The 288,358-nt window shown below is 41.2% G+C and overlaps 12 protein-coding genes across 15 annotated transcripts in view; 6 read left to right on the top strand and 6 right to left on the bottom strand.

Annotated features, from left to right (window-relative positions):
• Positions 1-1,098: 1,098 nt before the first annotated feature.
• poc5 (POC5 centriolar protein homolog (Chlamydomonas)) lies at positions 1,099-13,013 on the bottom strand. Its single transcript, XM_018736653.2, has 13 exons — positions 12,935-13,013; positions 12,393-12,476; positions 11,149-11,296; positions 10,108-10,215; positions 9,033-9,220; positions 8,387-8,563; positions 8,095-8,199; positions 7,403-7,582; positions 6,316-6,478; positions 4,630-4,754; positions 4,367-4,489; positions 4,001-4,183; positions 1,099-1,494 (listed from the first exon to the last, which is right to left on the bottom strand). Exons 2-13 carry the CDS (start codon positions 12,474-12,476, stop codon positions 1,354-1,356), a joined length of 1,725 nt encoding a protein of 574 aa, XP_018592169.1. The 5' UTR covers positions 12,935-13,013; the 3' UTR covers positions 1,099-1,353.
• Positions 13,014-42,699: 29,686 nt separating this feature from the next.
• LOC108925029 (synaptic vesicle glycoprotein 2C-like) lies at positions 42,700-93,751 on the top strand. Its single transcript, XM_018736732.2, has 13 exons — positions 42,700-42,972; positions 51,377-52,069; positions 65,211-65,391; positions 69,589-69,740; positions 79,795-79,928; positions 80,784-80,873; positions 83,452-83,562; positions 84,224-84,312; positions 87,926-88,090; positions 91,234-91,367; positions 92,834-93,037; positions 93,268-93,427; positions 93,568-93,751. Exons 2-13 carry the CDS (start codon positions 51,487-51,489, stop codon positions 93,749-93,751), a joined length of 2,187 nt encoding a protein of 728 aa, XP_018592248.2. The 5' UTR covers positions 42,700-42,972; positions 51,377-51,486.
• A 10,673-nt stretch (positions 93,752-104,424) lies between these two features.
• On the bottom strand, positions 104,425-107,486 carry f2rl2 (coagulation factor II (thrombin) receptor-like 2). The gene is made up of 2 exons (XM_018736712.2): positions 107,206-107,486; positions 104,425-106,871 (listed from the first exon to the last, which is right to left on the bottom strand). The coding sequence occupies exons 1-2, from the start codon at positions 107,270-107,272 to the stop codon at positions 105,844-105,846; spliced, it is 1,095 nt and encodes a 364-aa protein (XP_018592228.1). The 5' UTR covers positions 107,273-107,486; the 3' UTR covers positions 104,425-105,843.
• Positions 107,487-118,508: 11,022 nt separating this feature from the next.
• Positions 118,509-124,149, top strand: LOC108925021 (proteinase-activated receptor 1-like). The gene is made up of 2 exons (XM_018736720.2): positions 118,509-118,780; positions 122,674-124,149. Exons 1-2 carry the CDS (start codon positions 118,720-118,722, stop codon positions 123,798-123,800), a joined length of 1,188 nt encoding a protein of 395 aa, XP_018592236.2. The 5' UTR covers positions 118,509-118,719; the 3' UTR covers positions 123,801-124,149.
• Positions 124,150-127,342: 3,193 nt separating this feature from the next.
• LOC108925089 (proteinase-activated receptor 2-like) lies at positions 127,343-130,990 on the top strand. The gene is made up of 2 exons (XM_018736831.2): positions 127,343-127,476; positions 128,975-130,990. The coding sequence occupies exons 1-2, from the start codon at positions 127,389-127,391 to the stop codon at positions 130,042-130,044; spliced, it is 1,158 nt and encodes a 385-aa protein (XP_018592347.1). The 5' UTR covers positions 127,343-127,388; the 3' UTR covers positions 130,045-130,990.
• A 943-nt stretch (positions 130,991-131,933) lies between these two features.
• LOC108925090 (cholesterol 25-hydroxylase-like protein 2) lies at positions 131,934-135,118 on the bottom strand. The gene is made up of 2 exons (XM_029253115.1): positions 133,036-135,118; positions 131,934-132,559 (listed from the first exon to the last, which is right to left on the bottom strand). The coding sequence occupies exon 1, from the start codon at positions 135,072-135,074 to the stop codon at positions 134,196-134,198; it is 879 nt and encodes a 292-aa protein (XP_029108948.1). The 5' UTR covers positions 135,075-135,118; the 3' UTR covers positions 131,934-132,559; positions 133,036-134,195.
• Positions 135,119-141,263: 6,145 nt separating this feature from the next.
• On the bottom strand, positions 141,264-142,236 carry LOC108925091 (cholesterol 25-hydroxylase-like protein 2). Its single transcript, XM_018736836.1, has one exon. It carries the CDS (start codon positions 142,136-142,138, stop codon positions 141,269-141,271), a length of 870 nt encoding a protein of 289 aa, XP_018592352.1. The 5' UTR covers positions 142,139-142,236; the 3' UTR covers positions 141,264-141,268.
• A 6,134-nt stretch (positions 142,237-148,370) lies between these two features.
• Positions 148,371-155,693, top strand: s100z (S100 calcium binding protein Z). The gene is made up of 4 exons (XM_018736685.1): positions 148,371-148,447; positions 148,761-148,930; positions 151,281-151,430; positions 155,463-155,693. Exons 2-4 carry the CDS (start codon positions 148,790-148,792, stop codon positions 155,691-155,693), a joined length of 522 nt encoding a protein of 173 aa, XP_018592201.1. The 5' UTR covers positions 148,371-148,447; positions 148,761-148,789.
• A 16,995-nt stretch (positions 155,694-172,688) lies between these two features.
• crhbp (corticotropin releasing hormone binding protein) lies at positions 172,689-177,813 on the bottom strand. Its single transcript, XM_029253039.1, has 7 exons — positions 177,674-177,813; positions 177,320-177,413; positions 176,357-176,514; positions 175,806-176,016; positions 174,807-174,955; positions 173,986-174,103; positions 172,689-173,342 (listed from the first exon to the last, which is right to left on the bottom strand). The coding sequence occupies exons 1-7, from the start codon at positions 177,746-177,748 to the stop codon at positions 173,188-173,190; spliced, it is 960 nt and encodes a 319-aa protein (XP_029108872.1). The 5' UTR covers positions 177,749-177,813; the 3' UTR covers positions 172,689-173,187.
• Positions 177,814-199,599: 21,786 nt separating this feature from the next.
• Positions 199,600-213,433, top strand: aggf1 (angiogenic factor with G patch and FHA domains 1). Of its 2 annotated transcripts, none has more exons than XM_018736619.1 (16): positions 199,600-199,664; positions 199,755-199,817; positions 200,453-200,657; positions 201,000-201,102; positions 201,430-201,614; positions 201,717-201,848; positions 203,119-203,298; positions 204,588-204,657; positions 207,421-207,532; positions 208,808-208,859; positions 209,039-209,140; positions 209,330-209,495; positions 209,671-209,750; positions 211,517-211,644; positions 212,455-212,554; positions 212,790-213,433. In XM_018736619.1, the coding sequence occupies exons 3-16, from the start codon at positions 200,475-200,477 to the stop codon at positions 212,997-212,999; spliced, it is 1,803 nt and encodes a 600-aa protein (XP_018592135.1). In that variant the 5' UTR covers positions 199,600-199,664; positions 199,755-199,817; positions 200,453-200,474; the 3' UTR covers positions 213,000-213,433. The 2 variants fall into 2 exon arrangements, with proteins under 2 accessions (XP_018592135.1, XP_018592134.1); XM_018736618.1 differs by lacking the exon at positions 204,588-204,657 and adding an exon at positions 206,615-206,912.
• A 4,090-nt stretch (positions 213,434-217,523) lies between these two features.
• On the top strand, positions 217,524-274,813 carry pde8b (phosphodiesterase 8B). The gene is made up of 22 exons (XM_029253215.1): positions 217,524-218,156; positions 240,341-240,397; positions 248,017-248,207; positions 250,883-250,942; positions 251,551-251,608; positions 252,841-252,929; positions 253,295-253,373; positions 253,656-253,796; positions 254,114-254,202; positions 254,457-254,511; positions 260,585-260,630; positions 260,846-260,923; positions 262,495-262,571; positions 263,295-263,459; positions 263,865-263,910; positions 264,302-264,431; positions 265,442-265,640; positions 266,726-266,943; positions 267,706-267,844; positions 268,227-268,394; positions 269,622-269,751; positions 272,562-274,813. The coding sequence occupies exons 1-22, from the start codon at positions 217,848-217,850 to the stop codon at positions 272,669-272,671; spliced, it is 2,634 nt and encodes an 877-aa protein (XP_029109048.1). The 5' UTR covers positions 217,524-217,847; the 3' UTR covers positions 272,672-274,813.
• A 2,327-nt stretch (positions 274,814-277,140) lies between these two features.
• The window catches only part of wdr41 (WD repeat domain 41), a 28,573-nt gene continuing 17,355 nt past the window's right edge, over positions 277,141-288,358 (bottom strand). For all 3 annotated transcript variants that reach the window (XM_018736631.2, XM_018736630.2, XM_018736633.2), the window contains 11 exons: positions 287,970-288,018; positions 286,351-286,476; positions 285,656-285,718; positions 283,829-283,940; positions 283,560-283,622; positions 283,363-283,470; positions 282,906-283,090; positions 282,704-282,825; positions 281,346-281,431; positions 279,940-280,073; positions 277,141-279,110 (listed from right to left, as the gene is read on the bottom strand). In XM_018736631.2, the coding sequence (XP_018592147.1) occupies positions 278,970-279,110; positions 279,940-280,073; positions 281,346-281,431; positions 282,704-282,825; positions 282,906-283,090; positions 283,363-283,470; positions 283,560-283,622; positions 283,829-283,940; positions 285,656-285,718; positions 286,351-286,476; positions 287,970-288,018 (1,189 nt within the window). In that variant the 3' untranslated portion in view covers positions 277,141-278,969. The remainder of the gene's footprint in view (positions 279,111-279,939; positions 280,074-281,345; positions 281,432-282,703; positions 282,826-282,905; positions 283,091-283,362; positions 283,471-283,559; positions 283,623-283,828; positions 283,941-285,655; positions 285,719-286,350; positions 286,477-287,969; positions 288,019-288,358) is intronic.

Below are 288,358 nucleotides of genomic sequence, written 5' to 3' on the forward strand. Positions count from 1 at the left end.
GCAGCAGACTGGCGTCCTGTCCGGGGTGTGTCCCCTCCTCCTCCAGCCCTGCGCCCTGTGTTGCCGGGTTAGGCTCCGGTTTGCCGCGACCCCCCTTGGGACAAGCAGTTTCGGAGAGTGTGTGAACGTATGCTTTTTAAACTGCTCTGCTGCCAGCAGTGTCCAAAGCCAAAAACCTGCTACCACATAAACTTTCTGGTACATGGTACATTGATACAATGGTATACAAACATTAATAAAACATACTAGTAAATATAGATTTGAGTGTGCCACCCTTATTGCTATGCTATATAAATGTGCTAATGACTATAGGAACTTAAATGTAATGTATCTAACGCTGCAAGTCACCTTGAATTCAACTTTCAGCTCAGTACCAGTTTATCAGAGTATGTCACCTTGGAGAAAAGGGTCCGCAAATGAATAAATGTAAATGTCTTCAACTACTCAGCTGCCAAACCTTCAGTCCCCAAAAATACAAAGAAATGCCTCATTTACTTGAAGCAGTGGTATTAAATGAAACCCCTCAAAGTCAAATTCTCATAACTTGAATTGGTGTGTACTGGAAGATGACTGTGGTATAATAACGTTAATCATAGTATGTAAGATTCTATGTAACATACTACATATGACAAACCTTCTCCTTCATCCAGGAACAATAATGCAAAATAATGGAGGTTTGTCCTGTACTCAATATTTAATCTGCATTGCTTCAGATATTTTTGATTCTTAGTTCAGTGTTTTTGTATCTCAGTGCCAAAGTTCTCTTTACCAGGAAAAAATAAATTGTAAAATTAGTATCTTTCATGCTGTAAGACAATGCTGGTACATTGTTACAGCTGTGTTGAAATGATTATATAGTGTCTGAACTGGCCCACTTTCAGAAAAAATCTTGTAAAATAGATGGAGACATGAATTTGTAGGAAAGTCAACTGTGCAACACTAAAGACTGAACAATATGGTTTTAAAAAAAACTTCAATAAAATTTATTTAAAATGTTTTAAAAATGAAATCTTTGGATACATTATGTTTTATACAAGAAATAAGAAAATGGACCCTGAGTTCACAATCTGAGAACCTGATATAAATTGTTGGTTTAAAAAAAAAAAAAAAAAAAAAAAAAAAAAATGCGCGCGCGCACACACACACACACAAGCAGTCTAAATTACAATAGTATTTTTCAACTATTACAAACGTAAATATTCAAAGTACTAGAGATACCAAAAAACACATCCTTCATACTGGACAGTTTATGGATGCTGATGATCTTTCATCTTGCCATCTTGTGCGCAGAAAAGGAGGAACACATTTCTTGGCTGGGTAAAAATGGAGTGCACACTGATTTTTGTAGCAGGGTCACTCAACCAGCTTGATGGAGTGTATCTGGGAAGACATGATGGTCTTGGTGTTCTGAGAGGAGCTACGGATACTGGAGGGATCTGCAGGGGGCTGTGATGACCGGGGAAATTTTGCTGCCAATGCCTGGCTCACAGTGAGCTAATGCAAAAAAAGTCAAGGGAGGGGGGAGCGAAACAAAATCAGTTTATTAATGACACACACACACACACACACACACACACACACACACACACACACACACACATTGCTGAAATGAAATGTGTTGTGTCAATTAAAAACTCATCCCTCACATTATGGGGTGCCACACAATGACAAACCACTACAATGGCTTGTGACAATTTATACCCCTTTTTTCCATACAATGGGCTTATAATTCAGTAAAACTATATTTTGTCCATTACACGATTATTGTTTCTAGACTTGTCCTTGACAAGGTTGCAAAACACAGTTCAACCACAAAAGCATGTGTACAACCCTGCATAAGTGATGACCAATCCCAACTCCTGTTATCAGTCACAGAAGTCTTTCAACACAACAACAAAATAAACATGGAATAAACAAAGATGGAGTTATTTAGGAAAAATGCAGAAGAGATGCATTAATTCTATACAGAAACTTAAGCATACTAAGCAAAAGGCAACATGGGAGAACACCTGACCACCATGAGTAAGTCTCAACCAAATAGTACCATTTATTAACATATATCTAGAACCACAACTGAAACAAGGAACCTATTATTATTCATTAAATTTAGGAGATGCTTCAAGGAAACTTGCTGTGTTAAGCTACTTACAACAATTTACCCTTATTATTAGATAGCAAGGTAACTTTCACTGGAAAAACTCAGTAAATGCCTTTTTTCCAAACCTGAGTCCTTATAGAAAGAAACTACACAAGGTAATTAAGTTACTTAAACCATTATGACAAGGCAGTTTTTTTTTTTTTTCCCCCCCCTCCAGGAAGCAAGACTAAGGAGAGAACCAAATTACATGTGAAACTTGTGTTTTTATTCATGGTATTTACAGAAACAGCAACTGGGGAAGGATAACGGTGAGATGCTTGACATGAAGAAGGTCTAAGAGGTGGATTCTCTCTGGCAGGGACTTGCTCTCTCTTGTGCACCCTCCTACTGTCAGGCAGGGGTGTGCCTTACCGGGGTGGCACGGGGTGGCACCCTCCCGCCCCAAAATACAATTGCCCCCCTCCGGTGTCTCCCAAACACCACTGGGCTGCAGTACTGCCAGTCTAACAATGCTCAACACCATCAGATCAGAGCGTTGTCAGTCACCGCTTGATTTGCAATTCGAAATCACACTTTTCAAATAAGAGGAGAGACACGAGTTGACCACAGACCATGTCCCTGTTCATGGTATAAACACAGTCAGTTATATATTTTGAAATATGTAGACTTGGGTGTTGTTCTCTGCTGCAATAATATGCATAGGTGAACTCCAGATAACAGTAGTGAATGATGTAGCCTACCGATGGTGGAAGGCTACTGAAGCCGCGATTGCCCTTGTAAAGATGACCCTTGTGGGTATAAGGGCTTGAAAAGCTCCCAAGAGTCCCATTACGATATTACATAGCCAGTTAGTTAGCTTAGGTAACGTAACTTCGGCAGACTTCACGTGCCCCACTTGTACCACTCCATTTAAAAAAAAATCCTGGGATCGCCCGTGGCTAGGGAAGGTTCAAATAAAGGCTAAAGAACTTTGTTACTACAACAATGCACTTGCAGCCACAATCATATCTTTACCCTAGTGTGTACTGCTTTCATAAGATGAATACCCAGGGTGGCATGGTGGCACAGCGAGTAGCGCTGCTGTCTCACAGTGCCTGGGTGGTGTGAGAGAACGTGGGTTCGATCCCGCTCAGTCTGTGTGGAGTTTGCATGTTCTCCCTGTGTGGGTTTCCTCTGGGTGCTCTGGTTTCCTCCCACAGTCCAAAGACATGCTGTTCAGGTTCCCCTATAGTGTGAGTGAGTGTCACAGAGTGAGTGTGTTTCACTGATGCATGAGTGACCCCTTGTAAGTAGTGTATCTAGTAGTGTAGTCACCTTGGTGAATGAGGTGTGGGCTAGTAACACTACATAGTATCTGTTGTAAGTCACTTTGGACAAAAAGTATCTGCTAAGTGAATAAATGTATCCTTACACTAGCATAAATAAAACCATTTTGTGACCAAATGAAGACCATCTAGTGTCAGAAATTCGCTAGTAATACTATATGGCGCCTTTAATAGCACAGTGTCCATGACAGGGAATGTTTGTGGAAACTTTACGCCACAAAAAGGTTTGAGCTAAAGTATACTGTGTACCTGGTGTCACACCCTATGCTTGTAGGGAAGACTCTGGACCACTGTGACCCTGCAAGGGACAAGTGGGTATTTATAACGAAGGAAGGAATCGCATGAAAAGAAAAAGGGGAAAAAAAAAGTGAAAGGATAGATAGACAGACAGATAGATGGATAGAGAGCAAGAGAGTTCCCAATTGTTTCTCAGGGAAAAAAAACAATGTTAATTTGACCTCTTCACAATGGCAAATTGATGGTGATTTCATGGAATGCATTAAATCTGTTACGAGAGGGATGACTTCATTCTGTTCCATGTATGCAAAATAGATGTACAATCATGACAGTTACCTACCTTTGTAACAGGATGGTGACGCTCCACAATCACTGAGCTCATGGGTGGAACCACACTCATTACCTGGAGGTTCCCACCAGACACACGACCTGTCTTGGCCCCAAGGTCTGAACGCCCAGTTATTCGAGCTGTAATGGTCTTCATGGCTTTCTGCTGGCCAGACGTTACAACACGTGCACTAGGCTAAAGAAGGGAAACTATGTTCAGGGGAAGAAGGGGGGGGGGGGGGAACGACGACACACAACACAATCGCTCTCTTATGTATAAAATTAAGAAGTTAAATAATTCAACACTATATAATAAGAAAAAAATACATTAAGTACAATGCCTATGATTCCAGGAGCACAAGCAATGACGTTATATTACCAATGTGTGAGTTGTTGCAGAGGCGCCTGGTGGAAGTGTGGTATTGATTGTAGTGGTGGAGGGGAAGCCCTCTGTTACTCTAGTGAGACCAGCACCGGCACTAGGCTGAGGGGTCACCTGCGACTACACAGACACAGGAGTGTAATTCACGTTTATAATCCAACAGCAAATGCACGTAATAAGAATAAAGGACAAAAGTGAACCCTTGTAGAAGGCCCACTTGTACAGGCCTGGTGTACAGATGGTGATCGTAGACCACTCACCAAGTCACTGTGGGTGGGGGGTGAGTCGCTCTGAAAGTGGACTGGGCTAAAACCGGAGGTGGTGGGCTGTGGCTGGAAGCGGACAGAGGTGCTGCAACCGGACTCGTCACGAGGCGGTGCGAAATCTGTAGCAGAGGCAGTAGTGAGGAGTCTCAACAAAAACACATATCAAGTGAATAAGAACACATCCACTCATGACAGGAAATGACAAATAGTCACGTTTACTCTGTAAGATACAGAAATTCACATCTAATCTAAACTTTTAGAACAGCTCATTTTTACATCCTGAAAGTACTGTATGTGATCTATGGATGAGCGACCCATTGTAAGTAGTGTATCTAGCAGTGTAAGTCACCTTGGTGACTAAGGTGTGTGGGCTGGTAACACTACATAGAGTTCACTGGAGGTCGCTTTGGAGAAAAGTTTCTGCTAAATAAACGTAAACGTGGTGTGCCTCAGCAAATTAAAAAGCAAGTAGCATAATAAGTCCAAATAGCAGAAAATTATGTATATGAAATTGACAGTACAAGGTCTGGAACATGAACCTGAGACATCTTAAGTATGCTGGGAGGACTAAAAGTATACAAGGGAGAAAACATCTACCAATATAAAAGACATTTTCACACACAATGTCATCCCCTCTTTCTGTCCAACCCCATTTAACAAATGGAGTGGAACAACACATCATTGCTGCATGGAATGATATTCCGTTGTCTGCCATACAAGAGCACCTCAACCTTCTGGTGGGGGGATTGGGGGTGGACAAAAATCACCTATGCAGTCTGCATTCCTGTCCACCTCCCCAGCTGATTTGTCATTACCTACACAGTGAGGAGGCACCCGATGGGCATCCCAGGGAGATTTGTGATCCACAAGAGTCTCTTCCATTGCCATGCTGGGAAATTGTGACAACACTATTCTCTGCATGTTCAACCAAACAACCACCCCCTGTGGCACTGGACCTCAGATTGGCCTCTTCTGCTGAGGAATAATAATCTGCTACACCATAAACACCTGCTTACTGGGTATAGCTTTCAGTAACTTGCTATCAGAAAGTTGTTGCTGTGCTTTTCACTTCTAGAAAGGGCTGGGAGGTTGAGAAACATAAAAAAATCTCCACCTAGTACCACAGAATAAAGGAAATTGATTGGTTGTTAGTTTATATTTAACAGTTCTTCAAAGTTAACTGGTCAGATGGACACTGGAGTAAGTGATGGCTGTTTCCTGGCTCAGACTTTTTTCGGCTGTTCCCAGGCTAAGTGACGTCTATGTCAGTAATCTGGACAGATAAAGTGAGTAATTGACTTGCTCCTTGTCTTTCACAGAAACATCCAGGGCATTTAAGTAGCACGGCTAAATCTCCTGAGCTGGGGAAGAGGGTATAGAGACAGGGACATGTCAAAATAAACTCACTACCTTATTCCAATAAAACACCATTAGGTGATCACCAAGAATTGAGCAGAGTAAAGAACATTCACACCTGCACTGATAATTTAGGAGCAGTGCATAGTTGATCATCATATCTGAAAGTATTAAAAAAAAAAAAATATATATATATATATATATATATATATATATATATATATATCACACTTGTGTGGCTGTCTTTTTACAGCATAAATGACTAACTGCCGAATCCATAGAAGCACATTTGCCGTGAGAGGCGGTGAAGCAGTTGGTACTGACCTTGCTCCATCCTGGATTCTCCCACATGGAACATGTTCATGGCTTCCATGTTGAGTGCGCACACGCCACGCATGAATGCCTTCTTCATGGACTCCTCGAAGCGCTCCCTCTCTGTGTGCAGTCGCTGGATCTCCGCTCTGGCCTTATCCAAGGCCTCTACATGCTGGGAAGACAGCCAAAATGTGTAGCTGGCAAACAACCAGACAAAAGCAAGACAGACAGTCACTCCCCAGATGTTCATCACCCCAGCAATACCCTGGGGGGTAATGTATGCAGTTTCTATATTTATTCATTGAGCAGACACTTTTCTCCAAAGTGACATATTTCAGAGAACAATACAACAGAAATTACATTACATTCAGCTGACTTTTTTTTTTCCAAGGCAACTTACAGTGTTAAGTTACTTCCAATTATTTACCCATTTAAACAGCTGGGTAATTTTACTGGCACAATTTAAGGTAAGTACCATGCTTGGTACTACAGTTGGAGGTGAGGTTTGAACCTGCAGCCTCTGGATCCCAAGGCAACAGCTCTAACCACCATGCTACCAGCTGCACTTAAATGAACTCTTAGCACTTCTTGCACAAGAAAAAATTAATTTTGAAATTAAATTTATCATTTCAACTGTTATTTATAACTGCAGAACAACACTAATTTTTGGCTCCCTGATTTACTACTTCACCCACCCATTTCTAGTTGAATAAATATTAAGTAATTAACATTGGAGTAGGGAAAACATTTTCAAAGAATATGGCCAGGAGGATCAAAACCTGGTAAATAAATAATGAATAGGAGCTTTAAGACTTCATGAGGAAAGGGGGGGGGAGAACACAAGTGTGTGTGTGTTACACTGCTATATTCCTCTGATTCTCTGCCTGCCTAGCATTCTGCAGTCATAGAAACTCACAAACATCCTCTCACAATTCAGCCAGAGTGCAAATGTTTCCCCACTGGCTTGTGTGGAAAACATTAATATGCACCAAGCACAAAAAAAGTGGTACAAAGTTTTTTTTTTTTTTTAAATCTCTTTCTTATTTTAACATTTAAATACTGTGTGCTTTCTATGTGCCTGTGTCATCCTGCTCACCTGGGCAATTTTGGCTTCATAGTCTGCAGAGAGCTGCACGCAGACTTCCTCGGCCCGTGCACGGCAAGCCCGCTCTACCCTCTCGCGCCACTTGGTCTCAATGATTGAGTGCCAAGCCCGCCATGCCTTTCGTTTCAGATACAGCCGATAATGCTGCTCTGCTATCCTGGACCCGTGTGCCTACCAAAGTGAGAAAACAGGACAGACCATCAACAGGGCATCGGAACACCACGTTCAAATATGAGTGTTAATAACGGTAAGAGTGAACATAAAACTATCAAATATATTATTGAGAAAAAAAACATTTTGCAAGTACAAAGAGAAATAAGACTGCAAAGTAAGTCTAATGAGCATTTAATATGCACATATATACTTAGATACCATAAGTCGTGTTCAAGACTGTAGCATGCATTTGCATAAACCATAATGTTGTTAGATTACTGTCATTAGGGTTTAATGGAGTAATGCAGAAAAGACAGGATGACAAATTCCTTTTAGATAGCACTTCCTTGACAGACCCTCACCATTTTTAAGCATATACATTCTTAAGACCACATATACTCAATATTGAAAGCAAACAAGCATACAAAAGGGTGCTTTAAAAGAAGTGTAGGAGGAGACTGAAAGAGCCATAGAGCAGTGGGATCGTTCTGATCGACTCTCCGAATGCAGATGGGATTTAAACCCCCTACCTCCTCTTTGACCTCAAGGTGTTGCATTCTCCACTGGGTGAATGTCCTCATCAGCTCAAGCCTCTCTCTTTGTCTCTCTATAACATGGGTCAGGTTACTGATCACCTAAGGGAGGTCATAAAACACCTCAGTTCTCACCAGTTTCAGTCCCTCTCCATCTCACCCACAAACCCAAGCTTGTTCCCTCACTCACTCATACACAGGCAAACACTGTGTGCGACTGTCCACTCCACGTCATCAAATTGGGTTTTCTTACTGAAATGTTGAAATCGCATTGTGTGGCTGGCGATACCTCATCCTTCCTCTGGTTGGAAGTCTCATAGGTGTTCAACAGCTCCTTCAGGCCATCCATCTGGGCAGCAAGGGCTGCTGTGTGGGCGGCGTGTTGCTGACGCTCTTTTTTCATCTCCTGTCGGTGCTGTTCAGTGAAACTCAGCTTCCACTTCCTGAGCTCTGTCATCACATTTACCTGAAGGAGAATCCGTTGCGAATGTTGTTTCTGTCCCCTCTGGCATTTTGGCTCTCACACCCTATGCTCATGCAGCTTATACAATTCATTTATTCATGATTTGGATACATAGTAAGTAGCAAAACTTAAGGAAGTCAGTCTTTTGGATGCAATATTTATTTCAGGAGCACATAACTATGGTCACTGAGACTTACAATCCTGCATGTTTAAGTTAATGTCTAACCTAGACCTCAAATACCATCTGAAAAATAACGTGATGACTGAGGATGGGAGTGGTGCACCCCTGAAATACTGACATTAATTCTATTTCAGCTGAAAGCAAAACACCCACAGTGAATTTCCTTAATCGCTAAAAAATAGCAGCTTCAACAAAGGAGAGATTACGGGATCAGTGTTTGTTCCCACATCACACGTTTGTTGCTGAACAGCTTAAGTTTGTGAACGTGTCCTTAAAAAGGCAGTCACTTGCCTTCAGGTTGTTGCTCCAGGTGTCGAGTATGTTCTCCATCCGGCTCATTTTCTCTTCAGATACAAACATATTGGTGACCGCGATTACTGGGGAGTCAGGTCTGCTGTGCCTGAAGCTCTCCTGTGCAGTGCAACCTCCCTCGGGCTCAATTACAAACTCGGCGGAGTTCCTGAGGAGCGCCTGCTCAACTGCAACCGCACATCAACAAAACACATGCTTGCAGTCGCTTGAGGATGCACATTTACTATCAAACGCAAAAATACAACATGAACACCTTTAAGTTACAAATAACATTGTCTGGCATTACTGACATACTTCAACAGACTGAAGGCAAAAAAGAAAAAACGAATTCTAAATTCTTTCTATATTTCAACTAATAAACCTGCTAACAGGCAACTGTAATTCAAAAAATATCACCAATGTATTTATTAAAAAACATACTAATAAATAAAATGTATAAAACATTACTGCAGATACTTTTCGGCTTACCCTCATACTCAGAAAGGAGGCCTTGACTAGAGGTCCTGGTGGCCTGCAATTTCTCCATTCTAACCAAGCACTTAAGTGCCTGATTGGTTCAATTAAAGAAATAATTTGTTCAATTTAGCCCTCTCCCTTAATACTGAGGCAGTCAGCTGTTTAAAGAAAATTTAGACTGATCACATTTCCGAAGACTACATACTCATACTAATTTCAGCAATGCAACCCTCAAGTTTGTTTGTAAGGGTCATTAAGCAATGATATTTTTCCCACACCCAAACACCATGCCTTGTCATCAGTACAACCTTGAACAGCACAAAAAAGTATGCATAAGTGTATTCCAGCATAATTCATCATTTAAAAAGGTTGCATGCTTGCACATTTTGGTCTCAGAGGGACAAGAAATATATATATCACTCCTGTCCTCAACCATATTTGAAATACGGGGAAAAAAGGCTTTCAAAAACATCACGACTCAGCAAACAACCTGTCAAATACACATTTTACCCTTCTACAAAATAAGAAGAAAAAAAAAAAAAAAAAAAAAAACCTTTCTGGAACAGCACCCAGCACATGGAGTACGTCCTGAAGTTACCTTCAGTCCTTCCTGAGTGTTCCCCAGGGCCGGTCTCAAGCGGCGTGGCTCTCGCTGACGTCAGCTCGCTGCCAGAAAGCCTGCGGTGTTCCTGTTCAGGCACTGACCCTGGGATGCAGAGAGAGAGAGCAGTCTGGGAACATTTAAGAGACAGAATGGCCGTCTCATCTCCAAATGGCTTTAGTTATGCATCGGGGATGAAATTACAAAGTTTAAAAAAAAATAATAATAAATAAAAACCACCCTCAAGGTCAAAAACCCATATTGGCCAGGTTCCAGCAGATCGTTACCAATCAGTTATAAATCACAGAGTCTTCTGCAAAGAACTTCTCAAGCTAATTGTGCTTAGAAGCTGCCCTGTATCTGCACCAGCAGGTCACGTAAAATCGATCTTGGAACAAGGAAAGAGAAGAAAAAGGCTGTGACATTTGCCTGAAGGAATATTCACTATACTAGACCAAAACAAAAAACTAAAACCACTGTCCACTATTGCAAATTAGATCAGACAAGCCAAGACCCTTCTTACTGAGCTGCCTTAATAGTGCGTACATGGAAAAAAGAAAAAATTAAATGACAACTGGGAATTCGCTGACGAGTATGTAGGTTTTAAAACAGTGCTATGAGGAAAAAAAACAACCATTTAACTCACTGCTTGAACTGTCATGTATATTATTTTAATGGTGCACTTGTCCAGGTAAATTGAATGGCTCATTAGAGAAGAAAAAAAATTGTCTGACTTCTGTGAAGATGGAAAATGAACCGTTCCAAACTCTCCAAAAGGTCATGCAGGAAAGATAAAAAGCAGTGCTTCGGAATTAGTTCTAAATCTTTAATTACATCATTAAATGTATTCTACCTCTACAGGATATCTCACACCAGCAGCACAAAAACTTCCAGATCATAATGAAAACTGACACAAATGACAAAGTAAGGTATATGAGGGCACCTTGTTGTTTATGTAATACAGCCATGGAGGGAAAATTTCTCAAAGTCATTTTCTTCAATGCTTTCAGAGTACGTCCCGTGAGGATGGTAGCTTACCTGCAGAGTCCTGCGGGCCACCATTGCTTGTTAACACTGAAAGACGAGCACTGGCTGACAGCTCCAGCGTGGGGTGTGGCTGTTGCGAAGCATGGCCATTGAATTTGGGGGTTACCACAGCATATCGGAGCAGCTCTTCATACTCATTCTGTCAAGCCATTACAAGGGATAGAAGAGAGGCATCCGAATGTAAACAGTGAACAAAAATCAAAGTTAAAGCTTCCTAGAGAAAAGTTTGTAGGCTACATTGAATTTTTGTTTAATTACTCAAGAATAATAATAGGAAAAATACTTTCAGGATGTTGTAGATTTTAAAGAATACAGCATTAACTTGTTTCAACAGATTTTCCAATAGAGGAAACCGAGTAAGAGCATCTAATTTTAACATATTTTTCTTAAATAAAATAAAAAGACAGAATATTTGCTGCATTTCAGCTGCAAGCACGGCCCACCAATCCATCTGTTTTTTTTAAACTTTTTTTCCAGTTTAGGGTTGTGGGGGTCCTAAGCCGATCTGAAAACACAGTGCAGTAGACAGGATACACCCTGGACAGGATGTAAGCCTACCAGAAGGCCATCGCACACACTTTTGCACTCACAAATTCAGCGAGACCAATTCACACGAAACACACGTCTTTCAGATTATGGAAAGAAAACGCAAAGCTGTAGGAGGAAACGCAAGCACCCTGTGGCAACACACGGTGCATTTTTGTATTATCTGTGCACCTTGTCGCGAGTCCTTGTTCTGCGTGTTTCAGTAGCGTATAAGTCTCTGTATCGGCTGCTGCGTGCAACTGAATTGCTCCCCGGGAATCAAAGTATTACCTATGTATCTATGGTAACTTCTTAATTTCAGTGAATCAAGTCAGTTGTCTACATTTATTCATTTAGCTGATGCTTGTACACAAAGCAACTTACCATGCTGGGTAAGTAAATTGTAGGTAATCTATTTATACAGCTGGGTAATTTTACTGGTGCATTTTAGGGGTAAGTATCGAGGATACTACAGCTGAAGGTGGGATTTGAACCTGTGACCTTGGGGTGTAAAGGTAAAATAAAAAGCTTTTTTACAATAATAGCAAAATTTATGAAGCTTTTCACACTTTCCACCGCTATATAAGGGTCTGTTGTGTCTGCAGAGCCTCAACTGGACTATACCCAGTTATTACATGAAATGGTAACATCTCTGAGAAGGCAGGCATTCATGATTCAGCACATTGATTTACTATAGTAAATGAAAGGACCTGTAATTCAGAGGACATCGAACTGCAGCGATCAGAGTCCTTCTGCAGGGCTGGACCACTGGCCTCGTCTTCATCTGTAGACATCTGGGTGGACAGTGTCAAACACACCTTAAAACACTTACTACTTCATCTTTGAGAGCTAACTGTTCCCCACTTCATCATATTTATGGATACATGCTCTTCAAGTGATGATCTTCATCTGAGGAGAGTGAACCTCACCTCCAAGCAAGAGCTAAGTATTAAGCGCTCCCTTCCACTTCCAACAACCAGGCTTACTAATAAATTATTACCAATAATAACTACTATCATAACATGAGATGAGTGATATTATTTTCAATTAAAATAGTTAAATTCCCAACTAGCTTCCCCCGTCAGTAGTATGGATGCTCATGGCTAGCCTAGCAGCTAGGCCAGAAATTTAGCTGAGTGAGTTGCTCAGCGGCTGTTAGCACAGCTATTAGAAGCTTTTAAAGAGAAACAAATTCTTAAAGAAATCTTTTTGCACTACATTAAAACAAATATTCATCTGAGGCCGATGGTACCTCTTATTTCCAGCCCACTCGTTAATCACCGCTTCAGCGAAAGGAACTTTCTGTTGTCCTGACAGTTTCAAACCGACAGACGCGTCATCCACTCGATGAAACGCGATTGGATAAAATAATCTGCGACGTCTGCTATTGGTCAGCCGCTGAAATGTACCACGGAGTCTGCCTCGGTAAGCGGAAATCGGAATTAGCGGTTGTGTCACGAACCTTGTTTCCACGGCAACTTGTTTGGGTGAAGCGACGCCATGTTTGTTATCTCTATACCGTGAGCTCTGAACTCCGCGGTGTCCATAGCTGGGTGGGACTTGGCTCATTCAAACTGCAGTGTTGCTGAAGTAAAAGAAATAACCTCCAATCCAACATTCTTTAAAAAAAAAAAAATCATCAGAATACTGCAAAATACGACACGGCGGGGAAACGTAATTTCAACGTTTTACGCGGTCATTTGTTTTTTTGTTGTTTACAAGATAAAAAGATTTTGTTGCCTTCTCCTCGGTGTTCACCACCTCCAGCTACCAGCGATGCACTTCTGTATTTTAGTAGTTTGCTTTTGATACTTTCTCAGTGCTACACTTTATGATCAAATAATATTAACTGACTCTCAGTAAGTAATTTCTGTTTTGTTTGCCAAAGGCGTTACCTTATTATAAATTAATTTTAAAATGTTAGTATAATTGAAAATCTGTAACATTTGATTTGTAACATGACACGCCAGTGTGTAAATAAACATTTGCATCTCATACTACTAGTTAACAAAACTAAGGCTAAGCTACTAATGATTGACTATAAATACTATAAGTAACTAACTACTGCAGTACTGTAATCATAAAGAGCTAAGGGCTGATACGGATATTCAACATCTGTAACATCTTGTCACATGGACTTATATGAATGTACCGCAAAGTTCGAAATATTGAATTAGTTCCATTAAATTCAACTTGTTTTTGCAGAGTGCTCTTCTCAGCAGAGCACTGAACAATAGATTAAGGAGAGCACTTGTGTCCTGCTTTAAAATGTGCACTAAGATGCTGGTATCTGCTTATTTACTGTGTTTATTAAAGAGGTTTGCATTGCTGAATATCAGTACACAAAGACTGAAAAGCTCAGTTTAAGTTATGACTATTACAATATAAGACAATTTTTTTTTCCTTCAGTGTATCATACTTCAGAATTTTAAGGTATTTCCTATGCTTTCTTAGTACTTTTAAGCAATACAGTTTATTTCCACAGATTCAGTTATTTGTAAATTTAGTAAACAGTAGGCAAGTTCAAAGGCCTCAGATTTGCGTCACTGATGCCATGACATATCCTGAACTTTGTACAGTGTCGTTTAAAATTACTGTAACTTTAAGGTTTCACCGACAATTTAGTGCAGGGAAAAAACCATATTTCTTTGATCTTCGTACGCTACATTATGCTATAACCAACTTGCTTTCCCAGTAATACTACTTATGCAGAGGTGCTGCTGACTCATAAATTATTGGCAATGGTAAATAGAATGGTGTTATGACATGTGACTAGTTTTCCAGTTGTTTTACAGATTTCTTGAGGCACCCTTAAGACTGAGTTAAGTGCAATCAGACTCCTTCAGTGTTTTGGGACATTTGAAAAAAACACCACCAAAGACAAAATTCTACCAACATAGAGAAAGCTATTGATAGCATAAGTCTAGTGCCTGTAGATTGTTGCTTTTCAGATGACAGCTTTACCAGACATCTAAGACACAGAGAAGAATGAAAAAACAGTTACAGTACTTACATAGGTTACATAAGTTAACTCAAAGTGTTAGAGAGGAAGGGTGTTATCCAGCACTGGTGACAAACATTAAGCTCATGCTTCATTATTAAATTGTATTGTAGGAGCCATAACATGTTCTTGGTTTTTGTTACTTCATTTAGCCGATGCTTTTCGCCAAAGCGACTTCCAGTGAACTCTATGTAGTGTTATCAGCCAACACCTTATTCACACAAGGTAACTTACACTAGTATATACACTACTTACAATGGGTCACTCATCCATACATCAGTGAAACACACTCTGTCTGTCACTCACACACTAGGTGACTTAGAATCACCAATCCACCAGAACAGCATGTCTTTGGACTGTGGGAGGAAACCCCGCAGACACAGGGAGACCATGTAAACTCCACACAGACTGAGCCAACATCCTCCTGCACCACCCAGGTGCTGTGAGACAGCAATGCAACTTGCTGTTTGTGAGGACTGCTATACATGACCTAATTTGCTATGTATAATTTGAACAGTGGGCAGAAAGTTACTTCAGGGTCGAACCCCTCCGTTCTGGGGGATTTCTCTTAAAATTGTGAAAATGGCATTATAGTAAAATCAGACTTTGATCAAAATAGTCAAACAATATGATAACTGACATATAACTAATTTGCAGTGCTTCTAAAATGATCATTTAGACAGCTGAAGTTTTTAAGCATTAAAAAGTCTGTATTTTTGATGGTTCGAGAGTAACATGAAGAAGTTCTGATTCTGATGTCTTGAATAATATGGACTTCATAAAGATATTATTTTTTCCAATTGTGTGAGAAACAACATTCTCAGAAAAATAACTTTTTTTAATTTCTGTAAAGCAGGCACACTCAGTTATTTAGTTTCTGGAAAATTTATTTAGCTGAAAAAACTCACATTAATTTGCACTTAGTACATTTTACTCATATAACAGCGACTTTTCTCCAAAGCAGCATACAGTGTTCACTATGTAGTATTTAGGTGGCATTTTTTGTATGATTGCTAACAATGCTAGAGATACTACACCAAACTTTCTCAAATAATTCACCTCGTCATACCAGAGAAATGTAACACACATTACCGGCAATGTAGAATCATTGTTTTATGACTGTGGGAGAAAACTGGTAAACCCAGTGGAAACCTGCATGAAATTGGGCAGAATATGCAAACTCCATCCAGACTGAGTAAGGAACTCATGGTAATTCGCATCAACTAGATGCTGTAAGACAGCAGTGCCATCCTCTGTGCCACAGAATACATTAAAACACTCTTGTTATCCACCTGCTGTGTGGAATTTTAGTGCAATCTGGTATATGACACATTCTATGAATTTTGCCAGCAATGCAAGTGAGTAATGCTGTTCACTAATTATACTGAACAATTTATTTGGTAGCCACATGATTAGTTTTGAGAAACTTCTACGCTTTTAAGCTTTTTACTTGAATTGTTCACTTGAAATACATGTCTCGACTGTGGAAGGGAACCAGAGCAACCAGAGGAAAGCCGGACAAGTAGAGGAAGGATATATAAATAGTATATAAAGTTTATATACTGTTAGGATTGATGAGGACTAAATGAGGGTTAGTGGTGTCCTGCTATGTAAAAATCAATCAGTTAAAATACACTTTCCCCCACGTTGTTGTATTTTATATTTAATCCATATTTAAGAAACTGCATGAACCTACAAATTGATGTTACTTTATTGGATCATTGTCCTTTGAGGCAGATGTACCAAAATGAGAGAGGAACTGAGGGTTTCAGTTGGTTTTACAGTGACGTTTTAACAATATACTACATTGTCAGCAATCATGGAGGACTGCCGGTGATGCGACTTATATATTCAGCAAATGTTCACAAGAGTGAAAACGCAGAGAAAATAAAATGAACAGGAAACACGGACCTCAGCACATGATAGTGTAACACGGAGCGTGTGAGGGTGACGTCGGCACTCAGGGCAGCTCCGCAGTGCGGGATGTTCCGGTCCTTGGAACTGTCCAGAAGCTCTACACCTGAAATAGAATCTCGCATTAACCAGGGGGATAAAATGGCTCAAGGGAGGCAGCACCAGGGAGTTAGATGTGAGCAGTGCACTAGGACACACTGTGTTTCTGCCACGTCTAGCAGGTCACGGACACACCTGCATCCCCTGCAGTGCCCAACTGCACAGCGAGAGTGGGGACACAGGCAGTGAGGGGGACGGCAGCCTTTCCCTCTAGTGACCCTCGTCCGGAGGTAGACCGGAGAGTTGTTGAACCCACTGCTCTGTGATCCTTCCTTTTTACCCACATCTCTTGAATTTGTGAGCTGACGAGAGAGAGGTTGCCCTCACTACAGAAATTACCAGGGGATTTGGAAACTATGTTTTTTTGTTCTGCTTGAACCTGCTTTGACAGAGGTCCTTAATCTTTTCTAGGCCATAGACCAATTTATGAATATGATGAAAGCTAAGATACACTCTCGTTAAAATCCCTATAATTAAATTCTAACAAAATATTGCAGTCTCTTGATTGAAATCAACTGAAAATTGATCAGATTCACACAGATTTATGTCATGGATAGAAATGTAATATTTTTTATTTTAATTTTATTTCCAGATTTTTTAGCTAGTGTGACTTTCAAAGTAAACCTCTCCTTCATGGACCCTCTTGATCCATAGAAATACGTCATCTTAAAAACAAAACAGGATCCACACATGTGTAAACTGGAAAATAATGACCTTTTGACAGAACTATGATATGTAATGGAAGAGTAATGTAAGGAAACTATGTGCACTGTTCAGCAGTGGTAGCGCTGTGTGGCAAAATGTCACAGTTAGCAGGCATTAGTGGTATGTTTCCGCATTTTTAGTGCATTTGTTATGGCATGATTTAATGTTCCCAGTGAAGAAAACTTGATTAATCTCTTGAAATTGTATACTGTCTAGAAAGACAATTAATTTAAAAAAAATTTTCATAGGTGAACAGAAGTGATACTTTTCAGATTTAAAGGTAGCCCTGATTAATTTAAGTGGAAGTTTTCATTAACATTTAAGGGAAAAAATTCTGCCTCATTCCAGCAAAGTATCAATAATGAAATTAAACAATAATGGTCATACTTTGGAGTCCCATTTTTTCTATTAGGGGAAGATGGCATACCACTAAGTTGCTATCAAGAGATAAATTATGACTCAGAAATCCATGAAGCCCCAGCTGAGTAAATGGCCAGCTACAAAAATGGTATGATAATCAAATTTTTCTTTTATGCTCAGTGCTGTCAGGAATGCAGCATCACTGCCTGGTATTCCTGCGGTCGATCAGACATGTATTATTTTCAGTTTAGACTTTTCTGAGAGTTGAATCCAACTGTGAGCATGGTTTCCTGTAACACTTCATTGAGGATGTACAGTAATTCTGTGTGGTAAAGATGAAACACACAGTAAACCATACTGTAATATATAAAAATTAAGATCAAATAAAAAAGCACATTTATCATACAAAAAATGAAATGTGCAACGTGAAACTGTCATTTATTAATTTAAAATATTTAGCCCTCTGACTAATGAGATGAACATTAGGTCTTGTGGTACAAACTGAAGGCTTGCATTTGTGTAATTAAAAGCTAAGAAAAAAGAATAAATGGGCATTGGTGCAAATGCATGGTGTCTCAGGCAACAGTGAAGAGGTGTTGAGAAATATTTTTGTCTAAATGGTACCAACAGGTCGATTTTCCATTACGTTCTACAGATGAATCTGGCAGTATCTAGCAATGTCCTGTTATCAATCATCACTTGAACGATAAATAACTAAGGCATGTTAAGACAAGGAAACCATACTGAGGACTGATAAATAATAAATACTGCTTACACACAAAATACAATAATAAGTACAATACAATAATACAAGAATTTGTTCTTCTTTCTCTTTCACTAATAAAAACTGGAAATTTGAAGAGGAAGACTTCCCAATATACTAAAAAATTGCATTAGATCTCATTGACTTTTTGAAGCAGACAGCGGAAGCATATTTGTTGAAACAAGTTTAAGGCTGCTCATTTGGCTGGACTACAATTTCACGCTAATCTCTAAAACGACGATGATGTCAGAATAGGGTTTCTTCTTCAGCTTGAGACATTTGAGAACATGTTTAGGTCTTTCTGGCACCCAGACAGATAAAGTCATTGAACCACATTAATGTATTGCAAGACACATCGGACGCATTCAGGAATAAAGAAAGAAACGCATAACTATTACATTAATAAGTTGTACAAAGTGTACCTTCAGTGGGAGTAACACCATGTGAAACACTTTTAAAGTAGTACATTAGCTCCCTTGCAAATGACAATTGATCATTCTTTTCAAGCAAAAATACTGATTCAACAACAAATACAAAAACATATTTAATTTTTCATGAATATTAACTAGCAATAACATTCACAAGCAATAATTGTTCAAACGCTGAAAAGCATACCCCATTATTAACTGAACAGAACTCAGGCATGCTTCTTCCTTGTCACAAAATAAATTGTTCCGTAATATTAAATCACGGGTAGTAATTATTTAAAAGTAAAGTTCCACTGTAGTGGAGCTGAATGTTGAGAGACTGGCAAAATTTTGCAACCATAGACTTAAAGATAATGTCCCAGTCTCATTTTTGACAGTTAACTAGTTATTTGCAACATATAACTAATTATGCATTTCATCAACAAGCTGAAATTACCTGACAAATATGCCCTGGAGAACAGACATCTGCCGTCATAATGATGTAGGTTTACTGAAAACAAATCAAACAATGTGTTTCCTGTGCTTAAAGTACCATTTTTGAAATTTTTGCCAAAACCCCCTGACTTTACCTGAAAAAACTTGCACTTAAAATACCCAACGTTAAAAAAAAAAATAGTGAATGTTGCTTGATATTCCAACAGGCTCTAGTAAACCTTACAGAAAAGAATTAATAATTGTATTTACAAATGATAGGGGCTCATATGAAATGAGGCAGCAGGTAACATAGTCGGTACAGATATTGCCTTCCAGACTGAAGGCTGCCAGGCTGCAACCCCTTCCTGCTGTAGTCCTCATGAGCAAACTCATTACCCTGAAACAGTACACTAAGACCACACTGCTGTATAAATTGATAAATCATTGTAAAGTTGAAAATCCAACAAGGCTTCTAGGGCATAAAGGTTAATGGACTGGACAACACAATTTTTTTATTTTATTTATAACCCTCCTTCAGCCTTGCGCCCTGTGTCTCCGGAATAGGCTCCAGTTCACCACGACCCTGCTCAGGACAAGCAGTTATTTAATTTGGTTGGTTGGTTGGTTGGTATTGTCCAGTGTAGTCCCTGCTGTAGTTGTATACTGTGAGTGACCACATGCACTGCATATTCATTACGTACATCAAAATTATTCTTTCATGGGCTACACACTGATGTATTATAAAATTATAAATCTATAGTCTGTTAATATAAGTATCAGTTTACGCATAAGCTGTAATACCCCGGACCTGTTAACAAAACACAGAAGATCAAAAGCCAGAAACTGCAATTGCAATTTATTACTTTACATGCCCATGACACTCTTTAGCTTGCTTATAAAAATGACTCAACACAATCCAAAACACTTTTTCTAGTTTCAGAGAAGGAACAGAAACCTTCTTACCCCTAAGCATATTTCCACTAAGTAGTAATGCTGTGAGTAATTCTGTGAAAAGAAAAGCACTGTGGCATAATCATTCATTCAGCATGGTACCTGGGTCTCACATAATGCTGCCGGTCTCCCAGACTGAACAATAAAAGCCTATGAGAGCTGTGCCTAAAGGCTAATTTATGCTTCAGTAGGACAGGGTCATGCAACAAAAATGATGCAATCCAGTACTTCTGGAGGGTCACCGACAATGTCATGCACCTTCTAAATTTCTGTAAGGCCGCAGACACCATCCAATGGGTCTTGTAGCTGTGACTGGCTGGCTGAAACAAAGACATTACCATCTTTTATACACAGTGTAAATATTCAAGCTGAGCCTGGTATTTGAGTGCATATAGATGATGCACATTGTTAAATCATAAAGAGCAAAAGGCCATGCAATACATCAGCTTGTAGATTATACTTATTGAGACTTTATATGACTTTTTATGACTAAAGAATAAATGAATGGGGGTGCGGTGGTGCAACAGGTTTGGCCCGGGCCTGCTCTCTGGTGGGTCTGGGGTTCAAGTCCTGCTTGGGGTGCTCTGCAATGGACTGGTATCCCCTTTGGGGTGTGTCCCCTCCCCCTCCAGTCTTGCACCCTGTGCTGCTGGGTTAGACTCTGGTTTGCCATGGCCCTGCTTGGGACAAGTGGTTTCAGACAGTGTGTGTGTGTGTGTGTGTGTGTGTGTGTGAATAACTGAGCCTTAAGAAAGCCATAGTCTGTACCTTTGGTGACAATAGATTATGATAGGTGGCAAAAATAAATAAAAAGGTATCCACCCTCAAGCATACCACAAGTCACACAAAAAATGTGTCACCTTTCAGCTATCTGGATGGTTTTTCCTAGGAAGGTTCAAACTTCTGTATGGCACCAGAAGCCAAAAACAGCAGTGATTTGAGCATTAATCAGCCATTAGCTATAGCTGTGGTTTTCACCCTGATGGACTAAAATTTAAAAAAAAAAAATGTATTAAATTAAAAATTAAAATTAAAAAAGAGGTGTTCATTTTAAAATACTGGCATTAAAATTCTTTGGAAGTCAGACTTGCTCTTTAAAGGATCATTTAGCAATTATTGTGAAAAACTGCATGAAAATGTGAGATTTTTTGCCATACTCCAATCCTCCAACAGTTACACATGTGTTTATCATCTATTAACATAATTTTCAATAACCATTGTGAGCAACATTGTACATAATTAGGCATAATTGCTCTTCTTTATTTTCACAATTTCAGAAAATTATATGGTAGAAAATTTCAGCAAATTATATGGTTTAAAAGCACTTTTATCAAACCATCACCCCATTTCTCAGATGGTGCTATTGCATTTATAGTTGTTTATTTATAGCTATTTTGCAGTAGGAAATTTCTAGTATGTGCTTTGGGTGGAAAATGCATACTCTAAACTCATACTTGTCCTCATGCAAATCTTCATCATCAAGGTGGTATCTATCTATCTATCTATCTATCTATCTATCTATCTATCTATCTATCATAGTTGAAATAATTGTGAAAATCACTCATGTGATGATGTAGAGACAGGACACATACACAGTCTGAAGCTGCTTGTCCTGAGCAGGGTCACGGTGAGCCGGAGCCTAACCCTAACACAGGGCGCAAGGCTGGAGGGGGAGGGACACACCCAGGACAGGATGCCAGTCCAACACAAGGCACCCCAAGCAGGACTTGAACCCCAGACCCACCAGAGAGCAGGACCCAGCCAAGCCCGCTGCACCACCACACCCCCCTTGAGACAGGACAGTCTATTGTAATTGCCTTTTGGCATTTTGGCATAATAGTTTGTTAACTGGCATTTTATTATTCACACCTTTCATAATTTTATGGTTGATGTCTCAGAGCTAAAAAAGAACATTCACTGTGCAATTAAACTGAGCACAAATAAAACCACCTTAGGGCATTTAAAGAATGATTTTCTTGCTTGTGGGGGTTATTAGAAAAGAAATAAGACATAACATCTGTTACATGAAGTTTAGCATAAGGGCTATAATTTAAAATAACAGTGAGTCATTTGTATTGTTGTTTTTCCTATTTACTCTACAAACCAGTTGAAAATTTAAATATACCTATGCCTCGTAAGCAATACTTGTATGGAAGTAAATAAACACACACGGGGGAACCAGAGCCTACCCGGCAACACAGGGCGTAAGGCCAGAGGGGGAGTGGACATACCCAGGACAGGATGCCAGTCTGCCGCCAGGCACCCCAAGCGGGACTCGAACCCCAGACCCACCAGAGAGCAGGACCCGGTCCAACCCACTGCACCACCACGTCCCCTGCAGTAAATAAACAAACAATGTGAAAGTAAAGTGTAAGCGTCCTACAATTGCTGCATAAGAACTCTGAAGACATGGCTGATTTCCAGCCGAAATTTCTTACCCAAATATCTAGTGGGAAAAATTTGTTTCAAGCAAGTGTACTCACATTTTTGACTGTTCATGTACATCTAGTGTTGTGACAAGATTGAATTCTGGCTACAGACTACAAGACATTGTAAATCAATTGCCCTTTATAAATAAGACCCAAAACCCTTACTTGAAATATGGGTTCTACTGAAGTTCCATGTTTTCAGGGCTTTGCTAGCTATCACATCCTTCAAGTTGTTGTCAATCAACACACACATAAATTATTATTTCGTGCCCAGTTTCCTTCTTTGAAAAAATACACTATGGTGTATATTTGTTGCAAATCCTCTGTGAATTTATACATGCTTTCTGTTTCCCTTTGTAATATAAAAAGCAACGGGAGTAGGGTGATGATGTTTTAAAGAAAAAAGTCACCGGGACTCCCACAGAGAGGTGTGAGTTTGATAAAATGTTCAGCACAGTTTACTCCTAAGTCACCCACTCCAGGGTATCATTATAGTTCCCTTTGCGACTATGACTCATAGCCATGTTGTGGAGGAGTTGACAGTGACGAGGAAAGGGAGGCATAAGTCAGCAAATTAAAAAGCAGCGTGACTCCCCACAGTGCTAATGATCTCACGACTCACTGTTTTTTAGCTTCCTAAGATGCCTGACTCAACTCTGCCTTTTCAGCAGAAATTCCATGCTTGATGGCTTCAGTCTGATGAGAATGGAGATACAACACACTGTGCCGCGTTATAATGAGTATAAGCCTTAAGCCTTATTGACTTGGTGTGGAACATATTGGGATTCCACTTTAGTTGTGCAGCAAAATCAGTCTTTCCCAACTTTGTGATTTTTTTTCCTCATAGAGATAGCATTTGAGAAGTTTTCCATTAGATTGTGGCTATTTTCTGAATGGGAAGTGCTGTGAGTATTCAGTATATAAATGCCTATTTAATTTAATATTGAACTTATTCTTTACACACACATTTTCAGAACCGCTTGTCCCATATCTTTATTTGTACTTTATATTTTTAAATAACATGTACAGTTAGTATGCATTTCGCAAACACTTTTATATAAAAGATATCCAATTGAAGGTGAACAAAAATTCATTCCACAGAGGACTTACGTACACATTATTAATGCACAATTTGATATCAACATTTTCCAAGCACATATATTCATGTATCTACCTACAGTAATGACATACAAATAGAAAAAATATACAGTATAATATAATACCTATATACAGTATATCAATGAAAGTAATGGATGAAGGACTTAGATGATTTCAGAAGCTTTGGATAAAAATAGGTCTAAAACGTAAGTTATAAGACCCTTCATGATTGCCTCTAAGGATTCAGTCACTCTGAGGGATAGAGAGAGCTTGTTCCCCAATACTGGGGGCCAAAACCATGAACTGGTGGGTTTATGATTGTGGACAATTTTTTAGCAGGACCACTAAGTGGGCAGAGGTGGAAGAGTTTGGCATTTTTTCTGGGGTATAGACTAATAGATTTCAGCAGATATCAGGATAATAAGCCTTGAGCTGTCTTGTAGGCTATTACCAGAATCTTGAATGTGATGTGAACAGCCACAGGAGACCAGTGGAGATAGACAAGGAGTGGAGATACATGGGAATGCTTTTGCAAATTGTACACATCCTATAACAGCTAAAGATATTTGATGAAAGGCAGCCGGGGAGGGGGGGGGTGCAGGACTGGACAGGGTGATGTGCTGAAGTGATCCAAGCCATAGCCTGGGTAGATGGGGATGTGAAGCATTGGTGGATTCTAAAAATGTTGGAAAAGGATGTGTCTGGAAGATCAGGTGAGTCAGTTGTTATTCACACTCTTTGAACTGACTGGGTGGATGAGATAAGCAAGTTGTCCAGTGAGATAGATGCTCTTGACAGGTGGAAGAACCAGCAGGGAGTTAGAGGATTTTAAGCCTGAGGAGGCTGAAATGTAGGGGGTAATCAGGTGGAGATTTCGGAGACATGCTGCAATTCATGAGGATGTGCTACAATCAGTATGTCCTAAGGCTGACTGCCACGTGATTTTGCTGTACTACATACACTAATAGCTTCCCACTAAGGCAGTACCATACAATGGCAAGTCTTACAACTTACTGATTGTATTGTGCACCTCTTTTGGTAGGAAGAAAACATAAGCAAAGCTGTGTGTTATCTGCATAGCAGTTAAGATGTTTTAACTTGTGGCTTTATCCTGCCACAGTAAGATGCCTACTCTTTCAATGATAGTCCATTGGTATCAAGGTCACATGGTGGCACAGTGGTAAAAGCTGATGCCTCACAGCTCTTGAACTGCCAGGTGGGCATGGAATTTCAGTCTAGCTTGGGTGTGTGGAGTCTGCAAGTTTCTCCCCATCTTTGCAGCCTGCAGGTATGTACAGGAGAAGGCACTGAAAAACCACTTGTGGAAACCATAACGCACGATTATTCAAAACTGGGAAACTTTAAATTAAACTTTATTTGCTGTATTTAAGCAGTCTCATGAACTGCCTTTAGTTTAACTGCCTTTAGAATTATTTGTCATTCCTTGATATTATTTAATTGACTTGAGGAATACCAGGAAGGCTGGCAGGCAGCAATACCACACAGCCAAGATGCACAACTAACTGATTTACAGTAACGTCTCTCTGCTTAAGGCTTTTGGGACATCTTGCAATGTACTAAAACATGCTCTTGATCTCTGCTGGACTATGCTACTGTGCCTGGTAAGAAAGTGGGAAAAGTAAGTAAAAATGGTAAGGAAAGTAAAGTTTTCTCAGTGGAATCCATAGTTTCTTCCATAACTACTTATATTGTAAGGACTGAATGATGTTCACAATATCACACTCTGACCGCTCAGACAGTGCTGTATTTAACACTCTATTTTTAAGTAAAAATCTGAAATCGTGGTCAAATTAAACTGTAGCTTATGGTATGTATGACAGATCTGTCCACTACCCTACTTGCTTATATTATCTATATGTGTGTTTTTGCAACACCCAGAAGCCAAGCAGCTGCACCTGATGGTAATCAAGGCCAGGGATAAAGGCAGTGCCATCCTGACACAAGGTTGCGGAATCTTGCAATGCCCTGGCTTGCGAATTCAGTGTTTCATCCCTTGCACCCTGTTCCTTGTTCTTTTGTTTACCTTGCTTTCCCTTGTTCTGAGTACTGTCTTGCCCTCTAAACGACCAATATGACGGCTCCCCTGAGAAGTGCCGGGGATTTTTCCTCCAGTGCGAGCTAGTGTTTGCAAGTCAGCCACACGCCTATCAGACAAACGTTAGCCATATCACGTACCTGATTTCTTTGCTGATTGGACCTGCATTGGATTGGGCAACAGACATTTAGTACAAACACGATTCCACCAAATATGAACACTTCTGGAAACAATTTCAGGCAGTGTTTGACCACTCCTCTCAGCTCATGCTGCCAGCGACTGACTGATGATGATCCGGCAGGGCAGTCGGACCGTGGTGGTGTATTCCTTGGAAGTCAGGACTCTGGAGGGAACTAAGCAGCTGGAACCAAGCTGCCTTCCTGGCCTCATTCAGGCGCAGTCTACACCCGCGTATACAAGCTGAAATCGCCTACCGTGGGGAAGACTGGACATTCATTGAAACGGCCGTGACCATCGACACCCTCGCGCGGGACCAAGGACTACGCCCTCGGTTGCCCCTCATGGATCCCTCTGTGGCACTGGACGCCTCGGAAGCCATGCAACTGTCTAAGGGCACCTGGCCCCAGAGGAGAGACAGTGTCAAATCTAGGGCTGCTTGTGCCTCTACTACAGAGGGTCCCGGCACTTCAGAGCCAAATGCCCTGCCAGGCAATCTACCAGGAACCCCTGCCAGAGATCAGAGGTGAGTGTCCCATGTCGCTCAGATTCCCAGTTGATAGTGTCAATAGAGGTGTGCTGGGAACCGCCCTGGTACAGGCATAGGCGTTAATAGACTCCGGGGCCACCAGCTGCTTCATGGATGCAGGCTTTGCTCAATGGCAGGGCATCCCAATGTGACCATGCGATGTCACCCTATGAATTAGTGCCCTGAACGGACAACCGTTGTGCACTAGGGTGGTGGAACAACAGACCGAGGCATTACGCATGCATCTGGGGGCTTGTCATTCAGAGGATCTCTCATTTTTTCTAATTCGGTCCCCCCAATACCCTTTTGATACTGTGGTTCTCCTGGCTAGTGAAACACGATCCGGTTTTTCCATGGAGTACTAGTGAGCTAGTGGCGTGGGGACCACAATGCACCAACACATGCCTAGCCCTGCCATGCCGAGCCACCTCAATGGAGACCCCTGATACCGCTGTATTGGTAGCTATCTCGACTGAGTATCAGGACATTGCCAAGGTTTTAGCAAAAGCAAAGTCGCAATGCTTCCCCCACACCGACCTTGGACTGTGCGATTGATCTGTTGCCGGGCGCCACTCCTCCTTGGGGTAGAATTTACCCCGTCACTTCCTGAACAAAAGGCTTTGCAGGAGTACGTGTCCGAGGCTTTGGCCTCTGGGATCATTCAGCCCTCCATGTCACCGGCATCAGCGGGGTTCTTCTTCATAGAGAAAAAAGACGGTGGGTTGCGCCCCTGCATTGACTACTGTGGTCTAAATGCTATCACTGTGAAGTATGCGCATCTCCTGCCACTCATTACTGCAGCGCTAGAACAGGTCTACGGATCTTGGGGTGTTCACAAAGCTTGACCTGCACAGTGCATATAACCTGATCCGAATCTGGGAAGGGGATGAGTGGAAGACGGCTTTTATCACCTCCCTCAGCCATTACGAGTATACCATTATGCCGTTCGGTCTGTGCAACGCACCGTCAGTGTTCCAGGCATTCGTCAACCGTGTGCTGGGGGACCTAGTCCACCACGGAGTCTTGGTTTACCTTGACGACATCCTTATCTACTTACACACCATGACCCAGGACGTGCGGCTTGTGCGCCAGGTACTGCAGAGGCTGCCAGAGCACTGTCTTTACGTCAAGGGGGAGAAATGCCTATTCCATCAGCATCAAGTGGTCTCTCTGGGGTTCATCCTGACAGCTGATAGAGTGGCTATGGACCTGAAAAAGGTCCAAACAGTGCTGGACTGGCCCCGTCCCACGTCTGTTAAGGCTTTGCAGCGTTTCTTGGGGTTTGCAAATTTTTATCACAGGTTAATATGGGGGTTCAGCTTGGTAGCCACCCCACTGACAGCCCTACTGAGGGGAAAGGGAGTATGGACCTGGACAGAGGACGCACGGCGAGCGTTCCAGACTCTCAAAGACAAGTTTACAACGGCCTCGATCCTAAAACATCTGAATCCCTCGTTCCCATTCAGGGCGGAAGTAGATGCCTCTGAGGTTGGAGTCAGAGCATTTCTTTCTCAACGGCAGGATTCCCCACCAAACCTGCACCTGTGTGCCTACTTTTCCTGCAAGTTAACACAGGCCGAGCACAATTATGACACTGGGAACTGAGAATTGTTAGCCGTAAAGCTAGCCCTTGAGGAGTGGAGGCATTAGCTTGAAGGCACCGCGCATCTGTACCTCTTTCTCACAGACCATCGGAACCTCGAATACCTGCAACAGGCTCAGTGCCTGAACCTGCGCCAGGCCCACTGGGAGCTATTGTTTACTCTGTTTAACGTCACGTGTCTTACAGGTCAGGAACAAAGAACATAAAGGCCGATGCCTTGTCCCGCATGTATGATAAAGACCTGGGCCCGAGGGTGCCCAAACCAATCATACCTGAGTGGTTGGTGGTGGCCTCGATCTGGTGGCAGAACAGGACCCCGGGTCACCTGACAAACCCGCAGATAAGAAATACATTCCTGTGGATCTCTGACCTTCTCTTTTGCAGTGAGCACATGATTCACCAGCAGTGGAACACCCAGGCTACCGACGGACCCTCTCCCTCATCCACAGACGGTATTGGTGGCCCTTTACCCGGGAGGACGTCCAGGAATATGTCGAGGCCTGTGAAATGTGCGCACAACCCCGGTCGTCGACCCAGAAATCAGCAGGCCTGCTGGAACCCCTGCCGATCCCAGCACGGCCCTGGTCCCATATCTTGATTGACTTCGTGGTAGACCTCCCCGTGTCGCAAGGTAGTACCGTGATCTTAACTATCCTTGATCGATTCTTGAAGGCCTGTCACTTGGTGCCATTGCCACAATTCTCATCCGTCCTAGAAACAGCTGAAGCCCTGTTTCATAATGTCTTTCGCCTCCCGGAGGACATCGTATCAGACAGAGGGCCACAGTTCATGTCCCGGTTATGGAAGGTGTTCTGACAAACTAGGTGTATCCATAAGCGTGACATTGGGGTACCACCTGCAGGCAAATAGGCAGGTGGAAAGATTACACCAGGACCTGGGCAGGGTTTTGCGCAGCTACTGCGGCCAGAAATGGCACCAATAGGCCAGGTTTCTTCCCTGGGCCAAACATTCTCACAATTTGCTACGTCATACCTCCACGAGTCTCACTCAGTTTCAGTGTGTTTTAGGTTACCAACCTCCCCTGTTCCCTTGGCACCCCGAACACACCGATGTTCCCGCTGTCAGTGCCTGGTACCAAACAAGCAAGGACACGTGGTAGGCAGTGACAACCCATCTACAACAAAGTGTCTACCGGTACAAGGACTCGGGGCCCCCACCGCTGGTGCAGGTGGACAGGGCCCCGATGTATTCTGTTTGGGAGCTTCTCGACTCCCGTTGCTGTCATGGCTGCATGCAGTACCTGGTGGACTTGGAGGGGTATGGCCCGGAGGAACGTTGTTGGGTTCCTGCATCGGACATCCTCGACCTGTCCCTGATCTCCGCGTTCTACAAGGACCATCTGGACCGCACTGGTCCCCGGCCCAGGGTGCGTCTGTGCCAGCCCTGTCACACCCATAAGCCAAGCAGCTGTACCTGACGATAATCAAGGCCAGGGATAAAGGCAGTGCCATCCTGGCACAAGGTTGTGGAATCTTGCAACACCCTGGCTTGCAAATTCAGCGTTTCATCCATTGCACCCTGTTCCTCGTTTTTGTGTTTACCTGGCTTTCGACCTCTGCTTGTTTTCCCTTGTTCTGAGTATTGTCTTACCCTCTAAACGATGTTTGCACCTCGATTGACTGATACCTGTCCCTGGCCACCAATTTTGTCTGCCTCTGTGTGTTTGATTAGATCCAGGATGACCTCACCCGTACTTGGGTTCGAACTGCCTACCTCCTGCCTCCCGTCCCTGACAGTGATAGTTTTAATGTATATATGTATATGCAATATACAGTATACTATATTATATATATTGAAGTTGATGCTCTTCTTTAAACTCGACTTATCATCTGAAACCACTTATCCCATATGGGGTTGCAGGGAGCCGGAGCCTAACCCGGCAACACAGGGCAAAAGGCCGGAGAGGGAGGGGACACACCCAGGACTGGACGCCAGTCTGTCGCAAGGCACCCCAAGTGGGACCCAGACCCACCAGAGAGCAGGACCAGGTCCAACCCACTGTGCCACCACGCCCCCTCTTTTCTTAAAACTAAAAAATTGTATTTTTTGTTGAGTGGACCCTTTAATACAGATAGTATTATAATTGTCAACACCATACTGAAACAATTTCTGTATATTATGCTGTGCACTTTGTAGACTCATGGATTGTATATTGTCTTTCAGACATCAATGGGCATGGTAACTGTAGTAAAAAGCTTTTTACAATTAAAAAATAAATAGATGATGGGAATCCTTAGGGTGCAGAAAGTAAATCTACATCACAAAATGTAGTTGATTTACAGTGTATCACATACACCAAATCATGCCTACGGGAAAACATTAATTAAAAAAAAACAACCATTCTCAAAATGATTAAATTAAAACAGATACAGTGCTACAATATTTATGGCTGATAGTAGTTTAAACTTCCGAAAACCAAAAATCACCCTTTCTTAGTAATAGTGCTTAGTAAATAGCAGCAGCACAAACCCTGTATGACATTCTGGATTTTTACTACTAAGCTGCAGAGTGTTTTCCAGAAGACAGGTAGTAAATTACTTCACCATAAGAGGCTTTATGTGACAAAATGTCTTCAATCTCTGTTACTGCCTCGGCCTTCTTACATTCAAAGCTCGCTCTTTAAAATTCAGTAGATGAAAGTAGAAAAAATATTCACACATTGCTGCAAACCTCCTCTGTCTTCCCGTCCATTTTCATTAGGGAAGCTTCTGTCTTACAAAGTCAGTGAGGGACACAGCTCTCATTCCTGGGTCTATTAAGCCTAAAGTAGCGGGGCTTCATTAAATTCAGACAAGATCCCATAAATTACAATATGTGATTCATTGGGCTTGATAATGACTAGCAGTGTTATACAAAGAATACTTCTAAGAGAAAGCAACACTATTTGCTACTCTAGCTTTTTTGATGATCAGTATATCAGAACATATTTACTCTTTTAGTGTTATCAGACAGATATTCCTTAACCCAAGACTATGTAATCTTCTTGCAAGAGATATTTATATCACGAGCATTTAATGTGAGAACAGTATTCACAGTGTCTTCTTTGTTTGTATCAATTTTTCTTGCAGTATGCCTCTGTTAAAGCGCTCTGTGTCACTGCGTGAGAAGAGTGCTCTATAAAAAATAAAAATAATAATAATAATATTCAGCACAAAGAAAAAGACAAAGTCTGCTAAGCTCTTGTGACATCAAATAAAGTTAAATTCAATTTAATTCAATTTGTCATCTACTCTGAGTTTTCTGAGTTTTATGCACCTACTAGTGCGACAAACTTCGGTGTATATAGTGGAAAAAAACAAAGTTTACTTAAGAATCACAAGTCTGCAACTACGTCTCTCTTTCTCTTAATGTAATGCACAAATTGTATTTCTCTGAGATGTGCACTGCTTTGGACAAAAGCGTCTGCTAAATTAATAAATGTAAATGTATCTTCGTAGAGCACTCTTCTCACACAGTGACACAGAGAGCTTGAACAAAGGCATCAGGCAAAGAAACTAAAACAACAAAGAAGACAGTTGACTATAGACTGGCATAATACATTATTAATGCATTTATCAAACTTATAAGTAAGCCTACCGGCCATGGAGGAAAGGAACAAAACCTCTCAGCTGAAAGGTAAGGGAGAAAACCCTCTGGGGGCCCAAGTGCCAGTGGCTTCCTACCCCTCCTGGGCATTCTAGATTAAACAAGACTTCTAAGTCAATTTACAGGTAACAATGGCATTGTTGCTGTGTGGTAGATTGATTTCCTAGTTCACCAAGGTACATCTCCTCCATCATGGCAGTTGGTCATCATCTTCAGTCGGCAAGGGGAGCTTCTGTAACAGCAGACCTCAAGTCTTACTGTACGGAAACAATGCTCAACAAAAACAAATTGTAAGTAACTTATAACTTAAAGAAATTAGACAGTTTAATACATTTTAATAGAGAAGTGGGAAAAACAGAAACACAGCCAAGTGAAATTACAGTTTAATGATATGCACAAGTGAACATGTAAGTCTTCAGTTTGGACGTGAAGACAGAAACAGACAGGGCATTTCTGAAAGTCACTGGTAGACTATTCCACAGTTTAGATGCTCTATAACGAAAGGTATGACCTTCTACTGAGGTCTTATTGATCACAGGTACTTTAAGGTAACTCGCATCCAATGAACAAAGATATCGCCTTAAAATGTAAGAATCAGTAATCTTTCAAAGGTAAGCTGGAGCAATGCAATCTACTGCCTTATAGGTCAGAAGCAGGATTTTAAAATCACCTCTAAGTGTAACTGGGAGCCAATGCAACGATTTAAGTTCTGGTGTTATATGATCATTCTTCCTAGTTCTAGTGACAATTCTCACAGCAACATTTTGTACCAACTGTAGCCTGGATACAGTGTGGTATGGACAAAAACCCTTAAATATACAGAGCAAAATAACACAGAAAATAATAAGGAATGATAAATTTGACAACTTGTAGGTGCTTTTTAAATTTGAGGCATCCTGACTGTGCCATTTTGTGGTTACCTTAGTTACTGATGATGCTATGTGCTTTAAGAAATAGGTCTCTAGGTGTATTACGTCCCAAATGGATCTACTGCTTAGACTTGAGTATAAGTTATCAGTGTCCTGTACTAAACCAATAAGAAGAGGTATGGAGCTGGTCAATGATTAAAAATGCTTTAACGTATAGATGGTTTCCCCATCACCAATGACATAATTGCTAGTTCTCTGCAAATAAAGAATTCAACAACATGCTGAAAAAGACATCTTGGTTTTCTCTATAATGTTTGCAAAATATTGTAATCAAAAACAGTTTGGAAAGGTATAAACGGTAACATACCTGAATATACCAAGAAATTGTGTATCTTTATAGCATAGCATACCAATGATGGTACACATTAAGGGCTGTTTTGGCCATAATGTAAAGTAATAAAGACAAGTACTTTGACAGCCATTTTGATCATCATCTTGAGGAAGTATGAGGAGAGATCCCTTTCGACAACCACTTGCCATGTTGAAGATGGATAATAAGAAAATGTGATTACAGAGGAAAGCAAATGATGAATTATTCATCTGGGTAGGCAGTGATGGGGCAAGGCAGTTCCTGGGGCCCAGTGAGTATCTTACCCAGCTGGATGGAAAAAAAAAACGTCAGTTATCTATTCCTACGTCTGCCCAGCAGAAAAAAAGCAATTAACATCAATGTCAGAATCCATCTATTATCATCCGGACTAATATAGGATGACAAATTACAGAACGCACTGCAAAACAGGCAGTCCACCCCCACAGCCTATGCCTCTGTCCCTCACTGATGACTGTAAACAGGGTACCTCCAGCTTCTCATACACAGATTCAGGAAATGTCAACGCCCATTCTTGGTATCTTAGCAACACTGAACTGCACAAATTCCCCACATGCTCTCACAAATGTTCCGCCTGGTCCACTAAATGCTCTCACTGTTAACTTGTTACTTTCTGTCTATCATTCTGCATGTCCGTTTTGCATGGTTTTGCTTAATCCAGGCATCAGAAAGGTCCATCTTTTGGCTCTGGTTAATATTGTGATTAATATTCTGATTTCAAAAGGGCCTTTTGACTGTTTTCTTTTCATTTAAAGGATTTTAAAATGTAGAGAAATGCAGCTGCTCATTTTATATTTAGACACTGAGGATTACTGCAAACAGAAAAAAATTAGACAACATGACTGTACCTTTAAATAACCGACATGACTTTTGTGAAGCCAGTGAAAAACATACTGGAAATAAACATGGTCTTTATACAGTAAGCTCTCTATTCATGAGACATGTCAAATATGTCTTTGTGGTGATCATCAGAGCAGGAAGCATGGGTGTTGCACTTTCGAGGAGCAAAGGATCACGTTTCGGTCTGGCGCACTTGTCCTTTGCTTGGCTTTTGTTAAATCTATTGTATCTTCAGAAAGACTTCCTACATATATCTGAGCTGTCCTTAAATCATGAGTAGGCGTTGGGAACGACATCTACAATTTCTACTTGAAAAATTACTGTAATCTTCTTTCTGTCCAACAAAGACAAAGGGTTAATTGGTGACTCTCGGTATAATGATCACAAGAATCCTGTCTTGCAGAAACTAAGATTGTAAGCAATAAAGCCTAGTTCACTTAGGGTATATAACACTATCAGTCCTACCCCACATATATAAACAATATAGCATAAACCTGTAAAGAATTCTGTTTAGTACTGGATTATTATGATTTGTATAGTATTGCATTTATAAGTGATAAAATTTGTTTTTCTTTTTTCCTGACATAACTTCCCCCAAAATGACTGTAATATTATAATCCCACATCAAATAACGACATGAATGAATGCTAAAGGCTAGTATAAGCCGAGGGCGTCCAAAGATTGACTTGTTTGAAAATATGTCTTTTGGGCATTGGAGGAAAGGACACACACATACACACACACACATTTTCTGAACCGCTTGTCCCATACAGGGTCGCGGGGAACCGGAGCCTACCCGGCAACTTAAGGCGTAAGGCCAAAGGGGGAGGGGACACACCCAGGATGGGACGCCAGTCCGTCGCAAGGCACCCCGAGCGGAACTTGAACCCCAGACCCATCAGAGAGTAGGACCCGGTCCAACCCACTGCGCCACCGGGCCCCTATGAGGAAAGGACACATTGGCAAAAATGCTATATGCTGCTGTTCCGTCCGTGGGGTAATTTATGAAATTCAAATTCTGCAAAATGCAAGTACAGGTTGAACAAAAGTGCAGAGCAGACACATTTGCTAAAACAGCCCCACACACTACACAGCCTGTGGCTAAAGGAGTGACTGTGGTGATGTGGTGATGTTGTGTTTCAGTGGAACTCAGTGAGGTAATCCTAATCTAATTGACATACAGTAGTTTTGTGGCTGATGTGTCTGTCACTAAGCATGAAAATAGCAAATTTCGCGAATAAATACAAGTCTCTTCCCTGTTCTCAATAACTGTAAATAAAACAATATTCTGATATTTGAATGAAAAAGTTAAATGTTTTGACTTTATATCTGTAACCTGGTAGGCTGAAATTTTAGAGGACAATTTTAAACAACACATGTTTATGTGCATCTCAGTACCGAAACATTTAAGACTGTATATGGATAGCTCAAGGTGAAGAAATGTGCTGCAAAAATTCCCAGAACACAGTAGCATCTGAACTGTATTTGTACTGATGCAGTCTTGTTGACCTCTTAAAGATTAAAAAAATGACTTGAATCTACAGGCTTCCTGCACTGCTCTGCCACCGGCTCACTTCAGAAAAGTAATGAATGCCAGGAACTTTTTCAAATGCAATCTTGTCTATGTTTTCGGCTTCTAGGAAGTGGTCATTATTGTGAATCAGTGCGTTCTCACTCTCTGGTAATTAGAGTACAGCTTCTTGATTCTATATTCTATTCATGCATCCCCCATCACCATATTACAGCATGTTTTTGGAACAAACAGCGGGTCATATGCTGAGTTCATTAAGTTGTAACTGAGATTCAGTAATTCATTATACAGCAGTCTTAGTGTGATGCCTTACTAAAATAACTTACTAGTAAGTATTGTTTCCATTTACAGAAGTCTTACAAATTCAAGATCTTATATTTAGTCTATTATATATTCTGGAAAAATAGTTAATGTTAACTTTTGCTGACAGATTGCTATATATGTAAGAAAAAATTTAGTAACTGCATATTTCATGAAAACTTACAGTAATATTTGTTTTTAGAATCCTGCAACTAGTCAGTTCTAAATAAAATTTGCATGTTTTCGGTCAAATTTAATCGGTAAATAAATTACATTAGACAGAGGCCTGTTTGCAAACATTGCTACATGGGCAATCCATGCACATTTTAGTTGACCTTTCCAACTGTCCGTGGATTGAAATATGGTCAATCTGAAGGACATTAGTCTGTAGGAATCCAGCTGAGTGGGTTTCCTTTATTGGCTTAAGGCTCGGTCTTCATTAGAAAAAAAATGAAATGTTTTGGGTAAGGGGGGAGCAGTGGTGCAGTGGGTTGGACCGGGTCCTGCACTCCAGGGGGTCTGGGGTTTGAGTCCCGCTTGGGCTGCCTTGCGACGGACTGGCGTCCCATCCTAGGTGTGTCCTCTCTCCCTCTGGCCTTACGCCCTGTGTTGCCGGGTAGGCTCCGGTTCCCCGCAACCCCGTATGGGACAAGCGGTTGTGTGTGTGTGTGTGTGTGTGTGTGTGTGTTGGGTAAAAGCCTGCAGTGCCTCTGAATGCCACAAATTTATATCTTAAATTATGCAATAATTACAGCCTTCCTTCAGACATGAAATGTCACAATTTGATTTTCTGTGTCTCTATATTTGATTGGCACTGTATTTTACAGTGAATTTGAATGAAGTGAAAATGTAAGACAACTGACTCAAAGAATCTTGTTTCCAAATTGAATGATTTCAAACAAATGCAGAAAGTATATAATTATATAATTTGTATTTACTTAATATGTTTGGCAATTTCCTCCTCTTACTGATGTTGTGGCAGTAATAGATTTAAGATGGGACATGTTGGATCAACACGTTATGTATTTGGAAAGAATTTGTTAAATACAGTCAAGTGGCATGAGTTGAAAATAGTACCGAGTAGATCATGTAATATTTTAATCAATAGGTTTAGTAGAACAGAGTCCATAATGAACGTTCATCTGAGAGCAACACTATTTATTCACCAAGATGTACTGAAGAGGAAACGTCAAGATGTCAAGAGGCTCGGCTAAGTGAATGTGATTTGAATGTCTGCCTGAGAGTACTTGAAGCACAAACATCAAGAAATTGTACTGACATTTATTGACAGTGGTTAAGAGTATTATTTGAACTTGGTCAATAGAATTTAGTTTTAATGCCACTTTTGCTTGAAATGTTTAAAATTTTGTAGAATCCTGGGTGGTTTAGATTGTATCTTGTTTTACATTCCTTAACCAGCATGGGCTCACTGAAATTTCTGTTGTTATACATTAAGATAAGTGCATCTTTGCTCTCCAGTGTTTTTAAAGGGATTTCTAAATGTGCCTCTGCTGCGTGCAATGAAAAGATGGTGGAAAGGTTAGACCTGGAGGGGAACTTACCCAGTGCACCACCAAATCTAAGGATAAAGTGATGTGCCTTTTTGAGTTGGTAAAGGGTTCTATGCAAAATAGGTTTTATTGTACATCTCAGGACAAAAAAAAAAAATTAAATACACAGGTAGTATGCAATTGAAGTATTTAGAAAATAACAAACTGCTCACTATACAGCATGGAAGTGCAAATGAGTCAAGTCCTCATCGTAATGACTTCTTGTATGGTTCTCTAGGTAAGGTAAAGAACGGAGGTGGTTTACCAGTGCTGTCTTCCATGCTGGACAATAGGATGCAACATGCGGAGAACATGCAAACTCCACACATCCTGAGGTGGTTTCATATGCACTGAGCAGTTCAGGAGCTGTGACGCACCAGCTTTACCTTCTGTTCCCCCGAAGTGTACTCTGAACATATGGCTAAATACTGTTCTGTATGTGAATGCGTAACAGTGTGTTTACACACTGTTAGCTGCCAACTTGGATTGGTATGTCACATATTACTTGTGTATATTTTTTGAATTTCAGATAAAATTAATAATTTTACATAGCTCTTATTTTAAAGGTGTTACAGATATTCTATAAAATAAAGTGAATATTATATTATTATTAACTAATTCATTTCAACTGGTGGTTATGCACAGTTATGTGCTTCAAGTAAATATGCCACTATAAAAAGAATTCATGACTCGATTCGGTTATGAAAAGGATTAAATAAAGAAAATTCTTAAAATAATAAGTAATTCGTTATTCAGAATGATTTAATATTTAACATCCAAGTCTGATGAAAAATTGATACAATATTCAGGAAGTGCCAATTAACATCATTAAGCTTTGAGAACAACTCAAAAAAAGCGCATGTCACCCAACCCGTCAGAGCACGTAAGTATTTCTGCTCGGAAGTTTTGGTGAAGAGAAGCTGAAAGAAAATGAATCCATATCAGCCACAGGAGCTTACATTTATTTATTTAGCTGATGCTTTTCTCCAAAAGAACTTACAATGTTACTGTAACTACACTTATTTACCCATAAACACTGCTGGGTGATTTTACTGGAGAAATTTAGGATAACTACCTTGCTGAAGGGTACTACAGCCAGAGGTGAGATTTGAACCTATAGTCTTTGAGTCTAGCAGCAGCAGCTCTATCTACTACAATACCAGCTGTCAGTTGTTTGGTATGAATAGGTCATATGAATCGCATCACACTTCTGAAACTATTGTTTGTTAAAACTTTATGAATATATAGCAATGTTATCGAACTGAAAAAGTTTAAGATTTTTTTCAAACAACTGAACTTACTGTTTCTGGATGCATTCTGAACACACGAAAGATATGATTAAGATTATCGCTGAAACAGATACTCAGTACTCCATATTCTCTGCAGTTGCTTTATACTAGTGTTTGTTGATCTGAAACTTATAGTTTCTTTTTAAGGAACTGAAAATCTGTTCCAGACATTTCCAGGATACATCAATGAATATGTACATTTATAATATGTTGTTCGCTTTTAGGCCAGAATTTGAATCTCAAACTCACATGAAACATTCTGGAGAACAGGCTGGCACTTTGGCATTTTCTCAGAAATCCCTGATAAAACTAACATTCTTCATAGACCAAAAACATCAGCTTGAAAGGTCATGGAAAAAAGTGATCTGACTGGAAATGTAAGCTTATTTGGATAAAACATTCTATGTGAACTGATTTTAACATACGGATTTCACAAAAATAGAATTTGTAGTTTAAGTCTAAAAAGCAAGAAAAGCTTGGTATAATTAGCCACTTCTCTGTTCAGCCTGGAACAGTGCATAATTTTGCATTTGCTTAGAATACACCCTCTTCCAGAAAACCATTGAACTATTTTGTTGATACACCAGAAATGTAATCAATAAAAACAAATGACTCTGTGGCTCCGAGGCTGTCTTTTGTATTGGCCATCTCCAGGGTAAGCTTAACCATTGTGACAGTGGCAGAACAACAGCAGAACAACGGCCCCTACGCTCTTGTTTTCTCAATCAAAAGGGCCACAGCTGTGTGTATTGAAATACTTATTTTGAATGGTGCCCACCACAATATCAAATTAAATGCATGGTTTCTAGCCTCCTGTCAGTTGAAAAGAAACTGGATATTTGGGCAGCCTTTAGGCATGGAATATCTATAACTCATATATAATATATATGTTTACTATATATATCACTATATATATAGTTTTTTTTTCCTCAACAAATCAAGCTCTAATTGTCATTTGTAATGGTTTACGGTTACAGTTTCAGACATCAATGAGCTTTCAATCTTCTGGCAAGGAAAGTGGCATCTGTAATTGTCTGAAAGAATGCCTGAGAGCAAAATCACAACATTTTCACACTGAAGCCAGTTCTTGTGGTGTATTGGTGTTACTTGTTAGAAACTATAATTTACAACTGCCAAGCTGGTCTTTTTGCATAGTAGAAAAAAGCATGGTTGAGGAAACACCCACACATCTCTTACGCTTGTATTCTGAGAGATGTAATTAACCTTGCTGTAACCTCCCATCTTCTCTGTAGGTACCAATTGTCTCACTACTTAACACTGTGTGACCATCCTTCAAAAGCTTTCTGTATACATTGTCTGTTAGGTCTTTTTATTCACTATGGCAAGCGTCACAGGTTATAGATGACATGTTAGACAATGTTAACAAACGATCATGTTTATTTGTGCAATAAATTTAATTTCCTCCTCACTGTGACATAATATGTGAAATAGTTCACAGCTCACACTTGACAATTGCTAAGGAAGTAAATATTGCATTTAATATAGTGAGAATAAGAGGAACAATGAAAATGTACTGAAACTAGGATTAATACATTTCAAGTTTTAATATCTATGTCTTAAATAGTGTTGTATATGAATGGTTTTTCAAACATTTCAATGGACAAAAAAACAAAGACAAAGACAAAAAAGTCAACACATAATTGGAACAAAAAACAAAATGGTACCTGGAAGACAACCTGTAACTAATGAAAAAGAAAAAAATAAATTCTACTTCCTACCGCTGCCTTTCCCGCCAGACAAAATGTATTTCACAATAATATCATTTAACACAATCCACTTGTATTCACGGAAGTACTTTGACAATTACAATCAGTTTTCTGCTTTACAGTTGTTTAATAAAATGTGAACTGACAAAGAAAGAGTTGATACATTTTAAAATACAGTGTATAAATTTCCTTAAAAAATGTAATGTAAATGTGCAATAATATGTGCAAAGACTTCATGGTATAAAAGAATTATTATAGGGTGATGGTTCCAAAGTATACTCACTTCAGTTTACACTATGCTATTGCTAAATAAAAAAAGCATTGCAATGGAGATAGGTAAAGCTATTGCCGTAATACCAAACAATCTGAATATTGCACTGTACTGATTCCTTTAACACTATGAGTGATGTGTGAAGTCATGTGGTGGAAGTCTCAAACCCAGCCTTGCTGAAGCATGAGGGAACATCTATTCAGGCTGTGCACTATAATGGATGTGTAGAGCGAAACCCCCAAGGCCTTGTGAGGCTGGAAGTCAATGCAGAAGATACTTAAGTTCTCTGACTCCAGTGTCTGATGTCCAAAATGTTTACCAATCCACAGTTCATTAAGTTTGCCACTGCAAGTAATCATGGGCCTCCAAAAAAAAAAATAAAAAAAAAAAATCTATACCACAAGATTGTTCTGGTTTCAGTTGTGTTGGTTTTATACAGCATGTGTGCTGTCATCAAAGAAAACTGATTAACTAAACATCACTATTTTAAATCTGGCACTATTTTAGTATTTCCTAGGAAAGTGTGTAAAATACTTCTGATCCTTTTTCTCCTGGCCAGTGTTGACTGTGGTGCTAGGTTTTTTTGGATGATGAAGTGGCCTCCACATTCAGACCAGTGCCTCAATGCAAACACACACAGCCCTGGAAAGCTCTGGGTAACATCAGAGCTGGATCATTATCACAGGAGATGATCTAATTGGTGAAGAGGTGGGGGTTAATTAAATCAGACTCCGAATGTAATGAACTATAAGCCATTGAAATGCAAGTCTGGGAATAGCAGATGCCCAGTTTTGACATAAAAAGCTGCAGAGCTCGTATTATTTTAATAACAGAGCAATTAGTTGTTCTCGCCCCGCAAGAGGGTGTGCATGTCGCCATTTTAATGCTCGAATGAAACAGCTGCTGTTTATTGTAATTGCACATTTTTCTGTGCACTTCCCAGTTTTTAAAAAGGGAACTTCAGCACTTCCTTCCTGCCATCTTCACATTTCGGGGCCATTTCCGACTGGGCAAATCATTCATTGGAATCTATAATGACTCCCACCCACCCAAGCCTAATGGAATGGCTTTTTCGGGGGGGGGGTGTCATCAGCTTCTCCCAGAAACCTTCAGGGAGCCATTGGAGTCCTAAAAAAGCTCAACCACAGCATCTGCCTTGGCAGTGCAAAGCAATGCTGCGAACGATGAGATCACAGGAGATCCCTGGATGCCTCTCATAGCATGAAATCCCCAGTTACACGTCACTGCATGTGTCAGCACCACGGCCAGCGCCAGCCGAAGGAAACCCTTCCACCAAGCCCCTTCTAAAGTGAAAACCGGGGACTCTGCACACACGACCTGGCAGCTTAACCTGTTCAAATGATTTCAGTGAATTTTTTTCAATCATCTGTTGATTATATATATATATGCAGTTTTTGTATCGTTTGAGATATTTAAGCGAGGCTGCATATAACTCCACGGAGTGTATATTGGGCGATGTTACGAACATATTATTATCCCTCCATACCCTCAGCGGTTCTTAGACACAAGTTTTACTTGATGGTGCTTCACTGCAGCCCATGCTATGCTATGCTCATGTTGTCGGCGATAGCTGCACTTAATTAAAAAAAAAAAAGAAATTTAAACTATCGTTACCGCTCCACCTTTATTCTTTTCATTAGTTTTAACTGCACTGAGATCCTTGCGTCCGTCTTTGACGCTCGCGTCTTCAGGGCTGAGGCGCGCGTGCCTTGCCGCCTCAAGTAGTGAGTGCCGCGTGGGACCGCTCGAGCGCGTCGGAAGTACGGCAGGTTGTGCGCGAGCCGGGAGTCACGATGCAGTCTTTTTTTTTTTTTTTCATTTTAAATATTCTTTCTTTGTTTATTTTTAACAGACAACCACTTCTCGCACTCACTCACCACACAGCACGTATTTGCTTTATTTTTACCCCCACAAACACTCGACGGTCAATACCTCACGTCGCGAGATGGTTCCATTAGGCGGGATTGCCCACTTCACTCCGCGGGGCACAGGTACTGACTTGCCCGCCGCCCGCCCCCAGGCCCCGTGCTCGTGATTCCACCCCACCCTCCACTCCCCGCCCTCCCCCAGCGCGCTCTTTCTCCCCAAGTACTGCAGAGGCACAGCTGCAACGCAAAAGAAGGAGATTAAAAAAAGAAAGCGAGACAGGAAAAAAAAAAGAAAAGGAAAGCCGAGGGGCAGCTCCACTGGCTCCTTCCCTTTCTTTCCCCCACCGCGCGGTTGCACGCGCGCACACACACACACACACACACACACACACACACACACACTCGCACACACGCCGCACAGAAGCAGACGAGCAGCGGGCTCTGCGCTATGGCCGCTCACCGCTCTCCGCTGCCGACAGCCCGTCCTCTGCCTGTGTGACCGGGTGAGTGGATTCCTGTCTCGGCTTAAACTCTGAGTGTGATGGAGTACACTCCCAGTCTGAATTAATATACACACACACACACACACACGTGTATTATACATTGTATATGTACAGTATTATACGTAGACGTTTCTTAGAGAGACACCACTCCGTCCTACCAACGGGTTGGACAACGTTGAATATATAGATTTAACTATTCTTTCAAAAACTCTTATAGTTATGTGCATTATGTCACCGATTCTGTCAGAGAAGCGCGAGGCAGCCCGCTTTTTTTTTTTTTTTTTTTCAACTATGAGTTTTTCTTTGTTTTTATTTGCCGCAAAGAGCCGCAATCGAGAGAAATTCAGTAGTTTGAAGTGAAGCGCAACTTTTCTGTTATTTTAAAGTCCATGTGCTCTTGGATGTGACAGTTGAAGGTCCGGCGACTCTTTAACACAGTTCTAGAGCAGTGGCAGCAGTCTGGCGCGAAACGCAATAAAGTGTAAATCGGGGGACAGCTGATTCATTCATTGTTTGTAAGAACTTCAGTTTGTGCGTCGTCCTGTACAATCAATAGCAGTTCCAGTGGGCGTGTTTTCGTGTTTTACACATCCAACACTGCAACATTGTATTGAATTCATCCTATGTCTTTGTTATTTAGTGGTTTCTCGGGCTGAGGGATGTTTTTGCTTGAAATCAAGGCGAAAAAAAGTTTCTTTCAACACCGAGGCGGGAGGGCGGTGCGATGCTGATGCGGGACTGGAGGGATACAGCAGGTTGCTGGAGCGGAACCTACTCGAAGCACCTTCCCTCTTGTATGACCGGGATCAGTTAAAGAGAGGGGTCGAGTCCTCGGGAGTTCGCTGAGTGTGTGCCTGTGTGTGTGTCTCTGTGTGTGTGAGAGACAGAGGAGCTGGATGGATGCTGTGTGTGTTCTGAGTCATCGGCCGATTGCAGCTCCAGAATGGGAGGGGGGTCGATTCCCGAGTTCGATAACCAGGGGCTCCAGAAAACCTTATTATAAAGGAGGCAGCACACACACCCATCTCTGTTCCGTGATCGATGCTGCTCTTCTCTTGGATCTCCTACGACATCATGTCAGTGCGGGTGGATTGTATCGAAGGCTTTTCAGTAAATTCACGGTCCGTGAAAACGAAAAGCAGCTGTTGTGGAGAATTGCTGTCTACCTTCACTGTGCAACGGTCTGGGTGGCAGTAAAGGTAACTAACCATGATCTTAGAAACATGACGGGAATTGATGATGATCTTAGAAACATAATGTCACTTACCACGATCTTAGAAATATGAGCAGCTCATCATGTTCTTAGAAACATGAGGGTCGCTTGCCATGATTTTAGAAGCATGATAGTAATCAACCATGATCTTACAAACATAAGTTTAACTTACCATGAGCTTAATATGAGAAGCTTATCATAGTCTCAGAAACACAAGGGGACCTTAGCATGGTCTTAGGAATATTAGAGTATACAGACATTCAATAAGGGAGCTGACTGATTTACCTCAATTTAATTATGCTGGTTATCGAATCTCCTAATGCATGAGCATTGCATCAAAGCAATAGCGCATCTTGTTCTCATCTTAATAAAATATGTGTTTCGGTCATGAAGAAAACCAACGGATAACCTATAATGCATAGCAAATTTATTTAATTTATTACTGATTTCAATAGGGGGTGCGGTGGCGCAGTGGGTTGGACCGCAGTCCTGCTCTCCGGTGGGTCTGGGGTTCAAGTCCCGCTTGGGGTGCCTTGCGGCGGACTGGCGTCCCATCCTGGGTGTGTCCCGTCCTGGGTGTGTCCCCTCCCCCTCCGGCCTTACGCCCTGTGTTACCGGGTAGGCTCCGGTTCCCCGTGACCCCGTAAGGGACAAGCGGTTCTGAAAATGTGTGTGTGTGTGTGTGTGTGTGTGTGTACTGATTTCACTGAACTTTTCATTTTTCATTCTCATCTTTCATACATAATCATATTTTTCTTAAAAGTCCTTACGTGCTCATTTAAAATGCTCATTTTACTTTAAGAACTACAGAAACTGATGGAAATTTGGCTGGATTCTGCCAATAATGACTGCAATGCTGAGACAAATTTTTGTGTTTGTAAAGAAATAGCACTTCCTACAACAAGACTACAACAAATCTTATATATAATTTCAACACAGTCAGGTCACATAATTTGTTTTGGTTTAACAGCCACACTGTATTTATTTAACACAACATGGAAAGAACAAAATATACCTCTGATGATCTCGGAGAAGTAACTGTTGCTACTCATCAGTCCAGGAAGGGCTAAAGAACCTTTTCCAGACAATATGGAGTCAATCATTCCACAGCCGAAAAGATCATTTACAAATGGAGCATCTCGAAGATAGTTGCCAGTTTACCTTGGGGTGGACACCTCACAAATTCACCCCAAGATCAGATTGTGTGAAGCTCAAAAATTGCAAAGAACTGAAATGCTACAGGGGTGCGGTGGCGCAGTGGGTTGGACCGCAGTCCTGCTCTCCGGTGGGTCTGGGGTTTGAGTCCCGCTTGGGGTGCCTTGCGACGGACTGGCGTCCCGTCCTGGGTGTGTCCCTTCCCCCTCCGGCCTTACGCCCTGTGTTACCGGATGGGCTCCGTGACCCCGTGTGGGACAAGCGGTTCTGAAAATGTGTGTGTGTGTGTGTGTGAAATGCTACATCTTCTGTCAACACTTTAAATGTTTCTTTGAAATCTTTTCCATTAGGAAAAGACTGAGCATGCAATGGTCTACAAGACTTCTGCTACGCTGTTCTGTTGACAAACGAGACCAGACTGAAATCAATAATGCACAATGCCATGTTTTGGAGAAAACCAAATACTTGATATCATCACAAGTTCCTAATACCAGCCATCAAGGGTGGTGGTATAAGCATGATGATTTGGGTATTTTTACAGCTACAGGATGTGAGATAACCATGAATTCATCTATATACCAGTATATACACACACACACACACACACACACACACACACACACACACACACACACACACACACACACACACACACACACACACACACTGGCTGAAGCTGCTTATCCCAAGAGGGATCGTGGCACACCGGAGCCTAACCCAGCAACACAAGGCGTAAGGCTGGAGGAGGAGGGAACACACCCAGGATGGAACGCCAGTCCGTCACAAGGCACCCCAAGCAGGACTCGAACCGGAGACCTGCTAGAGAGTGGGACCCAGCCACCCCACCCCCCTGATGTACCAGTGTATTGTAATAAAAAATGTGAGAAAATCTTCATGACGTAACGCTTGGATTAAAGTGATTCTGAGCACAACAGTAAGTCTACAACCGAACAGCTATCAAAGAAGATCATCAGGGTTTTGGAAATTCCAAGTCAAAGTCTAGACTTCAGACTCATTCGAGATGAGATGGGACCTTAAGAGGGCTGTGCATGACCAGTTTCCCCCAAACATCACTGAACTGAAGCAGTATTGGAAGGAGTAAAAGGCAAATGCAATACAATACAATGTAAGAGAGATATATTCATAAAAAAAAAATTATTCTTTAAAGTTGTTGCTGTTAAAAGCAGTTCAGTAAGCTGTTGAGTCATGGAGTGATGATTTGTACACATGGCTTTTTGCATGTTGACTTATTTTTAGTTGAGAAAATAATGACATTTTCTCATTTTCCCAATTACTCTTTTCTCAATTTCTAAACAGAATAAATCAGACAAAATAAAATCGGCTATGTGTCATACCAGTTTGATTTTTAAGTATACACATTGTGGGCCGTATCAAAACAGACATGTGAGTCATACCTCCAAATTTTTTTCCATGTTAGAAAAACATGGGTAACATCATTGTGATGAGTCAGCTGAAGTATTTTTTTTTTTTTATGAAATATATTTGCAATTATTTTTAGCCTAGTAAAATATAAAATGCAAGGACGAGCAGTAGAAAACTTGTTGCTGTGTAGGTCATTGTGGCATGCAAGAATGTGGCCACGCCCACCTCAGGGATCGACCTTAACTATTGATGAGGGGTAGGTGCGATGATACTATTTAAATTGACTGTCAGACTACTGGAGGTTCTGCAATGTGAAACTCAGAACTGGTGTTCGATGCAAAAGCTGCTGCCAATTGTTCTGGCTTTATGTTTTTATGTGTTCGCTCTGTATTTTTTAAATAAATCCCCATTTGGCTCCCTGTGCCTAAATAACTGGAGTTTCAGTGCCCTTTTAGGACATAGAAAGATTTCATAATAAACACTGGCAGCATGATAAGCTAAAAAGTAGTCAATTCTTAACACACACTTAATTAAATAACTGTAACTTCATGTTTGTGTTTTGGGTTGAATGATCAATAAAATAAAAAAGAAAATAAAGTTCAAAATTGAAGAGTTCACAGTAAATTCTGAGAGAAATTGGAAAAAAATAAAAAAGTGATAAATGAGGCAACAATGAATGTTATTTGGTTTGATACATCGTGCATAAATATAGATATGTAGTATATAAAGTTCATTGTGTATATGTTCAGATGAAATCTGTGGTCAGGGGATGTCAGGGTTACTGCTGGCTGACGTGTGCTGTTTTGACAGGGTTGGGGAAGCCTGGGTCACAGTGTCAAAGCATCAAGTCACCACAACATCACACCAGTTTTAGGAGGCACAGGGAGCATAGGGGGCAACTCTGACAGTAAAAGGTTTGCAGCAATCCAGCAGTCGTCCTACATTTACTACTGAGAAGTCTTCAGAAATTGTATAAACACAGTTACAATTCCGTGATATTGGCTTATTAAGTAAACATAGCTATATTAGTGAATGCTGGAAAAATGAAGGGTTACACTGAAAGGGGCCAATGTGCAATTATGGTGGATATTTACTCTGTGGAATTGCAGGGGCATTTATGTAAACTACCGGGTGAGAGATTGCCGAATATAAGGGTACATTTTAGGGTGAGTTATAAGAATTCAGTTTTACAAGGTGTTTCACTTAATACTCCTACCTCGACCTACAAGGTATTTTTTTTGCATATGTGATGAGTTTGGATGGCCACATTCACATGTACGTTTATTGATATAGTACTTACTTTTCTTCAAAAGTGACATACAATGGTTATTACTAGTATTAATCTAACACCTTCATAAGGTAGGGGGAGAATATGTGTTCGCTTTAAAGTCATTGGAGTGTCCTTTAGGGTTATAAAGTAAGCATGCATGGATAACAGATGAATTTTGGTAACTAAGAACATTTGATTTCAAATTTGATAACATTTGGTAATAAGGATTTTCTTAGAAAACAAACAATAAGAATATAAGATATTTTCCACAGATTATACTTGAAAAGAGGAAAAAAATCTTTTAATGGAAATTTTTATGTACTATTGCCAGTACTGTGTCATGTTTATAGATAGAAACACTCACATTAGTGCATCAAGCATATAATTTAAAACATTTAGTTTATTTAAAGAATATTCCTTCATTCAAAAGGAGCAACAATGAGATTTTTTATTGTAGACACTGTTAAAGGTGTGCCAATAATAAAATGACAGATTATGGATAATGTTTCAGGCATAATTATTACAGTTACATAATACCTTAAAGAATATGCATAAGAGTACAGCTTTTAAGGTGTGACACTTCTTCCAATTTATTGAAGGTTTCTCTGTATTCAGTGTGCTCTGCTTTTCAATGTGTTTTGCTGTATTCCTTGTATTATATAGATATATATGTATGTATAGTAGATATATATCAGAGTATATGTATATATACATATATAATACACAGAATACAGAAAAACACATTGAAAAGCAGAGCACACTGAATACAGAGAAACCTTTAAGTATCAGAGAAGCATCATCATGTATGTATGTATATATATTATATATGTACATACATACATGATGATGCTTCTCTCATACTTGTCACATCTTAGAAAATAAAGATGTAAACTTATTTAACTGTGATATATTGTACAGTAGAATGTAAATTATGAAATGTGGATTATCACAGTTAAGACTCATTTTGATAGCGGTGGGGTTGAGAGTTCTGAAAGTCTAGTGAGACAAAAGAAAAAATCCAGTGCTATGATAATGATATCAAATATTATTTATTATAAGTATTATTTAAAATATAAATTAGTATTTATTTAGTAAGTACACAAATAAGCAGATCAACCATTTTTGAAACTTTTGAGTTTATGCACACTTGGGACCAACCATTGTCGTGATTTAAGTACAGAAGTGTAATCTTTGGAACAACACTCAACTTTATCCAACCACCATGCAATTGTCTGAAGAGGAGAAAAAACATTGTGCATTCAATTACTCTTGTAATCTGTGTGTGCAATACTCTGTAACAGAATGTGCAGTGTACATTAATCTAGTAATTAAGATTTGATTATGAGACAGAATGTGGGGCAGCAGTTGATCCAGATCAAATGTGACACCAGTAACCCTCACCACCCAATTCACCTTGATTGAATGTCTTTGTATCTTGTCACATAGGGTGGTAAAAATCTCCAGATTATTTGTGCACTGGATGATTTTTTTTTTCTGAGCCAGACTCAGTCATAGGTGTCAGCACCAACACTAGCTGTGACACAAAATTCTGAGTTCTGAATATCACACACACATTTTCTGAACCGCTCGTCTCATACGGGGTCGCAGGGAACCGGAGGCTACCCGGCAACACAGGGCGTAAGGCCGGAGGGGACACACCCAGGACGGGACGCCAGACCGTCGCAAGGCACCCCAAGTGGGACTCGAACCCCAGACCCACCAGAGAGCAGGACTCGGTCCAACCTGCTGCGCCATCGCGCCCCCTTCTGAATATCATTTGTGAAAAATTCCAATTTGAGAAACTGAGAAATTAAAAAAATTTAATTTCAGTAATTCAAGCTTAGATTAGTGTTTTGTGGCTGAAATATTGTACTTGCTCCATCAGTAGTTAATTAGCTGTGTTAGTCTATTGGTAGTAATTTGAATTTTGACATGAGGTATATGTCCTTCACTACATTCTTTAATGCATCATTTTAAAAGCATGTGCTAAATGAATAAATGTAAATGTAATAGCTCTTCATGATAACCCTTTGTTTAACACAACCCATCTACCCATCCTCATCCATTTAAAGAAACTGATAGGTGTTTTTGTAGCTGGTGGATAACATATATGATAAATATATAGTTTCACAAATTTAAGAAGGAAGAATCCATAAATACTTGTTTACAAAGAAAAAAATAGCAAAAAAACATTAATAGCCAAATACACTAATTAATAGGGGGGGCGCGGTGGGTTGGACCGGGTCCTGCTCTCTGGTGGGTCTGGGGTTCGAGTCCCGCTTGGGGTGCCTTGCAGCGGACTGGCGTCCTCTCCTTGGTGTGTCCCTTCCCCCTCCGGCCTTACACCCTGAGTTGCCGGGTAGGCTCTGGTTCCCCGCGACCCCGTATGGGACAAGCGGTTCCGAAAATGTGTGTGTGTGTGTGTTTCTAAATATAAAAAGTGACTTAAAAATCTGACTATAGACTTCCATAAAGAGTGAAATTATACCACCAATACTGGAAGCTGCATGAATTTTAAACAGATATACATAAAACATTTAATGCAAATTAATGGTGTGTTTTACTCTACTTATGTTAAAATTTGCCTGCTTGTTTTTCATTTGTAGCTGGCTCTATTTAAAATGGAGCCAAAGATAATTTTTTTACACAATGTACCACTGTACAGAACCCTCACAAGTGCCATTGTAAGCCAGCGCTATGCTTTTGTCCAAAAGATACTCACAAGAATGTCAGGGTTCAGGATGAAACAATACATCAATGGACTAACCATTACAGTACATCACCCCTTTGTCACCCTGAAAAATATTTCCTGAAGAGAAGAACGGCCAACTTTTGTAGCAAAGCTGACCCACATCAGTGAACCAAGAGATCATGAATCACACCACTGTAAAACGACATGTCATGTATATGTTTTCATGGAATACATTGTCCATCCTGTTAGTGATTTTGCTAATTTAGTTTCCTTATGTTTCCAGTATCGGTCATTAGGTAGTGTTCTGCTTTTTAACCCAGAATAAAAATGCACCATAGTTTTAAATTGTTTCCATAACAATATACTCATTTGGAATAATTTTTGTACCACTTTGTTGTGTTAGATTTCTTTGAACATTGCACAGACAATGAAATCAAAAAATAATGTTAAGGATCCAAAAAGAAAAACTGTATCCTTTTGTACTGTAGCCCACACACTTGCTACACAAATACTGTTGACATGGAAATTACAAAGCGAGTGAAAAAACATTTTGTACAAATGCTGCCAAGGAACAGATGGGAGAAATGACACCCGACAAGCTGATAACCCAATTCAAAATGTGAATGAAATGTGAACAAATTAGAGGATCTTACAATTATTTCTTTTTTTATTTTCTCATTCTACCCCACAGTCTGATCTTCCCCCCCGAAAGGTGACAACACATTGTACGTTGAGGCCTCCCCGCAAAGCTTCCAGGATCTCTGTGTAACCCCTGCTTTACCTGACATTTTTAAAGACAACATGGAGGATTCATACCGGGACAGGACTTCACTGGTTAAAGGGGCTAAGGACATTGCAAAGGAAGCCAAGCGACATGCAGTGAAGAAAGTCAACAAGATAGTGGACCGTGCCTCAGATGAATACACACAGCGCTCCTATAGCCGCTTCCAGGATGAGGAGGATGATGATGATTATGCCTATCAACAGGATGGCAGCTACATGGGGGCTGCTAATGATGAGGAGGGCTCCAGTGATGCAACTGAGGGCCATGATGAGGATGATGAGATCTATGAGGGGGAGTACCAGGGCATCCCTGCCGATGGACAGGTGGGGGAGGGCCAAGTTGCGGCAGGCCGACCAGTGTCTGACGCGCTGAAGGATCGGCGGGAGCTGGAGTCAGAGCGAAGGGCGGATGAGGAAGAGCTGGCACAGCAGTACGAGCTCATCATCCAGGAGTGTGGCCACGGGCGCTTCCAGTGGCAGCTCTTCTTCGTGCTGGGATTGGCACTCATGTCAGATGGAGTGGAGGTCTTTGTGGTAGGCTTCGTGCTGCCCAGTGCCGAGACGGACATGTGCATTCCAAACTCAGGAGCTGGCTGGCTGGGTAAGGAGATGACACACAAACTCCTCTTCACTGGTGTAGAAGGAGAAGCACAAAATTGTGTGAATGATATAGGGAGAAACTTATACTTACATTACATTACTTCATTTAGCTGATGCTTTTGTCCAAAGCAACTCACAATTATTTACCCATTTGTACAGCTGGGAAATTGTCACTAGAGTGATTTTAAGGGTAAGTACCTTGCTCAGGTATATCACAGCTGGAGGTGAGACTCAAAATGTGACCTTTTGGTCAAAAGGCAGCAGCTCGAACCACTACACTACCAGCTGCCCCAATGCCCCAGAAGCAATGACAGTCAGCAGAAGACATTTGCATTCCTTGCAAATGAGCCTCCACAATTTGGCCTACGTTAATATCTTTACAATAAATATGAGGGGGGCATGGTGGCATGGCGGCGCAGTGGACTTGACCGGGTCCTGCTCTCTGGTAGGTCTCGGGATCGAGTCCCAATTGGGGTGCCTTGTGATGGACTGACATCTCGCCCTGGGTTATGTCCCCTCCCACTCCAGACTTGAACCCTGTGTTGCCGGGTTAGGCTCCGGCCCGCCGCGACCCCCGCTTGGGACAAGCGGCTTCAGCAAATGTCTGTGAATAAAAATGTATTAAGTACATTGATGCCAAAAGTCAAAGTATTAGTTATAGCAAAATCTACAAATACAATTGTTTTGACTGTGGAAGAAATTCAAATTTTCGACAAAAAAAACAAGTTTGGATTATGTATATCTCATATTCAGAATTTTCATTTGTTTAGTTACTGCAGGGTACTTTCTTAAAAACATGACTCAGTTGATCTCATCACTTTTAGTGCTGTTCCATTTTGTCTTTTGTCATGTGATTGAAGAACCATTGCAAATCACAGTGAAGGATTTTGTTCTTTCAACCATTTGTCATGGCTCTTGACAGTGGTTTCTCGTTCTTAAAGCCTTCTTATTTAATTGTTAACGTGTCTTTGCCAGTGACATTTTCCAATGTAATCTCATTTCGTTTGGTGCAGGTCGTGGGTTGTCATGGCACCAGGTATTTAGAAGCAGGAGTAGGAGGCTTTGCTGTGAGTCTCTTTGTGGGGTGTCGTTCCCAGTAACTGTGTGTTTATACATGCACACACGTGTTTGCATTCGAGAGAGATCTTCCAGTTTAGAATGATTCACAATAAAATCTAATCTCTTTTAGCGAGGGAAAACTGGACTTGGACAAAAAAACGTACATCTCGCTTTGTCTGTGACTTGGTAAATCCAGAAAATATAGGCCATAGAGTGGTTTGTTTTCTTTTTCCATTTTGATCACTTCGATCATGTACAGCGGGCCACTTAGAGTATGAATGTCTTAAAATGTGCAGAAAATTCAGGTAATGAATCAAGCAGGTTTTATGAACTGTCGCCATTTGTTTTTCACTACAAACTCAAGAACAAGAGAGAGAAATATTTTATTTACACAAAATATGTAATTTTAACAAAGACACATCAGTTTTCATTTCTTTTTCAGTCTCAGTTGTTTTTTATGCAGGGTTGTAACAATTAAGGACATGGCTCTTAAACCTGAAGGTTGCTTGTTCAACATCAGCCTTCAACCCTAATGCAGCACCACTGGCCCTGAATTTTATTTATTTTTTTATTTAGCAGACACTTTTATCCAAAGTAACATCCAGTGAACTCTATGTAGTGTTATCATCCCACACACCTTATTCACAAAGGCGATTTACACTGCTAGATACACTACTTACAAAGGGTTACTCATCCATACATTCATACTCGGTCACTCACATGCTCTGGGTGAACAGCACATCTTTAGACTGTGGGAAGAAACAAGAGCACCCCGAGGAAACCCACACAGATACAGGGAGAACAGGCAAACTCCACAGAGACTGAGTGGGGATCAAACCCACATCCTCCTGCATCACCCAGGTGCCGTGAGAGAGCAGCGCTACTTGCTGTGCCACCCTGCTGCCCAGCAGTAACGCTCCACTGCTTACATGGGACAACGCTGAAAGTTGCTTTAGATTAAAGCATCGGTTTAGCCACAAATTATGTATATTTTGTTGTGAAGTCAAAAATAAATATACGAAGAGCTGGAAATACGATTCGACTGTAGCTAATTTTGTGATACCAAGAACTAGAGGGCTGAAATAGCAGGCTGCTCTTTTGAGGCTGGAAGAAAGCAGTAATTTTGTGACTGCATTAGGAGCGCTTTTGAAGGTCACCCAACGCAGATAGCAATGAAAAGTATCACTAATTGTATGCTTGTCGATTGGGTTCTCCGCTGGCCAGCTGGCAAACATTGACGGACACCAATGTGCAATCAATGTGCGTTCAATATTTAGGAGTGAAAACAATTATACACATTTTTTTTTTGCACAATTTTGCCACTGCGGTCTCCCATTACGGTGCAGGTGATAGTGTCTCCACTTAACTTTCATTTTTTTCATATGCCATTAAAATCAGGTGTTTGTGTGACTACCTTTCTAAAAGTGTCTTGCTCACGACCCCTTTACAATATACTAAATAGCTGCAATAACTGATACAGATCTTTTGCTATACAAAGAGTTCTGTCAGATTTTATTTGTCTCGTGAACCAAAGAAGCATCTGGTTTTCAGCCTCATAAGGACTGCTGTGGTCATCCTTCACAACAAAGAGCTAATTCAGCTTGAAACTCACTCCACCATCTGCTACTCTGCCCCTTGCTGAGTGAGGGGGTGATACTCAGAAGTGATCAGCAAGGTACCCCCCCCGCTCTCTCCTTTGCTGCTCCAGCGAAATCCCAGAGGTTTGCCTTCCTCTAGCTCCTTTTCACCATCCCACTTATCCTTGGAAACCCTCAGCCTTTGTCTGCGAAACAGGCTTTCAGGTCCTGGTGAACACAACATCCAAATACAAATATAACTGCGTCCCTTTTGCAATGCCTGCTGTTTGGACACAGATTAAGGATGCGCCACATGTAGCAGTTTATTGCACTTCACGTGCAAAGGACTGCACACCTGTGAAGCTGCTTGACTCGTAGCTGTGAGAAAACGGGTACTCGCTGTTATTCCACACTTTGTTTATTAAAACTGATCACTGCACAGTTAAATGTGAACTGCTTTCTTAAATGATATTGGCACTGCAAAATTGCCTTGAGCTAGTGTTTTATCCTCAGTATTTCAATTTAATATTTTTTTTTTTTCCGGGGGAGGCGGGGAGGCGCAGCAAGTTCAGCCGGTCCCTGCTGCATGACAGGTCTGGGGCTCGAGCCCTGCTTGGAGTGTCTAGTGACAGAATAGCATCCCGTCCTGGGTGTGTCCCCTGCGCCCTGTGCTGCCGGGTCTTGCTTGCCATAACCCCCCTCAGGACAAGCAGTTGCTGACGATGGATGGATTCTTTTTCTGTTCTTTAGCATTTCCAGGGGTGTGGTGGTGCAGGGGATTTGGCCGAGGCCTGCTCGGCGGTGGGTCTGGGGTTCGAGTCCTGCAGAGGGTACCTTGTAGCGGATTGGTGTCCCATCCAGGGTGTGTCCCTTCCCCTTCCACCCCTGCGCGCTGTGTTGCCAGCCTAGGCTCCGGTTTGTCGCAACCCTACTCAGGATAAGCAGTTGTAGACTGTATGTGTTTCTAGAATTTCTTTATCTTGTTTCAATTTTTTTGGGATTTGTAAGTTAGATCTTTCACTATCAATAAGTATGTGCTAAGGTACCCAGATGTTTCTGCAGCATATGGACAACTGCTTTGAATTTCAACAGATGATCTGTTCCCCATATTCTAGTCTTGCTGTCATCAGTGAACCCATTTCCACCCGGCATTGTACTCTTGTTGTAGATGATCTCATACCTGAGGCAGTTACACACACACGGTCTGAACTGCTTGTCCCATACAGGGTCACGGAGCTGAAGCCTAACCCAGTAACACAGGGCATAAGGCCAGAGGCAAGGGGACACACCCAGGATGGGACGCCAGTCTGTCGCAAGGCACCCCAAGCAGGACTTGAACCCCAGACCCACCAGAGAGCAGGACCCAGTCCAACCCACCGTGCCACTGCACCCTCCCGAGGCAGTTAGCCATGGCTAAATCACAGTAAAAGGAAGAGTGTTACAAAGATTATAACTTGATCATAACACCAAACATTACAAGAGAACAATAATGGTATCTATTAATGCTTTTGACTGTAACCATCATTATGGCAAATTTAAATCGAAAAGAACTTTTTATTTTTAACACCTGTTAGTCTATAAGTAAGGTTTTCGGAATATTGTATTTAGGGCATCAGTTAGTCAGAACCAGAGGACATACTATGTATATTTTCTCTACAAACCCACCTTAAAAACCAGAGGCAGTGTTCTGCTGAGATGGTGATTGTGATGAAGTATATTTTTGCATAAGGACTGCTGAAGCCAGCAAAGCCTGACATAACATTTAACAAATTCAATTACATGGCTGGTCCATTTAAGTCTCAAAGAAAGGGAATACAGAATTTTGCAGCATAGAAATTGCTCCCCTCTGTGTTACCAGGCGACACAGGATTTTATATCAGGTGAAGGTTTAGTGAACGAAACAGTGCTGGCGTACGATTGATACAGACCCCCACTTTTCTACCCAGAAAGCACATCAAAGCATGAAATCAGAAAAAAAACTCCATGTTGTCAGCTGAGTTCACCCACTGGTCTCTGAGGACCTTTTCACAGACTCTGACAGCTCACATCCACAAATCTTCTCATTCCTCCAGGTCTCTCCCACTATTTCCACCTCTTCCCTGCCACTCTCCTTACCCCAGTTCTCCCCCACTCTGTTTTCCCTTCCTCTCTGCCACTCGTTCCTCTTCATCTTCATGTTTGTCTTCCCCGACGTATCTTTATTGGACGTAGATGTATTTGCTTTTCTAGGTAATGGTGCATTTAATCATGCAGGCAAACTGCTACACAATTCAGATTTAGTTTTTTTTATGGATGTCCATTTATTACTTTGTCTGCTTTCCCAGCAGCTTTAATATATTGCTGACTGACCACAGGAATACTTCTTAAAAGTACATGTTTCCATGGGGCATTGAGAATTCAAGTTCTTTAAAACACAGAAAGTTTCTGTAGCGTAGTGTAGGGCCTGCAAGGTGTATTGATGTATTTCAGCGCTGTGTTGAATTTGACTGCTCTGCTTTGTATACAGGGGTGTGGGGGTGTGGTGGCACAGCAGGCTTGCCCGGGTCCTGCTCTCTGATGGGTCTGAGGTTCAAGTCTTACTTGACATGACTTGCGGCCAGCTGGCAGCCTGTCCTGGGTGCGCCCCTTCCAGCCTTGTGCCCTGTGTTTCCGGGTTAGGCTCCGGTTTGCTGTGATCCTGCTCGGGACCAGCAGTTTCAGACTGTGCGCGTGTGTGCGCCTTGTATATTAGTTGCTTAGATTCAGGGCTAAGAGTTGCCATTAAGCCTGCAGCAGGTGGTAAAAATCATTATAGTTTACAGACAAACTGTGATTATTCTCCTGACTGTATGGCCTGATTTCACCTCTCAGTCATCTCCAGCTGACTGCCCTCTCCATGAAATGAAGAACCAGTCTTGTAAGTCTTTGTTTAGGATCTTCTTTTTCAAATTACATCACGAACGCTTTTGTCTTTTTCAGAGCCTTACAGGGTCAATCACATATCAGACTTCAGCTTTTGGTGGAGTATTAGTTAGTGCCATTGTTTGAACCTTCAGTGTTTGGTTTAGTAGCTTTGAGATTGGTACGTACCCTGCATTGGTACAGTATGAATACAGGGCTGTGTAGGTAACTAATTTAGTGTACAAATCTACCATTTTTTAGATGCCTTTGAGAAATAATAATTTCTCAGGTCCTGTAATCCAGGTGTTTTAGTCCCTTATAAATCCTTTAATATGCTGTACAATTTTTATTTCACCATTTCTACTTGGCTAATGTTACTGGGTTCTTACATACCCTTATAAAGAATCTTACTGTTTGGATTTTATAGTCTTTGATGAGGTATTTAGTTTGCTCAGGTCTTGGGAAGGGTTCCTGTTCAACAAGAGCCTTATGAGGTGTTAGAGATGTGAATACCTGCCCCTGATATTCAGGCTCTCTCCTCAGAGCCAGACCTTGAGAGTTGTACCAATGAACGTCATTGATCTGTCCTGCTGCTCCCATTGAGAAGAACAATGAGGTTCTTTGCTACCCACTCCCATAGCTCTGGCACTGGTTTAGTGTAGATGATGACAGTTTGCGTGTCCTTCTTCCTAAATATTTAGAAACACAGCTCCCGCATATGATCCAGTTCCGATCAGTGGCCGTTTTTTGACCTCTGGCATTGTGTTGTAGATATGTTTGTTGGCAAACACGTTTGAAGAGTTTACACAGACCCACGTATACAGAGGACATCTATACTCAAGTGTAGACAGCAATACAGATGGCTGATTTAATATTTTCATTAAGATAAACACTTTTCCTCTGCTATTCAGTTCACATGTGAAATATTTTTATTACTTTGTTAAAAAAAGCAACAAAGCACATTGTTTTTTCTTTTATTATTTAATCAAGACTGGACACCCACTGGTGTAACTCAGCACAGCACACCAAGGGAATATTGTTGGGACTCCGTAGGGAGGCATTCACAGAGACCAATCAAGAAAACGGACTTCCTGCTGATGAACAACCCATCTGCTGTGTTGGGCCATCACACTGCACAGCAATCAGACTCCATAAACTCCCCACTGGGCCTGCCAGCACCCCCACCACCACTGTTGCCATTGGTTGTTACCCTGTTGCCCTCTTCCAAGAAGATGGTCTAGGGCCATTATTTCACGCTCAGTTCTAAGCGATTTCTGATGTCCTTTGACCTTTGACTTCAAGCCCACTTGTTCTCATTGCTCCTGGTAATTGCCAAACTGACTTTTCCACCCATTGGGAGTCTATTTTTCAGAGGAGATTTTAACTTCCCTGGATTTTTGTGTCTTATTTACTAATGTATTACATTCTCTATCATTATATACAACAGAAGGAGTGCTTCAGTCACCTTTTTTTCCCCAAAAAATTAAACATACTATTATTTTGATAGATGGACATTATGTTTTTCAAAGCCTTTTTTGTTATTTGTGATGATTTTTTGACAGCACACTTGTTACAGCTTTCAATTTTTAAAATTCGTACCAGTGGATGAATAGCTAGTGACATATGGTTATTGGATGCAGGGAACACTTCAGAGAATGATAACTCTAAAGTGCCATTTTGTGTGATAAATTTAGCAGGTGTACAAATGACAACACATGAGCTGATTATTAGCTGAGAAATTAAAGCATCATTATAACAGCCATCCTAGTAGGGTGTAGGTTGCCATCCTTGTAGGGTGAAACTGCATACTTTTCATTTATATCGGATATAAACCTGTTTATAATATGATTATATGTGGAATTGAAATTAATTTTAAACCCATTGATTAATTTATAAGACTGAAAAACATGCCCAGTGTGAGTTTGTACCACTCTCTAGTACTCTGAGTAAACATGGAGAACATGTCACCATTGATTCTGAGTGAACCTTACAATCGCCCAGTAACAGCCATGGTTTATGAGCTGGAGCAGTGCACTGGCAGCTGGTTTAGACAATGGATGGCATTACTGAAGCCTGAGGTCCTTTAATTAAATATCTGTTTCCAAGGACAGGTCTACCTACCCAGCCCCAACATGCTTGCACTCTCCTTCATAGCCTGTAGTGGGTGAATTTACTCTGAATCTGCTTTCACCTGTTTCAGAATGTACTTTGTTCTCTGCATACATCTTCGTTCTGAACGCATTTACATGGTATTAAAGCACAAGGTTTCATGGATTGCATGAACCTTATTCTGAGCAATACACATTTTTGGTGGGTAACACTCTTTGAGCTGATCTGATAGTTTAAAGAGACTGGTTGCAAATAAGAGGAAAGATAGGTAGGTAGCCCAGGAAGGTTAGACTGGTTACTAAGCACGTGCGGGACTGAGTCATTTATTTGGAAACATTGCAGCATCACACAAGATTATTATAGAACACTGCATCTTCTGTGAGGCCAACTGAACAACTCTCTCCATCTCCACATCTAAACCACTCAGCCTTTTTATAACCCCTAAAGTAAAAAAATCTAATTAATGAATTGATATATTACACTATTAATTATGTAATTAAAAAATGTGGTGTTTGTTGCAACCTTTTTCTTCTTTTTCCTATTTTTGACAGTTAAAGTTGTGGGTGTGACAAATTACGCAATTTGCTTTATCATTTCAGCTCCTTGCCCCTCCTTTGGAGTTGGTGAATTGCTGTGTTATAAGGAAAAAAAACAGAAGATGGCAGGACATTATGACATTTTAAGACCGTACCAATGGCCTTTATTCAGCAATAAAGAAATTTTGACGGAAAGTAGGACTATACCTGAGTACATCTGCTCAATGCTTTCTTCCTGTTAATTACAGCCTCCTTTCCTTCTGGACAACCCAACATTCATCTCAGTAATGCTAATAAATTTAATGATCCTAGCAGTAATGAACAGCTTCACAAATGTGTCTGATAAAACAAACCAATAATAACAGTTTCTTAGCTATGCAAGAATTCCTGCATAATATCAGCGTTTGGCAAAGATAGATTTGAGTCGTGTCATAAGTTGAGTTAAAATGAAACCATCTGTCTGTCTGTATTTCGGCATTAAAGCGCTATACTGATCAGGAGTCTTGCTGCAGTAGCTGGGATAAGCTTTCTCAAGTTCAACCTCTTGTAGCTCTGATACAACCTGCACGAATGAAGGAAACTCTCTTGAGACTCTCTCTCAATAACTGATAATCCAAAATACCAGTACCATGCAAAGTGAGTGAACTATTTAATTACTGACTGTAATGCTCCAGTAACTTTGTAAAATTCCAAGTAATAGATACACCTGTCGTAGCAAAAACAGTTGAAAAGTAGTTTTCTATCTTCCCCAGTCATCTCTTTGCATATGAACCTTAACAGCATGCTGTGTGTAGGTTGTGTTCAATGTTAAGCAAGCTGCCCCCTTCCACAGTTCCTTGTTTTAAGGCCCAGAAGAGTGTTTTTACATTGTTTAATTTTCTCTTTGATAGTCTTGTGAGCTACTGCTGAGTTCTAGAGTTTAACACCCTGTCTGATCTCAGAATTTACTAATTTCTTCTCTAGAGTGTTAGGAAGAGAAAATGGGTGTCATCTGTGCAAAATAAAATTATTCAAGTATGTTGTGCTTTATAACTATGCATAGGTCAAAGAGGATAAATGAGTTCAGGGTTGTTAGCTACTCAAATGTGCTTCCGTTGGTGTGGATGTGTTAGAACAGCTCAGTACAAGAGGTCCCAGGAAACGTTTTGCAGAACTAAGAGCTTGAGAAAGCTTAAACTCTCAGAAACAGGATGACCCAACACTTTGTTAAGTTGCCTGTTGCACATTATACAAAGGTGCAGTGGAGAAAAGGATTTTTTTTAACTTTCCCTTCCCTCTTGCTGTGACATATTAAAGAAAGGCTGAATAGTGATTGTCATGTGACCGGTTGATTTTTAAGTTTGAATTTTCTTCTAGAGCATGAAATGACAAAATACTTTATTGGTGTCATGTGGAACCGAGGGAACCGGGACGGCTGGACCCAAATGCGGAGTCGTTCATCTGGATTCAGGGGATCAGGGAAGTTCTTGGTGTCTGGGACAGGCGAATGGTCAGTCGATCGGCGGTCGGAGTCAGAGTGGTGATCCATGGGCGAGGTCAGGAGACAAAGCGAAGAGTCGGTCGATCGGCAGTTGACGTTGAAACGAAGATCTGTGGAAGTGGTCGGGAAACAAAGCGAAGGGAGGAAAACCAGAGGACGAGAACTGAGAACAAGGGATGCGTGTGAACCGGACGTCACGAAGGAGGGCAGTTGTCTCTAACGAGATTCCGCAAAGGTATGGGCGCTGATGAGGAGGGTCTTTTAAAGGGTGAGCAGTTAGTCAGGAACTGGAGTCAGGTGCTGTCAATTGAGTTGTGGGCGTGAGCGTGACAATTGGGGTTTTTTCTGTTGCTTTGTTGTTGATTTTAGAACAGGTGTTTACCTCTGTGCCAGGTTGAATAAGGGGAGTTGAATCATATATGTGTTTCACTTCTGCAAGAATTTGAACAGGATGTCAGTCCATTGCTGGACAATCACAAACATTCATTCACTCACACACTCATTATGGGCAATTTAGAGTCACCAGTTTAAGTGAAACATGTATTTAATATGTGGGAGAAAATTGGGGCAGTGGGTGTGGTGGCGCAGCAGGTTTGGCTTGTACCCGCTTCTCCGAGTCTGAGGTTCGAGTCCTGCTTGGGGTGCCTTGCGACAGACTGGCGTCCCGTCCTGGGTGTGTCCCCTCCCTCTTCAGCCTTGCGCCCTGTGTTTCCGGGTTAGGCCCTGGTTTGCTGCAACACCACTTGGGACAAGCGGTTTCAACCAGTGTGTGTGTGTGTGTGAGACTACTGAACCACTAGTAGAAAACCCACACAAACTGGAGAGAACATGCAAATGCCTACAAGACTTAGATTTAAGCTCATGTAAGAATCAACAGCCCAGGTGGCACTACCCACTGTGCCACAATGGTAAAGAATGTTAGCTCAGGTCAGAAGCAGGTAATGGTATTTCAAAGAAAGCAATTCCAAATATGAGAAGAGAATGTGAGAACAGAAAATTGAACTTGATAATTAATATTTTTACAATACAACTAAAAGACACATGGTCACTTTGCCCACACTTTGAAACCACCCATTTTAAACTACGTAATAGTGCAGTCCAATACTGTAAGTGAGCAGGGGGAGCTTTAACATTAATTTGGTAAGTGCAGCTTGCTTGACCGCAGTCTCCTCCTGCAGGGGCAACTGCACGCCGCAGTGTGTTTCGATTCCCGTAGCTGTCAGGAGTAATGAATTACAGGCCCGGCCAGGAGCTGCCTCATCACATCTGTACTCCCCGATAAGGAAACAAACTTTTAGATATCTATCCAATCGGGACGGAGGACCAAAAGAGGCACCGTTCCGGATCTGAAGGGAGGTAGTGTGCTTAACCAGGCCATTTCCCTTCTTCCAGAGCATTAGCATTTTTATTAGTGTACCATGATTTAAATAAGCAGGAATTAGAAGCAATAGTTTGGGACCCCTTATATTCATGATGAGTGATATTTATTTTGCATATGGATCAAGGCAAAGTAGGGCTCTCTTTCTCTTGAGAACTCACCCATGCAGAAAAAGCTGAGCTCAGCATGTTGTGATGGCAGCAAGATTGAATTCACTCTCAGCGCAAATAGAATGTCAAAAAACAGTTGCTTGTTGTTTCAGGTCTTTAATAACAGCTCCAGTGAAATACACCAAATGCTTGATGAATAACCTATTTTTCCACATTTTTAATATGTTCGTAACATTACTGAATTGCTTGTTTTTCAAATGTAACATACTTTACACATATTTAGTATCCTTGGTGGATGTGTATGGAGACAAATCATTGAGTGGAAATGAGCACCGGGTGCCGCGGGTAGCTCAAATTAAAGAAACTCGACTGAAAGTGCCGTTCGGACAGTGTGATTTTTAAGGAGTTGTCACATCCGACGGTGACATTGACGCAGACACGAATGTGTGTTGCTGTGCATCCAAATGCGAATGAAAAGAGTGATGTTTTCAAAATCAGAGTGAATATATACATATAGGGGGTGCGGTGGCGCAGTGGGTTGGACCACAGTCCTGCTGTCTGGTGGGTCTGGGGTTCAAGTCCCGCTTCGGGTGCCTTGCGATGGACTGGCGTCCCGTCCTGGGTGTGTCCCCTCCCCCTCTGGCCTTACGCCCTGTGTTACCGGGTAGGCTCCGGTTCCCCGTGACCCCGTATGGGATAAGCGGTTCTGAAAATGTGTGTGTGTGTGTGTGTGTGTGTGTGTGTGTGTGTGTGTGTGTGTGTGTGTGTGTGTGTATACATATATTCGCATCATATACTGTATATGCGCAAAGAAAGAAAGTGCTAAAGTAAGATGAGGAACATGGGGTGAAAAGACACACTGAGTGTCTCATAAAGGAAACTGACTGAATACACAGAAAAAAGTGACTTACACTAGATAGGGACATGGGACTGGGACAAGAGTATGGAAGATGGACTAAGATGGAAGTGGAGCTTCGGACTAGAACACAAACACACTGTAAATAGGCCTTTAGAAGCACGTGAATAAACACGGAATGAGAACCGCTATGAAATCACCAGGGAATACAGTAAAGAGCTCATCAGGATTCTGCTACTAGATGTTTGTCCGTCACTTCTGTTGTGGTGCTGGGGATTTGGTGTTTATTGGGTTCAGGTGTGCTTGATGTGGCTGAGTGGCTCCCTGTATTCACCTTGTCAGGGATGCTGACGGGGTGGGTTGTTCTGGAAAATGTTGGTGAGGTAATTTGGTGAAGTACTGAGTTTTGCGGTGGTTGCTTTTTATTGGTAAATTCTTTTGTTCTTTTACGCCATGAGGCCATTTTGTTTCAGTGAATTTATTTTGACTAAAACTGTGTTTTTGCAATAACTAGTAAACATAAAATACTGAATAAATATGGCCAGACACACCCCTACATACATATTGACTCTGAGATTCTCAGGGTCAAACCAAGGTCATCTGTCATTTCTGTTGAAGAGATGGAGGCTCATTTGTAATTCATCTAGCCTGAGCAAAGGGCAAATATAAAGGCAGAATTATAGGTTGATTATATTCCTATATAAAAACAGTTCAGTGCTCTTTATATGTTCCACTTGAAACTGTGTAAAGCTGTTATAGTGATGATAACGAAATTTTGGCAAGAGCCAATGCTGTGATCTTCTGTTTTCTTGTGAAACTGTTCAGCACAACGAGAAGTTTATGACACTGACAGGAGGGTGTTGTTTGTGGAAATCAAAAGCATGATGTTGTTTCTGACAAAATAATTATGGCATTCCAAAATATGACTATGCAGCCTCCCAACTGTGAAATGGCTCCAGACTCCTTTTGACACTATAAATTTGTATGTTATAATAGAAATTCTGCACAGTTTTCTGGATGAATAAGTGTTCTAATTGGGAGACACTAGATTCTTTCTCACTCACAGGATCTCTTCAGTCCTTAGATTCACCTCTCAGGACTGATACATGCATGCTTCTTTATTCTGCTTTCTCTGTCTTTCTCCTTTGTATCTCTAGGCAGCATAGTGTACCTGGGAATGATGGTGGGGGCCTTCTTCTGGGGTGGGCTGTCGGACAAGGTGGGCCGTCGCCAATCCCTACTCATCTGCATGTCAGTCAACGGTTTCTTCGCCTTCCTGTCCTCCTTCGTTCAGGGCTACAGCGTCTTCTTGCTGTGCCGTATGATCTCTGGGTTTGGGTGAGTGCTCAGGGCTGTTGGTTCTTCTCCTGTTCGCAGCCTCTATCAGAAATTCAACTTTACATGCTGGTGGTACAACCTACCTGCAGTATAGAACATGAGATAAGACTTGTTTTGATGGAAATTTCACAAAAAAACGGTCTCACAACTAAAATGTCATTAAATATGTCAGTATTTATAATATACTGTATGTATAAATTTTTCTAAGTACATATCTTTTGGTGACACTTTATAGTTTTAGTTTTCCAATTTCAGTGTAAAGTTTTTGCTTGTGGATTTAAAGTCAGCTATTTACATTTTAAAGTTGTAATAGCTTGAGAAAGCAATTCAGTGAGTAAAACATTACCTCATATTTATATATTTATCATATAAATATCTATAAACAATTTTGAATGTTACTATATTCATAAAGTATTTTGAAGCATTCTTATGAGCTACTATTCTGAATGTAAAATTATAGTGTAGGTACTTTAACTGTGCCCAGAGAGCCTTGCATATTCAGACTTCTGACTCAAACATCCCATCCAGACGCTTTGCCGCCTTCACACTGACCCTTATGATAGTAGTAAACTCCATTTCCACTGAGATGTGCTCATCAAATGTCATCCTTTTCCAAGTGGAGCCCTCCAAAGAGTTCTAGGGTGCTCCGTTTAACTTGCTAAAGAGATAACCGGCTTTCCAGGCACGCCCCTTTTCTCCTTCTGGACCTGACTTTCCGTCCCTGTCTCTCCCATTAATTTAAGAGTGCAATGTCAAAGAACAGCACAGTGGCTATTTTAGTCATCTGGCATAAGCCCATATCTTAAGTGAAACAGAAAAAAACTGGAAGGAGCTAAGCAAATGTGCGTCACAGCATTTTGTTACTAATTTAATGTGTTTTGCCATCAGTGTGTCCTTGCTCTGGAACATTTATTCCCTGTCTGAACGATGTCTGCTGACTCTCGAACTTCAAATCATGTTCAGAACAGAACCTTTATCAAACTGAAGAAATATGTTCATGTCAAAGATTCATTTTTTTGTTATTACCACAAAATTATAACGTTAGAAAGCTATATTAGTATTCTATATTGTTATAAACCAATGTAATGGCATAATAGTGTACCCCCAATATATCGCTGTTTTTGAATGTTAGCACAGAGGTGATAATAAATAACTAAATAAAAAAATACATACATACATGCATACATTGATAAACATTTTCAATTTCTTTTGATAGGTCACGCTAGCCTTGTATATGATACAACAATGTAATAAGCAGAGAAAATACAGTATAAAGACTAATTCGACTTTAGGTAAGCCATTACTATATGGATTGCATTCAAATGAACAGTAATAGTATTTACTGTTTTCTTTTTGACCGAGAAAACCAAGTACAATATTCAAAATGTTTTTTTAATGCTCTGTCTTCAAAGATTTAATGTATTTTGCCTCATTTTATACTTTTGTAATCAACACCATCTGGAAGCTCACTTGAGCCTGTCAGTATAATTGTTTTCTGGACCATTTGCATAGATTTTCAGACGTGTGCATTCCTCATTTCTCCTTCCTCTCTTCTGTGGAAGCAAGCAATCATTGAGTTCCCTTCACAAACAAACCAAAAGGAAAAATTACTGATTTAAAATTGCTTACTCAAATACCAATTGGAATAAGTGCATAAAAATTTCTCATTGGGATGCCAGACCTCATTGCTAAGTATAAAAAAAGAAACAGTATTGCTTTTTTTGTTGTAATGAGCAAAACAAACTGAAGGCCCACTCTGAAAAGAACACATCTGCACTATAACAACTTCAAAATCTAAATTCAGGTATGGTTTATTTTCAGTGTTTAGTGTAGTGATTCTTAATTGAGCTGTCATAGTAAAACTTTTACGTATACATGTCTTTTGGGTGGTTTTTTGGTCACAGTGCTGGCCACAACCACTTTTTTATTTTATATCTACAAATAGCCCTGTTCACTGTTTTGCAAAAACAGGAAATTAAATGAAAGGTCATTTGAACATCTGAATATAGCAGTACATCATGTAAACAGCAGTTCTTTTTGTATTTATCATGTTTCAGTCTCAGTAACACCTGGATAACTGAAAGAAAGATGGTGATAAGGATAGCTTATTAAATATAGAGACATATGGAATAGTGTCATTGGGTCACAGTTGCAACTGTCATTTGGTGCAAAATTTGTTTATAAACATGTTACTGATCCCCTTGTGTGACCTCCAGCCATATAGTCTTTGAGATATCCATTTTTAAAATGTAATTATGTTTAAAGATGTGAATCTTTTATAAAGCTCTTGCACACTGATGTTGCTTTATGCTGCTGGATAATGAGAAGTGGTGTTGTTGAAGAGAACTCAGATTGAACTTTTGTTATATAAATGCTTATCTTCTACTCTTGTCAATATTATACCTTTCGTTACATGTTGTTCAATTTTTTTAAAATTACTTCAACTAGTTAATTAGTAGGGGGTGCGGTGGCACAGCGGGTTTGGCCTGTGCCTGCTCTCTGGTGGGTCTGGGGTTCAAGTCCTGCTTGGGGTGCCTTGCGACAGACTGGCGTCCTGTCCTGGGTGTGTCCCCTCCCCCTCTGGCCTTATGCCCTGCGTTACTGGGTTAGGCTCTGGCTCCCCGCGACCCCGTATGGGACAAGCGGTTCAGACAATGTATGTGTGTGTGTTTAGTTATCAATAATGATTTACTATTTAGTTTATTCTTTGAGATATTTTGCAGACTGTTTTTGTCATTGTTTTTGCCAGTGTAGGTTCTACGAGTAAAAAGAAGTCAAGGATCTGAAATGTTGTATCTTCTTAACCCTTATTTTTTACAAGAATGCATGAGAGGACATTAACAACCATGCATTTGTAGATTTATTGTATTGAATCTGTTGACAGAACAATGTCAGGGAAAATAAAGTAGATTGTCATTTAGTCAGTAACTTAGCATTTCCACAAATAAAAATACATTTGCAACTTTTTTCCACATGCGTCGTTATTAGCTTTTAAATTGTTTAAGCACCCAGTGGTTTTTGTCATCTTCATGTTACATGCTAGCAGTATAGAAAACAAGGATCTCTCTGGACCATTTAACAAAACCCAATAATTTCTCTTAAGCTTCTGAGTTTCTTCATGCATTTCCAAGAATTTAAGAGAAATATGATTAGTAAGACAGATCTTAAAAGGAAGCACTGTATTACATTGTCTGGAAATATCCCCACTTCAGCTAGTTCCCTTTCTTTTAATGTCAGGTCATTCACTGAGGGCATGTTTGGGAGACTCTAAACACACAGAAATAAGGCTGTGATTTATAAGGGCAGAGGGAACTCCTACACAGTAGCTGGCATGTAAACAGAGGTAAAACAGATAAATGTTCTCAGCACTCCCAAGAAATTTCATGGCAGAGATTAAGTTTAAAGTGTTGAAAATGACAAAATTGCAACAATTGTATTAAAGGTGTGCATTCTATTAGGCTTAATGAAAATCAGGCCAGATGGATATTGAACACATCAGATGAATAAGAACTGACCCCTGATGTAAATCACATGTCACTGATTGCAATTAATTCATTGAATTTTTGTGTTTTTAATTGTATAATATTACAAAGGAATTTTATATTTGTAGTATCTCAGTGTATAGGTTGTTTAACCATTTATTTAGTGTATATTTATGATTATCAGTTTATAGTCTGCCGAAATCTGAGCTGATCTATTCATGTTGTATCATACTGTTATTTAAAAACTTTACAAATCGTTTACTTTTCAAAAATCTTCACTATATTTGGAGTATTACTCTCATAATTTCAAGGAAATACAGGATATTCATCATAATGTTATGCCACAAAATGTTATATTAATATGCATATTAATATGCATATGCATATTAATGTAATATTATGCCACAGAATGTTAAATTCTTGACACTTGTTTCTGATGGAATACAGTGGAGTAGCTTTTAATGTTCCTCCAACCCATGTATCAAAGAATTATTACCAACCAAATTGTTCTGTGGAAGAAAATGTAGCATCACCTAAGCACTTTGCATATTTTTCTAGCAAAAACCCTGTTTAACTCAACTGATGGACATGACGTATCTGTCTCTCATCTGGCTTTATTGTCTGCTTTCACTCAAGGACTTGTGTTTTTGTTAAGGGGGATCTCCACACTGTCTTGGGGAAAGTGACTAAAGATCTTCCTCTCTTCTTCCGACAGGATCGGCGGGGCTGTGCCCATCGTCTTCTCCTTCTTCTCAGAGGTGCTGGCCAGAGAGAAGCGTGGTGAGCACTTGAGCTGGCTGTGCATGTTCTGGATGATCGGGGGCATTTATGCCTCTGCCATGGCCTGGGCCATCATCCCACACTACGGTAGGTATCAGCACCAGAATCTTGTCTTTGCTAACATTGCATTGCCCTGATGTTGTAGCAAAAGGATAATATGTCCATGTGTTGGCTTGGAATTGTCCTGACATGTCTACCTTCTCAGTCCCTGAAGCTGCTATGAAATAATCAGAATTTTGATACAGGTCAGGTTAATGAAAATGCCACTGGCTGGACATATGTGATAAGGAACATGTCATGGTGAAAATATCACTCTTTAAAACTGATGAAAGTGATCACTTGCTGGAGGCAATCAATTGTCTTGATGCTTCTCACAGTGTTCAGGTGACAGGGCACTTACCTAGAATGCCACTGTGCTGACTTCCTTTAAATTGGTCCCGTGGAAGGCATGTGTGAAATTATGCCTTACGGCCAGTGTGCGTGATGATTATGAAATATTCTGTTAATTAATTCAAAATGCATAGTGCTCCGTTATCTAGTGGGTAATTTACTTGATTGATTGTTAAAACATTACATTTTGGGTTGGTTTGGGGAAAAAGGTATTTAAGGATAAACTGCATAATGTTTTCAGTACATCTGGCACAATTCAGATTTAAGTATATCTAAAGGATATATGCAAACATAGGTAATGAACATCTCAATGTATGTGTTCATTTTAAACCAGAAATTTTATATTTCCACATTTTACTGTACCTTATTTCCAAGGCGATCCAGCAGTAGAAAGAAAATACTATTTTTCTCTCTTCCTTTAGATCTTACTACATAAATTTCAGTAATTATAGTTCACATATTATAGTAAGTGTACTGTATATTGTGAAAAAAGTCTGGGCCTTTTTATAAAAAAATGTCATTCACCCTGTGTCAGAGGTGACATAATTTGTGTTTTGCATTTGCACAAAATACCTTTCTGTTGGGGTCCCTGGTCCACAAATTTAGAACTGTTGAAAGAATGATATTTAGCCATTCCTTCTTTAGCCAAGTCAACAGAGGAGGTGACTGTGAGACTCTCAGATATCAGTATATATTTAAAAGTGACGGTAATTCAAATGAGTTAATGGACTTCATCCACATTCATATTTTTCAAACGAAGCATGCTGCCCTTAAAATGGTTACAGACTCCATTGGGTCCGCAGTTTATAAACATAATTGTGACTGGAAGTCTGACTGTAACTTGAATTGTTTGTAAATCTAACTATTACATCACAGTCAATAAAGGCTTAAATGGACAGATGTCTTGAATTATTCATGAGTTAAATTCTGCAGATAACCTCATGTAAAGGTCTAATAAATTAAATTTCCCTCTAACAATATTGAATTAATTAATTTTATTTTCATTAACTGCACATCCAGTGCAGCTTTCAGCGTTCCTGTGTCCATCCTGGAAACATACTGTAGGTTATGAGTCAGAGAACATCGTAGATGTCACCATATCACTTTTATTTTATTAGCTTTGATTAACTTGAAGCAACATTAAAATTTAGTCTACCAATGAACAAAAATAAAAAAACACAGTCTGTACAACCTCCTTTTTGTCTCTTTATACATACAAAGCAGGACCACATTCCTCCTATGCACCAGTTGCCATGGAGGAATGAAAAAGTGGAGTAGAGAAAAGAAAGCAAACTGGACTGAATGGAGGACAGTGTCATAAAATGGAATTAAGGAGTGCTTGACTACATGTCTCTTGTAAGACAGACTCAGCAAAAGTGGCAACAAGGATGGAAGTGATTCACTGCATGAGTGCTTCACTGTACTTCATTATTCGATTTGTTAATTAATCAGGTCTCATCCCTACTCTGTTTAGGTCTGTTTTGCTGTCAACAAATGGTAGTTTGGAGAAGTGCAGGGGCTTTTCACAAATTTTTGAAAATTGGTAAGAGAAGAAAATAGAGATGAAAATACACTGAAAAGTGTTTATCTTTGAAAGTTCATAACTCACCTGTTTGTAACACAAGAATCCAGTGTGTATGACTAAGTGCACATTCTCTGCACCCCAGTAAGAGCGCTATGCTTCTCCACCTCTACCTACTTGGTGATCTCACTCACAGATGGTCACAAACTGAAAGCCTGTATGTTTATGATTTTAGCTCCATTGGGATGGAATGAGCTCCCTCTATCCCTCAGATCTGCTCAGTCCGTTTCAGCATTCCACAAGGGTCTTTAAACCAGTCTTTATCTAACCACTTCTCTCCTGATCTTGTGACAGTTCTATAAATGTGCATCACTCCACCTGTCATGATAACCTTTACATTTTCTACGTGGCTCAGTCTTATAAGGAGTTACTTGTGTAATGTGCACCAACAAAAAAGAACAAATTAACTGGTCTTAAGCAATCATATGTTTGCATTTAATGCATTTTGCCTTTTTTCAGAAATCCATTTTTGATTGTTCTATTTTGAGTTGTACATTGCTTTAGAGAAAAGCATCTGCTAAATGAATACATGTAAATGTGAATGTAAATTTAAGTAAGCGATACATTTCTCTGGACTAGGGCATTGTTTAAAAATTAATTGTAGGAACAAATTAATAGCATGTGTCTGTTAGCATATTAATTAGCTAAGGCTTGCATGTTTGTTACTATATTAACTAATTATGAGGACGGTGTGTGTCATGATTTGTGAAGGCACTCTGTTTTGTATTGTGAGATATCCTTCCCTAGAGTACCTGGAGAACACAGAGAAAAGCAGGTTAAATTATGAATGCAGACTGAGCCAGGGACATTCAAAGGATAAAGACTCCAGGAACAGAATGAGGCAGACAGAGCCCTGTCATTTCTAACCCAAAATACAGGAAAAAAGATGCAGAATAAGACAATCTATGAGCAATGCTATCATAATAGATGTCTAGTATCAATGTATAATTCTTCTATCTCATTAAGGTTTCTTAGTGTTGGATGTTCACAGCGACTTTTTCAGACGGTGACATCTGTGAAGGACACGTTTTAGAGAAAGTTTTTTGCATCATTATGCATCACTCTAAGAACCATTCTGAACCAGAGCATAACTGTATGTGAACGCCACTCATTGCTGCTGAGAAGCTTCCTAGTACCTTCCTACTTTCACTGATGGTGAATGAAAACCACTGCCTGATTTACACCACCTTTCAGTATCAAGGACTTCACAAAGGAAACAGCCATGTTTGCAATTCTTTGAAAAGACAGTTGGTCATCCGCTGGGGCGCTATGCTTCCCAGGCTGCAGGTCAGCTGGCTTTATTACTCAGAGTATCACTGTTTCATCTGAGAACTGCTCTACATTACATTTGTTATACAAAGGGCAGGATAGTGACCTCAGACTTAGCTTACAATGGGTAAATTTTAGCATGTTAACAAAAGCACAACCTTTAGCAGCACTAAAGCCCTCTGCTATTATTGATTTATTCCCATACATTTATTTACTTAGCAGACACTTTTCTCCAAAGCGACTTCCAGTGGATACTATGTAGTGTTATCAGCCCACACACACTGCTCACCAAGGTGATTTACACTGCTAGATACACTACTTACACTGGGTCACTCATCCATACATCAGTGAAACACACACTCTCTCTCTCTCACTCGCTGAGCGAGGATCAAACCCACGTCGTCTTATATCACCCAGGCACTGTGAGGCAACAGCACTACTCACTGTGCCACCATGGCACCATACGAATACAGCAAATTGCCCAAGTAAAGATATGACAAGGAATTCAAAATTGCAATTTTCCAAAAGTCAAAGATTCCTTTTCTGTAGGATGCATAATGTCCTGGAAAGCTTTTAGGTCAGTCAATTTTGATCAATACGATTAATGTTATTTATATATTCCATAACATACAAGAGTTTGATACACCAAAGTATTTGTCTTATTGCATGTACTATGTGAGTCTGGGGTTCTGTACATGTCAGTGCCTTGAGTTTAGTTATTGGGAATTTTAACCGATTGCTCTTAAACTGATGAGTAATCATTGTTTTTCTCTTTGGCACTGCTAGTACACTGACAGTTTTACCTGGGGCTCTCGATAAGATCAACGCAGGCCATGTCACTTTTTCATTTTCTTCATTTTCATCAGAACTCTTTGTGTAGTGCTGGATCTCTTGGGTCCTAGAATTTTTCTGTATACCATCATCTGTTCTGTGACTATTTAGTTTGCATAATTGACCTGGCTAGACTAAATTTTAATTTATTACTGTACACTATATTGTTTTTCATGGTGGTAAACCTTTGGCAATAACCTTGTGTCTTAATGCATAGTCACCCAAGGGCAGAGAAAGGCACAAGCTACTTGGGATACAGCCGTAGTACTAGTGTAGGTTAGCGTCGCCATAGGAACAGTTTGTCTGCTGCATGATATATGGCCCATGCTGCTTATGATCACTAATGGGAGGGAGTCTGCAGGATAAATGGACCTTGACAAGGTTAAAGCTCCGCTTTGTCCACCACACTGCAGCGTTTAGCAAGAACCAGTCATAGAGGAGAATGTAGCACAGTGTGTGTAGCGCCTCGGTATATCGGTACACCTTCATTTGTTATTTCCTACTCACTCAGCAGATGTGCCAGACTGAACTTGTAAATGGTATGTTTGAAGCTGCTATTTTGTGTAAGCAAAGCTCTCTTGAGGAAGCAGGAAATCCAAGTAAATTTTTGTCATTTTGATGACTGGAAGTGCATTGCTTGTATTCAACATTTATATTTCAACTAAAGTGCCGTTAAGACTTTTAAGATATTTTTCTTGCAGATTTTGCCTATGTATAGGAAAGATATACAGACTAATGTCACTACCTAGCATACCTCCAAGCATGCTTATGAGTATCTGGTGAAATATTACAATGCATTCAAATTCTTCCAGGTAAAATGTATTGGTGTGTTCCACAATTTCATGTACTCACACAGCTCTGTAAAGAAAGTTTACACATTTAACTGGATTAGGAAGTGTTGGCATGTTAAGTGTGACCTTACAAGAAATGGTTCTTTACTTTTAGTTTTTAGACCCTCAATAAACCTCCAAAGGGCTGAACGTGGTGGTGTGGTGGGTTCAGCCGGTGCCTGCTGTGTGTCGGGTCTGGGGCTCAATCCCTGCTTGGGGTGCCTTGCAATGGACTGGCGTCCCATCCTGGGTGTGTCCCCTCCCCCTTCGGCCTTGCGCCCTGTGTTGCCGGGTAAGGCTGTGACTCGCCGCGCCCCCGCTCAGGGCATGCGGTTGTTGACAATGGAATAGATAAATCTCCCCACACCACACAGATTTTAAAAGACCTTATACCTACTCACAATGAGGTTAATCAGCTACATTTTTGTGGGCTAAGAAAGCGCTGAACACTATTCATTGTGCGTCTTGTGACTGCCGCTGAGCACTATCATAAATAACTTGGTGCCGGGGGTAGGTCTGCATTATGGAATGTCGAGGAAAGCATTTTATCATTAGTGGCAGCCATTGATTTTACATAAAAGACTGCAGACCTTGACAAAGAGAAGGGCCATCATGCAGCCTACTCGTTTTCTCCCTCCATGTTTAAGGGCTTCGGCCCGTAATTGAGGTCAATTGATTAGTCTTCAGTTTTAACTTTTTTCAGTTAAGAGGCCGTTGCATGAAATTCGTTCTGCTGCGTTTCTTCTTTTCCATCACTGACAAGCAAGGCGATGTGGCACTCTCGTGGAGAGCTTTTCCTCCTCTTTTGCCTGACTTTTGTGAAGTGTGACATCTGGGTACTGTGCAAAGGCCATAGGTTCAATCCTGCTAAAATGCCAACCAAGACCTTGCAAAGGAGCCCACCAGAGGCGCTTAAACCCAGTGGGGCTGCTAATTCAGTCGGCCTCACAAGCTGCTCAATTATATACATAATCCGGGTAATGAGATTTTCAGCTCCTTGCATTCAACGCTGACCTTCAGGGACTATGTTATATTACCCCCGAGAAGGCCATTCCAGCGGGTGCATATCTGCGTGAGTGCCAAACATCTCAGGACTCTTCAGTCGTGGCTTCCCAGCTGCTCTGCACATCTGTCCTTGACAGGAACCCATCCAATTACTCTTTTCCACTCCCACTTCAAATTTTCCTCCTTTGTTGTACTGTCTTAAAGACTGTTTGCGGGGAAACGCCTGTTTATAGTTCTACAGTATGATTAAAATGAAGTCTTGGAGACCCACCTGCCTTTGGCCTTGAATGCGAATGTAGAGTTTGTTCTGAATAATGCCAAATATCTTTGATGGTCTGTGAAAACATTAAAAAGTGAAATCATAGAGTCCCACGCTGGCTAATTCTAAAGGACGCACTGCTTCTGCCGCATGACCTCGTATCATTGCACCAGTTCACGCAGCATAAAATTTGGACAGACTTGACAAATCATTTCTGCAGTGACACGCCTTGCTCTCACTAGCGGTGAATCTGTGAGCAATTTATGCGTTTGACTTACAGTACGTGTTTGGAAGTGTGGCTCCTGTCTAGTTACATGACTCAGTGTGTTCAAAAAACATGTAATGTCTAAATTTCTGCTGCAACATCAGGAAAGAGTGGACCATGAAAGTTGAGTATGGCAACCTCTGGACTAGAATGAAGCTATCGCATGTCCTCTGCATCTGTAGTGTTGAAGGTTTTAGAGTTACCTTTTAATGAGCCATTTATTTTCACCTGAAACACAAGGTGAGGTGACTTAATACCTAAATAATGAATTCAGTCAAGCAGATAATTGCTGAGAGAATAAGAGGCAGGATAATTTGTGGCCAACAGCTACAAACACCTCTTTAAGATACACTCTTTTCATTATTTTCATCGCATTGTTTAGCATTATTTTAGTCATAATCTTGGTCATTATTTTGGTGATGTTCAGAATTTGCAAAAAATGATTTAAGAAAAAACTAATTTGAGAGTTAAACCGGCAGGTAAAACTTTACATTTGGGTGTTAGTAAATGAAAACCTATGTTGGATGCAGGTTGTTTGAAATATTTTTGATGACCTATTCAGTTCTTTGGTTAATTCTCTGGCCGGTACTCTGGCTTGTTCCAGGAACCCATATGCCACTGTGTGCACCATTATCCCTGTGCTGTTTACCCAGAGGAACAATCACACATCATCTGCAGGAAGAACCCTGCAACCAGTGACACCCACTTGAAAGGTGTAAGATAGACAGGCCTCACAGTGGTGCCTAGTGGAACCCAATAAATCTTTGCTTTCAAGATAAGCCCTTAAGCTAATGAGAAGCTGCCAGAATGATATAACCCTGTTGCCCTTTTCCTAAAATGTCATTGCTCTTAGAAGACTTTCATGTTCATGAAATGGTAGAACCATGAGAAGTAAAAAATTTTTAAACATAACTTCATGACTTCAAAAATTTAAATTAACACTAGTCGCTGTAAAGTGTATATATATATATATTATATATACAGAAACCCCTCAACTTACGCAAATAGACCATTCTTCAACCCCTTACATAAGTCAAAAGTTATGTATGTTAGATTCCCCCTCCTACCCTACTGTAAATCATCGTGTGCTCCTTTGTATGTGCAGTGTCCTTCACTATTGTTTTTATAGTCGATATGGCTAAACCTGGTTCCTATGCTATAAACGATAATCTTTCCACCTTTATAATTCCATATTACTTTCAATTTCATCTCCAAATCGATTGTTGTGTGCTTGCGAGACGGTTCTCGTTTTCCTTCAAGTGCACGTTTACCACCAGGCATTGTGAATAATGAAATGGATAAAAAATATGAGCGCTTCACTAAGGAGAGGAGATGCGTTGATGGCTCAAAACACGCTGGAACTGGGAAGATGCAGCTGCCTGCCTTGTCTCGTTGACTTGTGCTTGACGTATTTCAGATGTTTTGCATAAGCGCTACCCGTAAATAATGTGTGTGCCAGGAATTTTTTAACGGAAATCCGAATTTATGTAAGTCAAATTTACGTAAGTACAGTGGTGTCTGTAAATATACTGTGTGTATATATATATAACATAGTATATATACATATACATATATTATATATAAAATATATATGTATACGTATATATATATATATATATAAAATACAAATTACAAATATATTGTATAGTTACGTATATGTATTATACATCGAAATGAAAAAATATAAAAAATATATATTGTATATATGTAAAGCAAAAAAATGTAAGAAAGATGTCTGAAGAATTACACTAGTGAGACATTGTTTCAAATTTATCATACATTCATACACAATTACATTTATTAAATTTTGATATTTTGACTCCATTCATTCCTTTTGTTCCTGTTGTTCATTGCAGTTTTATCCACATTTCTCATTGTTCTGTGCTCCACACTGCACTGCAGACTTTGGCTCTGTGAGTCATACATCTTTACTGCCCAGTGAAGTGAGAAGGTGATACTGAAGGAGAGGAAGGCCCCCAGTAACACACAAAAACACGCACACACTGCAGGAGCCAGCAATCACCTGCCTCAGAGGGTTCCCAGGATGCATTAAGGCATCTGGTGGAGTTCTCCTCGCCTAAGAGCAAGTGTGTATAAGAAGATGGCCTGGGACCAGCCAAGCCTGATGATGAATGTAAAGGGTTGCTTCAATCCAGGGAAACCTAGTACAATTCTGTTCTAAAATGCATTCCAAAAATCAGTAATGTTCCAGCTCTAGAACATCAGCAGTGCACTGTAAGTAAGTTCTTTTCCACATGAATGAATGAAAATGGTGGGACACATGGGGGGCTTATATTTGCAGTCCTTTGGTCTGAACTCTATTAAGCACTTAACACTTGAACAAGAGAAGGTCAGCAATTCGATTGAGCGTTCATTGCTCCCCCTCTAAGAGACAAAGAATTCACCTGAAACAGACAATTTAGACTGTATTTTCCTCTCCTCAGTAATGGCACTCAGGACCCAACTGTGAAATGTGCTGTCTTTGTTGGAAAAGTTGAACATGTATCACAGAGTTGTGGTATGTAGCCCTTGCACCTCAAAGCTCCAAGGTTCAGGATTAGAATCTGGGTTTAGATCTGTCTGTTTGAACATCGCCCTATGTTCCCATGGGTTTTCTCTGGTTCTTTCATTTCTTCCCACGGTCCCAAAACATGTCTCAACTGAAGTGGTGGTTCTGAATGCATTAGTGTCTATGAATAAACTAGTGCCTTGGGCTGTTTGGCGATGCACTGTTGTCCTGTCCATCCAGATAGTACCCTGTCTTGTGCTCTCCGCTTCCTGCGATTGGTTCTGGGTCACCACTGACCTGTACTGTATCAGTTTTTCTTTAAATGGATGGGATGAAATAAGTGATACTTGCATACCTGTGTTTTTTTCTTCTGAAAGTTATTTAAAACACTAACACTTGCTATAGCAATAGAATATTGCTGGTAAAAGGTAAGCAAAATACCCCTCGATTTTTGTGTGTTTGTGCACCTTTAGATGGAGATAATGGGCCACCTACTCACCTACTCATAGAGAACTGTTAAGTACTTTTACTTACCATGTCACCGTTGAGAAACCCATATGAACCACAATTAGTCTTTGCCTGAACAGGATTAATTATGGAGGATTAATTGTGCGCTATTACTGGAGAAGGTTATTGAAGAAAACCATGCCTGTAAGTACTTTGTCTCGGGTGAAGTACAGTGCATAGGAAAACATTAAAACATTTTGCACTTAAAAAATTGTGATCATAATATACATGTGTTTTGAGTAATTCCTAATGAGATTTTTTTTTTTTCTTTTCTCAGAATGTGACTTACTGTTATCCTTTTCTAAGTAAAATGGATCCATCTATTATTTCTGAGAACTGGAGGCAAAAAACAAGGTTCAGTTGCTCGGGAAATTAAAATATTGACAGTTCCAGTGTATTCCGCTGAAATTGTTTTGTTGTGTTTATCCATCTGACAGGATGACTAAGCTGCAATGCTTTTTTTTGTAATGAGGATTTGACAGTTTTCAAAGATCACAACTTGTAAAGAGATGCATGAATGGAAAGTATCTTTTGAAAGTCATATAGGGAGATTTACCTCGTCTATACACATTTTTTAAAATTTGTCTTTTTCAGTAGGTTGGGAAGCAGCTACTCTTGGCTCTTGTCTGAGATGCCTTCATGACCCCAAGGTTGACCTGCAACATGTGCTGTCTGCCGTGCGTTTTATTTGCAGGGTGGAGCTTCAGCATGGGCTCGGCCTACCAGTTCCACAGCTGGAGGGTGTTTGTGGTAGTCTGTGCTCTGCCCTGCGTCTGCGCTGTTGTCTCCCTCACTTTTGTGCCAGAGAGCCCCAGGTTCTTTCTCGAGGTACGGGTGGCCATGCACAGCAGCTCTGCAGACACTACTGCTTTTCTAAAATGTGGGCTTACATAGTATATGCTTATCACAGCTCTTTGCACTAATGTATACTGTATATATAATGTATTATAATATATATATATAAAACCAGTGATGATGTTGTTTCACTGACATTTTTAGCGCAGGTTGTATATTTAATTTTATAGTTTATATGTGTGACTTTACATGCATTACCTAACTTCGCTTTTCAATGGAAATCTTTGGTCACTTTAGATAACGAATTGGTGCAAACTGATAATTAATTGCACCAGTGAAAATGCAGCTATATAAAACAGTCAAATACTGCAAGACGCTCTGGAAGAAAGTGTCAGCTAAGCAACAAATAACAAGCATTAACCAGCAGATACCGCTCTCTTATAGTCTGTCAGTGGTACTCTAAGGGTCTGACAGTTCTCTTGTGCTTAACAAGAACAAAATGTCGCTGACACTCACCGTTTTCTCTAAATGTTTAATTTTCCAATTTAGCAGCTTTTTTTAACAACAGTAATTTGCTTGGTTGAGAGAGAGCAGGAGCACCACCTCGGATGTTCTCGTCCTTGATCAGTTCTTATCGATTTCAAAAATCCTGAAGTAATTCCGAGCTAATGAAACTAACATCTCTGCAAATACTGAAGTAAATAATTCTGAAGCACAGAGAACTATACCATGCAGAGTTGAGTGTGCTCTGCAAGCCTTCTGTGACAGAAAGGAGAACGATGCTGTTCTTTGCGTTCGGACCGTCTCACCATGACGGCGTGACGGCATGAGTGCCTTGGAACCAGCAATTAATCTCATATAAATGAGATGATGAATGTCTCCTATCAGGTGGGGAAGCATGATGAGGCTTGGATGGTCCTCAAACAGATCCACGACACCAACATGCGGGCGCGCGGACAGCCAGAGAAAGTCTTCACCGTGAGTCCTCTCCACATTCCCACCCTTCCAGGATCTAAGCAGCTTATTTTCCTCCGACAGCTTAATGCACTGCATTTTTTAATTAATACCACAAATCATGGAGAAGTTGAACACTTGCAGCTCACTCGCAGTTCCTGAAAAGTATGTATGTGCTTCCCTGCATATTATTGGATGCTAACGAGTGTGTTCTGTAAGATGAGTATGTGGCGTGCCATAAGAGGAGATCAACGCAGCAAAGAGTCTGTTACAACTAGACTGTGTCCATCTCATTTTCATAAATCTGAGCTCCATCAAAAACCTGTTTGTCCAGCTCTGTAGCATAAGGAAGAAACCCCTGCAAAGCATACTGATAATTTCATACTGGGTTATAGCCAACTCTTCTGATTAACTTTCACGTCACAGTTTTTGTATGCGCCTACCTATTTTCTGAAAGCGCTACACTGTAAAAACTTTGGCAAGGATATTTGTTTTGAACATGGGTCTTGTTTGATCCTTGGATACATCTTGTGTATTCTATGATCATCAGAAATTTTAATCATTATGGTCTTTATTATTTGTGTATTTTAGAAAATGTTAATATTTTGCGGGGGGTGCGGTGGTGCAGCGGGTTTGGCCAGATCCTGCTCTCTGGCGGGTCTGAGGTTCGAGTCCCGCCTGGGGTGCCTTGTGGCGGACTGGCGTCCCGCCCTGGGTGTGTCCCCTCCCCCTCCAGCCTTACGCTGTGTGTTACCGGGTTAGGCTCCGGCTCACTGCGACCCCGCTTGGGACAAGCGGTTTCTGTGTGTGTGTGTTATTTAGAAATCATATTTTATTTATTTTAAAACACATGCAGTTAGATGCCAGAATTTTTCAATTAATACTTTCTACTACTTGTCCCATACAGGGTCACGGGGAACTGGAGCCTACCCGGTAACACAGGGTGTAAGGCCAGAGGGGGAGGGGACACACCCAGGACAGGACGCCAGTCCATCGCAAGGCACCCCAAGCAGGACTTGAACCCCAGACCCACTGGAGAGCAGGAGTTCAAGTCCTGCTTGGGGTGCCTTGCGATGGACTGGCGTCCCGTCCTGGGTGTGTCCCCTCCCCCTCTGGACTTACGCCCTGTGTTACCGGGTAGGTTTCTACTACTTTTAATACAGGTGGCTCCCGATTTACAATAGGGTTACATCCCCGAAACCCATTGTCACATACTGAGCTGTGACGGGCATGGTGGTAGCAAAGATTAAGTAAGATACCAGAAGAAATATCACCAATGAAATACTGAATCTTGTTGCTGCTGCCTGTTCACATGCATTTCACTTTGTACTGTTACACTGTTCATTTTGGTCCATTATTTCACATAACATTTTCTGTTTGAACCAGGTTGGGTGCCAGAAAAGGCCTACCGGTAGCCATGTTCGTCATGAACTATTAACATTTCTTTTATCAAAGTATGACAAGTATATGCAGTTGGTTTTTAAAAGTAAACATGTTTATTGCAATTTTCAAAAATCACTTCTGTAATCTTTTTGCTTACCATTCAGCTACTTGGCATTTTGATTGTGCTGGTTAGCCTGTATTGCAAACCAGATGGACTGAACCACTTGGGGTATTTCTAGGTGGGAGTCCTTGGGCAAAACCAACTTGACAGGGGTGTTTTACTGTGTAAAGGGATAAATGCTTTTATATACTGTAAGATAGGATATTTATAATAGACAAATGTTTTGTATGGTTTGTATGATTTTGTATTTATGTTGGGTGTTATTCTTGCGGAATGTGCATTTTGGAATTAGTTGTTGAGGCTGTTATGGTGTAGCCAGAAGGACGGAGTTACTGCTATAAAGCTTCTGTTAGGTTACTAGTTTTTTTTTTTTGGGTTAACTCACTGTTTGTTTTTGTATCTGGCTTAGGTTAAAGTGTTTTATTATTGAAGATCATCTTTTTAAGTAAAGAAAAATAAACATTTTTGGTCCAACCACTTTGGTTCTCCACTGCTACCTCCATCCGTTGTCCATACCCTCACACCCATCATAAGTCAAAAATGCATTGAATACACCTGACATACACCTCAGAATGGGAGATCTGGATCACTGTTGCTGCCCAGCATCACAGGAGAGTATTGCTCCGTGTATCGCTTGCCCGGGAAAAAAATCTAAATTCAAAATTCGAAGTACTGTTTCTACGGAAGGGGGTGCGGTGGCGCAGTGGGTTTGACCGCAGTCCTGCTGTCCGGTGGGTCTGGGGTTTGAGTCCCACTTGGGGTACCTTGCGACGGACTGGCGTCCCGTCCTGGGTGTGTCCCCTCCCCCTCCAGCCTTGCGCCCTGTGTTGCCGGGTAGGCTCCGGTTCCCCGCGACCCCGTATGGGACAAGCGGTTCTGAAAATGTGTGTGTGTGTGTGTGTGTGTTTCTACGGAATGTTTTTCGCCAGCTCACCATTGTAAAGTCCAAGAAATTGTAAGTCGATCCAATGTAAATTGGGGATCACCTGTACTTGGTTTTCTGGTAGGTATTATTGATGAATTCTGTATGAGCCACATGATGGAGGTGGATCAGAAGTTTCAATTTATTTACATACTTTTACATGCTCTCCTTTGCAGGTGAACAGAATAAAGATCCCAAAGCAAATCGATGAGCTTGTGGAGATGCAGTCGGAATCTGCAAACCCAGTGTCAAAGGTCCTATTCAGAATCAAGACTGAGCTTTATGGGGTGAGTCCAACCCAAATCCTGAGCCTTGTGGTGTCCAGTACTCAAATAGAACAAAAATAAACGTGTGACTCCAAGAAAACGATGACATATTTAGGTCTCAATCAACTTCAGAGACTCTGGGATAGAGAAAGTGAAGAGTTTCTTTGTTGTATCACACACAATGTCTACAATCGCTAGTCCCGAGCAGGGTCACAGCGAACCGGAGCCTAATCTGGCAACACAGGGCGTAGGGCACACCCCAGATGGGACACCAGTCCGCCGCAAGACACCCCAAGCAGGGCTTGAATCCCAGACCCACCACAGAGCAGGCCCTGGCCAAACCTGCTGCACCATCGCGCACCCCCTTTGTGGAACCATTTGGGTTTAGTTAGAGGTATTACATGATACATGATTTGCTTCGTTTGGTGGAAAGAAATAAACTGTACTTAAGAATCACATGTCTACATCTATGTCTGTCTTTCTGCTAATGTAATTTGCACATTGTATTTTCTTTGAGATGTACGTTGCTTTGGAGAAAAGTGTCTGCTAAATCAATAAATGTAAATTAAAATGATACACCATTTATTGTTTTCACAATTTGGTAATTCTATGCTGTTTACGGACTGGTCATTCCCATAAATATGGTAAGTATAACAGAGTAATATGTTCTCTCTCTTTGCAGATTTGGTTGACTTTCATGAGATGCTTTAACTACCCAGTTAAGGATAACACAATCAAACTTGCAGCTGTGTGGTTCACACTGTCTTTTGGGTAAGTTAGTCACAGAAAGATGATATTAAGCATATCATTTTCCCCCTGATTCTTATAAAGATGAACTGGTGGATGGGAAACAACCTAATTTTCATAGAAAAAAATTCTCCAAAAATGCACAATCAGAAATTAATTTTTATATTGATTGGGTTTAGTTTGTTAAATTTTGTTAAAATAATTGCTAATGAAAATACAATTCCAATATCTCAGGCGGAGTGGTGCAAATTCTTGAAGAACTGAACAGTTATAAAACAAGTGCTCATGTAACAGAGAAAGTGTATTTTTGTGTTCTGTGTGTGTTTATACGTATATTTAAAGCTCTTTCTATCCCTACAAACAGGAGTGCCCTTAAGCAATGTAAGCAACTCCACTAAGTTGGTATTCAATGGATTTTCAATTTTTCTGTGAAACCATTGTTAGGAAAAAATTGAGCACTTGAAACATACATCACTATATTTCATTTTAAAAAAGGAAAAATTAGTTTTTAATGTGTCCAGCTATGTATGTTATAGCCACAGCGGCAAATGATAGTCTTACGCCCATACAGAAAGACGCCTGAGCTGAGGCTATCCATTGAGGGACTGATAGCCTCTGAGCCCATGGAGGTACAGTATGAGTGTATTGTGATGGAGTGCTTCTCTCCTACCACTGAACAGCTGCAGCCATTTCTTTGAGGACCTCAGCAACTGACTGCAATTTTTTAGGTTTGGCAAGAAGCTCCTGTGATCATGCAGACTAGCAAACTATTGCCATGTCTCCATTCCATTATACAAATTCCATTTACAAATGTCCCACCAATTTGCATTTCATTATTGCCCCATGTAAATCAAGCAAATATGAATTGCCTTTTGCTTTTTAATTTTCATTTTGTTGTAGAATGTACATGTTTGATAAAGAAAATTCAAATGCAAATTGGAATACCGCATTTGAATTTTCTACATGGCTCACACAGTGAGTGCATACAGAAGAAAACAAATAGCAATTATTGTATTTCCTTTTTGGATAGATATTTCATCTGGTTTAAATCCTTAGTTTGTTTCCATAATCGATAACCTCAAAAAATACAAAGCCTGTTTACATTTGGCTAATGCTACAGGTACATTTTTTGCCTTTGTAAGAACCATTTTTAAACAAAGTTCTGAAAAGTCATTTTTTCACATTTTACCTTGGTAATTTCACTGTCTAATTGCTGTAGATGAACAGCAATTTGGCTATGAGTCAAATGCTGCTCTCTGACAGCAAAACTCAGGAATAGGGATCCAGCACCATTTATAAATTATAATACAGGACGACAAATATTCTTGACATGTCATTAGCATGGAGATGTTCGAGAACAATTAGTGCTTATGCATTTGAACAAAAATAGGCATTTGCTCAGTAATATGTTAAAACATTTGAATTATCATTACAATCAGCATTAAAGTGAAAGTAAAATACTATGTAGGAGGAATTTCTAACTATATACAGTTGAACCTGGAGTATAATTTTACTTGCTTGGGAAAACTAGTTTAGTTTTTTACGCACTGCTTTGTGTCTGTAGGGTTTAATTTTTATGTAACTCGACAGCTTGACTTTTTATTTTCCAGAGCCTGGAATGTACAGACATATTCACTCTTAACTATTCTAACAGTTAAGTGCCTTTTGTGCAGGTGTGGAATAATTAAAACATGACACGTCACATAAAATTATTCTTAATTGTTTTGTTTACCCTGCTTTTTTTTTTGGAGGTGTCATGCACTCTTTTTCCATTAATATATGCAGATTTACAGGTGTTTTTCAGTCCTGTTTTTACAAGCTCTTAAAATTGAATGACAACTGCAAGCGTAGCTCACGCACCTTTTCAGTGTTGCAATGAAGGCCAACTGTAGCTTGTGCCAGGGTATCGGAGAGGAGAATACAGCCAATAGTTGAGCCTCATGTGGACGAGTGAGTGAGTGAGTCGGTCAGTCGGTTAGTCACTGAATGACTCACTGACAAACAGAATGACTGACTGAGTCACTGACTCGCTTACTGAGTACATACGGGTGTTGGTTGTCTCTTGTGCCGTAAATTGTTTTTTCACAAAACAGTGACATAAAAAAACATGGAGGAACTTTTTGTGGACAATATTAGATTTTGTCTTTTATGTTCTGTTCTTTGTGGTAGTTACAGTAATAACATGTATAATATAAAATAGTAATAGTGTAGTAATAATATTAGTATAGTAGTAATAGTATTAGTATAGCCATAATAGTATAGTAATACTATATAATATAAAATAATACTCAACATGGATACCTTGGCATCTTAAATACTGTACAGAAGTATGTGGTGATATGAGAACTGATGAACTGTTCTGACTCTTATCCATCTTACAAGTTCTCCTGACATCTGGAGTAATAACTGAAAGAGAAGATGTTTCGTCTGTCCAGTGAAAATCCAAAGCGGTATCAGCCATCAGACATCCTGTTTACTTTGGTTGCTGTAATGTTGCTATGATGAAACCCAACACGATCACATGTTTTGTTATCAATAGGACTTCATCAGAGAGTTTCACTGACGAGGGAAATAACGTCCCTGCTCGCCATTCAATAAGCCTGAAGACTGGCCACTAAATATGTCTGTTTTGATTTGTAACTTTAACTCACAGTACACTTTTTATATTGCCCAACACAAGAAACTTAGTTTTATTAAGATATGAATGAACAAAGACATAGTACAACACTTTCTGCAGGCTCCTAGTAGACTGTCGCCAGTGAATCGTGGCTGAGGTTGCCTGTGAATTCAAGTTCTGATGCACCTGTACAAATTGACAGCTGGTTCATACGAAAGACAATTCAGATGTGTCTGAATGGAAGAGTGAAGCATTTTAGTATTCCTTAGTGTTTTTGCATATCTGAAATATATCCAGCATGTTTTTTTTTTTTGTTCCGCAAATGTTTCTGAATCCAGCAAGTTTGTTGCTCATATACAGCTAATCCTTGAGGCTTGATCACTTTGTGTTAGCCAGTCATGGCACCCAACTGGCTTCTTGTGTTGGCCCTCAGTGCAAACGGGTACATACATACTACACAGCCTCTGATGGATCGCCAAACTCCTCTGTGATACTGCCATGAACATATAAGAATTTTCTTCAGTACTCAACTAATTCTAAGATGCAGCCAAATTTCAAAGAAGAAACAACAAGTGCAGACTCACAATATAGCGAATTTGGAAACTATGTTCAGTACTTTACACATACATACATCTGGTATGTGTGTAAAAATGATATATAAAGTTAAAGAAAAGGAATAAATTTCATACACCATAAGAAAACAAAATCTGTTCTGTGATATGTTTGATGAAACTGAACAAAAATGTTTCATTTGAAAAACACATTTTGACACTTTATCAGACAGTGACATTTAGTCTGGTGGTGTCCCTGAACTTCGCACAGTGCTTTTCTGTTCAGCACCAGTGGGCTTTAGAAATGCATTTAATGCCCCTTTCAAGGGTTAAAAAGCCCATATAAAGTTCCATTCACCCACAGAGATTCTTATCAATGTCTAGGTGGATCACAGCTTTCCGGCAACAGCTCTACTGGTGCTGAAGAGCTCCCCTCCACTTGTTTGCTTTTATACCTCATCTACCACAGGTACTATGGCCTGTCTGTGTGGTTCCCTGACGTCATCAAGCACCTTCAGGCTGATGAGTATGCTTCAAGGGTCAAGATCCACAACAATGAACGCATTGAGGACTTCACCTTCAACTTCACGCTTGAGAACCAGATTCACACTAATGGCGTGTTCATCAATGACAGGTAGGGAGAGTAATGTGTTGCCTTGCTTCTTATCTGTGCTCCACCAGGAAATTAGAAATACTTATCTCTTCTGGGCATCCTTGCTGTTCCCGAACTGGTGTTTCTCTTTTGCAAGGCCAATAGAAAAACATATTAATATCCTGTTTCCTAGTAAACTATCTAACCCTCTGGGAAATAGGTATTTTTACATTTGGGCTTCATAAATGGAACAACATCTTTTTATGAAACAACCAAATATGATATATGCATGTGAGACCAGTTAGACCGGTTATCAGGTACATTAAAACTAAATGTATAAAATATCTATGATATTAGTACCCGGTGAGTTGTTATTGGATTTCTGTGCTAGTCACGGTTTATCCATAACGAACACCATGTTCATGCATAAGGGTGTCCATCAGTGCACTTGGCACCAGGACACCCTAGGTCGGAGGTCGATGATCGACTTTGTAGTCGTTTCTTCTGATCTTCGGCCATATGTCTTGGACACTTGGGTGAAGAGAGGGGCTGAGCTGTCAACTGATCACCACCTGGTGGTGAGTTGTATTCGATGGCGGGGGAAAAAGCTGGACAGACCTGGCAGGCCCAAACGTATAGTGAGGGTCTGTTGGGAACATTTGGCGGAGGCCCCTGTCAGAGAGGTCTTCAACTCCCACCTCCGACAGAGCTTCAACCAGGTCCCGAGGGAGGCGGGGGACATTGAGTCTGAATGGACTATGTTCCACGCCTCCATTGTCGGGGCGGCGGTTCGGAGCTGCGGCCATAAGGTCTCCGGCGCCTGTCGCGGCGGCAATCCCCGAACACGGTGGTGGACACCGGAGATAAGGGATGCCATCAAGCTGAAGAAGGAGTTCTATCGGGCCTGGCTGGCTCATGGGACCCCTGAAGCAGCTGACGGGTACCGACGGGCCAAACGGAACGCGGCTCTGGCAGTTGCCGCGGCAAAAACTCGGGCTTGGGAGGAGTTCGGCGAGGCCATGGAAGAAGACTTTCGGTCGGCCTCAAAGAGATTCTGGCAAACCGTCTGGCGACTCAGAGGGGGGAAGCGGTGTTCCACAAACACTGTTTACAGTGGAAGTGGTGCGTTGCTGACCTCAGCTGAGGATGTCCTCGGGCGGTGGAAGGAGTACTTTGAGGATCTCCTTAATCCCTCCGACGCCTTCCATAGAGGAAGCTGAGGCTGGGGACTTTGAGGGGGACTCGTCCATTACCCTGGCTGAAGTTACTGAGGTAGTCAAAAAACTCCTTGGTGGCAAGGCTCCGGGGGTGGATGAGATCCGCCCCGAGTTTCTCAAGTCTCTGGATGTTGTGGGGCTGTCTTGGCTGACACGCCTCTGCAGCATTGCGTGGAGCTCTGGAACGGTGCCTCTGGACTGGCAGACCGGGGTGGTGGTCCCTCTTTTTAAGAAGGGGGACCGGAGATTGTGTTCCAACTATAGGGGGATCACACTCCTTAGCCTCCCTGGGAAAGTCTATGCCAGGGTACTGGAAAGGAGAATCCGACCGATAGTCGAACCTCGGATTCAGGAGGAGCAATGCGGTTTTCGCCCTGGCCGTGGAACACTGGACCAGCTCTGTACCCTCACTAGGGTGTTGGAGGGTTCGTGGGAGTTTGCCCAACCAGTCCATATGTGTTTTGTGGACCTGGAGAAGGCATTCGACCGTGTCCCTCGTGGCATCCTGTGGGAGGTACTTCGGGATTATGGGGTTCGGGGCTCGCTGCTACAAGCTGTTCGTTCCCTGTATTACCGGAGCAGGAGCTTGGTTCGCATTGCCGGCAGTAAGTCAGACCTGTTCCCGGTGCATGTTGGACTCCGCCAGGGCTGCCCTTTGTCACCGATTCTGTTCATTATCTTCATGGACAGAATTTCTAGGCGCAACCAGGGAACGGAGGGTGTCTGTTTTGGTGGCCGCAGGATCTCGTCTGTGCTTTTTGCAGACGATGTGGTCCTGTTGGCTTCATCAAATCAAGACTTGCAGCATGCACTGGGGAGGTTTGCAGCCAAGTGCGAAGCGGCGGGGATGAGAATCAGCACCTCCAAATCCGAGGCCATGGTTCTCAGTCGGAAAAAGGTGGATTGCCCCCTCCGGGTTAGGGGGGAGCCGCTCCCTCAAGTGGAGGAGTTTAAGTATCTCGGGGTCTTGTTCACGAGTGAGGGAAAAATGGAGCGGCAGGTTGACGGACGGATTGGTGCGGCGTCCGCAGCAATGCGATCATTGCACCGGTCTGTTGTGGTGAAGAGGGAGCTGAGCTGTAAGGCGAAGCTCTCAATTTACCGGTCAATCTACGTTCCTACCCTCACCTATGGTCATGAACTCTGGATCATGACCGAAAGAATGAGATCGCGGATACAAGCGGCAGAAATGAGTTTCCTCCGCAGAGTGGCTGGGCGTACCCTTAGGGATAGGATGAGGAGCTCAGTCACCTGGGAGGAGCTCGGAGTAGAGCTGCTGCTCCTCCGCATCGAGAGGAGCCAGTTGAGGTGGCTCGGGCATCTGTTCCAGATGCCTCCTGGACACCTCCCTGGTGAGGTGTTCCGGGCATGTCCCACTGGGAGGAGGCCTCGGGGCAGACCCAGGACACGTTGGAGAGACTACGTCTCCCGGCTGGCCTGAGAACGCCTTGGGGTTTCCCCAGGGGAACTGGAGGAGGTGTCCGGGGAGAGGGAAGTCTGGAGGACTCTGCTCGGACTGCTGCCCCCGCGACCCGGCCCCAGATAGCGGAGGAAGATGGAAGGATATTAGTCCCCTTAACTGTTCCAACACAATAGCAGATTAGTTTAGTAGCTACAGCTACTAATATATGTAATCCTTTGATAACCCACACACACATCATCAGAAACCGCTTGTCCCATATGAGGTCGCGGGGAGCCGAAGCCTAACCTGGCAACATAGGGCAAGAGGCTGGAGGGGGAGGGGACACACCTAGGACGGGACGCCAGTCCATCACAAGGCATCCCAAGTGGGACTCTAACCCCAGACCCACCGGAGAGCAGGACCTGGTCCAACCCACTGCGCCACTGCACCCCCGCTTTTGATAACCCATAATCTATAATTCTTTGATCACATTTTTTTTTGCTAAAGTCACTCTTTAATTATAAGTACTATATTCGGTCTCTCTATTTTTCCAAACCAAATCTCAGATTCATCAGCATGAAGTTCAAGTCCGTCACCTTCATCGATTCCACTTTCCAGAACTGCTATTTCGATGACGTGACGTCAGTGGGCTCTTTTTTCAGAAACTGCACTTTCATTGAGACTTTTTTTTACAATACAGGTAAGGCAAACTGGGCTCCATTGAAGATATCCTTCCCTCATAGATTTCCTTTCCTTTTCTAGCTAGTTTGGGTACCTTTTATTGTAGTCATTGGGTCCTTTAATAGCCTTCAACGGAGAAGTGCTTTTTTTTTCTTCTACAATAGTAATTTGAATCAGAAATTCTGTTTCCAAACAATGAAAAAAGACACTGGGTGATGTAAAAAGATGTACAGTGCAGTTCTGTGGACAGTATTGTCATAAACTGAATTGAGGCAGAAAATTTAGGGTGAACGTTATGAGAACAGTTTGCTTTTAACTGAAAAAGTGCAAAAAGTTAGTTAAAAAAAAGGTATTGCTGGAAGATCTCTGAAATCACAGTGCAGAATACATACTAAAAAATCTGGAAGATGTCCTTTGTTCCATAAAAAATTCAGTAAATCTTCATAAATTACAGCATGGTTATTCTGAAGCTGTCAATGTATGTGTTGTACCAATTAAGAAATTTAAAATTCATTTCATAAGAAGGTGTGATTTACTACACTACATTTTTACACAACACTGCAGATGGGGTCTTAGTTAATTATAAGAATAATATTTTTTTTCACAGTTACTGAATAAAAGGCAGAAAATCTTTAATTTTAAAATGATGTTTGTTTGTGCCATCAAACTGTAATGAATGCACCGTTTAAGTATTCTCATCATCTGAAGCCAAAAGGCTAAAAGTAGATTCAGTTACGAGAAAGAAAATTCCATGGTATTTTAATGAGTACAGAAAAATACAGAGGAGAAGTGCCAAAGTAAACCCATAGAAATCTCCTCGCCCATCTCCTTGAACTGGTCCTCTCAGTATGTGAGAGAAGGCACTCAGGTCTTTTGGGCTGATTCCCCAAACCTGGAGTATAGCACAGAGGAGCGAAGTGTAGGACTGCAGGTGTGTGTGTGTGTGTGTGTGTGTTGATGGAGGGCCCCTTCTGCCTAAAAATATCTTTAAAAAATCTCAGAAATATACTAAAATGTCTAAAAATACTGGTGTAAAATATCTAAAAATATATATTATATATTAAAAATTATGAGGGGGTGCGGTGGTGCAGTGGGTTGGCCCACGGTCCTGCTTTCCAGTGGGTCTTGGGTTCGAGTCCCACTTGGGGTGCCTTGCGACGGACTGGCGTCCCGTCCTGGGTGTGTCCCCTCCCCCTCCGGCCTTACGCCCTGTGTTACCAGGTAGGCTCCGGTTCCCCGCGACCCCGTATGGGGCAAGCGGTTCTGAAAATGTGTGTGTGTGTGTGTGTGTGTGTGTGTGTGTGTGTGTATTAAAAATTATATGTATTATATACTAAAAAAATCCATACCTAATTAAACATTAGGTACATTCATAAAAACTAAATTCTCACAGCTGACTGAAAACACTGAAAGGGTTTCCCACAGTTACCAAAAAAGATTTTTCAAAATTATGAATATTTTAAACTGTTTTCTTCTTTACAACAGATATTGATGACTCCAAACTGATTGACACAGAACTGATAAATAGCACGTTTCACCACAACAAGACGGGGTGCCAGATGACATTTGATGACGACTACAGCGCCTACTGGGTCTATTTTGTTAATTTCCTGGGGACTTTGGCGGTGCTGCCTGGCAACATAGTGTCTGCCCTACTAATGGATAAAATAGGGCGCTTGACAATGCTGGGTGAGTGGTCTGCCAGTAGGTAGTGGTGCATGGTACCCAGGAAGGTGTTGGGCTATCTTTGGATGTGTAATACAGCAAAGAAAAACACCAGAGTGTACACTGTGAATGCAACAATCGAAATTAAACTCAAAACCAGTTTTGCTTAATATCAAACTTGCTCCATGTTGATTTGGTTCGTAACACTTAATATACATTCGTCGCTCATACTTCAATGCCCTGTTTTTTAACAGGGGGCTCCATGGTCCTATCAGGAATTAGTTGTTTCTTCCTGTGGTTTGGCACCAGCGAGTCCATGATGATAGGTATGCTGTGTCTCTACAACGGTCTGAGTATCTCAGCCTGGAACTCTCTGGATGTAGTTACAGTGGAACTGTACCCTACAGACAGAAGGTAAGATAATCATGATTTTCAGATGATCTGTACTAATAATTTAGCCAGTTATTCTCAAAGGATTCTCGGTTCAAATGTGATCCTTGTAGAACAGTACGGTGAGCTCTATCTAATCCAATCCTTCTCTGTCTTGGTTTCAGAGGGACCGGTTTTGGGTTCTGTAATGCCATGTGTAAGCTGGCAGCAGTGCTGGGCAACATGATATTTGGGTCACTGGTGGGCATCACGAAAGCCATCCCAATCCTGCTGGCCTCCTCTGTCTTGGTGTGTGGGGGGCTGGTGGGATTAAGACTACCAGACACCAGGGCCAACGTGCTCATGTAACCTCACCCCTCACTCCAGGGGTAGGTTGGGGGCAGAAAGGTGCAAAAGGCTTAGACCACAGAGGGTGAAGCTACTTATTTCAATCTGATCAATTTATTTCTTCTGGGTTTGAAAGCCTAGAATTTCTGTTTTCCAGAGTGTGAATAGGACAAAGATGAAGTCACAGCATGTTGTCATGGGAGACATGCTCAAGATGCACTGTTTGGCCTTTCATTAAGTTACCTTGTGAGGAGTGTAACAACAGTAATAACTGATGGTAACAGGCTACACCAGTAGTTGTGACTGATTGTGCTTGTTTTAAAATAGGCTGTTGAGATAAGGATGAAAAAAAATTAAAGCTCAGCAGTGGTTATACTTCACATCGGAGGGACGTATGAGAATTCATTCAGACTAACGAGATTACATCTCTAAGTAAAAATATAAATGATAAGAACATTAATAGAAGTAATTACAAATGATACCTGACCAAAACACTGAGTAGCTCTCCCTTTATAATGACATTATGTTTTTAGTCTTTCATATGTAGTGATCTTTAAATTGGTGATGTCTAAGCCTTTGCACCTATTTCAAGAATGACAAGGCCATAGAAAATAATAAATAGTAATAATTATCAGTGTAGTCAGAGTTGCAGGTAACTACATTTGCAATTGCATTTTTAAAAATGAGTTTACATTTTCTGTTTTTTAACAGTCTTGAGGATAACAAATACATGATCATCGTTATGTAATATCTTTTCTTAAGTGTCCAACATCAGCAGTTTAAGCCCAAGGTGAAGAGTTTTGTTTTACGTTTCTTTTCTAGCTTCTCTGAGTAGGTTCAGATGAATGTCTCATGCCGTTTTTTTGTGACAGTAACTTTTATGCTTTGCTGCTTTTCGCTGCATCCTTGAAAAATTACTGTTGGCCTTTTTTAAATGTTGTGCCTCTCCTTAAGAAGAAAAGATGACTTGTCCACCAAATTCTCATGGAAAAGTATCACACCTTTCTTTGTCTGATGGAGTGCTTTCTTACTTAGTCTTCAGTGGATCTAATCCATATTTCGGTGTGTTGTACAGACAATGCAAGCTGAAATTAAGGAAATATAGGTATGGGTTTTAAGCAACGAAAGCTGCTGAAATTAAGAATAATTTTAGAGATCGAAATACTTTCTGCATTATATTTCTATGTATCAATCAATTTCTTTGGAAAAAAAATATTATTCTGATTCTGATATGAATTAGTGTGGGCAGATTGTTGGACGGTGTAGTTTACTTGCAAGCCATATAGGTATTTGAAATACAGTATTGCAGAGACATCTATCTTTATTTTTATCCCAAATAATTTGTATAAAAGGGAATTGTAATGAGATAATTTCAGGTAACTAATACAAATGCTGTATATAAAATTTAAAAAGGAACAGACATGGCCGACAGTGTGCATTTTATTGTAAAGCTTTCCACACACTTTTCTTGTAAGTGAAAGGAAAATATATATTTTTTCAGCATGACTAACAAATGCCAGAACATACAATCATTTAATGCTGACTGACGAAAATTCCACTGACAAAATCAAAATGGTTTCATAACTGTCCACCACTACTGCGTATGCCGTTACTGTAACACGGTGCAGCACGTTGTGCTGTCTGTACAACATATACAGTGTCTTATTGATGTTTGTGCAATTTTTGCGTGTCTGTAATTTTAACTGTGATTTCTCTCTGCTGTTAGTAAACGTCCATTTGTCCATTTGTTCTTCAGCTTGTCTCTAAAGGCCATATTGCTAAACTTTCAGTAAGGTAAATGTATGTTTCAACATTTATATAATGGGCATTTGAACAATACTGATTTTCAGTGTCTGATTATGATGTGCTTAATGTATTAACCAGGACGAAGAGATGGGCAAAACTTGCAAGCGATGAAAAGCCATTTTAATTAAACAAGACTTAACAGAGTTACTGTAAAATGTCTCCTGCTCTGATCACCTCGGTGCGGTAGGGTCAAAAATGGACATATTGTTTAAAGACAACTGCTGACACATACGTCGTTTGCTTGTAAGGCCTTTGCCTTAACTGAAACGTGGCAGTGTGACCAGCCTCTTGTGATTTTTTAGAGAAAATATGTTGTTTCGTGTGTGTGTGTGTGTGTGTGCGTGCGTGCGTGCGTGTGTGCACGCGTGCATGCGTGTTCTGTCCCACCTAGTTTAAATACTGTGCATATGAATGTCCGATTATTGTAGGCAGTGGGGGCTTTGTTCACGCAGTTTTGATTTACCAGTGATGGCTTGTGGAGCTCAGCAGTTGTCTAGTCAATCTTCACAATTCTCTGTACTGCAGACAAACACAGCAATCCTTTTATTATTGCGTAAGCCAATGTGCATGTATGTGCTCAAATCTTCTACTTGTGTCCACATTTTAGCGTTCATGAGCTCCTCCGAAAGGGGAGCCCAGCAGTGTGATTTTGGAAGATGTGGCTGTACCATTCTTGTGTGTGTCATGTGTGTCCAGTTTCCGTACGTGTATCTCATTTGACTTCATTTTTGCCATTGTGGAAGGGCATGCCTGTTGTGGGAGAACTGTACGTCCAGCATAGTTCTGTATGATATGTGACCGTGCATTTAAAATATTTGCCAAATTCTAGCCTTCATATTATTTGGAAGAGGAAAAAGGTTTAGGTACAATGTAAAACTCATTGTTCTCCATGAGTATTAAATAAAGAGTTATCTATAACGAAAACAGCGTGCTTGGCTTTCAGACTTTTAAATATGTTTGTTGTTTTAAATTCTTTCTTTTTACACCCTAGAATGGGCTGATGTCCTGTCGAGGGTGTACCCTGCCTTGTGCCTCATGTTTCCAGGATAGACTCTGGACCACCATAACCCTGCAATGGACTGACAAAAGTTATGACAAGGAACGAATCACTCAACTAATGAACCAATATTCCTTTTCAGTCTGACATGTCTCAGTGGATGCCCACATAATGTGTAAGAATGTGTAGAAGTGTCTAGAATGTAGCTGCTTCTACTGTCAGAAAAGGAGCTGTTGTTTGAGATTTGAGCGTTAATCTAAATTCATGTTGACGAACTACTCATCCAAACATCAGTCTGCAATAAGCCCACAAAGAACCACCTGCAAGAAGTGCACATGGACACAGAGAGAGCAGAGAAACTGACCCACAGTGTCCATCCAGTATGGGGTTGTGCACTGACAGCCCTGACCGCTTTGCCTACCAGGGCCCAACTTAACCTGGATTGTTTTAGTTTAATATTTATAGGCAGAAGTAGAAAATAATTAACTACGTATATTTCTTTGAATAAAAATGTCTTCCAAGCCATCGCAATACTGTGATCGCTTTGGTTTTGGTTAAATTTTACTGCCATCTTATGGTGATTTATATGAGGCACATGTCATTGTTTTTCCTTCAAGATATTTACCGTACCATCCGATGGTGTGTCTTGGAACCATTTGAGTTTATTAGGAAATTTCCGCACAAAATGTATGAAGAGTATTTAATAATTTTCTGTAGCAAACCATAGTACGTGGAGAGGACAGAAAGGATGGTGCTCATTCTTTGTTTGGATGTAGTGTAAGTAACAAAGTAGAGGGTATCTTCCAGCGTAGCTCATTTCAAGAGAAAACATTTTAACACCATGGAGGTACTCAGCCAGGGTATGGGCCTCACCTGGATTACAGAATGGACAACTGAACTGTAGCCAACTGGCTTTTCTCACCAGTTTTCACATGCAGTTGGTCACATAAGTGTATGAAGACATGAATATTATTCACGGGCTGCTTAAAGTCGCTACATTCACATTGATATGTTTAGCTGATGCTTTTCTCCAAAGAGAACCTTTACCTACAATTATTTACCCATTTATAGAGGTGTAAAATTTTACTGGGCCAATTTAGGGTAAGTACCTTGGTCAAGGGTACTACATCTGGAGATGGAATTCAAACTTATGAGATGTATGTCGCTTTGGAGGAAAATGTCTGCTAAATGAATAAATGTAAATGTATGTAAATGTAACCTGTAACCTTTGGGTCCAAAGGCAGCAGCGCTAACTACCATGCTACTGTATACCCCACACGTCTAGTCAGTCATTGCATTTCCAGAAATACCAGTCTGACATTTTATCCTCATGGTGTTGTATTTAATTGTACAATATAATGTTTTTTTATTGCTGCTATTGATGTGATTAATTCCAGTGTACTTCACAGAGCAGTCAAAGTAGAAATAAAGGAAATCTCTTCAGCTGTGAACGTGATTCCCATACTGTTGAAATGGGCGCCGATGGGACTCAGAGAACACATACGCTCTATTGTTGATTCCCCCCAGGGAATGCAATGTCGCTCTTCTGCCTTGTGCCACTCGGACAATTAGGAGAAAGAGCCAAAGGGAACTGATGACAAGTACCAGCACAGCCAATGGCATGTTTTCATTATTTATCATCTCTGCAATACCACAGTGATTTTGCTCTGGTTCTAGTCTTGCATCGTTCCAATCTAGCATTGTTCCATCCGTACTTCCGAACCAAGGGAAGCAGCATTACTACACGGCAGCGTCCAGATGATGAATTAGTGCCTTCGCTGTGCAGCGTCTGCTGTGTCCCACTTTGTCTGCAATGCATAAAGTACTGCCTCAGTTGTTGCTATGGACAGAGGTCCGGAATCACCCATCGTCCCCTAATCGACTTATTCAGGCCCTTTGGAAATCACTTTCCAACACTCCAACACTTGAGATCTGTAGTTGGGTCAAAGGCTGAAAGTATGTCTTCACTTAGATATAGGCCTTTTTTAGAAGAGCAGACTACTTTCTGTTTAACAGGCCCCAGAAATGAACCCTGAGCAACTCCAGTTCAGCATTTTAACAGTCATTGTTAAATATTTAACTCCACTTTATGATGAGGATGCCAAAGTTTTCAGTGTTATAACTGGCAACCCAAGAATACTGTTGTTACGGCGGTCCTCATTGGTTCAATGGGAAAGACTTCTACCGTGTGATACGTGTCAAGGGTTGCAGATGTTATAATGGCTTTTGCATATTCCCTTTCCACAGTCTGCTGGGCAGCTCAAGCTTAAATGTTGTTACAAAGTAATGGGATTACACTTTCTCCTCACTGTTTAATTTTTTTTTCGCCGATGTTTCAGCCGGACGGTTTCCACCCGCTGAACAGGTGCCACAAAGTTTGAGGATCTTTTTTCACTCCAAACATGTAACGGATTCTAGTAAATTCCACATAATTACACTTCTGTGCAACTGGGTCGGCACTCCTCTGGTGACGGTGGGTCAGCTATTGAACCTCTGACCTCCTAGGCAATCAGTGGTGGCTTCTCTATTTCACAGTGTTTTCTGACATTCACGAAGGTCACTGGTAGTGTAATGGTGATTGTGCGTCTCAGAAATCCTGTGCTCAAGACATAGGCCGTAGCCTTTCATTTGTATAAACGCATTCTTCTGCTTTTCAACAGCTCTGTCACAAATTGTAATTGTACCATTACCACAGTTTTCCAAACTGGCTACGTATAAAAAAACGTTCAATCCTTATCTCTTCTGATTTTTGTTCTGATGATATTGTAAAGGGTGGGGGGGGTGTGGTGACGCAGCAGGTTTGGCTGGGTCCTGCTTTCTGGCAGGTCTGGGGTCCAAGTCCTGCTTGGGGGGCCTTGTGATGGACTGGCATCCTGTCCTGGGTGTGTTCCCTCCCCCTCCGGCCTTGCGCCCTGTGTTGCCGGGTTAGACCTTGGTTTGCTGTAACCCTACTCGGGGCAAGCAACTGTGTGTGAGATGTTCTAAAGGACTGAGCAAAGACTGCCCCCTTCTGAGAACATAACAGCAGTGATTGACAACATACCTGTCATTTACTTTTTTATTTATACTGTAACAACACACGTTACTGGTGTTTCAGCAGGGAACACACACACACACACACACACACACACACACACACACACACACACACACACACACACCATCTGAACCACTTGTCCCATACGGAGTCACAGGGAGCCAGAGCCTAACCCAGGGTGCAAGGCTGGAGGGGGAGGGGACACACCCAGGATGGGACACTAGTCCATCGCAAGGCACCCAAGCAGGACTCAAACCCCAGAACCACTGGAGAGCAGGACAAGGGCCAACCCACTGCGCCACCGCGCCTGCAGGGAACACACTCCTTGTAAACAGTTGCATTATGGGAAAAATGTGAACTGTAAGTGTGCAACCACTAGGGGCACTTCTGGGGGAAATGATGGGGTGACTGTGTTTGTTAGCAGAAGGAAAGGAGAGCATAGGGATAATGAACAGGTTGTGAAGGTTGGCTTGGAGTGCAGCTCCTCGAGAAAAGGGGGTTAGGGGGCTCTTGTAGCCTTATTGTCCTTTGTGCTGGTGTTTTAATAAAACATTTGTTGTGAATGCTGCTTGTGCTTTCTTCTTTGCCCCTGTCCAATCCCACGGTGCTGTAGGCTACAATACATTTAGCGACTATTTAGTTCAAGGGTAACTTACAGCTCAGAGAAAAGAAGTCGGCAAACCCCCAAAAACAGAACTACATTTCACCAACAGCTGGAGAGATACATATGCAGACACATGAGTCTGGAGTAGCTTGAACTGATTGACATTTAATGTTTTACAATGAACTATTAGTTTTTAGCCACAGTTTTCCTGTATAAACTACCAGCGGCTGCATTCTAAACACTTTAGCAACTCAGTTTAAGAGGAAAATCCATGACCTCAAATTCAATTAATGGTGAAGGGGACTGGTGGCATGGAGGGTTTGGCTGGGTCCTACTCCTTGCTCGGTTTGGGGTTCAAGTCCTGCTTGGGGTGCCTTGTGATGGACTGGCGTCCCATCCTGAGTGTGTCGCCTCCAGCTCTGTGCCCTGTATTGCTGGGTTAGACTCCGGTTCACCTCGACCCCCTTTGGGACAATCAGTTTCAGACAGTGTGTGTGGAAGTTGTATAAAAGGTTGTGGAGGAGCACATTCTTCCTTTTTGGGGCTTTATGCAATGTTTCAAAATTCCAATAAAATCATAAGAGTTTTGTAAACTAATCTTAGTCGAAGCTGTGTTTCGCAATATTACAGCAGACTGGCACATCAGTGATGGGAGGTGAAGTAGAGTCAAACGGAAGAGCTGTCAGTACACAACACTTGTAAGCGAGTGAAAGGATACCCCAGTCATTTTCTGAGTACACCATATGAACCACTTGGCCATCAAAGTTAAGCCCGGCAAGTGAAAAAAAAAAAAAAAAATCAACATAAAGCAATAACAATCCCAGAAGTTGTCCACTCCATAATGTGAAGAATACTTAACTCGCAGCATTTTGTAGAGCCAACCATTCATTTCCTGCCTTGTCAAATAAACAGGAAAAACAGCGGTTCCCTTATCAACATTAACCCTTCTCAGGGGGTTCGATGTCAAGTGGAGCACATATCCTGAGGTTTCATCAGGATACTTTAAGAATAGTTAATAAATAAATATAATGCCTTCTGCATAGCAGCTAGTGTAACAGAGCTGCAATCTTGGACTCGAAGGATCAGTCAATGCTGTTCTTGGGGTAGCACCCTTGAACAATGTTCTTACTGAATTGCTCCAGGAAAAATTACCCAGCTGGATAAAAGAAATGCGTAAATACAGGCATCCCTCCATTTATGGACTCTCTTTAACTGAAATTTCCTATTTTGTATGGGCATTTTAAGTATTTAAATAAGTATTTTAAGTGTGCAATTTTAGAAAGTTGTTTGCAATAAAAACAACATCAGTGGATTCCCTGCTTAGTTTATTGCTTATCCTACAGAGAACTATCAATTAAAAAGAAAAGTGACAATTACCCTGGAACAGCAACTCCGCTTTGGAGTTTTCAGCAGGGAGAGAAAACTGCCCTGGGTTTTCTCACCATGGTCTAGATGCAGGACCGCAAAAGTAACAGGTGTAATGCACTTTTGCGTTGTTTTGTAAGTTGTACATTCCTTCAGAGAAATGCACCTGGTTAATGAATAAAAGGAAAAGTGCTTTTTTATGTTGTGCTGAAATCATCAGTTGATAGTTATATAGGTGTTTTACAGGGTTTGAGTGATATTTGGGGAAAATGTTTTTAGAAGAGGGGGGTGCGGTGGCGCAGTGGGTTGGACCACGGTCCTGCTCTCCGGTGGGTCTGGGGTTCGAGTCCCGCTTGGGGTGCCTTGCGACGGACTGGCGTCCCGTCCTGGGTGTGTCCCCTCCCCTTCCGGCCCTACGCCCTGTGTTACCGGGTAGGCTCCGGTTCCCTGCGACCCCATATGGGACAAGCGGTTCTGAAAATGTGTGTGTCTGTGTTTTTAGAAGAAAAGTTATGAAATTATTAAGCTCTTAAAATAATGTAGTTGTGTCTGCTCAGAGTTCATCACTGCAGATGTGACAAAGCAGAGGTAAAGGAGGTCTCCGTGCACTTCCAGAGCTCACCAGCAGGGGGCACTCAAACTTAACGACAAAGCACGTGCAGCGCTCGTGACCTTCGTCGTGCGTGGGCTGTCAGTGCACTCTGGTGTCCCTGTCTCACTTAGTGAAAAGTTGTGATTTGCTGTGAACATGTAGGGTTCATTTCAGAGATGACAGTGCTTTAACCTCCACTTTTTTTTCCTTGCACGAATAAAAAAAATTATTTGGCCAGCAGGCGGTGCAGTGGTTTGGTGCTGCCTCTTGCAGTCAGAGGACCCTGACTTTCATAGCTGAATAAATAAATACACTTTCAAAGCAAGGAATATTTAATTTCAGGCTACATATATGTAGAGCTGAAAAAATTTAGTTTTTTTGTCATGTCAACATTTGCTATATAAAGTGTACAAATTGCAGAGAGTATGTTGCCTTTAAATTGGCAACGCTCTCCACATTTTATTACGATGCATTAAAATTCTGAATTACATAAAGGTAAGAATCAACAATTTCACTTAGACCAATTTATTCAATCAATACAAGATAGAATTTTTTTCAACTGTTTATCAGTTACCATAACTGAAATTTAAAGATTACAGTACAAATTTAAAGTTACATATATGCATGCAGTTTTTAACTTCCTTCTGCTATAGATTTTTAACTCCTCCCAAAATAATTGATGAAATAAAAATAAATTAAAAGGGCAAGAAGTCTAGGTGTCATTCACATCCGCTTGTGTCTGTGTCAGGAGAACTTCATCTGATTCAGAATGTAAAATGAGTAATGTTTACAACATGAATAGGTCCTGCTGTAAGACCTTAAATAACCTAATGTGATAAATGATCTGTCAACCAGGGAAAGCATCTAACTGATCAAAATGGGATAAGAAAGGTTGCCACATTGAATAAAATGTGTTTACTGCATCTGTGATAGTATATTTAATTTTCCGAAGCTTTAAAAGAATAAAGAGTTCTTTCTTTCAACAGAAGGCCAAGAAGGACTAGCAGAGCTTCAGGTTAAACAAATGCTTTGATGGAGCAAGAGAGACAGAGGCTATAATGTCAACTTGTTACAATGGTTGAGAGCCTCTAAAAGTATTTTATAAACCTCTCACCAGAGTCATTATCATGACTTTGTAAGATCGCTGTTTTCCTGTTGAATGTTTGTTCTCTCATGGATTTCACCTCATTGATCGTAACAGGTTGACTAGATGTCAAACCTTAACTTTTCTCAAACTTTTACTACTAAAAATGACTTTTATTCTACTTTATTTTATTTTACTTACCATCATCAGTTAAATATGGATGTATGAAAGGTTTAATACCTATTGCGGTTCGTAGCAATGACTATATGGGACATCTGGTAGTGTAGAGGTTAGAGATGTCTTTGGATCCCAAGGTTGCTAGTTTAAATCTCACTTGCTACTGAAGTACCCTAACCCAAGGTACTCACCCTCAACCACTCTAGTGAAATTACCAGCTGTATAACTAGGGGAGCAACTCTAAGTAGCTTAACATTATAAGCTGCTTTGCAGAAATGTGTCAGCTAAACAGATAGATGTGATGGCTGCGGAAGTATAAATTCCATATAAAGGTGCAACAAAAAGTAACATGAACAACCTATCACTTTTTTAAACTAAGTGTATGACAGTTATATGAGCCGATGCTTTCTTCCATAAAACTGTCAAGCCAGCAGTATCAAGTATGGCTGAATACAACGTTTAAACTTTTATATTGTCAGCAAGCATGGCAGTTTCGAGAAATGTCTGCCAAATAAAGAAAGCTTTTGTTCTTGGCCGTGTCATCTTTCAAAGAGGAATCATCATTGCTGGTATAACAGAAATTTAATTGATACGTGCTTTATATTGTACAATCCTAAAACTGTAAGTCAAACAATTGTGATGCCTAAACAAAGACATGAGCCAAATAAATAACTATAATTAGAATGACATGTTTTATGTTAAGTTCTATGTTTTCACTCCAAAATGCATGAGTATACAGCTTTTGTTTTCATAAATATGCCGGTTCCTCATCTGACAAACGCAAGTGATACTGAAGGGCTGTTCATAATTAGTTTTGTTTGTTTTTGTTTTCTTGTTTGTTTGTTGTTTACCCCACAGTCACAATAGAAAGCTTAAAAATAAGACATTCCTTGATTTGTTCGCTGCTTAACTTTTGCAAAAACCTTGGATACAATAAATGGAAAAACACTGAAAACTTTTCATTATTTTATTAACTTTGAACTACAGGACATTGAAATTAAAACTAGTATACATTTACTGAATATAAAAACACTAACTCCAAAATAGTCACAATTCATTACACAAGCATATATGGAATGTTTCTCTTGTTCTAGCCATCCTTAACTTTCCTCATTATCTCCACTTCGGTTTTCCACTCCTATTCTTTGCTGCCACCCATCAACCCTGTGTTTAAACACAAGTTACATTTGCTGTATTACAAATAGGAATTTCTTCAGAAAAGTGAAAAAAAATTGGTAATTGAATTCTGCACTTGTTGCTTAGCTACCTATTCATTTGGTGGGTGTGGACATAGTAAAATCAAGCAATATAGTTAATGTTTTGTACAGTACATCAGTTTACCTGAGTCACACAACACACACACACACACACACTGGACCCAGCGAAGCCTGTTGCACCAGCGAACCCCCTCCACCCCCTACCCCCCCGGACCTGAGTCAGCAAACTATAATAATATGGGAGCTAGGAGGTGTCCATTTGAATCAAAAGGACCACAAATTTCTCTTTTGGTTTATTATTTTTTACTTCTCCATTTTTTTACTTTTAACTTCCTTTGAATATTTTCCTTTTCGCAAAATACACAGAAAATTGAAGTTTGTAGCATAAACTGAACTTGTTTTCCAACACGTGAATAACAGTGATGACTCAATGAAAAACTGCAGCACAGCATAAAAAATGTAGCCCTCTGACTCAAAGCAGAGTTCAGTGTAAAACTGTAACTGTACATTCTGTCCTCAAATCTGGCTCTTCTATGAGTCAAGATTTACTTTAAGTGCTTATGACCCCAGTCAGTTGAGACCAACAGAGAACGCCCACTGTCATCATGTGCGGGCCTTCCGATGAGCTCTCTCGGCCTCATGGTCGGTCGACTTTTCTCGTATTCTGATTTTTTTATTCTCCCACACTGTTTTTCCCATGTTCTTATTGCTGTTTCCAAGTGGCGATTTTATTTTCCTCTTACAAGTGCCACAATAACAAGACACAAATTCTTTGCTCATGATCATTGAGTTTGGTTTTTTTTTTCTGAGGGGTGGAACTGTACAAGAGCTGACTTGCGCAAGTATCTTGACTACTCATCCCCGCAATTTGCAGCCAGGAGGACGGTTTCTTTCGGTCTCAACAATGTAGTCAAGGTACATAAATATCTGGTGCCTTGTCTTCAGTAGTATCTTCAATCTGATTGTGTCTGTGTGATTGATTAATAGTCTTTACTGATTTTAAAATGGGAGAAATACAACAAGGAAAGAGACCGCTGACAAGAGCTTATCTCGGCCTTGTACTGTGTAGGACAGTATCCTCAGAATGAGTCCTTTCCAAATACACTCTGTGCATTATGTCCAGATTAGGTCCCTGGCATTGTGGAGAAAAGGGCTCGTCTGTCGTTTCAAGGATTGTTTTCTCTCTAGTGTTTTCTGGCAATTTATGGCTAAGATTTTTTTTGTAGATTTAATTTTAGATAGAGAAACTCATAGCCTTCCCTTTAAAGGTAATGTAAGACAGCTTTGACCCTGTCGTCCTTGACATGAGGAAGAAAAGGAAAGGGTCCAAGCAGCAATGCAGACTGCACAAACACAATGCCACGTTGTAGTAGATGTAGAAGTATTCCTCCCTGCTTGTGTACAACTTCATGGAGTGAACGAAGTAGAGAACATTGCTGGGTGTGAAGCAGACAGTGAAAATGATGAACACCAAGGTGCTCATTTTGATGTAGTATATCCAGTCATGGTGTGACTTGTTCAGATGGTAGATAATAGACACGTAGGAGATGACTGTGACAATAAAAGGTATGAAAAATCCTAAACAAGTGATTCCCATCTTGTAGTAGAGCAGGAGAGTGTAGTATTCTTCTGCCTTAGGGAGGACGTCATGGCAGGTTGTAATTCCTAGCTGAGGGAGAAAGTAACTTTGGCGAATGAGCACTTCTGGCACCATGGCAACCAAAAATACAGCCCATACTGCCAAAGTGCTCCATATGGTGCACGTGTGCTTGGGTAGGCTCTTGTACCTGAACGGGTGAACGATGGCCAAGTAGCGTTTGATGCTGATGCACATGTGCATGTGGATAGAACAGTAGAGGTTGCCATAGAAACAAGCCGTAACCACTTGACAGAAGGCCTCCCCAAACACCCAGTTATTTCCACTGAAATGGTAATGAATTTTGAACGTCAGAGTGAACATAACCAAGAGATCCGATACTGCCAGGCTTAGGTAGAGCACGGCAGTGGAGAAGGTCTTGGCTTTGACAATTAGGGTTCCCAGAATTAATGCATTTGACGGTATCCCAACAACTACAGCCATCGCATAGGTGGCAGGAATGAGGCGAGTGCTAAGAATTCCAGTGAAGTAGTCCATTGCACAGCTGTCCAGTTCTTCCAGTTCCTCCAAAATGGAAGGGTATTCTGATTTGTTTGTTCCATTATTTGTTTTATGCCCAGCTCGGAAACTCCTGATTAAAGTAGTGTTAGATTCTGTTTTATTCCCTGACAATCAAAACATAGATTAATTAGCTGTACAGGTAATGGATACAACAAGCAATAAACACATGGTCAGAGTGGAACATAATTAATTAAAAATGATGTAACAGAAACCTTTGCTTGTTGTGAGGAGAAATAATATTCATTTGACATTCCAGTAATGACCGATTTTAAAATGCTGTTGTAGTGTCTATGTACGTATCATTGAAAACAGACTTCCAGTGCGGGATACTGTTATAATAGTGTACGTAAGGATAAAAATATAAGCAGAGAGTTATTTTTAATTCACTAGCAACAAGACGAAGTTAATGTATGCATTTGTTTTGAGCAAAGGCCTTACCTTGAACTTGGAGTGAAGTATCCAGCAATAGAAAACATAGCAGGAATAACAGCAGCGCCTTCTTCATTTTTCCTCTGCCGTGAAGTTCGATCAATTTTCCAGCGTCATGAAATCAGGAACAGTTGTTTGTTATGAAGGGCTGTCAGTGAGAGCACCATGTCTGTAGAGCTTCTGCTAGAGACCACTTTGTTTGGTTATCTGGTAGAGTTAACAGATTAACCGCGCGTGTGTGTGTGTGTGTGTGTGTGCGCGCGCACTGCAGTAGACACACTGAGCAATATCCTGTTTCTCTACGGTGCACCGGTCCTCCAAGAGAGTGGTGGGCAGGTCCAGGCCCAAGGGAATTCTTCTGTGTTGCGTCAGCTTTTCACCCTCTGATCCGTTGGAGAACAACATGTCACAAGTAGAAAAATGGTCCCTTAAGCAGTAAACGATTGCATCTCGTGCATTAAGTTAATCCATAAAAGGGATATTTATTGTATTTCATTGTAGATGTGCTCATTTTTTGTAATCTTGTTTGTAATTTTCAGTTCTGCTTCTAACTTTTGTCATTTGATTTGCAGTTACTGTGTTACAGTGCTTGGAATTTCAGAGATATTATTTAATCCATACTATAAATTCTGAAAAACATTATTCTAAAACACACACACACACACATTTTCAGAACCGCTTGTCCCATATGGGGTCGCGGGGAACCGGAGCCTACCCGGCAACACAGGGCGCAAGGCCGGAGGGGGAGGGGACACACCCAGGACGGGACGCCAGTCCGTCGCAAGGCACCCCAAGCGGGACTCGAACCCCAGACCCACCGGAGAGCAGGACTGCGGACCAACCCACAGCGCTACCGCACCCCCTATTCTAAAACAATCCATATATTTTCGTGCTTTCGCCTTTCCGCGAAATTCTGAGTCAGTGTAGAATGTGTGACCGTTGGGCTGTTTGACAGTGTTCTCTGTACTCCAGTCTTGAACTTTACCGTAACTACACGCTGTTTTTACCAGAAATAACTTCAGTTTGTTGGTTTCTGTTTCGTGTCCTTAAGAGGATAAGGGAAGTCCATGACAGACAGCCGCACGTCTGTCGAAGATGGAGCTGTCTGACTGGGAGAGATAAGCCAGACTTGTTGTCACAGGACCATGTTTCCTGACGCATTCCAGAGTGTGTGGGCAGGCTAAACTTACCGTGACCCCTTCGTACTAACTACCGCTGAGCCCGTGTGTGTACGCTACAAGTCTGAGAAGCGGTTGCTGGGACCGGGGTCTATGTTCGGAACACCGTTTATGTCCGTTGTTGCACGGTTTTTGCTTCGTCATTTTAATTTTCAGTTTTTCACATTGAGTTACGTGAAGGTGACAAAATCGTATTCGTCATACAGCGTCTAGACGCAACCAAACGTATACATAAAAACACTCCACTTCTTCCTGCTTTTTGTACGGTACGCGGGACAGGTTATGGCTATGGAATGCCGTGTGTAACAAGTACACAGTATAGCTAACGCCCTTTTGGCACCGGAACAGTCATGTTCCGACCGCAGTGAGCAGGCTTTCCAGACCCAGTCAACACAATCCGATAAATGATGGTCTGGAGCCTGTCTGTACTTGATCCAACATCCATCCTCCTATTCCTCTCCCTTAGGCAAGAGAACAAGGAATGAAGTGTTCCAAAACAACAACAAAAAAACATATTAAAGAAAAAAGGAATATTAATAATGGTGTATGCAAACAAGGATAAGGTGCTTTCTTTGCATGTGTTTTCTGTCATACAGCTGGTTGTGTTGTGGTTAGAGTTGCTACCTTTGGATCTAAAGGTTGGAGGTTTGATCCCCATCTCTGGCTGTAGTAGCCTAAATTGCCCCAGGAAAATTACCCAGCTGTACACACACACTGTCTGAAACCGCTTGTCCCAAGCGGTGTTGCGGCAAACCAGAGCCCAACCCAGGGCGCAAGGCTGGAGGGGGAGGGGACACAACCCACTGGGGATACTGGTGCAGCACAAGGCGCCCTAAGGGCAGGTCCCAGCCAAACCCACTGCACCACTATGCCCTAATACCCAGCTGTATAAAGGGATAAATCATTGTAAGCTGCTTTGGAGAAAAGTGTCAGTAGTGTAAAAAGATATAGTGCCAGTGCAGTTTCTCTGACATGATGAACTGCATAAGTTACAAAGTGCTATATTTTTACACTGGCTTTCTAGTGTTAAATGCATTCCATAGTGCATAGCACACACACACACACGCACACACACACACACACACACATTGCTGCATTGTTCCCTTTGGGGGCTGCTGAAAGTGCTGTGGTTTAGAGCCACTGCCTTTGAACCCAAGAGCTGCAGGTTTGAATCCCAGCTGTAGTACCTTTGAGTAAGATACTTACCCTAAATTACTCCAGTAAAATTGCCCAGTTGTACAAATGGGTAAATAATTAGAAATTGCTCTGAAGAAAAGTGTCAAGTAGATGTTATTGCTTACATCTCTAACTTGGTCGTGTTGCCTTTGAGTGCAGGGTTTACTACAGCTTTTTTCCCTGACACTTTGTGTTCTGGCTGATATTTAGGGCAACATCCAAACAAGTACAATATTCCAGACAATAAAAAAACACAGCATGGTGCAGTTCATTTACACATGCTCACCATGTCCATTACGTGACAGTGATGTGTTCCATTCAGATTCCTGCTTGTGTTTGGATTTATTCTCTGTCAGCAGGCTGCTCCAACAGGTCACCTCGAAGTGCGGCTCTGACGCAAGTCGAAGTGGGGGCCTGGCTCAGAAGCATGTAACCGGGGGCGTGCGGCCGGCCGCTGATAAGTTGCTCGCCTCCGCCGTTTCCCCTGAAGGATCAAACTCCCTGTTGGTGCAGACAAACTCACACAACATGAGGGCTGCTTATCTTGGAACAGGACAGCAGCATGTTTGTCCGGAAGAAGCCGGAGCTGATGTTCTCACACATCTGTTGCCGTAGACCCATGTGCATGAAAACACTTTTATGATATCATTTAGTGGCAGACAAAACATGTTCCATTTAATGAGCTTAAAAAACACAACATTATTCCGGTGTGTGTTCAGATGTCACAGCCATATACTCAATCAATCACTCTGGGCTCAAGGCAACAAGGGCTACACCATGGATTGCCTTGCAGAACTATTTACTTATTCTTATTATTATTATTATTAGTAGTAGTAGTAGTAGTAGTAGGGGTTCGTTTGTTCTGTCTCAGAACTTGGCCTGCAAGCTGCAGGACTGACTCATCCATGGGTCATCTCCTTTAGCAGCTGTGTGTATTGATGGGTCTGTTACTCGTTCAGATACCAGTGGTCGTTTCTCATGTGATGGGGTTTCTTGTACCGTGTCCAGTGTGGGCCTCAAAACTTTAAATAAAAGCATTAAGTGCAGCCAAAACATACAAACTATTATAAGGCCACAGCATTTAATTAGACTTAGTGATAGGAGCGCTTGCACCAAAAACCTAAAATACATCAAAACAATGTTCTCAACTTACCACCGAAGCCAAACTGCAGTATAAAATGATCTCTTTTAAATATTCGTTCACTAACAAGTAAAGCTGTCCTAGTAAACAACTTAATATTAAGTTACAAGTCCGATCTATTCTTTCTTACCGAAACCTGGCTTGGTGAGTCCGATACAATTCTGCTAATGCCGTCCACCTCTGGACTGTACTCTTCTTTTCTCGAGGAATTTAGCAACTTCATAACCAATTTAGTCATTAATCATGACAAAATAATCCTGATGGGTGATTTCCATATTCATATAGACGTGTCATCGGATACTCTCGCTAATAGTTTTACGTCTCCCTTAAACTCCATCGGTTTTACTCAAGTTGTTAACGATCCTACTCATTCCCGTAACCATACGCTCGATCTCATCATAACCTATGACGTAGATGTTCATAATCATGTTAATATTAAAATGGCGTTCAACTAAACTAAACGTTTATTATGTAGGCAGGTCCGATTGTCTAAAAAAATATAAGAAAGCTCTTTTTCATGCCAGATCCGAATACTACACAAAGTTAATTGATGTAAATCAGAAGAACCCTCGCTTCCTGTTTAATACCATCGCTTACTTAACTGGTAAACACAAAGATAAACAATGTATTTCTGCTACCATTACTAATGATGAATTTATGTCGTTTTTCAATAATAAATTAGAGAATATCCACAAATCCATAGTGCTCTCTAGTTCGATCTTAGCTAGTGTCCACACCATCTCAGTAGCTTCAACATAATAACTGTAGAGGAAATTACCATGAAAGGTACAACTTGTCCTTTAGACCCAATCCCCACTAAATTACCGAAAGCCCCAGTTTCCGGGCTTGCAGAACCTTTTGTCAATATTGTTAATAATCATTACTTAATGGCTGTGTTTCAAAAGCTTTTAAAATCGCTGTTATTAGACCCCTACTAAAGAAATCGGATCTGGATTGTAATAACCCATGTAATTATAGACCTATCTCCAATCTACTATTTTTATCCAAAATTCTAGAAAAAATCATAGCTCTCCAAATTGTAAAATATTTTAATCATCACAATATATTTGAAAAATTTCAGTCTGGTTATCCACACTGGTCACAGCACTGAAACGGTGCTCACATGTGTTGTTAATGATATTCTCATCTTTTCTGATGCTCGTCAGATCTCTATTCTTATGTTACTGGACTTGAGTGCTGCATTCGATACTGTAGACTATAGTGTCCTACTGAGTAGACTTGGAAACCTGGTTGGACTAAGAGGTATCGTTCTGAAGTGGTTTGAATCGTATCTAGCTAACCGTGAACAATTTGTACTGAATCTGATGACTGCACCCCCTCCATCTCAACTACGGTTCAGTATGGTATGCCACAGGGCCCTGTGTTGAGGCCATTACTGTTCTCACTCTATATGTTACCATTGGGTGACATTATTCGCAAACACAATGTGAATTTCCATTCGTATGCTGATGGCACACAGCTATATGTATCATTTAAGCCTGATGATCCATCACATGTGCAGTCGTTAGCTAATTGTTTTACCAGTATAAAATTATGGATGAGTAAAAATTTTTTATCTCTAAATGTCAGTAAAACAGAGGTACTTGTGGTGGGTGGTGATGCCAAAACTCTCGAAATAATCACACCAATTTTTACAACAAATGATATTAGCTTCAAGTGTATAGATTGTGTCAAGGATTTGGGTGTCCTGCTGGATGGAAAGCTGTCATTTGTATCTCATGCAAATGCTTTGACCAAGTCATGCTTACTTCAGTTAAGAAACATAGCTAAATTGCAGCGATTCCCATCTAGACGGGATGCTGAGAAACCGGTTCAGGCTTTTGTTTCAAGCGGGCTGGATTACTGTAATGCTTTATTTTCAGGTTGTCTATACCAGACTGTATCCAGGCTACAGTTGGTGCAAAATGCTGTTGCGAGAATTGTCACTAGAACTAGGAAGTATGACCATATAACACCAGTACTTAAATCATTGCATTGGCTCCCGGTCGCATTAAGAGTTGATTATAAAATCCTACTTTTGACCTATAAGGCAATACATGGCATTGCTCCGGCTTACCTTTGTGAGATTATTGATTCTTATATCCCAGGATGATGTCTTCGTTCATTGGATGCAGGTTACCTTAAAGTACCTGTGATCAATAAGACCTCAGTAGGAGGTTGCGCTTTCAGTTATAGAGCACCTAAACTATGGAATCGTCTACCAGTTACTGTCAGAAATGCCCCGTCTGTTTCTGTTTTCAAATCCCGACTAAAGACTTATATGTTCACTCAGGCATTCCACCTTGAAATGTAATTGCACTTGCCTTGGTTGTTTTTTTTACCACCTTCATAAAAATGCATAATAAATTAACTCAAGTAACATATTACTAACTCTGTTCTTTCTTCTTGTTGAGCACTACCTCGCTACATAAGACCTGAGGAGGCTGACCAGTGGTGACAGAAGAATCCCATGCTGACAGAGGATGATGTCCATCTGCCATGACAAATGAAACGTTCCATGCTGAGCTGGGGATCCAAGATACCATTTAGCAGCAATATCATTATTACTTGTTAAACTGCCTTACAGTTGTTACTTATCTCGAATGCCCAGGAGGGTGTGCAACCACTGGCCGGTGGATCCCCAGAGGTTTTTTTCTCCCTTAACCTTCAGTTGGGATTTTTTGTTCCTCTCCCTGGTGGCCAGTAGGCATACTTATAGCTCTATAAAAGTACTTTATTATAGTAACCATTAGTCAACTGTCTTCTTTGTTTGTATCTGTTTTTCTTGCCTTATGCCTGTGTTAAAGTGCTCTGTGTCACTGCATGAGAAGAGCGCTCTATAAAAATAAATTGAATTGAATTGAATTGGATAGTAGTAGTAGTAGTAGTAGTAGTGGTAGTGTTATATAAGTGCTTTATCCAAATGATCTTACAAACTTTATTAACTTTTGTTGAACACGTCTACCTCCTTTATCATAATCATTTTAAATGGTGAATAAAAACAACTTTGTTTAAAAAAAACAATAAAACTTTCCTTCAAAGACAATGTTAAAAAATGTCACATTCAAAGAAATACAGATACAGTATGTCTCCTAACTATTACCAGTTTTAGTATCTGTTGACTAATTTCTTCCAAATTGTGGTCAATGTGTAGAAGTAATAAATCAAAGTGAGTTCATCAGGAAGAACTTCCAACCTTTTACTGTGTTATTCCCGGAGTAGAGTGACTCACACCACAGGTGACTCACTCACTGCATGTACAATGAACGCCACCATCCCCAAATATTCACATGTGCTCAGCAGATGTGCTGTAGCAACTGTGTTCGAAACCTCCTCGTTCTTCCAGTTCCAGTGTAACAGGGATGTGTGGTCTCCCCACTGCTCTTCTCCTTCTAGACCAATAACTGTACTTCAAGGGACCCCTCTGTCAAGCTCCTTAAATATGCAGACAACACAACCCTAGTAGGACTCATCAGAAATGGTGATGAGTCTGCGTATAGATGGGAGGTGGAACAGCTGGTCTTCTGGTGCGGTCAGAACAATCTGGAGCTAAATACATTGAAAACAGTGGAGATGACAGTGGATGTCAGGAGGAATCCACCAACCTAGGACCTAAAGTAGAAAAGCAACATGGTATCCATCACAAAAAAAGGCCCAGCAGAGGATGCACTTCCTGTACCAGCTGATGAAGCCAAACCTGCCACAGAAGCTGCTGACCCAGTTCTACACAGCAGACATTGAGTCTGTACTCAGCTCCTCCATCACAGTCTGATTTGGATCAGCAACCAAACAAGAAAAGAACAGGCTGCACTATATAGTCAGGTCTGCAGAAAAAGACATTGGTTCTAGATTGCCCTGCCTCCAGGACCTGTACTCCTCCAGAATCAGGAGATGGGCATGGAAAATTGTGACAGAGCCCTTTCACCCAAGACGCAGCTTTTTTGAACTTCTCCCATCCGGCAGAATCACTGTGCGCCAAAACAACCAGATACAGAAACAGTTTCTTTTCCCACACTGCTCCATGAACAGCTAGTTGATCCCTCCCTCATTATTTATCTCATTGCTCATTATTTATTCCTCCCCCCCAAAATGAATCCCTGTATGTATGTGTTTTTATATGTGTGTATAAGTTTGTTGTGTTTTTTTTTTTTTTGGATTCTCTATACTATTGATCATTGGGAACTGAATCAAAATTCCTCATATGTGTGTGAGTACTTGACCAAATAAATCAGATTCTGATTTTTATTCATATTTTTATGGCAATAAAATGACAAAGGAAATGTCACACAAATTATCAAAGCAAAACATCACGGAAAAAAGGTTTCTTCTTGATGTGGCTTGGTAATTGATTTAATGTAGAATGTTTCTTTATATCTCAATGAGCATTTTCATGACATAAATCCCTCTGTTATTCAGAATCCATCGACAACAACCGCTTGTCCCGAGCCTAACCCAGCAACACGGGGAGCAAGGCTGAAGGGGGAGGGGACACACCCAGAATGGGACACCAGTCCATAGCAAGGCACCCCAACCAGGGCTCAAACCCCAGGCCTGGCATACAGCAGGAGCCGGCTGAACCTGTAGCATCTTTTTTATCATGTGTGATGTTGCCCAATTCATTTTAAAGAAGTTATCTGAAAGAAAAAAGCTGCACTGTCATTCTTCATTTCTGTCACTTCCTTCCTTTCATTAACAGGAAAGGCTTACAGATTTTTTTTTGATAAAGTTTAATGCAGCAACTCGTGTGATGAATATTTATTGATATGGTGGAAAGAAACAAACTGCACTTAAGAATCACACGTCTGCATCTATGTCTCTCATCCTACAATGTAAATTGTATGTTCTTTGAGATGTCCATCGCTTTGGAGAAAAACGTCTGCTAAACGAATAAATATAAATGTAAATGTAGTTTTATTTAATCGTAAACTTATGCATATCTTTTCAGACAGCTTGTCAGAGACAAAATGTGTAATCATTTACATATAAACATTTTTTGTAAAATAATGTTAACCAGTGCAGAATTCACCCATGCTGACTTGAAAAAGCAATATTTCTAGCAAAAGAGCATTTGCTATATATTTGGTTGTGACATGTATAAAATAAGTTTCGAAAGTCCTTAAAGGACTTTACCTGATACACACAAAAGATATAATGAGCTATAAGAGGGTGAATACAGAGGTTTTGGGCTGTAACTTCTGGTTTCTTAAAAAAGGAAAAATATGTGGTTCAGACACCTGTACTGGAGAAACAGAGTCCATGCTGTTTGTTTGCACTTCTCCTTTTGAATGCATCTGGGGTCCAGAAACAGAGCAGAGAATAGCATTGTCTGCCTGGTTGACCCCCAACCAAGTTTCCTTTGACTTCTGTTGTAAACAAAAGCTACACATCCAGCTGTATGGTTTATTTTATTTATTTTGTTTGGTCTACATTTCTGATCACAATTCCAGATGAAACAATGAGCGTTTTCCTCAGTCAACAATTGCGTACTTTCCCACAAGAAAAAAAGGCAGTCTAGCCGCCTTCAGTAAACAGCAGGATTTGAATTACATAAGGACATTTACTTAATCAGGAGAGTCACTCAAGGAATCTGCATTTGTATAAGACCTATAAATCACTAAACATCATCATTCAGCCAAACAAACAATTAAAAACTACAATATGCTACAGTAACACATAGATTGCTGATTCCTATGAACTCTTTAGTTCATTCCTTGAAACATAGTGACATTGGTTAGTTTGTTTGCTAATAATGGCTTCAGAATATTTCACATGCACGTACATTTAACTGATTTCTCCCTTGGAACTTGTCATTCATAGCCTTTGGAAGGAAAAAGGATTTGGTAGTTTTCCAGGAAAGCTAAATATACAGTTAGTTCAGTTTGATAAGAGAAAAGAATGTGACATTAGCTCCACGTGGGTGTGACAGACTACACATTTCAAAATGCTTCCAAAAGTGACATCTTAACTATCATCAGACTGCCCTTCTCTCCAAGGCTAATGATTTCCCAGAAAGATTCCCCTCACTGTATGTGTCATATTATGTGATACAGCAGGGTTTCCTATTTCACTAATTGTGGCACGCCCAAGCTAGGGGAGAGACGGATGGTGAGGAGTAGTGATTTTACCCCACCTGTTGGAAATAATCGGCCCTACTTAACCCCGTCTTCCCAAACAGTGGGGGAAACTGACTCGGGAGTTCCAGACGGACGCCGGACCGGAGAGCCTGAGGAAACACAACCCCAGACCCTGAAGTCTCGACGCCCCGCACCAAGAGCACAGAATGGCACAAATGCAAGAGAGCATTCATGCCCTATGCACAATTTCCCCTTCACTGACGTGCCGCACGTGTAAATAAAGATAAATCCTCACCCGCCATATAATACACACTCAAAATGGTTTTTAAAATGGTTTGTTTAGTTTGACGGCATCCTAAATTACTTTCAGAAATGTAGATAGGATCGAAAGGAGGATACGAAATTCCCGGTGGAGGGCTATCCAAAAAAAAGTCTAAAGGAAATGGTAGTGCTGAAGAATCATGATAAACAGTCTGCATATGTTTTCATAATTATCTCTGTTGTTCATCACAGAAGTGCAGTAAAAACTGAAAAGCACTGTTAACCCTGTCATATGGGAGTAACCAGATGACCACTATGCTAACTGGCTGTATGTTAGATGCGATACAAAGTGACACTGGCAAAAAAGTGGTTAAGAAAGGCGTCCGGGATGCTGGCACTCGGGCCTCCCGCTGTGCTTTCCAGCGTCAGTTGTTCAGGCATTTCCTGTTTTGTGCATTTCCTGTTCAATCGAAAACAGACCTGTGATAGCGAATGCTAGGGGGCAACAGCTTTCCTTTAAGGGGAAGTATAATATCCTCATTGGCTTTAGTTGTCACAAAAATGACAAAAATTCAGGAACACATGAACTATGCCTTTAAAGCAGCATTTTATTTACTGTAGTTGACTAAGAGTGATTTTCTTAAATTCATCGTATTAAATTATATAACACTTGGGAAAAACAGACAAATTTTGCAGACATTAGACAAATGGATAGCTTATAAAAGGAGCCTGAGAAGTGTAAAGTGCTCTCAGGAAAATCTGTCTTGATTGGTTCATTGACTAATTTGGGAGAGGTCTGGAGGTGTAAACTTTAAGCTCATTTTCATGTGGTACGGCAGTGGCACAGCGAGCAGCACTGCTGTCTCACAGCACCTGGGTGGTAGGAGATGGGTCCCCGTTCTGTCTGTGCAGAGTTTGCACGTTCTTCCTGCCTCAGTTTGAGTTTCCTCCCACAGTCCAAAGACATGCTGTTCAGGTTCCCCGTAGTTTGTGAGTGACAGAGAGTGTTCCACTGATGCATGGATGAGTGACCCATTGTAAGTAGTGTAGCTAGCAGTGTAAATCACCTTGGTGAATAAGGTGTGGGCTAATAAGACTACATATAGAGTTCATTGGAAGTCACTTCAGACTGCAATTACTGTAAATGTATCAGGTGAGGTGTGAGGGTAGGTTTAGAATTCCAGTCCTACAACAAAGAGCACCAACATAGGGTACATAGTCATGCATGACTAGTTGAAAGGTCTTGCTTAAGAGGACATAGATCTGACTTGTAAAGGGAAAGTTGCAGTTTTGAATGATCCACTGGAAGACACCCTGGTATTACTGTAGTAGTGGCCTTGAGCAAGGTGTTTACCTTGTTTTGCCGCACTAAAATTCAGGTGTACACACACAGGGTTTGGGGTGTAATGCACGCAGGGAGAGAGCCTTCTCTTGGTGATTCGCGCTGCTCCTTGCGTGTCCGTGGTCCCACAAGGCTGGCAAAGCTGAGCTCATAGGACGGGGCCGTGTTTCTGGGCGGCGGTGTGACTGACTGTCCGTCAGCGGGAACAGGGCGGGTTGGCCGCTCCGCACTCCGACTCCCGCCGCCGCGCTCGCGCTCGCGCTTCCCGCTGTTTCCCGCCCACACAGTCCGCGCGCTGCCTGCGTCCGCGCTGCTCCACGGCTTCAGCGGCGCTTTTAAAAGCAACCAAAAATGTGCGGAGCGCTGCTCTTTCTCGCCTTCGTGTCCCTCGCCTCCGGCTATTCCCTGAACAGTAAGTATGTCCAGCCGTTCAAATACAGAAGAATCAATGCTGCGTGTTTGCTACTTACATTAATGTCCGGCATAATGATAATGTACCTACGCTCGTCAAGTTATTTGGTAGGCTGGGGCAAATGATGTGACGGGTTTTCCTCTTAAAAGCAAATATGCGGGGGGTAATTTTTAGAGGTGTGCAGGATTTAAAAAAAAAAAAAAAAAAAAAAATGACGGAACCATGTAGCTTTTGTTAAGTTTTTCTTCACTTCAGTGGTCACCCACAAATGGTATGTCTACCGAGAGGAGCGAGCGCGTGCCCAGCAGTGTATCAGCCTTATATGCCATATATGGTATCATAACACATCCTTCGAATATGATGAATCTTACGGGACATGGTGCCGTATGCACGCATCAGTGGCAGTAGCTGCATAACCGCAAGCATTTTTTGCCAAGAATACATCGTACTTGCTCATAGAATAATAAGAAATTGTGCAAAAACCAGGCAGTGTATACTACTTAGTTTTGCATAAATGGAAAGTTTTTGTTTGTAATGTATTTACATGAGGGGGCGTGGTGGCGCAGTGGGTTGGACCATGGTCCTGCTCTCCGGTGGGTCTGGGGTTCGAGTCCCACTTGGGGTGCCTTGCGACGGACTGGCGTCCCGTCCTGGGTGTGTCCCCTCCCTCTCCGGCCTTACGCCCTGTGTTGCCGGGTAGGCTCCGGCTCCCCGTGACCCCGTATGGGACAAGCGGTTCTGAAAGTGTGTGTGTGTGTGTGTGTGTGTGTGTGTGTATTTACATGTATTAATTTAGCAGACGCTTTTTTTTTTCCAAAGTGACGTACATCATTAGAAAATACAATTTTGCATTACATTATAGCAGACAGAGAGACGTAGTTGCAGACGTGATTCTTAAGTACAGTTAGTTTCTTTCTTTCCACCAACTAAATAATAATATCGACGATGTTTACCTCTATCTAACTCTGTTTAACATTTTGTTGCTGAGATGCTGAGCCTGAGGGGCCCCTGGGGGATAGGTAGATTTTTCAAATATTTTCCCCTCTGAGCTCTTCCCAAAGGCAACCCAAGATAGAACATGACTGCACCCGTTTCGTTATTTTAACACACGTTAGTTTACATTTATTTATTTAACTGATGCTTTTCTTCAAAGCAATTTGCAATTAGTTGCCCATTTTATACAGCTGGGCAAAGCCTCACAGCAATTCAAGATAAATACCTTTTGCTCAGGGTGCGGTAGCGCAGTGGGTTGGACCGCAGTCCTGCTCTCCGGTGGGTCTGGGGTTTGAGTCCCGCTTGGGGTGCCTTGTGACGGACTGGCGTCCTGTCCTGGGTGTGTCCCCTCCCCCTCTGGCCTTGCGCCCTGTGTTGCCGGGTAGGCTCTGGTTCCCCGTGACCCCATATGGGTCTAGCGGTTCTGAAAGTGTGTGTGTGTGTGTGTGTGTGTGTGTGTGTGTACACACCTTTTGCTCAAGCCAGTGCAGGTGGGCTTTAAACCTGTAACCCTCAGGACCCAAGGGCAGGAACACTTGCCACTGCACTACCAGCTGCCTCACCCAAAGCTAATGGCATTCAGTAACTTTCGCCCAGGACCGGTTTTGAACCACAATATTATTATCATTAAAACAAATACTGTACTAGTCGGATGTTTTATTAAAATTTTCTTTTTTGGGATGTAAGACATGAAAGCACCCCTTTGCAAATACGGCTGACCCTCCCACGTCACGACTTCGATGTTTCGTGGGTCGGCAGCAAATAATGAAATGGGGATTTTTGGGGAGCTTTGCGGCCTTGTGCAGGAAACTACGCAGCACTGCAGATGACGTGCGTAGCAGATGAAAAGTAAAAGGAAATGTAAAAAAGTTTAGTAAGTCATAAATGCATAAAATATATTTATAATATTACATTTACATTTCTTCATCTACCAGACGCTTTTTTCCAAAGTGAAATACATCTCAGCAAAAATACAATTTGTGCATTACATTAACTTAATGATTAAGAGAATGAGACATGGCTGGAGACATGTGATTCAAGTAAATCTAGTCTGTTACCTTCCGCTTGATGCACCGATGTTAATATATTTTATCGTTTAATACAGTAAATATACACAGATTTTTTTTTAAGGAAAATTTTGTGAAAAGTTAGACTTTGCGAAAAAAAACTCTGGATATCCGTGCTTTGTAACGCCAAAATCATGGACTCGGTGATGCGTGTACAACATCTCCCTCGTAGTGATCATCTTGTGTCCGCGTTTATCTCGCAAACTTTGTGTGTTATACCTTATGTAATCATGGCTCCAAAACATAAAGTTCCTAGTGTTTTAGAAAGTGGTTCCTAGAACGTCCTAAATCTAGTCGAATCTCAAAAATTTTCTCCTCCAGCTGGAAGTGCTAGCTATTCTCGCTTTGCTTGCCTAGGGGGCCTAAAATTTTACGAGGTTTTTCCACATCGTAGGGGGCTGAGTCCCTAACCTCCACTATGTGGGAGGGTCAACTGTAGTGCCACAGATCCAGCTTTGACATAAAGTGTAGTGCTTTAAAAGGAAAAACATACCTTTGTCTTCCCGATAACGTACAGGTGGTCCCCGACTTACAATGTGATTATGTTCCGCGAGGCCCATCGTAAGTCGAAAATGCATTTAATACACCTAATACACACCTTTGCGTGACAGACTGAGAGATGCGGATCGCTACCGCTGCCCAGCATCGCGAGAAAGTATCAATCACATATCGCTTGCCTGGGAAAAAAATCAAAATTTAAGATTCGAAGTACAGTTTGTACTGATCATCTATCGCCAGCTCACCATCATGAAGTCGAAAAAATCGTAAATTGGGGACCTGTATATAGCTAGTTAATGAATTTATGTATGCATTGTATGTAATATATGTATGTCATGTCATGGTGACATCCCGTCTGGACTACTCCAACTCTTTCTTGTGTGGCCTTCCCACTACTGCTGTCAAACCTCTACAGCTGATACAGAATGTTGCTGCATGAGTTGTGTTTGACTTGCCAAAGCATTCCCATGTATCTCCTCTACTCATTTCTCTGCACTGGCTTCCTATAGCTGCCCGGATCAAATTCAAGACCCTGGTTATTGCCTACAGGTGCATTAATAGAACTGCTCCCAGCTACTTACAAGACTTGATTAACTGCTACACCCCAGCCAGGCCCCTTCGCTTGTCTACTTCTGCTTGCTTGGTGGTCCAGCGCAGAAAAGTAAACCACAGAGGTTCTCGGTTCTGGCTCCGTTGTGATGGAATGACCTTCCCATCTCTCACTCAGAACTGCTGAAACTCTGTCTACATTCAAGAAGGGTCTGAAAACTCACCTTTTCCGGACCCACTTTGCTCATGATCTCTCTAGTTCATGTATGGAGTAAATGTTCATGCACTGTGACTTTATGATCATGCCCAGATAAGCCTTTACACAGCCACTACTCCTGTATTGTATGTAAATGTTTGTGTAACTTAAAAAAAAAAAAATTGTAGGAAGGTGATCAGGATTAGTCTGTCCTGAGTTTTATGCAACTGGTCGTGCGATGAACATCAGTGCATCAAGTGGAAAGAAACAAACTAGGTTTACTTAAGAATCACATGTCTGCAGCTATGTCTCTTTCTCCTAAGGTAATGCACAAATTATATTTCCTCTGAGATGTACATCACTTTGGAGAAAAGCGTCTACTAAATGAATAAATATAAATGATGTAAATATAATTTAGTCACTACAACAAATTTTTTTTTTTTTCTCAGATAGATATAGGTCTATGCCTACATTTATGAGCTTGAATACTGTTGTGGTTGCAATTATAGAATCTTTTTTTTATATTAAGTGTGCTTCAGATTCCTATGAGCTGTTAAACTTTATGTAACAAACTGTCTTTTTTCTTGAAGGGAGTGTGGCGAGGTCATTCCCGGTATTCACCAGGTTTGTAACAGATGAACCCATTGACTTCACAGAAGGTAGTGGATATATTGATAGCAATAAGTCTTTTGTGCATCATGGAACTGTGAAACATTACATCACTGATGAGGCCAAGCAGTTTCTCACTGGGCCTCTGCTCACCACCTTCATCCCCTCCATCTACACTGTGGTGTTCATTATCAGCGTCCCACTGAACATCCTTGCCATCATCATGTTTGTAATGAAAGTCCGGCCCACCAAGCCAGCTGGGATTTACATGATCAACCTGGCCCTGGCTGACCTGCTGTTCTTGTTACTACTCCCATTCAAGATGTCATATCACTTCAATGGCAACAACTGGATTTACGGACCAGTGCTGTGCCGCATTGTAACTGCCACCTTCTACTGTAACATGTATTGCTCCATCCTCCTCATGATGTGCATCAGTTTGGACCGCTTCCTGGCAGTTGTGCATCCCATCAAGTCTCTCACCTGGCGAAGCCCACTGAATGCCAGGGTGGCGTGCTGTGTTATGTGGCTACTGGCGTCTGTCGGGGTGTTGCCCATCTTTGTGTCTGAGCAGGCTGTCAACCTGCCAGATCTGGGCATAATCACTTGTCACGATGTGCTGGACATGGGCGAGCTTCAGGGCTACTACCTGTACTTCTTCCCCATCTTTTCCTCCGTGTTTTTCTTCATCCCCCTCATCATCGTGGTCTTCTGCTATGTGCGCATCATCCAGGCCCTCAGCACCACCAGCATAGCCAATAGCTCAAAGAAGACACGGGCTATATTCATGGCAATTGCCGTGTTAACAGTCTTTGTGGCCTGCTTCACCCCAACCAACATCATCTTGCTCATCCACTACATACAGTTTGCCCACAAGCACAGTGACACCTCCTATGTGGCCTACCTCCTTTCAATGTGCATTGGAAGCATCAGCTGCTGCCTGGACCCACTCATCTACTACTTTGGATCATCTCAGTGCCAGAAACAGGTTGCTGCTATCTTGCATTGTAGGTCCACCACGAAGATCAGGCAGGGCTCACAATCCAAAAGCACCTGTAGCAGCAAGCTGGACCCTTTGAGCAGTCAGTACACGAAGTTGATGGTTTGATTCAACCACAAGAGATTTCAACTGATTGTGTTTGCTTTACTTAGGTGTGCTCAGATTTTTAAGAGGGAAAATGCATTTTTAGAAACCACACAACACATATGAATGCTAACATTAATATGTTTTGGTATGTTACATTTGTGCCATTTCAGTATTAATTTTGATAACATAAGCAGTGATTCAGACAATTTACAAACAACAGCATAAGCAGGAGCTCCTTAGAACTTCTTGGGGGACTATGATGAGCAGACAAACGGTATCTGTTGGACATGGTATCTGCTGCCTCACTAGTTTCTAGATAGATAGATAGATATACTTTTTTGATCCCACAAGGGAAAATATTATGTTACAGCAGCAGAATACAAGTCTTAAAATACTTGCAATATAAAAAATATAAAGCAAGTGGAAAAATACAAGATAAAAATATTTGCAATTCTATATACAGTTGGAAGAATAGTAAATAAGTGTATTTAAATAAATAAATCAAAACAGTCTGTAGCGCAAGTAGTGCAACAGTATATAGTCCAAGTTGTGCAGAATGGTAATATAATCATTGTAACCGGGCATTTTAGCCATTCAGGTGCAAACTCAAAACAATTAAGGTCGCCTGGGGTAGAGAAACAAAAACTCCAATAAACACCTGGCTGCCTTGATTGGGAGTGGTTGGGCAGCAATTCTGAAATTGCTCTACCTGGGGCTTTTATGATTCTTCTTTTGGGAAAAACAGTTCGTAAATGCACCTCCCTGGTGATTATGACCCATCTGTTTGAGTTTTATATTTAAATATATTTGAAGTTTGTTTTTTTTTGCCTTTGTTGTTTATTAAATGTTTTTTAGAGCTTATTAAAAACTTTAAAAAATCTGTCATCTGCCAATGCAGAACACTTACACTGGCTCTTTGTGTTACAAACTGTTGAGTTAATTTTCAAAGATAACTTTTTCCATGTTTATTTTAATTGCATTTTCTTCTCTTGTATTTTCTGCTTAGTTTTTTGTGGAGAGAATTTTATTTACATGAGAAACCAATATGTCAGTAAGATGTGTCCAAACAGAGGAGGAGCGTGATATTGTCCAGTTCACTTCCCTTCCAGAGAATCTACTTGTGTTTCGTGTTCGGACTTTTGGTAATCAATAACAAAATGAATAATATATTTTTTGCATGAATCTGTCTGCAATCAGCATTGAAAAGGAGTTTGTGATGGTACCACATTTTTATTAGGAGTCATTTAAAATTAGTATTAATTTAATGTAGATTGTGATTAATAAAAATGTATCTTTTTTTGTTTATTACAGCTATAGCCAAAATTTTCACGTAATCTGCTTGCCATTAAATTAAGATTTGTTTGTGCTGTAAAGGTTTTATTGACTGTAACGCAGGGATAACGGTTACATTGGATTTATAGACAAAAGTGAATTAAGAACAGATTTCTGATTCCAACTGTGTTCGTAAACTGAAAACTGCCAGTATATTTGTTGGTCACTGTGCCTCACTCACTACTCCTACCCCCCCCCAAAAAAAACAAATTTTTCCTGCTTTCTGACAGTGATTGTTGAAGTACAGCATCAGAGATGAAGTAGTATAGCTGTTCAGAGCTCTCAAAGACATTTTCATTACAGTGTAATATGTGTATTACCTCTGTGTAGTTTACAGAATGTCATATTATCACTTTCACCATTTTCTGTATTTGCATTTTTACTTAGCGCACTTTATATTTTATACTCTGTTACTGTCCCAGAAGCTACATGTGTCTGATCCTTTAAGTAAATAAGCTACTATTAAGGTCTTGCTTGATATGTTTGGATTAAATTGTGATTTAAGAATAGTTCGTTGTATAATGAAATAATGCATGTTTAAAATTAAATGAATACATTTACTGGCTGCATACATACATTCAGTAATAAAAGAGTAGAAACCAAAAGTGATGAGTTGCATGTTTATCAGTGTATTTATACATTCATAACAGAAACATGGTGATTTCACTTTTTTTTTTAAAATACAATGTATGAGGCTTGTGAGGACTACGTTGACACAGTGGGTTTGGCTGGGTCCCGCTCTCTGGTGGGTCTGGGGTTTGAGTCCTGCTTGGTGTGCCTTATCATGGACTGGCATCCCATCCTGGGTGTGTCCCCTCCCCCTCCAGCCTTGCACCCTGTGTTGCTGGGTTAGGCTCCGGTTCACCGCAACCCTGCTTGGGACAAGTGGTTTCAGACAGTGTGTGTGTGTGTGTGTGTGTGTGTGTGTGTGTGTTACGCTTGAACACCACCTGAAAAACACATAATACTCCATTCACTGTGAGTGGAGGCACTGTAACAAGTTGAAAAATTAAACAAAAGGGAATATACTACTTCTGAATAATAGAAGTTTCCCTTAGTGTGAGTATGTGTGACTGTCATGGACTGGTGTACTCTACTGTACTCAGCTTCTGGAAGAGGTTCCAGACCACTCTAAAACCAAATACGTGGTAGACCCTGGGTGACCAAAGGACCAGTTCCAGAACTGACTGCTACAGGGCTCCAGTACTTCCTTGTGAGCCCTTCCAGTGGAGAGGTGATTTCAGGTATTTTGCAACACATCTTCACAGATGTCCCAACAGCCTTCGTTGAGCAACAGTCTGAGACGCAGGCCAGGGTGTGACACCCTCTGTGCAACATCGCCTGGCCATTTCTAGATACCCTCTGTCACACAGCATTTTTACAAATCTTCAAATCACAAAGTATGAGAGGAGGGTCCTTGGGTCCCTCAAAACTCTGGAACATAGAAAATGAAGAGATTCCACAGCAAGTGTTTTATATGTGGAATTTATTTGTATGGAAAAGCAGAGACTGACTTAAGGAAGCACAAAAACATGAGAATAAACTTTTCAATAAACACAAGTTAAGTATTAACTTTCCTTGAGGAAAAAGTCAGTGTGAAATTATCCCTCTCAGCTTTATTTGAACTCATGGGCGATGGAAGGTGGATCTGTCGACTTTATGGGCCAGTTTTAGAGACATATAATAAATCTAGTCCTAGAACAGTTTGTCAAGTTTCTGTTGACAGGGTAAAGTACCTCGACTGTAGTATCCATGCGGAAACCCCCTGTCACTCTCATCCTGCTGCTTCGCTTTGTCTACAAACCCGTCGGCAAAATCACAAGTTAACAATCACAAAACCTGCATTTTTTTCACCTTCAGTGTAGAGCCACTAGGGTTAAAAACAAGATTTAAAAAGGCAAGAATCTGAACGTTCCCAAGGTCGCACTCATATGAACTGTGAAGACAGGACAGAGAGCTGTGAGCATGCAGTGTTTCATATATAACAAAACAGATTATATTATATTTCCATATTTGATTGCATGAATAAGTTTAAACAGAAGTCACTCCGCGAAAAGTCCTTTTGTATATGGAGGAACTGAGGCCAGCCGAATGCGGTCTAAATTGGGCTCTTTTCCGCGCTCAGGTGAAGGAATATTTCATCCAGGTGAGCGCAGTCACGTTGTCGTGATGTCATCCAGGTACGCTTTATCTTTGTAGCGCTGCAGAGGGTTTGTCAGTACGCGCTGAGAGCTTCGCACCGAGTTCAGCTATTTGTTATATTTCCTACGTTTTACAATGATGACTGAAAGCTGTCGGCCGCCCGCACTGTTCCTGTTCGTCGCTCTGCTGGCTTCCGCGCACTGCTCTGGCGCCCTGTCCAACAGTAAGACGCTGTTGTATTGTTTTGTGTCTTTCTTGTGTGTCAGTGTGTGTGTGTGTGTTAGTGCGCACTATGTACGAAATGTGTGTCTTTGTCTAAGAAAACTCATGACTTCATCTGTGTTGTCTTTTAGCTCATGTTTCTCATAATAAAGTAAATATGTAATTAATATGTGATAGTTGAATTAGGTCTACTTCGTGTGTGTGTGTGTGTGTGTGTGTGTGTGTGTGTTCTGCTTTTCCATCAAAATTTGTGTGAAAAAACTTTCATCCCTGGTTTTGATTGGATGAAGGTGACATTCTGGTGCCGTAGACCAGATTATATCACAGCAGGATGGAGAAAAGTTTGGTGTTCAGTCTAAACCATGTTTTAACACTTATTCTGTTGTTTAATATGTTGAAATGGTGTATAAACCTGTTGCCTTGTAAAAACAACCTGCTTGTTATACAGAATGGTATAGTTAATTGTGTCCATACTCAGGAGGACCAAATATTAGAAAATGTGACTGTAAATTTTTGTTGGGAATATGACAAAGTTTTACTGTACCGTGCTGATATGAACTATGCGTTATCACTATAACTTGAAGCCCTCGGTAACTTCCAAAATTTCACTGAACTGTCAGTGAAACGTGCATAATCTATAGTTCAAGAGAATATGAAGAAATCTTCTTGTGGAAAAAATAGATCTATACATTTATATGAACTATAGGACATGTCATTGTTTTGTGTCAGGCAGCTAATGAATTCTTGCTGTGAACCACATTTAAACGCAAAGAAAAGCACAAAAACTAAAATTTACTGTGAACAATAATTACATATAGTTTGTACACTTTATAACGTCTATTTGTGACACTCACCATATTAAATATACACACACACACACACACACACACACACACACACACACACACACACACATTTTCAGAACCGCTTGTCCCATACGGGGTCACAGGGAACCGGAGCCTACCCGGCAACACAGGGCGTAAGGCCGGAGGGGGAGGGGACACACCCAGGACGGGACGCCAGTCCGTCGCAAGGCACCCCAAGCGGGACTCGAACCCCAGACCCACCGAAGAGGAGGACTGCGGTCCAACCCACTGCGCCACCGCACCCCCATATTAAATATACTGGAGTAAAATTGCAAACTTAATCAGTTGAATGTTCCAGGGGACCATCTTTGACTAATTTACGTGAATATGGACAGATTTAACCGGGTGGTTTCAATGAAACTGATAAGCACGTAACCTACATAATTAGAGGCTGCACAATGTGTCATATTCTTTAACAGAAATACCAGTTAAAATGGTCATTGTAGCAATGAAATTTCACTGAGGGGCCACCTTCAGAGTAGATTTAGTGAATAAGGTTTACCGTACAAAAAAAGTTACGTTCGGTTTTTGTTTGTGTATAGCACACAACAGGAAAACGTTTCCGAGAGTACGGTGGCATGCAACAAACTACACTGTGAAAATACACCTCTGACATTTGTTTCTTTAATTTAGGTAGCGTCAAATTCAAGGGACTAACTCCTAAAATAAATGTTAGTGGCATGTTGGTGTTCAATCCTGAGGTAGAGGAAGTATTAAAAAGTAAATTGACCACAGTCTTCCTACCTCTCGTCTACATCATTGTGTTCGTTGTGGGACTACCTACCAATGCCATGGCCATCTGGATCTTTGTGTTCAGAAGCAAGAAGAAGAGTCCAGCAACCATCTGCATGACCAGCCTGGCGCTGTCGGACCTGCTGTTCGTTATCTGGATCCCCCTGAAAATTGCCTACCACCTCAAAGGGAATGACTGGACCTATGGAGAGGTGCTCTGCAGAGTGCTTGTGGGTTTCTTCTACGGCAACATGTACAGCTCCATTCTCTTCATTACCTGTATCAGCGTGCATCGCTGTTGGCGCATAGTCGATCCGTTGCTGGTTCGGAGGGAGGACAATCGGATCGCGCTTGCCATTTCCTGCGCAATTTTTCTTTTAACTTGGTTGGCCACAATTCCACTCTACATGTGCGATCAAACTGTTGGTGTCAGTGAACTGCACATCACCGCTTGCCACGATGTCACCAAAAGCAGCGACATAAAAACTGCAGGAGGCTACTTCCTGTCCATGGGAGTTATCGGCTTCATCGTTCCATCGGTAATCTGCGTCGTAGCCTATATCCGAATGGTGTGGCATCTGAAAAATTCCGTCATGGATGAAAAGGCTGCTAAGAGGCGCCAAAAACCTGTTGTCCTCATCATCACCGTTCTCATCATGTTCCTGGTGTGTTTTACCCCGAGCAACATCATGCTGCTCATTCACTACGGCCTCCTCTTACGCGGCAGCCCCAACACCTCTTACGGGTTTTATATCACTGCGCTGTGTTTCGCCAGCCTCAACAGCTGCATGGACCCCTTGCTGTACTATTTTGTCTCCAAGGACTTCAGACACAACGTGAGGAACACGCTAATCTGCAGGAGTGTGCGCACCGTGGAGAGAGTGAGGGTCTACTTCAGTCCTCTGAAGAACTCCAAGACCAGCAACTCATATAACTCGAATTCCACAAACACCGAAAGTAGCAGCTGCTGAGGGCAGCAATGCAAATTTCTGAGCCCCTACTGAATACGCTGACCTCGGGCCAGTCTTGATTTTACGTGCAGAATATCTTTGCTTACAATTGCAGGTTACTTTTCTATTTCATGGGTGTGTGTGTGTGTGTGTGTGTGTTCTAAGAAATGAACTTGTTGACTTTGAAATTTTATTAAAAAAAAAAAAAGCTGGTGAAATTGTGAATGGATCAAGGTCAGGGTTTCTTGGTGGACCAGTATGTATTTTTTCCAGAATTGTGAAATGTGTTTGTTATAACTGCATATCAGTTTCATTTGCCCATTTGTTATTATTTTTAACTACTGTCTTTATTGAAAGAAATTTAAAAATGGTTACCGGTTTATATGTATTTTTTACTGCATCTATTCAGGATAGGCTCCTTTCTCAAAGGCACTGTAGCAGGAGTGGGGTTCAAACAGAAAACCCTCAGATTATGTGAGCAGCCCAAACTGCTGCACTACCCAAAATCCCTGGTTAACGTTAAGCTTAAACAGAATTAAATGACGTATGAAACCTTTATGCGTTTGCACTGTAAGAAACAGTAATTCTACATTGGGTATTTGGAAGAAGATATCCATAAGTATAAATTATTTGAATGGTCATTTTCTGGAACATGTGCTGCAGTGAAAAGTGAGAATTTTTAAAGGTGTTTAATTATTGTAAGGTGATATTCCTTTCCTTTACCCTACCTGTGTTAGCTGGGCAGAACAGCCATTATTGTTAAAGGCTCATTCTCTGTGCTTGTCTTTTTCTCCTACGATCAGACTCGAGTTCAGTCTTGTCCTGAGATTCGAGAAAAATCTGCTATTGAGGCTTCACCTGTTTCTCTGACATGTTCACTCGTGTTCCTTAAAACTACACATACACCATCTGAAACCACTTGTCCCCTAAGGGGTTGTGGGGAGCCAGAGCCTAACCCAGCAGCGCAGGGCAAAAGGCTGGAGGGGGAGGGGACGCACCGCCAGTCTGTCGCAAGGCACCCCAAGTGGGACTCGAACCCCAGACCCACTGGAGAGCAGGACCCGGTCCAACCCACTGCGCCCCCATGCCCCTTCCTTAAAACCAGCACTATTACACACACACACACACACACACACACACACACACACACACATTTTCAGAACTGCTTGTCCCATAGGGGGTCGCAGGGGAACCGGAGCCTACCCGGCAACACAGGGCGTAAGGCCGGAGGGGGAGGGGACACACCCAGGACGGGACGCCAGTCCGTCGCAAGGCACCCCAAGCGGGACTTGAACCCCAGACCCACCGGAGAGCAGGACTGTGGTCCAACCCACTGCGCCACCGCGCCCCCCAGCACTATTACATTTTTTCTGAAGTATTTATCCTCTTTTGTACTGTTTTAACATTTATTGCATTGTCATACAATAGGCCAAATCAAGTTAATTTAGGACTGTTTCAACACAATGCTTTATTCACCCTACTGGCTTTTTAAAGCGCTGTTCCCATGGTGCAGGTACTGTATCTGTTGCCTTCTAGTTAAGAGAACTTTGTACAAATCCCTGCACCTGCTCCTACTCTCGTACTGTTGATCTACATACTTTACCTGAATTGCTACAGGAAAAAAACTGTCAGTATTGTCTTTAAGGACCATTAAGTCTACTTAAGTAAGTAATAAGGCAGCCTCTCAATTGGAAAGTTCTGAGAGAAAAGATCTGTAATTATTCTGTGATGATATATCAAGTTAGGTAGCAGTGTTTATTGAAAGGTACTGAGCAAATCACTCAGCACAAATATTTGTATTTTTTTTTACATATTGTGTTTTACAGTACTTTATGCATATGTGTGTGTATATATATATATTCATTTTATTTACATTTTTGTACCTATAATATGTACTAGCACTGTGTGGTGTTACAATAAAAGATTGCGGTTTTTCTGCTTTGTCCAGATTTCCTTTTCAGCCCATTGGTAGGCTTCTCAAATATTCGTAGCCTCCGATTTGGAAACGTTAACTGCAATGTTTTTGCAGTGATGAGCAAGTGGGAAAAGTAGGCCGTCCTACAGGAAGATAAACAATGGCGGTATTGTTTTTCAACATGACATCATTGAGGCGCAGCTATGTTGCGTATTAAATCGAAGCCACATAAAGCGTAACAATGAGTGATATAAATGGAGGGCAAGGTTTAAATGATCAGCAAGAGGAAAATATCATTTGAAAGGAAAGCTGAACCTAAGTGCTTGGCCAAAAGTTAATTGCCTGGTTATGTCTCTCCATTTGTAGGTGCAGGTAATTGCGAGAATGTTGCAGCCTTTGGTCAGTACTCTAACACTGAGGTGTTAGCGTAGTAAACCCTTTGTCACCACACAATAGCTGTTGGTGGAAGGGTTGCGAGAATGGCGGTACGGGGCAGGAGAATGAAGCTCCACAGAACATTGATCGCTGGACCCCAACGGTGCCGGGAGAGGACGGTATTCTTCTCCGAGGCATTTTTTCTTCTTTTCGGTTTAATAAAGTTTCGAAAGGCAGTTGGAAAAGCTGTGGAGAAGGGAAAAAAAGCCTGATGCCTGTCACAACATATTTGGAAATTTATGCAAAAAACGTTGAACAAATTTCCAGCGCCATCTGCTGGAACGTGTCTAAATATCCTCTATGACGTGCCATTGAGAACAGGGTGCTCTCTGCTGAAAGCGAGATCTTTTCAAACGTTTATTTACAATGGGCTCATCAGGTGACATCTCAGATGCAAGAAGGAAGAAGTGTGCAGCTTCACGCACGCTTTGCAGGCACCTATGTGTGGCCTTAAGCAATGATTCGGCAGGTAGAAAAAGGAAAAATAAAAAAAGAAAGGAACGGGAGGGAAAACTGCAACGCGAAGATGAACTCCGTGGGGGGGTGGAAACATGGACCGTAAAGCTGACAGTCAAAACTAAGACTAACAGCAAGAAACATCCATTCATTTTCTAACAAGTACTATACAAATTAGCTTAAGACTACTCAAGGCTGGCTCATACCCTCTCGAAATGTTGTTTTCAGCGTCAGGCGTCGCAGCGCGTTTCTCGCTTTCCGAAGAATCTGCCGCAAACTCTCCTACGGGACAGATTTTAGAGAGATGTGGAGGAGAGCTGTGAGTAAAGACTCCCTTTTTCTGAGTTGGGATATTTGGCTAGTTTGGAAGGACTGATGGTGTTTTCTTGGTAAGTCGCCAAGATTTCCCTGAAAAGCACTGGATCTCCACTGGAATTCCTGCTTTTGTTTCCTCTCATCCAAAGATTACAAAGGTGTTTTTGTGGTGGGAAAGCCTGGAAAATTCCCCTCCCTCAGCTGGTTCAACCGCTGATGGAGTATGAAAGGCCGATGATTAATTAATATTGGCGCCATGCGGTACGTTGGAGCACGCATATTTCCTGGCTATATTTTCAGCGAGCCTTAGGGAACAGAAACCAGCAGAGACATTCACTTGGTCCCAGTAGTCGGCCTCAGCGCATTCATAGAACATAATATCGCGCATAATAGTGCTGTAATTGCGGCTGTGCTCTTTTCCTGTGTGTTATGCCGACAAAAAAACTTCCCTTTTGTCTTTGATCATTTTTATGCAGCGTTTTGGTGTTACCAAGCTATTACACTGAACTCGAAATTTTTGGATACGGCTGTCAAGACACTAAGTTACAGGGAAGTGGCTTGTGGTGTGTGCCCATGTATCCGGCTATTGTTTCTGACAAAGAGCAATGAACAAACGAACCATAAAATGTCAAACGACCTTAAAGTAGTATTAGCAGGAATCTGCAGACAACAAGAAGAAGCAAGAAGCAAACAAAAGCAGCCTCGTTTAGAAATGCGATGTGTGTGTGTGTGCGTGTGTGTGCGCGCGCGCAGTTATTTACACGTGTTTCCAACAGTACTGTACAGTCACTGTCATACATTGCTCTCCCAAAAAAATCTGCATATACGGTGTTTTTACATGGGCACCTGTGTCTAACATCAGTGTGTGAAATGAGCACATAAATATTATTCGTCAGCTTGCGAAGGAGAAAGGACAGATCGCATTAGGCAATAAAAATACACTGGAGAAACCTTCAAACTTAAGGGAACACAGTTACATTTAACCTTAGCATTTGAAAGTTAGTGCAAATCTTAGTCTGACATGGTTTTAGTAACAGAAAGCCAATAACAGTCAAGCTTCTTTGCTCTCCCTTCCTCTCATAGCGGCTGATTGGGCGAGAGCCGTCCCAGTCCCTGCTAGCCAGTCCCAGTGGGAGAAAAACGGGGCGAAGTTGGTGTTGGGTTTCTGATGGTGGGCATCGTGCTTAACCGAGCCGCCCCAGAGGCCGAAGGGGACCAGGTTGTGCAAGGACCAGGGGAAATCGTAACCGCAGTGATCATCGGTGGAGATCCATATGTTGAAGAGCATGAAGCCCCAGGTGGTCATGCAGTGGCACTGCAGGAGCAGGGGGTCCAGGGTGGTCCAGAAGCCGACGCTGAAGAGCTCCCAGGCAGACAGGTACTGGGTGACCAGGCTGAAGGGCTCGTTGTACTGGTGGTGGATGGCGTGGAAGGTCCGGTACAGCCAGCCGATCTTGTGGTGGAGGAGATGCCACAGGTAGTACTGGAAGTCAAAGAGGATGGTGCATCCCAGGATGCCCAGCAGAAACTCGGAGAGAGTCGGAGCCTCTTTGGGCAAGGGGATTGGCGGCCTCCAGAGCCACTGCCCCACAGTTGCTGGGAAGATGTAGACCAGGTGGTTATAGGTGGTGAGGCCCAGCGTCCTCCAAATATCCGTCCAGGTGACAGGCTTGTCTGGGTGGATCTTATACCTATTGATGCTGGGGCAGTACGGAGCCAGGACATCCACTACGGTGAACAGCGCCACCAGGATGAGGTAGGTAGACACAGACAGGAGAACGGGAAAGAGAGGTGACCTCAGCGTACTCTCATGGTTAGTGTGCAGGTAGTCCCAAATGGGCTGCAATACAGAGGTTTCAGGAAGTCCAAAAGTCATGTTGGCCACATAAAAGCTCCCACAGTACCTGTTCCTCAGGCTAATAACAGTCATTTCGAAAGATCTGCTCACTATGGCGAGGAAAAAAATTCAAGAAAGCCACAAATAAAAAAAAAAAGAAAAAAAAAAAAAAAAAAAAGAGGAAAAATGGTTTCTTATTTCTTTTAAAAGCAAACAAACAAGTTTCAAAGTTCCATGTGCCAGACTGGGCCAGTGATTTCTATTTATGTACTTCGAAGCACCACCTCCTTTTTAAAAGGAAATGAGCACTTTCTCAGTAGGCCTTTGTATCAGAGCGGAGACTTCAGCCAGTAGCAGCGACCCTGTCACACCACCAGCCGATTTTGACCTAAATATGAATGATCCTGCAGTTTAGGAAATGCACTGCTCATAAACTTCAAAAAGATGCCTTTCTGCATGATCAGTAGGAAGGAATAAAACGCTCTCATTTCAGTCACTTTCAGACCATATACTGGGCTCAGTGTGCCGTGTAATATCCTTTTCTGAATGCGGCAGTAGCCCAATGACTTGAATTTAAAGTGATAGCTGTGCTGCAGAATAACACGGACCAGTTTCAGCTGCTCTTAGAGAGAAGAGCAGGGCTTCTGCATGGCCATCTGTTCATAAAAAAATCCCTCCAGCTATAATTCTTCTCAGCTGATTCCAGAAAACGAAACACGAAGTTTACTTTTAATCCCTCTTAATGATCAGCACTTCTGAAATAGTTTTTTTTTTGTTTTGTTGTGTTTTTTAATTAAGGACAAACGTCTCAAAAGGGCAGGGATTTTTATGTGTCTTCGTGCTTAATTGCTTAAAAGCTGAGTTTTAAATTTTGCTTTACTAAAAGTGTAAAATTCAATTTCGCTGAAACTTTATTCGAAGCAGCCTACAATGCCCCCTTTAACGACACTAGATTTTTTTCACTGTAATACAGAAATACAGCAGTATAAAACAGCATAGTACATTAATAAAATACAGCATAGTAGTAATAGCAGTTTAATAGTAGTAATATTTCAGTACTGTTTCAATAGCCATGGTATTGCTGCAGGGAGGAAATAGATACGGTAACATGACCTGATTGTATTGTATTGTAGGTAGGTAGATATACGGATAAATACGTAGTTAGAGGAAAAGACAGATCGAAGAGTCCGATGTGTCCTATTTCTAATGTTGTCTGTTAAGGGGGTGCTCAGTTGCACTCTTGATGCGCCCCGCTATTAAGTCTGCATCGGACTATCCAGCCAGCTGAGTCACGTTAGTCACGGTGTTTACTGCCACCGTTTCTCCTTTGTGCGCAAACGGAATGAGATGACATTAAACTTAATCAAGTTGCGAACAGAGAACAATGAGTGTTTGTCCACCGAACACCAAAAAACCCGGGTTAAGGGTTCGAGGTGGCGACACCTTTCGATTCGCTCGCGCGTGTTTTTCGTTGCAGGAGTACAAGCAGACACACAGTGTGGCCTCTGTTTTACGGCGTGCTGCTGCATGTCTGCATCGCGAAAATACGGCCAGGGAGCAGGAGCTTAGAGGCAAGGGCTAAAACGGTCAAGCGGGACGGGGCCACAATAATAGTCCTGTAAATATATTACAGGTTTTAATCATTAGCAGCTTTTTGTGCTATGGCAGTTTATGACTAGTTTCCTGAACCTCTCACAGATTGATTTTTTTTTTTAAAATATATTGGTCCTAATGAATACTCGCGTCACCTTAATTGAAGTCCAATTCTCTTTGTAAATTCATGAAACGTTGTTTTAAATTAGCGGCGCACCGCTGGTATTTTGTATTGTCACAGATACCAGCTGTTTCGCTGAATTAGTTCCAGAACCTTTACAAATAATACTGCACATTTGTGTTGTTGCTGCCTGTGATCTTGTACCACATGTCAAAAAATGCTATTCTCCTTCCTTTTCGCATTCTCAACTTGTTCATACGACTTTTTCAGCTATTTTAATTAGAAAAGCGAGACTATATAAACCAGACTATTTTTCCATAGCAAATTGAAGCCTTTGAATTTTCGACCTGAACACCCGTTCCTCTAACAAATTAGGATGTAATTGCATTTTTATTATTAGAACGCTGAATTAATTAAAGGGTTACTTGTTCTTTTTCGTGTTTTGTGGATCCTGCTGTGCCGGTGCCTCGTTTAGCAGCTATTGAGGAATCCAACATCCTGTGTAATTCGATGGGACGCAGCAACAGGTGAAGAGATGGTGCCATGACCTCCGGTTGGGCTGAAGCGCTGCTCTGTGAGATGAGGTAAAAAAAACCACAAGATCTGCTAATATTTCTAACTCAGTTGTAGTCAGTGGGAGGATCCTTGTGACTAACCTCAGGCCAGGAGGTTCCCCATTCAGTTGTCATCATGAATACTCCCCATGGCACTGACATTAGACTAGCTCTTTCACAACCTATATGCTCTTTTGGCTCATTGAGAACCAGGGGTTTTTAAACTCTTAAATAAATTTCCATTTATTGTCACATTTGCATCTTGATGTTCTGAGGCAGGCCAGATGTTTAAAGTAGGGAGATGTATCAGATGGTCTCAAGTTTTGCCATCCATAAACCTGGCATGATTTCCTCCTGATTTCTCTGGAATGATATCTGGTGGTGCTTCTATCTCGCATGACAAACTGGTTCTGCGTTCCCAGGCATGTCAGGTTCCTGCTCTTTTCAAACCATGCAATGGCTGTGTGTGAGCCAGCAGTGAGCGGACTTACACGATTTATTTTGACAGGATCGGACAAAAAAAAATCATTTACAACGGAGAACTATCTGGAGAAATGGGTGGAAAAAGGAAACATCAGGTCAGCAACAACAAAAATGGAAAATAATTACAATCACCTAAAATACAGCAAACAACACAAAATACATCTGTCCATTATGAATAACTAATGTCCAATACAGGGCTACAGTGATGCAAGAAACACAGGGCTTGAGGCAGGGTGCTGGATGGAACACCAGTTCATCACAGGGCAAAAACACACACAGGGCAATTTTTGGAACGAGAGTTGACCTTAAACATCTTTCGGAGGAAATCTATGCAGACACGGTGAGAACATTCAAACTGCAATTGAACCCACATTTAAAACCATTAGTCTAGGTGCTGTAAGGCATCAGGGCTACCTGCAGCACAACTGTGCTACCACACACAACATTTAGAGCTGCACAAGCTAAAATAGCAACCACTCTCCAAACTGACAACGTCACATATCTAAGTCTTGTGGAAAACTTCAAGATTCTCAAAGTCCAAACAACATCCCCCAATCAAACCTCAATCTCTTTTAAATTAAGTCTTCAGGTGGTTTTCACTGGCCATGCCTGGTGCTCCTTCCCTTGAGGGTTCCCAAGGAGGGGTGAACCAAAGGAATCCACCCACCCCATGGATGGCAGTGGTTGCTCCATGGAGATGGCAGGAGCCGTTGACATTGAAGGTGACAGGGCAGAGGATCCTTCACAAGGGCTACAAGAGCAATGGCAGCAGATGGAAGCAAAGAGGAAAATGGCTTCGTTTTGAGATCACAGGAACAGAAGAAACAGATGGAGTCAAAGAGGATAGAGGTGAAAACAGTTAAGGTGTCAAGGTCATGTCTGCTGCGGACGCTTGTGCCAGCTCCAATTTGGGAACAAGAGCAGGTGGTCATTGACCTCCTGGGAACAGGATAAGAGAGTGTCATGGGCTCAGGGAAGGAAAGAACCATGCTTGAGTGCTTGCTTTTACACTTAAATTGTGGGTTATGGAAAGTTATAGTTTTATTGAAACATATTAGCAACCTTCCAAATATTTGCTTTGGTTTTTGAATGAGTAAATGAATGTTATTTACATTTATAAGACACTTTTCTCCAAAGCAGCTTCCAATGAACTCTATGTAGTGTTATCAGCCCACATACCTTATTCACCAAGGTGACTTACACTGCTAGATACACTACTTACACTGCAGTGGGTCACTCGTCCATACATCAGTGGAACACACTCTCTGTCACTCTCACACTATGGGGGAACCTGAACAGCATGTCTTTGGACTATGGGAAGAAACCAGAGCACCCAGAGGATACCCGGGGAGAACATGCAAACGCCACACAGACTGAGCAGCGATCGAACCCATGTCCTCTCGCACCACCCAGGCACTGTGAGACAGTAGCACTACTTGATGTCCCACCGTTCCAAATGTTACATAGTCCTTTCATGTTCATGTATTCTTTTCTAATAAAATGCTTTCTTTGAAGACACCTGATGCTTCATTCCAGGATTACCCTGATAATTGCAGGTTTATATAACCTAATACCGCACCTTGAACATAAGGGTGTGGGGCCATCTTTCCTATCATTTCCTCTAAGCTCTTCCCTGTTTACTTTCTGTGGTCCATTTACCATTTGGTGGTTTGGCTGTGGGGGGTGCGGTGGCGCAGTGGGTTGGACCACAGTCCAATGAAATAAACCGTGCTTTGATAATTGTCTGTTTCTAAAGCTCTTTATCTGATGACTTTTTTTGCTATGAAGAAAAGTTTCTTCTAAATGGCTAAGTATAAATGTAAAGTTAAATCGGACTTGTGAGAGTTAAGTGACATCAAAATGTCAAAGACCGTTGCTGAAGGATGATGCAGAATGTCTTCTAGGTTTGCATCCTCTGACAGGTGGGAGAGAGAAAAAGAGTGTTTTAGGTGGGTGGAGAGTCGTTTAGCCTTTACGATACAGAGTGTGTAATGTGGACCACGAGAACCGCAGTGTGCCGGGTGGAGAAAGCAATTGAAGCTCAGAAAAATTGTAGTTTTCTTCATAAGACTCATCAAAGTGGTGTTAGTTAATTTCTGTTAAATTGTTGTCCTTAAATAGTATGATTAAGAAATATTACATGTAAAAGGTAAAGACATTGAAAAAGTTCAGTTGATTGTTTCATAAGATATTTTGGGGGACATTTTATTTACAGAATGACCATAATTTGGTATTTTTACAGTGGTATTATAAAAGCTGTGACACAACAGCAGCAAGAACACCAGGCAGGATGGGCTTTGTCACAATGAGAATCTCCTGAGTAAAGGTGTGGGCATCCAATGATGTATAAAGCATATTTTCAAATGATAAAATTTAAATATACATACAGTCTTCCTACAGTCTAGGTATGAATGACAATTCAGATAATTAGTAAGACACACAACTAAGACTAGTAGGTTTGCAAAGCCTAACATAGACAGCTCTTATATACTGTAAGCAGTAATAGTTTTACATTATTACTTTTTGTTTTTGCACATTTGATCAAGGCAGCAGGAGACAATTGCTTTTCTTTTTACATTCGACTTCCTTGCCTTGAGCAAAGCTAAGTGAACTAAATACATTTTAATCTCAGACTGACTGAATTTAATATGTAACATATATATATATATATATATATATATATATCACTCTTCCTGATATGCCCAGATGCAGACCCCCACTTTGCAATGGGCAAAACATAATAAATCACAAAAAATGCTTTTAGACATTTACCACTGAGCTGAAGGTTGTGTCATAGATTAGTTTTCTTGACGTACTGTACACAGTGTGAATTCTAAATGACCCAGAAAAAAGTTTTTTTGTGCATGTGATCTAAAATTTTGCTTCCGTTTGGTTTTCTAGACAGTTTTCAAATATTTTTTGAATCATATGTTTTCACAGTTGACTCTGAGACGACGGTTTTCAAATGAATGGAAAATTCTGGAGGAAACTGAAATTAATTAATTCTCATTCTGCTTTAAGATGTCTGTCCAGTGCTAGGCTGTGATTGCTGCACTTCCTGCTGTGATGGTCTGGAGCCTCTCCCTGATGCAGAGGGTGCCAGGTACAGTACTTACTGGAAGGGACTCCAGTCCATTGCAAGGCAGTCGCACATACACATACAGACACTCCCTCATGCATACAGAGGAAAATTAGAGTGAGTGATTAACCTGAATCACCTGTCTTTGTACTGTGGGAGGAAACTTGTGCACCACTTGGAAACCCAAGTGTACGCAGGGAAAACATGCACACAGGCTGAGCCAGATTCAAACTTACACCCAAACAGCCCAGGCACTGTGAGACACCAGCACTTACCCCCTATATGATCATCCCACTCACTAAAATTTACTTACTGCATATAATTGTACTAAACACAGAATTACAATTTATTTGTGGTATTACCAAAAAGGCAGTACATACGTCAACAGCCTGACAATTCCCATCAAAGCATGTCCTCAAAAAATTGAATGAAAAACATGGAGACTTCAGTTAGGAGATCATTTTTTGTTTCCTTTTCTTTTTTCAGCCATGGCTGGCGAAGCCAAATATTCAGAATTTGTGCCACAGAGCCAATCCCAGTGCGAGAAGTAGGGCTCATAGTTAGTGTTAGGACTCCGATGGTGAGTGTCATGCTTAGGAGAGCCACCCCACAAGTTGAAGGGAATCAGGTTATGCAGCGACCAGGGGAAGTCGTACCCACTGTGATCATCCACGGAGACCCAGATGTTGAATATCATAAAAGCGAAGCCGGTAAGAGAGTGGCATCCAAGCAGGACTGGGTCCACGGTGGTCCAGAATCCCACACTGGTCAGCTCCCAGACTGACATGTACTGAGTGACCCAGCAGAAGGGCTGCGAATACTCATGATGGATGGCATGGAAGTTAGCGTAGAGCCATTTAGACTTGTGGTGCACCCAGTGCCACAGGTAGTACTGGAAGTCAAACAACACAATGCATCCCAGAATGTCCATTGCAAACTCCAACACAGTGGGAGCTGTGTCTTCTAGGGGCAGCGGAGGCCTCCAGTACCACTGGGCAACCGCTGCTGGGAACACAAAGACCACGTGATTGTAGAAGGTGAGCATCAGTGCCTTCAAGACACTTTTGAGCTTGACGGGCTGCTCCGGGTGTATTCTGTAGCGGTTCACAGCTGGCATCACGGAAGAAAGGCCATCCAGGAGGGTGTAGAAGAGGCACGCGATGAAATACATGGTCACTGAGATCACGACAGGACAAAGCGGTGATCGCAACACCTCCTCGTGATTGTGGCGCAGGTAGTCCCAGAGCAACTGTAAAGGCGACTTTTCTGGTATAATTGTAATCATTTTCCTAGCAGCATCATTCAGACGGTGCCCCACTAATTCCATTGTCCTTCGTGCTTCTGTGTTCTGTAGTCACCCTGAAATACTGGAACTTTTAACAGGCTAGGTTGTCTGTTGAGATTTCACATTGATGCATTACTCCAAGTTTCTTCATCCAAAGCAACTTTTTTTTCCTCTTTCCCCTCCAGTCACTACCCCTGGGCAAAAAAATGTCGCATTATCATTGGAGGCCTTTAGTGTACGTCACGCTCTTTAAAGTTGCACGTTCTTTGCCTAACCTCATTACAACACGACCTTTTAACCAACGATCAGCCTGTGGTTCACCATTGTCAAAATTTCTGCATTTTCAGCTCGATGTCTTGCTGCACAGATGCAACGAGTGTTCGAAAAGGCTGGACAAATGTGACTGTGAAAGGACACCTGTCCTGCGAAGAACAAACAAGTGCCCTGAGATAGGGTCTTCGACAGCTTCACCACTGGTCAAACCACTAAGACATCATAAAGCACAATTTTTTTTTTTTCACTGACTTGTGGCATTCAGTGAAGACACTAGTTTACATTTACATTTACATTTGTTCATTTAGCAGACACTTTTCTCCAAAACGGCGTACATCTCCAAAAACACAGTGAGTACATTACATTAGCAGAAGAAGAGATTTGGATGCAGACACGTGATTCTAGAGTACAGTCAACTTGTCACATTCCACCTTATGAACTGGTATACATCACATGAGTAGTTGCATAAAGGCTTAATCATTATTCTACAATTCTTAACAGAGAGTTATTAAGCATGAACATTTAACTCACACAAGTTGCTACATAAAGGATTAACCATAGTCAAACTATTTTTAATCACTAAATTGCTAAACAAACGTTTGCACGTTCATCATGTCAGTCGTGGGCAAAAATGTACTAAATTAATGTTTGACCAAGCTGTACACGTACACAGTACAGCACAGCACGAACTGCATAGCATGTTTACAGCAAAATTTAACACAGAGAGCATTATTTTATGGTTCATCAAAGCCCAGCTATGAAAGTTGAAAAGCGCTCAAGAAGTTTCACACACATGGGGCAATAGGAGAAAATTGCAACCATCTGGATCTTTATAAACCGACACCAGGGGACACTAAGCTACTCATTTTTAAGCACCACTTATTATACATATCGATTACAGACAGCTTAGAGTTGATATTCGAACATTCCCACAGTTTATGTATGACTGAAGTTGGTTCAATGCCACCATCCTAGAGGGGTTTCTACACATGTATTCATTTAGCTGATGCTTTTTTCCAAAGAAACTTACAGTGTTAGGCTACTTACTTACTTACAGTTATTTATCTATTTAAACAGATGGGCAGTTTTTACGGAAGTAATTTGTAGGGTATGTACCTTGCTCAAGGGTACTACAGCTGGAGGTGGGATTAAAACCTGCAATGTTTGGGTCCAAATAACCACTATGCTTCCAGCTGCCACATCTTCTGTATGTCCTTTGTCCTTTGTGTCTCAGTGAAGGTTATAAGTCATCAAGCTTCCTCTGGGCCTGTTGCAGCTAGAAATACTATCTAGTTTTGCACCTAATAAGCCTCATCTGTAAGTTCCCATTCCTCAAAGTGTTTTTCAGACAAAAACTATTGTTTCGCTGTACTACTGCATACTGCAAACCTAGGTGTTTGACTGCTTATGAATATCTAGTACATTGACTGCAAGAGATTTGAACAATTTAAAAAACAGATTTTTCTGAAGCTGAAGTAAGGGGGGGGGGGGGGGGCGCGGTGGTGCAGCAAGTAGCCTGGGTGGTGTGAGAGAACATGGGTTCAATTCCTGTTCAGTCTGTGTATGTATGTTCTCCCTCCATCAGCGTAGGTTTCCTCTAGGTGCTTTGCTTACCCCCCACCGTCCAAAGACATGTAGTTCAGGTGAACTGGTCATGGTAAATTTCCCAAAGAGTGTGTGTGTGCACGTGTGGCATCCTGTTCAGGATGTACCTCACACAGCCTTGTGCCCAATGATCCTGGGATAGGCTTTCGTTCACCGTGACCCTGCTCAGGACAACGGTTATTGAAACCGGATGGATGGATGACATCAAAGTCAATTTCAGGAAGTAGTTGATAGTGTGGTGGTTTGAGTTGTTGTCTGAAGGTTCCAAGAGTGAATCTCATCGCGTACTGGCACTTACTTTCAACTGATGCAGCATTAATTAGAACAGAATACAAACCTTGTATTGCAAGTTACTCATTAAGGCTTTCCCTGTGTTGTGTATGTGTGTGCATGCGCGCGTGCAGGTGGGGAAGTATGAGTCTTGCAAGTAGAGTTGACTTCTAGCTTCCTGTAAGTCACTATGTATTTTAAAGGATCTTTGAGACACACAAATGTCCAGATGTCCATTACAAGGGATCGCACACCCTTCATCCTCGTGTTTTCCTTCCTCCCACTCCTTCTTCCTTCCAACACGCCTCATTCTCTCTCCGCACGTACACAGTTGCGTTTATAACCTTTGCAAAATGGTACACGGACCTGACGGCTTTCTGTCGTTATTGCTCTCCTCACACAGCAGGTGTCTGTGGTCCCACTTACATGGCACCACAAACTGTAACTTGACATGGTTGCACAAGTGTGGCTCCATAGATGAGGATGTCAAAAGACGTCATAGCTGGGTGTCCTTAACTCGGTGACAACCATTTAACAGATAGCTTTTGAACTTGGCTCTCCAGTGGGATTTAGGCTTCCTACATGCTTATTTTCCATCTCACTATATTTCACTCAGTGTTTACATAATGCAAGAAATGCAATACTGTATGCAAAAGAACTGTGTGAACTTGGCCAAAAATATATTCCACTGCTTTTACAAATGTGAAAGGGGAAGCTGTGAGTTGAGTCTGAGCTGAAAAACTACACAAGAAAATTTTAGAAACCCATTAGTTATGTTGATTTTTGCATTATGATGAGTTGAAGGTTACTGATTACAAAAATACCACTAGTTCTTGTAGAGTGTCAGTTTTAGTTTAGTACTTTACAGACATTAGAAGATTCTAGAAGCAACCAGAACATTTTAGAAAGCATCAGATTGTAAAAGGTTCTGGAATATTTCGTGCTAGGAACCCGGTGCCAATTCTGGCCAAAATTTGCCAATTTCAAGAATGCGGAATGTTTTTTTAAAAGATGACATATAATACACACTAATGAAAAAAAGTATGTTAAATTTAATGAAACTGAATGGAAAATGTTTTTTTGGAAATCAGAAACTATTATCAAATTAAGTAGAATGCTAAGAAACGTAGCTGTATAAGATGTTCTTGCACTTACGTTTATTTGTTTAGCCAACACTTTTCACCAAAGCAAAAAACAATGCTTAGCTGACACATTTGTCCAAGGCGACTTATAATGCTAGACGCACTGCCCTTAACTCTCAGCATCACTCATCCATTTATACATCGGGGCAGTGCAACACACTCATTCACTCACAGATAGACACACACATTAAAAGCAATTTACATTTACATTTACATTCATTCATTTAGCAGATGCTTTTCTCCAAAGCGACGTACATCTCAGCAAAAATACTGTAACGACCTGCGTTTGCTGTATTTTAGCGGGAAATGTGTTTGTTGTGATTGGTTGGTGGTTGGTGACGTGCGGGGAATACAAGGAGGTGATTGCGTCTGCCGAAGGGAGAAAGAGAAGAGAGCCTGGGGGCGCTAAGCAGGCTGGGAAGGTTGGCTAGATGCATGGATCCTGGAGGGAACGGGGTCCTTGGACTGAGAGCATTATTTCCTTGTGTGCCGGTGTTCAAATAAAATGTTCCAAATGAACTCTGCCTCTGCGTCCTTCTTCGCCCCATACAAACCCACAGTGCTGCACACCACAATATAATTTCTGCATTGCATTAAGAGAAAGAGACATGGGTGAGGACATGTGATTTTTAAGTAAACCTAGTTTGCTATTTTCCACTCGATGCACCGATGTTCATCGCTCGAGTAGGTGCGAATTTAGAGTCACTTATCTACCTGAAGGACTTCTTTGATCTATGGGAGGAAACCAGAGTGCCCTGAAGAAACCCAGGGGAACCATGGAGTCTCCACACAGACTGAGCAAAGTTCAAACCTACATCCAAACCCATGTGCAACGGCACCCATGTGCCACCTTGTCACCCAAGTGCCTTCTCAGCAGATAGTCACCTAATTAGAGCTTTCTTGTAGATATACTTATTTTACTTCCTCGACTTTGTGTCACTGTTCAAGAGCCGAAACCCAGCATTCTTAATATTTTTGCAGAACAAAACACAAGTCCTTGTTCATTTTGGGAGCCCAAAAGAGCAGGGAAAACACTAGGGGGCAGACATTCACTGCAGGCCCACTCCAGCACCCGCAGTGATGGGGACAAATCGTTTGGATGCACTAATGATCATACATTTGGATAATTGCTGTAAAATTTGATTACATGCTAGTCCTGTTTATGAATTATGAACTGAAACCCGACACATAATGTATGCGGAGAATTTGAATTTTAATAAGAGATCAGAGAATCCATAGAGGTTTTCGTGTCAGATTTTATGAACTTGTAGCTAGGAATGAAACGTTTTGGCTGAGCACGGGTTTCTAACTTGCACGAATTCTATAATACTCATCAGGGATGCAACAAAATGTCTTTTTAAAAAAATATAATTGTGAAATCATTATTAAATATAAGAAGCAAATGTTAATTTAATATGCAACACAATATAATCAGTTTAAAAAGGATGTTAACTAGTAATAGTTTAATGGTGAGCCACAAATGTATTAGAGACTTGTTTACTTAACCAAAATGTGCTTAACACCAATAAAAATGAGAAAATGAGCAGTAATATTTCAAAGTCCATAGTTTAAAATTTTTACTTTGTGAAAGGTATCACAAATCCGATTAATATCAGTGTTTTTTAACTTTATTTTGTTCTTTACTTACCAGTGGATCTAGTGTAATAAGTCGGTTCGTATAAAATTATTTTCACTGCTTTGTTTGACATTGAAACTGCAGAAAGGCAAAAAATGTCTGCGCTAATTTAAATATTTAATATGACTTTACCCAATGCCTGGAGAATAACTTGAATGAAGGGGGAGTTACTTGACAGGGGGAGACAGATCAGTCACACCTGAAGGCAGAAGGGCTAGGGAGAGAAATCCCAGGCGTCCGCTATGAGTATTTCCTGACCATCCATATCCGTAGGCAGAAATGTGTTTCGCACAGTGCGGTACAGAGGGTGTATGTGAGGCTTTTGTAACTGTACTTCAGTGTTAGTATGTCGAGAGTATGGAGTACATGCGCACAGAGCCACGCCCGAGTACCTCTGCAAATCGTGAGTTGGACGCATCCAACTTGTGCTCATCCCGATCCCTTCGAGGGCAAAATGCCAGGTCTACAGAAGATCAAAGATGGTATCAGGATCATACAGAAATCAGCACAGCCTTAGCTTTAGCGATCTAGTTTTGAGTCCAGCTGTGATGGAAAGTCTTTAACATCCACCTCCTTTCAAAACATGTGTGAACTGTATTGCCAGTGCAGGCAGCTGCGAGGAACCACTCAGTTCTTAATCTCTTTCTGCGATTCCCCCAAGTTCACCTTGGTGATGCTGAGGAATGGTCAAGGTCCATGAAATTCGCCTTGAGGTGAAAACATACCATACCATACCATTATAGTGAACCAAGGAAATTTAAAAGTGTGTCACTGAAGCAGGAAATAAATACACTTTTATCTGCTTCTGACATGAATATATTTATTTCATAATAACACAACACTCTATTTTAATTGTTTATTCATTTGCAAATCTCAGTTGTTAGAAAAATATAGTTAAATGTTCTGCTAAATGAGTAGCAATGATAGTCTGTCAAACTGTGTATTTTATGTATTCACATTTTTCATAACTTTAGATGACTTGCCTTTCACCTTTTCAAAGCACTGTGCTTTTTCCTAACGTAGTTTTGCTGGAACATGTGCTATGCTCTACAATACATACTGTGTGAAGGCTTGCAGTGATTTATGAAATTAGAGGCCAGTGTGGACCTAAGGTGATTCGTGGCCTAAAGCAGAATGGTAACAGTACGTATGAAATCGTGCTGAGTTCTTTTCCTATGGAGGGCTGAAAAAGACAATGAACCTGTGGGAACGATCAGGAATTAATGGACATGTTTTGTTTTTCACGCACCCGTTGATGCAATTCATTAAAACGCTAAGGTTAGAAACTGTTGCCACGCACCCCTCACCTGTGAAATTAATTAGCACAAAGGGGTGACGGGGTAGGCGTATTCTGCCCCAGGTGTCTTCGCAAACAACCTGCGCAGCGTGCTTCTGGTGCTCATACTTTATCCAGACTCTGACCTGGTGAGTGTCGTGTTCCTCTTGCGCTTCTCCTTCACGTTGTTTAAAGGAGATCAGATTAATCGTTTCTCACCATCTATCAAAAGGTCATATCTCGCAGAGGTCTCCTTTCTCTGCCTTTCTCACGTGGCAGTACGGTTCACATATAGGCTGTGTGTGCTTTAGTTTCAAGCTGACATCTCATTCTTTGGGGTGGAAGGCAGCCTCATTGTTTCAGTGCTGCATACTGTGATTAATGACAGCATTCCCTGCTTAATTACTCTTTAAGTGATGAATGCTGAATGAATGTCACTTGTTTCCCACCTTTGATCTGCAGGTCGCCGGTGCTCGTGGTCCTTGATCGCCATGCCAACCCAACTGGAGGGCGCGATGGATGCGCTTATTACCGTTTTTCACAATTACTCCGGCACAGAGGGGGACAAGTTCAAATTAAACAAGGGCGAGCTCAAGCAGCTTTTAAACAGTGAGCTCACTGACTTCTTGACGGTAAGGCAGTACAGCAAGCTTGTGGAGAAAACGTTTCTGATATTTCTTACCGTGACCGGAGATTGATGGGAAAACAGTCCCTGAGATCTATTGATCTTTCAGGCATTAATGAGGTGATTAATTTGCAATCGGTTCTGTCATTTGTCAAGATTTTCTAAGAATTCAAGCTTGACATCAAGATTTTTTCAGCATTTACAGAATGGACACATGAAAAACAAGAAATACAAAAGCTTATTGACCAGTATTAGTTTGATTACTGAAGACTTTCTCCAAAAATGGTAGTAGAAGGGGTAGCAGATAGCAGACTTGAGAGTAGAGTCTCAGATAATGGGAGCAGCTGATAGCGTAGTTGTTAGAACCACAGCATTTGGACGCAAAGGTTGAAGCTTTGAATCCCTCCTCCAATTGTAGCACCCTTGAGCAAGGTACTTAACCCTAAATTGCTCCAGTAAAATTACCCAGCTGCATAAATGGGTAAATAATTGTAAGTTACTTTGGAAAAAAGTGTTAGCAAAACGGACAAATTAAATATTAAACTATAAACTGCATAGCATGCAGTTACCAGAATTCTCAGACTGTTTACCACAATTATTAGCATAACCACGGTAATTGGAACGAAAGACATGATGTGGTCACAATAGCAGTGTTTCACTTTAGTTCAAATTTTCTCATGCACATCCTAAAGCACTGCTGCTGAAGCCTGAACTGACTGATTATGATCTGCTAATGATGAGTGATTTTCTTAACGTAATTCTTTGTGCAGGACTTTGCTTTCTGTTCAGCGGGTTGCACTGGAGTGTTATCTCTGAATGCAAATCAACACTGGCAAGTGTATATGAATACAAGCATTGCAGACGATCGCAAACAGGGTTACCGGTGTCTTCAAAGGATTTTGAAGTATTATTAAAGCTCCTTAAATTCTGTTCTTTCTTGAGCAGATGTGTTGCTGGGAGAGAGCCCTGTGTTTAATTTTCCTCACCTGTTCTGTATTTCTTTTCAGTGAATGAGCACAACGCTTCTCGTGCAAACATGAGAAACAGAGATCTTTAAAAAAGTGTAACTAATACTATCTGAGTTTATTCCCAAAGACACATTTCGCTAATCCCACCTAGAGCGAGTGAATGGGAAGCATGAATGTCGCTTCCTCTCATCTCACATTTTCTGGCCGTCGAAGTGTAAGCAAGTGTGCAGGAGATAGCGGACCAGCCGGACAGCTAGTGTGGAAAGGATCGTAGGGTGCGTGGTCAGATAAGCCCCAGGCGAGAGTCGAGATGAGACGGTTTTGCCTCTAGGGCCAATACACACTGCGACTGGGGGGTTCATCATCAGGGATGGAAAAATTAGGTTTGCGCTGCAGTGCACTCTAAATATAGGTTCCCTGTGCTGCAGTTTTCCCCAAAGTGTTTGTTTGCCCGCTGCTCTAACAGATTTGCCTTTACACGTGAAGAACATTTTGTACTGTAACCTTACAGTGAACTGCACGCAGGTAAAAGCTCTTCCAGTTATACCTAATTTTCAAGGAGAATTTGTATGTGCAGCGTTAATAACCTGTTGTTCTCTTGTTTCCTTTTCCCCAAAAGAGATATATGAGTAGCACCACTGCATCATTTCGGAAGTTTCTGGGACAGTGTCACTTCTTTTCGATGAAAGATTTTGAAACGGTGACAAAGGCTAGCTAAATAAATCAATGCATAGATAATATATACCGATTTTCTTCTTTGCATTGAATTACAGTCAGTAAAAATTGTACTGCTACCCTTGAGAAAAAGGCCATTACAGCGGTAGCTCAGCGTCTCAAGAATAATAGCACTGTGCAGCTGATCGACTGCAGGCATCAGAATGACTTGAGGCATCTGCACATCAGGTGGTCTTCAAATCAGTAAACAATGAGCTTTCTCCACAATGCTGTTTGGGGCCCACTCATTTGAGTTGTACTGTGCATGACCAGAGACTGTATGGGCATGAATCACCTTTTGTTCCACGGCAGTCAAAAAATAGCTTTTTCTTCCAAACACTCCGACTGGTGGGTGACGTAGGAGCGGTTCCACATGCGTCATTGCACACCCCTCCTGGCCACCTCTCAGAACATGTATGAAATAAGGTGATACTTTAGATTCACTGATCTCTCTTTGTTTTTGTTAAAACCACATAAAACATACAGAATGATTTCTCCTCAACGGCTGGGAAGGAAATTAAGTTCTGCTCTGTATTTTGCCAGTATTAAATGAATGCAATAAGACATCAGTGGGTTCACATGTGGTTGTCAATACGCAAATTTTGAAGAATTATATTTTTATAGCATTGATGGTGATCCCTGACCTTGAATTGAAGACGTTTTTCTTTTTTCCAGTCACAAAAGGACCCCATGCTTGTGGAGAAAATCATGAATGACCTGGACTCCAACAAAGACAACGAGGTGGATTTCAATGAGTTTGTTGTGCTGGTAGCTGCCCTGACGGTGGCCTGCAATGACTTCTTTCAAGAGCAAAACAAAAAGAAAGGGAATTAGGGGAAAAAAAAACTTGATATAAGTACCCTTAGGCTGTAGGTAGCTGTCCATGAAGTTTTATGAATTGTACACGTAATTATTTGGCATTTTTTTGCTATAATACTCCATGTGATATGTGCTGCACCATAAAATACTTGAAAACATCTTAGGCTGCCGCAGTATCTTGTGAGTCTAGTTAAATACAATTCTTTAGCACAGATATAATTGTTGATTAAAATAGTTATCTAAAGAACAATTGTTAAACTGCACCAAATATAAAAAGACCCTCATTTCCATCTGTGTATCTGACAAGTTTTGACTCTTTCCTTAATCAGCCTTTCTTTACCGATTACGTTTCTAATATTTCCACAGAGCAGTACACGTTTTAATTCAGTTCAGCTGTTCTTATTATCTCGTTTTTTTAGATTTACCTTCCTTGTAAATCGACTTCTTCCGCTGTTATTGAATATTTTCACAAGCTCACGGGCTGTAATTTTTAAATGCTTCCCCCTTTGAAAAATAGACAAGATTGGAGGACACATTAAGAAAAAAGAGAAGGTACTGCATCTAAATTTTTACTTAAAATTGCAATAGAGCTCAAAGCTGTGATTTTTATTATTATATAATATTTATATTTTTATTTATGCTTAATTATGTTTCAAAACAGAAACCAATACTTCAGATTAAGATTAAGCATTTTATTTGTGCTGTATAAACAATTGACTTAATTTTCAATAGAGGAAAAAAGCCAATATAAGTTTAAAAAAAATGTCCAGAACATTTGTAGCATACCTATACTGTACTATAACTTTGATGTATTGCAATAGATTTCAAGTTATTCCTCACTTTCTGAGTACTCCTTACATAGGCAAGTCTAAACCATTTCTGCATTTATTTAGAATTACAGTTTGTTGAAATAAACTTTTTGTGCTTCAAATATGTGAAAATGCTGTGGTGTCCAGTTATGTATTCACTTGTGTAATGCGGAAACAGTGAGGTCTGTTGAAATAAGTAATGCCGTACAGTTCCCTGGGAGATAAAGTGATAACCTGTGCTCTTGCCATAGATTCTTGGTAATTCTCATAACTGTTCTTCATGAAATGTTAATTGCATGTGAAACATATCAATACAGTGTCGTTGATCAGTGCAAACAAACAACTGATCATAATATTGACAGGTTTATTTACATTTTAAAAGAACAAATGACAGTGATGCCTACTTAAACCTAAAATGAACACATTCTGAAGAATGTCTAGTCCACTAACATAAACAACAGCCTGCAGAATTAACTATCCATATTAGGACAGTGAATGGACAACAAATATATAGATACACACACACACACACACACACACATTGTCTGAACAACTTGTCCCATACGGGGTCGCGGGGAGCCGGAGCCTAACCCGGTAACACAGGGTGTAAGGCTTGAAGGTAGAGGTGACACACCCAGGACAGGACGCCAGTCCATTGCAAGGCACCCCAAGCAGGACTCAAACCCCAGACCCACCAGAGAGCAGGACCCAGGCCAACCCACTGCGCCACCGTGCCCCCACACCCCCCCATAAATATATATAGTCGCTGAAATTGCATTCATTCAGTTAAATTTGTTTAGGTTAGGGAACGAAAACAGTGAATACTGTCATAATTCTCTTTCAGAGACAAAGACACCTTTTAACTTAATTCTTTGCAGGTAATGTCTTGCTGGCACAGGTGGTGCAGTCATTAAGTCTACTGTCTTCTAACTTCAGATTTCTTGGTTTGAATCCCGATTTCTGCTCTAGTACTCTTGGTACTTAAACTAAGTTGCTCCGATAAGACGAGCCTGCAGTTTAAAAGGGTAATTAATTGTAAAGTTGCTTATCTAACCCCAGGAAGTTGCCTTGGATTAAGGTATTGACTAAACAAAGGATAACAATAATGTACAATATAACAGCATGATCTGCTTAAGCTTTTGGCTGACCTCACTAGAAGTTGTACTGTTGTCATTATTCTATGATATAATTCTCCTATTTCAGCAAAACCACTCTTCTATTTCTGTTTCAGTTTGAAAATCAGAACGAACACCAGTAAAATCTGCCACAAAGAGAAATAATGCTGATGAAATTGTCAGATAAATGATATGATCTCACAGCCTGTATAATAATCTCCTCTTATCTACCATAGTACAGCTCATTCATAGTTTGAGAACTTAATATGGAATAGCGGTTAACTTTATTTTGAGAATGATAAAATATTAATGAAGCAAAACTCATTTATATTGAAGCGAAGCAAGCATTAAAAAGTTACTTTAGATTGGGTGGGCTGTAGTTACTCCTGGCAGTTATTACTAATGCTAATGAATAAAATTTTGCAAGTTAAGAGGCTCAAGGAAATAAAACAGTCAAATGTCACTGTGATTTAAAAAAAATATATGGTGTGGTTTTAACGCGTTCAATAACCAGATTTCTCGGGGGAAAAGAAATCACTCACATTGGTTTGGGTTTGGCGAGGGGGCGCGGTGGTGCGGTGGCGCAGTGGATTGGACCGGGTCCTCCTTTCTGGTGGGTCTGGGGTTTAAGTCCCGCTTGGGGAGCCTTGCAGCGGACTGGCATCCCGTCCTGGGTGTGTCCCCTCCCCCTCCGGCCTTCTGCCCTGAGTTGCTGGGTAGGCTCCGGTTCTCCACGATCCCGTATGGGACAAGAGGTTCAGAAAATGTGTGTGTGTGTGTGTGTGTGTGTGTTTGTCTCAAAATGGTCACAGACCTGGCGTTACTATTCTTTGTAGAATGCTACAGGATGTCTTCCAGGAAATGTTGCACAGTTGCACAAGAAAAATATTTAAAAGTATAATTATATTTTTCGGTAACACACACACACACACTTTCAGAACCGCTAGTCCCATACAGGGTCGCAGGGAACCGGAGCCTACCCGGTAACACAGGGTGTAAGGCCAGAGGGGGAGGGGACACACCCAGGATGGGACACCAGTCCACCGCAAGGCACCCCAAGCAGGACTCAAACACCAGACCCACCACAGAGCAGGACTGCAGTCTAACCCACTGCACCACTGCGCCACCACACCCCCTTTTTTGGTAACATAATGTTGTAATGAAAAGGTCCACAGAGAATATATTTGTATTTTAAAAATTGTTTTGATTTATTCCTGTCCTTGAGCTGAGACATAGTTTATTAGGATGTAATTACTGTAGAGCAGTACCTTGTTTAACATCTAAGATTGCCAGCAGCATGTGATCATTTATACTTTGAATGCAAAATGCTATATAGCTTCATAATTTACAGATTTCCGCTCTATTGCAGCACTGCATGAATTTTCTTTTAATTAAATAAATTAATTAGGCATTATAATTGACTACTGGAATAATAAGAGCTCATTTTACAGAAGCACACTTTAGTAGATTAATTATTTGATTGTGCACCAAATCCCTATATTGCTTGTGCTTCCCAGACAGGAATATGAGGAAGAAAAATTACGGTTGTTACTTCAAGTCCCAAGAGGTTCAATGTTATAATGTCATTTTCTGGAGTACGGTAAACTGAATTGCTCTTGTAAAATGTAGCTTTATGAAATGCGTATAAAAGTCATACAGGTTAAATTCTGAAGTTCAGACAATATCCATTGTCCTCAGGTGTTTTGTCTGGGCTTCATTCTTTTTTTTTGTAAAAAGTATATTTTATGGAATATGGATAAAAATTTAAATGACTTGAATTTGAGTGCACTACATTATGCACACTCTGTTACATAATGACATAGTGCTCTTGGTGAAGAAAACAATGTGGTTTGTTGAATGTTGCAAGACTTTTGAAATGTTTAATGAAGAAATTGCTTTAAGGGGTTAGAAAATACTTACGTGGAGTGTTGCAATTGCCATCAACTTGGCATGAAAAATTTTTAGGTTCTTTAACAGTGCAAAAGCAGAAATGATAGTCTGACTCATGCCAAGTCAATATACAGTACACTCATACAACAAGGCCCCATACAACTAAAAACTGTTACAATTATTTATGAAATGAATCTCATATGACTTTTGCTGTGGGCTGTAAGGAAGCCCAGGCATTGGAGCAAGAACAGCAAGAGCTGGCAGGAGTGGAGGAAGTATGGCAGGTACGTGCAGTAAGAATTACTCCCACACAGCCAATGATTGCTCCTGACTGGCAAAGGCTGAGACAAAACTTGCATGTAGCCATTTTGGCAGAAGTCAAGCAGCAGTTTGCTGCAGGGGCCTATAGTAGGGTGATCGAAGAGAAGCTAGAAGCTGCTACTCTTTCTCCATGACCTCATTGCATTGAGGATGGGTGAAGGCGTAAGCAAATTTAATGCTTTCACCCGGTGCACCAGGTCTCCAGTACAGACCTTCCATTGGCATTTGTAGGCCATTTAAATTGCAGTAATTGTGGACATGCAGGGCATGTGTGGTGGAATTCCCAAGGATGGTGTCTTGCCAGTCAGGATGTTTTCAGTACCTCAGCTACTTATCTTATTGTGGTTTTGTAGAGCTAGATATTTAGGTAGCTGGGATTCAGGTGAAGACAACGGGTGCCTTTATTGTTGAGAATGGATGCCAGAATTTAGAGCATGGGGTATAGGATATGAATGTGATTACCCATTGAAGATTCCTTTTCAAGTGGCCCCCTCAGGGTTGGCTTCCTTCAAATCCAACATGACCTGAGCCAAGCCAAGGAGAAGGCTTTTGCTGTTACATCTGCCGATGCACTCCCCAAATTTTGACAGCTATCTGGAGCATCTGAAGATGACTTTCTGAGCCCATGGTTCTAAGCTCCAGCCTCAAAAGGGTTGGCTGTACCATCATACAGTGAAGTATAAACCCCATTTCCAGAAAAGTTGGGATAGTTTCTAAAAATCAATAAAAACAAAATCTGCAATTTGTAACTTCTCTTGAACCTGTGACGCAGTGGGTTGGACCAGGTCCTTCTCTCCAGTGGGTCTGGGGTTCGAGTCCCGCTTGGGGTGCCTTGTGATGGACTGGTATCCCGTCCTGGGTGTGTCCCCTCCCCCTCCAGCCTTACACGCTGTGTTGCCGGGTAGGCTCTGGCTCCCCGCGACCCCATATGGGACAAGCGGTTCAGACAATGTGTCCTTTACTTAACTGACAAAAGTACAAAGAAATTACTTTTAATGTTTTGGCTGATCAACTTGATTGTATTTTGTAAATATAAACAAATTTAGGATTTGATGCCTGCAACACAAAAAAAGTTGGGACAGTAGCAAAATAATGGTGAAATGTTTATAGAACATTCAAGTAACACCATTTTGGAAGATTCCACAGTAAGCAGGTTAACTGGTAACAAGTGAGGGTATCGTGTTTGGGTATAAAAGGAGCCATCCACCAAAGGCACAGTCTTTGCAAGCAAGGATGGGTCGTGGCTCACCACTTTGTGCCAAACTTCATGAGAGAATTGTCAGTCAGTTCAAAAAGGACATTTCCTAATGCAAGATTGCAAAGAATCCGGAGCAATGTCAGTGCATAAAGGGCAAGGCCAGAAATCACTAATGAATGTGTTTGACCTTCGAGCCTTCAGATGACATTGCATGAGAAACCATCATGCTACTGTGATAATATAGCCACATTGGCTCGGGAGTACTTCGGAAAACCGTTTTCACTTAACACAATCTGCCGCTGCATCAAGAAATGCAACCTGAAACTCTGTTACGCAAGGAGGAAGCCATACAGCAATTCTAGGCAGAAACTCCACCAAGATTTCCGGGCCTGAGCTCATCTCAGATGGAACGAAAGGTAGTGGAAATTTGTGCTGTGGTCAGATTAATCAATTTTTCAGCTTGTTTTCAGAAAAAATGGACATCGAGTTCTCTGTGCCAAAGACGGAAAGAATCATCCAGACTCTTAGCAGCAAAAGGTGAAGAAGCCAGCATCTGTGATGGAATGGGGGTCAATCAGTGCCAATGGCATGGATGACTTGCATATGTGTGAAGGTACCATTGATGCAGAGGCGTATATTGGGATTTTAGGGAGACATATGCTGCCATCAATGCAACCTCTTTTCCCGGGAAAGTCCGTGGTTATTTCAGGAAGACAATGCCAGGTCTCGTTCTGCACGTGCAACATCAGCTTTGTACACACAGAGCGTGTGTGCTTGACTGGCCTGCCAGCAGTCCAGATCTGTCTCCTATTGAAAATGTATGGTGCATCATGAAGAGGAGAATCAGACAACAGTGACCACAGGCTGTTGAGCAGCTGAAGTCCTGCAACAAGCAACAATGAGCAGAAATTCCACTTGAAACTGCAACAATTAGTATCCTCAGTTCCCAAACGAATAAAAAGTGTAATTAAAAGGAATGGTGATGTAACACAGTGGTAAACATGCCTCTGTCCCAACTTTTTTTGAGTGTGTTGAAGGCATCAGAGTCTGAATTTGTTTATGTATATAACATACAATTAAGCTGGTCAGTGAAAACATTGAAAATCTTTTCTTTGTACTTCTGTCAGTTCAATAAAGATTCAAGAGAATTAACAAATCACAGATTCTTGTTTTTTCTGCATTTTAGAAAATATTCCAACTTTTCTGGAAATAGGGTTTGTACTTGGGCCATGTTGTGAACTTAAGGGAGTTGCTACAAATCCTGACATGGCAGCAGTCCTAAAATATTGACTTGTCCCCATACCAGTGTACCAGGTACAGACATTTTTGGGCATTGGGGGGTACTACCTTCAGTTCATCCCTAAATTTACTTGCACTGAATAATCTTTTACAAATGGTAGGGATATCTAAGACTCCCTTATTACACTCAAAACCTCATTTCAATGAGGTTTTAATGCTTTGAAATAGGCGTTGTTGCAGTCTTCCACACTTGCTTATGCAGATTTTGAGCAGATATTCCATCGCTGTACAAACGTCAACCTCAGAGTGTTGTGGGGCTGTGCTGGCCCAAGTGAAGAAGGGTCAAAAGAGAGTGATCGCTTATAGAAGCCTATTCCTATTCCTAATAGTCCAATTTTTTAGGAATATTATCTTATTTCTTAAGAATTAATGTCACTGGACTCCTGTGCAACAGGAGTTCACCTAACAGGGTGATTTCCTGCTGCCCTGTTATGTATATTTTTGGAATTTCAAATAGATATTAGTGTAAGATGATCTTGATAACTCATTAGAGAATTTAAAACAGACAATAGCAATAAATGCTCTCATAAATAATGATTGTCATTTTGTGACATTTCATAATAATTGTAATCAGCGTTGTGTGAAATTGTCTTCTGTCCATGAGCCATGTTTCCCATATCATTTCAAACATTTTACTTTGTCATTCTGTTGATTAGATTTTCTTTAAATGTTATGTTATGTTATGTTTCAATTATACGAAACAGATTATGTGGATACAGAAATCACCAGAAGATTTCTGTGCTCAATGAAAACTAGTGTGAAGAACCAGCTGAAAGGCTTTGGCTATCTCTTTATAGCTTTTAGAGAATCTGTTGGAACCACAACCATGATCTGACACTCGATACCAGATATATCAGTCTCTTTTTCTGGAGAATGACAAAAGTTACTGGAAAGCACTATCCAATTACCTTTTTCTTTGTAGAATCAAATAACAATGAGAGTCACAATCTGGACAAAATGGGATCTGAGTTGTGTGAGTGATGCACAGGTGATGGCAGAAAGATATACCAGCAGCCCATAATAAGGAAAAATGGAGAACAATGAGCAATGACAACTAATACTCCACCATCCCCACTTATGTTGACAGATGCCACAAAAAGGATGCCAGAAATAAGTGGAAATTAAAAGTTCATCAGTATGCAGCTAAAACGTTCAGAGTTCTTCTAAGCATGCATGGGAATTAATTGGAGTTTTCACTGTGCCTCCTGAAAAGACCCCTCAAATCAACCTTAGAATGAAACATTTTGAATGAGCCAATGTAACGGGGTAGCCTTCCCTTCAATTCAGCAGGACTCTTACATCACCATCTGCATCATTCTGTCCATGTGCAATTATCATTAGGCATGAGCAATGTCTTGGCAAGGATACTGATCTCAAGGAGCTCTGTTCAGGGTCTGGTAGTCTGTTTATTATTGGAGAGTTCTTATTGTATTCAGAGAAGGGCAAATATTCCTTTTGGTGCCTGTACCATCACAAGGGCTGAAATCCAAATAACAAGGAAAAGTATAATGCAACACAAGGTCTACAACTACTTATTGCAGCAAGCTGGAGTCTACCCAGCAGCACAGAGCACAAGGGGGAGGGAACATACCCTGGAGGGGGTGCTAGTCCACCACAAGGTACCCCATCCAGGGCTTGAACCCCAGACCCACCATACAGCAGACACAGGCCATACCTACTGCGCCACCATGCCCCCACACGCCCCTACCTCTATAATGTATTTCTTTAAAAGGAAAGGTAAAAATGTTTATGTTTGTGTTTGATGGTGTGTATCTGAAAAGATGTAGCATTGGAACACATCATTAGACGATAAGTAGGTACAGAATAAAAGTATAGGTCAGCATTTGATACAGAAGATGATACAGATGAAACTCAAAATTGAAAATGTGCAGCAGAGCAAAATTAAGAGCAAAAACCAGATGAAATCAACCTTGTTGTGTCCTTGTTTAAACCCTCTATGAGATTTAGGAGGGTAGAAAAGCTTGTAGCAAGAGGAAGCTTTCCAGTGGCCTCCCCATGGAAAGATGCTTTGCTTCCAAGTATGATGACGTCAAACTGTTCAATTTTCTCACCTCTGAGGATTCCACAGTGGACAGATGGGAGATTATTGTGGCTTCCTCATACAACAACAACACGTGGTCCTCAGTTTTCCAGAACAGCTTGGATTTGGTCACACAAGGGATTACCTTGAAGCATGACACCACCCTCAAAAGTGTGAAATGATCACCCTGGTTTCTGGAGCCAAGTAAGCAAGAAAAACGTTTTGTTGTACTACCCTGATTTGCATACAGTAACTTGCCAACAGAGAAGATGAATCCTATTAGCATTTTCAAACTCATGTGCATGGGAGCTCAAGAAGAATGTTAGCATGAAAGGAAACACATCTGACTGCTGAGAGAAATCCACAGCAGATTATGCTGATTTTTGACATTCAGTGAAACATTCAAACTTTACACTGTTAATTGAAAAAAAATATAAATTTAACATATACATTTTTCTTTTCCATTAAAACCTTTTTTATTTTCATTTGTAAGGATATTTTTGTCTTTTTTAGTAAAACTTCTGAAGTGTGATGAGTTTTGAAAATACATCATGTAAGGTACATAATGCAAAAGCAATATGAACAAATAGCATTATGCAAGAAGGTGAATAATGAAATTAAATCTGTTTTACTGAAAATCACATACACGGGTTTTATAGGAAAAACATGATAAAATGATATTAGCCTCTCCAGAAGTATTCGTTGCACAGATTGGTTTGCAATCAACACACCTCTGTCTTTCTTTTGGTTTTGGCAATGATCTAATATTCAGTTTGAAGCATTTCTTCAGTGTCTCCTGAGCTACTGAGAGGAGGAGCACAGGGGAAAAGTTGTACCTTAACTTGGAAGTGATAAGATCCTGAAAGCCAGCTAGCTCTGCTTCTCTTTCCCCGTGGATCATGGGTTGCCTGTTAGTGCGGGAGTAGAGATAAACAGCATGAGCTGGGATACACGAGGAGAGAGGAGGATGCATGTCCACAGCACCAAGCATCCATTTGCTGATAACAGGAGAAACCAGTGACTAAATAAGGGAAAAAGAGAAATAGTCCAGAGGGGAAATAATGTTGGAAACGAAGGACATTGAAATTGTTATTCTCCATCAACAATAGGTTTCATTGCTTTTCAGGTGAACAAAAATATACACATCACAGCAAAATATACATGTCCTACTGAAATGTAGAATCATTTTAGATGTTCACATAAAAGAAAACAATCTTCCAGCACCTTACGAAGCAAATGAATTTCTGGAAAACCCTTCTTTTGCTCAATTCTCATAACTCAAAGACATAATTACCATTGCTTTCATTGATAAAAAATTTTTATGTGTTCCTGAGCCCCAAAATTGGAACCCATTTATGATAAAATACCGCCACATCCTATCAAGACCATACATTTGCTTCAATGGTTAACACTACTTATCATAATTCAAAAAGACCCTTTCCCTTCATTAATTACTCTGTAATACTATTGCTCTTTACTTGTTCAACTCTTTTTGCAGCCATTACTCTCAATACTTGACAAACAAGTACAAACACAACATGGGCACATATATTATTCAGCGTTTATGTATTCTTTTTAATCTGTAATGTGAAAGGCAAAACAGAACAGTGAAGAAAAAGAAATTAATGAAAACACACACACACACATTTTCAGAACCGCTTGTCCCATATGGGGTCACGGGAGCCTACTCGGTAAAACAGGGCGTAAGGCTGGAGGGGGAGGGGACACACCCAGGATGGGATGCCAGTCCATTGCAAGGCACCCCAAGCGGGACTTGAACCCCAGTCCCACCGGAGAGCAGAACCGTGGCCCAACCCACTGTGCCACCACACCCCCTTAATTAATGAAAACAATGCATGTGAATTTATATTACTGTATTGGCTGATCATGTGATTGTGTGTTCATGTGTGCGTGTGTTACATTTGCATAACAATGTCAGCTGTATACTAGTTAATAATCATTGCAAGGTGCTTTGTGGGAAACAACCCTCACCCAAATAAATGTATGAATATAATGTTAATATCTCATGCAAAATCTAGATTCAGTTCTCATGAGCTCTATGAGACGGTGGCGCGGTGGCGCGGTGGGTTGGACCGGGTCCTGCTCTCGGGTGGGTCTGGGGTTCGAGTCCCGCTTGGGGTGCCTTGTGGCGGACTGGCATCCTGTCCTAGGTGTGTCCCCTGGCCTTTCGCCCTGTGTTGCCGGGTAGGCTCCGTGACCCTGTCTGGGACTAGCAGTTCTGAAAGTGTGTGTGAACACTATGAAATGTCTTGTAAGTAAAGGTATGAAACTCCTTATAAACTGGAATTTTCATTACGCATTCATTCTATACGTATATCTGTGGGTATGACTGTTGTGATACAAATGTTTCTGTGGTTTTGTCCCTGCAGACTGGTGTTTGAAAATGTGTACTTGTAGAAAGATAGCACACAAACCGACGAATGAATGGGGACAGCAAACTCGGAATTTTCAATCATTGTTATAATTGCTTGAGGAACTAAAAACTAGTTGAGCTGGGGCCAAACCCTTGGACTCATTTTAGCTGTCATCCACAACTTAGGTTGGATTTCTGAAAATTAGATGCATCCCAGTCATGCCCAAGTTAACAGACCAGTAACTTCTGATATTAGATGCTGACTACAGGAGCTGTGAAATAAAATAAAGTCTGGTAGGATATTTTGAATATGCAAAATCTCCATCACTGAAAGGCCAGAATGCACAGAGACTGGGTAAAAACTATTTAGGTTTTATTCTGAACCATTTTTTAAGTTTTTAATGTCTAGCAGATGTAAAATTTGGTTGCTGTTTTCTGCGTTTCCTGGTTTCCGAACAATGATAAAAGTGTGTAAAGACCGGGCAGCCAGTAACGTAGTGGTTAGCATTGCTGCCTTTGACCCTAAAGGTCGCAGTCTGAATCTTACCTCCAGCTGTAGTACCCATGAGCAAGGTGTATACCGTTGCTCCAGTAAAATTACCCAGCTGTATAAAATGGGTGAATAATTGTAAGTAAAATAACATTGTAAGTCGCTCTTGAGAAAAGCACAAGATAAATGAATAAATGTAAAACGTGAGTGATGACAGACAAACATAGAGGTAGTTATACCTGAGGGAACACAGAAGCTGTGCTGAACTGGAAGCGTACTTTAATTTCCCCAACTCTATTTTAGGAGGTGTTTGGTAAACTATTAAATTGAGATTATCATCAGTTTATCACTCATCCAACAAGCTGTAAAGCAAGATCGAACGTGACAACCATATACATTTGTACGGCTAAGTTATATTATAATGGAGATCCTGAATAACCAAGAAGTCAACTATATTGATTACATCAACCAAAATTGTTTGACATCAAAGTTGTTTGTGCTAAGCAGATCAAGCATTATCACCATTACTGCAGACCCAAATGTTTTCACTGCAAAGGCAACCTCCATCTTTTTTTTTATTTGTCCCTGGGCCTTTTGACTTCTTTACAACCTACATCTCTCACCTTTCACACATTTTGTCTTGTACAATTCTTTGACCTCTTAATGTCCCATCCAGAACCAAACTGTGTGTTACTGAATGAAAATGGCAGAAATCTAAACATTTCACAGACTTAGTTATTCATATGGAGTTTCTTCTGTCCTTTAACTCTGTTGTTTCCCCAGAAAAAAAACATTTTCTTCTGGAAAAAAACTGCAGTGAGCAGCTAATAACCCCAACAGGGTTTTCACCACTTTCTCTTCTATCCTATCCCCTCCTTCTCTTCCACACCATCACTGTTGATGACTTTGCCTTATTCTTTAGAGACAATGTCAGTTTCATCACCAACAAATTGTTGGCATTCTCCAGGGACTTCCAGCACAACCTCAGTCCCTACATTTCAACCCATATCAGAAGGTGAAATCTCCAACCTTCTGCACTCACACAGAGCAACCTCTTGAACCCGTGATCCCCTCTCTTCTCTTCCCTTACAGGTAATTTCCCAGAAAATTTGTTTTTTTTCCATCCTCTCATTAATCCCTCACTCTTCTCTAGTTGCTTCCCATCTACCTTCAAAACTGCCCACATCTCACCACTGTTAAAGAAACCATCTCATTACCCAAAATCAGTCCAGAAGTACAGACCAATTTCTTTTCTCAGTTTCTCTGAAAAACTCCAGAATATCCAATCAGTAATATGTTTTGTCTGTATTCCTCACACAGAATAATCTCTCGATTATCAGTCTGGATTCATTATTGGCCACCCCATCAAGACTGTCTTCCTTGCAGTGTCACTAGCTCTCTAGTCAGCTATAGCTGCCTTCTTTTCCTTCATCCTCATTCCACTCGACCTCTGCAGCATTTGACATTGTCAAAACCTGGTCCCTGCCGTTCTCTCTTTGGAAGCTTAGAATCGAAGGAATACCACGGAAATGAGAGTGAGTGAGTCTTAACCTATCAAGGAGATTTTTCTAACTGGCTTGGAACAGTTCCGTCTTCCGTTCAGTCACAGTGTTCTGTTGGGCCCCTTACTCTTTTCCATATACACCTCTTTCCTTGTCTCTGTCGTTGCCCGTTGGGTTTTCCTTTCACTGCTTTGTTAATGACGCCCAGGTCTTTGTTTATCTTCCTGCAGCTATAGACATATCTTCTAGTGTCATAGCCTGCCTTTAGGACAACTCTCCATGAATGACCGATTACCAACGATCACTCAGCCTCTCAAAAATCAAGATCCTTTACCCCCCAGCACCTCCACCTGTTGGGAACGCTCTATCAAAATTGACATTTTGCTCATTTCATCTGCTTCATCACTCATGAACCTGAAAGTAACAATTTGCTGAAATTTATGCTTCTTCTGCAATGTGTTTCTGCTTCTCAAACACATTGCAGCTGTAACCTAGTTTTGCAGATATGTTCTGCATAACATTAGCAGGATCCAATCTTATTTCACAATAATCTTTACACAGCTTCTGGTTCAGATCATGGTAATATCCCACGTGGGCTAGTTCAACCCCCCCGTTAGTTCTTCCAGGCATCAAGGCTCACCAGCTGATACAGAACACCACTTCATCAATTTTGTTTGACCTTCTAAAGTGTCCCCATATATCTACCCTCCTCATCTGTTTCCACTGGCTTCCTGGAACTTCCCATATCAAGCTGAAGACTCTGGTTGTAGGTTACAAGACATTACAAGAACTACAGATGTTTCTTTACACATCACCGCTTGCCTCTTGGACATTTGTGCCTGGATGTCTGATCATCACTTAAAACTCAGCCTCTCTAAAACTGAGATCCTTCACTTCCCTGCTGGTCCGTCTTCCTGTTGAGAGCTATGTATGAATCTGGACAACTCGCTTATTTCACATATCTCATCACCTAAGAGTGGGAATAACAATCGACTCAAGTCTGTCTTTCTCTCAACATGCTGAAGCCACAGTCCAGTCCTTCAGAAACATCCTATACAACATCCAGAGGATCCACCCTTATATCACAACAAACTGCACAACTTGGTCCAGGCCCATGGTGATATTCTGCCTGGACTACTGCAACTCTCTCCAGTCTGGCCTTCCAGGCTCTGTCATAAAACCTCTCCAGCTGATAGAGAATGCTGCTGCACAAGTTGTGTTTTACTTACCAAAGTGTTTTTATCGCACCCCCTCATGTCTCTTCATTGGCTTCCAATGGCTACTTGTATCTAATTGAAGTCACTGGTTATGGTCTACAAAATCATCAATAGATAAGGTCACTAATACCTGCAGGACCTGATCACTCACTACACCCCAACCTGGAGAACTCCGCCTTTGGACACTTGATGCTTCCACGCACAAGTTGTCCAAAATCAAAAACCCGAAGGTTTTGACTATAATGTATTGAAATATGCTCCCTCTCTCCCTCACAGCTGCTGAATCCCTTTCCATATTTAAGAAAGGTCTCAAAGACTTTCACTCTTTTCCCTTTGGGCCCACTTCTTTCTTGATCCTCAATCTGTTCCATAAACTTGCTCTACATTATCTGATTAAAAATAAATAATAAATATAATATTGTATTCTCTGTCCATTCTAGCATATGTACTAGCCACTTGTGTAATATATGCAGGTAAAATGGTGGATCTTGGCTAATGTTCAGTACTTCAAGAACTCCATGTCTGCATCTGTATCTCTCTGATTGTTGGTGAAATGTACTTTTGTTTACTCTGTGTTGTACATCACCTTGGAGAAAAGTCTTTGCTGCTTGAAATACACACACACACACACACACACACACACATTTTCAGAACCGCTTGCCCCTCACGGGGTCACGGGAAACCGGAGCCTACCCGGCAACACAGGGCGTAAGGCCGGAGGGGGAAGGGGATACACCCAGGACGGGACGCCAGTCCGTCGCAAGGCACCCCAAGCGGGACTCGAACCCCAGACCCGCCAAAGAGCAGGACTGCGGTCCAACCCACTGCGCCACCGCATCCCCCCCTGCTTGAAATACAAACTGTATAATGAAATGTGGACCAATTCATATCAACATTTACAGGTAAATGAAAGGACTTTACCATGTGCACCATACTGGATAGGAGTCTCCTCAGTTATAATCCTTAAAGTCATTCAGCTCTGCAGAAGTATGCAAATCTCCATGAAAAATGGCCCACCTCACTTTTGATACCCTTTCTGAGTGCTATGACCCTTTATGGATGGATTGACTTACACAATCATCAGTGGTTCAGAACTGATCTCAGACTCCACGTTGCATTTTGGACATATTCTGTATGAAGAAGGGGGGTGTGGTGGCGCAGTGGGTTTGGCCAGGGCCTGCTCTCTGGTGGGTCTGGGGTTCAAGTCCTGCTTAGGGTGCCTTGCGACGGACTGGCGTCCCGTCTGAGGTGTGTCCCCTCCCCCTCCAGCCTTGTGCCCTTCATTGCCGGGTTAGGTTCCGGCTTGCCGCAACCCCACTCGGGAGAAGCAGCTTCTGACGATGTTTGTATATGAAGAAACCCAGCTGTTTAAGTCAAGGTCATAGTGGTCCAGAGATTATCCTAGAAGCACAAGCCTCTAGATTTGGAGGGGTACATGCTAGACAGGAAGCCAGCACATCACAAGGTAGAATGGTGAATACACCTGCTGTCACATTAGCAGTGTTATTATAGCAATTGTAAACAAGAAAAGGACATTTCACCTGATGTGACACTTCCATTACAAATTTTATTAATTTCAGCTGAAAAGCTACACCACTCATCAAAGACAATCATGATTCAATTAATTTTTCTTTTCTTCCTTTTGTGTGAGAAAACTTATTTCTCTGTAAATGGAAACACGTAATCCTATATAATTTTAATGGAATATATTTACATTTGCATTTATTCATTTAGTAGATTCTTTTCTCCAAAGCGACATACATCTCACAGAAAAATACAATTTGTGCATTACATCAACAGAAAGAGAAACTTAGATGCAGACATGTGATTCTGAATGTCAGTTAATCACACAAGTAGCTGTATAAAGGTTTATCCATTATAATAGGAGTGGAATAGCATTTGGAAAGATGTCCAAATATGGAAATTTGTTCATCACCTTAAAAATATTTTATGTGGTATGCTTAAAAACATTCTATGCTGTTGTTATGGTATATATATATATATATATATATATATATATATACACACACACACATTTTCAGAACCGCTTGTCCCATACATATATATATATATATATATATTAAATACAAAATAAATTTTTACTCTATCTAATGCATAGCATGTCCTATCATCAGATTGTTTCTAGTAGCTGGGTGGTATAACCTACAGTAATATTTTTAATGGAAATATATTTCCTGTTAGAGATCTGACAATCATTTCTGGGGCATCTTGTCACAAGGCATTCACAAAACAAATGATACACAGCGACCAGAGGTAAATGATGCAATGCTCCCCTGGGCTGAGATCAGCATGGGATATCTGAGTTTTATTGACAGTGTAGTCATTTTTGGTTCTTCTTCAGTGTGTGGGATTTGTGCCCATTAAAGTGCATCGGTATATCTGTTTTTCTCCATTGATGTACAGAGAATCCAACCTACATTTGGCACATTTCAGAAGCATCCTCTTGCTCTTTGGTAACTACCTGGAAACCAAGGTGCAGCTAAAGACTTTGGCCTGAGTTGTAGAAACATGCTTGGGCATGACCACACAGCAATTAACCTATTAAGCCTATGGGAGAAGGTACAGTTAGTAAAGACCACATATTTTTACTGTACTGTGCTGGTTTTCTACAAGGGTGGTGTAGTGGCACAGCAGGTAGTGCTCGTTCCTTATAACTCCTGAGTTGTGGGCTCCACTGGTTACCAATATGAAATGAATAACCTTCCACAGTGTACGTTGTAATGGCACCAAACTGTGAATGTGTTATTGAAATATTTAAATAATTGTGTATACTAATTAGAAGGGGGTGCGGTGGCGCAGTGGGTTGGATCAGGTCCTGCTCTCCAGTGGGTCTGGGGTTCAAGTCCTGCTTGGGGTGCCCTGGGATGGACTGGCGTCCGGTCCTGGGTATGTCCCCTCCCCTTCCAGCCTTACGCCCTGAGTTGCCGGGTTAGGCTCCGGTTCCCTGCGACCCCATATGGGACAAGCAGTTCAGAAAATGTGTGTATGCATACCAATTAGACATAGTTTTCTTTAAGCTGACTGTTTGCCCCTTGAGATACAGAGCATGTCAGTAGCTCTACTAACAAGAGATAGGGCTGATGTCATTTTAAAAATGTAGGTCACTTATGTTTTGTGTAATGCCTATCATTTATGTATTGACATTAGAGACTAAAAGACCACACACAGTCTGAACCGCTTGTCCTATACGGGGTCGCAGGGAGCCGGAACCTAACCCGGTAACACAGGGCATAAGGCTGGAGGGGGAGGGGACGCCAATCTGTCGCAAGGCACCCCAAGAGGGACTCGAACCCCAGACCCACCAGAGAGCAGGACCGGGCCCAAACCAAGGCGCCCTCTACGTCTGCTAGGTAAATAAATGTAAATGTAAATGTAATTTAGACTGCAAAGATATGAATGGTGAATTACTAAATTTGAGAGTGTTGTTATTTACAGTAAGAAACACCATGCAGATTTCAAACAAATAAAATGGTCCTCCATGAAACATCTTCCAGAACTGGAGTGCACATAGGAGCCAGGAGTTGATGTCACACAGAGGTGTACTAGTTGCATTACAATTAGAAATCCAGTAAACTGAAGAGGTGGTCTTTAAAAGAACATAACAGTGCACGGTTAGATCAGAGGTTAGCCAAAAAATAAAAGAAAGAAAAAACAAAGGCAAAAACTATAGTTAAATGGTTGCGTTGGAGTGGTGACTAAGGCTTCCATACACAGCCGCTCGCAAAATAAAGCTGCTTTGAGTCATCACATTTACTTTATTGCCTCATTCATTTTGGATTTAGCCAGACAAATAATTGCGTCTGTTATTTCACTCTCCCTTATGCGAATTAGGCTGTTAGGTTATTATCTGCTCTCAGTTTAATGCTAAGAATAGCTAATCCATGTGATGTTAATAGTACCACTTTTTTACAGGACCAAGTTCGAGGAATATTGATTATTCTTTGGGTCAGTCTTTGATTCCTGGCTCTGGCCACACAGATGGAAACCTCCACTTTGCATGACCCTGAGTCCACAAGGACTCTTCTGGTCTGTGGACAGATTGTACCTCCGAATGTCTGCCTCTAAAGCCATTTCAGCTGAGGGTCTTATCATCTCCTTGGGAGAGCACAGCGTTGTCCACCAAGAATCGTACTGTGGCCATTGAGAGCTGACTACTGCTGCCTGAACTAGTCATCCAGAACTGATTACGTTTTGTCCTTTGTGGCCATAAATAATGTTTCCTTTTACACCATTTCACACTGTGTGATCTGCTATTTCTATCTACAACATAAGAGCTGCTCTGTCCAGCCATGACTCCTCTGTAGTGGAATGAGACATCAATAAGGGGAAAAAGCTGATGTTTTCTACTTTTCCTAGCTGTCAGAGTGCCCTGCCATTGCATTACCTTTTTATAGGGAGGATGATACTGATTTACAACTTAACTAACAGTAAGGCATAAAGCAATTTGGCTCATTATGAAGCATCTTAAAAACAGTTTCTGTGAAGTTTGATGGAAGGGAACTATCTTCACCCTGTGCAGTGGTTTCAGAAAAAATAAACTGCTTTGTTAATTCTGTGTCTGTCAGCTCTTCATCAGTTGTGAAATACACTTTTGTTTTCCCTAAGCTGTGCATCAGTGTGGAGAAAAGCATATGTGAAATGGAAAACTGTAATGTAACTGAGTCTCTTGAAACTTGCAGTTGTTTGTATTACCATACGCATTTGACCAGTTTGCCGATAGTCCACGGCATTTTTTCTGCACAAGGGAGCATGACATTTTGAAGAAACCCATTAGGCCTTGAGGGGGGCCAGGAAATTGCAACACTAATTGGAATCAGCACACACTTTTGGCTGGATATTGGCCAAAGCTTACAACCCTCTGGCAATTTTTTTTTCTTGACTCCTGAACATTGGCCTGTTTAAATAGCACCGAGAAGTAGCTTGTTGGTCATGACTATACTCCAATCCATTTCTCGTCACAAATGAAAAATAGAAGAAAAAACTTTCTGTACATTACTGAATTTACAATTACATGAAAATTCAACATATTGGCAAAAGAAGGGTTTTCACTTAATTGTATCAAAGTAATTGAATTTGTGGGAACATTATTTCAAGGGGAAGATTAAAATGAAACAACGGTTACGAGATGTCGGTACGAACATGCATGAGTGTACCACGAGCTCTGAACTAATCCTATTAGTGAGCTATTCAGTTTTCACAGAGAGCAACAATCACATTTCTTTCATTTAGGAAACTACTGCATGTGGTATTGGATGAAATTTGGTTTCAAGAATCCTTTAAGTATCAACAAAGCATGAGTTTCAGAAATTCTTTGTACTTTTTCTCTCTTAATTGTTTGAAGAGAGCATAGCGTAGCTATGGATGCATCACGGGATTCAGGTCCAGGAGTGCATACAGCATATTCAGGCTATGTCAGATTAAATGTGGAACTGATGGGATTTCATTATATTTCTATTTTGATGTATTTCTCACTATTCTGCACCAAATTAAAACAGTTACACCTCTCACATACTGCACAGCTATGAACTGTGGTATTTTAGGGAAAACAGAATAACAGCAGATCATGAATGCATCCATCTTCTTGTTATGGTTTCTGGCATTTATGTAAAACAGGCCTACTTTTTCATTTTTAATTCTTTTCCTTCAGGAGAGGTCCTCCCATTTTATAAGTTGCAGATAAAATTTTGTAGAAAAATGCTTGAACTTTCTGATTGACGGGTGAAATTCAGTTCCACGGTGCAGGCAAACCTGTCATTCCAAACCAATCAATTAATGATGACTTTGTACGACATGATTACCTCCGCTCAGGTGGTCTCTCCGTGGCTCAGCATGGTAGCAATTTCAGTTGAAAGATGAGTGACAAGGCAATCCAAATAGTAGGGACACGTGCACCTCTGTAGGGCTCTCTTTGAGCTTACTGTGATAATGTGTACTTGACCTTTAATCAGATGTAGCTTCAAGTCTTCTAGTAGTGTTCAGCCAAACAGTGATCAAACCCATGTACTTTCTGTCTAATAGCTAGCGAAAAATTGGGCAAGTTCCGTTTTTTTCAATCATTGATTAAAATGGCTGTTGGTATATACAATACATCTTGTGAAATTTTACAGTAGAAACTTGTTGAACTGTACACATTTTTAGTTGAACCTCAGTGCTGAAAATTATGTTCAACACCAAGACAGTAGCAACAAGTTTAAGGGAAAATGACATTAAAGGAATATGGCACATATGTAGTAAGGATAAATGCTAAGTTGTTGCTTGAGTTAGCGGTTTGCTTGTTATTAGAATAGTACACTTTGCTACTAGTGAAACTCTCAACTTTTCTAGTTTATTACCAAATGACAGCATCAATGAAAGTGTTTCCCTCTTGTTAGATGCAACAGACCACAGAAAAACTGCTTACATGACACACATGTGCCTGGAAAAAAATATGCTAAAAGGGTCTCTTGAAATTGATTTTGCTGGTCTCCTTAACACTATCCAGTAATGCTTTATTAATGGGGCGACTGCTACTCATGCCCAATATATTGCTCTGAGGTTGTTGTCTTTCCTTTTGTCGTCTACTTTGTAAGCTTGTTATTAATTTAAATCGCATGTGTGGTCATTACAAACATTAAGACTATTCTATTCAGTTCTAATGCAAAATAAAATGGAATCTTAAAAAATTGTAATGCGCATAAAAATAATTTTTTTCTAAAATATTTCTATGTAGATGCAATGCTATATTTTGAGATACTGTCAGGCATTAAACATTTTCTCTTTCAAAGAGAATAAAAACATATTCTTATACTTCTAAACAGAAAACTGCTCAACTGTGATAAATTACACAAAATTACCAGTCAACCAATGATGAATATTAAATGACTGAATGTAAAAATGAAGTAAAACATCTCTCCTTTTAAAGTCCAATGTGGCATCAAGTTAGTTTTCTAATTATCCTGAACAACCACTTTCAGTAATTATGAGCTACAGAGAAATCACTGTCATGCAGTTCAATTTTATTAAAAAGACGGTTGATACAAATAAATTCCGAGGTAAACAATTAACATATTTTTACACACTTCATTGAACAAATGCTTCTCAGCTTCAATGGGACTTCACCCCTGCTTCTCATATGATTCAGTCAACACTACACTATCAAAAATAAATAGAAATAATAATTTCCTGAAATAATGCATTTTAAAGAGATTATGTAGTTGTTTTGTAATAAAAACTATTTATATATGTATAGTAAAAACAGAATGGCAAATAATGTATTAGTAGTGCAGACAAAAACAAAATTTTTTTTTTATTGAATCTACATTAGTAAACATTTCATTTACACAGCACAAAAACAAAAGTCAGGAAAATAAGAACATTAATCTGAGCCAATGAATAAATAAGATTCTGAAAGTAATTTACATGAAACAATCACGACACCCGGAATCCCCACTTCAGTCACGTGACTATTTGTTCAGGAAATCCTCACTGGTGAATCAGAGGAAAGAACTCATTCCATGAAGCAGAAGTCCTCCACATTGTTCCCTTTGAGCTTCTCCAGTTCATGACGGTGCAGCAGTCGATATTGAAAAGTTACACGATTGATGAATTTTCCACTGGAAACCATTCTCACCACAGTGTTGTCACAACCAATCTTCATCTGGGCTGAAGGAAGACAAAGACAAATAGAGACTTAAAGCCCTAGAGGACATAAAATACAGCCAAGGTAAAGCTCCTGGTGCCTCATTAAACTGAAATTACAAACAATAGCAGTGGTCGGAATCTCTGTTACCATTTGTGAACTCTAAAATCGAACCAATAAGTTCTAAATTAAAAATTTATATTTTAAAACAGGAAACAGATTGCACGGGTTAATTGGCTACCCACATGCAGGCACAACTGGCAAGGTGATTCGTTCTATGCTGAAGCTTGGTAGCAACTTAAGGAAAATGCGAAAGATAAAAATGTGTACAAATCAGTATTGTTGTACAGCATTGATGATTTCTGTTTAAATGCTACATTAGATTTTTGTTACTATCTGCACACTTGTCTTTGAGTGAATTATCAAGTTATTCAGACAGAAACTACTTCGTGGATTTAAATGTTTGGTGAAAAGTAGAAATAAAATATGATACTAAGTAATTCATTTGATTATGCAGACTGCAAACTTCTACCTTCCTAACTTCCACCCTAGGGCAATTATGAAAAAAGGCAAAAGGATAATGGAGGAGAATTAACCTCAGTGTTTTTACGTGCTATGGGTGCCCCCTTCAAAACTGGTGCTATACACATGCTCACTGGAACTCACCAGGACCATTGAAGGAGTAACAAAGGTCGGCCATCGGAAACATCTTTGAGGTGTCAACACCATTGCCCCCAAGAAGTTCCACAAAGTCTCCTGCTCCTGCACACCCTGAGACTGACCTCTGAAAAGAAAGAGAGCAGGTATGAAGGTTTTACTTAAAATAATTTCCACGCAGAACACAAAATCTAGATCATTGTAACTTAAACTAGAGTGTAATCAGCTGGTTTAGTTTCCTTAAACCTGCACAACTACTTCATGTGAAGTCAATGCAATTTTTCCATCTATGTTTTTGACTATATTGATTAATTAATTTGCCAAAAATGTTGTCCTTCATTCTTCTTGATGTAACAGATAAACATATAAACTTTTTTATCAACCAATTTTAGCTGTATAAACCCTTACAGTATAAATCAATGATTTGTCAGTGCAATGCCACTAAAACAATGTCAAAATCACTAGAAAGTGTGAATATTTAGTGTAAATCATCTTACAATAAAGCAATATATTATGAAGGTCTATTTCTTTGAGCATATTTAAGGTTTTTAAATCTAATCAATTTTTTTTAATTAATCAAAGTAAGGCCCTTAGTGAATTCACATTTTTTTCCAGAAACTTTATAGCACAGCTCAGCCTATACAGAAGTGGGTATTTTTTAGGATCTTAATAAAAATAGAATCTGTTCAACAGTAACTTGGATGGTATGTAAGAATCAGCACCCCTTTACCCCTTTTTTCTGACAGACAAAAAAAACTGCTCCTTCTTACTTTGCACTGTACCAAAGCAATATTTAATGCCTTAACCAGACTTAGGGGACTCATGCTCACCTTTAAAGGGAAGTCATTTAAGTGTCCCAAGCTGAGCTCTCCTATCTGGATCTCAACTGGATATATGATGGAAAAGCTACAGTTCTTGTGTTGCTGAGGGATGACCATTGTGAAGCTCCCTTCAGGAGACTGAGAGATCACATTGCAGGCTAGAAGGAAGACAGGGATGCAGGCTAATTTTCATGTTACCATTCATAGATGCACACAAACCATTGGCTTAGGTCTACCAAAATAAGCATTTCATTTTCCTCTCAATTGCCTGAGTCATAGGTTTTTGTTATGATGCCAGAGTACATGCATACACTCCTATCTGCTGCAAACTCTGACGACGCACGATGTATTACACCATGACACCATTTTCATGCATTTTTTCCAGCTGATCTTTCAACATTCTAACCTTGTGTACATGCAATGACCAGCCCCCGATTGCTCTGAAAAACGTTTCAGTTTCATGTGCCTGTACAGTACAATTTGACATAATCTGCTGTAAAGTGATTTTTTTTACCTAACCTTTAAAGGCTGTAATCATGCTTGATCATGCGTTGTTACCAATGTTTCAGCAAGTAATGGCATTGTGAAGCAATGTGGCTGTTACAGAGGTACACAACACTTCTGAGATTCTGAGAGTTCTGGCTAAATGTGATTTCCCACAACAAAATGAGAAAGACTGGTAGTAAAATATACCCTGAAAAATGAATGCTCGCAAATGAGGCATTCAAACACAAATGAGAGAAAATATAGGAGAGAAAGAGAGAGGGAAAAAAGGCTCTCATGTTTCAGAAATTCTCAAGGTAAAAGTAACAAACAACACATAAATAGCCGTGTTCTGAAAAGAACTGAACTAGATTTGAACACTCATTGGAGGCCAATACATTTGCTTCCTTTAAGCTTTAGTTGTTAAGCACATGAGGTGTTTAATTGCCCCTGAATTCACCTACTTATCTTTGTGGTATACACAGGTCCCATTCATCCCATGGCGGTTTAATTGGCCATACTCACGGAAAGGGTTGATGAGCTTCGTCACAGTGATGGTGAATCCACTCCCGGCACCGTGTATGCGGAAGAAGATCATGGCCACATTCTGTGAGGAGCGTACAATTCTGCGGGTCGAGCCCGTCTCGCAGTAGTCCACGTATCGCTCATAGAGAGGGAAAGGGTGGTCCTGAGAGCTCGGGAACTTCTCCCCTTTCAATACCCAGCCATCAAACATCTGCATGGGGGAAGCACCAAGACAGGAATTTACAGGAGGGCAGTGACTTCAGAGCTTTGGAACTCTAACAAAATATAGACTGCACTGCATATAAGACATAATTTAGGTTCCATGTTAGTATTGCTCTGTCTCAGCTGTGATGGAAATAGAAAAACAGCTATTTACTTATAAACAGGGTGCTGAAGCCAGGAGGTTTGGTGAGGGATTACCCTCATAGCCAGGTGATCTTTCCTAGACTGGGATTAAGGAGCTACAGTAGCAGGTCGTGGTGGGGCAAGCGAGGCGGGCATGTCTCTAGAGATCTGCGAGAAACAGTGATTGCGAACAGGGGGAGGATTACCTTTATGAAATCCCCTCCTGCACAGTCGATGTTCACAGCGTTGTACTCGATGCTGATGACCTCATTGGGCTCACCTATGAAGAAGGCTGCGCAGTTGAGCTGCGGGCGGTCGGCAGTGAAGGTGAATTGACCCTCCATAACCAGCATGTCCAGACACCCTGAAACAGCGGACAGACGGCAGTCTCATCACGTGCCCTGGCACAGAACGAACACACGTGACACACATATGAAAGGGATCTCTACTTGTCACACACTTCCAGAAGCACAGTGCTTACTTAGGTCTCAGTGCTGAAATATAAGAACTTGCACACTGCATGTAGGACTCCACACATCCAAGGCTATTGCGAGAGAACTGGTTAAAAGTGTATATGTCAACTCTGGTTCATTTTTATATTGCAGTAACTAAAGCAATATCAGAGTGTGTACAGATTGGTCACATAGTTAATTGGCTTTTAAACTGGCAAATGTAATATGAAAAAAAAATTCCATAATGGTTTTAGCAGATGTCAACATATAGGCAGCTAATTCCATAAATTAATTATTGATAATGAATTATTCTAAAGAACTGTATTAAACATTATATATCCTATTTATAATATTATATCTGTATAATGCACAAAATAAACCTACTGTAATTTATATAAAACAGTATTTTGGTACAACTTCGTTCAAGAGGGTTGATTTATTGACATGCAACTTTTCTTCTTCACCCTTTCAGTAACATTATTATGATTAAAAATGGAACTGGGCAATTCATAGTAAAACAAAAAAAAAAAGAAAAGAAACAATGTACAGACGCTGCAGTCTTCCATTGCTTTAGATTCGATGAGTAAATCACTCATGATTAATTGTCTTTAATTGTTTTTTTTTTTTTTTTAATGTAAAAGCATCTGATAATTATTACACCATGACCATGCCGATGCGATGGAAACTGTACAAAAATCATGTGGAACAACTACTCACGCAGAGATCGACGGTACACAAACTGTTCCGACAATTCTCTTTTGAGCTCCGAATTGAGGAGAGAAAACAGTCCCTCTGGAGTAATATCGTGTTCCTGGGGAGGCAGAAAACGCGAAATTATCGCAGTGAAGCCGGTACCGGCCAGGGCATGATCAGCAGCCTGGCAGCTGGGAGACCGGAGAGAGACTGGAAAGCAAAAAGTTGCCGATCATGAACAACACATGTCATTTTTAGAACTGAAAACTGCTGCGCGAGGACGAAACGCTGAGCTTTGATACACACGGCGGGTGCGAGCGCCGCGAGAACAAGCGCGCGAGGAAGGAGTCTCCGCGCGCGGCCGGCTCTTGGTCTTACCTCGAGGTAGCGGCTCTCCCCCCCGAGAGCGCGCAGGCTGAGCAGGAGGAGACACACGGGAGCTGCGAGAGCCATGACTGCGCCCGACGCACGAAGCGGCGATCCGGCGCGCACGACGCCCCTTTTATACAGCGCATTTAATACAGGGGGGAAAGAAAAAAAAAAAAAAAAAAAAAAAACCTGTGCAAAAAGATCTATCGATAAGGCCTTAGTTACCATAGGCTAACCTTTCTAATGTGCGCGCTTGTGACGATAGCGCCGGAGGAAAGTGTCACACCGGCGCAGGCGGCGCCGGCGGACCTGACAGATGCGCGGAGCTTCAGGCGGCGCTCACAGCTCAGCCTGCGCCCTCGGACCCACATCTCTGCCCGCACTGGAGGTCAAAATTCGGCGCAGAGCCGAGATAATGAGCTGCACGAGCGCCTGTGAACAGTTACCCACAGGTACCATACCGGGCTCAAACCTCCCTCCCTATAAAAACCCCGGAGGGAAAATGTTTTACAGCAGGTGGCGTAGTGGTTAGTGCTGCCAGACCGCATTGAGATCCCCCCTCCTGCTGCAGTACCTTGATCAAGTTAATTACCTTGAAATGATACAGTGAACGGGATCCAAATGTATAAATATGTAAATTGGTCAATTGTAGGTTAAACCTGATAATACCAGCTGAAGAACAAATACATGTGCATTTCTGGCACTCCAGTTGCCATATAGATAGCTCATGTTGCAATAAGTGGCAACATTATGGTTTATGTGGCTATAATTGCATTCTAATGTGTGTATGTAATATGCACGGGTGTACACATTACACGTTAAAAGGTAGTTGGAAATAAGCAATGTGCGAAAAAGTGGAGAAAGCCACTGCGGTGTGACTTTGTTGAAAATTCAGTTATTCAGAAGGAACTATTTCTTCACAGTGCCATTTGAGGATCTCAAGGCACATTTATGGTGGGGGGTATCTGTTAGATTTCTTCCAGCTGGATACGAATACATCATCATAGCTTTCATTGTCTTTCTTGGAATTAGCGTGATTCATGCAGATCGAGAAGATTTTTCTTCAAACTTAACAGTTATTCTCTACAATCCCATTTTTATGACATAAACCACATTTATAATTTTTATGCTGCGAGTGGTGATTTATTGCCAGATGGTTTTAAATTAAATGCATCAGTTTTTTTTTTTCTGTCTCAAGAAGGACAGTAATTCAAATCCCAGTGTTCAACAACAACGAAAGAGAAGGTAACATTTGCTATACTGAGTTTCTGCAGAACAGATTATTTCAAAATTTTCAAAACTTAAAAATAAATTTAGACCCTTGTTAAATTGTTATAATAACCACGATCTATTCATGTTTTACAAGGCTTTCCAAGGTCGACTGAAAAGACAACTACAATACATCCTGAAGATATCTCATGTCACGATGGAAGGTCATTGCCAGCAGCTATTGTGCTGAATGGGAAACACAGGAATTCAGGTCCTGCTATGAAACGTGTGCTCACTCTCACAGATTTCAGGCATCAAAGATGTTTTCCTTATCTTCACTAATAGAAAACTTAGTAGTTTGTACTTGGTCTTGCTACTCAGTACAAAATAAGCCCTTGCCCATGGTCTGGTTCCGTGACCCAAAAGGAGTGTGCCAGAACTGGTACCAGCTTATACATTCACATTCACTGCTATACCTACAAAATTTTGTGAATATATAAACCTTCTCAAATCCGATAAATGCATAGCTTGACAGTGTTTTTGCATGATTTATTACAAACCATATTCACTACCATGTGTCAGAAAAGTATAATTACTGTGGAGGACAGCAATGTATTATTTATGTGTGATATAAAGTGAGATATTGCACAAGCAAAATCTTACACCTCTGCAACAATGACGAGTGTTGCAGTTTCTCTCAGATAATGTTGCATCATCAAAATTGTTGTGAGCCATATTTATGGTCTCAGTGTATGAATCTGTGTTGCGAAGATGGTGAACTGCCCCTCCTGAATGCAGAATGATTTCCAAGCAGCACAGCTGTCACAACAATACTTTGACATTTTTGACAGTTAACAGTGATTGCTAACGATTTTGAGTGGCCCAGTTACTCAGGTGTTCACCCATGGGTGGATTTTAAATCAACTTTGTTGCATATATTTATTTTGGATGTTACTCACTCAAGTCCTCAACAACATCAGCGCTCCTAACTGCTGTCTGTGGAGCTGTGAGCATATTGTAGTATATTAAAATTGAAAGCAATTCACCAGTTACTTCATGTCCAAATCGCTTGTTATGGTGAGTCAAACAACATAGCTCTGGTTAAGCCATCATCTGAGTTAATCAAAATAAAAGTTATTTACCTAGGAATAAACTTAGAAGCAGATGAGTATTTGATATTGTTATAATATCTGTTATGTGACATTGACATGATTTCACACATCAATATCAAATATTTGATATCGACATAGGGGGTGCGGTGGCGCAGTGGGTTGGACCGCAGTCCTGCTGTCCGGTGGGTCTGGGGTTCGAGTCCCACTTGGGGTGCCTTGCGGCGGACTGGCGTCCCGTCCTGGGTGTGTCCCCTTCCCCCTCTGGCCTTACGCCCTGTGTTGCCGGGTAGGCTCCGGTTCCCCGTGACCCCATAAGGGACAAGCGGTTCTGAAAATGTGTGTGTGTGTGTGTGTGTGTGTGTGTGTGTGTGTGTGTGTGTGTGTGTGTGTGTGTGATATCGACATGATTTCACAAGTTGCGTTATTCATGAACAAAATATGCTAAATTGTATTAGAAAAGCATGTGAATTGAAAGGATATTATGGGAGGACATACCATAAAACTTTTTGTGGATATTTGCAGCTCTGTATTATGAGAAGATACAGTTGAATATACAATGAAGTTGCTTGAATACTTGAGCCAGCAGTTATGGATGTTGAAAGTCCACTGAGTGCCCATCTGCAAAACCATTTGTAAAAATGACATGTTGAGTTCTGAGTTTCACCAACATTTACATTTACATTTACATTTATTCATTTAGCAGATGCTTTTGTCCAAAGCGACGTACATCTCAGCAAAAGTACAATTTATGCATTAAACATTTACAAAACAACATATTACCTCACTTCCTGTGTTACAGTTTACATAAAGATGGCTGTAACAAGGGGAGGCATTGTTCATTATAATAACTCTCACAATATTAGATACTGTTTATTTCCATTGGATTGTCCTATTTTTGGTAATGGTATTGTTTGCCTGTTTCTGGTAGTAATTTAAGTAATTGAGCAGTCAGTATGGATAGCAATGCAAGCATAGCTTAAGAAAAGCATTCAGACTGTGTATTGCTCTGCTTTTGGGGAATCTTGACAAAAAGGGCACATTTCTGCTCTGCACAGAATTTGATATGTATGGCTTTAGGAAATATCAGTGGTTTTTTTTTTCTCTGAGTTATCATCGTTGTGTTTTTTCTCGGAGTTACCCTAGGGAGGCATTAGCAAAAGGAGCATTGTTCCTTCATGTTCCTTCTCACTGGAGGCTTGGCAGAGGTTTCAGCAGAGAGACATCAGTTCTTTTTTCTCTCTTTGACATGCTACACTAGTGAAAGCTGAAGACATTTCTTTAAACCACAAAACTGGACAGGGCTTTCTGAGTCTTGTATCATGAGTGGGTTCAATGTTATGTTAACAGCTATCAGTGATCTTGTGGTAAACTGTTTAAATTATATCCTCCAACCAAAAAGGCTTGTACAAAAGGCTGTTTCTTATTGTCTCAGTTTACATCTAGATTTGATGCTTTTTTCCATAGCGACTTACAGTATTATAATAAAAATCTCCACTCAGAAACAGTTCTCCTGCCATACACTACGTGACACACTGTGTCAATACAAAGTGATCTTCTTGGATCCTAGTGTATTATGATAGCATATGAGACCTCATTAAAAGATGCATGGGTGTTCAGAAGAGCATCTCATAAAGTAAAATATCCTGAAAATCAGGAAGTGGGGGACACCAAAGAGTGTAAGAACTGTTGTTCCCTTGAATGACAGTTACAGAAGATGCATGTTGTTCAAGGGTTCAGCAGGTACTTCCAGCTTTATATGACTCATGGGTAAAAGTGCTGAACTGTGAGTATGTTACTTTGGACAACAAACAATTCAAAAATAAACAGGATAAAAATTGTTATATCTTTAAGCTTATTAAAAAACCAATCCTTGTTCTCAAGATGTGAGTAAAATAATGTATTAATCTTGTTTCCCAAAATCAAATGTTTTTGAATGAATGAATGAATGAAAATATATTAATGCCAGGGAGAAATTGTAATCAGCTGCAGGAACATAAAATATACAATATACATATCCAAATGGCATACATATATAACATAAATGTTTATATATATATATATATATATCTCAAAAAAAATTATTACTAGGAAGGTGGTTTGGAATCGTGGATATTCAGATAAAGTTTTATGCAGCTACTCCTGATGAATATTGGTTCATATGGTGGAAGGAAACTGACTGCACTTAGGAATCAGTCTCTCTTTCTGCTAATGTAATGCACACATTGGATTTTCTATGCGATGTACATCGCTTTGGAGAAAACCACCTTCTAAATGAATAAATGTAATGTGTATAAAGTGAAGAAACAGATAAACTGATAAGTTTGGTAAATGAATGTCAGGTTAATAAATAAGGGAGCATACAATATTTACACAACAGTTGACTGAGTGAATTGAGGTGGTGCAAGGAGTATTGAGATGACACCATGCTGCTCAGCACCATTCAGTCATTAAGAGGTCACCCCCCAAGAGTGTGAGGACTCCCTGTCAAGTCTGAAGTCTGCTAGTAGCAATCCTTGGAGAACCACAGCTGGAGCAGCTGGTTGCTTGAAAGTGTTTGTGTGTTAGACCAAGTTTACCTTCAGAGGATGGGAATCACTGCCTGCGGTGGGCCAGAGTTTACTTGGGACCTTTTTCCATGAGACATCTGCCAGGCACGTCAGCCTCATTCCCAGAATGGAGCAAGCCTTCCTGATTAACTGTGGCAATGTACAGGGCCAGCATTTGATTGAAAAACTTCGCCGGCATCAATTGACTGGTCTAACATTTCCAACAGAGTCCTGCATACTCCAAAGGACCTTAGCCTCCTCAGAAAGTAGAGGCAACTCTGTCCTTTCTGGTACAGGGCCTTAGTATTGGATGTCCATTCCACCCTGTTATCCAGGTGCAACCCTAAGTATATGTGGCCTCTACCTCCACCACCCCTCCTTCATTCCTTATCAGGAACCCCCAAATAACTGAACCACCTGAAGCCCACATTATCTCTTTGCTCATTCCAATGTTGAGCTACAGCTGGTTCCTTTCGCACCACTCAGTAATGTCCTTCGCCAGGTCCCTGAACTCATGCTCCTACCCATCCTTGATACACCCAACAATAACTGTGTCATCTGACAACTTCTGGTCCTGCCTCCTTCTTCTGTCACATTCTGTTTTATAGTTGTTCCTATTAACAAAGATGTCATTTTTATCTAACTGTGGCTCCATTCCAGGAAATTTGGAAGCAGTGCCCTGACCTAATAAGAATATTATCAGTCTAAGACACACACACACACACACACACACACATTTTCAGAACCGCTTGTCCCATACGGGGTCACAGGGGAACCAGAGCCCACCCGGTAACACAGGGCGTAAGGCCAGAGGGGGAAGGGGACACACCCAGGACGGGACGCCAGTCCACCGCAAGGCACCCCAAGCGGGACTTGAACCCCAGACCCACCGGAGAGCAGGACTGCGGTCCAACCCACTGCGCCACCGCACCCCCAGTCTAAGACAATGGAAGTTTATTTAATGTGATTATTCTTATTTTTATAAGGAAATTAAGTTGTCTTAAATGGTAAGAAATTAAAACATTCAGGAGCATTACAAGGGCATGACTGAACTTAAGACTGCTAGCTGCAAAAAAAAAATTCTTAGCCATGGTGAGTCCTTTGTCAAGGGGCTCTATTTCTGTGACACAAAAGAGTGCAGAATTTGCTGATACACTATGGAAGGTGTATAATTTACAGACTCACACTATAGCAATTTCCAGCAAACGCCTATGTGGGCAAAGTGTGTCTGAAATGTGTGTTTTATGGATTTTTTGCTGCCAGAGGGAAAATACAAGGAGCAAATTCAAAATACTACAAATGTCAAAACCCAATGCTGTGCATATGAAATTGTGCCTCTGTTATAATTACTGATGTTCTCCTTTGTGATGCATTCTGAGTAGATACGCTCAGAGTTTTTAGCCAACTTTTGGAAAGTTTCCATGACAACTGTGGCTGTAATTATAAATGATAGCACAAATTAGCATATCGTAGATCAGGCTAAGCAAAAACTACAGCAGAAATTGTTTTGTCTTAACACACTGAAAAAATGAACTATGTCATATTTACAGCTTTGTATTTAGTTCGACCATGGGTCCCAGGTAAAGAACCTCTGGTTAAAAATAAAGTACAAAGATGTTTGTAATGGAATACAACCTACATTCAGAACTGATGTGAAAAACTCCACGAGTTCCTGAACACTTCTTTTCCATTGTACTGAATTTAATTACTTTCCATTTATTTGCTTATTTAATTCATCCCCAAATTGTGTTTAACAGATTTGTTTTTCAGTGACGCACATAGTGGATTTGAAAAGCAGTCTCAATAAAAATCATAGGCATTCTGGGCTCTAGTTCCAAATCCCACAGGAGAAATCAAGCCCTGTTTTTGTTATTTAACTGGATGGGATGCACTTTGCTCCACACACAAATTTGTTCCCGATGGGTCTTTCATTAGAAAAATATTTCTTGTATTTTGTGACAGCCTCAAAAGGATTACCATAAAAATGGCCTCACTACACAGAAGAATGTGTTTTAAACAAAAGTATCAGAACGAGTCTCTGAACTGGGATGTGCATTGTGGTAAGGCCTTCAGTACAGTAGTTTTTAATACAGCAGCCAAGATGAAGACCTTTTAACTGAAAATATACAACGTTCAATAAGCCACTGATATCTGACTAGCTGTTGGGATCATACCTTTAATACGCCTGTAATCCAGCTATATACTTTTTATCACAGTGTACCCTAACAGAAGACTCTCTACAAGCAGTTCCAGTGCTCTTTGTATTTCCCAACTCAACCACTACAATTAGAAATATAGATGTCTCATTTCATACACACTTTCAATTGGGTTGAAATTAAAGTTAACCTGGTTTGGTGTGTAGTTAGATGGGAAACCTTCTTGAGGAAACAGCTAACACCAGCAGTATAGAAATGAGGCATGTGTCTGTGTCTGTGAGTGGGCAGAGGCAGTGAATTGGAAAATACTTGAAAAAAGAACTTCAGTAAAGATTTTTCTGCAATGTAATTAATAAATTCCAGTAATCATGTTGTGTAAGCTTATTAAAGTCACAGTTAAGGAACTAAATCCGTGAATTCCTCACTGTAAGAGTGCTCTGAAAGTAAAGATCCAAGAGCAACACAAGGTAAAATCCCAGCCAGATGTCATCCTCCACACCATATTTGCATCCTTAATTCTGCTCAATCTTCACTGGGAAGAAAACAGAAAGAAAATAGATCAAAACCCTTGGAAGGATTATTCATTCCCTCTGTCTAAAAATCCATCACTGAGTAATACTCAGCTGGCCCAAAGGCATACAAACAGATGTGGCAATAATCATCCTTTGTGAATTTTTTATGGAGGGTCACTGCAAGGTTTTTGCAAGGTTAGTTACTTTGCAAAAAATTTATTAGAAAAATTGTACAAGATGCACATCACAGCTTGCTCTGGGTTGCTGCCAGTTAAGTGTGCCATGGTGACATGAAATATGTAATGGTGCTGCTTCGTTAATCACGAATCCATTTTTTGAAATAGATGTGTTGAGCAGACAAGCTGCTGAGCTCTACTGTCAGATTGTTAAATTAAAGAAGTTGCATTGGCATGTGTTTTCTCTAATAGGTTGTCTAATTCTCAATTTTTAAGCCACAGAAACAAATTATTTTAAAGCGTAGTGTTTCATCTCTCTTGTTTTAATTCCCAGGGCATTGCCGAGTGTCACTGTGACATTTTTGGACACAATCACTTTATAATTTCATAATAAATTCTGTTAAAATTTCACCCTGCAGCTGTTCAGGTGTAGGTTTGAATCCAGCTCAGTCTGTGCGGAGTTTGTATCTTCTCCCCGTGTCTGCGTTGGTTTCCGGTGGGTGCTCCTGTTTCCTCCCATATTCTAAAGATATCCACTTTTGGTGAAGTGGACACTCTAAGTTGCCTATAGTATGTGACTCTGTGTGGGTACCCTGTGATGGAATTGCATCCCTTCTAGGGTATACTCCTTCAGTGACCCCAAGATAGACTCTGGACCTCTAGAGCCTTGAATGAGGGCAACCAATTACTGAAAGTGAGTGAGAGTGAGTAAAGTTCATCTATTTTTCTGTAATTACTTTGGATGAGCATGAAAAAATGTTATACATGTATGAACTTTCTTTTGGATATTTGTGTAATTAACATTTTAATTCTACTATCACATTTGACTCTTAAGAGGGGATGTGGTGGTGTGGCAGGTTCAACCAGTGGCCGCTGTGTGGTGGGTCTGGGGTTCAAGCCCTGCTTAGAGTGCCTTGCGGTGGAGTGGCGTCTAGTCCTGTGTGTGTCCCCTCCGTATTCAGCCTTGTGCCCTGTGTTGCCAGGTAAGGCTCTGGCCCGCTGCGACCCCGACTGGGACAAGCAGTTGTTGACAATGGATGGATGGATAGTTGCGTGGAACATGATGCGGTAGGAAAAATGATGGACAATGCTGACACTTGGTCTCAGGTTGCAGAAGCCTTTAATGCAACACATGTGCACACACGGGTGAGCTTCCTGGAGAGAGTCACAGTGAGGGCAAACAATACAGATATTTATACACCGTGGGGTTAGTAAATTTCCACTAATACAGCTGTTAGTTCAGCCTTGTGCCTTGTTCTTCTTGTAGACGCGTGGGTAGGCTAACTCCTTTCAACCCACGGGAACGGTTTCTTCATGTGATGTTTGCCATCTTATCTTTGCGTAGCAGCAGACCAGGTGCAGTTATTAGTGTGGCCTTACAGCCTCAACACTGGGTGTATTGCATATTCTTGCAAGCAATTATTACAGACAATTCCTAATTCATAGTTTAAAGGTGAATAAAGAGCCTTACACAAAGTAAAATGAACAATTGATGAAATATTCTCTCGTACTGACTAACCAACTCCCTTGTCCTGGTCAGAGCCACGTTTGTTTGCATTCTACAACTGGTAGCATAAGGGTTAGAGCTTGTGCCTTGGGATCTAAAGGTTGCAGGTTTGATCCCCACCTCCAGCTGTAGTACTCTTAAGTAAGGTGCTTACCCTAAACTTCAGCAAAATTACCCAGCTGTATAAATGGGTAAATAATTGTAACCTTACCATTGTACATCACTTTGGAGAACATCTGAAAAGAAGACTTTGGAGAAAGTCTGAAACTGCTTGTGACAAACTGGAGCCTAACCTGGCAACACAGGGTGTAAGGCTGGAGGGGGAGGGGACACACCCAGGACAGGATGCCAGTCTGTCGCAAGGCACCCCAAGCAGGACTTGAACCCTAGACCTGCTGAAAAGCAGGATCTGGCCAATTGCAATGTCAGCTAAATAAAAAAAAATGTCTATCCCAGAATCAATGGTTGCAAGTACACCCTGGACAGGATACTTAGCAGCTACACACACTCTCTGCCATTCAAATACTATGGCCAAGTTGAGTGATCAGTTTGCCTGAACAACATGTCTTTCAGCTATGAGGAAACTGGAAGAAACCCACATAAGCAGGAAGTGAACATTGAAATGCTGCTCTAACTGAGCTGGATTCAAACCTATGCCTGTGTAGCCTGGCTGTTGCAAGTTGGCAGCACTACCCACTGAGCCACCTTCTTCTACAATGTAAGTAATTCATTTGGTTCATAAATGGCAGATGCTTCAGCAGCAAAGAAAGGAACAGCATTTGCTGCTTAGGTGGTACATTAAATGTGTTTCATCAGGCTCTGTGGATAATGACGGGCATTATTTTAATGACGTCAGATGGCTTATTGAGGACACATGCCTTATTCCCCAGAGAGGTACCTCTTTTGTTTGCCTGTGATATCATGCAGGAACACAGGTAAGGTAGCCATTTATTAAATTTGCACTTATATTTCTGTAAAATTACTGCTACTGCAAAGGAAAAAAGCAAACCATGCCACACAAAAACTTTAGGTAGTCACGGTAATTAATGGAAATTGTATAATTTAACATTTTTAACTCCACTAAGTTATCAGTGCCATAATGTTAAGAACATGGTGTTGTCACATTAAGGGTGTTGTTTTAACTCCCATACCCACCAGTCTTGAGTGTATTATACTGAATTTGCCACATCTGGAGGTAACACAGATACCGACATGTGTTGCTGTGCATCCAAATGGGAAAAAAGATGGTGAAATTCTCAAAAGCAGAGTAAATATATTAGAAATAGTACAGAAGATTGACGGTGTTCATCACTTGGGTTGTTGATCCAGATGTTCACCAAGCTTAGCATTCAGACTGCAAACATTTCATCACCACTCAAGGTGACATCATCAGTGCTCAATGTGTATAATGGAGGTTTGAACGTCAGTCTTTATATTGGGTCTGGAAGGTGGAAACTTCCTTGGCTTCGATTTGGTTCACTGATTTGAGATGACCTTGAGCGCTGGATCCGATTCTACTTTCTGGTTGGCTGATCACTGTGGCTGTAACCGGTTGTAAGCCTGATTAAACTTAATTAACCTTATTAAACCCTACCAGTTTAGTTTTTGGTTCATGTTGGGTTGTCCTTGCATTGTATGGGCTCATAGATGGAGTCCAGATCAACATGCTTGCTTATTGACTTTGTTGAAGAGTACCAGCCCTCGAGGAACTCTCTCTCGTGCTTTGTATCCCCTTGAAATAGGATTTCCGGGTTGTCCAAATTAAAATTTTTTCCTACCTGGTCCTGGTAAACAAATATCATGGAGAATGGGTCGCGTCTCCTTGTGGGCAGTTTGTGTTCACGGAGTCGTGTTGATAATTTCCTCCCTGTTTGGCCAAGGTAGTGTTTGTCGCAATTGTTTTCACAATGTTTCACCCACAATTCTCAACTATTTACAATAAACCCATTTTCCCACTCAAACATGACACTCCCCAGTAACGCGGGTCATTATAATACACGGAAACATGACTTAGACCGGACAGGGTCATGGGCCTGGGGCAAGAGCACGGAGGACAGATGTAGACAGAAGTGAAGCTTCGGACTAGAACACAAACACACTGTAAATAGGCCTTTAGAAGCATGTGAATAAACACGGAATGAGAACCGCTATGAAATCACCAGGGAATACAGTAAAGAGCTCATCAAGATTCTCCTACTAGATGTTTGTCGGTCACTTCTGTTGGTGTCTTTGGTGCTGGGGATTTGGTGTTTATTGGGTTCAAGTGTGCTTGATGTGAGTGGCTCGGGGGCGACGCCCCCTCCGTTCACCTTGATTCTGGTTGTTAGGGTTTCTGACAGAATTGCTTTTGTAAAATGTTGGTTTACTCTGAATGAAAGTGTTAACCAAGCAATATATATGTCTCTCTAAAAAAAGAGACTATATTTAAACCTAAGCCAATTATAATAAATGTTAATATAGTACTGATATAATAATAATCTCACTACTTTGTATGCTCTAAATGCCTTGCACATAGTATGAATACAAAAATTATTGAAAAAGCTCATCTGTAGGACTCATTAATCAGTAACTGTCATGATTATGTGGATATTCAGATAGTGATGGACCCAGATGCAGAGTTTATTTCAGAGTGCTAAATGCAAGTGAAAACTAGACATCAGCAGTGGACTGAATGAATTCACAAACATTCACAAAGTTTTACCAAATTTCACAAAAAAATCAAAATTGTTTTCTTGTTCATTTTTATAGGCCAGTTACAGATATTCATGATATTTTCACAGCCTAAGGAAAAGACTAGCTTGTCACTAGCTGATGAATAAAACCTGATCTGAAGTTTGTCTTCTACGCTGGTGGAAATGTTAGTTTTGGACTAAATGATCCTACAGTAGATAAACTCTGTAGCTGTGTTTTTTTCTTTCCAGGAGGACTAATGGATAAATTAAGCCTTTAAGGCATACAGGGAATTATGGAAGCTGGTGACATTGTACCATAATGCTTTCCATGAAAGGCAAGTCTGTTTCATCTGCGGAGAGAGAAATGTCATAATATAGCATTTTTGATGACAAAAAATATTATAATTAAAGGTCAAGCTGGAAAAATCATTGTCCTATTTTTGTCTGTTTTCTTTTCTATCCGTCAAAAGGTTAACACAGGCAATGTATTACACATTGTATTTGGAAGAAATAAAAAGAGAAATTTTAAAAATAATAGACATTTTTACTCTGTAGCCTTTTGTCTCACAGTAAGAATTCAGATCTGTTAATGAGTTACATGTTTATAGAATATTAACAAATTAATCCAAAAAAAAGGGGCCACAACAAACATTGTGTAGTTTGTGATGCATGAAAACATAACCTTGAACACACACACACACACACACACACACACACACACACACACTTTCAGAACCGCTTGTCCCATATGGGGTCACGGGGAACCGGAGCCTACCTGGCAACACAGGGCGTAAGGCTGGAGGGGGAGGGGACACACCCAGGACGGGACGCCAGTCCGTCGCAAGGCACCCCAAGCGGGACTTGAACCCCAGACCCACTGGAGAGCAGGACTGTGGTCCAACCCACTGCGCCACTGCACCACGGCTAACTTTGAACATCATGTCACTATTTCATTGTTGATGAAAACCCAGAACTTTTTGTTTTGGGTAACTGAGGGTAGTTTTCATTCTGTACATTATGGTTGACTGTGTTCTTCAAGATTTTCTTTTTGATATAACAATCTAATATTATGGCCTTTCCATCCATCCATCCATTCATTCATCCATCATACATCTATTCTTTCATTCATTCATTTAAAGGAATGCCCTTTGGTTCTAATTGTGATAAAGAGGATCAGCCCTTGATAATGTTTCGTTCATTATCCAATACGTGGAATCCTAAATGCTTTTTCTGCACAGCTGTACAGTGTTTAATAGTGGAGCATCAACATTATCTCCAAATTCATCACCATGGATAATATGCTTATTTTGGAATGAGAAGATCATCTAAGGTAATTGCATCCTTAGTGCATTGAGACAGATTTATGAAATTTTGTAGCTTGAACAAGGTGTTTATCTTATCATAATATCTTTTGACAAACCTCATTATTCTGATAGATTGAATCTCATTCCACGTGAAATAGATCACACATGGATTTGTCTGAAAGTTATTCTCTGAAAGTAAATAACGATATATAGCAAAAGTGAGGATTTGCAGGTTAGAGCAACAGATCTATACAAAGCATTAGTTCTAATTTATTTCTTTTTTTTAATAGAAAGGTCAATGAGCGGAAAGAAAATTCAGGTCTTTTGAAATGGCTTTATGATAATAACAACCTGGGGGGGCAAGGAGGTAATTTCAGGTGCGGGGCTCCACATCAGGCTATTCCCACTGTGCTTCTGTTTGGATGAGCAGGACTGTCATCATGAGTAAGAATATAGCTGGGGACAAAAAGTTCCCCTCCCCCAACTGTCCTGCCGTGCTCTTTTCCAGCAGGTGAATCAGTGACAATAATTCACTAGTCAATATCTCACACTTCATTAGGAGATACACTTTACTATTAAGAGAGGTTACCAAGCCTTGGATCCCCTATCACTGGAATGAAGTTATGTCAGAGCCGGGTTAGTGGGCTTTCAAAGCCCAGAGGGGTGCTCAAGCAACGCTTATATTGACTGATGTAAAGGCAAAATCCAGCAGCAAAAGGTAAGAAGCAAGGCAGGGAAACAATCCCTAATTTCTACACTAATCATGGATTTTGAGCCAGTGCACTGTGAGATTTTTGCGCAGTGTTACTATAATGTTTGACAAGTTAGTTTATTATGATCCTGATCTGTATGTATTATGAGGACATACTGTATCATACAACCAGCCTGTCCTTTGTGAGAGTGTACCCTAAGCAAGTGAACAGGTTACTTTGTTTTTTATAAAACTGGGCTTTTTAATCTTAAAACTGCATTATGAACAACCTGACAGCTAGCTGGAGCAGTGACGTAGGTTCTAAGGCTCAGATTGCAAGTATGATGCAAAGACATTATCCTGTAGCCCAAAACAAATGAGGTGGAAACAGAAACAACTGAATCATGCTATAATTCTATTGTAGATAATTGTGCCCTTGCCTTGCACTCAATAAGAAATAACTACCAGAAGGTGTAAAATCACAATGTAATGAGTCATCTGGATATCCCCTCACATTGTGGCATTTTATATTAAAAGCCAATCACATATTCATTACCAGGGTCCATTTTTGCTTCTGCGTGAAAACTCATTAAACCGATGGCTAGAGAGTTGACACGTCCTTATGATGAATAGCTTCAGGGGCTGCCTGGTCTTTGCGTTGGACTTCGAAGGTGTCGGATCTGCAGAAGTTAACAGCTATCTCTCCAATGTCAGTGTAGATGTCACCTGTCAGATCCTGTGACATCAGTTGTGGGTTGTACTCCCTGCATGCAGAGTTCAGACACAGCTGTCTTTAATGGCGTTTGGCACCGGACACCCAACGGCAGCCACTGCCCCATCCCACACACGAGTATATATCCACACCTTCTTGCCTTCACTGACATGTTAATAAGCTCAGCTTAGCAGAAGTTATGCAGGTTTCCTTCTAGACAGGGCCCTCCTTTCATTGTGTTTACCGGTACCGAGTACCTTAAGTAGGAGTGTTGCGCAAGAAGACACATGAGTATACTTTCCATTTACAAGCTCACTTTCTTTCCCAGTCAGTAGGTGCAATAAAACATCACCCAAATACAGTAAAACAGTGTTAATAGCTTGTAATTTTAATGACAAAACGGTTCATTTAACACTCATGCACTCACTCCCTATTGTTAACTACTTTCCCTATGCAGGGTTGCAGTGGTCCAGAGCCTGTCACAGATGAACAGGGCGCTAGGCAGGGTATACTCTAAATGGGATGCCATCCCATCACAGATTAGTGTTTTTAACAGGCAGAATAGTTTTCAACATCAGTATCAAAATACATCTGTTTAATTTCTTTAACTGTTCTGCATTCATAGGGGGTGTGGTGGCGCAGTGGCGCAGTGGGTTGGACCACAGTCCTGCTCTCCGGTGGGTCTGGGGTTCGAGTCCCGCTTGGGGTGCCTTGCGATGGACTGGCGTCCCGTTCTGGGTGTGTCCCCTCCCCCTCTGGCCTTACGCCCTGTGTTGCCGCGTAGGCTCCGGTTCCCCGCGACCCCGTATAGGACAAGCGGTTCTGAAAGTGTGTGTGTGTGTGTGTGTGTGTGTGTGTTCTGCATTCAAAGGTTAAAGATATCTTACCAGTAGGCAAATTAGGATACACCGGATAACTTTCTTACATTTATTTATTTAGCAGACACTTTTCTCCAAAGCAACTTCCAATGAACTCTATGTAGTGTTACCAGCCCACACACCTTATTCACCACGGTGACTTACACTGCTAGATACACTACTTACAATGAGTCACTCATCCGTACATCAGTGGAACACTCTCTCTCTGTCACTCACACACTATGGGTGAACCTGAACAGCATGTCTTTGGATTGTGGGAGGAAACCAGAGCAACCGAAGGAAACCCACGCAGACACGGGGAGAACACGCAAACTCCACATAAACTGAGTGGGGATCGAACCCACGTCCTCTAGCAACACCCAGGCCATGCAAGACAGCAGCACTGCTTGCCATGGCACCATGCCACCTGTAAGTTCTTAAAAGGCAAAGTAACGATTTGAAAGTAGCCTGCTGCATTTAAACTTTAAGGAGTTCAAGACAGTCTCGCCATTATCAGCAGTGTCAGTAATGCATATCAGTAGGCATCTTCCAAAATACAAAACACATTTTAATTTTGCCTCAACACACCAGGAAACTCTGAGATGTTATCGCAGGATGTTATTACAGCACTGCCGCTGTGGGTGTGTGTCCAGACTTCGTCATGAGACACAAGTTCAAAGATGTGTCTCTCCAGCGGCGCTATTCTGGGATAACACGGAGTCGCAGAGAGGGGTATTACCCTCCTGCGCACTATCGCTTGTGACAGCTGTTGTCCTTTCGTGGGCCAGTGATCACAAGTTTTTGCTGAGGCCTCACAGGTTCCGTATATGAAGTGGCCTTCATGCAAAATGACTAATTAATTGGATATCCTGTTGGTGCAGAGGCAGGATAGTTTAGCATCTGCAACGACAGAGAGTTTCGCGAAATCACTTCTGCTCAGGATGGTGTGGGAAAATTGATTATGAGTTTAAATTAGCCATGCTGAATCCTGATTAGGAATTTGCAAAGAGGAGACAAAGGCGTTTCACTCGCCAAGGCAGATTACGGAGAATAAATATGATGTACACTGAAGTCTTTGGCCTGGGTAGCAACTCTCCTGCTGGAAGATCTTACCACAGCATATTTTCTTGTCTGGGTTTTTGGTTTGTCAGGACTACTCTTCCACTCTTCTCATATCTTGTTCCTAGTTATTGTCTTTGCAAGGCTGCTGTGCATCATTTGGGAAAATGCCATTCGTGGCACATGAAATCAGTTATTCCTTGCCTACATGTATCTCCGAGATTTCTTGGATAAGAGAAGGAATAAATTGCTAGTCATTTACAAAAACCACATTACTATCATAAACTATGAATCACATTTTTTTTACATGTTAATTTACATATTAGAGGCAAATGGGTAATAGACATGTTACCATATTATTTGTACCAAATTAGTTTTTAGGTGTAAAGTTAAATAACCTTCAGATAAGCCTGCTTCAAATTCTCTAAGGTGGTGATAGCCATATCCACTCACCGGCCACTTTTTTAGGTACACCTGTACAACTGCTCGTTAACATAAATATCTAATCAGCCAATCACATCGCAGCATCTCAATGCATTTAGGCATCTAGACATGGTCAACACGATCTGCTGAAGTTCAATCTGAGCATCAGAATGGGGAAGAAAGGTGATTTAAGTGAGTTTCAATGTGGCATGGTTGTTGGTGGCAGACGAGCTAGTCTGAGTATTTCAGAAACTGCTGATCTACTGGGATTTTCACACGCAACCATCTCTAGGGTTTACAGAGAATGGCCAGAAAAAGAGAAAGTATCCAGTGAGTGGCAGTTCTGTGGGTGAAAATGCCTTGTTGATGCCAGAGGTCAGAGGAGAATGGCCAGACTGGGTTGAGCTGATAAAAAGGCAACAGTAACTCAAATAACCATTTGTTACAACCAAGGTATGCAGAAGAGCACCTCTGAACGCACAACACGTCAAACCTTGAAGCAGATGGGCTACAGCAGCAGAAGACCACACTAGGTGCCACTCCTGTCAGCTAAGAACAGAAAACTGAGGCTACAATTCATACAGGCTCACCAAAATTGGACAATAGAAGCTTAGAAAAACATTGCCTGGTCTGATGAATCTCGATTTCTGCTGCGACATTCAGATGGTAGGGTCAGAATTTGGCGTAAATAACATGAAAGCATGGATCCATCCTGCCTTGTATCAACGGTTCAGGCTGGTGGTGGTGGTGGTGTAATGGTGTGGGGGGTATTTTCTTGGCACACTTTGGGCCCCTTAGTACCAGTTGAGCATCGTTTAAACACCACAGCCTACCTGAGTATTGTTGCTGACCATGTCCATCCCTTTATGACCACAGTGTACCCATCTTCTGATGGTTACTTCCAGATGGATACGCCACACCATTTCACAAAGTTCAAATCATCTCAAACTGGTTTCTAGAACATGATAATGAGTTCACTATACTCAAATGGCCTCTACAGTCAACCAGATCTCAATCCAACAGAGCACCTTTGGGATGTGGTGGAAAGAGAAATTTGCATCATGGATGTGCAGGCAACAAATCTGCAGCAACTGTGTGATGCTATCATGTCAATGGACCAAAATATCCGAGGAATGTTTCCAGCACCTTGTTGAATCTATGCCATGAAGAATTAAGGCAATTCTGAAGACAGAAGGGGGTCCAACCCAGTGCTAGCAAGGTTTACCTAATAAAGTGGCCGGTGAGCGTATTTGTCCTAAAATTAATACAGGAATGATCTTTCAGACAGACACAATGGTGCTACTCCCGTTACAGAGAGCAACGAGGACTATGTTTAAAATATCTGTGAAATAACCATTTTGTCAAGTCTGAACATCATAATCAGATAAAATACAGCTCCATGCCAAGAATGTTGCAGTTTAGCAATAGTACACATGCTATCCATGTGTAAGGGCTTCATGTAAGACACATGTAAGAACTATGATTGCTCCACCAGTTTCTCTGAAGGTGATATATTGCTATTGATCAGGTTCCATATATCATAAGCCTTCTGCCAAATGGTCTGATGTCACAGTCATCTGTGGTAGGAAAGGGCTCTAAAATGACTCATCTGCCCCAACCTCTTTTTGCTCCAAATTCAGCAGGAAGGCTGAGATGAAACTGCATGCATGTTGAAAAAGTTGATTAATCAATTCAACTGTTCTGAGAGATGCTGCACACTTAGACTTTTCTAGGAAGGAATATGTGTTCAGATGTGTGGCAGGAGCTATAAGTGTGTGTGTGTGTGTGTGCATGAGATGTAGAATTTGCATATGTGAGTGCACTCACCATATTCAAAGAGCAGCACCTATTTCGGATGGCTATACCTGAATAATTAGCATTAAATAAAGTGCGCTGAGCCAAAGTACGACTGAACATTCGTAATCATTTGCATTGTCTATTCTGCCTCGCTTTTATAATGAGTCAACAAATTAAGTCACATTTTTTTACAAAGCAGGCCCTGCTCCATTATTGTGTTTCATTGCTAAACAAGTCTGCTTCCTGTTCCTCTGCACTTCTTGGCACAAAGAATATTATCACAAGGGTTTTTCACAAAGTCAAATGCTCAGTATAAAAAGTCTTCAGTCATAGTTTCATTGTTTGTCTTTGAATGTGACAATTTATCTGCTATTAAAGGGGATTAGTATAGAAAGTTTTAAACTGGGTCTTTCCGTGCAAAACAAGGGGCTAATTCAAAAACACAGAATGTCGAAAACCTTATGTCTGTCTGCATTTTAATGAAAGCGGTAAGTTAATAGCCAGTGCAAATTAAAGTTTCATCAAGCAAACAGGAGAAAATTATGCTTTCAAGTTCTTTGCTAAGTAATGTCAATAAACAAACTAAAAGGACTATCTGAAAATTCTTTTAGATATTTCAGTGATAATGACAATAATAATACAACAGATTCACAAATACAGTACCAGCATGGAAAAAATGTTGAAAAAAAGAGTAATTGATTAACTTACTTAATTTCCTCATCTGTCAGCCTGTCCATCTATAAAAATTACTTGGTTATGCAAATCCAGAAACCAGGATACATGATTGATCCCACTTGAAAGGATCTCGGTCCATGCAGAATACAGCAGTATAATCTATTTAAACATATATTTATTTGGAACACACTTCAAATTTGTGCCAAAATTTCATGAGGAATGCAGTATACATATAGCTTTTTTTTGTCTTTTCTTAACTTTATTTATGTTTTGAAAATATGTTTTATTACTCGTTTTTAGCCCCACAAAAATTCAAATACAGTGATGAACTGACTTACACATAAAAGCACAGAACAAGATGAATACCTCATCTAATTGTTTTACGCACTCAATTTTATTGTCAGAACAGTGGAGGTCAGATTTTTTAAAACACTTCCATTGTCTACACGGCAAATGCATGACATTAAAGTGGGGACAAACCTTTGTGTTTTATTGCCCTCTCCTGGCTATTTTGTGAATAAATACAGTAATAAGAACACTACTCCGTAGGACCCTTCTGCTGAGGGTTTAATCTGAAGTGTACCCCATGGAAAAGTGACATATATACGGTATATATACTGTATATATACACGTTTACACACACTATCTGAAGCCACTTGTTCCAGGCGGGGTTGCGGTGAACCGGAGCCTAACCCGGCAACACAGGGTGCAAGGCCGAAGGGAGAGGCGACACACCCCGGACGGGACGCCAGTCTGTCGCAAGGCATCCCAAGCGGGACTCGAGCCCCGGACCCACCAGGGAGCGGGCCCGGCCAAGGCCTATACACATATATATATCACTTCTCCGTGGCATATGTATGTGTATACGGGGGGCACGGCGACGCAGCAGGCTTGGCTGGGACTGCTTTGTGGTGAGCCTGGGGTTCAAGTCCTGCTTGGGGTGCCAAGTCCTGCCCTGGGTGTGCCCCCCCCCAGCCCCAGCTTTGTGCCCATGTTGCCAGGTTAGGCTCTGGTTTGTCGCGACCCTGCTCAGGACACGTAATTGTAGACATTGTGTGTGTGTGTGTGTTTGTGTATGCTGTATCAATGTTCCCATTACATGTGTATTTAAAATATATGAGCACATTTTTTCATTGAGTGTGTATTTACAGTTCCATAAAAGTCACTTTCTGTATTTAGAATACACACACACACATTGTCTGAACCGCTTGTCCCATACGGAGTCAAGGGGAACCAGAGCCCAACCCGGCAACACAGGGCATAAGGCTGGAGGGGGAGGGGACACACCCAGGACAGGACGCCAGTCCGTCACAAGGCACCCCAAGTGGGATTCAAACCCCGGACCCATCGGAGAGCAGGACCCTGTCCAACCCACTGTGCCACTGCGCCCCCCTCGTATTTAGGATAGGATGGGATAATATGTTGACATATAGCAAAGTTATAGCAAAAATTAGAGATCTCTGCAAGGATTAAGGCCTGCCTAATATTTGGAAAAGAAGTAAATGAGATATGGCATTTCAGTTTCATGGAGGTTGTACATGACATGAGTTTTATCTTTCCTGACGTGCAGCCTACTGTAGCTCTGCAGTGTATTCTATTTAATAATTTTCATGTCCCTCACTAGGGGGTCTTTGACAGGCTTGTTCTTGTTAAATATGTCTCTAACTTAGTCCTGGCCTTGGCAAACAGACACGTACAGGTGGTACACGGCTATTCTACTAGTCGCCTCTCAGTGCCAGGCTCTCTATAACTCTGCATACCTCCGTTCTGTATAATGTAACGCTTGGCTTCATTCAGATTGCAGCTGGAAAGGGGTTTTGCTACTTTGGTTATTCATGAGGTCCTACGTTTTGCAGCAGCAAATCCCATATTTGCAGTGCAGCTCCTTCACATGCACATTTTAACTATATTTTCCCTCATTTATACTGGGCAAAAAGCAATCTGTTGTCTTGTTTTATCATGAGCTGTTTTTCGGATGGGTTACTTTATGACAGAAGCATTTCTTAATGTTCCGTCATGGGTGGAACACAACTGTTATTATGGCCAAAACATAACTAGCAGGCCACACACTTCTCATCTAAAAGCAACATGCTGAAGTCTCAGGGAGGACCTTTTCCTGAACACCTGAACAAATGCATTATGAAATATTTGAGCACTTGAATTTAGCAAGGAGCTAATTGTTTTATGTGAAAATCTAATGTTTTAGATAGGAATCATATGTGTGTTTAAGGATTTGGGATTCATGAAAACAACAATATAATAATGTTTACAATGCATTGTGGTCACTGATTCTAGCATAACTAACACATTATCCTCTTCAGTTAGAAAATGTAATCTTTTAGTGTGCATCGGTAAACAATAAAATAATCAAAAGACTATTTCTGATTATAACTAAAATTAAAAAGAAGATTGGTGTTTTTCCTTCACGAGTTAACTAATATGCAGGAATATATCTGCCGCAGTGTCAAACACAACACTTTGGCATATGCCTGCGCAGCATGATGATCAGTAACACTACGATTTCTGGGTTTTATTTTAGAAAAATGGCGGCTTCCATTGACGTGGAGCGTAAACATCGCAGCATTATCAACAGTAACGCTCTTTATTGTAAAGCAGAACATGTCCTTGTGTATATTAAAAATGCAAGGTAGTCACGAGATGTTTATTTTTTTTAATTTTCAGGTTAATTATCCGGCGCAGAGGCTGGATGTCGAAGGTTGGCGAAGGACTGCGAGCTGCTAACAGGTTAGCCTAGCCTAGCCTAGCCTAGCCTATTTTATGATCTTAGCTTAGCTTAGCTTACTTTAGCCTAAGACTGTGAACAGAGCTATTTTCTCTGAGTTCTAGCCACAGCAGTTTGCACACTGTTTCATTGCGATCACTCAACAACAACAACAACAACAACAATAATGATCTGAACGAATAGGACTTAGCCTCACGCCCACAGAGAGAGAAGCTAATTTCAAACGTGTTTTTTTCTCTCACATGACATGAATTTGGCTTCAGTTACAAATTCTGCTTCTTCTTTGTCGGTCTATTAGTCTTGTTGTACTAGTAGTAGTAGTATTTATCGAAGAGCAGTTTTGACAAACTAAAGGTGATGGTTAACATTTGGAATTCAGTCGTGTTTTGTAAATTGCAAGTAAAACAGTAATATATGAAAATATCTATTCAATAGAGTATTGGCTTTACTTTTCCGGAAGTTCTTTTGATTTTTAAACAGGGTAAGTCATAATTATAATAATAGTAATTGCTCATAGTAATACCATACTAGCATCAGTCTTCTGTTTTAATCTCATTCTGCTAAACGCATCAAATTCAGTTTTGTCAGATGCCCATCTTGACTTCTGTCTGACGTTGTGACCTTTTGTTTTTTACAGGCAGTAAAATTCAGGTGTAAAGATGGCAGCAGATGGAGAAGAGAGCCCTGTGTCAGAGCTGTCAGGGTTGCAGATGAAAGTGGGGACACTTAAGAAGAAGCTGAGGATGTGTAAAAGTGAGATCCACAAGTTACAGAAGAAACTGTGCAAATCGCGGCAGCAACAGGAAGCCACCGAGCGATACAATGATGACTTGAGAACACAGGTATTTCTTTAAAAAAATTACATAGTTTAAAATCCTTTCAGTTCACGGTTACTGTATTAATTCACAGTGAGCATATTTATGCTCATTTGAGTATATTAACTTCTGATATTTCAAGCAAGGTTACTCTTCTTTTTGGTGCCATTGACTAGTAAATACTATAATTGTGAATTAGCATATTCATGTCAATGTAGTTTTAAATTCATAGTAATTCAGCAGATGTTTTAAAACTTGATAATGAAGACTCAACATTGTTTTCTTGCATTAACTTTAATCTTACCTCAGCCTAATACATAGTTTTTTTTTTTTTCTATAGCCCTGACATGTTGTATATTCTGATTGTAGGTTGATAAATTAAGTGCAGAAATCCATGGACGTAAACAGAAAGAAAAGAACAGAGTAGATGCAGAAACACAAACTGATAACTATTCTTCCTGGACGGAATCTGGTATTCTTTTTATTATTCATTTAGATTGTTGTGATGCAGTAGGTCTTCAGTCCTGGTCCTGAGGAGTTGCATAAGGTACTGGTTTTAGTGTTGTGAAAAACTGGCAAAATCATAATGAAGAGAGTTGATTATTTTTTTTTTTTTAATAAAGAAAAAAAAAACCTTTAACTTGCCCAGTCTTGCTCAGGTTCTTTGGAATTATGAAAACCTGGTACCTTGATGGCCCTCAGGATCCACGACTGAAGGCCTTGGTCTCAAGTAGGTTATACATTTTCACTTTGTCAGCCATGTTGCACATAATTTAACTTTTTATAAATGTATCTACAGATTACTACAACTACTATTATGGGACTTATTATCAGAGTGGAAGTGAGCCATCGGAAGTGCAGACTGAAACGAATTCTGAGATGCCCAATAACTCTGAAACTACTGATACAAGTGGAGCACTGACAGGGCATGTTCCAGACTGTGCACACTCCACGGAAGATTCTGGTATTGCCTCCAAGTCAGAGGTGTGTGCTTCAAAACTATTGTCATATGACTGCTCTCTTCAGTCAAGCCTATTATTATTTTTATTATTACTGCTTGTGATCAAATTATGTGGTTTTTCACAGGATACCAATGGCACCTCCATTGCTGACATGATTCGTGCCACAGCTGAAGAAGCGGTCTCTCAGACAGGATTTGTCTTTGATGAAGCATCTGGGATGTATTACGATCACAGTACAGGCTTTTATTATGATTCGGTAACTGCCATTAATTTGGTCTTTCACGCTGACACATGCAGCTCTTAGTGTAACCTAGAAAATGGATTCTGAAATTATGATTCTAAATTTTGGATGTGAAGATGGAAAGGTAAATCAAACTCATGGTGACCTAGTTGTACTATTTTATGAGAGGACAACTATGAAAGATATTTCGCTGTTCCCCAGCTTACCAAGGGAATGCATTCCTGTAAACCCTTTGAGAGGAATTCTCATAAGGTGACAATGTATTTATCTTTAGTTTCAATGGTAAAAATTTTCATGCTTTCCTGAGTCCCAAAATATCACCAAATCCCATTAACATGCACATAGTTATTTCATTAGGCAGTGTAAATTATCATAACACAACATAAAGAGGCAGTTTTCCTTCCTTAATTATACAATAATACTGTGTCTGTCTACCTGCACTCATTCAGCTTCTGTTAGGTACCATATTACTTGACAAAGGCTCACAAAAAAACATAGATATGACTTAATACCTATGTATTAATTCAAACTTTAAAGCAAAAAATAGAACAGGAAAGACTAAAGAAATCATTTAAATCAAATAAAATGAATTTACACATCATGATAACAAAGATTGGCCTCTACCTGGTTTCTGGTCTGGGTGGCAGTGTGGCATAGCAAGTAGAGCTGGTGTCTCTCAGTGCCTGGGCTGTGCAATTTGACATGGGTTGGAATCTGTTTTAGCCACCGTGGGGTTTTCGCCTTCTCAAATTATTTGCATGGGTTTCCTCCCACAGTCCAAAGATGTGTTTCAGGTGACGTGACTCTAAATGGCCTGTAGTATGCATGTTGCTGTGTAGCTGGGTGAGTGACTAGGGAATTTAAAACCGTATATTTAGTACTTTTATGTCACTTTGGATAAAGGTCTCAGCTTAATGCTACATAATGATCATCGTACATGGCTTTGAAGAAAAGTGACTGTTAAATGTGTAAATGTAAATGTCTTTGCCGTCGGTGTCAGGAGGCATGCAAAATCCAAATTCAGTCCTTGTAAATTTGAAGAAATGCATCATAAGCCGAAACAGGAGCATTAAATGAAACTACTTGTAAACTGAAATGGGAGTATATTGTGGCATGGCTGCACTGCTGTATTATTTGTACACCGCTGGTTGTTTTAAAAGCAAGACTGACGATAGATTTATGCTTAGGTGTTTTAATTATAGACCATTTGTAGAAGGCTTGATGTACTTAACTGTGTGCAGTGCAGTAAAACATGTATGTGTTTGTCTTTCGTGTTTTTCATCAGAGCAGTCAGTTGTACTACGACGCAAATACGGGGATGTATTACTACTATGATACCGATAGTGGGCGGTATCAGTTTCACTCCCGAGTGGAGATGCAGCCTTACCAGGCTACTACTGAGCCAAGCCAAGACAAGAAAAGCAAAAAAAGAAAGGGAACTGAAAGATCCACTCCGAAAGATAAGGTAACTATCAGTATGTTCTGTCTACTAAAGTGTATGTACTGATTTGTTGGTTTTAGTGTAAAAGATACACAAAAGTACAAGATTCAACTGCAGTCTTGCTTAGTTGTACAGGATGTTAATTGACCGTACCAGGAATGTGATGTTAGTGCTTTCTGCTTCTATTCAATTTTAAATTTTACTGTAATTTTATTAGATTTTCATATATTTGTATCATTATTATTTTGTCTCAGTTTTCAGAAACAGTTGGGGAAATTACAGTCCTAGTGTAGTGTTGATATTAATAAGAAGACAAAGGTTCTTAAAAATCAAATTATGTGTACTGATGTAGATGTAAACCCTTTATTTATGGCTTGAGGTGTGTGACCTGTCCAGCTCATAACATTATTGTGTCCTGCTAATGCTATTTCCAGTTTATATGTAAAAATCTTCAGGTATGTTGCATATAAGACATATTCAAACTGTACTCAGGGTTATGTTTACACTGAAGGCTCTCAGACAAAAATAACCACTGTTCTTGACAATAGTAAACATATTACATTATATACTGTATTTATTGTGAAATCTTAGAGTAAATAAAGATTATGCACAAGAACTAGGTGATGGAAACTTGGTGCAGTTCTGTGCTTCGTGTTTTCTGTATTAATTGCAGTGCTGCTGTATTTTGTGTAGTCTTTATAATTTGTGCATCTCGTGAGGCACACATTTGTTCATAATGAATAGGGGAGCTTTTTTGCTGCTGTTTATAATTTCCTTCACCAAATTTGTGATCTAGACTGCGACAAACATGAAGACATCTCTCTGTGTGTCGTGTGGTATTTTTTAATTGAACCAAAATATGTGCCAACAAGTGAAATTTTGCGCTGCATCTCCTGCTTCTTGGCGGTTGGAACATCAGTTGTCCCCTGTCTGAGGGTCGTTTGGCACTTGTTTCACTTCACAGACACGCTGACTGTACTCTGATTAGTTTTCATCAGATCAGGTTATGGCGCATAGCGTAGTGCTCTCCTGTAAATGGGTACTAGTTCTGAGTAGCCTCTTAATTTCATAATTTGATTTTCAAGTTCTGATTGGTTAACACGTACAGACAATTACATAAATTTACAGACCTAAAGGTCTGCTATTGAGGGTATCATGAATATGCAATTTCATTAACTGAAGATTGATTTACAGTATGTTCATTCAACTTTTAGTCCACTCATACCAGTCAATAAAGGTACAAGAAAGCTCCCGAGGTGGATGTTGTCATTCCCACCGAGGAGCTGACTGTCTACTGTTCCTCCTGTCTGTAGGTACAAGACGTGACAAACTCAATGGCTAATATGAAGATTGCCTCAGTAGGAAACCTTACCACAAGCAAAGGTACACATGTTACGCTGACACGTGTTTATTGATTTGCCTAACGGTAGCAATCTACTTTTACTGAAATAAGCACTTTTGTGACACTGTTTAATACAAGTGTCCTACAGTGGCTCAATCTTGCATGGATTTATCCTTGTTTTTAAGTTATTGTTATCGATAATGTTTATTTAGCTGATTCAATTTAACTTTTATAAAGCGCTCTTCTCACACAGTGACACAGAGTACTGAACAAAGGCATAAAACAGTTGACTATATACTAGAGTAATACATTACATGCAGTCATTAAAGCTATAAGTATGTCTTGTCTACTGGCCCCTAAGGAAAGGAACAGAAAACTCCCAACTAAAAGTCAAGGGATGAAAAAAAACCTCTGGGGATCTAAGTGCCTGTGGCTGCCCACCCCTCCTGAGCACTCTAGATTAAAGACTAGTCAATTTGCAACTAATAATAACATTGTATCTGAATATTAACTTGATGTCCCCGTTCACATACGTACGTTTCGCCCATCATGGCAGGTGTCATCAGCTTTAGTCAGCATGGGCTGCTGGTATGACAGCCAGCCAGCCAGTCTTATCATAAAGGAACAATGCTCAGCAAGAAAGAAATTGTTAGTATGTGATGATTTAAAGAGATCAGACAGCACAGTGATGCCTTTGTTTCAGGAAAATTTACAACTTTAGATGATCAAATTGACAGTGGTGTACCCATTTATATAGCACTTTGTTGTACAAATTTAGCTATCGATTGAGGGTAAGTACCTTGTTCCGGCGCACCAATTTGGAGTAGAGGATTAAATCACGGTTCAGACTATAAAGTGACAGCCCTAAAAGCTACACTACTGCACCCCCACCTGTGTGGAGCAAGATGGGTGATGGCATCCAAGAAAATGTTGCCCAGTTTGTATAATGGCAGAGCTGTGTTGTTGTAGTCTTTGGAGGGACTTTTAATTAGTCACATCACACATTAGCTATAATGGAGCCATGTAAATTGGCAGCCCTTCAGACTTGCTGAAGACATGTCATTGCCACTTGCGTCAGCATGGTGCAGGGTTCTTTATGACACAGATGATGTTCTGTTAAACAATGAACTGTGTCAAAGGTGTCATGACAATGGAAGGTTTTTTTTTTTTTTTTTTTTTGTTTACTGGGTTTTTTTTAATATGATGATGAATATAGTGGGACAGTTTCCTGCAATTGCTAATGTTACATGTCAGTCTAATTGAGATGTTAAGCTTCTTTGACAGAAAGTGTGAGCCTTCAAGTTTCTAAACCCTTCAATCCTATATATATAACTGAAGGGTTTAGGGTGACACGTTGATAGAGTGGGAGCTTCTTGTGTCTCACAGCTTAGATCTGGTTCTGCCCCTCTGGAGTTTACACCCTGATACTGTGTTGGCTTTCTTTGTTTACTCTGGCTTCATCTCATAACCCAAAGACATAGGCCAGAATCCAGACCCAGACCAAATTGGATTTTTCTTGCAAAATATCTAGCTTCTGAGAGCTTGTGTCTGGATTCGAGTAAGGTCAGGATGAGTAACTGAGAGTTATGTAACTGGATTCAAGCTTGCAACCATAGTGTTTAGGTTTGTCTAGTTTGTATAGGATGTCTGTGTAAAATGCCTGTGCCAAGTGTGTGCAGCTGCCCTGTGATTGCACATGCATCTGATGAGAGTTATGGTTCTTGCTCAACTAAGCCTGCTAGAATAGGATTACTTTCTCTGTGAGTGACTAGATGGTCTTAATTTTACTTTAGAATGCTGCAGGTGGTTTAAAAAAAAAAAATCTGGATAGAAGCTGACTAGAGGTTTCCCTTGTATCTGAAAACTGAGACAAATGACAAAAGAAATAAATCTAAACTTTTTTCACAAACAAAAATCAGTACTTTAAGAGAGTGTTTACTTGAAAGAGGTGGTGATGGGAACTATATCAGTGTTAACCACTACTGGATCTGATGGCAGAGCCTCAGAGCTGAAACAGACATGGAGGAGTGTGAAAGCAAGAGGGCTGAGCAGATGCGAAAGAGGATTCTGGAGTACTCAGAGGATGGGGAGGTGGAGAGGGCTGAGGATTCCAAAAGAGGCAGGTGTGCAGTGCGGTCTGATCCCAGCAATCATTGGACTACACGCTCCTGCAACTCCAGCAGCGAGAGTGAGCCTGAGGAGGGTGAAATCAGGGAGTCTGATGGAGATCAAGACTCCTACTCTGATCCATCTGCTGCTGCTGATGGCTCTGGGTCTGAGGAGGAGGAGCTGGAAGGTGAGCAACAGTGTAGAATCTGTGGACATTTTCCCCACTGCAGTGGAGGTTTTGTTACTTGTGGTAGCCACATTAGAATGCCCAAGGGAGGTGGTCTGCCACTGGAACTTAGACCAACAGGGGTTTATTTTTCTGCCTCTTATCGTAGCTGGGGAGTGTTTTTTTTGTTTTCCTTTTGTCTTACTTGGTGCTTACTTGACCAACAGAGCTGTACTTTTTCACAATTTCTGTAACTGTCCTGTTTTATCTGTTGTTCAGTGTTGAGCATTACTCTGCTGAGAAGCACGGTTTTAAAAAAATTAAATGAACTGATTTGGTTCTTTCAGACAGGCAGTGTCATCCTTTTCGTATGGCACGTGTGAGATGTGGATTATGTGTTAGTGATTATTTTAAATTAAACGTTATTGCCTCTCCTCCTCTATGTTGTTAATTTAAATTGTTTTCTCATTTTATTTAAAGTATGTGAGTATGCAGTTGTAGTGTTCTTAAAAACCTTTTTTGTTGCTAGTGCAAGAAGAAGCATGGCCGCCTTGTGTGAGAGTGACAGTAGTCCGCTCTCCAGTCTTGCAGACGGGGACCCTCTATATCATCACAGCTGATACACCGGCAACCATTGGCAGGTTTGTGCTCAATTGAAAGGGTACAGAGCACACAAACAGAGTAGGATGAACCTTAAAAGATTAACTTACAGGCTTACATCACCTAACAGAGGCTCATGTTTATGAGGATTCATAATTATAAGTGTATATATAATTTGTATCCTGAATTTTGCATAGCTATCAACCAACTCTTAAGGAAAATGCATTACATGAACAGAAATTTCATGTAAGCATACAAGTCCTGGTGACATGGACCATCATGCATAGTCACCAGCCTCACCCACACTTATGGTGTGATCTCTCCTGTCAATCCCATTAACCACATAACCATGTGCTTGCTTGCAAGCAGCTTGGAAATTTTGCCACTTTCCATTATGTGTAATACCTACCTGGAACTATTTAAAACTTTTAAATTCAAAGTCATAAACAGTTCTCTTCAAAGAAAATATCATCACGAATGATTTTGTGTGACAATTTACTCTTCATCCAACAGAGTTTATATTTGACAGCTGGTTCAGAAGAAAGGGCTTACAAGTGATTACAGCAAATAATAAGAATTGCCTCATTAGGTAGTGTTTTAGTCAGTAATAGTAATCTATTTCATATAGCACATCTCCAGCTTCTCAAACAAAGTAAAAAGATATATGGGTTATTACTCTAAACCGAAGAAATTTACAGTAAGTAACAACATTTTACAAATTACAGTTACACCCAGAACATGGCAGCAGTGAGTTCACTCACACATATACACACACTAAAGTGGAGTTGCCAGTTCACCAGAAACACATGTTTGGACTGTGGAAGGAAACCAGACCACCTGAAAGAAACCCATGAACACAGAAACAACGTGTAAATTCTCCATAGTCTGAACAAGGGTCAGACCCACAGCACAGCAGCTATGAGGCACTAGTGTTACCCACTGCACCAGTCTGTGCCCTCCAAGAACCAAATAAAATAATATTATTAATAATAATAAATAAATGAGAGGGACTAAGGGAAAATGAGCATGCAAGTGTTGTGTATAAATAATTGGGTTGCAAGCCTGGAGCTGTAAGTATGTAGACTAGATTTTAATTTTAAATTAGATTTCCTCCTTGACTAAAAGATGAGGCATGTTTGAAAAATCAGTGACCCTTTTGTTCCTCCTATTTAAGTGGTAATTTTTTTTTCCCAGAAATTCACTTAACAAATTATGCTCATGTGAGGGAAGCTTTTATGTAATTTTTTGCTCACATGTACAAATGTTTTCAGGTATGAATGGATCTGAAGTTCAGATAATGTAACAAATCTTTTCAGGGAGAAAGACATGGATCATACAATCCGAATACCTGAAATGGGTGTCAGTAAGGTAATTTATGCTGTGTAAATGTTTAATTTAGCATAATTTTTAAATATTTTACATATGTGTGTATAATCTGAAATAATGTCCTAAAGTAGTACAATTTCTGTAAATGTTAATTTGTAGAATCTATTGTTCATGATGCTGACCAGAGGATGCTGAATTCCTAACTCTTAGTTTTGTGTTAGTTCCATGCCGAGGTACGTTTTGATCCAGATTTACAGTGCTACTTACTGGTGGACCAAGGGAGCCAGAATGGAACCGTGATCAATGGGAACAGGATTCTACAAGTAAAATGTTCCTCTTCATATGTCAGGCAGAACATAGAACAAATATGCCCTCTTTTAATCTCATATTTTGTCATGTTTCAGTTATCACTTACTAGGAGAAACTTCCAAAGCAGTTTAGGTTAGTTTAACATAAGATATGGTGCTGACTGCTGGTTATACTTGCTTTACTTTTTCCTCTGGTGCTTCCAGCCTAAAACCAAGTGTGAGCCTTGTGTGCTGGCGCATGGAGATGAGATCAAGATGGGGGAGACCGTTCTGTCCTTCCACATTCACCCGGGCAATGAGACGTGTGATGGCTGCGAGCCGGGCCAGGTCATCGCACACCTCAGCCGGAACAGGAAGGACGAGACCAGCGGCAAGTAGACAAAGAACAAATGTTAAACAAACTGCTTTCACTATAATGCCTAAATACAAGTTATTTTGTTGGTGCTATGGATTTTACTGTTATTTACCTGTCAAGGCCACAGTGTTATCGATTTGATGTTTTAAAGACCACGAACAGCAATAACAAAGTGTTATTTTCTTTATAGGAGCAGTTCTGCCTAAAGAGGATAAAGAGATACAACGGCTGAAAGAGCTGAAGCAGATGAAAGTGAAATATGGTCTGACTGTAAGTTACAGATTGAACTTGTCATTTGATGTTCTGCTTTCTTGATTGCATTTATTCATTTAGCTGATACTTCTCTCTAAAGCAACTTAGTGTTAATCTACATACAATTATTTACCCATTTATACAGCTGGGTAATTTTACTGGAGCAGTTTAGGGAAAGTACCTTGCTTCAGGGGTAGTACAGCTGGAGGTGGGATTCAAACCTGCAACCTTTGGGTCCCAAGGCAGCAGCTGTAACTACTATGCTACTAGCTCCCCCATGGGTTGTACTTGTACAGAATGTACAAAAGGATTCATAATTTATTATTTTTATCACTTCTGTTATCAGTCATGCATAGTTTGGTGCAATTTTATGGACAATTAATGTCTCTTGGCATGGTACTGAGCCTTGAGGCTATTGATAAAGTTGCATTTTCCATCTTTAACATAGCATAAAATCAATTCAAACTTTCGTCAATACATCCATGCTTCATTAACGTCAAAATAAGTGTTTTCAAACTGGGAGGGGAATTTAAGTTTGGTGCTTGAAAAATCTGTTTTTTATATATATTATATGTTTTTCACTATATGTTCTCAACACTTCATAAATAGAAAAAATAAAATGAAACAAAAATAGAAAAAAATTGTATTTTCCATTAAGAGTTTACTGAAGACCAGTTTTTCCCTCCAAACACTCATTGCACTTAAGCTGCTGTCTTACCATTTGAGCCATTTTATGTGCCTGTGATTGTGTGATGTGATAAGGATCTTAGTCTTTCGTTACACATTTCATCAGACAGCAAAAACCCCATCAAGACTGGCTGAAAGGAGAAGTCCAGTTCTCAGTCCAGCTTCACAAAGATGCAGTTTATTAATATTTATTTGAATATTTCTTATATCAATTAAAGAATGTTTAGTGTTAAAGGAAGGAAATTGAATTTAAAATAACACTTTTGCCAAAATTAAAAATAGCATATTCACATGTTCCTGAATTAATCTCATATACTTAGTAAACGTGGGAAATGCGAACATTGTTTTGGATGATGCGGTTTATAATTTTAGTCCTCATATTGTAATTCAATATATTTCAGTGGTGCAGTGTTAATTTATTAGCAGTGTATAATTTAATTCTGAAATTGCATTGTGCAATGACCCATTGCTATTCCTGATACGAAGAAACATTCATAGTAGAATGTAATTCGGAAACATACTTACTAAATTATTCAATAAGACTGGCTCATCGAGCTTTATTTGATAAAATTACTTGATGCTGACGAGGCAGCAGACCTTTCAGAACAGTCTGAGCTAATCATCACTCTATGAGCTCGTATGAAATTTTACTGTCAACTCATCTCTTACTGATTATGACTGTTTCTGATAAATGGTTTCTAAAGAGGCTATATTTTGATATAATGGACAATTCCATAGAGCTCATGGAAATGACCTTAGAACATTGTTCAGCATATCCCGTCCCAAAATGTAGTGTGACATAATATTACATGTTCCATAATATGTCTTCACATAAAAATTCACATCTATCAGATTTGCTTTACTTTCTGCTTTTCACCACTTTAAGGTGTCTGTTAAACTGTTTCTGTTAATATTAAAACCACCATATATACCCACTTATTATCCCTTGCCATTCTGTGCAAACAGGTTAAATTATTGTACTAGGATGTCTATGTGATGAAAGAGAACACAGTAAATGTTTTAAATCATAAACATGTTGCCTCCAACTGTTTGTGTAGGTGTTTTTATCCAGGTGTTTCACGCTTGTTCCTCTACAGAATAGTGAATACGAGGGAGCCAAAGCACTGAAGAACTCCAAGTACAAGGACCGTGCTGAAGAGCGCCGCCAGGTGGTGGGGAGCGAGGGGACCTTTCAGAGGGATGATGCCCCAGCCTCCGTCCATGTGTAAGAAGGGCTCTGTATGATGTATGGAAATCTTTATGAGGGGAAAAGCCCATTCTGGGTTATAATCAGTCTTTATAATCCCAATTAAAACGAGCAGTCAAAGAAGTATTTAAATGCTTCATTTTATTTATTTTGATGGGACCATCAAAGTCAATTACATTCTGACCATGATATTCCAGTATGAAGCATTCATCAGAGATGGCCTGCCTTCATAATGCATCGCTGTGTAATTCTTTTAGTTCTCAACTTGTATGGTAAACTGAATCAATTATACAGCAGTATGTGTAGGTGTAGTAGTATGGTTCTGTAAAATCTTTCACATTCCTATGTTGTGTAATTTGCTGATTTCGTTCAGTTCAGGATTATAAAATAGGAAGTAGTGCTTTCTTTACCTGTACAATTTATTAAGTGGTAAATCTGTTTTTATAAATGCAGCATGCATAATGTATTGACTCTTACTGCCATGAAGATGGAATTTGCACCTTATACCTTAACTCCAAATGATAATCTTTCATGCAAAGGCCTTGGACTTCTCAGTGACGTATGAAGTAAAACTGCTAGCCCTGTCTTGGAAATTATGCTTTTGTTATAGTGCTTTTTTTATTAGACATTTGAATATAATTGTATTGGAGTAGATGTTATAAAAGACATTCCAGTCTCTGCCTTTTCAGGTATAAACACAGCATGAGGAGCTCTGTGTTCTGTTCATGTACAGCTGCTAAATTCCCCTTCTGTTGACATCAGACAGTTAAACATCTATAGAGCTCCTTGTAACGCAGGTATGGCGATCTATTCCTCTTGCCTGTGTAGAGAAATTGGTGATTCCAACAAAGGTCGGAAGATGCTGGAGAAGATGGGCTGGAAGAAAGGTGAAGGACTTGGAAAGGATGGAGCAGGAAGAAAGGATCCGGTAACTGCCAAGATTTATATATCACATCTGGTAGAGGGATTTGGATGTTTGCTTTTAAAAAAAAAAAAAAAAAATCTCTGAGAAGCAGTATATAATTCTTAATTTGTCTTATTCTTTTTGCATCCGTCTCATCCACATTCAGGGTTTGCAGTTTTATGTATAAGCTGGGAATGTATATATACTAATGGTGTCATTTTGGCTTTTTTTTTTTTTTTTTTTTAAATAATGCTTCCAGATAAAACTACAAATCAGGAAGTCACAGGCAGGGCTGGGGGTAAATGCAGCTGTGTCAGTGGAGGACATCACACTTCCTTCTTCCAAGAACCAAAAGAACTGGGAGAAGGCAAGGGAGAGATTTGCTGACATGTGCCAGCCTCCTGCATCCACAAAGAATGAGAAGAACAAGCCTAAATCTTGGGTTAAAAGTGATACCACTGAGTCATGAAAACAGCTGAGTCGGGATGATGGAACTCGCTCACAAATCTCAAAATTTGTGAGAGACCCTGACCCTCTGCCCCAGGCCCATTTTACATATATTTGTACAAATAAAGCTTTAATGGTGTATTGGTGCACATCCTCTTTTTTCTATTAATCCATTATTTTGTCTCTTCAGTGTGATCTTGAGGTGAGAAATCATATAGTTTTTTTAATGATGGTGTGCAACACACAATATTCTTCAGCACATATTGGGATCATGGAAGTTAGCATAAATTGGATGTCCAAGAACCACACTTTCTCGTGCCAGTGTGGGACATGTAACAACAATAACTATGTCCTAGGTGTTATGCAGTGTCGTTCGCTGATAAGCATAATGAAAACTGCTCAAGTTGAACTGACCTCCAAAATGTACAAAAAGCATTTTTAAAATGTAAAATTAATTCCTGCTGTTTTGCTCAGAATGACATACTGAGCAGAAAAAAAAAAATGAAACAAGTTCTGTGCTTTTGGCTCTGAAATTTTTATGTCCTAATTAACTTTCATCCATGCATTTCTATTGTATCACATCTATTTATTTATTTATTTATTGACAATACTTGTTCATTAAAGTGTTACCTTAAAACACTACAAGCACATTTATTTGTGCGGAAAAGGAATTTGACATGTTGGATGTTCAGACACATTAAATGTAAAAGAACACTGTTTAAGTTTGGTGAAAATACAATAAATGCTTTAAAAATAATACAATTATCCCACAGGAGTACCCTGTCGTGGCTGGTCTTAGAACTTCTTGACTGTGCGACACGTAACCTGTTAGGAGCTGGATGCCAGTTGGAGAGTATTAACATCTGTTAAAGTGGGCTGTGGATTAAATATGAGTAATTAAGGATGAGCAGAGACTGAAAGTGTCCCAGTTCATTTTTACTGTAGTATTTTCTGTTGTGACTGATTCCAGTTGCAGTGACTGTAGAACAGTGTCATCAATGGGTAAGTATTTTTGTAGCAAAAATCTTGCCGGAGGTGTGTGTGTGTCAAGAAGCCCTTGGAGCCTTCTAGACACACAAAACAATTCATTTGCGAAGTGCCGCCAGAAAGATAAAAGTCTGAAATTCAGCTACAAAAAAATTCTTCAGTTGACAGATTGGCTGTGATCCAAAAGCATATTATATCATGCAACAACTGGCACTCCTTATTTCAATCATTGATTGATGGCATTTATTTAGTTAATACATTTCATTTTATTAGAAGTGCAATGCTTGCAGTATCCGGGCCCAACTCAAACCCCTAAGAGTCCTCTTTGTGGCATGCTGAAGGATGCTAAGTTGCAAAAATTAAAACAACAGACGGAAAATAAAAAGGCTGCTGCTTAGCTTGAACTGCTCCAGTAAATTCAACCTCCCCAGTTCCCCCCTCCACACACTGGCTGGGATGGGTGGGGCACTAGGACCCCGCCGCCGCCGCCACCACCACCACCACCACCACCACCGCGCTCACCTCACTGTGCTCGCTGCGGGGTCTCGAGGGGGGCGCGAGCTCCTCAGCGAAGTTCCCCGGGCAGGTGGCGCGTCCCTGCGCGCGGCTCGGCACGTGAAGCGCGTCTCCGGCAGCGCGGCTCCGTCGCTCCTCATGGCCAGATGAGTGGAGGAGACTCGGATGAAGAGATGACTGAGAGCTGGCAGGGGGGCACCGGGGGGGTGAGCAACGGCCGCAGGCAGGAGGAGGAGGTGAGTAGCGCTGCTCCACCGCCCGGCTTTAATTACATGATTAAAGTTTAAACGGCTCCAACTGCAACACCTTGGACAACATGGGAACATGAAGACTGTTGCTTAACTTACTCACTCAGGTCTGCGTTTTAATCCCCGTCGCCTACCGTATTACACATTTCTTCTGTCGTCTGTGAGCAACAGATCCCGTGTGAAATGAATTTGCTGGCACCTTTTCCTGCACGAAACAAAAGCCACAATAATAAATGCTCAATCGAATCGCAGCAATTTTTTTTATTCGCTCCTAAGAAGTTCAACTTGGTGTAGTTTTTGTTTCTCGTTTATAAAACAGGTAAAAAAAAAAAAAAAAAAAAAAAGAAGCAGGTGTGCGGGCATCCGACTACCAATTAAAAGTTTTCTGCCGTGCAAAAAACATCCGATCGTTCCTTTGACAGTCTCTCAAAACGCGTAATACAACTTTATTCGGCAAATCTGCCAATTGCTGAAGCTCCGCGAGCATCGCGCAGCGGTGCAGTTATGTGTCGAGCGGCCACGAGGGGGCGCCGCTTCTGTCGCGTGAACTCAACCACTGACTGAATGTGGAGCCTCAAAATTAAGTTTTCCGATGGATATAAACGTCTTACAATTAAATTTTCTTGGAGATCCAAGTTGCGGAGGAAATACTTTGAATTTTTTAAACAATTCCATGCATAACAGGTTTGACTGGGTTTCACTATGTGAAGCACTAACAAAGTTTTGTAGGTTAAATCTGTGTCTAAATGTACAGTAAGTCAATATTTCTTTCACCTACATATTAAAATCAGGCAATCGTGAACATTCCTGTAAACACAGAATACCCACAATTAAGCTACTTCGTTTTTTTTCCCGCAATTGAAAAGAAATCAATAATAATTAGCTCTGTAGAAGAAATGAGAAGCTTTATTCATTTTTCCCTTTGTACCTGGTGAAATATATAATATCCAGAATACTCTGCTCACATATGGGCACTTTAACCTTGTTTTTTTCTCTTATGTAAAGTGTGTGCCCTTCTGCCTCTGTTTTCTGTCCTGCACTTAATAATGGCTAGTAGCAGTATTTGGGTTACTAAAGTGAAAAGGGAGTAATCGTACTCATTACTGACATGGACATTCCCGTGACAATGGAGAAACAATGATGCTGTAGGAAATATCCATGTTAGCACACTTTTGTACAAGTTTGACAAGCCCACTTTCACTCTCAAACCACTAAAACCATTTCTGACTTGGATCCATTAAAGGGAGTATTTATTTCTGCAATCCGGTGGGTAAGCAGTGTAATACAGTGCCAAAAAATGTGATTTTATGTCTTTGAACAATCCTGCTGGAACATGGGCAAATTCCGTCTTTAAAAACTGTTCATTACTCGTTGCCATTAAACTTTAATTTTAACTCTAATGCATCTTTGACCTTACTAATTCTTAATGCAGTTAGCAGCGTTTATTACCTTATTAATACTATTGCACTGACACACGTGTGTATTAATTAACTGTTGTGGAAATGTTTTATTAATTTGTAGCACTTTGGTTCTGGTAATATAGCTGCTTGTTTAGGGATGTGTCCATCCATAAAATTCTGTTAGTTGTCGTTTTCAGAGGCCATGGACCATCCGGGTGAATTTCTTCAAAGGTTCCTGTTGCTTTTTTGCAACTGTGCACCATGTTTGGGAAAAGTCCACTGTTGCATGGCGTCACGTGCACCCTTTCTTTTGCTGTTCAACTTCCAAAGCAGCAGTTGTTGCGCGGTCAGTGGTCCCCTTGGAGGTCTGTTCACGGCCTTTGAGGGCACCTGGAAGCGCGGGCTTGCCTTGAAAATAACCCTGTCTCACCAAATGAGAGTTCACCATAAAATAAAGATGCCACTATGCTTTTACTATCTACGACTTAATTATATGTGATGATATGTGATCGCTTTTCTATGCAGTGACCCAAGTGCGGTATTTTCTCTCAGTTTACTTGCATTCCTCTGCAGGGTCCTTTGCTTCCCTCCCATTTATATGGAGGTGTGTGGCCAACAAAAGGTTAAAATACTCCGACCTAAACTGGAGTGAGTTGTGCTGCTGGTTCAACTTGACCGATTTTCTCATGTACAAAGTGGCTTACCAGGCATCAAGTGGCCTCCCATGTACCTTTGGCACGCGCAGTAATTTTGTCCAATTTGTGAGAACTTCTTCCAACTGTTTATGGTGCATAGAGGAGTTCATAGATCGGTTCAGGAGCATAAACCGCCCAAGGATGCATGCGCGTTAGTCAGTGTGTTACCTCGATTCACGTGCAGAACAACTCTTCCGAGCGCTGTTCATGATGCTTCTTTTTTTGTTCTCGCACCATCAAATAGCCCGACCCGATTGCGCCGCTGCCAGGATCTATGATGCACGTGTTCACGTGGAGGTTTGAGGGCCACATGGCTGATGAGTGCACGAATACGCGACTCGGGCTGCACCGCAGCGCTGGCGGGTCCGTGGACTGAGTCTGAGGGGACGGAGACGCGGAGCTGCGCCCGTGATCCTACCGTGACGGGTGGGGGTGAGCGCGCATCCACCGACCACTCCAGTGTGGAGCCTCCCAGGGTGCGAAGGGTCAGCATCATTTTCATCTCCGGTGGAGAACACCGATCATCTGGGCTGGTTCTGACGCACTGATCTCTCACTGTACACGACACGTGTGCGCGCTTTTTTTTTTTCTTTCTTTCTTTTTTTTTTATACGACTAAGTGATGCGCGCGGGATCGCGGCCGTGGCTGTGCTCCACGGCACAATCAATGCTCTTATTCAGATGATGATGGTGGTGTGATGCTCGCACAGGAGCGGCGGCTGAAGGCAGCGCTCACAAGACACACGGGCACGGCGAGAGCGCGCATCCCGGAATCACCGCCACCGCACCGAGGTGTAACACGAAGGGGAGAAAATAGTAGAGACACATACATACATACACACGTATAATATTTATTCTAGATGTGCTGGAGCGGAGCGACGGGACGCGGCGGAGGAACGCGGGCGGCTCGCGGCGTGTAGCGCGAACCACGATACGCGCGCGCACGCAGTCCGACCCGTGGAAGTGACTGGAAACGCGCCGCCGCGTGTGAGAGCGCGAGTGGAGGCGAGTGAGCGGCCAGAGGGATGGGCTGCGCTCCCAGCATCCACGTCTCTCAGAGCGGGGTCATCTACTGCCGGGACTCGGACGAGTCCAACTCGCCGCACCAGACCACCACCACCCTGCACGGCCTCTTCGTGAAGACGGACGCGGCGGACTCCATCCCCTCGGTGATCGCGTACCAGGGCGGCAGGCGCGCGCGCGGCGGCGGCGGCGGCGGCGGCGGCGGGGGCTCGCGCCGCGGGGAGCGCGGCGAGGAGCGCGGCGGAGTCGGACACGCACACGGGCACATCTGCGCCGAGGCCGAGACGCAGACGAGCCGCGCGAGCGTCAAGGTACGCGGCGGGTGGGTGGCGCGCGGCGCGTGCAGGAGCGAGCGTGGAGCGTGACAGCTGCAATGCAACAAGGCCTGCTGCTTTTAATCGTTTATATCCATCCTTGATGAGATGAATGATTATGCGCCTTCGCTTCGCTTTTTTTTTTTTTTGTAGTCTAGGGTTTATTATGAGGGCTGCGCACTGACCGGCAGGAAGAAGAAGAAGAATATTAAATGATATTAAATGTGCTGTTGCATAATGATATTTTTTTTTCTTTCGTGCGTTAAACACCAGCATGATTTTTAATATTTATTAGTTAGCTTTCTGTGGGGTGTGTGTGTGTGTGTCTCTTTGGAATTGCACTTGCTGCTGGTGGTACTGTGTGCGCGATGAGCGTTTTGTAATACACCACTCTCCTTCATTCATTCATTGGGTAAAATGATTGCAGTGAGCTATTGATTCCCGTAAAAAGTTCATTGCAATGCCAATACTAAGTAAATGCTAGATTATAAGAACACTTGCAGGATGACAATCCATAACTTCACTCAAGGAAATATGATTACATGATGATGATTTTGTAGTATACACTGCATTTCAACATTTCCAACATACGCGAAACTCCGTGTCTTTCTTTATATACTGTATTTGCTCTGCTTTATTTGCATTTATCCCGTGTCTTTTGTGCAGGCCTGCTGTCAGTGTTATCGGAGAAGTGCTTGATGTCACTGTTGAAGGATGTGATGCTATCGCGCGCGATGATGGCGAACCGGAGCGTGACTCGCTTGCACTGATTTGCTTCCTGGCACGAGGCTCCTGGCTGTTAGTTAAGCAAAGTGCATCCGAAACTTTGTGCGCTGTACACTGTGTGTGTGTGTGCGTGTGTGTGTGTGTATGTGTGTGAGACTGAGAGAGAGAGAGAATTACGCAAACAGCTGTTGTCAGTTGCTTTGCTTCCCCCCACTGACTGTCACATGTCCACGGGTGCCAGCTGGAGAACCCACGGAACGGGTGCTTTCAGTGCTGTACATCCTTGCTACGCCTCTTATACATATCTGGTTCAATCACAAGCATTATAGTTACATTATACTGAGGTAAAGAGAATGGATGTTCCCCAGAAGCGCCTGATAATGTAATAACGCATGAATGTAAATAATGCAATGCCTTTTCTTTTGGGAAAATCCCCACTAGTCTAGATTTTCCCAAAAGAAAATGCATTGCATTATTAACATTCATGCATTAGCCTACTGTGTTTGTAATCCATTGAACATAATGAGATGACCTAATGATACACACGCACACAGTTTGAAACCGCTTGTCCCAAGCGGGGTCACGGCCAACTGGAGCCTAACCCGGCAACACAGGAGGGGAGGGGGAGGCACCCAGGACGGGACGCCAGTCCATCACAAGGCACCCCAGGTGGGACTTGAACCTCAGACCCACTGGAGAGCAGGACCCAGTCAAACCCACTGTGCCACCGCATCCCCCTGAACTAATGATATTAAGGCTCAATACCTGAAAGAGCTCGTCGATTGTGCCATGAGGAGGGAGGATTTTTTGACAGCACCCTGAGATATAAAATCAGCTGTTTGCTTGTTAAGCCATGAATCAAGCCGTATCAATGATCTTATTGAGTGCCGCGGCACTGTGACGTCCTCGTAACAAGCGACCACGCTGATGCCTTCAGCTGGCTCTGTGAACGCACTGTTTACCCCTTGAGTCCTAGCTGCTGCACAATATAAAGAATCACATGTGAGCGGGTGATGAAGTACACAGTCGTTTTTTGTACGCCGAGTTATGATTTCATCTGTGGCCTCCCTGGATCGTTCAGGCCGTTTTGCTGCCTTGCAACGTGTAGTTCACACAGAAAAGAGTGACAGGGGCTATTTTGTGTGTTATTGGCAGGCTGTTTGTCTCTTAATAAGCATGAATTGAAGCTTATAGATTGACCGACCTGTCACACATCTACCTGCTTTCTTCTGAGCAACTTTAAAAGTCTCCAAGGAGCAGCTTGGTGATGTACCATGGAAGTATGGTAGTGTAGTGCTTAGAGCTGCTGTCTTTGGACCTAAAGGGTGCCAGTTTGAATCCCACCTCTGGCTGTAGTACCCTTGAGCAAGGTGCTTACCCTAAAATTGCTCCACTAAAAATTAACCCAGCTGTGTACATGGGTAAATAATGGTAAGTTGCTTTGGAGAAAAGTGTTGGCTGAATGAATAAATGTACAGTAAGTCGCCTGCCTTCTCCGTCACAGGTCTTCTTAGTGATAAGGATGTGTTGTGCCATCATCATGGGTTCAATCTAATGGGCAAGCTTAATACCCTACACAAAAACAGATGCTCTTCTGATGGTTGTACCTGCAGATTAGTTTTTCCATAACAATTTATTTAAAGTAACTGCTACAGTGACTCATTCATGGGTTGCTTCCTGACAGGTGTGGTCTCACTTTTTAAAAAAGTGTCCAAGAAAGTGTATATTGAGCTATTATGAATCATGTACAAGAAGTACTACAATAGTCCTCTTTTTTTTGTCCTTTCAAATGATAATTATTTGTTTGTACACTCCTCGCTGTTGCCAGAGTCTGAATTATTGTCTGAGATCATGTAAATGAATGGTCAAAGATATTTATTTGTTTATTTATTTATTTAACATTTGCAAATCAGCTTATTATTGCTGTTGTGTCGGCTTTATTCCTGCGTAGCCTTGCAATATTTATCCTTGCCATCTCTATTGATTGTGGCTGTCATTAGGGTACAAATGTGAATCACTGCATTGTGAATCTTTTTGCCCTTGAGATAAAGGCATCTCTGCATCTTCTCAGGTGTCCTGTTGCACCTGCAGTAAGCTGCATTTTTTTCAACCAAAGTTTCTTATAAATGGCATATACTGTACTGGTGGGTCTGTTTTGCTTTCAGGGGTGTCAGACATCTAATATATTTATGGCAGCTTTCATGGTTGTTTTAAGATTTCACTGGGTCTCGGCACAATTGGGACTGGAAATCTGTTCATTACTTATTTTGTGCATAACTCCAAAGTCACTTTTACCACTGAGTCACAACCAAAAAAGGTATGTAGTGCAGAATTCCCTCTATTTCTTAAAAGGATATGTTTTGTAAATACCTCAGATAAATCTATAGCAAATAAAAACTATTCTGAAACATTTCCATCTATCCATCTACTTGTCCTGTACAGGTTTAGGGTCTGGAGCATTCGCCTTGAAGCAGGGTACAGTGGACAGCAAACATTTTTATTTTATTATTTTTCATTTCATTTGTTCATTTAGTTAATGCATCTCTCCAAAACTGCTTAGCGAGATTTTCCCATTTTAACAATTTTTACTGAAACATTTTTAGGGAAAATACCTTGCCTAAGGGTAGTGTGGCAGGAGGTGGGATTCAACCCTGTGTCTTCTGAGTGGATGGAGACAGTTCTCATCAGTACACCATCCCTTGTTATTAAATTCGGGCTTGATTAAAATTAAAACATATGTACATATAGTGAAAGTAGATACTACGTTGTCTCCACAAACTTGTGTTAAATCCCAATTGCTGATCAGTTTCCGTGTAAACATTACAATTTTCATTAGCTTCTGACCACTTGTAACTTTCTTTATCTACACTATTAACAGAAACTTAAAAATGCGTAATTTCTGTGTAATAGATACATTCATTAATAAATAACAATTATAAGTTGAACTCAACATTTTTTTAAGTTACAAACGCCATTAAAATTAATTAATTAAATATCTACCTTGTAAGAAATGTAAAAAAAGTACTTATTAATGTAGGGAAACATTGTAATGTCACTAAAACATGCATCTTAAAGCAAGTCAGTGTTAAACTTTATTGCTTAAAACGTATTAGCTACTGTAGAAGCTCCAGCTACTGTTTTTATTATTTTTTAGGATAAATACAGAGTAGAATTAACATTAGCCAATTGGTTATACCATAATGTTGAGAGGAAACTCGTGCAGAAAGGTTTCATACTAAATTGAATTCAATTGAATACGTTACAATAACTACTCTGGTGTAAACAGCGAGACTGAAAAGGAAAAACTTGGTGTTTTGTGTGTTTGATCTGCAGGTGAATGTTATATTAATTGGTTGTTTCAGAAAAAAAGGATTATTTGCAGCACTTTGTCTGCTTCTGTTCTCCTTTATTACATTACATGTATTCATTTAGCTGGTGCTTTTCCCCAAAGTGACTTACAATGTTGAGGTACTTACAACTATTTGCACATTTATACAGCTGGGTAACTTTTTTCTCGAGCAATTTAGGGTGAGGACCTTGCTTAAGGCTACGACAGCTGGAGGTGAGGCTCAAATGGCAGTACAGTATTTGCATTAATGAAACTGCAGTCATTGTATGATGGATTCAACACAGAACTGCAGTAGTGTAAAATGCAGTACTGTATGAGTTTAGGGTTGAAATAGTTATTTGTTATAATTTGGAAGCTTAACAAGCAGGGACAGTAAGTGTGTTCAGTGGCATAATGCATGTTTAAGAATATAAGACCACTGACCAGCCAGTGTATATCTCGCACACACACTGTCTGAAGCCACTTATCCCAAGTGGGGTCACAGCAAACCAGAACCTACACGGCATAAGGCTGGAGGGGGAGGGGACACACTGAGGGCAGGATGCCAGTTCATCACAAGGCACCCCAAGCAGGACTCGAACCCCAGACCCACCGGAGAGCAGGACCCTGCCAAACCCACTGTGCCACCACTCTATATTTGTATAGACCAGGTCTATAGGTCTATATTCGTATAGATCATGGATTCTAAACCTTTTTACCTTCACACATCCCATGTATCCCTTTTGTATCTCTTCAGGGAAGGTAAACCCCCACATGTCTGGAACCCCTGAAATAGACCTGTTTTTGTATCGTACAACTTAATTTTACTTTGATTTTTCATTTATTAATAGGGAATTTCTGAATGGTCTTCTACACTAACTTGTAGATTTTAAATGGGATTTTTTAAAATTTAAATTAGCAGGTATCGATGTAATTTTGGGAAAATCTGAAAGCTCATAAGAATATATGCAAATGGGAGATTAATTGCAAAAGAAATTTTGGAACTCATGAGTCACACCTGTGAAAATGAAAGACATTTGTGAGGAGAAAATGTGTTACGAAACAGCCCTCTTACCAGAGGTTTTTTTGGTGTTTGAATTCATGAGAGAAGTATCATGATGTACGTTTTGTGCAGTCAACAGCACAGACAGCTCAAGTCCTTTAATCATAAACATACTGTGCACTATCGCTGCTCCTGGAACTCAACACACAGCCTAGAGTCACCATCACTGCTGACCCCAAAGAAACATACACATACATTGGCTGAAGCCGCTTGACCCAAGCCGGGTAGCGGCGAGCCGGAGCCTAACCCGGCAACACAGGGCGCAAGGCTGGAGGGGGAGGGGAAACACCCAGGACGGGACCCCAGTCCATCACAAGGCACCCCAAGCAGGACTCGAACCCCAGACCCACCAGAGAGCGGGACCCAGCCAAGCCCACTGTGCCACTGTGCACCCCTTCAACGAAACTTAAATCCAGTTAATTCCAGCATCTACAAAACAGTTTTCTCTTGTTTTCTATCTTTCTGCTGTATGCCAACACAAGTTCCGGGCACTGCTGTAAATCCCGAAAACAGACTTTTATTGAACACTGGACTAAATTTCCAATGTCCTTGATGAAAAATGAAAGTGAAATGACATGCTCAGCCTAATGACTGTAGGTTAAAAGGGTCTGCGTACTGTGATTTGTAGTTTAAAAGTTGAGTAGACTTAAAAACGGTGACATTTCTTCTTTGAATTTACAGTGGAAGGGAATAAAAAGCTATTGCTGCTATTAATTTATTGCCTGGCCATTTCCGTCAGCGTGATCAGTTCAACTGCCGTGGCTCCCGTGAGCAGCCGGTTTTGGGAGAATATATACTGTGTATATGAACTGTCCAGTGAAAAATACAGCCTTCGTAACCATGTCGCAGAACTCGCTCAACATGAACATTTGCTTTTCTTTGGTGTATCACATCAACGGTGAACTTCAGAGGGGATGGAGCTTGCTGTGTGTGTTGTTAGTCTTTTATTGCAAGGGCAGTAATCCTGATCTGATACACGCAGACTTCATTAGGTTGGACATGCAGGGGACTTTGCCACCTGGCGTTCTCTCATTTTTAATTATTTCCTTTCTTTTAAAGAATATAAGGGCAACACAGTGGTGCCACAGGTAGTGCTGGAGCCTCACAGCTCCTGGGCTGTGGATACGGAAGGGAATTTGAATGTGGCTCAGTCTGTGTGGAGTTTACCCGATTTCCCCGGGTTCACATGGGTTTCCTGCAATTGCTCTGGTTTCCTCCCACAGCCCAAAGACATGTGTTTAGGATGATTTGGTGATGTTAAATTGCCCGCATAGTGTTTTTGTGTGAGTTAATGAGTGTTTGATTGTAGGTGCTTTAGTGTGGTCGTCACAGATGTCTTAATGGAAAAAAGGAAATTCTGAGGTTGTAAACAAATCTGTGTTTGTGACTGTAAATCCTTTAAAATTTACAAAGCTCATGTAGTCATTGACTTGTCAAGGTACATTTTACTTTTGTCTCATTCTAATGAACACAGAGCAGGTTTCTAAATCAATAATGATGATGATGATAATAATAATAGTAAAGGAGTTTGGTCACTTAGTGAAAAGCTGAATTCAAGGTTTTTGCCCTCTTTCTTTCCTATACAATGTAATTTGATAATTAGAGATGTGTTCCAAAGGTTAAGAGTCTTGAGTTCAGGCTCAAGAAAAACTATTAAAAACATAAATAATAACATTCAGTACTTTCTGAGAAATCAAGAACGCGTTACATAATTGGTTTTATATATATTTTGTCCTTTGGCTCTCTTCTATGAATGCCACTGTTGTCCTGCAGACCAGACGTGCCCTTACTGTTCAACACATTTAATAACACTGTGCACCTATTGTTTGTGCGCCAAGTATTGCTTAGGACTCTGCTTCTTATGGCGGCACTCTTCTCCTTTGCCACGATTTTTTGGTGTGCATAAAGGCAAACAGTGTGAAGCGGTGGTCCTCATGAATTCAGTGTCTAACACAATTTATGTGAGCTTTGTAAACATGCCACTTGTAACTGATTTATGTACAGCAGAGCAAAAGTCCTAAAGTACACAGAAGCTCAATCTGCAGTCAAGTAGCCTTTGAGTAATTGTCATACTATGGCAACTGTCTTCCAAACAGATTTCTTCTTTTTTGTTGGAGTTGTTGTAGTGCAAAATTGTAGGCAGTGTAATGTTGAAATAGTCATCCCCGCTTTAAGAATTCTCATGCTTTCCTGGGCTCCAAAATTAACACCCATTAATGTTAAAATATCATGAAATCCCATTAAAATGGATACAGTTTCTCCAGTTGTTAACATTAATTATCATAACACTATATAACAAGGTACTTTTCTTTCATCAGTAACACTCCTATGCTGTATGGCTGTCTACCTGTGCTCATTCAGCTCTTTCATAGGTATTGCTTACTGTACACTTGACAAACGCTCACAAGCAAAACATATACATGGATGGTAATCAATGTTGATGTGTTAGTTCAACTTTTAATGCAAAAAAAACAAGGGTTGATGAAGTCTGACAACTGTACGTAACTCCAAAGAAGCCCACGTGGAGGCTCTGGTCTCGTGCCGCTCAGCTCAGGAGACATGCAAAATCCAAATTCAGTCCTCCTCGTAAACGTGAAGAAATTCCTTGTTAGCCGATGTAGGAGTATTAAAAGAATCTCATAAATTAGAATTAAATCATCGAATATAGTCAACGAAGTGTTTCTTTGCAATATGGCATTTCAGTTCAGCAGCTGATGACCACATCTATAGAGACGTGAATTAAAATCCAGCCCCATCTATATCGATGTGTTGGTCTCCTTTCAGCATCCATGTCTCACCTTTGCTCCGGTTTCATTTCACAGAAAGCTGCTCACATAAATCGGTGATCCTCTGCTTCCCGTGATCATCTCCAGATCGTCGAGACACTAAGGGAATATGCTGCATTTTTGTCAGTGAGTTTCCCATAACACATCTGTATTATTATAAACAAAGTCCCAGTATCATGAACCAGTATAACTGAAGCCTTCATTGTGCTGAATATGGTAGGACTGAAAAAAATTTCCTTGACGAAGAGAAACGTCGATGGAACAGAACATGTAATTATATGGTGAAACAACAGACTTCTTGAAATGGTATTCAGCTCAGAAGAAATCATGAAAAACTGCGCACAGCATCATGATAGGTGTCGCAGATGTCTTTCAGAGGCATAACGACAGATGTCAGTCACGAAAGTGCGTTCAGGGCCTCGTCCGACGTATTTCCCTTCGTCTCGTTAGTATTGTTCTTCTGCTACGGATCACGCTTTATTTTGAAATGGTTTAACGCTGGATTCTTCTTAATGAAATGACGTGACGTGGTCACCTTTTCTTAAAAGGCACAAAAATGCACCAGTGTGTGGATGCATGGAAAAGAAAGGAATGGACCTGCAACGGTCATTTTCCACAGAGATATTGCAAGTTAATAAGTTTAAGTGTTAACGTGGACAGGGGACATTGGCGTCAACTTCATACGCTTGGGTTTGAACTTCTGTGCTTTCAAATTCTTAATTTTTCTCGGCAGCAGAATGGTTCGAATTTCCCTGTGACGGCCTGGCGTCTCGTACGGGGAGCACCTTGCTTTGTGGGATGAGCCCTGGACCACCGCAACCCTGCACCCTCCTCTTCGGCTGGTCTTGCTTTCAGGTGTGCGGTTCCAGTTGTATGAGGTCCATTGTTCTGCTCAGCTTTATAGCGTGATCCCAGCAAAGAGCCTGTCATGTCAAAGCATTTTATAACCCAGCAAAGAATTTGTTCTTTTTATTGTATAATTACGATAATGATGATTAACTGACGGTATGGACTAATTGGCGGACTTTGAGCGTCTGCCCTTCTGCTATGTATAGAGATGCAGTGTTCTGGAGGGATGAAAGGCTGAGAACTGGGTCGCCTTCAGTGCTCCAGCCAACTCTTTATGAAGAGACCCATAATGCACAGGAATGGAGAGCTGTCTTGATGGCTCTGGATCACTGAAAAATCCCACGAACACACACAAACCGTTATCGGTCATCTAAAAACGACAGCAATCAGTCTCTTCGTTTTATAGCTTTCGCTTAATAGCGAAATCCGTTCTGCGACGAAAAGCCATGAAGCACAAAACTCTTAAGTCCTGTGATTTTTTTCCCCCTCTTTTTTTTTTTTTTTCTTTTTTCCTAGTTCTGCTCCTGTATTGGCGCGGGAAACCTCAACAGGTTGATGAATAAATGATGACTTCGGCCTAAGCTGTTTGTTGTCCTGAGCTCGCTTTTTTTGAAAAGGAACGGAAAGTGTGACAAGTCTTAATAATTCAGCTGATTTGTACCGCGGTGGGGAGCCTCGCTGCAAACATTAGTTCTGCGCACAGTAGTGGCTGACTTCCCCAACACTTCCCGTCTGCACAGTCGGTCCCTGGAAGCACGAGCAGACAGATTTTTAACTTCATCACTGGTTGCAATGTAAACTATATGAGTGGCAAAGTCGGATTATGCGTACATTTATGAACTGTTTAGTGCTATTTTACTAATTGGGCAATATGTCCCAAAAACAAGCCATGTGCCTATAGTCACAAACCAGAATATTTTGTTAACAGTGGAATTTTTCGCTCTTTCTGATTTTTAATTGAATCCTTAAACATGTCGAACTCATTAGCATGAGCACATTCACAACCGCACAATACTCAAGGAAAGATGAGCACAAAAAATGTATTATACTTTGTTTGTTACATTTACTTTACCAACAGTGTAATACTAGATTGGTCACCATGCACTGCAATTTAACTGAATGAAATGATGCTTCGAAAAAGTGACACCGAAGGAATCCGCACAGGTTTGAGTGTCTGCTCTTTTCTTTTTCTAACCTCTCTCTCTGGTCCATTTAGTACCTAGTAGCTTGTACTATTGTGTGTGTACGCTCCGCTGATGTAAAATACAAGACAGCGGTGGTCATGAGGTGCAACGAGCAGCAATTATTCGAAAATGCAGTCATCTTAAATATTTCATTGATTCCTCCACTTGGGTAAGGGTTTGGAGCAAAAACTCGTGTGCTCCCCGGTAAGACTTTTCTGAGAAATCCTGCCGCAGCTTCCTTTGCATTTTTAAACATTCGATAAAGTAATGTAATGTGTAATGTAACGTTTACATTAAGCAACATGAAGCAGAAATCACTGTCATGCCACGGTCGGAAAAAAAGACACATTCTGCAGGCTCTAAGGGGGAATTAAAAGAAAATCAGTGTTAATTTTAATTTGCACAGTTTAACTATCCAGAGTGTTCCGAGTGCATTTCGGGCCTCTAAACGTCAGAAAACAACAACCGTGACTCCCAGCTGAAAAGAATATGCCAGTGTGGAAATCTGCAACCAGACGTGAATCGTCGCCGCATGCCGTGGTGTGTAATTGTGAAAACAACGTCGCAGGAGGCCGCTTCAGAAGCACGTTGTGTGTGTGTTAGCGGGAGCGAATGAGGGTCCTTCCACGCAAACAATAGCATTTGACATTAGATTTAGATTTATTCACTTAGCGGACATTTTTCTCCAAGACACTTACAACGGATACGATGTAGCGTTACCAGCCCACACAACTTATTCACTGCAGTGATTTACACTGCTAGATACACTACTTACGAGGGGTTACTCATCCATACATCAGTGAAACACACTCTCTCTCTGTTACTCACACACTATGGCTGAACCTGAACAGCATGTCTTTGGACTGTGGGAGGAAACCAGAGCACCCGGAGGAAACCCACACAGACACGGGGAGAACATGCAAACTCCACACAGACTGAGCGGGGATCAAACTCATGTTCTCTCGCACCACCCAGGCGCTGTGAGACAACAGCTCTACTCGCTGTGCCAACCCATTTGCAGGGTCAGGTGAAAGGGCTGGACAAGTGTGCCACAGATGGATGCTGTAATGAGGCTGCTCATCTGACATTCCAAACCTAGGAAACGTGAGACTAGTTCCTATTATTAGACCTGGCGATAAGCGAATTGAGGGGCCCTTTGGAGAGGAATCACCAGATTGCTATGATTAATCAGTTTCCACCCTGTGAGACCAGTTACTCAGAGTGTGAGGGCAGGAAGATAATTGAGTTTTCCGTGTACGATACAGTAGGCAGTGCACATACAACGTGCTGTATCCACCAAATTAATCATAGTAATCAGGTTCATCTCGCAGCAAACATTCGAAACATTGTCACTTTGTTCCCTGCGCGAGTCGGCCGGACGCATGCTTGGTACTTCGGTAGATGCACAAATGTCTGTGTGGAGTTTGCATGTTCTCCCTGTGTCTGCGTGGGTTTCCTTCAGTTGCTCTGGTTTCCTCCCACACTCCAAAGACAGGCTGTCCAGGTAGTGTGTGGGTGACAGAGAGTGTGTTCCACTGATGTATGCATGAGCCAGTAGTGTATCTAGCAGTGTAAGTCACCTTGGTGAATAAGGTGTATGGGCTGGTAACACTACATAGAGTTCATTGGAAGTCGCTTTGGAGAAAAGCGACTGCTAAGTGAATAAATGTAAATCTATACGTAATGAACGTGATTCGTTGTACTTAGTGTATGAAAGTGGGCGAAATACGAAGCAGACGCGGTAGATCGGACACCCATACCATGGTAATATCACTTTGTGCTGTTAGTAAGCAAAGATTGTTTTCTGCGCCAATGACTTCTACATTAATAAAGTAGAGTTGTTTTATTTGGTCTTTTTCACGTCAGTTGCCGATTACACGATTTCATGTTAGTGCTTTCTTGGTGTTTTGCCATGTCTTATCGACATTCCCTACTGAAACAAATAGTTTTGTTTGCTGGCTAGCGCTTTAGATGAAGAGAGCTATTGTGCAAAAGGCAAAATTATGTAACACCGAGTAAGTGTCATTCGTGAACATTTGTGTAGTGCTTATGCAGCCCGTGTATGTATCTTAGGAAGGTGCTTTGGAGTTATCCTTAAGCGCTAATAGATTGGAGTTTCGTTCGTTTCCAGAGACAGTTTAACCAGTTCAAGGTCACATTTGTCTGCAGTTGAACCCAGGCAGCATCTGGTGTACGGCAGGGTGCTCGCAGGATGGGACAGCGGGTTGTTGCAGGACAGTCAGACACAGTCACGCACTGAGGGCAGTTTTCATTCACTAGATCGCATGCCTTCAGGAGGAAACCCAAGAGAACCCCGCACGGACAGAGCCAGATTCAAACCCTGAACCCCGGAGCCGGGAGGCACCAACACCACCTACTCCGCCGCTATGCGTCCGTACATCCAAACCGTGCTTTTCGGAGCTGGATCAGACCTCTGCATATTGAACAGAAGTAAGACAGGGTAGTGTTCTGTGTTATGTCGTGTCATTCATGGCTTCGTTTTAGCACTCTGAAAGTAGTGACTCACTCTGCAATATTTGATTGTCCATAAAAGGTTATGATAGTTTTGTCTCTGTACCCAGGAACACATAATCCCAAGAAGACTAACCCTGCTTTCTTTCCGCAGTGCTCGTAAAGGCCGAAAGGAACAATGTTGACTCGTACTTGCCAAAACCCGATGGAACGACCAAGCCTTCTTCTCCGCACCACAATGAAATGCGTGTCACCCAGAGTTGCGGTCGAGTCCCGGTCCAAGTCTGAGTCACGCTCATAATCTCGCTGGCAGTGCGAGCTCTCAAATCTGAGTCACGAGTCCGTCGCCTCGGGTCCTGAGTCAAAGTTCACGAACATAAAACGAAGATAAGAATGGAGTTCCGCTCATCGTCACAAACGCCACGCGTATACGGTGTGACGGACGATCCTGCGAGAAACAGCATGTCCATTTTGTTCGGAGAAAATATGCTTCCTACTTTAAGAGGACCCCAAATACTGCGTGAATTTACCATGTTTTTGAAAATGTATTGCCAGTGTAGGGGGGCACGGTGGCGCAGCGGGTTGGACCGGGTCCTGCTCTCCGGTGGGTCTGGGGTTTAAGTCCCGCTTGGGGTGCCTTGCGACGGACTGGCATCCCGTCCTGAGTGTGTCCTCTCCCCCTCCGGCCTTGCGTCCTGTGTTGGCGGGTTAGGCTCTGGTTCCCCACGACCCCAAATGGGACAAGCAGTTCAGAAAATGTGTGTGTGTGTGTGTGTGTGTGTGTGTGTATTGCCAGTGTAAGTAGCACAAGCATGCCATTTAGTACTTTTTCACTGATTTCATTTGATTATCCGTAGCCTGCAGTAGCATGCCACAAACATTTATATGCAGGTAATTAGAGAATAGACGAGCGGGAAAAAGACCGTGTTCTGTTCTTTGAATTGCTGAGAGCATCCGCATAATTAACGGCGAGTCCTTTCACTGATGTTTTCGGAATATGTCTTCACTTTCACGGGAGCGGTATCAAATCAGTTACGTAATAAGAGAGCAAGAACACTTCTCACGTGCGGTGAATGATGTTGCTGGGGTAAACTCGATGGGTACTTTTGCCGCACCGTATTGTGCGCTGCAAATGAGTGTCGGACTCTTGAGATGGAAAAGGTCACCATTTCCACGTGACATCGAATATCACAAAGCGCACTGGCACACGGTGGCCCTTGAGTCTTTGGAGGAGTCTGTTTGTTAGCTGACAGCATCACTGTGCTCTGATTTTTTCCTTACGTAAATCCTGTTTGGGCTTTTCCTACAGGTGGATGATTTATTATTCTTATTCTTATTATTATTATTATTATAAGAGAAGAAGAATTGGTAATTTGGAAGTGCTTGCAAGTCCATTGCTATGCACCTTCATACAAAGTATGTTGTAAATAAATGTTGCTGATATCAGCTTGTTGGAGATATTGACATGCAGAATGATATTTTTGGCTTTTTCGCAAGTTAGAAACATTTTAGTGTAATCTCAGCGTTAAAGGTTCGAATCCATTTCTTGTTGCAGTACGCTTTAGCAGGTTACTTGTACCGAATTGTTTCACTTAGAATACCTTGCAGGGTGAATGGGTAAATCACTGTAGGTACCTCATCTGTCTCTGTAAGTTACCCTGGACAAAGACGTCATCTAAATAAAAAGAGCTGTAATAGCTTTTATATCTCAAACTGAACACATGAACAGTAATGGATTCATTATACGACATATATTTTGTTCCCCTGCACCCTTTTTCTTTCCTTCCTTCCTTACTTTTCAATAAACATACAAGCGGTGGTAAATATGCATAATCTCTACTTCAGACAAAGTACATTGGCTCCTCGTGTTGAGACGTTCGACTTAAAAATTACTAGGATAAACATTTTCCCAGGCAATTTATTTCTTTTTAATTACATTTTCTTTGGTTTTCTATTTTCTAAACTTGCAGTATGTTGCAAGGGGAAAGAAACCTCATATAGCTGTCAGTTTGGCAGCAAAACACACTCAAGCGGAGTAGGAGTCTAGGAGTGCCTTCGCTCAACTCATACACAGTGTTGATAGCTTATGTCTGGTATTCCTGAGTGTCATTGTTGAACAATGAAACTAGGAACATTGCACGTGTTTATGGGATTATATCAACTGGCATTATGGGAACTTTGTGAAGACAATGCATTTTCTTTTTTTTCCCAGGCATTTTAACTCTCGTTTCAGTGTAGCTCGAAGTTAATAACGTTAAAAAATGTTTTTAATATATTAAGCTAATGAAGAAAGATAATACCTAATTAGGGAATATGATAGATAATAAAAAAAAGTTGAAATTGGCCAGAAGCTCATGAACGTTGCACATGCTGATGCGGTGAAGTCATCAACCATCAGAATTGAAAAGGAGATTGTGAGACTTTTGTCATTTTCGGTGCTTTTGTTTTTGTTTTGATTTTAATGTTATTTGAGGTACCCAGGGGTGCGGTGGCGCAGTGGGTTGGACCGCAGTCCTGCTCTCCGGTGGGTCTGGGGTTCGAGTCCCGCTTGGGGTGCCTTGCGGCGGACTGGCGTCCCGTCCTGGGTGTGTCCCCTCCCTTTCCGGCCTTACGCCCTGTGTTACCGGGTAGGCTCCGTGACCCCATATGGGACAAGCGGTTCAGAAAATGTGTGTGTGTGTGTGTGTGTGTGTTATTTGAGGTTAATAAAAACAGTGAAAAGTCTTACGGAGGATTTTTTTTTTTATTTATAATACCTTTATCTGAGGTTTTTGCAGAACATAATCAGCAAACAAATTTAGGAACATCTGTAATCCTAAAGTTTTATTGATTGTGAATTAGTGGTAAAATTAGTGGCGAAAGTCTGATTTACAAAAGTCTCATGTACAGACTGAGTTAAGATCTGACTTCCAGTCCGAGTTTTGCTCGTAAGTGCAAGACCCAATATATTATGTTATCTAGTAGTGACAATTTATTGATGGGGATTAATATTGAGTGATGTTACTAATGAAATCTCAGAATTACATTTGCAGCTGACTTCAAAAGAAGGAAACACTAGGAATACAGGATTAGGTCTACAGTGCATTGTCTTCTTTAGAGGAAAAATTATGATTTTGAGCAGCCTCCCTCTCCTGTCTGCAGCGTTCGACACTGTCAATCACCAGATTCTACTCTCCTCTCTTAGTCAGCTTGGGATCAAAGGAGTGACACTAAGATGGTTTGAGCCCTACCTATCTGACAGATCCCATCAAGTGGTCTGGCGGGGCTCCCGTTCTTCTCCTCTGCCTCTCTCCACTGGTGTCCTGCAGGGCTCCGTACTGGGTCCTCTTCTCTTCTCAATCTACACCTCCTCCCTCGTCTCCGTCATAGCCTCCCATGGACTCAACTACCACTGCTACGCTGATGATACGCAGCTCTTGTTCTCCTTTCCACATGGAGCATCAGACATTTCCGCATGCGTTGCTGTCTGCCTGTTGGACATCTCTGCATAGATGCCTGATCACCACCTCCAGCTCAACCACTCCAAAACAGAGATCCTACACCTCCCAGCTGGCCTGTCTTCCTGTCATGATCTCTCAATCAAACCGGGCAACTCACTCATTTTGCCTACCTCCTTGGAAAGGAGTCCGGGAGTGACGACTGACTCGAGTCTATCTTTCTCTCAGCACATCGAAGCCACAACCCAGACCTGCAGATACGTCCTGCATAACATCTGCAGGATCCGTCCTTACCTCACAGCTGACTCTGCCCAACTACTTGTCCAGGCCATGGTGACATCCCATCTGGACTACTGCAACTCTCTCCTGTCTAGCCTTCCTGCTACTGCCATCAAACCTCTACAGCTGATACAGAACACTGCTGCCCGAGTTGTGTTTGACATGTGCAGCACTTAATTCAGAATAATGCAGTGAATAAAGATATTATTAATTTATCTGGTTTCTATTTAAATTAGACTATGTGGTGAACTAATGACAACGTATGTGTAATGCTTCTTTGAGTAACTGAATATCATGGTTTGTACAGTATATGCTGAGCCTTTTACTTATAAATTCAGCACACAATATTGCTTTAAAACAGTGTATCTAATTTTATCGAAACACATTATATAAAAGAAGCTTATCTATGAAAGAGTTGTTGTTGATTTTAGATAAGCGTTTGTTTATTGTTCTATTTTGTGCTCTAGTGAAGCACATGGCAGGACACTGATGTGAAGATATTATGTAAAGATGAGTTTGTTTTTTAAGTGAAGTTTAACAGAGCCTCTTTATCATTCAACCGGGTTATGGGTGAAATTAAAGGGTTTGACACGAAATGGTCCCTGCCTTCAGGGTGTCACAAAGTGCCAAGAGCTGTGACCTGAGAAGAAGGGGCACACTTGTCTGCCCTTGGAGCTCCGTGAATCTGCACCAAGATTTCTGCCATTGCTGATTTTGCTTTGCATCCCAGAATCTTTCGCAGTCCCACGAGCACTACAGTGAGCGCTCGAACTCAGCCACTTGTCTGCATCCACTGAAAGTTTTTTTTGAAGATGGTTTCCTAGCTGGTTTGGTTTTCCCATAGCAGGTTTTGGCTTAATGTACTCAAATCACAGAAGTTCATGGAAAAAAAGGTACAAAAATAGCTCCCATGTACGTCTACATTTCCATTTATTCGTTTATCAGATGCTTTTCTCCAAATTGACGTACATTTCAGCCAAAATGCAAGTTGTGCGTTGCATTAGGAGAAAGAGACATAGCTCCAGATGTAAATTGCAGATTTAAAGTGTAGTTATTAAAAATTGTTAAAAAAAAAAAAAGGGAATATTTTGTTCGTTTTTATCATGATTAATTTTTATCTATAATTTCTTCTAGAAAACTCAAATATGAAAACTGAAAGAATCCAAAAATGTGCTGCATAAAATATAAAATATAACTGGGGACAAGATGAGTACCAGGTGCAGCCCATAACACCCCAAGATTAAGTGCATCTTGGGGAGAGAACTGGGCTGAAGTGTGAGGCTATGAGGGGCTAAAGTGTTGCTGCCGAAAGTTTTATCGTCTTGTAAACTGCATTGTTTTCATAGATGAAAGTTCCTTCTTTTTTTGGTCAAGTTGCTGTTTTCCCATTCCCTGTGTTGTGTTGTAATGAAATTTCAGAAATTCACCCTGCTCCGCCACATGCCTGGTCAGCTGTGCCCCAGGCCCACTCTGGTGTGTCACAATGTTGTCCTTCAATTTTATAGTTCAGTCTGCTAAAATAGGGGGGTGTGGTGGCACAGCGGGTTTGGCCTGTGCCTGCTCTCTGGTGGGTCTGAGGTTCGAGTCCCACCTGGGGTGCCTTGTGATGGAGTGGCGTCCCATCCTGGGTGTGTCCCCTCCCCCTCCAGCCCTGCACCCTATGCTGCTGGGTTAGGCTCCGGTTCGCTGCGACCTCACTCGGGACAAGCGGTTTCAGTCAATGTGTGTGCGAGTCGACTAAAATAAAACACATGGGTAGCATGTCCCCTGTTCTGTAAAGCTAAATACATTACTTGATTGTATGCCAAACAGTGTAAACTCTCATTAAACTTCCCACTACTGTATTATTCTAGGGCTACAGATTTAAATACTTAAACTGCCTTGTACTCCAAGGGAACAGAACAAGAGGGGAAAGTAAAATTGCTAAAAAACTATTTCAGCAAAGCGCATCATTTATCAGTCAAGGGGAAAACTCAAATTATATTCACCATAGGTATATAACTTTATTCTTGGATCGATCTGGAATGGCTAGATCCCTGTGTGACAACTGATATTACCTGCATTACATACAAATATGTAATAACCTTAATAGTAAGGCTGGTAATATAGTGGAGTATGTTTCTGTTTACAATTTGTGGAACTAAAAGTAGTTTCCCAGTTTTTCCCATGAAGAAAAAATATATTTAACAATTTATAAAAAGAACTGTACTGAGTTCAAGCCTAATATTATATAAACGTATGTCTGTTTTGGGAGAAGATGGATTGTTACTATAGAATGATTGTTTAGCTTGGCAGGGTACGTTGTATGCTCCCAAGAAAAAAAAAAAGTGGTCTCAACACATAGCCTTTCTTTTATGGTGTTTTACAGTGTTTCTCTTCTCTTTGTTGGTGTCCACTAGTGTACAAGTCTGGTGCCCTCTTGTGTTTACTTTGTCACAAAGTTGCTTTAATATACTTGAAAATACAGTGCATAAATAGAAAAACTGTAATTCTGCCACATTTGAATGGGAAAATGCATATGCTTTAAGATAATTACAGCCAATTGTGGCTTATGTATTATTACCCTGGTAACTGATCAGCATCTCAGCTTTTTTGTCAGTACGTACGGACTCTGTAATTTTACCTCTCTCCAACTTTGAGGAATGAGGGACTGAGGTGGGAGAGAGGCAGACTGACGGTGCATGACAGGGTCAGGTTCAGCCCTCCCTGTTATCAGGAAGCTGGCAGAGCACCGGTGCACGCAAACAGTTGCTGATCTATCCCCGCCATCATGTCAGCATGGATGAGGGGTCAGGAGCTGGAAACAGTGTATTGCCATGCTCAGTAGGACTGAGCTCTCCTTTCCGCTAAAGATCAAAGAAATAAATATTATTGAATGACCAAATATGGCAGTTAGCATTCATATATGTTTTCTCATTAAAGGATTCAGAGAATTGTTCATGTTGGGTTGATGTGTTCCTTTAAAAGTTTTTTTTTTTTTTTTTTTTTTCCTGATAGCTTTTGCAATAAACACAAGCATTTACTATACAGTCATTGCATGGTTAATGCTGGGGTTAGGGACCAAAGAACTACCAATAACTGCGCTTGTTTGCTAACTGTGTAGTTGGGTTAAATGGCCCCTCCTTTGATGTCCTATGACTAGCACGGGTAAATTATCGTCAGTCACTTTGGAGTGTCAGATAATATGTATAAATAGTGTTATTTAGTCATATTGATTGAATGGCTCTGTTTGTGTTTATACTGTCCATTTATTTTTTTACAGCTGGTATTTCTGAGGTGCACGAATTGGGCACTGTTCCATAAAATCAAGGTGAAAGGCGCCACTCACAGATTGGTCTTGGTTGAGGATCCTTCTATCCAGGATTGTCCTGGAAGAAAGAGCTACAGGTGCCAGAGGAATCTCAAAGACGGTCTTGGTGCCGCCGTGAAAGTAGCTACTTGCCAGGTTGTTACTTCAAATTAACATGGACAGTAAAGCTCACTAAAAGCATTGTTGGAGGTTCCAGAATCTACTGGGCCTTCATTTCCTAAGGTCCCTTCACAGAACTGTGTAACTTAACAGCAGGAGAGGGCAAGACTGGCAATTAAGCTGCTTCAGTACATTTAAAAGCCCAGGGCATCACTATAGAATGACAATATACAGTACATAGTGCGCTAGTAACTGCTATATTTGCCAACCCCTGCAGAAAAAAATAAGGGACACTTTTGGGTTCTTTATAGGAAAATAAGGGACGCTCGGAATTTCTTTGTAGCTAAAATATCTGTGTGAAAAAGAAGTATCTGCTTGATTGAATTAAATGCTAAAATGAGTCTGAGACATTTAATTTGCTTTTAGCTCACTCAAATCAAATGTAGTTTGATACTAGAAATGTATACATTTACGAGGTGTACTAGTAGTAGCCATGATGACATCTAGTCATCTAGTTAGTAGCTCCCTGTCTTGACCCTCTTGTGGGGGGGGGTCCCTTGACCCTTGACCCTTAACCCTTGACCCTCCTCCCACTGTCAAATGTATCATCCAGGTAACATAGCAACACCCAGGGACAGTCGGACTCACGCGCAACACAGCTGTGTTTCACGTCCATTTTTGCGATGTTTTCCGTGTCCCTGGTTGGTTCCCTGTCCCATATTCTGGATCGGCTCTTACCCCCGCTCACAGACTCGGACACATTATCAGTCTTACCCTGTTTCAGCTATGAATTCTGTCCCACTGACCTTGATGAAGAGGTCTTGGCTTTTATGGGATTCTCAAAGGCAGCTATGTTTCTTGCTCGGCTGTTCAGTTACTCGACGTAGTTGGAGATGTGAGACGAAATGCGAGAGCTCTGCCACCTTCGTGAAGCACCCACATAAAGTGTTTGATCTTTCCTCATGTGCTGAAATCTCATAGAGACTTCTGTCCTTGAATGTTTGGAGAAAAGTGTCTGCTAAATAAATGTAGATGTTCTTAATTTGATGAGTCCTCGTTTCGTAATGCTGCTGTCAGTGTCACGCGGAACCGAGGACGCTGGGACGGCTGGACCCAATTGCAGGATCGTTCATCAGAAACCAAGGGGTCAGGCGAAGAGTCGGTCGATCGGCGGTCAGAGTGAGAGCGAGAATTCGTGGACGTGGTCAGGGGACGATGCAAAGTCGGAGAATGGATACAGGAAGCAAGGGCTAAGGAAGAGCAGGACATAGCGCAGAGGGACAGTTGTCTCAATGAGATTCCGCGAGTGTATGGGAGCTGTGGAGGGTCTTTTAAAGGCAAGAGCTCAGTCGGGTGCTTGACTGGTGTCAGATGCCGTCGATTGTGGTGCAGGCATGGACATGACGGTTGCTCACGACCTCTCTTCATTGCTGGACGACAAATGTGTTGGTGGACATGTTCATACTTTGGCATTGATTTCTGATTTATAATTTGTGACACGGGGTTCTTACGGTTCACTGATACGGAAACCACACACACAAGGTAGTGATAGATATAGATTCTTCCTTCAAAGAAGGCATTGTATATTCTCATGTTAAATATGGTGTCCCCTTTTGGTATGAACAAGGATTCATCCTAAATATATTTTTTCTAATTAGCAACTTATATTTTGTGGAGATTTAAGCTGTGTATTTTTCTATATTTTTCTGTATGTATTTTTTTTTTTTACTTTTTGTGGACAATACTTACAAAGTTTCATCTCATGTATGAAGCTTTTTTTGCAATTTTTTTTTTTTTTGTTGCACTGGTGCCATTTTTTGAATCCTACTGCTCATACTGTACAGGTATGCTGACCATTCATGTGTCATAATATTATGAAATCTGGCTAATCAGGTGGTTTATGTATCATGTATTTTGTCCAGTTACATGTCAATGTATGTTTTTTTTGCCCAGTGATGGTCTTTGATGTATGAGGTCATTCAAGTCATGGAAGATTATGTGTTCCCTGTGTATCTACATGTTTTTTCAATGTTCTACACACACCGAAGAAGGGAAGGCATTAGGTCAAAATATGTCCATATCAAAATAAATACCTGTCCAGCTCTGACTGTTGTCCTCCTTGTACTTTCACTTGCTTTGGCAGGATCTCTCTCCCATTGTAATCGTATTCTTCAATTGTTGAGATGAGTACATATTATTTATCAAGTTGTGCACATACAATGTTTCAGTTCTGAAGTGTGTGCTCCTGGCATGTGGTGACCCTGAAGTGACACATTAGTCCTGATTAGCTCGATGGCAGTACTGATGTTGCAGGGAACCTTGTTAGATATCCGGCAGAGCAGGCCTAGGAGCAACTGCCTGATGTCCGCATCACGTTGAGCCAGCTGCCAACAACAAGCAGCAGTGCTGTCCTGTCTGGTATGATGAGGTTAAGAGTCCTCCTGAGGAATTACTCTCTGCTAATTGCTGCACATCAGCAGGCCATGATGGCAAATGACAAAGGACAGGCTGGATCTGTACGGATGCTGCTGCAAGGGTGTTCCGTAATAGTAGCTCAGCAGCATCGATCACTAATTGATTTAGTCCTTTTTCCCACCTTTCATGTTTCCGCTCTTCTGAAACCACCTTGATTTTATTCTCACACACAGGTTTCTGCCACCGAGGAATGCATAGGTCCTATGCGACTGTCCCAAGAACCTATCCAGGTAAAACGCATCATTTATATTCTAAGAAGTGTTATGGTTGACACACGTTTTCATGGCCATTTTTTGTATGAATTTTCAAGTTTTTAGGATATTAAGAAGATAGGGCATGTTTTCATGGTATCAGCTGAGAAGTGGATTTCTTGCTGTATAGAGCACCCCTTCCATTTTCTCTGCAGTCATGAGTCCCACATACTTACTGGAAGGATTTTGTTATTTTGCTATGTTTTCATGTTTAATCTGATTAAATTTGATTAAAAAAGTTAAGCCCCAGCTTCGATTTTTTTCACTCAATATCATAAAGGCTTTGTACTGTTGATGCTTGAGCAAAGAGTGTAATTACAGAGGTATTAAATGGCCTCAGGAGTAATTCTATGACCTAGAGAGTATGAAGACACCATAAAGACTATATAAACTATATGGTTTCTGCATAAAACCAAGATTAAAAGTACTGTTGTCTATCAACAGCTGACAGCTCTACTGTACTATTCTGTTGCTGATTATTCCCCTTTACTCTATCATACGGATCGATGCTGAACTGTTTCCTCTACCATCTATTACATTTTTAACATACCTTGGTTGTCCAACAGGGAATGATTATGACATTATAGAATGTTTGCCATTAATCTTTCAAATATATTTATTTCATTTACGGAATGATATAGTTCAATGAATAATTCAATTATGAATTTAGAGAACTAGTGTTAATTCTGAAACACATATGCACATTAAGTGGTGTACTTAAGTGTCCATATTTCACCCACCCTTGTATATTTCAGAATTTTTATACATAGAATACATTAAAACTTGCTGGTAGATTAGCCAAATAAATATTCTGTTTATTGCAGAGACTACTATTTGTGACTGGTCTTTCAATAACTTTTACTGAATGAAACAGTAACACCCTGACCTCATTTTTCTGCATGTTATACCTGCTGCAAGAGTTGTATTACACTGTAAGGTAGAGTTACAGACTTGGACCCAGTAGCCTAACTTTCTATCTTTATTCTCCTTAGCTGTGTTCCAGCACTGCAATTTTTGCTTTGTGGGCCTATTGAACTGATTTGCTACATACAATCTCAGTGATGGATTATTTTGTTTATTCTAGTATTGTAGACATGATGCATCCAAACTGAATGTAGATGGAAATCATTTTTGTTCCAATACCTCTGAGCACGTTTAACACAGCATGTTATTGATAAATGATAAATGTTTATTTGGTGATCACAAAGTTTTGGAGTGCAAGCTTGAAACTGTGGTTTGGATATTGGCTTTTCAGTAGAATGCTGGTACTGCCATTTGTTATTGAGCCACTTATTGTAAGGCAGTTAATCTGAACTTTCTTAAACTCAGCTTTATAAATGAATAACATTGAAATATATATTAAAAGTAGGTAATACTAGTTGGTGTACCAATTGTATTCCAAGGTGGAATCAAGCCATGAGAACTGAGAATTAGCAGAAATTTACATTTGAGGTCCTTTTTCAGTAGAACAAGGGAAGGACAACCTGTGGCTGGTATCTGGTCAAATAAAAAACAAAATGTAATCCTTGTTGGAAGCCTGTTTAATGAATAAATCACAATGAAATCAGAAAAAGCTTGAATTTTCACATGGCAGTGATCTTTGGACATTAGCACTTCTAAGTGAAATACCTCTCAGATTTACATATAGAAATACTGTATGGGTCACTAACAGTAACAGCAGCTTTTTGCCCCTCAGAGTCCTTTCTTAGATTTGTTTAGCTGTACCCTCATCAAACACTTCTGTGATAGAGAAACATTACTTTCACACTCCAGTGTTTGATGTGAATGGCCGATATAATTTTTGCTAATATGAAATAATGTCTCCTATACGAGAGACTAAACATTAATTTGCTACGAAAATTCTGTCTGCATATGATATTATAAAAAAACCAACGAACATACAAAAATATTACTACAGGATACATGAATATATTCAAAAATGTAATAACAGGTTTTATTTATTTTTCATGTTCACTCTAATTTCCCATTTTATTTCTCATAATCTCTTCATTGTCCAAACAAGTGAAACTGACTCCCACAGTAGAGTACAGCTATATATTCATTGCATTTATTCATTTAGCAGATGTTTTTCTACAAAGAAATGTATAACTCAGAGTACACAAAAGTGCTTTTCACAGCAGGCTAAGAGCTGTAGATATAGACACAAGATTAACACAGGAGCATAATGTTTTTGCTAGGGTATAGACACTGATCAGGTGTTGTAGGTTTCAGGGGTGTGATCCTTCAACCATCTTCTAGGCTGTAACCAGAGCCCCGAACATGAAGAACATAGCGCTCCCTTATTATGAAGAAACAGTCGCATCATCGTTGCCAGTTTTGTTGTGTCCTCAATTGCAAATGAGACACGTAGCCAGTATTTAACATCAAACATTTTTCAATATGGTCTCCCAGCGCTATCCTACAGTACATTGTTATGGCATCTAATGTGCAGGAGGAACACAGCACTGTCGTAAATACGTAAAGCAGAACAGATCACACTGAACATGAGGGGGTGGCGATAACTTGAAAAAATGCTTTAAAAAAATTGATATTTTTATTTTCAGTCATTTTAAAGTAGACTTAACTTTAATGCTATTTCCAGTTAATTAAAGATAATAAAAGTCTCATGATGGACTGGCGTCCCATCCGCAGTGTGTCCTGTCTCATACCCGTTGTCTCCAGGGCAGAGGAACGTGGAGACTCTGCACTATATGAGCGGTTGATGAAAACAGAATTAATCAACAAAAGTCTCACAGTAAATTTTTAAATCATTGTGTCTTTATCCATTGTCTTTTAGAGAAACCAACCTATGAATAGATAGAAGGACATCTGTATCATTAAGCTTTTATTGACTGTGTCGTAGTGGTTGGACTTATGAATAATTCAAGTTATCATCAGAGTTTGGGTTCTAATTGCCTTATTAAGTTGAGGACTCCTTGTACTGTGCCAGTCTGTGTTAAAAATTCTTGACTCGTGTTATTAGCCACAGTGGATGGGTCAGGTGGCTTGTGTTTTTTGTCTGAATGTCTTGTTTAACCAAATTCTAAATGTTAGTCATTTTATAAAGGGTACTTGTATGAGAATTCTTGAGTGTAGCTGCCGCCAGGCAATATTACCATTGGTCAGATACAGGGGATTCCATCCAGAGTCTACAGATGTCAAAGTGTACAGAAAATTTACCATATTTTTCTGTTGGTCATGTGTGCACAGTCAATTCAGAATGGATGAAACAAATTTGCAGCAATCACAACTTAAATACAGATTCTTGGAAAATAATTGTGGTTTCATGAAGTAAAACAGCAGCTTACCTGTTGAACAACTCATGAAATCAGCATCCTTGTCTCTGCATGATTGTTCATATAAATAATACATTGTGTTCTGGATTGATTTGAATCCTGGTTATAACCTGAAGGCATTTTACTTATTTATTAATGTTATTAGGTAGTATCCCTTATGCCATACCTATATGCATTTGCACTAAGAAAATAAATGCATGATTTGTACTACAACTTATGCTGATATATTACCTTTAAGCATTACATTTTACTGCATTAGTTGACACGGTAATTCTCTTTATCTTCCATGTGGTGAGGCTTTGTGTATAGAAGCTTGGATGTATAAATTGATTTGGCAAATGGTTATTCATTTGAAAAAGACCACACTTGTTAGGTGTCTCCTAAGCAGAGACATGTTTGGCCCTGTTTGTGTAAACTTGGTGGATTAACCTCTCAGCGTCTTAACATGTTGTGTCTGAAATGGAACATCGGGCACTTAGGAGGACAAAGCTCCTGTCTCAATGCAGCTAGAATTGCTGTATCCCAACAGGCATAATCTGTGATGTTTGAAATTCATATTTATGTCAAAAAACAATGAAGCTGTTTTTTTTTTATTTATTAACAGTAAGATGGGGTTGCAGCACCATAAAGACAGAATCAATGTACTGACAAAATGCAAATGCAACACAAGGGCAGAACGTTACAATATTTAGCGCTGAAAAAGAAACCAAATCTTCCAAAATTCATTTGCATTATGATACAGGTCAAATGTTAATTTTTCCAGTGGAAGAAACTTACATTTGAGTGAACTCTACATTTTTGTGCAAACAGCTACTGGTTTAGACCATACAAATCAGTTTTTCTTTCCAGAAATGTATGTAATAATGGTCCATATTTTGTATCATAGACTAAATCTGAGTTGCATTTTATCAGTTGTATAATGCAGATAAATGTTAAAGGCAACGATTGCACTGATGCATAGACAAATGAACAGGAATGAAAGATGAGAAATGACATCCAGCCAGGGTAAGAAAGGGGTTATCAAAAGCTATGCAATTAGGAAATTGCTGCATTGTGTTTCATTTGAGGTATTTGCATTATGAAAGTAAAAGGTGTGTCAGTCAAATAGAGGAATGTGACACTACAGTATGCCCCTGGCACAGACATCTGGGTAAGAAATCCTACCTGTCTCAAACAGGCTGGATTATAATAAACCATTCACTTGTGTGTGCAAAAGGACTTGTGGAATTTTTCTTTTTCTTAAATTATACATTTAAATGCAAGGCAGTTACTGAATACATTTTTCTTGTCTGGAATCAGTACTAGTAAAAATTTAATATGTGCTTTTTGAGAAATATGGGCTTAGTTTCTGAAGTTTGGGAGAGCAAGTTAACTCTTGTACCTGGTTTTGATGCTCTTATTAATCACTTCTTTTATTCCTGTCCTCTCAGTTATAAGATGATTAAAAAAAAAAGAAGTTTCTTTTTAGACTCATGAACATGACTTGGCCACTCTTGTGCATGTGTTTTTTACATGTGAAATGAAGAGGTCTGGAGAAATGCGGAGTCTGCAGTGCCAGTCAGGCCTCGGGACCTACACAAGGGAACATGCTGTGAAACCAATCCCGTTCTCAGCCTCCTGTTTGCGCTCTCCGCTTGCTCTGTTGTCTCTCCACGCCGCTGTTCCAGGTCTTTGTTGACACAGTGCAAGAGGCTTCAGGCTCACTGTCTGCAGCGCAGCCGGCATTGACCCTGCATGGCCCCACGTCCATTAGTGCACGTCAGCGCAAGGCTAGCAGGCAAGAAGGCCCCAGGGCTCAGGGTGGACGGGGAGGGGGTTTCGGCCGCCAAGCTTGGCCCGCCTCCACTGCTGCCGTGTAGAATTTCACAGAGGAGCTCCAGGGCTGCACAGCCCCGGGAGGATGAAAGCATATTGACCTTTCGCAGGCGCCCACAAATATCATGTAATTTTTAAACACCCCCCACCCTGGTCGACTCTACAGCCCAACTCCATCTCACAGTCATGACAGACTGTCTTGTAAGGTCCGTCCACCAGCTTTGAACTTCGCCTGGTCTGAGGTTGCGTCAAAGGCGATGGGCTCCCTCATGGTGGCAGCTGCTTGACGGGAATGAGCGAGGGCCTGGCCAACGTATTTCCTCGAAATGGCATATCCTTTACACTACTAAAAGAGCATTTGAAAGGACTGAGCGAGATCTCAGAAAACACTCACAAAAGTACATTGGATCAATATGTTTTGATTTCTAAACAAACTTCTCTTATGAAACTTTCTCTTATCCAGTATGGACCCTTGGTCTGATACAGTCTTCCCTTATATAAAGAAAGTAATTGCTTCTTGGAAAACCCTGTGCAAGGTGAATTCTTGTACATTAAAGAGGTAATTATCATTAGGTCCAATGGTAAAATTTCTTGTGCGTTCCAGAGCCCCAAAATGAACACTCATTTATGCTAAGGTATCACCAAGTCCTATTAGAATGAACACAGTTACTACAGTATTTAATATTCGTTATCATAAGACAACATAAAAAGGCAGTCTCCCTTCATTAATTATCCTATAATACTGAATGACTACCTGGGCTTGTGCAGCTGTTTAATAGATATTTTATGTACTGTACACTTAACAAATGCTCACAAACAAAACATGTATGCGTATGATGCTTAATGTTTATGTATTCATTTAGTCTTTGATGCAAAGAAATAAAACAGAGCACTAAAAAAAGAAATTAATGACAAGAACGCAAATGAACTTGCACTCGCTAAAGAATTTGAAATTGTTTGGATTGTCCGAAGTAGCAAATAAGGAGAAATGGAGAAGAAGATTTTAACACAGCATAAGCCAAATTATAACTATGAAAAAAAACAGCATGGTGGCTGTGGTCTCATGCTGCTTAGCTATCAATCCTTGTGAATTTGAAGAAATGCCCTGTTAAGAGGAATATTAAATTAACCTCCTTGTAAAGTCAAATTCTCGTAACCCAAATGGATGCATCGGTCTTGGGGTTATGAGACTCAGCGGTTGACTATATTTTTTACTGTGAGACAAAGGATGTCTGGGTAGCCGTTAAATGTCAACACGCATTCAACAGATCTTAAATACCTTGCAAAGTGGTCATTTTCTTCTGATAATTTTGAGGTCAAGGTGTGTATTGTGAAGAGGAGCACCAACTTATACTTCGCTTTCGCCTCATTTTCGCTGTTTGGGAATCCAGAGCCGTTGCTGTAAAAGCCATGATCAAAACCTGCTCAAGTCTCTCCGGTTCCCTGGGAGATCCTGATGCTGAGATACAACAGGCGTGTTGATCCTGGGCACTGTCCAACAGCCTTAAGACAGTCATTTTTTTGGCCCATTTCCTGTCTCCCACTCTTTGAAGGGCAGTTCTTAAACTGACATACTGTATTTGAGTAACAGATGCTTTCCATGCTTAACCTTAACACCTGTTCACTCAAGTTTATCTTTCGTTGACATTTACTGAATTAACTGTGATGTGACAAGAGGCAGATTTTTAAATCCTAGTTTCAGTAGTACCGGCACTGCGATGGATTTTTTTTCTTTCTCTGTCAAGTTTCTCCCCATGTTTACCATTGATACGTCTGTATCTGCAAAGGAAATTTATCAGTAAATATAAATAAAAGTGGCAGATCTTTGGAACTGATTTAATGCAGATTCTTCACTTGGCACTTAAATAGCAGAGTCACTGGTTGCTGTCTTACACCACCTGTTTTTGAATGCAGTCCCAGATTTTTTCCTTCTCCTCACTGGACTTGAACCCCAAAAGATTAAAATGCATCCTGTATTTACTTTGCTGTATGCTTCCCACGGTCATTTGTACCAAGAAATTCTCATAAGCTCTACTTGCATGTTAAAAATGAATTGAGCTTTTTTTTTTTAAAAAAACTCTGTCAGTAAGCAGCTGGCTTTCAGTAAGCATAATTAGAGTCAGAGGTCTACAATGAATTATGATTAAATAAAGAAAAATCAGTCTTGCTTTCTTTCAGCTGCTTACTGGCAAGTATGGTACTTGGTATAAGTATGACAAGACAGACACATTTTCTTTACATTTTACTAATATAATTACCGTAATATTGGTAGTATGCTGATTAAGGAAATATTACTGGCCCAATCCCAATGTAAAAATTTCCTTTCGGACATTTACGTGAACTGCTGAGTTTTAGATAAGCATTGTTTAATGTGAAAGAATTTGTAAGAAGTATGTTGTCCATGGTACAGTATGGATGCAGTTGTATGCATCTATATGTAAAAGAATGCTATATCCAGCTAAATCCTTATGCTTCCCCCTGCCTCAGGTCCTGCTGGTCTTTACAAAGGAGGACAGCCAGAGTGACGCTTTCTGGTGGGCATGTGACCGGGCAGGTTTCAGATGTAACATCGCCCGCACCCCCGAATCTGCCGTCGAGTGCTTCCTGGACAAGCACCATGAGGTCATTGTCATTGATGCAAGGCAAACGTGTTACTTCGATCCCGAAGCAGTCTGCAGGTGAGCTAGAAAAATGGCCTCCTTATTACTGCTGATTTTTGTTACACATCATTTCATGTTAACCACTACTTTTCTTACAAGTGTCATATGGCAACAATGGTGCTATATGGCAAGTTTTTTTTGGCAGAGACGGAAAAACACAAATCCGATTCAAATATCTGATCTGTGCACTCAATAAACGTGTAGTACATTACCTGATTTACAAAAACTATATGCACTTACTTGTGTAATGTATGCTGGTTTATACGACGATGTGTGTCAAATTGAGTGTTCAAGAATCGTATGTCTGCATTTACAGTGATTCTTGAAAGTTTGTGAACCCTTTAGAATTCTTTGTTTCTGCATAAATATGACCTAAAACATGACCAGATTTTCATTCAAGTCCTTAAACTAGATAACAAGAACCAAATTAAACAAATGAGACAAAAACATTATACTTCATTTGAGGAAAATGGGTCAATATACCATGTCTGTGTGTGGCAAAAGTATGCAAACCTTTTCTTTCAATAACTGCTATAACCTTCTTGTGCAGCAATAACTGCATCTAAGAGTTTCCAGTAACTCTTGATCAGTCCTGCACATCAGCCTGGAGGAATTTCAGACCATTCCTCCTTACAGAACAGCTTCAGCTTAGGGATGTTGGTGGGCTTCCTTGTATGAACTGCTCGCTTCAGGTCCTGCTACAACATTTCTATAGGATTAAGGTCAGGACTTTGATTCAGCCATTCCAAAACATTAACTTCCGCTTTAACCATACTTTGGTAGAACGATGTGTGCGTTTAGGGTTGTCTTTCTGCATGACCCACTTTCTCTTGAGATTCAGTTCACAGATGATACCAGGACATTTTCCTATAGAATTTGCTGGTGCAATTCAGAATTCATAGTTTCATAAATGATGACAAACCATCCTGGTCCAGAATCAGCAAAGCAAACCCAACCATGATACTGCCACCACCATGTTTTACAGATGGGATAAGGTTCTCATGCTGGAATGCAGTGTTTGCTTTTCACCAAGCATAATGCTTCTCATGCAAGCCAAAAAGTTCTATTTTGGTCTCACCCGTCCACAGAACATTCTTCCAATAGCCTTCTGGCTTGTCCACGTGGTCTTTAGCAAACTGTAGATGGGCAGAAATGTTCTTCCTTGAAAGTAATGGCTTTCTCCTTGCATCTCTGCCAGGCACACCGTTGTTGTTTAGTGTTCTCCTAATGGTGAACTGAAACCAACATTAGCCAATGCAGGAGAGACCATTAGTTCCTTAGATGTTACCCTGGGTTTCTTTTTCATCTCCTGGACTATTATACACTTTGCTCTTCATGTGATCTGTGTTGGTCAGCCACTGCTAGGGAGGGTAACAATGGTGTTGAATGTCCTCCATTTGCACATAATCTGCCTGACTGTGCACTGGTGGAGTCCAAATTCGTTAGAAATGGTTTTGTTACTTTTTCCAGCCAGGTGAGCATCAACTTTTTTTTCCCTGAGGTCCTCAGAAAACTCATTTGGTTCAGCCATGACACTTCCACAAACCTGTGTTGTGAAGATCCGACTTTGATAGTGAAGTCCCAGCTTTCTTTTCTTTAAATAATGCAGGACCTCCCCAACCCACAGATGATTGTCATCCCATTTATTGAATCACCTTACTCCAATTTTCCCTTAAAATGAACTGATAATCCTTGAAATTCACATACTTTTGCCACACACAGATGTAACATTACATCATTTTCCACAATAAATAAATGAATAAGTATCATGTTTTTGTCTCATTTGTTTAATTGGGTTCTCTTTATCTAGTTTTAGGACTTGCATGAAAGTCTGATCATGTTTCAGGTCATACTTATGCAGAAATAGTGAAAATTCTAAAAGGTTCAAACTTTCAAGCACCACTGGAGACCTCTCTGCCTGTTGGTGTAATCCACTTTTGTATTGTTTTCTGAGATGGATGCCACTTTGGAGACTGCTAAATTCATACATTAATTATATGAATCAAATATACTGTACATGTATTATTATTTATCTGTTACTAAGTGATATGGGGACACGGTGGTGCAGTGGGCTTGGCCGGGTCCTGCTCTCTGGCAGGTCTAGGATTCGAGTCCCGTTAGGGGGGCCTTGCGGCGGATTGGCGTCACGTCCTGGGTGTGTCCTCTCCCCCTCCAGCCTTACACCCTATGTTGCCGGGTTAGGCTCCGGCTCAGGCTCCGGCTTGTTGCAACCCTACCTGGGACAAGTGGTTTCAGACAGTGTGTGTGTGTGTGTGTGTGTGTGTGTTACTAAGTGACTTACAGTTTTTAGCCATTTAGCAAAGCCTACTCAATACAGCTAGATATTTATTGAAGTAATTTAAGGTACATTCCATGCTAAAGGGTACTACAAAAGTGGGAGTTGAATCAGTGACATTCAGGCATTCTTTGAAGCTGCCTTTCCCATTTACAGCCTCACTTGTTTTTACAGCAGATGTTCTTGCACTTTTGCCCATGGAAAACAGAAGTTTTGAAAACCTTATAACTGTAATAGAGAGATTAGGGTTTGGACTGTATTACTCTTCATGACTGTGACTCTGATGGACTGCATGTGTCTGATATCTACCTTTGCCAACTCAGAGATTTTGGAGTTCATGTCATTTCATGTTATGCAAAAGACTCTTTTACTTACGGTTTGTTTTGTTCTGTTTCAGATCAATACGTGCCACAAAGCCATCGGAACACACTGTTATTCTGGCCATTGTGCCACAAACGTAAGTGCATTCTCTGGACCCCCATCAGTTCACGATGCTGAGTTTTTCTCCCCATAGCACCCTGAGGAATAAACATAGAGGGCAGGGTCAAATCACAGTCAGCAGATTTCTAGTTTGGCACCAAGTGAAATGGAAGGGTGGTTGTGGGATGAGAACATGTGACTGTTTATCTCAAGTCTTCCTCATGAAAGCACATGTGGGGCAACACTATGTGTGTTGTAGTAAAAGTGTGTATTGTTAAATACATGTCTGATTCATCGATGTATGTATGCACTCATTGCCAGTGTTATGTTTTTTACTATTAATTTTTTCCGTTTATGTCACTGGTCCTACACCAGCTATAGTTTTTTTTTTTTTTTTTGCAACAAAATACCAACAATTTTGTACCATTTTCTATATGTTTGTTGGTTAACTGTAGCTTTCATCCAAAGTGACTTACTATGCCTGAGCCATTTATACATCTGGATATTTTTACTGGAACAGTGAGTGGTGCTGGAACCTGCAAGTTACAAGCCCATGTCTTTACCTCTTACGCTGTATGCTGCTGCTATATGATGGTGTTGATGCTGTGCTGATGATGTGTATGTTGACACTGTGCTCTCAATTAGCTTGCAGGATCAGGAGGAGCCTTCAGTGCTAGCCCTGCTCAATGCGGGATTCAACAGGGTGCGTACCCTCTGCTCTGAGTCCACTGGCTCTCTTCAAAGTTAAATCCATTGTGAATTCAACAAGGTACAATGGGTCCACAGTTGACATGAGCCCAACAGATACTTGGACTGCTCTCAATCACTGCCTTTAGCACCTTTATACCTGGGGGGGATAAACAAACATAGGTGCGACTGGGACTAAGTCATTATGTAGGGTTTACAGTACCAGATGTACCCTTGTTAAATCAGTTATCCTGCACTGTACACTAACATAGTTGGCTCAGGAGGAAATTCATACGCTGCAGTTATACAACATTCATGTGACTTTTTTAGTTGGATTCCTCGAGCCCTTGGGGGATGAAAGCTCTTCAAACTAAACACAGTGCATGTGTGGAGATAGAGTACTACCCTAAGCCCTACGTAATGAAGTGGATTACCCTAAACTGCATGTAGCTCGAAATTGTAACCAGGAAAATATGTTTGCTCCGTAACTAATCGTCAATGAGGTCATTATGAATCGCCCAAACATGGCTTTGGGGAAGAAATGGCTGTGTAAACTTAAAGACATTATGATGATCAGACACAGTCAAGAATGTAAATATGAATTGTGGGCTGCAGTACATGCTGTTTTTTGCTGACAGGTTCTAGGTTCTATTGCTTCATTCTGTTTTGAATCTGATTTGTCTTGCATTTGCATTTGGAGCAGCAAACCACTATATGCTTTTGCATCCACTTATCCAATGCTGTTGATGTCAAGATGAAGTTAACAGAAGTATATCCTGCAATTTCAAAAATACGCTGCTCATTACTTCCGTCTTCTGGCTTTAGTCATGTTTAGAGCCAGGCGAACATTCTGAAAAGATATGTTTAACAACCTATGAAAAATTACATCGTCCTGTATGTTATCTTTAATTTACCGCAGACCCCTTCTGAAATGACCTACAGTGTCATCACAGGAAATTTTACAGAGATTTTTCTGAGGTTTCGCATGGAATATTAGCATACAAATGCATAAATACAACTCCTGAAAGAAACCAGTGATATATACCTGACCTCACAGTTTTTCCTCCTGATAAAGTTTATGGCTTTTCAATTATGTTTAGACAGACTACCGAGCCATTAAATTGCTATATACTGTGTTTTATAATCAGATTTACCATCAGGACCCTAGTCGTCTGGTGTCATGAGATCTCCACACATCTGGTATCGCTCTTAGCCATCTTTCTTTTGGCCTGTTGTTTTGTCTTTCAGAGGTTTCTGGAGAACAGCAGCGTCTCAGCCTGCTACAATGAGCTTATCCAGATCGAGCGCGGAGAAGTGCGTCTACAGTTCAAACTGAGGTAGATCAAGTCAGCCGTCACTAGTGTCAAATTATACTTGTGAACTTTTGGGCCTTAGTTCTGAATATCATGTAGCTCAAAGGCCACAGCTCTCCTTAATGTTCAAGGCCATATTGTATTAATGTGCTTCCAGTAATATAATCAGCCAATTTCCAGTTACAGAAAGTGCAGCAGATAATAGAAAACAGTTTGTTGTCTTTGTTGCGCTCGGTTGGGTTTGAAAACAAATACGCGTTTTAATTTCACTGTAAGTTACTCGGCAATTGAGAAGATTTAGAGCAGTACGCAGCAAAGCGGCCCTTAAATTTTATTGTCGCACGAAGCGTTGTCGGATGAGCGATGTCTGATGCTTTTTGCTTCTGCAGGGCCTGCAACTCGTTGTTCATGGCGCTGGAGCACTGTCAGGACGCAGTGGAGATCACCAGCGAAGATCATGTCATACAGGTACGGAATGGGAGGGGAGGTCGCAACTCGAGCGCACGCTCCAGGCCGGGCGGTTGGCTTAATTCAGCCCACCTGCGGAGCACTTTGGCTTTGACAGTAAAAATCTAGCCTGAAACAACATTTTCTTTGCAAATAGAGCCGTTTTAAGTCTGAAGTTGGTTCAGATGGTAGAACCATTCTTGCCTCTTTGATATTACAAAATTGTTTATTTTATTTTCTGCTGTAAATAAAGTTTTTGGTTTATTTTAATTGGAGTTTCCCCCACCCCCCACCCATTCGAAGTATGTGAATCCAGCATTTGAGCGGATGATGGGGTACCACAGAGGAGAGCTCATCGACAAGGAGCTCACAGAGCTGCCAAAGAGTGACAAGAACAGGACAGACCTACTGGATACCATCAACACCTGCATCAAGAAAGGAAAGGTCGATATCCACAAGTCAATGCTGGAGAGATCTATATGACCTGTTCAGAGTGGTCCTTGAATATGTAAATATATGTCTGTAAATTATGAATATATCTAATATAAAAAGAAGTTGATTTTGAATTGAACAGATAAATGAACAAAAATTGCAAAAAAAAAAAAAGGATTTATAAAATATAATCTTTATTGGCTTTGCTTTAAACTTGAGGTCAGGTCCCTGTGCATCATTCGATTCCCAAGGAAGATACAGCTTGTACTCCAACTGATTATGTCACGTGGTAGTTTGGGTTTCAGATTCTCTGTGTTGCTCCTTTGCAGGAATGGCAGGGTATTTGCTATGCCAGGAAGAAGTCTGGGGAGAGTATTCAACAGCATGTCAGAATAACCCCTGTCATTGGACAAGGAGGGTAAGTGGTATTATCTACAGCCCTTCTTAGGTATGTGCTCCTGTTAGTGTATATCTGATACATATATTAAAGTACATTTCAGACTCTTAAAATGTACTTATACATATATATATCTACATACGTTTATGCATGCATACATACTTTGATTCACTATTTTTTGGAAGTTTTCTGTTTTCACATGCATCGTACAGGTGGTGTGTACCAAAAAGTATGTTTGACATTGTTTTTTTGTTCTCCTGCTTTTCTATTTCCAGGAAAATCCGGCATATTGTCTCAATCAAAAGACCTCACAGCGACAACAATAAACAGGTGAGTCGATATGTTACTCACTCACTGAACCGGCACTGTGTTGGCAAAACAACTCTTTTTAGTAAGGAGATGCATTTGTACAATGTGAGAATGTAATCTCCTTCAAAAATTTGATTTAATAGTTCAGTGGTTCCCATGCCTCCCCTTGGGGACTCTAGCCATTCTGTGTATTTATTCCATCATGCCACAAACACAAGCCATTGTGTTAACCATTACTTAATTAGCTGAATCTATTATATTGGTAGTGGAATAGAAGGAATACATAGGATGACCAGGGCTCCCAAAAAAAACAAGTTTGGGAAACACTGTAATAGTTTATTCCAAAAGCAGCTTATACAATACAAACTGACAAATAAAAATGCTCCTAAAAACAGTTTCTGCATTGTGGAAAATAAACCAAAAATTCAAATATATTTAAGAATGTACTTATCCAGGTCAATGTCAAAAACTCATGTTATACGTATTTAAGAGTTAAAGCATGCACATGTCTTGAGAAAACACACATTATGAGAACAACATGTATTTTTGCATTTTTTCAGGCACTGTGCATAACATCTATGGGTAGTTAAGCCTGTTAAACACAGCATGACTGAAGATCTCAAAGGGGGTAATGAACCTAAGCGGCAGGTGTTTGTTCTTAACTTTAATGCACCGTTGTAGGCGAAGCCTTTTAAAATATTTTGGAACTCAGTATGAATTCCCATCTTTTGCTAAAAAGCAAAACATTACCAGCATAATAAAATATCTATCTTTGTTGCAAGCCAATGCTTTCCTCCCAGAGTGTTGCCAAAGCAGGCAGCCAAGAAGCTAGCTAACAAATACATTTAACAAATAAATTTGCATAACAACCAGTGACATCAGTTCACAGAAAGAGAGCATTTGTTTCATCACAGTGAAGGTCTTTCAAATAGCCAGTCGTACACTGTAACTGAAACTTTCTCATCAGACGTACACTGTTAACGGCTTTGAAATGATGGGTCTGATGTTCTTATAGTTTACATATTTCAGAAACATGAAATCTGCTATTTTAAAGGTTGCTAGCTGTGGGCAGCTGGTAATGTAGCGTTTTAAGCTGCTGCCTTTTGCCCCTAAGGTTGCAGGTTCAATTCCAACCTCTGGCAGTAATCCCCTTGAGTAAGGTATTTACCCTAAACTGCATCAGTTTAAAAAAAATGTTACCCAGCTTCCTTAATGGGTAAATAACTGTAAGTTGCTTTGGATCAAAGCATCAGTTAAGTGAATAAATGTTGAGTGTTCATTTCAACAAGTGGATAGCATATCTTCCTAACAAATGAGCAGAATGCCTTGAAAAATTGCATTTTCCTAGTTTTTTGCATTTTACCATATTTTTTTTTCTAAAATGCACAAAGAAAATTTAATGGCAAATATAAAGGGAACACTTCATTAGAACGTTACATTCACATTGACATTATTAATTTACCAGATGCTTTTCTCCAACGCTATGTACGACTCAAAGAATACAAAAAAGCATTTCACCAAGACAAACAGTTATAGATGCAGATGCTTGATTCTTGAAGTACAGTCATTTAGTCTAACACCACCATTTAACCAGCATACATTACACAAGTAGCTGTATATAGAACTGATAGAGAGTACAGTTTTTTGTTTTTGAAGAGATGATATAGAGCAATGTCGGTGGCGTAGATATGACATCAGGAGAGAAGCGGGTCAGAAAGAGATGTGTTTTGAGGCCGTTCTTGAACGTTACAAGATATCCAGCAGTTCTGAGGGACGGGGGGGAGATTATTACACCACGTGGAACCGGAACCGAGAACCATTCATACCACATCTGTTGCGAATGTAGTTTTTCAGAAGTCTTCAGAGAGGTTTTGCGGAACTGATCAATAGATCCAATTTATCATTCGAAAAGCAGATGCTGTTTTTTTTCTGAAATGGCAACGAACCAGAAGGTGAAGCCAAGTGCGAAGCAGTTTGTCATTTTAATCAGCTTCCTGGACATCATGCTTTTCATTTGGTGGGATCTCAGTTCAAGGTGCCGAAGGCTCATTGCCAAAAACCACGGCTATTTTTACAATTACAGCTACAAGTGCAGCTCTGCATTGTAGACTGAAACGCCACTTTAGGCCTTTTTATCTGCCGTGCTGTAGGTGATCTGAGTCAGCCCTCTTTGTTTTCCCTGCCAAATGGACCGATTTCTTTCCTGCCTTTCACTCTTCACATTATTGCGCCTCTCTTTTCTGAAACCACCTGCATTCTGGGAGCAGCGAAGGGTTTTTTCTCTTGGGCTGCCAAGTGCATGTGGTTTGGATTGGGGCTGTACATCGGTGCATGTCTTTTCTCTAGCTGAGAGAAGAGGACAGGTGACGGCACCGGACTGGCCGGGCGCTGTTCTCGGCCACTGCGGAGAAGGGGCTGCTCACGCCGCGCTTCCACACGACCCATTAAGGTCCCGCGCAGTCATTTTCATCTCCGTCTTAAAACTCGATGTGGGAATTTTGCTCTCGGTTTTGATGAAGGAGATAAACATAAGGGCGATCGATCATTTTTAGGCTAATTGCCTGGCACCTATTTTCCCGTCTTGTTCCAGCTGATAAACAGAATTACTTGTGCTGCCACTTATTTATTACTAATTTAGCAATTCAGAGTGTACGCACTGCGCGTAAACTTGCGGTATTTAACGCCGTGAACTTACCAGTCAACGCATGCTTTCCGGAAGTGTCCATAAGAAATTAGATGTCAAAAGAAACTTTCTTTCTCTTTTAAATTCAGCGAACTTCCTACGCATTCGTTGATTCTTAAGGGGATTCACGATCTAATAAAACACAAAATTCGGTCAACGCTGAACAACATCTTGGTCTCACCATATGATTCACGTTCCCTCGGTGTCTGGGATGAAGTAAGGACACTGATGCAGTAGTCGGGAGGAAATCATTTAAAACGTCACAGATATTTGACCCTGATTCCTCTGAGTCAGTAGGAGTTCAGTTTAATTCTGCCATACGTCGAACCTTGCGCTTTGCCTGCTGGTACAGATTTCACTAAGACCGTTTGTTGATGTTTTACGTCATCGCGCAGGCTGTGGAGATGCAAATGAGGAGAATTAAAGCTCCGAAAATAGAAATATTGACAGTGCCTCCCTGAGGCCTGACAGCCAAACAGTGGCGTGCTCTGAATCGGTGGTGTGGACTACCTGCTGTTGTAGTGACGTTACCGTCCTTGATGATCTGCCATCCTGCAGACTTTACAGAAGCCGAGACTGTATTAAAACATAGCTTCTCTAAGCTCCTTCAGATTTACTCCCACGATCAAATGCGATCTCACACACACACTGTCTGAAACCGCTCGTCCCAAGCTGGGTTGCAGCAAACCGGAGCCTAACCCGGAAACACGGGGCACAAGGCCGGAGGGGGAGGGGACGCACCCAGGACGGGACGCCAGTCCATCGCAAGGCACCCCAGGCAGGACTCAAACCTCAGACCCGCCACAGAGGGGGACCCAGCCAAACCCGCTGCGCTGCCGCACCCCCCTTAAAATGTGAACTTTCTTACTTTATTTGAATTGTACTTTAAGTGGGTGAAGCTGGTTCTAATCTTTTTTTTATTACAACTCAGTGGAAGAATGCGGCAATAAGACTTGATGGCGATTCCCTTTTAGGGCTCTGACTCGAAAACCCGGTACGAAAGTCCTTGCCTCCCTACACTCGGAGTATCTCCTCATGTGTGACTACAGAGAATGCATTCTTTAAGGCAGCAGCTCATCCCCGCGGTTTCTGGGTAGTTAGCGGTGCAGTGGTCCCCGTGGGACAGCCCGGAGTAGTTACTGGTGCTGCTAATGCGGTATGGGGCTGCTCCCTGCCTCAGAGAAGGTGCCTAATGATGTTTGACACTGTGGTGTGAAAGACAGCCCTGAGCAGTGCCTCAGGGTAGATCGAGAAATGAGACACACACATACCTGCAGAGGTCCATACGTAGGTTAAACATCAGCCACGGGGAACTTTCTAGAGCAACTGGGGCTGCGGGTAGTATTCTGGTAAGAGCTATTAGCTTGCGCTCAAGGGTCCGAGGGTCAAATCCCACCTCTCGCAGTAGTACCCTTGAGCAAGGTACTTACTCTGAGTTGATATAGTTCAGATGAACCAGCTGTGTGAATGGGTAAATCATTGTACACAGTTTAATACCTTAACTCACTTTGGAGGATAGCATCAGCTAAATGAATAAATGTAAATGCAGTGTGAGGTCCAGTGGTTCAGTATGTCTGGGTAGGGGTCTGAATTTTGCTTATGAGCACTGCAAATGAGTTCATGAAATGGCGATGAAGAATTTCGTTCAAAACACAATGGAGTCCTCTGCTGGCTTAGCCAAACGGCAAATGCAATGACTCCTCTCTTGTGGAGAAATCACATTTACGCAGAGCTGTGTGAGCCGTGAACGAATGTTCCCAATAGAGACAAATTTGGAGAGCATCAGTAATTGCGTGATTCTTCGAAACAGAGCTTAGCAACGCTGATGGGTATTAGTGGGTTGCATGATTTTAATTGAGAAGATGGCTTGCAGGGAGGGCTCGGGGCACACGCTCGGTGGAGCCTCCGTGTGACTGTACTTCTGAGAGCTTGAGCGCTGATTCTCTCCCAGCATTCCCTGGAAAGCCCTGCTGCCCTGGAACATCAGTCGCTCTCCGCAGAGCGCACGCGGCGGCTCTTCGCACCGGCGTATCCCGCCGATGGTGCTACAGCCACAGGACCCAACCAGAGGAAAAAAAGTCTTCTGTATCACGAGCAGCTTCTTGTGGGGTGTGGTGCGAACAGCCTTTGCCCTCGTTTCACATGCACCGCCATAATAGTGCCATCGATGAATGAGTCTGATGGCCGGGAGACGGATGCGGTCACATTTAAATTTGTTCTGTTCTGTTTATTTTATAAAATGAGAAATCGGCACCGTTTTCCACAGATTTAACATGGAGTGCTCATTTCCACTGGCTGGTAAAGTCTTCGTAGAGGTCTGTCACAGAGGTGTTGTTATAGCTTCCCAGAAGAGGGTGGAGGTGATTCATCTCAGTCCTACTGCTACTCACGGAAACTTGAGGTCCCAAAAGGGATCCACGATTGGGTTGGGAACAAGCGCCTATGGACACCTTCGTCCGATGCGGGGAGTCCCGGAGACAGCGTTCATCGATCCATCACTCGGCACAAATCAGCGTTACAGGAGACCTTAGATAATATTGGCGTTGTCTATTTTCACTGCCCCCCTCTCGTCTTTGTAGCGATCAAGGAGAGGCTTGCAGTGCGGATGCAGGCTGGTGTTGTAATTGAATTTGACTCCCGTTTCCTGTTGTTTGTGTTTACCGCTCTTCTCATGGGGAAAAGACCACTGTTCAGGAACTTTTCTCTCGTTCTCCACAACTGTTTATTCCAAGTAAACTTCTGGCTGATCTTTCTGTTTGTGTGTGACTTCCAGCTCCTTTAAACCAAGTCATGAACTGCAGGCCAAACAGACAAGAGTTGGCTTTAACGCGCACCCTCCCAGTGGCGAGCAGTTACGACTATGAATTAACAGAAAGCTACGGCTTTCCCAATAATAATACTCAGCGCTTGTGTTATGACAGTTACAAGTGTGGAAAACCTGAAGCTTTACGCTGAAGTCCAAGCTGTTGATTCTCATTTGATCTGTTTACAAGTTCTGACCACAAAATATGGTTTCACTAACAGCGTGGAGACCCTGCTTTTTCGAATGGAATGCAAGTAAAGTTGTTTGTCCCGTTGGAGTTCTTTATTAAATCGCAACAACGTTTTTTTTCTGGTTTTGTAGTTTTTTGCTTGAAACTTTTTTTCTTTTTTTTTTTTGCTTTCTAAACATTGTTGTATTCATTGCAAAGATTGGTATAAATACGATTATGTGGAAACTGCATAATGTTTTGAAATGCCCTATAATTTGGTTTAGAGTAATGGAAATTTAGAGAATAGCTTAAAATCATGTCATTTCTCATACATTAAAATTACTAAGTTGAGTACAATGATAATATGCATAAGTGATAAAATGATGACCACGCTCTTACCATATCATGAATTACTGACACAGCCTTTCTATCTTATCAGGTACATAAATTAAGTCGAGATGAAAAATACAGTGGGGAAAATTCAGGTACGAAATGAGACCTTTTATTTACGTTATCCTTGTTATGAAAATATTATTGTGTCACTTCCGATTATATTAATGTTTTAATTACAGCTAAATGAGGCTCTGTTAAATAAAAAGAAATTCAGTCTGCCATGCCAGAAAATATACTATCTAGAATTTAGCCAAACGGCCCATAGATTGTCAAAGTCCCATCTAATTTTTTTTTCTTTTTTTCCCAGAATGCCAATCCCTTCGTTACAAGGACAGAAGGAAAGAGTCAGTTGATGTCAGGTCCATCAGCTCTCGAAGCAGTGACGGTACGGGCACCCGGCCCGCCCCTTGTGGCATCTTCAGTTCTGCAGTTATGTCCTGGAGATGTGTGATCGTCACTGGGCCCACTGGGAAGGAGGGCTGCAAAGGGCAGTAGGGTGGAGCGCTGGCTGGGGGTGCGAGCGAGTCGGGCACTCGGTGCTGTAATTCAGCCAGAGGTGCAGGGGCCACTTTGGCGCCTCCTCTCTTTGCTGATGCACCTTTGGCTATTTCAGGGATTTGTGTTAAGTGGTGGTCCTCCCTTGTATGCCTTCTCCTGCTTCTTCTGCGTTGCGTAAGAGGAGTCTTGTAGTAGATGGTCCCAAGACGCTGTGGGAGTGTCATATTTGTAAGTGTGCTTTTCCAAATCAAAAGCAAAACCATTTTAAACTCTCCATTCGCAGTATGAATGATATGAATTTATTAAGCAATGTAAAATGTACATGCAAAAGATGTTCACACTTCTTTAACTGCCAGTATATACATTTAGTAACTGGTATTTGTAAAGATTCAGTAGTAGTGGTGGTTTTGGTAGTCATATTAATAGCAGGCAGATTAGCAAGAGGAGAAGCAGTATTAATAGCAGTGGAAACACACAAATTTACTGCGATACTATGAATTCCCTTTCCCAAAGCATGGTTACTGGCAAGTAACCCTGAGAGGAAAGGAATTTCAAGTTGGACTTGAGCTTACTTCAGAGGCACAATCGAAGACAGCCAGATAATTGTAAACAACTGCTGAGTGGATTTAAATTAGATTAAAGGTCAACAATTAACCTGGATTAAAAGTTATAGCACACCTACAGTTAGGAAAATATTGAGCAGTTTCGCTGCTTTTGCTGTACAGTTACCATGGTACAGCTTAAAATGCAGTTGGTTCTTGGCATCAGAGGAGTATTTTAGAACGATAGAGTGATGTTCTACAGTCGGAAAAGTGTCAAAACATTATACAATAGTGCTTAACCAGCGATTTGCTAGAATTAGACAGATGTTGAAGAACTGTATGTATAGAAGTGCTCTAAAATGAGATGTTCTTCAGTTATATTACTGTGTTCTGGAGTCACAGTGGTTTTCTAGACTTATACTGTAAGGCTTTAGAGCAGTAATGGGGTTCTAAAATTATACAGTGGTGTTATACAATAAGAATCTCACACACACACACACAGTCTGAAACCGCTCGTCCCAGGAGGGGTTGTGGCGAATCGGAGCCTAGCCCAGCAACACAGGGCACAGGGCCGGAGGAGGAGGAGGGGACACACTCAGGATGGGACACCAGTCCGTCACAAGGCACTCCAAGCAAGACCTGAACCCCAGACCCACCGGACAGTGGGACCCAGACAAACCCCCCACACCCCCCTAGAATAAGAATGATTTTTTAAATTATACAGTGATGTTTAAGAGTGAGGCAAGTGTTCTAAAATTACACAATAGTGTTCTAGATTTCACGGTGTTGTCACAGTCAAAGGGGTGTTCTAAAATGATATTGTGATCTAGAATCAGAATATAAAATTCTGAAGTTTGCACTGTTGTATTATTGTTATATTACTGTTGCCTTATTTGAGAATATGTTTGTTCTGTAGCTCCCAGCTTACAGAACCGCAGGTACTCTTCCATGGCCAGAATCCACTCCATGACCATCGAGGCTCCAATCACAAAGGTAAGGCCGCCCCTCAGTGTGGGTCCTCTAAAGTTCTATGCAAAAAACCTTATGTTACCTTCAACCTTCCTTTTCTTTCTGAAGCATATTTATATTGACATTTACATTCATTCAATGAGCAAATTCTTTTCGACAAAATAACACGCAACTGAGAAGAAACGGCAGTGCATTTCACAGAACATTTAATAGTTAAAGAGTTATAGATGTAGACAGTTGATTCCCAAAGCACAGTCAGTTTGTCTGATAGCACCTCCTACCTATGTACATTACACAAGTAGCTGCCTATAGAATATGAAAACAACATTATTGTGTCATGTGGTGTGATGCAAAATTATGAAGCTGTCAAGAGATCGAGAGAGAAGTACGTCCGAAAGATTAGTTTTTGACCGTTCGGGAATGGCGAAAGGGACTCGGCAATTCTGAGTGAGAGAGGGAGTTCATTTGACCACATTGGCATTTTGGACCCCTCATCAGCGGGACCAGCTAGTGCTTTTCCTGGGGTGCAGGGAGCGATCAGGTCTTGTAGGTATCAGTTTGCAGATCCTTGCAGGCTGCAGCTGGATTCTTGAAGTACAATCTTCCTGTCTTTGACTACGCGTGTGAGCGCATCGCAAACGGCTACGGCAACGTGCTGGCTGTGCTTCAGCTCTACTCTGACACTGTGAATGTGCTCCCAGTGAACAAAATGTAAAACGATCTTTCCCATGGCATGTGGCGGACAAGGTCATCAACATCATCAACGCAGCCCAGGAGAGCAGCCCGGTGACTGTGGCAGAGGCCCTGGACCGGGTCCTAGAGATCCTCAGAACCACTGAACTGTACTCGCCCCAGCTAGCCTCAAAAGAGGACGACCCGCACACCAATGACCTAGTGGGGGGTCTCATGAGTGTGAGTGCCAGGTGCCGCATTTACGCCACACGCACCGTTATTTCATCCGTATCTGGTTTTCCTAAATTTGTTTGGTTTTGAATGTTTACGCCAGTCCTAACCTATTGAAAAGCTTACAGTACATCTCAGCCGTATGGAAAGTCTACAGTGGCGTATTGGAAAAATCGTATTAAAGAACTCAATGTTATTTTATCCATTTGGGACAATGATCATAAGAATGATGAACAGAAATTATGAGATGTTGTTCAATTACTGGGAATTTTGTAGTAATATTAACATACAAAAAAAAATACACAGATCCTTCGTAATACACAAAAATATTTGCTGTGTAAACCACTATCTCTACCAAATATGACTAGACAAATTCATACAAGACTCATATACTGATACATTTTTGTCTGCTAGGATGGACTGAGAAGACTTTCTGGAAATGAGTATGTATTTTCAAAGAGTAAGTTTCAAAATATGCATACTGTGTTTGTTCACACCTTTACACAAATAGTACTGTTATTGATGTATGTAATTTTTTTGTGACTGTACAAATCTCATGAGCTCTATTGAGCATTTGTAAATGGCTTCGTATTCAGTTTGCACGTACTGAACATTTTCCTTTACATTTACATCGTGCTCAACATTAAACAGAAGTATTTCTTGGGATTCCATGAAAGTCAGTTTCTCGGAAAAACAAACTGATTCACTGATTCGGTGATTGGTGTCCTTACAGTGAGCAAAAGCTCTTTTTCTCAGAAAAAGACCTGTACTTCAAACGACAGCTGAATTTCCCCGAGTGGTCATATAGCACGTGCTCGTTTTCCCCCTTCATCCAATGTTCCTCTTCACAGACGTGACCCAAGGTCAACTCGCCGTGCCCGTCACACTTAACGACATCCCCCCTCCCATCGCCAAAATGCTCGACAACGAGGATCGCTGGGATTTCAACATCTTGGAGCTGGAGGCTGCGACACAAAAGAGGTTATGAGAGAAGGGAGGGGGTCGTGCGGTTTTAGAATATATTGTATCCATTTATATTCTTTTTTATCGTATGTATCTATTAAGGTTAATGTGTTATGTGTTGTTGTCAATTAGCTAAAGACTGAAATATTTTATAATCTAAATATTAACGGTATTCAAGAAATATAAGGAGTATAAAGATATATAATAATATATATAAAGAAAGATATATTGTTAAAACCAACCCACTAAACAACCAACCAATTTCAAGAAGCGCTTGTCCCGAGCGGGGTCACGGCGAGCCGGAGCCTAACCCGGAGACGTTGGGCGCAAGGCTGAAGGGGTGGGGGGGCACACCCTGGACGGGACGCCAGTCCATCGCAGGGCCATAACTATACACCCAGTCACACAGTTGGGCGAAGGTTATTGTTAAAACATTGCAGTTAGCTCATAATCGCACAATATTCTACACACAGTATTTTATTCATTAAAGTATTGTATTGTGCAGTGTATTTAGCTATTTTTTTGGAATTATACTTATTATTGGTGTGTAAAAGTGATTTGGAAATTTTCAGATTGATGCATTACACAACGTAACAAAAGTTTTCCATTCAGTTTTGTCAGATTAAACATACTTTTGATGTCAGTTTGTGCTATATGTCAGTTTCTACAAAAATATTCCACATTCCTGAAGGTAGCAAATGTTGGGATTTTGCTCCAAGTACCAAATATTCCAGTATCTTTTAGAATATGATGTTTTCTAGAATGTTCCGGGGCCTTCTAGAATCTTCCCATGTCTGCAAGATTCTGTGGCTAAAACTGACACTCTGCAAGAACTAGTGTTTTTGTGATCAGTAAACTTTTCTAATAATGTAAAAATTGATATAATGAAGAACTTTGAAAAATGTTATTACGTCGTGTCATAGTTTTTCACGCGTAGTGTAATGCTCTGACGGTGTTTTCAGTAGGTCCGCTCTCACAGGTGGGTTTCCCATAGCATCAGCGCACTTGTGCTCTGTGTCTATTCGCAGACCCCTGACCTACCTCGGTTTGAAAATCTTTGCTCGTTTTGGAGTGTGTGAGTTTCTAAGCTGCACGGAGGCGACGCTGCGGTCTTGGCTGCAGGTGATTGAGGCTAATTACCATTCGTCAAACTCCTACCACAACTCTACGCATGCCGCCGATGTGCTGCACGCGACCGCGTACTTCCTTCGCAAGGACAGAGTTAAGGTATGGTGAAATGGTCTGCAATCACCTCCACGTGTGCAAAATACCCCTTAACAAAAAGCTTTGTAAAGGCTAAGAAAGTGAGGGTTTTTACTAGGTAACGGAAGGGCATGAAACCTAAATTCAACATTAATTGAAGTTTGGTAAGTATTGTTTTTCTCATGAAAAAGTATAATATAAATAGAGGTAAATATTTTGACATAAGATATCAAATCAGGAGGGGGATGTGGTGGTGCGGCGGGTTCAGCCGGTACCCGCTGTGTGATGGGTCTGGGGTTCGAGCCCTGCTTGGGGTGCCTTGCAATGGACTGGCGTCCCATCCTGGGTGTGTCCCCTCCCCCTCCAGCCTTGAGCCCTTTGTTGCCGGGTTAGGCTCCGGTTCGCTGCGACCCCGCTCGGGGACAAGCGGTTGTTGACGATGGATGAATGGATACCAAACCAGTTTATTACAAGGTAGTAATTGTTTTTTTCTAACTTGTTAACAAGCCATCCATCCATCCATCCATCCACTTTCAATAACTAGTTGTCCTGGTAAGGGCCACAGTGTTCCAGAGCCTATCCCAGAAGCTAACTAATTTATTAATTAAACAAATTAGTGTAAATTATTTTATATATTCATTTAGTTGTTTGTACTGATTACATGGCTAGTTAGCACCCTCCAAGCACGTCAGTTGATTATTACTCTTCTGACAGTCCTGTTTTTAATTAGCCTCACTGTTTTTGATCTCTTTTCTTGCAATGCTGCAGGCGATCCCTTTACACAACAGCTTCTGGAGAATCTGGAAATCCGTATTTCCAAAACTCACAAATCAGCATGTCTTCCTTTGGCAGTGCGAGATCTCAGTAATAAATTAGTCATTTTCTCTATGCTTATTTACTCCACGGATTGTTTTCAGATGCCAGCTGAAACATTAATGAAAGCTGCGCTGCCAGATCCAAAGCAATTTGCTAGACATTGGTTATGAGTGTAGATACGTACAATATAGTGTCAATTCTTTTTCCTCCTGCCTTCATGAATAAGCGTTGACAGAATAACCCTTTGTGACGAAAGCTGAGCAAAGTTGTTCCCTATGTGCCGCGCATCCCAGGGCAGTCTGGACCAGCTGGATGTGGTGGCCGCCCTCATAGCCGCCACAGTTCACGACGTGGACCACCCTGGCCGCACCAACTCGTTCCTGTGCAACGCGGGCAGCGAGCTGGCCATCCTGTACAACGACACGGCCGTCCTGGAGAGCCACCACGCCGCGCTGGCCTTCCAGCTGACCGTGCGGGACAAGAAGTGTAACATCTTCAGGAATATGGAGAGGTCTCTACGCTTTACGACTACGATTGTAACATAAAGGCAGTTTAAACTGGGAGTCGTGGGCGTTCGGCAATGGGCAAATTTAGCGGCGAATATGTGCTGGTTTTATGAAAGGGACATACCGCCCTGTCATTTACAGTGATTAATTTCCCACGTGCTTTTCTGCAAAGCGACACACTGTTATTATTAAATAGGATTTAACTGATGCTTTTGTCTAAGGCAACTTACTTATACACAATCACGCACACAGACTCACACTAGGGGCAGTTTAGATTGACAGGTTCGCCGGGAACACGTCTTTGGACCGTGGGAGGATACCGGAGAGCCTGGAGGAAACCCGTGCAAACACCACGTAGGCTGAGCTGTATTCAAACCCACAGCCAAGGAGCTCTGAGGCACCGGCACTTCTTGCTGTGCCACCATATCCCATGAAGAATACTGAAAACGGTAGATGCAAAGCGGCTGAATCATAAGTCAGCTCATAAGTATTATAGTTAACATAGGACGTGCTGAAGGCTGGACTTAAGGTTGAGGGTTGCGGTCATAGTAGATGAGCCTTTTGTGAAATGGAAATCGATTTTTTTTTTTTTAAAGCATTTTATTTGTGTTTTAGCAGCAGACACAAAAATGTTGCGGAAATAAATTTAAGCTGCTAGTACCTTGTTTGCTTCTGACTGCTGATATGGTGAAGTTATTCGACTCAGCAGGCAAAAATGGTGCGATTCCACAGTCAGAGTGAACCGATCTCCTCACGCTCGTGTGCAGGACTCAGTTCCGGACACTGCGGCAGGCCATCATCGACATGGTGCTAGCCACGGAGATGACCCGCCACTTTGAACACGTCAACAAGTTTGTTAACAGCATCAACAAGCCCATGGCAGCTATTGAGGAATCCAGCAGCAACGTGAGCTTCCGATTTCTCGTCCTTCAGCTTCGGCGTGCTCTACACAGGTTTTAATATCCGCACGGTCTTTCCGGTGCTGCAAGCTGGAAAATAAGATTTCCTTATTCAAAGAGGAGGGAAAATTTTCACGTTGTATTTCACAGCATTGAGTAGCTCATTTCATCGTGCAAATATTCCTTTTACTCTTTCATCAGTTGTTTCTAGCCAACATTTCTATCCAAGATTATTTATCTTTTTCCACATTTTAACAGCTAGATATTCTGCTGTACATCTCGGGTTAAACACACTGTTCAAGGGTATTGCAATAGCCCCTATTTCCCAGGGGCTTGAACTAGCAACCCAGACGTTACAAGTCCAAGTCCTAAACCAACGTGCTTTGCAGAGCGAGGGCAGTGACTGCGACTGTCCGGCCAGCATCAAGAACTCTCCAGAGAACCGGCTGCTCATTAAGCGCATGATGATCAAGTGTGCAGACGTGGCTAACCCCTGCCGCCCTCTGGAGCTGTGCATCGAGTGGGCTGGACGCATATCGGAAGAGTACTTCGCCCAGGTGAAGTGATTGCTCAGGCTGTCGGGGGCATTTCGCAGCCACCCTCGTGTTACCGTGTGTTTGAAAAGTAACCTGTGACCTTTGGATTAGGTTGGATTAAAAAATGTCTCAGAAGTTAATATTGTAACTCGTTTTCACATAAGAAATTCTATTTGCATTTCTAAGATTACCTGATGAACCATAACTGAAAAAAAATGCATCATTTAGCATATAAATTTATTGTTAAATTGAAAAAAATGCAAATTTAGTCCTACTGCGCATGATTTTGAAGTAACAAAGAATGACAATCACAGTATTGCCTTGAAATATACTAAGAGATGCTTTTCAAAAATATTACAGTTTGCCGGCTCTGATGATTTGAAAGCCAAACTTTCCTTATACTTGAGTAACGAGACATTTATATTTACACCAGCATTTTTTCATTTTGCAGACACTTTTGTCCAACTCAGGGTAAATAACAGTTCGTTTCACAACACATGAAGAGATTTAGACACAAACACGCAATTGTCGAAACACAGTTAATTTCTCCAGTACCACTGTTTTTGTTTGTACACATTACACCGGTGGCTGCGTGTACAACCCATTGGAAATACTGTATATACAAAGGTGTTCATGACAGATGATGCAATGCAAGTTTATGGTGAAGTTAAGAGATCAGGAGGAAAGTGGGTATAAAAGAAATGCTTCGTGATGCTCTTCTCGAACGTCAGAAAGGATTCAGTAGCGCCGAGGAGGTGAGGAACCTCATTCTACCTCATTGGAGCCAGAACCAAGAAGTTATAGACTTATGATTTAGGACCTCGTGTGATTAGGGCCACCAGGCAGCCAGAGGTGGAGGATCTGGGCTGTCGGAAGTGATCAGGGTCTGTTGCTATTAGAGACAGCCTCAACAAGGAGCAGGACAGGACTGAGTGTTAATATGGGATGTCCATCTCCTGGCCCAGGCTCCTTTCAGCTTCCAGCCACTTTCACTCCCTCCGTTTAGTCCTTTTGGGTAAATTGTTTTTAAAGAGGTGATCTTTCAAATGACTGGCGTTCCATCCAGGGTGTGTGCCCCCCCCCCCCCCCTCGGCCTTGCACCCTGTGTTTCTGGGTAAGGCTCCGGCTCGCCGCGACCCTGTTTGGGACAAGTGGTTGTTGACGATGGATGGATGGATCTGTCAAACGAGTGCCTGACTTGCAGCACGTGGCTGAACGTGTGTGAACAAGGACCCCTGTGTGTTGCAGACGGACGAAGAGAAGAGGCAGGGCTTACCCGTGGTGATGCCCATCTTCGACCGCAACACCTGCAGCGTCCCCAAGTCACAGATCTCCTTCATCGACTACTTTGTCATGGACATGTTCGACGCTTGGGATGGTAATTGCCTTCATTCTTTCAAAGACCTACTGACTTTTATTTGTCTTTTGAACACTAAACTGAGAAATATTTTAAATTAAGAGAAATATTCCTTATGTAGGGGGGCGTGGTGGTGCAGTGGGTTGGACCACAGTCCTGCTCTCCGGTGGGTCTGGGGTTCAAGTCCCACTTGGGGTGCCTTGCGACGGACCGGCGTCCCGTCCTGGGTGTGTCCCCTCCCCCTCCGGCCTTACGCCCTGTGTTGCCGGGTTAGGCTCCGGTTCCCCGCGACCCCGTATGGGACAAGCGGTTCAGAAAATGTGTGTATGTGTGTGTATTCATTATGTGAAGACAGCTTCTACAGCTTCCACAATAACTTCTGAAAATCAGCTACACTTTGACCACATACATCTTAAGTTCAGGGTTCGTTCGTTAGTTTTTAGATTGTCTGGTCCTCTGAAGCTGCCAAGGCACTCTAAGAAAAATTACATATTTATGAACTGTCATGTACTTTTGATAACGCTTTGCGCTGCCACCTCACAGCACCTGAGCTGTTTGGGCATAGGTTCGAATCCAGCTCAGCATGTGTAGAGTTTGCACCTTCTCCTCATGCGCTAGCGCCAGTGCTTTATGGCTCCTGGGCTGTCGTTTGGGTCTCTACACAATACTCTGTAGCATTTTATAAACATTTCTAGAGGAAAACATTTGCACTGATTAACAGCAGTTACATAAATTGTACCATTTTTAATCTACAGCAGCCACAGCTTTCCTGTATGTGTTAGCGATTCATTGATTAGGCATAATTTTCCGAAAATCTCGATATAATCGCATTATCAAAGAGACAAGCAACCGGGCAGCAAAACCACATGGTCCAACATAAGGAGCACAATTTAGATTTATATATAGGCTGACGTAGTAAGAATACGAGGGGCTTTGTACCCAGAGTTTCCGCGAAAAACAAATTTGGCTCGTTCCTGAGTGAACCTGTACGTCATTAACCTGTTATCAAAGGCCATGCGCTCACAGAGCAAAAATGCTTTTATTGGGATTCAGTTGCTCTTCATTATTTGCGTTTCTTTCCCCGCCAAATCAGTGCTTTCTCGATACTGCAAATTCCTTTAAATGTACAGTAAACAAAGTGTGTCAAAATGTATATACAGTACATAATTGTATTGTGATATACATCCGCACACATCACGCTGAAACTTTACCTACAAAAGCTGAAAATTAGGTCTCATGCACTAAACCAAAACCAGAGCGAAGCACGTCATTGGCTCCAATCAGTGGAACTTTGTGGATGCAGTCCGGGGGGAGGGGGCGGGGGGGGTGCTTTCCCATGCCTCTCAGCAGTGCTCTGTCCCTCTAAATTAGGTAAACTTGTCCGAATCCATGGTCGTTTAACAGCAGCGGCAGGATGGGGAGATGTGCGCCCTTTCCCACTGCGTTTACCCCAGAGGACAAACATGTTTGCTGTCAATAGCGCACTGATGTCATGGAAAGTTTTTAAAAAAAAAATGAAAGCGGTAAAAGAGGGGTTTCTGTGGCGAGGGTCAGAACGCACTGAAGCTGAATCCCACCACAAAAGCATTCTCGCGTCCAGGGTCACGACGGGGTCGTGCACAGGGACACCGGGTGGGCTTCCCGAAGAGTCGGCCGCACTCCGCGAAGGACGAAACGCACGCACGCTGGAGATGCGCGCGTCCCGCTTACGGCACGGTTTTGCGGTCCGCGGACCCCTACGCGCTCTTCGGCAGACGCTCCGGTTGAGCGGTCTGCTCCCCGATGAAGGCGCACGGAGCTGCGTGTGAGAAAGACCGCTTGCTATGTAATGTTATTTTTGATGCGAGATGTTTCTGCTCAAGTGATTGGCCGGCGATCAGAGCGTGGTGGTCCACTGTGATTTAGAGTGGAAAAACCCACACTGTGCTCTGCTGCTCGGAGACCGAAAAGCCATAAACAGTTACTCAGCAGAAGATCCTGCTAGATAGCGGCTGACCTTCTAAACATGACAATGAAAAATCACTGCCTCTTTTGAAAAATTATCTCAGTGTCTCATTTGTTTATAATGTCCAGCATGGCCTGTTATGGGAAGATGTTGCAAACATTTTACTTTTTCTCGGAGTCTTTCGAGTGAGATTTGCCATAGCTGTTCCGTGGTTTAGCCGCTCTGTATAAAATAACAGGATGCTGACAGAGCTCACTAGATAGCTGTAAGCTCCGTGCGTTTATTTTAAGCAGGTGGGACGTACTGCTTAGCGTCTGTGCTTGTGTTTGTTCACATTATAATAAACGCACGTCAGATCTGTCAAAAAACAGATGTCTTTATAGTGATCGCCGCTGTTTTTTATGTTTTTATTCGTTTTTTTCTCTTTTTTTTAGAGAAATGGAGTCATTTTAGGCTGCGTGGTGGCGCGGCAGGTAGTGCTGGTGCCTCGCAGCTCCTGGGCTGTGTGTTCCAGTTTGGCTCAGTTGGAGATTAACCGTGTTGTTCACATGGGTGTCCTTGTTGGTCCAGTTTCCTGCCGTAGTCCAAAGATGTGTTTCAGGTGAATTGGACACTCTAATTTGCCCTTTGTGTGCATGTCTGTGATTATCCTGTCACACACTGGTGTTCCATGCATCCAGGGTGTACCCTGCCTCCCGCGCCACGCTTCCGAGATAGGCTGTGGACCACCGCGACCCTCCGCTGGGCGCGCGGTTCTTTATAAAGGATCGATGAGTTATCGTAAGAACTTCGTGACATCAAGAGTGAACGTGGGGCTCACGATCAGTATTGCACATACTTCCTGAAAGGTATATTTACCTGTGCCGACGTGTTCTTCCTCTGCCAGCATTCGCCAGCCTGCCAGGACTGATGGAGCACCTTTCAGAGAACTACAAATACTGGAAAAGCCTGGACGAGATGAAGTGCAAGAGTCTGAGACCGCCGCCCGCCCCGTGACTTCGCCGTCACCCTGGCGGGGCCCAGCCTCTTCGTCAAGAGGGGGTGGGGGGAGGGGTGCCTTGAATGTAGCCCATCGCTCTTTTAGCCTCCCCACTGTGACCGCAAGGACAACAACCCAACAAGACGGCGAAACGCAGGTGTCGAAGCAAGGACCGGAGACGCAGAGACTGAGAGCGGGAGACGGAGGTGCTTCGGTCGTTCTGTCTCGACAATCTTTCCCGCTTTCGAAGGACGAATATGTTTCAAAGAGCACTTTATTGGAGGAAGAATTAGCGTTCTCTCTCTGACAGTTTTCTCATTTCCTTTAGCTGCACAGCAGTAACCTTGTAGAGTCACTCGGTTTCTTAACTTATTTTCTGGAGGGGAAGTATTATTTCTCGGGACATATTATTCAAGTGAAGCATCTGGAGGGATGAGCGAGCAAGACCACAAAAAGACTGTTCAGCTAGGTCCTAAACTGCAGTTCACGCTGCATATAGCTAGCTTACCTACACGCATAACGTTTGTATCGAGAATGACAAGCCATTTTAGGGAGAATTATTGAGCTTAATGGCTAAAGCCAAAATTAGAGCAGTAGGGGAGCCTTTTTGGCTTCGTTTACTGCTGTAACTGAGAACTGTGATCTTAAATTACTGTAATACACTCCAGAAGAAAGCGTCTGCTTAACCTACCAACAGGACGACGCTGTGGGAGGCCGAATTACGCAAAGCCAGCATTTACGGCCTAATGCGAGCTTCATTTCCAGCTTCTCTAGTCTGTTAGTCCTCTACTTCTTGGTAGTAAACATAACGTCCTTGGTGCGTTCCATTTTCGGTGAAAGAAGGCCGGACGATAAGTTTATTCTTCAGGGACTGCCATTTTATTCCAGCAAAAAATATGAATGAAAAAAGTTTTCAAAGCTCAATTTTAATACAGTATTTGGCTAATGTTTCTGATCATGATGAAGTTTGATTCTACAAAGACAGTAGAAAGAAAAGGGCGCGCACAAGTAACATGTTGGTACATTTTTCTCATTTTCACAACATCTTGAATGCGTTGCTGTGTTATACTCCATGTAAGTGAAACCATTTTCGGTATTGGCTCTGTGCCGTAAACATTTTCTGGGCTAGTTCAAGATGAGGAAATTCCTTCCTGCAAAGGTCTAAACGAGTACACGCCTTATGTTTAAAATCTCAAAATACGCATGGATAAACATTAATATGAAGGATATTATTTTAATTATTTGATTTGAATTTGCGGTTAGACCTCGGAATCATACTGACGTTATGATTGTGTTGAGGTTTTCTGTGAAGATACCTGGGTAAAGTGAAATGCAACCATGGACTTTACAAGCTGGTGTATATTAAAGGTACTTGGTTGCTTAAATTTAAAAAGAAAAATTTAATTATTCCAGAGGTAAGAGATGTCCTGCTGGTGCCTGAAGTAATTATAAAACCCTCAGGAACAATACTAAATGATAAATACTGAGTAGTTAAATTTAACTGGGTGTCCAAGAGCTGTAATATTTATCAACATAAATTTGTAGTATCGACCTGGAGAGATACACACATTACTCATAAACAACGACAAAGGGTTAATCACCCCAGTAGGCAAAGTCCTATTATGAGGGGCTCAAACTACCATTATTTCTTATGAGAAAATTAAACTTCCTGGACAAAAAATATTTTACGTGAAATTAATAAAAAATATCAAAGGATATGTTTACGGTTGACCGACCATAAACCATATCCATTAACCATAGCACCAACATACTTTACAATATCTGTAACAAAAAGATTATTACTAATTTACAATGTTATATTTTCGTTCTCCCCTCATTATCAATAACTTCTCCAAAAAAGGGCTATGGAGGTCCAGAGTCTATCCAAGAAGCATAGGGAGTGAGACAGGTTACTCACTGGATGGGCACATTTTGTTAATTTGGCTCACGGATTTCTATAGAAATAAGTTCCACAAGATCACAGCCTCTGTCTTTCACCCTGCAAAGCACAGGGACAATATGCAGCATTAGCAGGAATTACAAGGATCCCTACTCCTGCTGCAACACACTTAAGCAAGGTACTTATTCTGAATCGCCCCAGTTAAAAAATTACCCAGATATCGAAATAGGTAAATAGGAAGCTTAATGTTATAAATCACTTTTGAAGAAAATAGTCAGGTAAATTAAGTACTTTATTATTATTATTATTATATTGAATCTGCTGTTTCTGATACTAGATGTACCTTAATCAATGGCTGTGACTTGCAGGGACTGTCAAAGTGAAGTAGGAAGTATATACAGTAGTCGGTTCGTCACAGAAGAAGCATATTACGTGCACACGTTGTAAAGTGAAAGACACTGTAGGCAGTGAATAAAATACCTGATGTAGAACTAAAATGACCACGTTGTTACCGTTGCTCAGAACGATAAGCCCGTCTTATGAAAAAGGGTACGTTTTCTGTTGAGCGGAACCCCGTTATATGAGGGGTGAGCGTACTGTATCTTCTTAAATTAACTACGATCTTCAGTCTGCAGCCCTAGTTTTCAGTTGACTGATGCAAATATCCAGAAGTTATACGAAATGCGTGTGTACTGTACGTGTCCAAAAATGCAACACCAACCTGAATATAGTTATTTAGATGGATAGTTTGGAAAAGGCTCCCCGTGTTTTCAACTACTGAATGTTGATGAATTTGGAGAAAATCCTTGGACGAACGAGTCTGTGCAAAACTTTGCTCTCAAACTACCTTTTGCGTTAAGACGTGCTGCACGGTTCTTCCTATCACACACTCCTGCCACATATCTAACCCTAACAATACAGACCGTGTCCCAGACCCATAGCTGCCCCTAACCTAGGGTCAAGAATTGCTGGTACCCGGTTCCTTCCAGATGAGCCACAAACATGACATCCCAGTCAAAGGCCTGAAGTATAGTAGTACCCCCCTCGTTTCCTTATTCCCTGTACCCTCTACCTTTTACCCTGTTTGTCTCCTCAGAGCTGAGTAAGAGCTCTCGCCGGCTGCCGGAGGCAAGCGCTACAGATGGCCGAGTGGCCACCGCTTTGCTCTGGATTCCTTTAACCAGAGACGCCTTTCTTACAGCCCTCATTTGCTTCAGCTTGAGCTGCTGAACAGCACATTTTTTCAGAGGCCCGAAGCATGACGTCATGGTTTGTTAACAAGGCGCCCCTTCTGATAGAGGTGATCTGTACGCTGCTGTCGCTACCTAGTGGCACGTGGGGGGATTGACAGCGCTGAGGACTACATGTGAACTGGCTCGCTGGACAGAGGTGCTGTATCTCTGATCGAGGTCATCTGATCATCATCCAGACAGGACAGGGTAACACCGAGAGGCCACATGTGATCTGTACGTGTGTGTGCCTGCGCGTGCTTTGTGGTAGCTTCGGTATTGGAAGCACTATGTGTAGTATTTTTATTGTTTACGAAATTCTCCGTGGGAATTGTTCTGGAAGTAAATATCAGTTTTACTCACTGGTCCACTCAGTGGTTGACTAGGTTTAAAAACTAAATATACTATACATGGTGCTTTTCAGAGCATTTGGAAGTGCTTTTTTAATGAGGTCTAATTAATGTTTAAACTCTTTAAACAGCTAAAAGCGGCATCGGCTAAATTCAGCTTTAGCAAAGGTTTAGTTTTTGTTGCTTTTTCATTTTTTGAAGTGCAGCCCAGTTAGTGAAAGCATTGCTATGATTTGGTAGTCCATCGTCATTCTTAAAGTTTAGTTTGATAAGATCAGAACAATATCATTTTATTTGCCTTTCTATTTCCTGCAGCTTAAAATGTACCTAAAGATGGGATGAATTTTGCCTCGAAAAGCTTTTTAAAGTTCCCATTTCTTTGTTCTGTAATTCAGAGGTATATATTATGTATTTGTTATGTGCTTTTTTGAGCTGTGCATCAGTTATCTCTTGTGGGTGGGAACATGCAGTGGGACGTGGAAAACGGAGCAGCTGTATACTGCCGGGTCGGCAGAGCAGAGCAGAGATTTTGCCCTCGATTCTTCAGTGTGTCCTGTGCTTGTCCTGTGTTTCATGACTCAAGTTAACGGTGTTGCTTGACCAAAAGCACAGTGATCCATATTAGTTGCCTTAATACAGACACTTTCTTCTCTTTTTACAGGGTTAATTGAGTGTCAAAACAGATAAAAAGAAAATAAGCCATACTGTAAAGATGACCTATGGCCGAGAACCTAAAAATTCTGACAAATCAAAAATGTACAGTGCATTCAGGTTTACTTTGTTTTTGCTATTTTTGTTTAACAATCTCGACATTCTCCTGTTTGTTATACCAGCTAAGAGTACGATATAAAGTCAGTTAAATTATACTAAATCAGTGATATATAATTTATTCAAGAATTCAAACCTAAATTGTATGCAGAACACTGTAAAAGTTATAGTAATTGGATTACTCATTGTAGTGTATGGGATTTACTAGTTCATCATTTTCAGCCTCTGTACATATTTTTTCCATATACCGTATGCATAGGCATTTTAAGAATGACTTGGTATTCATTTCAATAGTCCGGTAATGTAAGTCAGAACAGTGGCTAAATAAATGCCTTAATTTCTGGAAAAGCCTATATTTTACACAGGCTTTGTTGTCATTTTATTTTCAAGGGTTATCCTACAAAATAGAACTGTGATCTATGAACTACTTTCGGGTTATCACTTTACTGTGTTCAGATGTCTGATTTTTTAGGACTTTTGCCACATTCTTCCTAGGAGCACTGCCTAGGGCAATCACAGAGTATGTACAGTCAACCATGGTAAACATGGAACCATGAATGTTTTATAATGGTACACAACAAATCAGAGTTTCTGACTTTCAAAGTGCAAGAAACTATTGAATAATAATGATATTGTTAATTAGTTTAAGTGTCATTTCTGGTACTATTCTGCCTCCCTCCGGTCTGTCTGCTGATATGTGGTCTGTTCTTTGACAGCACTCCATCAGCCCAGGGCAAAAACACTCGGCCAGAGTTCTCGTAGTGCTCAAGAGAAGTGCGCAAGTCTCTCACATGCCAGGAGAGCTGTGAGCAGAAATGCTGACTTTGTCCCTCCCCCAATGCTCATTTTGTAAACGTAGCCATCCCAGTCTCACTCATACCAGCTTCCAGTCCCTGTCATTTTTCAGTTCTTCAAGAGCCAAAGCACCTATCTTATCAGTCACTCTGAGTGGGAAAAGCTGACTTCCTGGGGATTCAGCCACCATGGAACTGTGGAAGTTTTAAATTAGTTTAAATTACGCACGGAAGAGATGTACAAGTTGTAAGACATATTCAGTACGGCTCTGGATGCTTCCTTAATTGACTTCAATGATGAAAGTAATGATGAATCAGTGCTCCACTGTATAACTAGGAATGATGGTGCATTTAAGAGTTTTAAGTTAAAACTCCCTTCTAACTCATTTTATCTTCTTCTGAGGAGAAATCGGAAGCAAGTGTGACATCTGCATGGTCTTTTTGCAGATGGCTGTTGGGGGGGTTAAAGATAGTTCTACCATGGCACACTGTGGCATAAAGACATTGTGCCAACTTTGATTTTATGTTTTTGTATAGTTTACTAGCTGTACAACTGAAAAATTCCCATGCAGAACTGTATATATATGCTCTATTTTTTAAAAAAAAGAGAAAAGTTTATCATTGACAGAATTATGGCAACATGCAATTCAAACTTGTCTGTCTTTTTCAATAATTTTATTGTAACATTGTCGGTTGTTAAATAAAGTGTATACATATGTTGGTTCTGCATCATCACATATTCAGCCAACCTGATTGTGTGACTGTTTGAGACATTGTTTTGATCAGATGTGTAATTTTTGGATTAAAATTTCTTTTAAATTTGCGCAACACAAAACAAAATTTGTAGTACTGTGGTTATCAAGCAACAGTGCAATCTCCAAAGAATTCATTTATTTTGCAGCAGCACATTAGGAACAAGTTGTAACTGGCATTTGTAACAATAAGCACACATTCATGTATTAAAATGTGCTTTTTACCGCTGACAGAAACATCTGTAATAGTGCAATAAAATTTCAAATTAACTGCCATTTGAGCACTCTGGAAACATATGAGTTTGGTACTTTTTATGAGTTGTGTTCTTTCAGTTATCAAACAGGCATATTATAAAACAAGAAAATATGCAATCAACACTCAAGCACTTCTGTGTAGGTACTACATTGCAAAAGAATGATGGACAGTAAAATTATAATATGGTTTAATGATAAATAAGGCTAAAAAGTAACGCTGTGGATGAGATCAGTACCTCTGGGTGTGACAAGGCCCACAGCTGGAGCTCACAGGCCTCCATTCTGCTCCAGCTTGCAGAACAGATCAAAACTCCGCAGCTGTGACTCCCTCTTCCCGTTCTTCCATGCAATGACCAGGTGGTCTGTGGAGCATGTCACCAGCCCCCGCTCTCCCATGCTGATGAACATCTGCAACAGAGTTACTGCTCTTCAAGAACAAAAGATGGGAAAATCAAGCTGCTCTGACTGTAACTAGGGCTTGTAAACCACTTCTAGATTCTGTGCTCATTCAGCTTTAAGCTACAGCTCAACATTCAAAATAATGACAGAACTACAGTATTTCACAGCATGTACCGCCATCATCTATGAATAAACAAAGCAGGACGCATTCACTATGCACCACTGTCTCTTGCCCAAGATTTTCCCTGGATGTCTTTGTTTACCAGAAGTGTGCAATGATACATACATAAATCTAAATTAAAATATAGCACTTTGAAGAAAGCGCAGTTGAGAGCAATAACCCTACTGTAAGCATTCCAGAAAGAAAACTGTTGAAAAACATGTAAAACAACTGCAAAGGAAGTCATCCGTCAGCTTCTAAACAGCTGTTCAGGCACATGGGAACCAACAAAATTTCAATAAACTGTCAATTGTTTTTCATCATATATAAATGAACATAAATCACAGGATTTTATCAAGTGTAACCTCTCCTGGGAAGCACAGCTATTTACTTGTATAACCAAAAAAGAAACCATCAGGTCTTTGTTTTATCATTAGAAGAGATACATACTCATGATATTAAAAAAAGGTAGGGCCAAAAAAAAAAAATTAAAAGCATCTTTACCATCTGGGAAATCCAATTTTTCTCCCCTGGAAACAAACAGCAGTCGTATAAAGCTACAGAATTAATCTACTTAGTTTTATGGAGCACAGGAAGTGTCAGATGATCCAAGTTTGACCATCTACAACGCAGCTGACAGTATAGCACAGCCCAAACAACGGTGGCTCATGGCATTACCTGTACGGCCCCAGAGTGACCGATGAGATCACCTGTCAACTCCAGCATCCGAAGGCCCAGGATCTCCTGGGCCTTTTTCATGGTCTGGTTGGTCTGTTTGCTGGAGCGCCCAAAAGTCCACATGCCAAAGAAACCTGCAGTGATTATGGGGGTATCATCATCATCATCATCATCTTTAGAGTTTAAGAAATATTTTTCAAATAAAAAAAGACTTCAGAATTAGGGCATTCTAAAGCCACTTACAAGAGGGGCAGCAATAAAAGCTCCCAAAATGAAATGAAGTATGAAAAGCAGTTCCTCAATATAAACTGACATGAGAGAGAGACAGATAAAGGGGGAAAAAAACAGCAAACTTGATTATTAGAGCATAAAAATTTGGGCCGACACAGACCGGGCTTCACAATATATGAAAAGCCAATACATCAAGCACATGTTGCTCTACCAAGAGGGTCCTTTCAAGTTAAGGACTGACGAACAGTGGAAACCACAGCCCTATCGAACAAGGCAAAATCTGTCTAAGCAGAGAGCAAATCAGGGCCTGAATCAATCTCAGAGGGTCCGATTGCACTTCAAAGCAAGGGGGCATCTGGGAAACATTATTCCCTGGGACATCTCCCCTTCTCCAGCAGGACTCAGGACTCCCAGCCCCCTGACGGGCAGAGGCGTTTGCTTGGCTCCAAACCCAAAAGCGCAGTTCTTTTGAAATGCATTTCCCGAGCGCGGCTTGTAGGAGGTCGTTTGGTTCAGCTCCGGTTTCACTGATTTATGTTGTGGGTCGGGGGGATGGGGCACCTGGACTGTGTTAGCAGAATGCAACGGACAGGAGATGAGGTTGAGCATCGAAGCATCAAAAGTATTTTAAGTGTTTTATTTTTTTTATAAACATATGAAGAAAGCTCACAAAATCCGGGTTTTTGAGCTTGGGCAAAATCTCATCTTCTGTTGCCTTTGAAGCTGAAAAGGAGATTTCTCTATTCATGTGGCAAGCAGCCAGCATGGACTGGAACCTGGAAACTGGCACGCTTGGAGCAAGGCTTCAGCCAACAGGAAGAACGTCTGATTTGTACACATGCAGAATGGCATGCAGGAGAGACGAGATGGAATATACATTTCACCGGGTTGCTCTCTGGAGAACTGTTAAAGAATCGTCCTGCAACCAGATCAGGTTTAAGTACAGGGAATATGCTGTTGCATCCCTGAACACAGGTGGGGGTGGGCTTCAGCTGTTTCAGAAAATAATACACAAAATAAGCAGGACACCTTATGTGACTTGAACCAACAGCCAGATTCCAAGTCTATGTCTTTAACCATAAGCTGGTGGCTGAAGCATCGCTGTGGAAAACAGCATGTGGATCAGGCCCCAATCCCTCCATCTCTCTCCCTGTGTCAACGGAATGGGTCATCACCTGCACTGGCTGGTTCTGCTGGTAGAGGCAGGTCCTGGAGTTCCCACATCCTTACACTACCGTCCTCAGAGCAGGACATGAGCTGGCTGTGGGGACAAAGAACACAGACCATCTAATACCTCAACTCACTACATTGCAAACTGTGCTTTGAATGTGTACCACTCTTCTGGATACAGTGTACAATATTAACCATTTTATTTCAATATAACTACATATTCCACTATTATACACACAAATATATAAAACCTATAGTGTGATTACACTTGCTGGAAAATTTCTCTCACAAGGCTTTCGGTTCACAAGTTCGATCAGGAAATGAGCCAACACGTATTCCCAGAAGTCGGGGACATCTGTGGGCAATTTTGCTTTCACTCTTTGGTCCAGTTCAGTCATACAAACATTAGCCAGGTGCGCTCTCAAAGTTTTCACAGGTAGTGTATTTCCTAACAAAAGCTCCTTGCTCATACAGGTATGCACCACTTTATGAGGTTTTGGGCAGCGATAGACCACATATACGAAGGTGGTCCCATAAAAATAGATGCGTCACTTAACGCCAGGGATACGTTCTGAGAAATGTGTCATTAGGTGATTTCGTCGTTGTGCAAACAAAGTGTTCTTATACAAACCTAGATGGTATAGACTCGATGCGGTCAAGAAATGCGGTAAACACAAGATTTATGACCCTGCTGCCGGCATAACACAGCATACTGTTTTACAGTAAACTTGTTTGTTTACACCAGCAGTACCACCACGAACACGTGAGTAACACGTTGCTCTACGACATCGCTAGTCAATTTATAATCTTATGGGACCACCGTTGTATATGGGGTCAGTTGTTAACTGACGTCATTAAGCCGCGTTAAACCTGTGTTTGTCTAAGTACACTGGTGTTCGTTCAATGACGAAGTCGCACTACGACTGGTTTCACAGAACGTAATCCCGTCGTTAAGCGGCAAATACCTGTATTTTCAATTGAAGCTAAGTTTAAACATAGACTGTTTATGTGGTAAATACATTGTAAGGTATTATGGTTACAATAACACTAATCAACTTCTCACTACTATATTAGAGCAAGAATTATTATTAGAGAATCAACTGTGATACCATGTAGCTCAGAGCATTTAAAATGCATGCAGCAGTATTTCTCTCCCAGGGCAGCCAATGCAATGCATGAGTTACACATCTGGGAGGACACTGCAATTTACTGACCCTGGATGATCACCTGATTCTATTTCTGACCTAACATCCTGTAATTCCCCATGATTAGGCTTGTAAGGTCTCAGTTAGGGTGTAGCGGCCTGAGCAGCATTGCTCCGTCTAAGACTCCCGTCGCTAATGTGGGGACAGGAAGTACAAACCCGTCTGGTAGGAGTAAAGTATGCAGAACATTGGAGTCATGCGCTGTTTTTCTGTAGGCGACCACGCTCTTCCTCATCACGTTGTAGACATACAGGCCACTTCCGACAGCAGCAACAATGAGCTGGGGAAAAATTTCAGGAGCTTAGAGGAAAGCCTGCCCCCCAGGGTACAAAGTACACCACCACTATATCATTCCCATACCTCCCCATCAGAGGCTAGGTGCCGGACGGACATCTCGCTCTGCTTCTGGGCCCCCAGCTTGATTTCTGCTTGAGGAGCTGGACGTGGCTCACCCCACAGGATCCGCTCAGAGGCTTGGACGCTCCAGTTCAGGGAGTCCCACACTATCAGTTCTCCGACGTGAGAGCCACTGACAAACAGTTGATCTGGGTAGTCAACACAAAAGAAATCAACAGGCTCTGGCTTCCAAGTCTGAAAAGTGTAATGTAAAAGTCCATCAAGTCACCAGCTTTTCTTGGATTTTAATGTACGAGCATTATGACCCTAGAAAAATTTGTAGCAGAAAGAAGTTTTCATGTAAGGATCTCCACAAAAGAGAACACTGCCTCTTGTGAAGATGACCACAGCAGAAAATATGTCCTCCTAACTTACTAATTTTTTTTTTTTTTTTTTTTAAACAAAAGAGGGCCCCACTTACCACTAACACTGATGAGAGCACGTATGCTGTCCTGGTGATCTGTCAGTCTGCAGATTTCAGACACAGTAGTGTCCTCTTCAGATGATGCGATGTTCAATCTGTAAATTACTACAAAGGATGCAAGACAGCAGTCTTTACCTGCAAGTGTTCATATTACCCCAATTTGTTTGGTTTTTAGGGCCTTGTGGGTAGCTCACCTATTTCTTTGTCTACAGCAGCAGCTATGCAGTTCTTCGGCAACTCAATCATAGCAGATATTCCTTTAAAAACAGAAAACCAGACAGAAGTTGCTCCCTCAAAAAAAAAAGTGACAGCATTATTTTATCTCAGAGGAGCAGCTTTTAAGGGTTGATGTGTGCCACATTACAGAAAAATGAAACAGCACACTCCATTCCACCCAGCATGACCCACAGCTACAGTATCACAGTCGCTATACACTGCAGCATATCGCACAATACCACACTACCTGCATCGCTATGGTGATCTGTCCTCCAAAGAAGGCTGAAGTTCCTGTCCCACATGCACATCTCGTTCCCCCCAGAGATCCACAAATCGAGGTGATGTAGTACTAACAGGCACTGGAAGAGCATGGGAAAAGACAAGACAATGGGACAAGCACGCACCATTAACAAACACGTCTCAAATGGCCCCACTTTAAGTCACCTCTTCGTCACTGGGCACGGAACCCAAAAATGATATCTGCTTTAGGGACAATTTGTCAGAAGTTTATTATAATGTCATAAATTCATTTACACATCCTCCTTTTTCCCTTTCCAATCCTGTTCAAAGGTTGAAACTGAACACAGGCTATACGCAGTTCTCATTCGCTTAATCTGCAGACACAACATTCCCGCACGCAGAAGGGAGAAGTGCTCCAGGACCAGCACCCTGGAGACCACCCAGACAGCTCACATGTTTCCGCAGGAACCTTCTGCCCAACTCAAGACCCTGTGCACTAAAGAAATTCTATTTTTTATTATGATGATTATCTTTCCTCATGTTAACACCAGTGATCTCTAACAAAAGCAAAGAAGAAAAAACCAAGATGGCTCTAGGTTGCACTCAGCTCTGTCTCTCAGACTTTCAGATGGTCTTGTTTCTGTCCTACTATTTTTGAGAGCAGTTACAGCTTGGTATACTGAAACCTTGCTTTAAGAATATTCCAGAATTGATTTAGCTCATGGGAGCACTGAGAAAATGCCCCAGCTGTATGGCACTGCCTTGAAGCTCAAGAGCATCTCAATTTCCCATGGCTTTCAACAACCTGAGCTGAACTGCTTGTATTTTTCTTTTCAATTCTTATATATGTGCATGTGCTTCTTATAACCTGATACTTTCCTCAGGGAGAAAGAACAGTACTTTATGAACAACCATACAAATTTTTGGTTATCGCTTTTGTCTTGTTAGATGCGGATTAGATGTCAATATTCCCAGAAAAAGTAAAACTGCTTCCCACAGTTAGGGACTCCAAGCCAAATGCCTATTCACTGTACAAAAAGATGCTGTGCAGAGGAATTTCTTCACATTTGCTACCATACAGAACTTTTCTGTACTGGACTGAAACCTTTTAAGTGCTTAAACCAGAAAAATGCTATAATAAGAGTGTTCCAGATGGGTGATTTACTGTACTGTTATATTACACATATTACAAAATAAGGGTTACCCATCAAGAACATGCCATAATAATCACAGCTCAGCAGTATGCTGAACAGGCTGTGCCAAATGCACAAAAAAAGGAGAAAAAGCACGTGGTCCCAGGCTTTGTCCAGAATGAATCCAACACTTGACCCACGTGCTCATTACAGATGACAGACGACAGACCTACTGATCAGAGCCAGGTCTACCTGGGGACAGTCCAGGTGCCCTTTACCCAGCTAAGACTACAGCACCCCTGTCAGGCAGCATAGTTACTGCCTGCCAAAAAGCTGGCACAGCATCTCTGTCTAGTCATGCCTGTCTGTGTCCCTTCAAATTTGGAGAAGTACAGCAACTGCATTTTCCAGGCTTTAAATCTCTAAACACTGCTCACTAAAACAACACACATAAAGCTTCTCACACTAGGCCATGAAGACGAGTTCATTTATGACAAGTAATTTAAATTGTAATAAAACAGCAAATTAAAAACAGGAAATTTATGTGACACACACAAATCTAATCAACTCATGAGGTCCAAGTCAACAGAAAAATAATGTTCATTTCTTAAAATTACTTATGGACTATTCAACTTTGATTTTGGCAGGTGTGTCCATTATACTTTATTCCATTTTTGTTTTTAAATCATTCACACATGTACCTTTGCAGAAGACAGCAAATCGGAGACCGTTTTTACCCGATTTCCAGTATCAGGGTCCCACATCTAAATGATAACATTCAGGAAATCATGATGAATAATCCACTTTGATACAGAGCTGATGGCTGTCACAGTTGACTCAGTACACTGTTCTTCAGCTACTGCATCAGACATTTGTGTCTTCTGTTCGTGAACTTTCAACTTCCAAACCTTCAGAAAACTTGACTGCATGCCCAACCTCCTACACAGAGTGACAGATGCAAACTCACTATAGGAAGTTCATGCCCAGAGTCCCAGAAATGCTAGCTAAACAGCCACCATTGTTTCAATTTCACATAAATGTAGAATTGTTGTGTTTTCTTGGGGGTTTTTCTGAGTTTAATAATCCTATACCATATAGCTAAAAACTGCTGATGGTGGCAGTATGAATTAATCATCATAAATTTAGTATGAAAACTTTGAAATGTCTGAATTACCGTACTATTGTACTTGACACACGTTTTGACAATAACTACAGTATATTTTGACTTAGAAACAAATCAACTTTTAAACAGACCCCCAGTCTCCATTGTGTTCATTAGTTACTCACGATTTTATATTATATATAGAAATTCAAAGACATAGATGAAATCACAAATAAGTGTAATACATTCTGATTGTGACATCATAAGATCATGGGTTAAACAGAAAGAGGATACGCTGAGCGCCCGATCCGAGGATGCTGTGAGGAGGTGGACGTGGGTGCCGTCAGTAGGGCCGCTGTACACTGCCACAGCAGTGATCTGCTGGGTGTGGCCTCTGAGCTCCTGAAGACACTCCCCTGTCTGAGACACAGCTGGCCTTCAGTCAGGATCGCTGAATCACACCTCACCCCACCCACGCACACCCTGCCCTGGGCCCTGAATCCCCTGGCCCCTCCAGAAAGCAGTAACTTCTCAACAGAGAGGAAAAAAAAAAAGAAGACTCAGCCCAAGACAATCAGCAAACACAAACTCGCACGCAACATTAATCCCAAAATGGGCTGAATGTTATTTCTACTGGAGGATGTCATGGAAGAAATATGAGGAAAGGCGCCCCCATGAAAGTGAAGTCTGAAGAAGCCCGACTGCGCAGGCATTCATCTTCACACCAGGTGGATTTCTGTGACGTACTGGAAAGGTGCCTACAGTGGCAGTTTCCACTACAATCAAACCACCATACAGTAAACTGAGAATCTGGAAAACCAGAGAAACATTCCTACAGGATGGATCCAAACCACGGCTCATTTCCTGCGTAGGGCCAAACACCCCACTGACTGACTTGGTTGGTGTCTCTTTTTTTTGAGAAAAACTTCTCCACTGTGAACAAAAATTACAGCACTGCCATCTATCGGCATATGTCAACCACTCCGCTGTTCCTCGTGATACATTTCTCAGATTGTGAATTACACGTGGTCCCCAATTTATGATGGTTCGACTTGAGATTTTTTCGACTTTACGATGGTGAGCTGGCAATAGACGTTCAGTAGAAACCGTACTTCAAATTCTGAATTTTGATTTTTTCCTGGGGAAGCAATACGCGGAGCGATACTCTCTCGTGATGCTGGGCAGCGGCAGCAATCCATATCTCCCTATCTGTCACGCAGAGGTGTGTGTTAAATGCATTTTTGACCTACAATGTTTTTTGACTTATGATGGGTTTCGGGGAACGTAACCCCATCGTAAATCGGGGACCACCTGTACATCTCAATTTAAGCATGTTACTTTTCTCCAAAGCAACATACAATTCACAGTACACAAAACAGGATTCAACAATAAACAGCTTTAGATCAAGACACGACAGAACAGCCTGTTTTGCTGGCATGAGCTCCTCAAGCAGATTCAAATATAAAATGCATAGGTAATTACAGAAGATTGTGTTCAGCAAATTTATGCAGCTGTCAGGAGACCAGGAGAAAAACAGGACAGCAGGTAGTATTGTGGTTAGCCTGCCGCCTTTAGACACAAAGGTCGCAGGTTCAAATCCCACCTCCAGCTGCAGTACCCTTGAGCAACTTACCCTAAAATTACTTGAGTAAAATTACTGAAGTGTATAAATGGGTAAACAACTGGAGGTAGATCAACATTGTAAGTTGCTTTGAAGACATTTATACAGCTAAATGAATAAATGTACAAGGGTATAAAAAAGTTGCTTCTGAGACCTTTCCTGAATGCCAGAAAGAAATTCAGTTGAATAATCCTCATGGCAATATAAATTTATTCATCACAACTGCAGTAATACTAAAGATTTTTTCCCCCATTATTAAAATTATTTATGCTGAATAAATAATCCATGTAACCTGGATATTCCAAACCAGTACCAGCCCATCATCTCCACCAGATGCAAACCTGAAAGAGAAAGAACAAAATATTTTAAACAATGCAACTTTGTCATCATCAAGCAAGCCAGCAAAGATCTTACTTACACAACATGTACAGATATATGTCAATTATTCAGTGAGTCACTTTTCTATATCACCTTTTTATCTGCATTATAATAAATAATCTTGTATTACTTCTCAGCAGTTGTTACAATGTATACATCTCATTTTAGTACTATATTGACTTCAATTTTACTGGCTAAAAGCATAATATTCTACAAAGACAACTTACTGATTAGGATAAATCTGTCTGAGTTTTGTTAAAGTGGTTCTCAGCAATCTTAGTTCAGGAATACTTATACCTTATC

Source organism: Scleropages formosus, chromosome 6 (genome assembly GCF_900964775.1).
Source record: "Scleropages formosus chromosome 6, fSclFor1.1, whole genome shotgun sequence".
NCBI lineage: Eukaryota > Metazoa > Chordata > Actinopteri > Osteoglossiformes > Osteoglossidae > Scleropages > Scleropages formosus.

Excerpts from the sequence above, each read along its gene's own strand:
- poc5 (XM_018736653.2), bottom strand. The coding sequence starts at position 12,476 with ATGTCTACAGATGAAGACGAGGCCAGTGGTCCAGCCCTGCAGAAGGAC. Across the intron at positions 11,297-12,392 it reads CGATGTCCTCTGAATTACAG|AATGAGTATGAAGAGCTGCT; the intron begins GTCCTTTCATTT and ends ATGGCTTGACAG. Across the intron at positions 9,221-10,107 it reads ACACTCAGGAAGGACTGAAG|TTGAGCAGGCGCTCCTCAGG; the intron begins GTAACTTCAGGA and ends GTGCGGTTGCAG.
- LOC108925029 (XM_018736732.2), top strand. The coding sequence starts at position 51,487 with ATGGAGGATTCATACCGGGACAGGACTTCACTGGTTAAAGGGGCTAAG. Across the intron at positions 52,070-65,210 it reads CTCAGGAGCTGGCTGGCTGG|GCAGCATAGTGTACCTGGGA; the intron begins GTAAGGAGATGA and ends TTGTATCTCTAG. Across the intron at positions 93,428-93,567 it reads CTGTACCCTACAGACAGAAG|AGGGACCGGTTTTGGGTTCT; the intron begins GTAAGATAATCA and ends TCTTGGTTTCAG.
- f2rl2 (XM_018736712.2), bottom strand. The coding sequence starts at position 107,272 with ATGAAGAAGGCGCTGCTGTTATTCCTGCTATGTTTTCTATTGCTGGAT. Across the intron at positions 106,872-107,205 it reads TACTTCACTCCAAGTTCAAG|GGAATAAAACAGAATCTAAC; the intron begins GTAAGGCCTTTG and ends TTTGATTGTCAG.
- LOC108925021 (XM_018736720.2), top strand. The coding sequence starts at position 118,720 with ATGTGCGGAGCGCTGCTCTTTCTCGCCTTCGTGTCCCTCGCCTCCGGC. Across the intron at positions 118,781-122,673 it reads CTCCGGCTATTCCCTGAACA|GGAGTGTGGCGAGGTCATTC; the intron begins GTAAGTATGTCC and ends TTTTTCTTGAAG.
- LOC108925089 (XM_018736831.2), top strand. The coding sequence starts at position 127,389 with ATGATGACTGAAAGCTGTCGGCCGCCCGCACTGTTCCTGTTCGTCGCT. Across the intron at positions 127,477-128,974 it reads CTCTGGCGCCCTGTCCAACA|GTAGCGTCAAATTCAAGGGA; the intron begins GTAAGACGCTGT and ends TCTTTAATTTAG.
- LOC108925090 (XM_029253115.1), bottom strand. The coding sequence starts at position 135,074 with ATGACTGTTATTAGCCTGAGGAACAGGTACTGTGGGAGCTTTTATGTG.
- LOC108925091 (XM_018736836.1), bottom strand. The coding sequence starts at position 142,138 with ATGGAATTAGTGGGGCACCGTCTGAATGATGCTGCTAGGAAAATGATT.
- s100z (XM_018736685.1), top strand. The coding sequence starts at position 148,790 with ATGCCAACCCAACTGGAGGGCGCGATGGATGCGCTTATTACCGTTTTT. Across the intron at positions 148,931-151,280 it reads AGCTCACTGACTTCTTGACG|TCACAAAAGGACCCCATGCT; the intron begins GTAAGGCAGTAC and ends TCTTTTTTCCAG. Across the intron at positions 151,431-155,462 it reads AAGAGCAAAACAAAAAGAAA|GAAGCCCAGGCATTGGAGCA; the intron begins GGGAATTAGGGG and ends GTGGGCTGTAAG.
- crhbp (XM_029253039.1), bottom strand. The coding sequence starts at position 177,748 with ATGGCTCTCGCAGCTCCCGTGTGTCTCCTCCTGCTCAGCCTGCGCGCT. Across the intron at positions 177,414-177,673 it reads GGGAGAGCCGCTACCTCGAG|GAACACGATATTACTCCAGA; the intron begins GTAAGACCAAGA and ends CTGCCTCCCCAG. Across the intron at positions 173,343-173,985 it reads TTACTCCTTCAATGGTCCTG|CCCAGATGAAGATTGGTTGT; the intron begins GTGAGTTCCAGT and ends GTCTTCCTTCAG.
- aggf1 (XM_018736618.1), top strand. The coding sequence starts at position 200,475 with ATGGCAGCAGATGGAGAAGAGAGCCCTGTGTCAGAGCTGTCAGGGTTG. Across the intron at positions 203,299-206,614 it reads GATCCACTCCGAAAGATAAG|AGCCTCAGAGCTGAAACAGA; the intron begins GTAACTATCAGT and ends ATCTGATGGCAG. Across the intron at positions 207,533-208,807 it reads ACACCGGCAACCATTGGCAG|GGAGAAAGACATGGATCATA; the intron begins GTTTGTGCTCAA and ends AAATCTTTTCAG.
- pde8b (XM_029253215.1), top strand. The coding sequence starts at position 217,848 with ATGGGCTGCGCTCCCAGCATCCACGTCTCTCAGAGCGGGGTCATCTAC. Across the intron at positions 263,460-263,864 it reads TAGTGGGGGGTCTCATGAGT|GATGGACTGAGAAGACTTTC; the intron begins GTGAGTGCCAGG and ends TTTGTCTGCTAG. Across the intron at positions 265,641-266,725 it reads TTCGCAAGGACAGAGTTAAG|GGCAGTCTGGACCAGCTGGA; the intron begins GTATGGTGAAAT and ends CGCGCATCCCAG.